Source organism: Scyliorhinus canicula, chromosome 13 (assembly GCF_902713615.1).
Source record: "Scyliorhinus canicula chromosome 13, sScyCan1.1, whole genome shotgun sequence".
In the NCBI taxonomy this organism is placed as follows: domain Eukaryota; kingdom Metazoa; phylum Chordata; class Chondrichthyes; order Carcharhiniformes; family Scyliorhinidae; genus Scyliorhinus; species Scyliorhinus canicula.
In genome coordinates, this window is record NC_052158.1 from 89,234,306 (window position 1) to 89,521,864 (window position 287,559).

The following is a 287,559-nucleotide window of genomic DNA, read 5'->3' on the forward strand; positions in this document are numbered from 1 at the left end:
TGGATGAAAATCAAACATTGGAAATTGATGCGTTGGAAACAGCATTGCCAGTTAAGAGGCAGAGGAAGAAGAAAAGAATGGCAGATGAGCTTATTGATGATGAAAGAAATTCCTCAGATTCTCTAGCTGATTTTTGAGTAAATGTGTTTAACCTAATAATGGATCGCATTGTCCAGTCACTAGAATCACGCTTTGTACAACACAAACAGTTGGATAAAGATTTGTCCTGCTTGGACCCAGCAAAGTTTAAAACTATTGCAGAGAAGGGCCTTGAAGATGAAGCATTGGAAGGTATTATTAAGCTGTTTCCACAAATCAGCAAAGATCAAGTAATATTGTAATTGTTTTCTTTTGCTTCAAACTTTGATGTATTAAAGCTATTGCTTAATGATGGTGAGAATATGGATTCCAGTTGCAACAATTGTAAAATTTGCAGCACTTGCCCATCGTGTGTACTAAAAATTTTGGCATCCAACAGACTTCATGACAAGGCATATGATAACCTTTATGAACTTTATAAAGTCATCTGCACACTATCAGTTACTCAAGTCCAATGTGAGAGGACATTTTCAAAGCTAAAGATCATAAAGACAAGGTTAAGAAATTTGCTGTCTGAGGAGAATTTGGAATCATACATGTTGCTATCCATTGAAAAGGAATTGTTAGATGAATTGGATGCAGAAGCAATTATTGGCAGATTCGCACAATCATCTAGCGAACACAAACAATTGCTCTTAATATAGTGGACTGCATGCAATGCTCTATTGTGCTTTTGAAATATCTGTTAATGTGTAAATTGTGCAGTAAACTATTAAAAAATATCAACCAATTACTTAAATTAAAAAAATAAAAATAAAAAATTCAATTATAACATTCTGTATTTACATTTGGTATCTACTGCCAGTAATATGTACAGTACATGTTACTGTAATTACTAAGAAATACACATTTTTTCCACAAAAATTTTAATTGTACCCTTTTTTCCATATGTATTTTTTGAAAATTTTATTTATTCGTTATGAAGGCCACATCAGAAATCCATATAGGATGAGGTTCCTCCGTAAGCTTCCATTGAGTCACAGAATTTTTACATTGCAGAAGGAGGTTATTCAGCTGGCAAGTGTCAAAATGACCCGGGAAGCTAAACATTCTCCATTGTTATATATGTATATTGTGTTTAAATTCTATAATGTCTAATGCAGTAGGCCATCCTTTCCTGTGTTTAATTTTAAAACACATATTTGTGGCACAGTAGATGGACGTTTACTTTGCTAATTCGGGTTTGGCTTACCTTATGCTGAAAATGGACGCTGAAAGCACAATAAGCTTTTTTTTTCAGTAACATCTATGATTTTGATGAGCCTAAGCTTTCAGCACAAAATAAAATCAAGCAATTAACCTGAGACTTCAGGGGTAATTTTAGCAGAGAAGGAAGGGGAGGGGGGGGGGGGCAGTTTAGGCTCACGCAGGGATTTAAATCACCTTGAAGTGATGTTGGGTTGGCATCTCGTCATATCCCACCAACATCCAGGTTTCACCCAGCTAGGTTTGCAGGTGAATGGGGAACCCCCTTGGGGCATTTAAATAGCAGCTAGCACACTTGGTTCATGAGCTGTCAGCAGCTCACCAGAGTCAATCATAGCTGGAAGTGCTTCTTTAGTGAAACTGAGAGGCCAGCAAGGTCTGAACAGAGAAACTGAAGAGCTCTAGTCATGCGCAAGTGAGAGGTTGGTGCTCACAACATTCCTTCTGAGAAAGTCCAAAGATGTGTCGGTTATGTGGCTTGACCAAGCTAAACTGACTCTGAGTATCCAAGGGTTAGGTGGGGTTACGGGGATGGGGCAGAGGAGTGGGCCTAAATGGGGTGCTCTTTCAGAGGGTCGAACAGACTCAATAGGCCGGATGGCCTCCTTCTGCATTGTAGTTATTCTATGATGCTAAGCATTATCTTCTTAGAAATCGGTACACCCGCACTTCACTCCACCACCTTGAGTTGCCCTTCCCTGCTGTGAAGCATCACCATGTCATAAGAGTAGCTTATGCAGCTCTACTGTGCACCTCTGATGAAGAACACAAGGAGCAGCACCAACACTCCCCGCTGCAGTAGCTGTAGCAGCATGAACGTCCTTCTCCTGCAGCTCCACAGGTCAAGAGATGGGCAAAGAGATCCAGTTACAAAGAGGAGAGACTCCCAATGCAGGGTCCACAGACAGAGGATCAGTTCCTTTGACATGCCTTAGCACCAGTACCTCAAGAGGCTCAGGCTTTCACAGCAGGTTGCTGCCGATTTCTGGAAACTCTGGGAATAGGACTTGCTTCCCAGTGGACAACTGGGTACAGAATGCCCGTGGTTGTCAAGTTGGCTATCACTGGAGGTGGAAGAGGGTAATAGGATAAGGATGAGTATGAGCTGTTCAGAAGGGACAAGCGCCTAGAGAGAGATGAATGAGTGAAGCTACAAGATATATTTTTCTGAGAGATGTGGTTTGGGGAATACTAGGAAGGCCAGAGTGCAAGCTTGGCACTTGAAAGTGTCACTCCATCCACCTTTCTCACCGTTTCAGAGGTCCTGGATCATCTTGGTGCTTTGTCTCCAGGTTGGAGATATCACATTTCTGCTCCTGACTTCTTTAGCCTCTTCTATTGCCCCCCCCCCCCCCCCCCCCAGGTTGGTTCGAGAGGCAGGCCCCTTCCTCTTCGGAAAGATCATCTCATTGCAGTCCCTGCGATCCCACAACAGGATTCCAGGTCCAAGTGAGAATTCCAGGAATATGCGGAGGGCAATTATCCGAGGAATCCTCCTCTTTCTGCTTCAACAAGAACCTATTCATTGAGCCTTTCAGATCCCCGAGGAGCCTTTTAAATTAAAAGCTCTTCTTTAAACAAAATCAACAAGTTATCCCACCCACCTTCTCTGGCTGATCAGGAAACCTGGAAGAAGAATGCTCATGCTGTGATTCAGTTAAAGAGGCTCAGCAAATCTCACCTCAGATTCCAACAAGTTCTCCACCACCTAAAAACACCATTGTTTCAATAGCATTTATCAATTTGCATTTATTTATTCTTCCTCGGGATGTGGGCGCCGCTGGCTAAGCCGGCATTTATTACCCATCCCTAATTGCACTTGAGAAAGTAGTGGTGATCCACTTTCTTGAACCACTGCAGTCCATGTGGTGTAGGCAAACCCACAGGGATGTTAGGGAGGGAGTTCCAGGATTTTGATCCAGTGGCAGTGAAGGAACAGCCATATAGTTCTGAGTAAGGATGGCGAGTGGCTTGAAGGGGAATCTTGAGATTGTGGTGTTCCTATTCCTCTGCTGCCCTTGTCCTTCTAGGTGGTAGAGGTTGTGGATTTGGAAGGTGCTGTCAAAGGAGCCTTGGTGAATTGTTGCAGTGCATCTTGTAGATGGTACACATTGCTGCCACTGAGCGTCAGTAGTGGAAGGTGTGGATGTTTAAGGTGATGAATGGGGTGTCAGTCAAGCGGACAACTTTGTCCTGGATGGTGTTGAGCTCCTTGAGTGTTGTGGGAGCTTATCTCCACCAGGTAAGTAGAGAGTATTCCATCACACTCCTGACTTGTGCCTGGTATATGGTAGCAATTTTCCCTCTCCCTCACTCGCTTTCACAGACATGTGCATAGAGTTAGGTTACTTGCTACAATGAATAAAACAGTGGAGTTCTCAGATATTTTTGACTGAAGGATCCTTTTTCAAATGGATTATTACTGACAGAAATTGTCCCCCCCCCACACAATAAAATTATAACTGTCCAATGCTGCTCCTAATATGGAAATACTGCATGTGAAGAATAATGCTTTTAAGAAAACAGGTATTTACTTAAAAGTATCAGTGAGATAGGTGTGTCTGCTTCTCATAGCACAGGATGTAGTATTTAGATGTTTTGAAAAACACTTCCCTCACTTTAACAAGGTCACACTCACCTGGTCTTTGTGAGTCCACTTGCAACATCTTCATGCTGCTCTCAGTGCTTCTCTGTACCATGTCCTCACCCAAGTGGAACAGCCACCCCAATCCGCGCTGCTTATATGAGAGATATATATATCTGAACTCACACCAAGCCTGCCTTCAGCTGCCACTCAATTATTTAACGGACCACTGGAAAGTACCTAAGTTCCAGAAGCACTAGAATGGAATGGCAACTGGAAACAGACTACTCAGAACCCAGTCAGAATTTTATATATACAGGATCTTCAGCTAAAAACCACAAGTGAGCAACAAACATCAGCCAAAGGATAAATATCTTGAAATAAGTTCTAAATGTGCACTTAAGTGGTATGGGAGAGTCCTAACTGAACAAATATTTTTTTCATACAGAACTTGTGTACTGTTGTAAAAATAGACATACTATCAAAATGTTTCCTCTTGCACTCATCAGGGAAGCTCGCAAGAAATTACCAACAGTAAAGGGAAACAATAAATTATACCTCATGAGAAAAGAGTGCTGATTGGTTGACCAATGAATTCTGATTTGTGAAAAAAATTCCTTTGAGAATGCAGTATGGAACAGTTATCTGCTCAGATTTGTTCAAATTCAAACCAGGCAGGTTGACTCTGATTGGACAAGGCATTGACCTGGGGAATGAACCAGACATGGCAGACACCGAGTAATTTGGAAAAGGCATGATGGGTGGACATGCTCCTTCTGCAATGGATAGGGCCCTGTGTGTGAATATATGTGGCTTCTAGCATGCATAAGTGAGCTACACTGTGAGCCTAACTGGCAACCTTAAATTGGTTTTAAGCATAATTGTTAGCACAATCGGGATTGTTTAGCAAAAGGCGGCACAGAGGTGCAGTGGTTAGCACTGCTGCCTCACGGCACCAAGGACCCAGGTTCGATCCTGGCCCTGGGTCACTGACCGTGTGGAGTTTACACATTCTCCCCGTGTCTGCGTGGGTCTCACCCCCACAACCCAAAAGATGTATAGGATAGGTGGATTGGCCATGCTAAATTGACCCTTAATTGGAAAAAAAGGAATTGGGTACTTTAAATTTTTTTTTAATGAAAATGAAAAGGATTGTTTAGCAAGTGTTGTCCAATCACAGAATCACATCTAATGCTGGCTGCTATTTTTTATTTTTGTAAGCACCGGCTGGTTAAGTCCAGTCAGTACTTTGCCTTTGATGAACAGTGGAAAGGACATGCTGATTGATGTGATCCGCCAGTCACTGGGACATACAGCCTACGTACCTGGCATTAAACCAGCACTGAAATTCAAGGAGGGAGGAGAAAAAACTCATCAAAACCAATAGATTCATCTTTTAATCCACCAGACGCAGTTCTCCTTCCTCTACATGGTCTGATTTCCTTAAAAAAAACATACATGAGGTTTCCTCTATATTACTGTAAAATCTGAGCTTTGAAAAATTTATAACTCCACTCTGTTCTTCACAATATAGTTATGAAACTAAATCTTGCAGTGTACTACAGTGTGGGATGAGTTTTCAGATGGTGCACTGAAAATGGAGGCAAGTTCCCAGCCAAAGCTTGACATTTTGACTTGGCTAATTAAGATTTTTTTTTAAAAAGATGAAATGCTGAAACAGAAATATAGTGTGGATTCTCACCACCTTTGAAAATATTCCATCTTCAAGTCAATGGCAGGTCCCGTGCGTAATGGTCTGTGAGCACTTTCAATCTGCAAGTTCTTCCCAGGAGCAGCCAACAAGTAGGCCACCTCCAATTAAGAATGGTGTCACTGGGGCATGCAAGCTCCAGATCTGATTTCCCCCCACCCACCCTAGCCTCCTACACTCAGCAGGGAGGTCGCTCCGAAACTGGCAGAGATCCCGACGGAGTCCTCTCCTTCCCCCACATGAACCTCCTAATTGTTCATTATTGGTAAGCCACCACTACTGAGTGTCAGCCGCTTCTGTTGTTCACCCCCCCCCCCCCCCGCGTGCTCACCCAGAGGCAGGAGGAATGCCCTGACACATTGACCAGCCCCACTAATCTGTTACTTAACAGCTGCCTTTAAACCCAGCTCCATGCGCTGGGCCGATAAAAGATTTTGCGCAGACAGTTCAGGAAATATGCGGCAGGTTCATCAGAATATGAAAAGACAAACAATATTGTTTTGGGTAAAGACTTCTTATGAAGGATCTAAACCTAAACCCATCTAGCTGTTTATTCCCAGCAACGTTTTTTGAGCTTTGGATAGTTTTAAACTTTTGCCACATTTGGACCAAATCAATTCTCACCAATTTGCATGTCTTTCTCCCTCCATCTCCAATCCTTCATCATATTTTATCTCTATTTGCCTCAAACTGATTCTTTGTAACCCATACAGTAATTAGCACTTTATAGACACAACAGTATATTTTATTTCCACTAAGATTTAGCATTCAGTAGGTAAAATGCAGGCCTTTTTGGCAAGTACCAACTTTAATTAGGGAAAATTTGTAAACAAAATGCATCTTAAAAAAGAACAAATAACCTTTAAACTGCACAGACATTTGCTCAGCCATAGTATCTGAATATTTTTTTTTAAATAAGAAAGCTTTTATTTAAAAGACCTGGCTTTGAGCCGAATATATATTTTGCTGAGGTGCTTGAAATTATGCATGCAATTAAATTCAGCAAGTTAATTAAAGTAAAAGAGAACATTGGCCTGGGAGCCATGTTTAGCAATGTTGTAAATACATTTTTTAATGTTTGCAATGTCACTACACCTTGTAGCCAGCTCTTCTCTGTATTGATATCTTATCTCATGTGCCTTGTTTCATATGGAGTTAAGATGTACCAAATCCCATTTACAATGACAAACAGTTGTGTCCTAATTAACTTGTGTGATTGAACAGAATTGAAATATTGCATATGTGCAGTGAAATCAAAGTGTCGATCTCCCATTGATTAATTCACAAGGTGCAGTGAAATGTGCCTCACAGATCAATGGAAACTAGTGACTCCAGACATGAAGCACTTAAGCTGCATTTAGTATTTAAATGGACATTGGGCACAGCAGTATTTACACACAAACTTGGCGTCGGCAATCCTGCAGGCTTGTGAAACTTTGTCAAAGAGGGCAAATGTTTACTGTTGCCCCTGACCTCCCGTACTATCTCTCCCTTAAAGGCAGTAGATTTTACTCCCACCTGATTTAGCCATAGTGCCCCAGCTGCTTCTTGCAGCGGTGGGTACTCCTCTGTAGCAAGGAACCGGTTGAAGAAAGCTAGCACACACGCACACCCTGTAATGTTTCACACAAAGCTTTTCTCAATGCCAAATGTATTCAGCTAGTCTGTATAGCAAAATTAGCTCTTGTCCAGGAAGCACCGGAAGTTAAATCTTAGGGAAATTGCATACTACTATTATTAATAAATGCACCAATTAACTTTGTTTTCTCTGCCGTTACGATTTGGTGTTATATAACCCAGATAGTTTTCAATGATTAAACCCTCTCAGTAAAATAGCAAAGGAAGTTAGCACATACATCCTTAACATCAAGGAGCCTGCTTTCAACCACATGGAGATTTGGAAATAGACCAGGGCTCTAGATGGACCTCAGAAGGGCAATGGGGATGGGGGAAGAGATACATTCTGATGAAGTGTCATGGCAACATGAAACATTAGCTGTTTCTTTCCACTGATGCTGCCTGACCTGCTGAGTATTTCCAGCATTTTCTATTTTCCTTATTTTGAAATAGCCATCTACGTTAGTTGTAGAGTCCAGCTTGTCCCTCGCCATTATTCCCGCCCTGCACAACCTTACAAATTAGCCACCAACCACTTTTGGTGTAATTGGATGAACTCTGTCCCTAGGTTTACATGATCAAATCAAATCATCTTACCGCAGTGGTAGAATCGTAGGCTTATTCATTGAGTGGAAGAAAGGAGCGGGAGTTGAGTGCAAATTCAAGAAGTCAAAATTGCCCGAAATGTGAATTAAATGAGAATCAGTGTAAGTAGAGCTTTGTTCTCATACCTCACTCTCAGCTGGATACTGCACTTTGGTCTCAAGAATAGAAAATTAGAATATGCTTGAAAGGTGTGAAATTTGTAAGTGCTGATTTTCAGAGAGACTTGCGTGTGCTCATACAGGAACCCAAATACGGGTACAGTAAATGGCACGCTGGCTGTAATTACAAGGGGATTGGGTTCAGCAATAAAGAAATCTTGTCACAATTGTACAGGGGGTTTGAAGCGATTGCACCTGGAATACGGTGTGTGTATTTTTGTACGGAAGGTGTACTTGCATTGAAGGCACTGAGTGAAAGCCCACTAAATAGATCCCTGGGAAGGGGACTGTTGTCCTCTGATGAGAGGCTGAATAAAGTTGGTTTATATTCTCTGGAATTTAGAAGAATGGGAGGTGATCTCCGTGAAATGCACACGATTCTGAAGGAGCTTGATAGGGTCGATGCTGAGAGATTGTTTCTGCTGGTTGACAAACCCAACACATCAGGGCATGGTCTCAGAAAAAAAGAGTTAGTCATTTAGGACCGAGATGAGAAGAAATAACTTCACTCAAAAGGTTAAAGGTTTGTGAATCTTTAGGATTCTCTACCCCAGAGGGTTGCAGGTGCTCCATACTTGACTGTATTTAAGGGTGGGATAGGCAGATGTTTGGCCACTGGGGGGGGGGGGGGGGGGGGGGGGGGGGGGGGGATAGAGGGATAGAGGGAACTGGTAGGAAAGTGGAGTTGAAGCCCGAGATCAAACATGATTTTAGAGAATATCAGAGCAGGTTGGTGAGGTTAGCACCCCATTGTCTACTCCTATCCCTGTTTCTTGTGTCCTTGTACACCAGGCAGAAGTGTGGGGAGAGTTCAGAGTATTTAGTGTTCCAAATTAACGTCAAATTTAGGAAAGTACTATTTACGTTTGCACACCAGTTGACTATGAATAGCACTTTCTCAATTGTATTCCTGGTTAACTACAGGAAATAATCTTGAGTTTTGTATATTTTAGGGGAAGCGGACCATCAGTTTCAGGAATGCAGATTGAGCCTGACCATTCTCAGAAACAGAAAGTAAACTTCTTCAGAAATAATTTTCCGACTTCCAGTTGCGGCTATGCGGAGCTAAGTCGCACGTTCGGCAGCTCCCGCCAGGAACGGACTTTTCGGCTCTTTTTAGGGCACTCAGCAGTACTTTTTTGACGTTTCCCGACGTGGGAAGGAGCCAGCAACATTTACCCGGCAGTATATGGCCTGGACCAGGAGTGGGGCGAGTAAGAAAGTGGTTGCAGCGCCAAAGAAGAAGCGAGGGAAGAAGCACAAGATGGCGGCGGGCGGAGACCAGGAGGCATGGAGGCAGTGGGCGCAGGAGCAGTAGGAGACTCTCCAGCACTGCTTCTGGGAGCTTAAAGCGGAGCTGCTGGAGCCGTTGAAGGCTTCAATTGACAAGCTGCTGGAGACCCAGACGGCTCAGGGGGTGGCGATCCGAACGATCCGGCAAAGGGCCTCCGAAAGAGAGGACAAGACCTTAGGCCTCGCGGTGAAGGTGGAGATGCACGAGGCACTCCATAAAAAATGGCAGGAGAGGTTCGAGGAGATGGAGAACCGGTCGAGGCGGAAAGATCTGTGGATCCTGGGCCTTCCAGAAGGGCCTTCACAGACATGGGGGCCTATGTGGCCATCATGTTAAATTTGCTGATGGGAGCTGGGTCCTTTCAGGGGCTCCTGGAGCTGGAGGGGGCCCATCGAATATTGGCAAGAAGACCCAAGCCGAATGAGCCGCCACGGGCGGTGCTGGTGTGGTTCCACCGGTTTGCTGACCGGGAGTGTGTGCTCAGGTGGGCCAAGAAGGAGCGGAGCAGCAGGTGGGAGAATGCAGTGGTACAGATCTACCAGGACTGGATTGCGGAGATGGCAAAGAAGAGGGCCGGGTACAATCGGACGAAGGCGGTGCTGCACAGGAAGGGAGTGAAGTTCGGCATGCTACAGCCGGAGCATTTGTGGGTCACCTACAAGAACCGGCACTTTTACTTTGAGTCCCCGGAGGAGGCGTGGGCCTTTGTGCAGGCCGAGAAGTTGGACTCAAACTGATTGCTGGGTGCGGGGGTCTGCATGTAACTGTATTATATTTTGAGGGGGGGATTCTCTGTTTAATGTTGGTTCTTTGTTGTTTTCAGGGTGGGTGGGGCACTGTTTTCTGCTTGGGTTTGTTGGATGGGCTCGAGGAGGGGGGAAGATCTGCAGTGTGGGGGGGCTGATGGTGTGGAGGGGGGTTGGGGCCCCGCTAGGGGACCGGGCCGGTAAAGGGAGTTGCTGCAGAGGAGGTGGGGTCGGGCAGGTGGCAAGCGCAGGCTTTTTTCCGCGCTCAGGATTGAAGGGGGCGGGGCCAGAGCTGGGAAGCACAGGCTTTTTCCCACTTGAGAGCGGGAGGAGGAAAGCTTGCTGGTGGACACTGGGGAGGAGGGGAAGCCCCACGCTGGGAGGGATCGGAGGAGTGGCGGGAGTGGCCGGGGTCAGCAGGAGTCAGCTGACGTGCGGGAGTACAATGGAGGGAGCAACGCAACTTGGGAGGGGGGGGTCCTAGCTGGGGGGGGGGGGGGGGGGTACCGGGTTGCTGCTGGAATGGCCAAGAAGGTGCTGGAGTATGTGGAGGGGGTCGGGATGGGGGTCTGCCGCCGTGGGGAATAGGCTGAGCGGGGGCCGCGGGCACATGGCCGGCTGAGGAAGGGTAATGGCTAGTCGGCGGGGGAGGGGGGCAGGTGGCCCCCTGATCTGGCTGATAACGTGGAATGTGGGGGGACTGAATGGGCCGGTCAAACGGGCCTGCGTGTTTGCGCACCTAAAGGGGCTGAAGGCGGATGTGGCCATGCTTCAGGAGACGCACCTGAAGGTGGCGGATCAGGTTAGATTGAGGAAGGGATGGGTAGGCCAGGTGTTTCATTCGGTGGAGGAGCTGAAGGATAAATGGGAGGAGGAGCTGGGTGAGGAGATTGAGGAGGGGATGTGGGCGGACGCCCTAGGAAGGGTAAACTCCTCCTCTTCTTGTGCGAGGCTTAGCCTCATACTGTTTAAGGTGCTGCAGAGGGCTCACATGACTGGGACAAGGATGAGCCGGTTTTTTGGGAATGAGGACAAGTGTATTAGGTGCTCAGAGAGCCCAGCAAACCATGCCCATATCTTCTGGGCATGCCCAGCGCTGGGGGAATTTTGGAAGGGCGTAGCAAGGACGGTGTCGAGGGTGGTAGGAGCCAGGGTCAAACCGGGCTGGGGGCTCGCAATATTTGGAGTTGCAAAGGAGCCGGGAGTGCAGGAGGCAAAAGAGGCCGGTAGCCTGGCGGAGGATTCTTCTTCAGTGGAAGGATGCGAGGCCCCCAAACGTGGAGGCCTGGGTCAACGATATGGCGGGGTTTATTAAATTGGAGTGGGTGAAATTTGCCCTAAGGGGATCAGTGCAGGGGTTCTTCAGGAGGTGGCAACCATTCCTAGATTTCCTGGCAGAACGGTAGAAAAAGGCCAGCAGCAGCAGCAACCCCGGAGGGGAGGGGGGACAGGGACGTTTTCTTTGTTTTGGGCTGAAGGGACGTGTATATTTGTTCATTGCTAATGGCAGGCATTCATTTAGTTTTCTTTTTTGTATACATGGGGGGGGGGGGGGGGGGGGTTGTTCTTTCTTTTCTTGATATTTTTTGTTACTGATATTTTGTGAAAATTTGAATAAAAATTATTTATTTTTAAAAATAATTTTCCGTTCACTTCTGCGCAATACTGTGAACATAGCAGTATCAATTTCAAAGTTGGCAGTTTGTTCGTGGTAACTTAATTTAAGCCAATGCTTTCTAAATGTCATTCAATGTACTCAATATTATTCAACCAAACCTGATAGATATAAACATTGGGGGAATGCCCTCTCTAAAATGATTGTACTATATAATTAAACGTAAGTGGTAAGTTTAATAATTATTACTTAAAAGGCAGTAGCAATTATTTATTTTTGTGACTAATATGTGTCTGTATTAATCCTGCTGAATTCATGTTTGCTAATATCAGACACTAAATAACTGTAACTCCGCCAGAATTCCTACTTAAGGGCTCCCTTTACCTCATTCCTGCTCATTGTTTTAAAGACCATAAAGATTAAAGTTTCCCACACATGGAAAATAATAGTGAAATAAATAAGTTTAATACGATCTTGCATTTTCTGGCACACAGTTGATTCCACCCTGGCCATTTGAGCTATCGGTAAATTCACTTTAACGAAGCTAATTAGGTTTAAACTGAATTTGGTATCCGCTTTACACAAGCCAAACCCCGCGATAAACAATTGACATCACCACTTGTCATCCTTAAGTCGAATTTATAGATTTTAATGTTCTAACAGTTTGAGTGTAGTTGAAAGTATCCAAGCATTACAGTTTCTTCTTGCTACTTCTGCAGTTTCCAGGTATTTTGGCGAACTGAAAGAATAATACAAGCAAAACAAAACCCTCATACAATTAGCAAAGAGGGAAAACACTTTTTTTTTAGAAAGCCATCTAGGCCAGCCTAGATTCAATCCGTAGAGTTGAACTGTTGTTTCGGGATAATACATTACACAAATTTGACATTCATACTTAGAAATTGAAAATATCTAATATGTGCAAGTTATACTTATTTGATACAATGTGTTTTATTTTAGTAACACCCATTTCTATACTTAGATTGAAAAACAGAGTGAAAGCGGTGTGCACTATCTCAAACACATCCCAATGCTTTTGACCCATTTACAAATTAGAAAGAGTTAATTGTGTTAATGTCAAAATATAAATACGCGAGTAATTCTCAGCAGGATTCGGAACGAAACCATTAACCTTTCTTAACAAAATTCCAGAAGGGGTTGCTTCAGCTTTCGCTGTCTCGATCTTTTAACGAAATAATTCTAAACCCTTTAAAGTATCGAATTCCAACTAACATGTTGCGAAAACTGCGTGTATAATGGGATAATACTGCCGCTTTATAAACCTCACAACCCATTTATTCATCATATACCCGGAATATGGGTTTGGCTAATATCTAACAATCATATATTACTTTATTGATTATAATCCACATTGAGAAAGGTGGTAATGCTGTTATTTCGATGTGGCAAAAAAGTATGAGAAACCGAGAAAACGTTTTGCATAAATATCGCATATAATCCAGTGCAATTACAATATTTAAATAAAGGCCTTTTCGTTGATGTCACTAACATTTATTTGAGGGCTATGGAAATACCAAACGAAAGCTCAGTTGGTCTGGAAAACAAAGTTCAGTTTTCGACAGCAAACTTTCGAATTTCATCATCGCGGTTCTGCATAAGGCATATTTTCTTTAGACTTCCAAAAGAAAAGTTCCTAACCTTGAAACTATGTCGGATACCCGCCTGCAAATGTTTAACGCATCCCCGGGAAATTGCTCTTTCCACTACTTTTAAGGCAAAGACCTTGCATTTATTTTGAACTGTTTGATTTGTCCGTCAAACTAGCAGAGAGGAATCCAATGCGTTAAACATTCGCGCGTTAATTTCTCCACAGCGGGGCTTAATCTCAAAATGTGTGTGATTTCGAACATCTCAGGGACTGGTCGGAAATACAGCTACTGTTTCACTATCTCCTCCTTCCTTTTCCTCGAGAGCGTGCAGTCTTTGTATTATCGTGGCACTAGGCTCCCTTTCGCACCTGATCCAAATGGACACCTTCCTATCTTTTTGGTAGATTCAATCGCGGTGATATCATTGCCCAGCTCACTACCCTCTTCTCTGTCACACGCACACGCTATTTCGGCAGGAGGGATAGTAACCAACAATGGAAGTGAAAGGGCAGCTCTATTGGCTCACTTCTCTGACCTCCACCCAGGAATACCAATTGTTCTCCTAGTTAAACTTGGCTAACTCAATGTTGACCAGGAATCCCACCCAGAATACTGCTTGTAAATATTTGAACCTCTGTATGGAATCTGGGCGACTTTCCTCAACCATTCGGGAAACCAATCTTCGCGTCATATTAAGAAATGTAGAAAGCCAACTGGTTTGGCCTTAATCTTCCCACAATGGGTCATTTCGTACAGTTTATCACAAGTGCCCTGGATCATTTTGTATTTATAAAATAATCATTTCCAAGGTTACGGTTCAGAGACCGTGAACACGTTCCGTCGGTGCAGCTCCCCATCAGTCTGATTGGCTCCGTGTCGTCAAGGTCTTCAACAAATGGCCTTAATCCCAGCCACGTGGCCTTGTGTTTGCTTCCAGAGGTTATTGGTTAATTTATGCACATTTCGTACAGGGGATGCGTCAGTATAAAGGACATGTCTTCATTGCAATCAACCACACTTGCACTTGAGCTCAACTTTCCACTTTGGCTCCATGTGGAAATTCAGGAAGGAGTAATGTTTGTCCACTCGGCCAAACCGTCGATTCAAAAAAACTGACCCCAACTCAATAAAATGTAAAGCACAGATCCGAGCGGCGATGCTACTATTCCCGAAATTCAGACTTTCGCCCTCTAAAGATCCAGAAGAATGAAGCAACGTTGCAACTTCGATGTTACTTTCAATCGAATTGCCAGGCACTCGAAAGCAAATTGTAGTTGGCAATTTCCCAGGCTTGTTTTGAAATTATACCCTTCAATTTAAATCCACCTCGATGTGTTAAGGGCAATCCGAACATATCTTCAAGCTTCCATTGTATCTGCATTATTTCCATAATTTTATCAATCTATATTTTTGCTGTCTTACATTTTGAAAGCTCCCTGTAGGGGAGGGGTAATTTCTTACATGTTTATTGCCCTCGCTGGTGAGAACTGTGGTTACCCAAAGATGATAGATTTATGGAGCAACTTACCAAATAATACTTACTGGTGACTAATACACATCAGTGGATGGATGCCGACATGTGAATAATACTCTTGTGACGCATGTGGCCCTTGGTGTTCTGTGTAACCACTTCTCAGATGTTTCAAGTCACTGGCTCCATTCGACTGAACTACGGCACGTCTATTTATACATTTTCCCTCCGTTTTAAAAGGGCCCTCCTGGCCAGCAATAGCCCTGAATAGTCTGCAGTCTTTCGAAAAAGAGGCATTGTCTCCCAGGGATATCGATGGCCGGCGATCTAATCCCACAACGAAATCTTTTTATCTCGCCAAGACTCCCGGACATTCCCCCCCCCCCCCCCCCCCGACTTCTCCATCCAGGAAACCACAATGTAGTGACTTTAAACAACCACGGCTACCCCCCTTTTTAAAACTGTACATATATTATATTCTTTCATGGTCAAAATCTAATGATGCATATTTCACTTATGGACATATACATTTCCACACAATACAACGCACGCAACATCCGTTATTAGCACAAAGCATAGCCAGCCTCTGGGATACACATATCTGGAAGGGGGTTTGGTTCGCCCACAAGCTAAAACATCGGTCATTGTCAATTAAGTTTGTCGTCTGCTGGATGCATATTTATATGTAATAGGGTAAGGGGTTGAGTGATGGGATTCAGGAACCTTTCGTCGGAGCATGCAAGCAGTATTGGATGGTAGCACATAGATGGGAAGGTCGGGGGGGATGGGAGACGAAGGGAGGGGTGTGGGGGGTTTCTTTGTTCCCCAGTTGGTCATGTTGCAGTCATCCTGGGTGCTAGGTGTCACTCCTGGTTGAAGAGGACGCGGGGCGCTGTGTTATTGACTTGCCCATTGCTCTCGGGGCGGTATTTGAGCCAGCAGATGACCCACGTGACAACCACTGAGAACAAGGCTAAGATGCTGGCCACCGACAGGCAGATGGGGCCGACAGGCGAGGGGGAACTGTTGTAATGATTGACAAAGATCAAGCCGGTGAAGAGCAGCACCACCATGGAGAGGAAGGAGAAGACCACGCACACGCAGCCGGCGGTGAGGGCGGCCCGCTTGCAGTTCTGGCAGCTCTCGTAAGGCGCCGAGGGACCCGGCGACTGGCGGCTGCCCGCGGCTGCGGACGGCGCGGCGAGCTGGGCTGGCAGGGCAGCAGCGCCGGGCCTGGAGGAGGGCGGCTGAGGCTGCTGGTGGTGACGCGGAGCCTGGGGCCGCTGCGGCTGGGGAGTCGGAGGCAGGACATCCTGGGGCAGGGGGTCGGCCCCCACGTACAGCGGGAAAGCCTCGGTGACTTTGGTGTTATTGGGCAGGTTGTGGATCCTGTAGTCGGGCACGGCCGTCCTGTGCCGGCAGATGGGGCAGGCGATTCGCCATGGCCGCTCCTCCCTGACGTGCAGTGTGGTCAGACACTCCTCACAAAACGTGTGCAAACACTCCAGCATCTTGGGCGCCCTGCGATCCAGGTCGAAGTAATTGTAGCAGATTTTGCACTCGTATTCTTCGTAAGGGGTTGTTGCATCCGGTGCTGGTGGACTTGCCTCCGCCTCGGCCATGACATCTTAAAAACAAATCTTTGCTGACTGCAATGAAGGCACCAAAAAAAAATCACTCACGCCAGCATATTCCTCTCTCCCTCTCGTTAATACCTCACAAGCCAGCCCGCACAGCCCTGCATTTTGATCTGTCCCCGTTCATAATAAAACCAGCCACTCGGCTTTGACGCGAAGACGGAGCAGCGATGATGTAATCTGGCGGCTCCAATGCGAGATTTCTGAATCGTTCAGCCTCACAACGGTCGCAAAAGGAAAAGAGGGGAAATGGGAGAGAGAGAGAAAAAAAATCCTGTAACCTCTCTGTTGTTTTTGTCATCGGTGTTGCTCAAGGACGCTGGGTTAGGAGCCGGATCAGCAGGCAAAACGGAATCGAGACAACACAGGGAGGGAGTGGATGAAAGATATTTCCCCATTCAATGTATAAACCGCCTGGAAAGTGTTCATTCAAATACATTCTCTGCTGAATGACTAAGAAAGCGGCCCCGAGTGGACAAGCTAACAATATCTGAAACAATCCCTTCTCATTTACTGTTTTAATTGACAATAATATACGAGAAAAAGTTAACAGGCAAACATGTTGGGTTGAAACGCATATGTATCAAATGATGGTCAGTCATTGAAGATATAAAGGAATAATATACTGAGAGCTGAATGAACACTGGTCGATTTTCACACAATGGGTATCCCCAGTGTTCCAATTAGTTCAACTTGGATTGACTGAATTGCACTAACCAAGAGTTAACAGGATTTTTAAACCGTGATAAGCTAGCTAAACCATCACCATCTGTAAAACAAAATAAAGATTTTTCAGCTGCGGTGACCTTCTGGAATAGGTCACTTCTTCTCCATTTTTAACTCGCTCTCCAAATCAGTGGCTATCACAAAGCGAACGGCGGAAATGAGTAATGTCAGTGGACAATCGGTGTCATTCTGAAAGTCACCAATGACACAACAAAAACTTACACAGGAATCGCACTTGGTCTAGACTCCCTTAAATGTCCCAAAGTATTTCACAATTAATTTCTTTGAAGTTTTTGTTATGCAGGCAAATCATTGAAAGAGAATCATAAAATTTACAGCACAGAAGGAAGCCATTCAGTCTCTCATGCTCGTGCTAGCCCTTAGAAAACAGCACCTGTACTTAGTCCCACATCCCCATTTTATTCCCCGAACTCCCTCATCATCCAGTCCCTGCCCATCTCCCCTTTAAAGTTATTTATAGAATTAATTTCCACGACCTTTTTAAACACAACATCCCGAATTCCAATTGCTCTTTTATTGAAAATGCACTCTTCACCTTCCCTCTAATTTTTTTGGCAAATAATTTGAATCTATGACCTTGGTTATTGATCCAATTGCTAGAGGGACCAGCTTTTCCACTGTCTACAATATCAAAACCATTCGCCTTCTTGAAATCATCAATTTGGTCACATAGAACAGTGCAGCACTGTGCAGGCCCTTCAGCTCACGATGTTGTGCTGACCATTTATCCTAATTTAAGAACCTAACCAACACCCCTTCAATTTACTGCTGTCCATGTGCCTGTCTAAGAGTCGCTTAAATGTCCCTAATGACTCTGACTCCACCACCTCTGCTGGGAGTGCATTCCACGCACCCATCACTCTCTCTGTAAAGAACCTACCTCTGACATCTCCTCTGTACCTTCCTCCAATCACCTTAAAATTATGTCCCCTCGTGACAGCCATTTCCACCCTGCGGAAAAGTCTCTGTCTATTCACTCTATCCATGCCTCTCATCACCTTGTACACCTCTATCAAATCACGTCTCTGCCTTATTTGTTCCAGTGAGAAAAGCCCTAGCTCCCTCAACGTTTCTTCATAGGTCATGCCCTCCAGTCCAGGCAGCATCCTGGTAAATCTCCTCTGTACCCTCTCCAAAACACCCACATCCTTCCTGTAATGAGGCGACCCGAACTGGACACAATATTCCAAGTGTGGTCTAACTAGAGTTTTATAAAGCTGCAACAAAACCTTGCGGCTCTTAAACTCTGTTAATGAAAGCCAACACACCATACGCCTTCTTAACAACCCTGGTTGGCAAATTTAAGGGATCTATGTACGTGGACGCCAAGATCCCTCTGTTTCTCCAAATTTCCAAGAATCCTACCTTTAACCCTGTATTCAGCATTCAAATTTGACCTTCCACAATGAAACACTTCACATTTATCAAGGTTGAACTCCATCTGCCGTTTCTCAGCCCAGCTCTGCATCCTATCAATGTCCTGTTGTAACCTGCAACAACCTTCAACACTATCTGCAACTCCACCAACCTTCGTGTCATCGGTAAACTTACTAACCCACCCTTCCACTTCCTCATCCAAGTCATATATAAAAACCACAAAGAGTAGAGGTCTCAGAACAGATCCTTGCAGGACACCACTGGTCACCGACCTCCAGGCAGAATACTTTCCATCCACTACCACTCGCTGTCTTTCGGCCAGCCAATTCTGTATCCAGACAGCTAAATTTCCCTGTCTCCCATGCCCCCTGACTTTCTGAATGAGCCTACCATGAGGAAGCTTAACCCTTACTGAAATCCATATACAGCACATCCACTTCCCGACCTTCATCAATGTGTCGCGTCACATCCTCAAATAATTCAATGAGGCTTGTGAGGCATAACCTGCTCCCCACAAAGCCATGCTGACTATCTTTAATCAAACTATGTTTTTCTAAATAATCATAAATCCTATCTCTCAGAATCCTTTCCAATATTTTGCTCACTACAGACGTAAGACTGATGGGTCTGTAATTCCCAGGGATTTCCCTATTCTCTTTCTTGAACAGGGGGACAACATTCTCCTCCCTCCAATCATCCGGTACTACTCCAGTGGAGAGTGAGGACGCAAAGATAATCGCCAACGGCGCAGCAATCTCCTCCTTCGCTTCCTGTAGTAACCTTGGGTATATCCCGTCAGGTCCAGGGGACTTATCTATCCTGATGCTTTTCAAAATTTCCAGCACATTGTCCTTCTTAATATCAACCTGTTCGAGTCTATTAACCTGGTTCACACTGTTCCCATGGGCAACAAGGTCCCCCTCTCTAGTGAATACTGAAGCAAAGTATTCATTTAGGGCCTCTCTCATCTCTTCAGACTCTTGGCACAAGTTCCTTCCACTATCCCTGATCAGCCCTACTCTCACTCTGATCATCCTCTTATTTCTCATATACGTGTAGAACGCCTTGGGGTTTTCCCTAATCCTTCCCAGCTCTGTCCCCTTCTAGCTCTCCTCAGTGCATTTTTGAGTTCCTTCCTGGCTACCTTGTAACCCTCTAGAGCCGAGTCAAATCCTTGCTTCCTCAACCTTATGTAAGCTTCCTTCTTCCTCTTGACTAGAAGCTCCACTTCTCTTGCCATCCAAGGCTCCTTCACCTTACCATTCCTTCCTTGTCTCAGTAGGACAAAACTATTCAGCACTCGCAGCAAGTGCTCCTTAAACAATCCCCACATTACTGTTGTGCATTTCGCCAAGAACAAATGTTCCCACTTTATGCTCCTCAGCTCCTGTCTAACAGCAGTATAATTTCCCCTCCCCCAATTAAATACCTTCCCATACTGTGTGTTCCTATCCCTCTCCATGACAATGGTAAAGATCAAGGAGTTGTGGTCACCGTCACCGAAATGCTCTCCCACCGAGACACCTGACACCTGGCCTGGTTTGTTGCCGAGCAAGTCCAATATGTCCTCCCCCTAGTCAGTCTATCTACATATTGAGTCAGGAATCCTTCCTGTACACCTGACAAAATCTGCTCCATCCAAACCATTTGCACTAAGGAGGTTCCAGTCAATATTAGGGAAGGTGAAGTCACCCATGACAACAACTCTGTTACTTCTGCACTTCCCCAAGATCTGCCGCCCATCTGTTCCTCTATCTCTCTGCTGCTATTTAGGGGGGTCTATAGAAAACTCCCAATAAAGTGACTGCTCCTTTCTTGTTTCTGACTTCCACCCATACTGACTCAGTAGACAAACCCTCCACAACTACCTCCTTTTCTGCAGCTGTTGTGCACTCCCTAATTAACAGTGCCACTTCCCCTCCTCTTTTACCTCCCTCCCTATTCTTCTGAAAACATCTTAACCCCGGAACATCTAACAACCATTCCTGCCCCTGTGAAATCCACGTCTCCATAATGGCCACAACATTGTAGTTCCAAGTACTGCTCCATGCTCTAAGGTCATCTCCCTTATTCCTGACATTCCTTGCATTGAAACAGACACACTTTAACCCATTCCATTGAGTGCAACTTTGCCCTATCAACAGTCTACCCTTTCTCACGGACTTATTGCATACCATTTCTGCCTGTTCAACAGCTACTCAATCCTCTAATCCATAGGTCTCATTCCCACCCCCCTGCCAAACCAGTTTAAACCCTCCCGAAGAGCTCTAGCAAACCTCCCACCCAGGATATTGGTGCCCATCCAATTTAGGTGCAATCCGTCCTTCATGTACAGGTACCACCTTCCCCAGACGATATCCCAATTATCCACATATCTGAAGCCTTCCCTCCTGCACAAGCCCTGTAGCTATGTGTTCAGCTGCACTCGCTCTCTGTTCCTTGTCTCACTTGCACGTGGCACCGGTAGCAATCCTGAGATCACTCCTCTGCTTGTCCTGCTCTTTAGCTTCTAACCTAACTCCCAAAAATCACTTTTTAGATCCTCATCCCTTTTCGTAGCTATGTTGTTGGTGCCTATGTGCACCACAACTTCTGGTTGCTTCCCCTCCCCTTTAAGAATCCTGTAGACACAATCTGAGACATCCCTGGCCCTGGCACCCGGGAGGCAACATGCTTCCCGGGAGTCTCGCTCGAGACCACAGAATCTCTTATCTATTCCTCTAACCATTGAGTCTCCTATCACTATTGCTTTTCTATTTTCCCCCCTTCCCTTCTTAGCCATAGAGCCAGACTCAGTGCCAGAGACTTGGCCGCTAGGGCCTTTCCCCTGTAGGTCATCACCTCTTAACCTTTTCTGTTCCAAGGAGAAGTCTTAATTTTTTCAATATGGGGTGTTGAGACCAAATATGGAGTATTGTGTTCAGTTTTGGTCTCCATATTTGAGGAAGGATGTGGTGGTATTGGAGGCAGTTCAGAGGTGGTTCACCAGATTGGTTCCAGGGATGAAGGAGTTAATGTACGAGAAGAGATTGGACAGTTTGGGCTTATACTCACTGAAGTTTAGAAGAATGACAGGGGATCTGATCAAGGTATATAAAATACTAAGAGAGATTGATAAAGTAAACCTTGTGGGGCAATCTAGAATGAGAGGTCACAGATATAGGTTGAGAGGAGGTAGATTTAAAACTGAGATGAGGAGGAACTACATCTCGCAGAGGGTAGTAAATTTGTGGAACTCACTGCCTCCTAATGTGGTGGAGCCTGAATCATTAAATGGTTGAAAGAAGGATATAGATGAGTTTCTGATTTAAAAAACAGATTAAAGGGATATGGGGAACAGGGATGGAGCTGTATTTGAAACCAGGAAGATATCAGCCATTATCTGATTGAATTCCAGGGCAGGCACAAAGCACCAAATTGCCAACTTCTGCTCCTAATTCCTATGTTCCTATCAGCACCTTTCTCAGTTATTATCACCACCGTTGACATTCCCTTTGTCTTTCTGTCCATGACATTTTTGTCAATCTCCATCTGTCGTTGGCCCTCTATCCAGCTCCACTGTTCCACGCCTCCCAACCTCCTCCCTATAACAGTATAAATCTGACCCTATTTCCAGTTCTCTCTCCAGCTTTGACAAAGAGGCTTCCAGGCTCGAAACATTAGCTCCCTTCTCTCTCCAGAGATGCTGTCAGACCTGCTGAGATTATCTAGTGTTTTCTGTTTTTGCTTCGGATTCCAGCATCCACTGTAACTAGCATTTCTCTTTCATAAAATTCTACCAGAATCTGCTTTTATATTCCATTCCTTTAGTAGCCATGCACCTTTTTAACCACCTTATCAACTTGCTGTGGCACCTTTAAGGATATCTGCAAATGGACATTAAGGTCTCTTTGCTCATTTTTGCTCATCTGCACCTTTCAAAAATTTGCCATTTCTAGCATTCTGTCTTTCCATGTTAGTCCTGCTGAAGCACAGCAGTTGGCACTTGCCGGCTGTAAATTCCATATACAATGCTTCCATGCATTCCATCCTGCCTGTGTTATTCTGAAGTCTATAGTGATTTATATTACAATCTATCACATTGTTAAGTTTCATATCATCTGCATTTTTGAAAAATGTTGCTTGCAACTCCCATGAGTAGGTAATTTCTAAAGATGGTGAAGGTAATGAACGCAAAAATGACCCTTGGGCCATTGGTCAAATGACCATTGAAAACCAGCTCTCAGTCTGAAAAATATACATCACCAACCACCTTTTGCTTCCTGTCACTGATCCAATTCCATAGCCACTTTCCTCTTCATTCCATCTCCTACCTTCTTAATAAGCCTGCTGTGAGATATTTTGTTTAAACCTTACAAAAGCCCTCACATATAACATCAACTTAACCACATTGTAAGGAAAAGGTTAACAGACTGGTTATGAGTTCAGAGAAGTGCTTGTTATGTGGAAACTGGATGGGTGCGAGGCTTGCTAACTATATTAATACTTGTTAATTGCAGTGATACTGCTGAATTTAATAGCAATTTGAATTGAGTGTAACTGTTAATCACAGCAAACTGATTGAAATCAGTAGTATTTGAAGGAAACCAGGAAGGTAATCCCAGCAGGATGGGAAGAAGTCTGCATATAGCTAAACTAATGAAAGACAATTTGGGAATATGTTGAGCAATGAACAGCCCATTAGGCAGCAACTAACCAGTTTGGATCCAGAAGAGACTTGCACATGAACTCTTTCACAAATTGTATTCTGTGTGTAATCCCCTGAAAAGTCCCACACAGCAACATTTAAGAAATGAGACAGAATATAAGTATGGGCAGGGAGCACTCAAGATAGAAGGCAGACAATATGTATCAATGGGAAGCAAGACCAAGCAGGGAGATCTCAATCAAGGATAACTCATAAGTGACGTACAATCACCTCTGATTGACCCCCTGAGATGAAACTGACTTAATTTAAACTGTGTACGTATCGATAGGAAGCAAAGTAAAGCAGCCAAAGCCCACCTGAGGGGTAACCAGATTCTTTAATTAAATTTTTTATTCAAAATTCTCAATAAAGGTGTTAGATTTAGTTTAAGATTTTTTCAATCAACCTCCTAATTTAGGAAATAGGTAAAATAATCTACAACCTTGATTACCTGTCAAAGAATTCAGTCCAGTTAGTCAGGTATGATCTTCCTTTAACAAGTCCAGATTGGTTGTCCTTGATTAACCCAGATCTTTGCAAATTAAGTTTATGTTTCCCTAATAATGGTTTCCAGTAACTACCACGTGGCCAATGTTATGCTGACTGACCAATGATATCCCGGCTTATCCCTCTCCCCTTTTTTGAAGCGTGGTATCCAAACTCCCACTGCTCCGTCACTACTATACAATGGGGACTGAAACATTATGACCAATGTCTCTGGCATTTCTACCGTTACTTCTTTCAGCATTCCTGGATACATTCCATTTGTACCAGGTGACGTATCCAATTTTCATAATGCTAATCTTTTTGATACATCCTTTTTATCTATTATTATTTTGTCAATAACTCTCCACTCCTCTTTTATTCTAACATTTACATCATCCACATCCTGTGTGAAGACAGATACAAAGAGCACATTTAACACTTTTGCCATGTCCTCAGCCTAAAGGGCCAGTACAACCAATGGGCAAAGTATGCAATCACCTGGAGAGGGAAAATCTGCTAGATGGCTGAAAAACTGAATGAGCAATTCATGAAATTATATAAGAAAACAAATAGGCTATAGTAGTGGAAATTAAAGGTCTAGAACTACTAATATATAACCATTTGCTGACATAAATATAGATTTCCATGTATTTACATTGCAGTCTTCCCCAAAATTCCACATCGTATTCCTCATTCTGTTTATGTAAGATTTACAAATGTGTACATCTATATAACAATTTAAAAATGGCAAATCAGTAAATAATATCTAAGAACAATATTTAATCTAGTCCACTCTCGTAATTTATGCACATAAATTGAGCATAAAATAACTAGTAATTGTTGCAGGAACACAAAGCATTTCATTATGTGAGCCATATTATACATCATAACGTGCTTTTCTTCCAGTACCGATCCTGTGAAATGTGTGGAACAATAAGAATGGACAATCTGTATCAGGATATTCATATTTTTCATGTTAAATAAATCTTTAATTATAAATGCAGAATTTTAATTCATACTAATGCACAATATTAATTTCAAAAGTTAATTGTGGAGAGGAGGGCGCAAGGCTGAAGGTTCACCTAACACTTGCATCGGCCCCATCTGCCTCAACATGACGCTCCCCTTTTCGGTCCTTAATAAAGCCAACCTTCCTGCTACAGAGGGGAGGGGGTTTGGGTCTTCCAAACCATTAGGGGCCAAGCCCTCACATTGAGGGGCTAGGCTCGCGCCGGAGTGGTTCCCACTCCACCGGCTGGCGTGAACGGCCTTTGGTGCCACGCCAGCCAGGGCCAAAAGGACTTCGACGGCCGGCGTAAGTCCGCGCATGACCCAGAGCATCAGCGGCTGCTGACGACCTACCACCGCATGCGCAGGGGAGGGGGTCTCTTCCGCCTCCGCCATGGTGAAGACCATGGCGAAGGCGGAAGAAAAAGAGTGCCCCCATGGCACAGGCTAGCCCGCCGATCGATGGGCCCCGATCGCGGGCCAGGCCACCATGGGGGCACCCCCGGGGTCAGATCGCCCCGCGCCCCCCCCCCAGGACCCCGGCGCCCACCAGCGCCGCCTGCACCCGCCGGTAAGGTAGGTGGTTTAATCTACGCTGGCAGGAGAGGATTGTCAGCGGCGGGACTTCGGCCCATCGCGGGCCGGAGAATCGCGGCGGGGGGCCCGCCGACCACCACAGGGGCCCGTCGACTGGTGCGGGGGCCCGCCGAATCTCGGGGGCGCGGAGAATTTGGGACACAGCGGGGGCGGGATTGACGCCGGCCCCGGGCGATTCTCTGACCCGGCGAGAGGTCGGAGAATCCCGCCCCAGATGTATTACTACTGGACTGCGAATGTGGAGAAGGTGTAGAGGTGGGTCAGAATGGAGGAGAGTTTTGTGCAGGGGGCCAGGATTGAAAGCACTAGCAACAGCACCGCTCCCGAAAGCCTCAGGGAATCCAGGGATAATAGCTTCATTGAGAATTTGGAGGCTGTTTCGCCAACACTTCGGGTTGGGGCAGGGTCAAGTGAAATGATGATTCGGGGAACCATAGGTTTGAACCAGGGAGGTGGGATGGAAATTTTTGGAAATGGGAGGAGAAGGGGGATTAAGACACTAAAAGATTTGTTTCTTCAGGGTCAGTTTGCAGGGCTGAAGGAGCTGGGTGAAGTATGGGCTGGAGCAGGGGGAAATGTTTAGATACATGCAGTTTCAAGATTTTGCCAGAAAGGAGATAAGAGCTTCCCGGTGGAGCCGGCCTCCACATTGCTGGAGGAGGTGCTGATGGCAGGGGGACTAGAGAAGGGGGTACAGAGCTATTTTGGATCAAAGCAAAGTGGGAGGAAGAGTTGGGAGAGGATATGGAGGAGGGGGTCTGGTGTGAGGTGCTCCGGAGAGTGAATGCCTCCACCTCATGCGTGAGGTTGGGGCTGATACAGCTGAAGGTGGTATACAGAGCACACCTCACGATGGCGAGGATGAGCCGATTCTTTGAAGGAGTAGAAGATGTGTGTGAACGTTGCGGGGGGGGGGGGGGGGGGGGGGGGGGGGGGGGGGGGGGAGAGGTTGGGGGGTTGGGCAGCGCTAATCACGTTCATATGTTTTGGTCCCGTCCAAAGTTAGAGGATTACTGGAAGGAGGTTTTGAGGATAATTTCTAAAGTGGTGCACGTGAAACTGGACCCGGGCCCCCGGGTGGCCATATTCGGGGTGTCGGACCAGCCAGGGTTGGAAACGGGTGCGGCGGCAGATGGTGTAGCCTTTGCCTTGTTGATCGCCCGAAGGTGGATCCTGCTGGGATGGAGAGCAGCCTCTCCACCCTGTGCCCTGGCGTGGCGGGGGGACCTGTTGGAATTCTTGACTCTTGAGAAGGTTAAGTTTGAACTGAAGGGAAGGACGGAGGGGTTCTACAATTCATGGGCATTATTCATTATGCACTTTCAAGAACTGGATAACATCGAACATTAGTTGGGGGGGGGTGTGTGTGTTGATGGTGACAGTGGGTGATTCCTGATTCCTTTTTGTCATTTGTTTATGTGAACATGCGGGATAATGTTTGGTGTTTGGTGGAAGGATAGGATCGTTGTTATTGATATGGGGATTGACATATTTGTTACTGATTATTGTTTGTTGTTGGTGGGTGTAAATTTGGGAGAAAATGTGAAAAAGGAGAATAAAAAATATTTTATCAAAATAAAGCCAACCTTCTCCCTTGCTATGATAAATTCAGAGACTGCTGGAAACGCTCGGCAGGCCTGGTAGCATTTGCGAAGAAAGGAACAGATTTAACGTATTGAGTCCAAAATTACATTCCTTCCAAAACTGTATCTCTCTTCACAGATGTTGCCCACCTGCTGATCTTTTTTTCCAGCAGTTTCTGTTTTTATTTCAGGACTGCAGCATCTGCAGCATTTTACATTTATTTTAATGTTTCATTCACTTTCACTTCTCTTTTAGGAATGTCTACCTTGAAGAAGTTCTGCTCTTCTCATCGAATTTCTGTTTGTCTCTTTCGCTGTCTTCACCTTCAGACCTTCCTATTCCGACCCCCCCCCCCCCCCCCCCCCCACCGCCCTGGTGTTTGTTAAGGTGGTCACCAAACTTGCTGTTACAGCTACATTCCCTTTTTCAGTGACTATCCCCGTCTCTGACTTACTCCATGTGGATTCCAACAGAAGTTCCATTTTTCATGTCTGAAATCCACCCAGGATTCCAAGAATCTCCAAGATAAATATTGTTTCACCGACTGCTGTCCAACTTAATCCTGAGATCCTCACTCACTGCCACACTCTACACACTTGACCTCTCCCTCCAGCATAAGCTCCAACTCTCCCTATCTCGAAGCTGTCCTTGTCCCCAGCAGGTCCTCAGGAAAGTCATATTGACCTCAAAATGTTAACTCGCTTTCTCTTTCCATTGTTGCTGCCAGAGCCACAGAATATTCCCAGCATTTTCTGTTTTTCGTTTCAGATTTCCAGCATCCACAGTACTTTGCTTTCCCTGGTGAATTGCTTCCACTTTATATGTTTATAAACTGTTTAGGGTTCAATTTAATGGTTTTTTAAAAGTATTTTTATTCAAAAAATTTTCAACATTTTCACAATACAAAAGCAACCCCAATCAAACAAGACAGCCCACAAACACGCCCTGAAACCCTTCCCCTCCCTCAGCCGTCAACGGTAACCAACTCCCCGAAAGTGCATGATGAACAAACCCAACAATTGTAGAACCCCTCCGCTTACTTCACCTTTATCAGGGTCAAAAACTCTGGTACCCCCCGCCACGCCAAGGTACAAGGTGGAGAGACTGACCTCCACCCCAAAAACACACGCCTACGAGCTGTCAGCGAGGTGAAGGCTAAGACATCTGTCCCCGCACCCACCTGCAGCCCGAGCCGGTCCGACACCCCAAATAAGGCTGCCAGGGGACCGGGCTCCACATCCACATACAAGACCCCCGAGACTGTACTGAACACCCGTCCTCCAAAACCTTTCCAGCTTCGGGCAGGACAAAAACATATGAACATGGTTCACGGGGCCCCTCCCACATCGCTCACAGACATGCTGCACTCCCTCAAACAGCTAGCTCATCCTTGATTTTGTGAGGTGCACCCTATACACAAACTTCAGCTGTATCAGCCCCAACCTTGCACATGAAGTTAAAGCATTCACCCTCCGCAGCACCTCACACCCCAGTCCCTCTTCCAGCACCATCACCAGCTCTCCCTCCCACTTTGCCTTAATCCCCTTCATTGACACTCTATCCTCCTCCAGGATCTTTCTGTAAATTGGCAAGACAGCTCCTCTCTCCAACCCCTCAGCTGACAGCACCGCCTCCATTAACGAGGAGGCCGCTGCTATCTGTAAGGTCGGGGAAACCTTCCACATAAAGTCCCGCAAGTGCATGTACCTAAACCCTCCACCCCGCGCCAATCCATACTTCTCTCCCAGCTCCTCTAAACTCGCAAATCGTCCCCCCCCCCCAAGTAACAAATATTTCATTTCTTTAATCCCCCTCTCGTCCCATCCCAAAACCATTCATCCATCCTCCCCAGCTTGAACCTGTCATTCCCCCTAATCTACAACCCCCCCCCCCCCCCCCCTCCACCCCCCGACCCAGCAAGTGCGTAAAGTGTTGCCGAAACTGCTTCCAAATCTTCAATGTGTCTACCACCACCGGGCTCACCGAGTACTTTCCTGGGGCCATTGGGAGCGACGCCGTTTCCAACACCCGTAACCCCGACCCCCTACAAGAGCCCGCCTCCATCATTATTCACAGAGCGCCCAGTTGTGATACAGCAAGTTTGGAAGCTCTGCCCAATCCCAGGCCACCTGCACCCCCAAATACCTAAAGTGGGTTTCTGCCAATAGGAATGGCAGCCCACCCCTACTCCTGGCAGGAAGACTATAAAATACTCACTTTTCCCCAGATTCAGTTTATACCACAAAAACTTCCCGAATCTCTGGAGCAGTTCCATTATACTCCCCATTGACGTGCTCGGTTCTGAAATGTACAACAGCAGATCATTAGCATACAGGAACACCCTATGTTCCACTTCCCCCCCTCTCACAATCCCCTTCCACAACCCTGAGCTCCTCAGTGCAATGGCCAAGGGTTCGATAGCCAATGCAAACAGAAGGGGGGACATGGGTCATTTCTGCCTCATACCCCAGTGCAATGCAAAATACTCTGAATTTGTGTTGTTGGTGTGAACACTCAACATTCTACAGCAGCCACACACACATGCCATAACCTTCGGCCCATTCCCGAATCTCTCCAGTACCGCCATCAAATAACTCCGCTCTACCTGATCAAATGCCTTCTCCAGATCCAGCACCACCACCACCTCTGTCTTCCTTCCCTCCGCTGGAGAAAGGTCCACATACAACAACCTCCTCATGTTCAGGAACAACTGTCTTCCCTTCACGAACCCTTGGGTCCTCCGCAATCACCTTTGGGAGACACCCTTCGAACCTTAACGGCAACACCTTTGCCAGTATCTTGGCAGGTAAATTCAGCACAGATATGGTTCCTTGCCCAACAACGAGATGGAAGCCTGCCCCCTCATTTGCGGCAAGACTCCCCAACCCACCGCACCCTCAAACATTCCCGCCATCAACGGCGCCAACTTGTTCTTAAACTTCTTATGAAACACATTGGGTATCGCCGCCTTCCCTGCCTGCATCCTCCCAATCGCCTCCTTCAGCTGCCGCTCTCCCACCAGCTCCTCGAACCCTGCTCTATCCTCCTCTCCCAGCCTCGGAAACACCAGCCCATCCAGTAATTCCTTCATTCCCCGCTCCTCCTCTGGCGGCTCTGACCTATACAGGTCCCTATAAAATTCTTCAAATACTTTAATAATATGCTCCGGAGCCACCACCACCTTCCCTGTCTTATCCCGCATCCTGAACTATCTCCCTTGTCGCTGCCTCCCTCCGGAGCTGGCCGTCCAGAATACGTCCTGCCTTCTCCCCATATTCATAGACAGCCCTCCTCGCCCTTCTCAACGATGCACCGCTTTCCCCATGGACAATTAGCCTGTAACTCCTTCCTCTTTGCCAGGGGACCCGGGCCAGGTCCTCCACATACATTCTATCCACTTCCAAAATCTCCTCTATCAGTCTTTGAAGTTCCTCCCTCTCCTCCCTTTCCACCTTCGCCTTGAACAACATCACCTCCCCCTCTCACTACCGCCTTCAGAGCCTCCAAACCACTGACAACAAGACCTCCCCCATGCAATTAAACCCCACATACTCTTCAATCACCTTTCCGATCTTATCATAGAAGCTCCGGTCCGCTAACAACCCCACGTCCATTTTCCACCCCGGCCTCTGGGCTCCCCTTCTCTCAAACCACATCCATCCAATGTGGAGCGTGATCGCAAATCACAATTGCTGAGTACTCCGGCCTCTTAACCACAGCCAATATCGTCTTTCCCACCACAAAAAAGTCAATCTTCGAATGCACCTTGTGTACCGGAGAGAAAAATGAATGCTCACATTCCCTCAGACGCAAAAACCTCCCGGGTCCACTCTTCCCATCTCCCTCATGAACCCAGCCAACATGGGTCAGTGAGCATGGCTGGGACCTGATCACCTCAGTTTCAACACCATGTTCCAATCGCACCCTACTATCAACTCATGGGTGTCCAGATCTGGGATGGCTCTCAACACTCTCTTCACAAACCCCACATCATCCCAGTTGGGGCCATATACGCTCGTCAGTGACACCAATCTCCCCCAGCGAACTCAATATTGTCACATACCTGCCCCCCCTGATCCGCCACCAGCTTCTCCATCTGAAACTTCACCCCCTTGTCCAGCAATATCACTACCCCATGAACACTACTGTCAAACCCCGAGTGGAACACCTGACTCACCCACCCATTCCTAAGCCTTACCTAATCCTTCAACCTCAAATGGGTCTCCTAAAGCAGTGCCACGTCGGCCTTTAAGCTCTTCAAATGTGTAAAAACTCTCAATCTCTTCACCGGTCCCTCTAACCCCCTCACTTTCCACGTTACTATTCTGACCAGGGGTCTCTCACCCCCTGCCACCCCTCCTATCTGCCATCATCATAACCCCGACCCTGCCCCTCTGGTCTGACCTGGGTTCAATTTAATGTTACCGCAAATCTTTCCCCATAACCTTGCTTTACCCTTCTTATTAACTTTTTCAATTCTTCCTGTACTTTCCACAATCTTGCTGTTCATCAACCGAATCTTCCTGATGATATTTGTTATAAGCCTAACATTTCTGTTTTATTACAATTTTTGTTTCCATTGGCGCCCAGGGCACATTAGCTTTGGATATTCTGCATTTTAGCTTTGAAAAACAAACACCTAGCTTACATCCAAACTATCTCTTCCCGGAATGTTTTTCATTTCTCTGTTACTGTTTTGCTCTATCGTTACCTTTTTACAATCTCCTTCTGGACTGAAACTATTCAATGAACCTATGTTTCAATCGACCCATGCGACGCTCCCTAGTCGGTGATTTTAAGTACAGTAAGATCCCACAAGTTGCAATGGGATGAATGATCAGCTCATTTACTTTGGCCATGTTGGTTCAGGGATGAATGTCGGTTGGAAAATTTCCTGTTATAATAGAATGTCTTACAGGTGGATGTTGTTAAGGGTAAAACTTTTGTTTCACAGTTAACCTTAGTTCCTACCTCTTGGAAAAATAAGCAATTTTTTTACAATTTGCAGCACCGACAATATTCAAAACACTGTTAATATCATAAGTGATTTAAAAACTCAACTCTCCAACTTCCAAGTTTATTTATTGCTAGTTGGTTTGAACGCTGAAAAGTTTCAATTGGTTTATAGCAGAAGCACAAAGCTGGCAGTTCCATGGAATAGTTGTCCAGCCTGATGTTATACACTCAGCCTGGTTTTCCTCCCCATTGACTTTAAAAGAACATGAATAATAGAGAAATTATATATTGTGTGGCTGATCCATGACCACCTGATTTGCATTCCTGCGACAGTTGAATTTTACCTCCATTGTCAACAGAAGAATAGGTATTAGCATCACCAATTACATATGCTCCTTTGGTCAGCCGCATTTTATGTAGGTCAATAACCTTTTATCATGTGCAAAGAAATACTAGAGATTATTCTGCATCTTCACACGGTCTCCCATAAATATTTGATAGCACATCACATACAAATAATTACATTGCTGTTTTTAATGTGAGTAAACCATTTACCGTACAAGGTCCCAAGCAGCAATGGAGTGATTGCCCAGTTAATTTGCAATTGGTATTATTGATTGAGAGAGGGTTATTGGTCGAAAGACCAGAAGAACTCTTGCTCTTCCTCAAACTATACTAACCAGAAGAAAAAACCGTAGAAATATACAAGATTTATGGCATAGGAGGTCAACCAGCCCATTATGTTAGTGTCAACCAATAAAGAACTATCCAATTGCAACCCACTTTCCAGCTCATGATCTGTAGCCCTCTAGGTGACAACAGCTCATGTGTCAATCCAAGTGTTTTTTAAATGCAATGTGAGTTTCTGCCTCTGCTACCCTTCAAGCAGTGGTTTCTCAATCCTACTTAGTCTCTAGAAGAAAAATAATACTCCTTCTAATCCTTCTACCCGTACTTTAGATCTATGCCTCAGATTGTTGACGTATCAGTTGATGGAAATAGACCCTTTCTATCCACTCTATCTATACCATTAAATTAGAAACATTACAAATAAATCTCCCCTCAGTCTCCACTGGGCCAAAGAGAACAACCTCAACCTATTTAATATTAAAATATCATGGATGGCAGATTTTGAATTTGAAACAGAAAATGCTGGAAACACTCAGTACAGTGGATCTGGATAGCATCTCTGGAGATAGAAGCATAAGTTAGCGATTCATGTTGATGGCTTTTTATCAGGACTGTGTTATGATCCCTGTTGGTGCTACAACTGGATGGGAAGATCCCAGAAAGGAACCCTGGCTCAAAAGACCAAACTTTCATTTATTTTTATAAACCATAGAGGACCGTTAATTAGTTTAAACAACAAATTTTTAAAAATCATTAAGCATGAAAAACTGGATTATTATACTATATGCCTTTACTCCCCCAAACCCAGATTAACAAATATACACAGATTTAAAGATTAACATGGATTACAAAGTATACCTTAAACTACAATGGTCTCATTAACACACAAAAGTCCCTTTTAAGCACACATGATGATGTGTGGTCAAATACACACTCCGCTCTGACCCCAAGTTAGTGTCTGTGGGGTTCTCCTCAGAATTCTCCCTTAGATGATAGTCAAGTGAATTTCTCCAAACTCCACTCCCAAAAACACACTTTAAAATCTTCTCTCATAGTCATGCTTTCACTTGGCGGTTTGCATTCCTAAATCCAGTCCAGGTTTTGGCACTTTCAAACTGAGCCTCTGCTCCACTTTTAACAGTGAATCCATTCCAGAATTTCACAACAACCCTTTTGGAATTTCTTGGTCTTGACTGCTGTGTAAACTGCTCACAATTGCTTTACCTTTCGATTCCCAGGCTGTATTAAAATGACATCAGACCTTTCATCTCCCTCAGAAGTCTGCTGCCCCACTTTAAATCCAGTTATTGTGACTGTCTCTTTAGCTCAGAACACTTTGTTTACTTTTCTTTGAATTCTTCTGACCAATACCTTGGTCTCTGTTCATTTAACTCCAGACTCCGTCGACACAGCAGGGTGTGTATTTGACCACACATCATCATGGGTGCTTAAAAGGAACTTTTTTGTGTTAATGAGACCACTGTAGTTTAAGTCTTTCTGTCCCAGTTCCTTGATTATCTGGACTGTAACTTATACTTCAGGAAGCCTCCCTCTTTGCAGCTCTTGTTTTGTCCAGTCTTTCTTCCGGCAGAGTTGAGAGATGATCACTCGCTGAGGTCCTGTCTCTGACTGCCCTCAGATTACCTACACTGAAGCATAGAAGTTTTTTTACCTTACAAGGACCTCCAGTTTCTAAGCAGCGCCCACATGCTTATATCTTTTATTTATTTTTACAACCTCTCAAAGCACAGTAAAAACATAGTTGAAACTTAACCAATCCCCACACATATAAACACCTTTGTCCAGCATGAATCTAACTAGAGGTACATAGAACATAGAACAGTACAGCACAGAACAGGCCCTTCAGCCCTCGATGTTGTGCCGAGCAATGATCACCCTACTCAAACCCACGTAGCCACCCTATACTGGTAACCCAACAACCCCCCCCCCCCCCAACCTTACTTTTTTTTTTAGGACACTACGGGCAATTTAGCATGGCCAATCCACCTAACCCGCACATCTTTGGACTGTGGGAGGAAACCGGAGCACCCGGAGGAAACCCACGCACACACGGGGAGGACGTGCAGACTCCGCACAGACAGTGACCCAGCCGGGAACCGAACCTGGGACCCTGGAGCTGTGAAGCATTTATGCTAACCACCATGCTACCGTGCTGCCCCTAGGTTTTACCCTTCAAGGCACAGAAACATTAAATTAATCACACTTATAGCTATAACTGATTGCTAATGTTTATCAATACGAGAACAATTCCCTTAAAACGACCTTTGTTTCCCTAACAACTGGGAAAAGTTAGAAATATAATATGTTTTACATAGGTGAAATGGACGAGAGCAATAAAATCCATAAGAGAAGGTCTGTGATAGGAAAAAAATTGAGAGACATGAAATAACAAACCATTTGGTGGAGCAAAACCAAAGGGGGTAGTAATGTGACATGCAAAAAAATGGATGTGTCTAGAGGAGCTGTGATTGACAGAATAGCAAACAACTGCAGTCCAAAAGCAAAAACAAGAGGTAAGCAAAATTAAGACTTTAACATGCAAAGTAAAGGAAACAAAATGAAGTCAAAGATTACAGTTTGAAAGCATTGATTCCAAAATGTATTAAGTGCTTAATCAAAAGTGTATAAAGTGCTTAATTTGGGATGTTGGACAGTGAGGAGAGAGGAGATAAAAGGGTGGTGGCTGCATGAAAAGGTACTGTGGAAAGGATACAAGGCATTGGGGATGATAGAGGAGGAGTGGACCAACCTGTACTTGGTCAGGCTACCCCTTCCTCCCTTTTTAAATAAATTAACAGATGTGCAGTCTATTGGCACCATGCCTGTAGCCAGAAAAGATTGGTAAAGGATGGTCAGGGGCTCTGCTATTTTTCTCTCGATATTCTGAATAGCCTGGGGCTTATCCACTTTCAAGGATTCAAAACACTTTAATATTTCCTCCCTCACTGAGTTTATCCTATCCAATACTTTATACCACACCTCCTTAACTGCAATATCTGCTTCATTCCTCCATTTATGAAAACAAATGTAAAGTATTTACTAAGAGTCATACTACTTCATCTGTCTCAATTGTTATGGGAGCGGTGGTTTCAGAACCCCAAAATGTATCATGGAGCTCAACCAACCTCTCCCTTTAATGTATTGTTGCTTTTGAAACACACGGCTTGGTCTCCAGGTGTGGTATTACAATTATGGACACGTGGATTTTTAAACACAAAACAATGTTTATTACATGAACTTAAATTAACCTTTTAAAATAAACATTGAATCTCTTAATACCCCTTACTTCAAAGATAACCCCAAAAATAATACAACACTAAATAATCCCTCAAAATGTTCCTTCAACCCCCCAAAAAACTTAACACCTTAAACAGAAACACATCAGGTTAAAGACATTACTATTATGAGTTTAAATCACCCAAATGATTCAGAGATAGTCTTTCATGGCAGAGATCACGGCAGATCCAGCTTACTGCAAAAACACAGAAACACCCAAGCTCTTTTTCTCAAAACTGGCTTTTCCTTTCACACAGCTCACAGCAAACCAGCCAGGCACTTTTCAGCTGCTCTCTCTCAAAACTGAAACCAAAACACTGCAAAATGGCTGAGCTAAGAACCCAGCTCCACCCACACTCTGACATCACTTCAGTAATATGAGCTGCTCTATTTCTTAAAGGTACATTGCTTAAACATCAATGTCTTAAAGGTACTCTCACATGACAGAATATAATAGTCACATTTTCTTCTCTAATTTGTTATACTCTGTCCATAATTATCCTCTTGCTATTTTTGTACTTTTTGGGTCTTCCGTGATTTTACTTGTCAATATTTTTCCATGATGTCTCTTTGCTTTCCTAATTTTATTTTTAATTTTCTTGTACTTACACTTAGCCTCTAAGCCTTCTGATGTATTGAGTTGTTGTCATCTACAAAAACGTTATTTCTTTTTTGTCTTATGCTACACTGTGTATGTACAATTTGAATGACCAGAACATACATATTGGGGAACATTGCAGTGTCAGGTATGGTATGTCTCATGATTTAAAGTAATACCTGAATTGAAAACTATTTACAATGCTATTTGTTCCAGATGAAAATTGTTTTCAATTCTCCTGTAAGCTTCTCCACAACGTTCTCAATCTTGCAACAAAGTGGACTGATTAGTCACCCACCCTCAGAAATCTGTCAATGATGTTGAGTCAGTCACGTGGGAGTAAACAAGGCTGGTTCCAACATAACCCAAATTCTTTGAGGAGGTAGTGAGTTTTGTAGTTAAGTACCTTCCAGCAGGAATGATTTACTTGGTTTTTCAGAAGCCATTTTATAACGTCCCACATGTCAGGCATTGAAAGAAAAAAACCAAAAGTTATTGGTTCAATAGAATTAATGACGAATTAGCCAGCTGGATTGACGACTAACTTGACAATAAGAAAGCAGAACATGATAATAAATGGAGGGAACTCTCTTAAAGGACTGGTGCCTAATGGGGTTAGCAGTGCTCTTTGTTGTTAACATTATTTCAAAGTAACTTGAAGAAGTTCATACATAAATGGAAAATTGCTGATTATACTAAACTATAGTGCCGGCATGTAAATGTAAGGGAAAGGGAAACATACAAAAATGCTTGTTCCAATTAAATAGATGGGCGAAGAAATGACTGATTGATATAAGTGCAGGCATATTTGATCGATTCAAGATATTTGTATAATGGAAGTCTTGTGGCGCAAGCCTCTGATCCAGATGCTCCGGGTTCGAGTTCCACCTCAGGACCTGATGGCCAAGGAAAGTGCAGTCAAGCAGGTTGACTGTGCCAATGGCAGGTGATGAGAGTGGGAGAGACTCCTGGTTAGCCACGCTTGATGTGGAGTTGTGCCCCTCAAACTATAAGCCCCTGGCAACCGACTAGTGACCTGTTCTGGGAATTTATAGTAATGGGAACAGATGAAAATCTGCCTTAGTGCATCACTAGGTGCAGAAAGAGAATTCGAATTAGAATACTTGTATAATAATGCATATTGCTATGGGAAGCAGTAAGCATCTCTATTTAAGTTGTATTCCCAAAGGTGAAGGATGAAACATATTCGAATCGGGTTGTTGATTATACATTAAAACATTCCAGGCAATGAAAACCTGCCAATAAAATTAATCAAATATTAGGCCTTGAGGACAGTTCATCATAACTTTGCACAGATCTATGACTGATGAGGCCGTATTTACAATGATGAGTGCAGTCTTGGACATCTTGCCATCAAAAAGACATTCTAGCAGGGGTCAATTTAGAGAAGAGTGAAAAGAAGGGTTCCAGGACTTTGCACTCTAAGATTTGAGAGGAAACTTAATTATTAAAGGTGTTTCCATTACAGGAAATAAAGTAAAAGGAGGCATGGTTCAGGTGTTCAAAACACCACAAGGTGGAGATGATATAGACATAAGCAGACTGATAGGTAAGCTAGGAACTCAAGGATATTGGTTTAAATGACTAGAAATTGCGATAATATTGTCCCCATCCCAATCCTAAATATGGACAGATGTAACAAAAAGTTTCAGCAAAAGCAATTGACCCTGTTAGTTAACTAATTTAAAGGAGATAAAGAAAAATCTTGTTGGAAATTAGAATGGATCACATTTGGATAAGCTATAGGAAATACTGCTGATGCTGGAAATTTGAATTAGAAACAGAAAATGCTGGAAAAGCCTCGCAGATCTGGCATCACCTATGGAGAGAGAAACAGTCTGTTTGACTCTACTTCAGAGCTCAAAACATTAACTCTGGGAGCGCGGTCTAACCGAATGCGAACAGAGTTCTGTACTGAGCGCATTTAGCCGGGTGTTTCCCGGCATCGAGAAACACTATCTTATGTACCGGAGCACTGGGAGAGATCATGGAGAGCATTAGCTCCATGCAGGCGGGGAAGGCGCCGGGACCGGACGGATTCCCGGCGGACTTCTACAAAAAATTTGCGGCAGCGCTGGCCCCGCACCTGCGGGAGATGTTCACAGACTCGCTAGCTAGGGGCACGTTGCCACCCACGTTAGCACAGGCCTCAATCTCGCTGATACCTAAGAAAGACAAAGACCCAACGGAATGTGGGTCATACAGACCCATATCTCTGCTGAATGCAGACGCCAAAATACTGGCCAAAATCCTAGCCAAAAGGCTAGAAGACTGTGTACCTGAGGTGGTCACAGAGGACCAGACGGGCTTTGTCAAAGGTAGACAGCTGACCGCGAACATCAGGCGCCTGCTGAACGTGATAATGACCCCCTCCGGGGAGAGAACACAAGAGGTGATCGTCTCCCTGGACGCAGAAAAGGCCTTCGACAGAGTCGAGTGGAAATACCTCATAGAGGTACTGGAGCGGTTTGGGCTTGGAACAGGGTTCACCGCTTGGGTAAAGCTCCTGTACAACGCTCCCATGGCGAGTGTACAGACCAACAATACCAACTCCCAATACTTCCAGCTGCACAGGGGCACCAGACAAGGATGCCCACTGTCCCCGCTGCTGTTCGCACTAGCAATTGAACCGCTAGCAATCGCGCTCAGGGCAGCAAAAAATTGGAGGGGGATCCGAAGGGGAGGTAGAGAGCACAGAGTCTCACTCTATGCGGATGATCTGCTCCTCTATATCTCGGACCCACAAAGCAGCATGGACGGAATCATCGCGCTCCTGAAAGAGTTTGGAGCCTTCTCGGGCTACAAACTCAACATGAGCAAAAGTGAGATCTTCCCAGTACACCCGCAAGGGGGGGGGGGGGGGGGGGGGGGGGGGGGGGCAGCACTAAAGGGGCTGCCGTTCAAACAAGCCCGGCATAAATTCCGCTACCTGGGGATCCAAATAGCCCATGACTGGAAAGGGATCCACAAATGGAACCTCACCAGCCTGACGGAGGAAGTTAAAAAGGACCTGCAAAGATGGAACACACTCCCGCTCTCCCTCGCGGGGAGAGTTCAGACGATCAAAATGAACGTACTGCCCAGGTTCCTCTTCCTGTTTAGATCCATTCCGATCTACATCCCCAAGGCCTTTTTCAAAGCGCTGGACAAACTCATCATGGCGTTCGTATGGGGGGGTAAAAATGCTAGGATCCCAAAGAAGGTCTTACAAAAAACAAAAACCAGGGGAGGGTTAGCCCTCCCGAATCTACAATTCTACCACTGGGCAGCAACAGCCGAGCGAGTAAGGGGATGGATCCAGGAGCCAGAAGCTGAGTGGGTGCGTGCGGAGGAGGCCTCCTGCATGGGAACCTCCCTTCGGGCCCTCGCCACGGCAGCACTCCCATCCCCACCCAAAAAACACTCCAGCAGCCCAGTGGTGACAGCCACCCTCCAATCCTGGAATCAACTGCGGCAGCAATTTGGCCTGACCAAAATGTCGAACAGGGCTCCCATCTGCAACAACCATAGGTTCAAACCAGCACTGACCGACGCCACCTTCAAAAGGTGGAGGCAGGACGGGGGGACACTGACAGTCAGGGACCTATACACGGACGACAGGATCGCAACACTGGACGAACTGACAGAGAAATTTCAGCTAGCTGGGGGGAACGAGCTACGGTACCTGCAGCTCAAAAACTTCCTACGAAAGGAGACAAGGACGTACCCACAACCGCCACGACAGACACTACTGGAAGACCTACTGGACGCAAGTATCCTAGAGAAAGGGAACTGTAGTGACATGTATGACCGACTGGTAGATAGGGACGACACCGTACTGGACGCAACAAGGAGGAAATGGGAGGACGACCTGGGGATGGAGATCGGGTGGGGACTCTGGAGCGAAGCACTGCATAGGGTCAACTCCACCTCCACGTGCGCAAGGCTCAGCCTGACGCAACTAAAAGTGGTACATAGAGCCCACTTAACAAGAACCCGTATGAGTAGGTTCTTCCCGGAGGTGGAAGACAGATGTGAACGGTGCCAAAGAGGCCCGGCCAACCACGCCCACATGTTCTGGTCTTGCCCCAGACTCGTGGAGTACTGGACAGCCTTCTTCGAGGTTATGTCCAAAGTGGTGGGAGTGAGGGTGGAGCCATGCCCGATAGTGGCGGTCTTCGGGGTTTCAGAACAGCCAGATCTATTCCTGGGGAGGAGGGCAGACGCCCTTGCCTTTGCCTCCCTGATCGCCCGCCGTAGAATCCTGTTTGGCTGGCGGTCAGCAGCACCGCCCAGAGCTGCGGACTGGCTGTCCGACCTCTCGGAATCTCTCCAAATGGAGAAAATCAAATTTGCCATCCGAGGGTCGGACGACGGCTTCCACAGAACGTGGGAGCCATTCATGCAACTGTTCCGGGACCTATTTGTGGCCAATGTACAAGAGGAAGAATAGTCGGGGGAAGGTAGCGGGAGGGGGGGGGGGGGCTACAGGTTCGTTACGGGGGTTCGATGGCTAGCTAAGGCCCAAAACCAAACTAAATAAACATGTTGGGGGGGGGGGGGGGGGGGCGCAGTTACTACTACGAAGATGCTTACCTGTAAATATGTATGTTAATTTTTGCGTGTTTGTTTTTTTTCTTTTTTCTTTCTCCTAACAATTTGTAATTTGTTCAATATAAAATATGAAAACTGAATAAAAACATTTATTAAAAAAAATCTTATGTACCGGGACTCTGGTTATATTCGGGACCTCAGCGAGGACCACCCTGATGAAGCCGCACTCAGTCCCGTTTCCTGCACTGAGGGGCTCCGTTCGCCAGAACTCTTCAGTGCAGGAGAATATCAGGCTGCCATTTAAAAATGGCTGCCTGATCTCTCAACCCCGGAACCCCCCCAATGCCCTCGATCCCTGGAACAGGGAAAATGCCAGCCTGGCACCCACTGGTGCCACCAGGGCACCCTGGCACTGCAAGCCTGATGCCCCGGCAGTGCCCCTGGAAGCTGGCAGTGCTGCCTGGGCAACTTGGCAGTGCCAAGCTGGCACGCATGTGGAAATGCCAGGATGCCAGGCTGACATTGCCAGGGTGCCCATGTGGCACCAATAGTGTCAAGCTGTCACCTTGCCCAGAGGACAAGCACCTTGGCGGCCCCCACGAGTACCATTCCATCTGGTTCCCATTTGTGGAGACTAGCACTGAATGGCACACCCGAGATCACCATGCCAAGGGGGTTAGATCTCACCCATTAGGTTGATCATTGGAGTGCATATTAGAGTGAGATTAGCTCTGTCACTCTAATATGCAGATTTGTAAAATAGAGGAACCACAATGGGCAGGATTCAGATCGCGACATCTCATGATATCGCGTTAGATCTCGGGAGGTGTGGCGAGCCGGGGAAGTCCCATAAAAGGGATTTCCTGGCATTTACCTGCCCTGCTGCCTTTCAGGCGCAATGCAGCAGATAGATCGAGCCCTTTGTTTCTCTTTCCACAGATCCTGCCAGATCAACTGAGTTTTCTTTTCCAGCATTTTCTGTTTTTATTCTTTCTAAAGATCTGGAGGCAGCACGGTTTTGTGAGGTGAGGTCGTGTCTCACTAACTTGGTAGAGTTTTTTGAAGAGGCCACAAAGATGATTGGTGCAGGTAGGACAGTGGATGTTGTCTATATGGACTTCAGTAAGGCCTTTGACAAGGTCCCTCATGGTAGACTGGTACAAAAGGTGAAGTCACATGGGATCAGGGATATGCTGGCAAGATGGATACAGAACTGGCGGGGTCATAGAAGGCAGAGAGTAGCAATGGAAGGGTGCTTTTCTGATTTGAGGTCTGTGACTAGTGGTGTTCCGCAGGGATCAGTGCTGGGACCTTTGCTGTTTGTTATATATATATAAATGATTTGGAGGAAAATGCAACTGGTCTGATTGGTAACTTTGCAGACGACATAAAAGTTGGTGGAATTGAGGATAGCGATGAGGACTGTCAGAGGATATAGCAGGATTTAGATTGTTTGGAAACTTGGGCAAAGAGATGGCAGATGGAGTTTAATCCGGACAAATGTGAGGTAATGCATTTTGGAAGGTCTAATGCAGGTAGGGAATATACAGTGAATGGTAGAACCCTCAAGAGTATTGACAGTCAGAGAGATCTAGGTGTGCAGGTCTACAGGTCACTGAAAGGGGCAACACAGGTGGAGAACGTAGTCAAGAAGGCATACGGCATGCTTGCCTTCATTAGCTGGGGCATTGAGTATAAGAATTGGCAAGTCATGTTGCAGCTGTATAGAACCTTAGTTAGGCCACACTTGGAGTGTAGTGTTCAATTATGGTCGCCACACTACCAGAAGGATGTGGAGGCTTTAGAGAGGGTGCAGAAGAGATTTACCAGGATGTTGCCTGGTAGAGAGGGCATTAGCTATAACGAGCGGTTGAATAAACTCGGTTTGGTCTCACTGGAACGATGGAGGTTGAGGGGCGACCTGATAGAGGTCTACAAAATTATGAGGGGCATAGACAGAGTGAATAGTCAGAGGCTTTTTCCCAGGGTAGAGGGGTCAATTGCTAGGGGGCATAGGTTTAAGGTGTGAAGGGCAAGGTTTAGAGGAGAAGTACGAGGCAAGTGTTTTACACAGAGGGTGGTGGGTGCCTGGAACCCGCTGCCAGAGGAGGTGGTGGAAGCAGGGGCGATAGTGATATTTAAGGGGCATCTTGACAAATACATGAATAGGATGGGAATAGAGGATACGGACCCAGGAAGTGTAGAAGATTTTAGTTTAGACGAGCAGCATGGTCGGCACAGGCTTGGAGGGCCGAAGGGCCTGTTCCTGTGCTGTACTTTTCTTTGTTCTTTGTTCTTTTGACTGGAGCTTAGAATATGAATGTTGTTCTGTGAAGCGCAGCTGAGCAGTATTCCATAATGGAGATGCAAGAAAGAAAGATTTAGACCATAAGACCATTAGGTATAGGAGCAGAATGAGGTCATTGGCCCATTTGATCATGACTGATGTGTTTACATTTATGTAGCATCTTTCATGACCATGTACCAGACACCTCAAAGCACTTCAAAGCTGAGGAAGTACAGCCACTGTTGCAATGTGTTGCATACAGCAAATGACAATCGGCAATGTGGTAATAACCATCTGTTCTTCTGGTGTTAATTGAGGAATAAATATTAGCCAGGACACGGGGAAAATAATGGATTAGAAGCAACCATTGTTTCCAATGTTTAATATGTAATTTGATGAGTGTAAGCCGCAGAATGTTGAAGCTGGTACACAGTACAAAACTTTACAGGTAAGGATGATATGTCAATACTTTGATATTTTTCAAATGACTTTAGAGTAACGTAGTCCTCAAGGTCAATGGCAAACGTCCTCCAACATGAGCAGAAAGAAAGCATTGCAAGTAGTCGACTACAAAAAGTCATTCATTACAAATAAAAGTTTCCAGAATGTAAAATAACAGAAAGATTTGCTTGTGATCATCTGCCAGGCACATGGAGGAAGTTCTTCTCTATTAGCTAGTTAAATGAAATCATGAATGCGTTCTCTATACTTGTGTTTAAAATTTCATGACAAAGAGCAGAACAAATCATCTGCTCTAAAATATCGAATGGGAAACTACATTTCCCAAAAGAACTGTTTTGCTATGTGATCAGATTCACCAAAGGAAATTTGAAGTTTTTGAGAACTTTTCTTATTATTTTTATAGGTTAATTTGTAACGTTGACAGCATAATTAAAAAAGAAACTAACTTTGGTTCTAAGCCAATTTCAGTGTAATTCTTTTGCAGTGGTACAAAATACTAAAAGTTCATTGATTATTGCAGTAGTGGCTCAACTATGCATTTTGTGTGTGCAATCTAAATGAAATGGTGAGACTACAGCAAGAATAATGTAAACAGCTCAAGTTACCGAGGAGTTGATTTTCACCCCATTGGGACAAACATTGTGGTGCACTATTTACTGACTTGACTCTGTGTTTCCCAGCCTGTTACGACTTTGAATTAACTGAGCTGCAGTCTGTTGTGATATGTCTGTGAATAAGATTGTATGCAGTTAGCAATGCGACCTCCAACCAGCTGGTGGTGTCAGACCTTGGTCACGTGATGTGGCAGACACACCAGTTGGTAGTAAGGCGTACACGATGACAGTCGCATATTGGGCACTTCCTGAGTAACCTAGCCTGTATAGTATGCTGTATGTTAGCCTTCCTTGTGTTAATTAATATTACATCATTCTAAGTAAGTCATCAGCAGTTCTGTGAGCATCATTGTAACAGCAAGACAATAGAACACAACACAGTCCAAACAGTTGTGGGCCTATTTAAATAGACAAATTTGGGTCCCGTGCCATCTAGAGCCTTGAATCAATGTTGGTAGTTCACTGGATGGCACATGGGCTATGCCCAGTGGATTTGAGTCCAGAAAGTCTGAACCAGTGGCAGCTTAAGGCTGCTCGACAAATGGGGAATAAAATCAACATGGCACTTAGTTTTGTGGGGCAGAAGGAACATCCTGGTCCCATACAAATATTCACACCTACTGTCAGTAGATCAGATCCCACAGTCTCTCCCACTCCATCCCACCCAATCTCGTCACCCAATACCACCTCCCATACGGACGTACTTCAGACTACCACCTCAGAGGAACTGGTGGATGTTTTACTCCTCTCCACCTCTGGCAGCTTGCTGCAACTATTTCCGTGAAACTTGCTCATGAAAACAGTTTGGGGCTCTTGCTTGTGCGATTGAGTGGGCAGGGTGATCACTTCATTAAAGCTTACCTGATGACAGTCCTATACAAAAATAATTTACTTTATCTCTTAACAAAAAAATTCCGACCTGTTGGAAACCTCACAAAAAAAAAACTTCAAGATCAGGAATTTAGGGGGGATTTTACGGGCCTCATCATGCCAGATTGGTGTCGCGATGAGGTAGTTGAATCTTGCGAGAGGCCTGTCGCGAGATTCACGATGCTTGAGATGTCTTGTGAGATTCAACTGCACCTCGCAGTCTGGACCTCGCCTTCAGCTGCAGCCGTCAAGGAACGCCGTGCTAACCACGCCCAAATGTAGACTCTGATTCTTTACCCCGTTAAATCACGCCCTGAGATTTTTAACTTGTAAGAAGCATCTCAAAGGTCCATCTAATTGAATGATAAAAGAGAAGAGGGCATGGGGAGGCAGGAGTTTGATACTGTTCCTGTCATAATATACACACAGGTATATGATGGTGCACAGAGAGGCGGTGATTGATACACAGGATGACCAATGAACACACAGAACACAGCAGCCAATCACCAGACAGGACACGGCCACTATAAAGCCAGAGGGCACTAGTTTTCCTGCTCTCTTGGGATCCAGCCTCTGAGGCAGTCAGAGCCCGTGAGCAAGACGTGGCGGCTTGATCTTGAGGGGCGGCGGAGGGGAAATAGTGCGTCCGATTGAGACGCCGGCCCATCAATCGGTGGGCACCGATCGCGGGCCTGTCCCCTCCCGAGCACAGTCGTGGTGCTCATTCCCCACCAGGCCCCCTACAAGCCCCAAACGGGCATCTCCACACCCGTTTCATGACGGCAGCGACCAGGTGTGGTTGCTGCCATCGTGAAACGGTCGCAAACGGCAGGCCGCTCGGCCCATCCGGGTCGGAGAATCGCCGGTCGCTGTGAAAAACGGCGAGCGCCGATTCTTCCGAGAGAACATAAGAACATAAGAACTAGGAGCAGGAGTAGGCCATCTGGCCCCTCGAGCCTGCTCCGCCATTCAATGAGATCATGGCTGATCTTTTGTGGACTCAGCTCCACTTTCCGGCCCGAACACCATAACCCTTAATCCCTTTATTCTTCAAAAAACTATCTATCTTTACCTTAAAAACATGTAATGAAGGAGCCTCAACTGCTTCACTGGGCAAGGAATTCCATAGATTCACAACCCTTTGGGTGAAGAAGTTCCTCCTAAACTCAGTCCTAAATCTACTTCCCCTTATTTTGAGGCTATGTCCCCTAGTTCTGCTTTCACCCGCCAGTGGAAACATTCTGCCCGCATCTATCCTATCTATTCCCTTCATAATTTTAAATGTTTCAATAAGATTCCCCCTGACCCTTCTAAATTCCAACGAGTACAGTCCCAGTCTACTCAACCTCTCCTCATAATCCAACCCCTTCGGCTCTGGGATTAACCTAGTGAATCTCCTCTGCACACCCTCCAGTGCCAGTATGTCCTTTGTCAAGTAAGGAGACCAAAACTGAACACAATACTCCAGGTGTGGCCTCACTAACACCTTATACAATTGCAACATAACCTCCCTAGTCTTAAACTCCATCCCTCTAGCAATGAAGGACAAAATTCCATTTGCCTTCTTAATCACCTGTTGCACCTGTAAACCAACTTTCTGTGACTCATGCACTAGCACACCCAGGTCTCTCTGCACAGCGGCATGCTTTAATATTTTATCATTTAAATAATAATCCCGTTTGCTGTTATTCCTACCAAAATGGATAACCTCACATTTGTCAACATTGTATTCCATCTGCCAGACCCGAGCCCATTCACTTAACCTATTCAAATCCCTCTGCAGACTTCCAGTATCCTCTGCACTTTTCGCTTTACCACTCATCTTAGTGTCATCTGCAAACTTGGACACATTGCCCTTGGTCCCCAACTCCAAATCATCTATGTAAATTGTGAATTATGGGCCCAACACGGATCCCTGAGGGACACCACTAGCTACTGATTGCCACCAGAGAAACACCCATTAATCCCCACTCTTTGCTTTCTATTAATTAACCAATCCTCTATCCATGCTACTACTTTACCCTTAATGCCATGCATCTTTATCTTATGCAGAAACCTTTTGTGTGGCACCTTGTCAAAGGCTTCCTGGAAATCCAGATATACCACATCCATTGGCTCCCCGTTATCTACTGCACTGGTAATGTCCTCTAAAAATTCCACTAAATTAGTTAGGCACGACCTGCCCTTTATGAACCCATGCTGCGTCTGCCCAATGGGACAATTTCTATCCAGATGCCTCGCTATTTCTTCCTTGATGATAGATTCCAGCATCTTCCCTACTACCGAAGTTAAGCTCACTGGCCTATAATTTCCTGCTCTCTGCCTACCTCCTTTTTTAAACAGTGGTGTCACGTTTGCTAATTTCCAATCCACCGGGACCACTCCAGAGTCTAGTGAATTTTGGTAAATCATCATTAGTGCATCTGCAATTTCCCTAGCCATTTCTTTTAGCACTCTGGGATGCATTCCATCAGGGCCAGGAGACTTGTCTATCTTTAGCCCCATTAGCTTGCCCATCACTACCTCCTTAGTGATAACAATTCTCTCAAGGTCCTCACCTGCCATAGCCTCATTTCTATCAGTCGCTGGCATTTTATTTGTGTCTTCCACTGTGAAGACCGACCCAAAAAACCTGTTCAGTTCCTCAGCCATTTCCTCATCTCCCATTATTAATACTCCCTTGTCAGGCTGAGATAGTGGTAGCACTGGATGCGGAGAAGGCATTCGATAGGGTGGAGTGGGAATACCTGTGGGAGACGCTGGAACGGTTTGGGTTTGGGGAGGGATTTATCAAGTGGGTGAAGCTGCTGTATTCGGCCCCGATGGCGAGTGTGGTTACAAACGGGAGGAGGTCGGAGTATTTTGGGCTCCATCGAGGTACCAGGCAGGGATGCCCCCTATCCCCCTTACTATTTGCATTAGCGATCGAACCGTTGGCGATGGCACTGAGGGGTTCAGGGGGGTGGAGAGGACTGACAAGGGGAGGGGAGGAACATCGGGTATCACTCTATGCGGATGATTTGTTGTTATATGTGGCGGACCCGGAAGGGGGAATGCCGGAGGTAATGGAAATACTAGCGAAGTTTGGGGACTTTTCGGGATATAAATTAAATGTGGGTAAAAGTGAGGTCTTTGTGATACACCCGGGAGATCAGGGGGAGGGAATTGGGCGGCTCCCATATAAGAGAGCAGTAAAGAGCTTCAGGTACTTGGGGGTGCAGGTGGCAAGGAACTGGGGGACCCTCCACAAGCTGAACTTTTCAAGGCTGGTGGAGCAGATGGAGGAGGAGTTCAAGAGGTGGGACATGGTACCGCTGTCGCTAACAGGGAGGGTGCAGTCAGTCAAAATGACGGTCCTCCCGAGGTTCTTGTTTCTGTTCCAGTGCTTGCCCATCTTCCTCCCCAGGGCCTTCTTCAAGAAGGTAACTAGCAGCATTATGGGCTATGTGTGGGCACATGGCACCCCTAGAGTGAGAAGGATTTTCTTGGAACGGAGTAGGGACAGTGGAGGATTAGCGCTACCCAATCTTTCCGGATACTACTGGGCGGCGAACGCATCGATGGTGCGCAAGTGGGTGATGGAGGGGGAGGGGGCAGCTTGGAAACGTATGGAGAGGGCGTCCTGCGGCAATACAAGCCTGGGGGCGCTAGTAACGGCACCATGGCCGCTCCCCCCCACAAGGTATACCACGAGTCCGGTAGTGGCGGCCACCCTTAAAATCTGGGGGCAGTGGAGGCGACACAGGGGGGAAGTGGGGGGTCTGATGGCGGCGCCACTGAGAGGGAACCACAGATTTGTCCCGGGGAACACTGGCGGGGGATTCCAGAGCTGGCACAGGGCGGGCATCAGGCAACTGAGGGACATGTTCATAGAGGGGAGGTTTGCGAGCCTGGGAGAGCTGGAGGAGAAATTTGAGCTCCCCCCGGGGAACACGTTTAGATACCTCCAAGTGAAGGCATTTGCCAGACGACAGGTGGAAGGATTTCCCTTGCTTCCCGATAGAGGGGCGAGTGATAGGGTGCTGTCAGGGGTCTGGGTCGGAGAAGGGAAGGTCTCGGACATCTACAAAATAATGCAGGAGGTGGAGGAGGTACCGATAGAGGAGCTGAAAGACAAGTGGGAAGCGGAGCTGGGAGAGCAGATAGAAGATGGGACATGGGCGGATGCCCTAGAGAGGGTCAATTCGTCGTCGTCGTGCGCAAGGTTGGGCCTCATCCAATTTAAGGTGCTGCACAGAGCCCATATGACGGGGACTAGGATGAGTCGGTTCTTCGGGGGTGAGGACAGGTGTGTTAGGTGTTCGGGAAGCCCTGCGAACCATGTACATATGTTCTGGATGTGTCCGGCACTGGAAGAGTTCTGGGAGGGGGTGGCGGGGACGGTATCGAGAGTGGTGGGAACCAGGGTCAAACCAGGGTGGGGGCTAGCGATTTTTGGGGTTGGGGTGGAGCCAGGAGTACAGGAGGCAAGGGAGGCCGGAATATTGGCCTTTGCGTCCTTGGTAGCTCGGAGAAGGATCTTGATTCAGTGGAGGGACACAAGGCCACCAAGTGTTAACACCTGGTTAAACGACATGGCAAGCTTCATCCAATTGGAAAGAATCAAATTCGCCCTGAGAGGGTCGGTACAGGGGTTCTTCCGGCGGTGGCAGCCCTTCCTTGACTTTCTGGATCAGAGATAGGAACTGGAGGCCGAAACAGCAGCAACCCGGGGAGAAAGGGGGGGGGGGGGGGGAAGGGGGGGGGGGGGGGGATAGCAACGAAGGGAGCACGTCAGCGGGGGGTCGCGGGCAATGACTGCCCGAGGCCATCGGCAGAAAGGGAAAAACGGTTTGGTTGCTAGACTGATAGCGCGGGGGGGGGGGGGGGGGGGGGGGGGGGGGGGGGGGGGGTGGGGGGGTGCGCGCGGGGGAGGGCGTGGGGAGGATTTTCCAGGGGGGATTTGTTGTGTTATAATTTAAAATGTAGTAGGGGTAAATGTTTGTATCGCAAAATTTCAATAAAAATTATTTTAAAAAAAATTAATACTCCCTTGTCATCCTCTAAAGGACCAATATTTACCTTAGCCACTCTTTTTTGTTTTATATATTTGTAAAAACTTTCGCTGTCTGTTTTTATATTCTGACCAAGTTTACTCTCATACTCTATCTTACTCTTCTTTATAGCTTTTTTAGTAGCTTTCTGTTGCCCCCTAAAGATTCCCCAGTCCTCTAGTCTCCCACCAATCTTTGCCACTTTATATGCTTTTTCCTTCAATTTGATACTCTACCTTATTTCCTTAGATATCCACGGTCGATTTTCCCTCTTTCTACTGTCCTTCCTTTTTGTTGGTATAAACCTTTGCTGAGCACTGTGAAAATCGCTTGGAAGGTTCTCCACTGTTTCTCAACTGTTCCACCAGAAAGTCTTTGCTCCCAGTCTACCTTAGCTAGTTCTTCTCTCATCCGATTGTAATCTCCTTTGTTTAAACACAAAACACTAGTATTTGATTTTACTTTCTCACCCTCCATCTGTATTTTAAATTCCACCATATTGTGATCGCTCCTTCCGAAAGGATCCCTAACTATGAGATCATGAATCAATCCTGTCTCATTACACAGGACAAGATCTAGGACCGCTTGTTCCCTCGTAGGTTCCATTACATACTGTTCTAGGAAACTATCACGGATACATTCTATAAACTCCTCCTCAAGGTTGCCTTGACCGACCTGGTTAAACCAATCGACATGTAAATTAAAATCCCCCATGATAACTGCTGTACCATTTCTACACGCATCAGTTATTTCTTTGTTTATTGCCTGCCCCATCATAACGTTACTATGTGGTGGCCGATAGACTACTCCTATCAGTGACTTTTTCGCCTTACTATTCCTGATTTCCACCCAAATGGATTCAACCTTATCTTCCATAGCACCAATGTCATCCCTTACTATTGCCCGGATGTCATCCTTAAATAACAGAGCAACACCACCTCCCTTACCATCCACTCTGTCCTTCCAAATAGTTTGATACCCTCGGATATTTAACTCCCAGTCGTGACCATCCTTTAACCATGTTTCAGTAATGGCCACTAAATCATAGTCATTCACGATGATTTGTGCCATCAGCTCATTTACTTTATTCCGAATACTACGAGCATTCAGGTAAAGTACACTTATGTGATTTTTTTACCTCTGTTTTGAATCTTAACATCTCCAGTTTTAGTCCTTTTGTTATTACTGGGCCTATTCACTGAGCTCCCCTCAGTCACTGTACCTTGTACTGTCGCCCTTTTTGATTTTTGACTATGTCTTCTCTGCCTTGCACTTTTCCCCTTACTTCCTTTTGCTTCTGTCCCTGTTTTACTACCTTCCAACTTCCTGCATCGGTTCCCATCCCCATGCCACATTAGTTTAAACGCTCCCCAACAACTCTTGCAAACACCCCCCCTAGGACATCGGTTCCAGTCCTGCCCAGGTGCAGACCGTCCGGTTTGTACTGGTCCCACCTCCCCCAGAACCGGTCCCAATGCCCCAGGAATTTGAATCCCTCCCTCTTGCACCATCTCTCGAGTCATGCATTCATCCTATCCTGACATTCCTACTCTGACTAGCTCGTGGCACTGGTAGCAATCCTGAGATTACTACTTTTGAGGTCCTACTTTTTAGTTTATCTCCTATCTCCCTGAATTCCGCTTGTAGGACCTCATCCCGTTTTTTACCTATATCATTGATGCCTATGTGCACCACGACAGCTGGCTGTTCACCCTCCCCCCCGAGAATGTCCTGCAGCCGCTCCGAGACATCCTTGACCCTTGCACCAGGGAGGCAACATACCATCCTGGAGTCTCGATTGCGTCCACAGAACCACCTGTCTATTCCCCTTACGATCGAGTCCCCTATCACTATAGCCCTGCCATTTTTCTTCCTGCCCTGCTGTGCAGCAGAGCCAGCCACGGTGCCATGAACCTGGCTGCTGCTGCCTTCCCCTGGTGAGCCATCTCCCTCAACAGTGTGACCAACTCGCTAAACGTGCTATCCACGACCTCCTCAGCATCACGGATGCTCCAAAGTGAGTCCATCCGCAGCTCCAGAGCCGTCAAGCGGTCTAACAGGAGCTGCAACTGAACACACTTCTTGCACGTGAAAGAGTCAGGGACAGTGGACGTGTCCCTGAGCTCCCACATCGCACACGAGGAGCATGACACGGGTCTGGGATCTCCTGCCATGTCTTAAACATTAGGTAAACTTATACAACTACAATTTCAAAGTAAAAATAAATAAATTAGACAATGAAAAGAAAAAGAGAAACTACTTACCAGTCACTTACCAGGGTTAAAAAGCACCTCCGAAAAAGCACCTTCTCTCTCTCTGCACCGAATTACCTCACTGCACCAAATTACCAAGGTCCAACTTCCCACTCTGGATTTGCCTCACTGAAAAGCGCAAGGAGGGGGGTGGAATCGCGGGGGGGGGGGGGGGGGGGCACCAGGGGGTCGTAAAATTAGTCGTGGGGCCCTCCTGTGATTCTCTCGTGCAGCTTGGGGAGTGGAGAATCGCGCCCATTGCATAGCACTCCTTGATAATTTTCAGATTACAACAACTATTACTTGCGGGGAATCGTGCCCTGTCTCTCTCACTGCTACAGTAAATGCAGTCCACGCAGACCCAGCTTACCTAACACATCATGGTACCAGTGAGTCATGCTCGAGTTTCACGAACCTACCTTGAGATAGTTAGCCTTTGACCAGCGATCAGCCATCCGGTAACATGGACAGCGTCCGCCCTCCCCTGCCGCTCCGCATCGCCGGCAACCTCGGTGCAAACTGGAAGATTTTCAAGCAAAAGTTCCAGCTGTATCTTGAGGCCACCGACCTCGAAGCCACATCGGATGCTGGGAAGATCGCTCTCTTCCTCTCTACAGCCGGGGACCACGCTATCCACATCTTTAACTCCCTTACCTTTGACGAAGGCGAGGGCAAGACAAAGTTTAAAACAGTCCTGCTGAAGTTCGACAACCACTGTGACATTGAAGTCAACGAGAGCTTTGAACGCTATGTGTTCCAGCAGAGGCTTTAAGGTAAGGATGAACCTTTTCAGTCCTTCTTAATCCATCTCCGTATCCTCGCGCAGTTCTGCAACTACGGCTCCACTTCCGACCCATGATCCGCGACCAGATCGTTTTCGGGGTCCACTCCGATCCCCTTCGCCAGCAGCTCCTTAAGGTTAAGCAGCTCACCCTTACCATCGCCATCGAGACCTGCGTCCTACACAAGCACACTAACATAGAACATAGAACAGTACAGCACAGAACAGGCCCTTCGGCCCTCAATGTTGTGCCGAGCAATGATCACCCTACTCAAACCCACGTATCCACCCTATACCCGTAATCCAACAACCCCCCCCTTAACCTTACTTTTTAGGACACTACGGGCAATTTAGCATGGCCAATCCACCTAACCCGCACATCTTTGGACTGTGGGAGGAAACCGGAGCACCCGGAGGAAACCCACGCACACACGTGGAGGATGTGCAGACTCCGCACAGACAGTGACCCAGCCGGGAATCGAACCTGGGACCCTGGAGCTGTGAAGCATTTATGCTAACCACCATGCTACCGTGCTGCCCACCATGCTACCGTGCTGCCAACCGGTACTCCCATATCAAGGCGGCAGAGACGGCGCGGCAAGGCCCCCACGATGCGGAGCGGGTGCAGGCGGTAAAACAGCTCCAGGGCCTGAGTCTGGATGAGGGCGGCCATTTTGCACGCTTTTCCCGGGCTCCTGCGCATGCGCGCCACAACCAAGGGGACGTCGAGGCCGACGACCGAACAGCGCAGGTGTGCACATCGTTCTACCGCACCGCGCATGCACAGTGGCGCATGGAGCATCCTGACGTCGGTGCCATGACGTGCAACAACTGTCGCTCCGCCCATTTAAAGCGGCAATGTCCCGCAAAATCCCGACACTGTCTCCAGTGTGGCAAGCTTGGCCATTATGCAGTCCTGTGCAGATCTGCTGAACTTCCCAACACACAGCAATCCCAGCCACAGCGCAGGAACGTCCGGTCCGTACAGCAACCCGTTGCAGACTCCGACTCCGACATGGTTCCAGATCCCGACACCGAGGGCCTCACATCCTCATTCCCGGTGGGCATCATCACCAAGCATACGATGCTTTCAGCCAATAAGGTGAAACAACTCCCAGTGATGAGCATTGATCCGGACGATGAGTGATGTGCCACCCTTACGGTCAACACGGCTCGCATACGCTTCAGGCTGGACACTGGCGCTTCAGCGAACCTCATTTCAAAGTCTGAGCTTGACACCATCTGCGTCAAACCGAGCATTCTTCCACTGATCTGCCAGTTCTTTAACGAGCACTACATTGGAGACAGTTCCGTCCGTTCCAGTGCAGGCGGCCCATGACCCACCCTTGAGGCGGTCAACCAGAATTCGTCGCCCGCCACAGAGACTGAATTTGTAGACTGAATGTTGCATTACCTTGTGATCCGTTTACACATTTGTACATATTGTTTCTTCCTAATTTGTTATCTGCCCTCTATCTGCACTAGACACCTTCCCATGTAAATACGTTCACATACTTTGTATATAGTCAGGCTCCTACACACACACACACACACACTCTCACTATTTATTGACCTATACACATTTTTTTAAAGTTTAAAAAAAAAGGGGGGAGATGGCATAATATACACACAGGTATATGATGGTGCACAGACAGGTGGTGATTGACACACAGGATGACCAATCAACAAACAGAACACAGCAACCAATCACCAGACAGGACACAACCACTATAAAGCCAGAGGGCACTAGTTTTCCTGCTCTCTTGGGATGCAGCCTCTGAGACAGTCAGAGCCCGTGAGCAACAACTAGAACATACACCATGTGGTAGTAAGATAGTCTGGTCAGGTTAGCCTCAGGTCTCCAGTCAACTCAGCATAGTGTCAACCCACAGTTAAAGTATGTATGATAGTTAAGAGTTTAATAAAATCAAGTTGCATTTCTTCAAGCGTTGGAAGCCTGTCTCTCTCACTGCTACAGTAAACGCAGTCTTTGCAGACCCAGCTTACCCAACACATCAGTTCCTGCTTTTATTACTGTGAAAGGAATAAACAGAAAACGGGGTTCTCCTTTATTAGGGAGATCCCAAAAGCAGCCAATTTTGCAATATTGGTGGGGAAGGGGACGGATTAGCGGCTCATGGGTGTTTATCACAGGGATACATTACAATCAATTAGCCCCTTCTCATAGAATTAACAGTGCAAAAGGAGGTCATTCAGCCCATTGAGTCTGTACTGGCCCCTGGAAAGAGCACCTTACCCAAGCCCACACCTCCATCCCACCCCTGTAACCCCACCTGAACTTTTTGGACATGAAGGACAATTTAGCATGGCCAACCCACCTAACCTGCACATCTTTGGACTGTGGGAGGAAACTGGAGCACCTGGAGGAAACCCACGCAGACCTGGGGAGAAAGTGCAAACTCCACACAGACAGTAAGCCGGGAATCGAATCTGAGACCCTGGAGCTGTGAAACAACTGTGCTAACCACTGTGCTACCATGCCCTCCTTCTTCTGTTCCCATTTGGTTTTTTTGACTGAAATGAGTTAGCAGCACAATTCTCTCAATCATAAATAAAAGTGAAATTATATCAGCAAAAGTTTAAAAAGTGAAGATAAACAACTTTAAAAATTGGATTGCAACTATCGCAAAGAAAATAACAATCCGAAACTTTTTCACAGTTTTGCTAAATGTGTGGTCTTATTCATAAGATCCAGGTCTGCTCCTTCCACCCTAGCTCCATTAAATGTTGAATGCTGAACTCCTTTTCCTTATGCCCATGTTAGCTGATAATGTTAATGATTCACTCTCCTTAGATATTGTCCCCTCTCCTTCTAATCTGCTGTTGACTTCAAGCTTCTGATCACAAAACTACTACTGCCAAAATACTGACCTCGCTTTCCTCTCTAAAGTCCTTGAATATGCTGTTGTCTCTCAAAGCTATTCCTACTTTTTTCAGCAACTTTATACCTTTCCAATTACACTTCCACCAAAACTACTCTTCTCAAGGCCTCAAAGGGTACCCTTTATGACTGCGACCATGGTAAACTGTGCCTCCTCGTTTTTCAACCTATTTGTAGCTTTCAAAATGATTGACCACACCATCCTCTTCCAACACGTCTCCAGCTGGGTGGAACGGAATTCACCTGGTTTCATTTTTATTTATCCAATCATAGGTAAAGAATAACCTACGATGGTCAGCACTGGTGTTCCCCAATGATCTATCCTTAGCTCTCTCATATTATCCCAAAACACAACATTTCCACACAAACATTCATGATGCCCAGCTCACGGCAGCACAGTGTTTAGCACTATTGCTTCACAGCGCCAGGGTCCCAGGTTTGATTATCGGCTTGGGCCACTGTCTGACTCCGGAGTCTGCACATTCTCCCCCTGTCTGCGTGGGTTTCCTCCTTGTGCTCCGATTTCCTCCCACAAGTCCCAAAAGGTGAGCTTGTTAGGTAATTTAGACATTCTGAATTCTCCCTCATTGTACCCAAACAGGCACTGGAGTGTAGCGACTGGGGGTTTCCACAGTAACTTCATTGCACATTGTAAGCCTACGTGTGACAATAATAAAGATTATCATTAACTCACCACCTCTCCCTTGATTCCATCACTGTTTCTAAATTGTCAGACTGCTTGCTAACGTTCAATTTTTGATGAGCATCAGTTTTCACTAACTAAATATTGGGAACAACCGGAAAGTATGTGCAGGGTAGGTGAATTGGCCACGCCAAATTGCCGCTTAATTGGAAAAAAAAGAATTGGATACTCAAAATTTATAAGAAAGAAGAAAATAAATTATTTTCACATCTCTTAGAATGCCAGCCTTGATTTAATTTATTGATATGACATTGGGCTGGTGTACCACACATTGTGTCATTGAACAAGAATGGTAGACACAGAATTGTACACCTGACAGACAATGCCTGATTTAAGGTGACTGAGCAAGACAAATTTGCTTTTGTTATTTAGTTATTTGGGGGATTGACTTCCGATCACTCTGTCCATGTTCTCCTCAAAAAATAAATCTGTGGTCTTGACAATTACATGTGGAAAGTCTGAAATGTCAGCTGGGACATCAGAAGGTGTTGACTAAAGTATAGATTTCTCCCGATTCTAACTTTGTAAGAAAGCTGGGGGAGAAAATGGATGAATCAAGCTGAATCCCCTGACAGTCAGTTACAGGCCAATATGGATAGAGCTCTGAGCCGGGACCATGCTTTTTTTTTGGGGGGGGGGAATTATATGAAGGACAAGGAGTTAAAAAGGGGGAAGGACATGATCAAATATTTTGAAGCTGGCATGGACCAGAGGATGTCAGATTCAATGTTGCACACTCTACAAGTGATTAGGACATCAGAGTTTCATCAGTGTCTCTCAGTAGTTATAAATAACAGTCAAAAGCCATTTCATGAAGTCTAAATTATCAGACTGCTTGCTAACGTTCAATTTTTGATGAGCAACAGTTTTCACGAACTAAATATTGGGAAGGTCAAAATCATTGCCTTTGATTCCAGCCAGAAACTCAGTTTTTTAGACACCAACTCCAAATCTCTCCCTGGTGACTGTCTGAGGTGGAACTAGACTATTCACAAGCTCAGTTCATATTTAACCCTGAGATCATTTCTGACACATATCCATATCATCATTAAGGCTGTCTATTTCTAATCCAATAGCACGAGCAGCGCCTCACTGCCAAAATTCTCATTTTGGTTTTCAAATCCCTCCATGGTTTCATCTCTTAGTCATCTCCAGGCATCACAACCCTCCAAATGCAGTCCTCCATTTCTGGCCTTTTGTAAATCACCAATTTTTATCACTGCCTCATTTCTGGGCCCCCTAGCTCTAGAGTTCCCTTCCTAAACATAGAACACAGAACAGTACAGCACCTGTACCTCTCTTTCTTCCTTTCAGATACTTCTTAAAACTTAGCTCTTTAGCCAATCTTTTGGCCATCTGCCTTAATGGGCAAAATTTAATTCAGTCCTTCATAATGGGCGTGACAGCGGGTGGGCCAGGAGCATCCCCATCTGATTCCGAGTGTTGGGAAAATTGCCGCCAATAAAGTCATGGGAATTCCGCACGTTGATGGCAGATTCTAAGAACCTCACTGATGACTTGAGACTTGACACCAATTATCTCTGGGCCCACTGGAATTTAGTGGTAGCTCATAGGTCTCTCATTGCTCCTGCAGTGATGTCCTCTCTCCCCTGTCCTCAATCCATATATGTCGCTACCACCAGTGCTCCAAGTGAGAGTGGGTGGGGGCCCTCCATTGCAGGAACCAAAACTTGCCCAACATCTCATGGGATTCAGCGTTAAATTTTGTTCACCCATGTACCTTGGGACATGTTACTAATTGTTGTTTATTTGGGCAATTCTACCCACCAGTGGGAGGATTTCTGATATCTAGCCAAAGCATAAAGCAATTCAATCATTTAGAGCACTTTTATATTTTATTAGAAATAATACACACAGGAAACCACGCTCCCAGGTTTAATATGCTAACATACACCACCTAAGGAAATTGTTTCAGACCTCTCCACCCACAGATGCATTACACACCATGTTTATTACATATGTATGACTACAGGGACATAGATTAATGTTGTCTCTAGGGGGAAAAACATTGGCAGCAAGCACACTGGTAGCCAATAAGAGATGACAAGCTCCCTCCCTTGAGCAACATGTTTTGAACTGAATTGCACTTACGCTAATGCAATTTCAACCGAGGTAATCAATTTTTTATTTCCTTGCAGGTTACAAAGGAATTACATAAAATGTGCAGCACAGGAACCAGTTGGTCTATGTACTGATGCTCCACAGGAGCTTCATCTCACCTGGCTTACATATCGCCCTATCAGCATAACCTTTTATTCCTTTCTATCTCATGTACTTACCAAGCTCCTCCATAACAACATCTATGTTGTATCTGAGTGTAACTACTTCATGTGGCAACAGATTCCACATTCAGGAGGTAGCACATCCTACATTATGTATCATTATTACTCCACCACAACCTGCCACAAGACAAGTAATAGGATAGCGTTTTTTAAAATAGCCCACATAGCAGGAATTCCTGCCAAACTCTGTGGACACTAGGACTGCAGCTGAGCTAAACGAAAGTTGCATGTTACTTCCTCGTTTATTAGGAGAGCAAAAAAAACCTGTTTGTTCGACTGGCAGGTACAGCTGAACCTCACCACGTGAGGTGCCACCGCAAGCAGTGCAGAGTTCCCCCTTTCCACTGATCTCCCGGACCTGAGGTTGGAGAGAGGGGATTTTTTTGGAGGGGGGGGGGGGAGGGAAAAGAAATGATAAATTCTGTCCTCCAGTCCCTGCAGGATCCTCACCTTGTTGCCAGTTTCCAGAGATGCTGTGGTTTATTTATCCAAATTGAGGAGCGACTTGGCGCCGGCTGTAGCAACGCTCCTGGCAACGCCAGTGGGAGCCAAGGGCTGGCGGAGAGAGCTGGAGTCGCCGGGAGCAGTGAACGCCCGAATGGAGAGCGGAGATGCAAGATCAATGGGTCCCATCCTCATCTCTATGTGCAGGACAGAAAGGACCCGCATGGTGTAGGCGAATGTGCAGCAAAGGTGAGAAATGTGCCAACCGTGACCGTCTCTGCCTGTCACTCGCTCTTTCCTCCCTGTAATTGATCTGTTTTGAACGAGCTTCCCCGTTTCCCTCCACCCAGCTGTTTCAAAACGTTCGCTCTGGACTTTGCACCAAGTAGCCAATAATAAGATAGGCATTTGTTTGACAAGAAGGCGTACTAGTTGGGATATTGGGACATTCTTAAGCCGGTAGAACAGCTCCTTCCAGTTAGCCAGCTTTACTAGCAGAGGAAGCAGGGTTGTCGTGGGGAGGAGTCGACTGGAACAAACCAGGGGACTGTTGATGGCGAGAAAAACAACTGTAGCTCCCGCAAGCCAAATCAGCTCACCAGCTTCTTCATATTGGGGCGCTGTCACTAAAGGCACCTGCCAAGGTGTTTGTATAGAACCAGATATATGTGACAATGAGCTCAAATACAACTTAATAAAATGTCAGCTTATGGAATAAAAAATATATGTATCTATTAAATATTATATTGTAAAGATTTTACACGGCAGTGTTTGCCTGACTTGGGCAGAAGGCTCGATATCCTAGCCATTGACTATAAATGAGCACCAAACCTGGGCCAGTTAACAAATCATAGAATGATTACAGTAACAGGAGGCCATTGGGCCGAGTGTCCGTGTTGGCTCTCCACAAGTCCACAAGAGGAACTTCGATGGTCCCACACCGGTAATTGTAGTTTTTCCTTTCTCTTCAGCTGCTTACTCCCAACTCACTTTCACAAGCTCCAACTGAATATACCTCCAAGAGAAACCTCAATTTATATCGTGCCTTTAAGTAATAAAACATGGCAAGACGCTTCACAGGAGCATTCCAAAACAATGTATGAAACTGGTGTCCGCCAATAGGAACAGTTCTATCTGCTCTGTCCAACCCCCCCCCCCCCCCCCCCCCCCAATGATTTTGAGCATCTCTTCTCTCAACCTTCTCTTCCCTAAGGAGAACAACCCACACTTCTCCAATCTATTCACCAAACTGAAGTTACCGCTCGCTCCTGGAACCATTCTGATAAATCTTTTCTGCACCCTATCTAAAGTCTTCACATCTTCCTAAAGTGTGGGGTCCAGAACTGGACACAATACTGTTCTGCCATTGAGACTGAACTGGCGTTATATAAAGATTCAGTGCCACTTCCTCAATTGTGTGCTATGAAAGTAGCATGGTAGCATAGTGGTTAGCACAATTGCTTCACAGCTCCAGGGTCCCAGGTTCAATTCCCGGCTTGGGTCACTATCTGCGGAGTCTGCGCATTCTCCCCGTGTGTGCATGGGTTTCCTCCGGGTGCTCTGGTTTCCTCCCACAGTCCAAAGATGTGCAGGTTAGGTGGATTGGCCGTGATAAATTGTCCTTAGAGTCCAAAATTGCCCTTAGTGTTGGGTGGGGTTACTAGGTTATGGGGATAGGGTGGAAGTGTGGGCTTGGTTAGGAAGCTCTTTCCAAGAGCCAGTACAGACCCGATGGACCGAATGACCTCCTTCTGCACTGTAAACTCTATGAAAGGTTGTGGATTCAACATATTCAAAACCTGAAATCTATCTGTGCTGACATCCATGTGCAGTAAAGAAGGAGTTCAGCATCACTGGCAGTGGTTTCCTTCAGATGATGGAATTAATAAATAATAAGAGTAAATGGCTAATTACGCCACCTCAAGGGGGCTCCATTGATCTCCAGCCAGAGTTTTGATAGGACATTGAAACAAGGCTCCTTTGCTGCCAAGTTCCCACGGGCCCCAGAATATTTTTAGGCTTAAACCTTCCAACACTAGCAAGTGGAGCCAGTGACGTAGTGGTATTGTCATGGGACTAATAAACCAGAAGCCCAGAGTAATGCTCTGGGGATCTGTGTTCGAATCCTGCCACTGCAGATGGTGAAATTTGAATTCAATAAAAATCTGGAATCATAAGTCTAATGATGACCATGAAACTGTAGCCGATTGTTGTAAAAACCCATCTGGCTCATTAATGTCCTTTAGGGAAGGAAATCTGTCATCCTTACCTTACCAGCCTACGTGTGACTCCAGACCCACAGCAATGCTGTTGACTCTTAACTGCCCCCTCAAGGGTAATTAGGGATAGGCAATAAATGCAGACACAGCCTGCAATGCCCATGTCCCATGAAGGATTTAAAAAATGTAACTATAAATGTAAATTGTGGAGTTTGCACATTCTCCCTGTGTCTGCATGGGTCTCACACCCACAACCGAAAAGTATGTGCAGGGTAAGTGCCAACTTGCCGCTTAATTGGGAAAAAAAAGAATTGGGTACTCAAAATTTATAAGAAAGAAGAAAATAAATTATTTTCACATCTCTTAGAATGCCAGCCTCGATTTAATTTATTGATATGACATTGGGCTGGTGTACCACACATTGTGTCATTGAACAAGAATGGTAGACACATAATTGTACACCTGACAGACGATGCCTGATTTAAGGTGACTGAGTAAGCCAAATTTGCTTTTGTTATTTAGTTATTTGGGGGATTGACTTCCGATCACTCTGTCCATGTTCTCCTCAAAAAATAAATCTGTGGTCTTGACAATTACATGTGGAAAGTTTGAAATGTCAGCTGGGACATCAGAAGGTGTTGACTAAAGTATAGATTTCTCCTGATTCTAACTTTGTGAGAAAGCTGGGGGGAAAAGTAGATGAATCAAGCGGAATCCCCTGACAGTCAGTTGCAGGCCAATATGGATAGAGCTCTGGGCCGGGACCTTGCTTTTTATTTGGAAGGGGGGGGGGGGGGGAATTATATGAAGGACAAGGAGTTAAAAAGGGGGAAGGACATGATCAAATATTCTGAAGCTGGCATGGACCAGAGGATGTCAAATTCAATGTTGCACACTCTACAAGTGATTAGGACATCAGAGTTTCATCAGTGTCTCTCAATAGTTATAAATAACAGTCAAAAGCCATTTCATGAAATTTAACAATGTTGCAGCTTTGTCTTTCACACCTTTAATTATCAAACTTATTCCCAGACATCCAATATTGAATGAACAGGAAATTCCTCCAACTAAATATTGAAAAGACTAAGGGCGGGATTCTCCAGTCTGCCAGCCACGTTTTCCGACGCGATGGGCCCCACCGACAGCGGATTCTCCGTTCCCGCATCTGGCCAATGGAGTTTTCCATTGTGGCCACCATTCCCTAGTCACTGATTTCATCCTTCTCCCTGGTTACAGTCTCAGGCTGAGCTGGACTGCTCACAACCTTGGTGTCATGTTTGGCACTTAGATGGGTTGCAGACTACATATCCACTCCATATCTGACAGCAGATTTTCACCTTGGTAATGACCCCGAACCCTGCCTCAGCCTATCTACTGTAGAAACCCTCATCCTTGACTTTGTTACCTCTAGACTTCACTATTCCAATGTAAACTTGAGGCCATGCAAAGATCTGCTGCCCATGTCCTTACTCAAATTGCCTAAGTTCCATTCACCATTGTCTCTGTCCTTCCTGACCTACATTGGTTCTTGGTCAATTTTGATTGTAGAATTCTCACCCACGTTTCAAATCCTTCCATGGCCTTACTCTATGTGAGTACTCCCCAACCCCACAATTCTCAGAGATATCTGCGCTCTTCTAATTCTGACCTCTTTAGCACCCTGATTTGAATTGCCCCATTATTGGTCAGCGTGCATTCAGTTACCTGGTTCCCAAGCTCTGGAATCCCCTGCCTCACCTCTCTTTCTTCCTTTAAGGCTCTCTTTAAAACCTACCAAGCTTTAGGCCATCTGCCCTGATATTCTCTTGTGTGGCTCAGTGTAATTTTTTTTTTTTTTTAATTATTTTTTTCCAATTAAAGGGGCAATTTTCTATGTCCAAACTTTAGACAGAATTATCTTTTTGACAGAAAAGACTTGGAGATAGTAATTTGGCACAGCAAGCTTCCACAAATAACAATGATGTAAATCAGTGCTTCTCAAAGTGTGGTACGCGTACAGGTGCCGGTACGCGAGCCATCGTCTGCCGGTACTTGGAGTGTTTCCAGAAAAGAAAGAGACAGTAATCCTGGATTGGCTTGTTTCGCTCACCGGTCCCTGGCACATTGAAAAAAAAAACTGCCGGTCCGCCACATCAGATAGTTTGAGATGCACTGATGTAAATGACTAGATCGTCGATTTTAATAGTGTTGGCTGACAGATGAGTGTCCAGAAGATGTTCCTTGCTCTTTTTCAAATCGTGCCACAGAATCTTTTACATGCACCTCAGAGGTTGCAAAGAGCCTTTGTTTACTCTCAGCAATCCCTCCTTATTATTCCTGAGTAGGGTTTGAACCTGTGACTGCTGACTGAGAAGCAGAAGTACTCAAACTGAACCAAGGCTGACAACCTAATGTAAGGTCTGTAGCTCATTCTGAGAGGAAGCTGTTGATTAATAAAGGGCTATAATTAGTTTAAGATTGGGATATCACATTTCTTGGGCATGGACAGATTGTAGAGTAAGATGTAGATTTGGAAGGGTACTGGATCACTATTACCTACAACATACACAGACTTCCTCATTTGATTTACAAGCCTACAGTGCATCTGTACATGTTCATAGAGTTCAATGTTCATATTAAAATGATGCATGTCTTTGGATCTATTTAAATTGCTTGCTTTAGCTGCTTAAGTGCACCTGTCTGTGTCATGGCAGAAACTCATCCATTAACTCTACAGAGTGATTTACTTCAGATATCCGGGGAAGTTCCCTGACTTATAAGAGGCATCCGGCATTATGTATACTTAAGGAGATAATAACCAAAACTCTCAACAAAGCATGTGCAAATTGTGTAAATGGACTTTGCATTTCTATCACTACAAGTTGAGACATTATCATTTCTTTCTTAAATGCAGGGGTATGGAGAGCTTTGGTAAGATTAGAGAGAATGGGAAGTATTATATATTAAAATTCAACTATATATAGGTCTGAGAAAAGGGTGGGAAGTGGTGTTCCATAATCATTGGTGCTGTGTCCACACTTTACATAAGTAGTTGGGACTCAGGAATTGAAAGCACAAATTTTAAAATTTGCAGCACTATGTGGGAAAGTAGAGAAGCAGAGGCTGAATGGCTTCTTTCTGTACTGAAATCATTCTATGATTCTATGATAAGAACTTGCAAATGACTCCCAATTTGAGGACTATGGGTGATGTAGGTGAGGACTGCAAGAAAATTCTGCTAGACATTAATAAACTTGCAAAGTGGGCATGTAATTGGCAAATTAACATCAAAATGGTTAAAGTGGTACATTTTGGGAGGAAGAATGGAAGGCCACATATTCCTCAGGAAAAATTGTCCAATGGCATAAAGGAACAGAAATATCTGGGGAGTTCAGATATTCTTCTGTGGCCCAGATTAATACTGTTATTAAAAAAAGCAATGCCGTGGTGTTCATTTCTATAGGGATAGAGTCGAAAAGGCAGAAAACTTGTACAGAACCTTGGTTAGACCGAATTGGAGTACTGTGAACAGTTCTGTTCTCCCTGTTACATAAAGTATGTACAGACACTTTTGTTTGGAATGGGGGGGGGGGGGGGGGGGGGGGGGGGGCTGGAGGGCGATAGGTGTGATGTCAGGGGTGGGCTGGGGAAGGGTAGAGTTTTGGGGAGGGTGGGCTGCTGACAGTGAAGATACCTTTGTAGAGCTATAGGGTGTAGAGAGGTGACGGTGGCCATCTTGGGTGAGCCTCGAATCTGGGTGAATTCCTTTATGACTAGGTTTTGGCTGACTGGAGGGGTGGGGCGCTGGAGGACCCCTGCCCACACTGGTCATATGGAATGGGAGGGGATTAAATGGGCCAATTAAAAGGTCTCAGACATTCGCCCATTTGAAGAACTTGAAGGCGGATGTGATTTTCTTACAGGAGACGCAGCTGAAGATTAGGATTCAAACGAGGTCGAGAAAGTAAATGAGGTGGGACAAGTAGTCCATTAGTCTTGACGTGAGTGGAACCATGGTGCTTATTAACAAGAGGGTGGCCTTTTGGTGGGTAACATAATGGTGGATGAGGGGAGGGGGGGGGGGAAATACGTGATAGTGAGTGAGAGGCTGGACGGTTCCTGTGGTTTTGTTGAACCCACCAAATTGGGAGGATATAGAGTTTATCAAGAGGATGCTGGTGGCCGTTCCAGACCTGGATTCCCATTGGCTGACTATGTGGGGGACTTTAATTGTGTGCTTGTTCCCAGACGGGTCAGGTCATGCCCCAATCCCTTAGGACTAATAATTTCCATGGACACAGAGAAAGCGTTGCACTAGGTAGAATGGGAGTATCTCTTGGAGGCACAGCGCCGGTTTGGGTTTGGACCTAGGTCATTTCTTGGATCATATTATTGCATAAGGCCCCACTCTTAGTGTTCACACCAATGCATTAATCTCAGAGTATTTTTGACTGTATAGGGGAACAAGACAGGGATGTTCACTTTCCCCGTTACTTTTTACATTGACAATTGACCCGCTGGATATTGCACTGAGGTCGGCAATAGAGTGGAAGGGTATGGAAAAGGGAGGTATAGAGATCCGAGTGTCACTAACACAGAGAACTTGCTGTTGTATGTAACAGACCCTCTCTCCAATGAAGGAAAGATTATGACGGTGTACAGTAAGTTTGGCTCCTTTTTGGCTTATAAACTCAATGTGGGGAAAATTGAGGTGTTCCCTGTGAGATTGGGATTGGGAATGGGATTGGAGAAATTGCCATTTCAGCTGGCGAGGTCAGATATTTGGGAATACAGGTGGCTCACGATTGGGCATTGTTGCATGAGCTAAATTTGCCTGGACTGGTAGAAGGAGTGAAGGGGGATTTGTAACAGTGGGATGCTCTTCCATTATCGTGACCAGGGAGGGTTCAAACGGTGAAAATGATGGCCCTCCCAAAATTTTTATTTATATCTCGGAGTCCCCCAATCTTTTTACCACAATCTTTTTTTGTGAAGATTAATAAGCTGATTTCAACCTTTGTACAGTTGGGCAAGACACCACAGGTTCGGAGTTCGTTTTTGCAGAGAGATAGGCAGTCAGGGTGGTTAGCGTTGCAAATTTGATGAACTACCACTGAGCGACGAATATCGAGAAGGTTTGGAGGTGGGTTGTGGAGGAAGGGTTGGTTTAGAGGCAGATGGAAGAGGATTGTGTACAAGGTTTCATTTGAGGGCATTGGTAATGGCTTCACTTCCATTCTCGCCGGCCATACAAGCCCAATGGTAGTCGTCTTCTTAATGGTATGGAACCAGTTTAGGCAACATTTTAAGCTGGAGTCGATGTCGTTAAGGGTGCCAATATATGGAAACCATGGATTTATCCTGGCAGGACTGCGCTCAACATACATGGTCTGGGAATGAGAAGGGGTAGAAAGGTTTACGGATTTATTTGTGGAGGATAGGTTTGTGTGTCTAGAGGAACTGGTGGAAAAGTTGCAGCTTCCAGTGGGGAGAATGGGTTCAGGTATTTACTGGTGAGGGACTTAGTTCGGAAGGCGCATTCTACTTTTCCTTGGTTGCTACCCCCCTCTCAGATGGATAAGGTAGTGTCTTTGGATGAGAGAGGGGAAGGAAAGGTCTCTCGTATTTATGGGCAGTGATGGGGAGGGAGAGGGCCAAGCTGGGGGAGATGAAAAATGGGAGGAAGAGTGGGGAATGTGGAATGAGGCCCTACACAGGATAAACTCAACCTCCTCATATGCGAGACTGAGCCTAATACAGTTTAAAGTGGTGCACAGAGCGTACATGACCAAAACGTGCATGAGTAGGTTTTTTTCGGAGGTGGAGGCCAGATGCGAGCATTGTTCAAGGAGGCTGGCGAACCACTTGGACATATTTTGGCCCTGCCCTAAATTGAGGACATTCTGAAAGTCTTTTTTTGAGACGATGTCTGCGATTTTGGTAATAAAGGTGGAGCCATGTCCTTGAGTGGCGATATTTGGGGTATCAGGTGAACCCGAGCTGCAAGAGGGGAAAAGGGCTGACATAGTGGCCTTTGTCTCCCTGAACGACCTGGAGAAGGATTCTACAAGGGTGGAGGACACTGGAGCGCCCTAGGTCGTCGACCTGTGTGGGGGACCATTCTTACATCTGGAGAAATTTAAATACGCCATTCGGGGGTCAGAGGAGGGTTTTTTATTCCAGATGGAGACTTTATCTGCTTCTTCAAGAATTGGTAGTCGTCAGCAATTCGAGGGCGTGGGGGGGGGGGGGGGGGGGGGGGGGGGAGAGCTTTGCCCAAAAAGGGGCATAAGGGTGTGTTGGTGGTTTGTTTGTCTATTATGAAAAGTGTATAAAGTTGAATGAATGGTGTGTATATTATAAAATGGGAAATATCAGTGGCTATGGAGATTGTGCAGGTGAGCTGGGGAGGGGATGGGGGTGGCGTTGGTGGATTGGTTTACCCCTCAGAAAAGATGAATACGGGAGGAGTTGGAAGCTCCGTGGGGGCTGGAGGAAATTTGAACTACTTTAGAAAAGCTGCAGGTGGGGAAGGCACCAGGGCCGGATGGGTTCCGATGAATTCTATAAGAGGTTCGCAGATCAGTTGGCCCCATTGATGTTAGGGATGTTCAATGTTTCACTGGCACGGGGTTCTCTCCCAGAGGTGTTGGGGAAGCCATCTATCTCCCTCCTCCTCCTGATGAAGGATAAGGACCCCACAGAGTCAGAGTCATACTGTAAAATGTCCTGAATAAAACTATTTATTTTGAAAAGGATGTGCAGGCACTTGAGAAATCATAAAACCATCACTCGAGATAATGCCAGAACTGAGAATGTTTACCTATCGGAAAAGAATGAATAGGCTGGTGTCCCATTCTTTAAGGAAGAGAAGACTGGTGGGTGATCTGATAGGTGTCTTCCATCTTTAAGATTCTGAAAGCTTTTGATAGCACAATAAAATAAATAACCTTTATTGCCACAATCCACCTCCGGGGTTTCGCTCCCAACATCGCTGGCAGCTCCAGGACCCAGTCTCTTCCGCAAGCACAGGCAGCTCCACAAGGCGGACCCGTTGGTCGAGAGGGTACAGATACTCCATGCAAACCCCCAGTACACCTACGTGGTGTACCCCGACGGTCGCCAAGACACAGTCTCCCTCAGGGACCTGGCACCAGCTCGTTCCCCACACCCCCTCCCCCTGCCCCGGCACCACCCTTCCTCCCCCCAGCGCACCTCACCACAGCCCCCGCTCCAGGACGATCCGTCCTCCCCTTGGTCCCACCCCGGGGATGAAGATGAGGTCTGCATGCTCCCGGAGTCACCGGCGACCGAGCCAGCGCCTGCATCGCCACCAGGACTGCGACGCTCACAACGGAGGATCTAGACACCCGATCGGCTGAATTTGTGAATTTTCTCTAAAATGTTAACCTTAAAATGCATGTAAATAGTTTTTTCAACACCCCTGCTGGACTCTTTTTTTAACAGGGGGTGAATGTGGTAGTTACCACTGTTGTATATATCACATACGAGATGTAATACGGTAAGGCTCCTGTTCTACAGGTATGGGGGTAGATCCCTGCCTGCTGGCTCCGCCCAGTAGGTGGAGTATAAATGTGTGTGCTCACCGAGCTGCAGCCATTTCGGCAGCAGCTGCAGGAGGCTACACATCTCTGCTTAATAAAGCCTCGATTACTCTCTGCTCTCATCTCGTCGTAATTGATAGTGCATCATGGTGGCCATTCTGGACCTGGATTCACAACAATTAATGATGGGGGGTGTTTTCAACTGTGTGTTAGGCCTTCAGATGGATTGCCCATGTCGGGAATAGCGAAGCAACTGGGTATTTATGGACCAGATGGAGGTGAAGGTGAGGGTGGGGGTGGGGGAGGGGGGTGGTGGGGGGGGGGGGGGGGGGGTTAGACACCCGGGAGAGAAGGAGTGTTCCTACTTCTCCCATGTGCACCAGGTGAATTCCTGTATAAAATGTTTTGTGGTGGGAAATCGGTGCCCCTGTGATAGTGGAGGCCGAGTATGCTGTGATCATGGCCATGGGCCACGCGCCACACCACATGGATGTAAGGCTTGGTACAGGTTAGGCACAGAGGCCCTCATGGAGGATGGATTCGATGCTGCTGGAAGTTAAATGTTTTGTGGAAAGATGACTTTGTTGATATAGGTGTATGTAGAGTTCAACCAAAACGGGGAGGCCTCTCCCTCCACATGAAAACAGTGGTGTGGGGAGGGGTGATATCATACAAGGTCAATAGATATAAGGCGGACAGGGCAGACAGACAGAGATTGGTGGGGACTGGCGGTGTTCGAGGGGTCCCAATCAGGGAGCTTTTGGTGGAATGGAAGATGTTGCAAGGGCAATTTGATTTGCTGATGACAGGGAAGATGGTGGTGCAGATTCAGCAATCTGAAGGGGCATTCTGTATGAGTAGGGGGAGAAGGCCAGCCACCTGTTGGTGGGTGAGTTGAGATGACAAGTGGCCACATGAGAGATAGTGCAGGTGAGAGATGAAGGGGAAGAGTTGGTGACAAGGCTGGAGAAAATTAATGAGGCATTCAAGACTTTTCTGAGGGCTCTAAAGGGAGGAGGCGGAGATGGGGCATTTTTTGGATTGGCTGGTTATCCTGGAGGAAGAGAGGGAGAAAGGACAGGGATTGGAGGCTCCACTGGGGCTACATGAGGTAATGGAGTCGATGAGTTGATGCAGGGCCGGATGGCGTCCCGATGATTTTTATAAACAGTTTGTGGCGGTGTTGGCCCCGCATCATTTGTTGATGTTTAATGATTCGTTGGCAAGGGGGGAGCTGCTGACCATGTTGGCTGAGGCATTGCTTTCTTTCATTCTCAAGAAGGATAAGGACCTGTTGAAGTGTGGGTCATACAGACCATCTCCCTTAGATGCAGATGTGAAGTACTAGCTAAGGTGATGGCTCGATGGCTGGAGGAGTGTGTGCTGGAGGTGGTCTTGGAGGATCAGACGGGTTTTATGAAAGGGCAGCAGCTGTCGAACAATATTAGGCGATTGTTGAATGTGGTTATGACTCCATCGAAAGGTAAGGTGCCAGAGGTTATTGTGTCCTTGGACACAGAGAAGGCGTTTGATAGGGTAGAGTGGAGGTATTTGTTCGAGGTCCTGGGGGGGGTTTTGGCCTACGTTTATCTCCTGGGTGTGGTTCCAGTATGGTGCCCCCATGGCTAGTGGAAGCACAAACTTGATCAGCTCTGGAGATTTTTGGTTGTGTAAGGGCACAAAGTAGGGGTTCCGCTGTCCCCACTGCTGCTTGCGCTGCCTCTTGAACCTTTGGTTATTGTGCTTAGAGCATCGAGAGAGTGATCGGGTGTTGTAAGGGGAGGTAGGGAGCAAAGGGTTTTGTTGTATGTGGATGGCTTGCTGCTCTACATTTCAAACCCAGTGGAGTGTATGGGTAGGATAATGCATGTAGGAGATGTTTGATGCGTTTTCGGGATATAAATTGAATGTGGCAAAAAAACAGAAATTTCTGGTGAACGCCAGGGGAGGAGTGCAGATTTGAGTTCCCTACCATTTAGGCTGACCAGCAATAGATTCAGACAAATGGGTAGTCAGTAGCTCAGTTGGCTTGACAGCTGGTTTGTGAAGCAGAGCAAGGCCAGCAGCATGGGTACAATTCCCTAACCGGTTGAGGTTATCATGTAGGCCCCGCCTTCTCAACCTGAGGTGTGGTTATCCTCAGGTTAAATCACCACCCGCCAGCTCTCTCCCACAACAGGGAAAGCAGCCTATGGTCATCTGGTACTGGTACTATGGCAACTTTATCTTATTCAGGTGGTCCTTGACTGGGCCACGATGCATAAGTGGAACCTGGCCAGCTTGATGGGGGGGGGGAACCGAGGGTAAAAGGGGGTGTGAAGAGGCAGGACGCCCTCCTGCTATTACTGGCAGGGAGAGTGCAAGATGAACATTGTTTTGAGGTTTTTGTTTGTTTTCCAGTCCCTCACGATATTCCTGCCAAAGGCGTTTTTCCAAAAAGTGGACAGGTTAATTTTGGCATTTGTGCGGGCTGGCAAGGCGCCACGGATTCGGAGTGTTTTTTACAGAGGAGACGGCAGGTGGAGGGGCTGGTGCTACCAAATCTACTATACTACCACTGGGCGGTTATTGTGGATAAGGTGCAGCAGTGGTGGGGGACGAGGGGGCGGAGTAGGTGCAGGAGGAGGAGGCTTTATGTGTGGGGGGGGTGGGGGGTGCCTGAGGGCGCAGGTAATGGCTCCCTCCTATTCTCATGGGGGCATCGTCCCTTAAGTTTTGGAAACAGTTGAGGTGGCACTTTAACATGGGTGGTATGTCAGTATTGGCCCCAGTATGTAGGAATTACAGATTAGCTCCGGCGGAGATGAATGCGATGTACAGGCATTGGCAGAGGGAAGAGGTGGAGTGGGTGAGGGATCTGTTTATGGAATGCAGGCTTGGGAGAGTTGCAGGAGAGATACCTGTTGTCGAGGGGAGTGAGTTTAGAAATATACAGGTGCAGGGCCCACGGAAGGAGCGACCCTTGTTCCCTCAACTGCTGGAACATACCTTGATGGAAAGGGTATTATCAAAGGATGAGCTGGGAGATGAGAGGATTGCAGACATTTACGGGGGTTTGGTGTGCACAGAGAAGGCGCCAACTGAGGTGTCAAAGCGGAAATGGGAGAAAAAACTGGGAATGGAATTGGGATGGGAGGTCTGGAGTGAAATTATACACTAAGTGAATGCAACATCATCCTGTGCTAGGATGAGCCTGGTACAGTTTAAAGTTGTGCATGGGCTCAAGATGCAAGATCGTATGAGTGGGTTCTTCCCAGAGGTAGTGACTAAGTGCGAGAGATGTGGAAGGGGGCCGGCAATCATTTCCGTAGGTTTTGGTCATGTCTGAGATTAGTGGGTATTTGGATCCTGATTTTTGAAGCACAGTCAGAGATCGTGGGGGTGAAGATGTCGGTGAGCAAGTTGGTGGCGACCCTCGTAGTGTCGGAGCTGCCGGTGCTACTGGAGGGGAGGGGGGCTGATGTTGTGGCCCCCGCCACTCTGATTGCCCGACAGCGAATTCTTATTGGGAGGAGGTTGATGGAACCACCGAGGGTATCGACATGGTTGGGGGATGTGCCGGAGTTCCTTAAATTGGAAAAAATTAAGTTCGCTCTTAGAGGGTCGGAGGAGGGGTTCTTCGGAAGATGGAGGATGTTCCTGTTCCTTTTTGAGAACTTTTTTGTCGCCAGCGGGTTGGGGGGAGAGGGCTGTTTCAGCAGGGAGTGTTAAGGGGAGTAAAAGGGAAAAAATATGTCAAACTGTTTGGATTGCGTTATGTTTTTGAAATATTGTGTGTATTTTGTATATTTTGGTTTGGAATTAAAATATTTTTTAAAAACATTTCAGATGATACAAAACTGGGTGGGAGGGTAAGCTGTGAGGAGGATGCAGAAATGCTTCAGTGTGATTTTGACAAGTTGCATGAGTGAGCAAATAAAAGGTTAAGGAAAGGTGGATAAGATTGGGAGGGGAATAAATATATATTAAGAAAGAAAGAAATGGTAAAAGAGTTAAAATGAAATGGGATGAAAACAAATGGGTCTAGGTGGGGTAGAGCTGATCATCTGAAGTTGTTGAATTCTATGTTGAGACCGGAAGGCTGTAGCATGCCTAACCGCAAGATGAGATGTTGTTCCTCCAGTTTGCGTTGAGCTTCACTGGAACATTGCAGCAGGCTAGGAACAGACATGTGGGCATGGGAGCAGGATCTTTTGTTAAAATGGAAAGCAACAGGAAGGTCAGGGTCCTGAATGTGCACAGACCGAAGATGCTCAGCAAAGTCATCACCCAGTCTGCGTTTGGTCTCTCCGATATAGAGGAGACCACATTGGGAGCAGCGAATGCAATAGACCAAATTGGAAGAGATGCAAGTGAAACGCTGCTTAACCTGGAATGAGTGTTTTGGGCCTGGAATGTTAAGCATGGAAGAGGTAAAGGGGCAGGTGTTACACCTTCTGTGATTGCATGGGAAGGTGCCATGGGTGATGGGAGAGGTACTGGGTATGGTGGAGGAGTGGACTAGATTGTCTCGGAGGGAACAGTCTCTGCAGAATGCTGACAGAGGGAGTGAAGGGAAGATGTGTTTGGTGGTGGCATCACGCTGGAGTTGGCGAAAATGGCGGAGGATTATGCTTTGCATACGGAGGCTGATGGGATGAAATGTGAGAACGAGGGGAACTCTATCCTTTTTCTGGGAGGGAGTGGAGGGGGCGAGGGTAGTTGCTCGGGAGATGGACCGCACACTGTTGAGGGCCCTGTCCACAATTGTAGGTGGAAAAATCACAGTTGAGGAAGAAGGAACACATTTTCGAAGCACCATTTTGGAAAGTGGCATTATCAGAACAAATGCGACGGAGGCGAAGGAGTTGAGAGAAAGCTGTATTAAACGTGGAGACAAAAGGAAACAGACCGATCATGCCAACACAAGCATCTCAAACAATGAAATTGCAAATTTATATCACATTTACTTTGCATTTGCTCTTTGTGTGCTAACTTTGTTATTTTACGGTTGGATTACTTGAAAGGGAAAGCTGAATTGATTGGGCGAGACACTTTTATTTGTTTGCATAATCAGAAAGAGATAACAGGCATTTACTGAATTTGTGATATGGAAAAATTCAACTGTTTCAAAAAGGAAATGAAGATTAAGGGCTCATGTAATTTTACATTTCTACAGGAAAGGCCAGGTTATGCGGTGAAGAACTATTTTCTCTACTACTTGTTCCGATTCGCTGCTGCACTGGGTCGGGAGATCTTTTACATCACATTCCTTCCATTTACCTACTGGAATTTTGACCCATTTGTTACTAGGAGGCTGGTTGGTGTGTGGGCAGTAAGTACATCTTTTGATAATATTTTACTTTAACCACCAGAGATAAAACATTGGAAAGCAAGAACTCATCGCACAACGTAAGTGTTGGAATGTTGGTTGTATATTATGGTCGCAATTTAATGAAAAGAAAAGAATCCGTTCTGGGCGCGAACAGTGGGTGTTTCCCGGAGCCCGCAGTGCCGGGAACGACTCCGCTATCAAATGAGATTTGGGGGGGGGGTCCTCCATGAGGAATGCCCAGCCAAGGCCGCACTTACCTCACAAGCTCAGTTTGTCAGTACAGGAAGAGGCCGATCTCTCGACTCCCCTCCCTCCCACTGTGGCCTGCAGACGCACCCCCAACACCCCAACTTACCAATTAGTGGGTCCTCAAGCCCCTCTCACCCCACCTCATAAGGGCAGGACATCTCCCTGGGCTTGATCCCCAGCACGGGCAACCTGGCACCGGGCACCATGGAACTTCCAGCCAGTGTCCCTGCCAGCCTGGCAATGCCACTTGGGCACCCTAGCCGTTACGCCTTGTCCATGTTTGTGGAAACCAATGCTAAATGGCACCACGCGGGGTCTCCCAGGCTGCGGGCGTTTCATCCCGGGCCTTGGTATACTTCACTGTAGACATATTTAAGTGAAGCTAACTGCTCATTTCAACATGCAAATCTGGATCCCACCCAATGATCTCATTAGGCCCCTCATGAGATTGAACTGCCTCATTGCGTCACCCACCTAATTTTTAAATGAATTAACTCGGGTGCATATTAACCTTTTTCTGTTTCAAATAGAGTGCTTTGTCATGCTGGTCAAAAAAATTAAAAATTAATCACAGCTGGACCCGGGCCCTCGGGAGGCCATATTCGGGGTGTTGGACCAGTCGGGGGTTGGAAACGCACGGAGGCAGAGGTTGTAGCCTTCGCCTCGTTGATCGCCCGAAGGCTGATCCTGTTGGGATGGAGATCAACCTCTCCACCCTGTGCCCTGGCATGTTAACATGCGGGCCAACGTCTGGTGGGAGGATGGGATCGTTGTTATTGATATAGGCATTATCGCTTCTCAGCCTTTTGGCTAAGATTGAGCGTAGATTGAGCCTTTTGGCTCAGATCGGGGGCGAAATTCACCGAAGACTTACATGACGCCCATTACCGGCGTGCAAAAGCGGCGCTGGTGACTCAGGCGTCGGGGCCTGCTTATAAGCCCTAAATCTCCCGTCCCGAAAGGGCCAGCAGCGGAGTGACGCTGTACGCGTCAGTTTCACCCGCTGCGGAAGTGGCGCGTCGGTTGATGTCGGGCGACATCATCAACGTCGCCCGGCGTTGGGGTGTACCTGCGTTTGAGAGGGAGGGGGGGGGGTACCGGCGTTTGAGAGGGAGGGGGGGTACCGGCGTTTGAGGGGGGGGTACCGGCGTTTGAGAGGGAGGGGGGGGGTACCGGTGTTTGAGGGGGGGTACCGGCGTTTGTGGAGGGGTGGGTACCGGCGTTTGAGGGGGGGTACCAGCGTTTGAGGGGGGAGGGCTACCGCCGTTTGGGGGGGTACCGGTGTTTGAGGAGGGGGGGTACCGGCGTTTGAGGGAGGGGAGGGTATTGCCGTTTGAGGGGGTGGGGTACCGGCGTTTGAGGGGGGGGGTACCGGCGTTTGAGGGGGGGTACCGGCGTTTGAGGGGGGGTACCGGCATTTGAGGAGGGGGGGTACCAGCGTTTGAGGGGGGTACCGTCGTTTGGGGGGGTACCGGCGTTGGGGGGGGGTTGCGGTGTTGGGGGGGGTTGCGCCGTTGGGGGGGTGGTTAGGGGTAGGGGTGGGGGGGGGTAGGGGTGGGGGGGTAGGAGTAGGGGTGGGGGGTAGGGGTAGAGGTAGGGGGTAGGGGTAGGGGGTTGGGGTAGGGGGCAGCGGCGTGCAGAGGGGGGGGCGTCGGTGCGTTGGCCCCGGGCATCCATTGGATGGGGACATCAGCAAATCTTCCTCAAGGCTCCCCTTCCTCCCAGCTGCCTTGTCTTTGTTTGAGAGAGAGAGAGAGAGAGAGAGGGAGATTGTGGGGACAGACAGAGAGAGAGAGACAGAGAGAGGGAGTCCCGTCCGTCCTCTGGCTGAGAGCAGGGCTTTGGTGAGTATATTGCAATCTGCCTAAACCCAGGAATATTGCCTGGTTAGAATGCAGAGGGAAATGCTGGGATCCCGGGGTGGGAGATGTGTCTGGATTTGTATATTTCAGCTTCAGCCTCTGCGATTTCAGGTCAGTTTCACAACAACAGGAAAAACTCGCGGAGAGAGAGGGAAAAACTTTTGGCAAAGTGTCTGGGTTCTACCTTTATAATTCACAGCGCAGCACAGCGCAGCGGGACTTCGGCCCATCCGGGCCGGAGAATAATTCACCCTAAAAATAAAATGACATCCTGCCGGCGCCAGCCGTTCTCCGAGGTGGGCGGCGGGATTTGAACAACGCCGTTTTATGGCGGGTGGGATAATTCTTAACATGGCGGGAGCGGGAATAACGCCGCCGCCGGCCGATTCTCCGACCCTGCGTGGGGTTGGAGAATTTCGCCCCAGCTGGTATGTCTCCTTTGTGGGGACCATGAATTGGATTCAATTTGAATTGGTTTTTTGGAGCAGGCAAGGAGCTGGATTAGGGGTTCGCCTCTGCCCACACTCTGAGCCCTGGCTTTGTAACTCAGATAAAGTAATAAAAAAAATTTTTTTAAATATTAAAAATTGATATGGGCATTGACATTAAATTTGTTACTGATTATTGTTTACGGTTGGGTGTAAATTTGGGAGAAAATGTGAATAAAAAATTATTTTTTTAAAAATGTAATCACAGCTGAGTAGGCAGCTTTAAAATCGCAGCAAAGGCTGGGAGTTGACGCTTCCAAGGCCCGAGAACAAAGCATTACCATCCGGAAGTCAGGACCCAGTTGATTCGGGCAGCTGTTTTTGAAAATGTTAGTAGTTGAACAAATGGCTGAGATTTTTGTCTACGAACAACAGACACACCATTTTATGGACCCAGAGGAATCCCACTTTCCCTCATAAACATGATTCCGAAACCATTAAGATACGACGGCAAACAAATCTTTGAGCGTCATCTATAAACAATCTTTTTCTCTCTTGAGCAGAAATGCCTATGTTGCCCTGAATCTTCTCAAAACTGGGCTAACATATTGGATATGTTGGATAAAGATTTTGTGGGGTTGGTTAGTGTGTGTAGTATAAGGGTCTGGCACATGCAGGGTTGAAGTAGGACTGGGTACAGTGCTGCCCACACAGTGATTTGTGTGCAGAAGCAAGCCTGGAGACAATGCCTAGCTTGGACCTTTACTGTACCTACGTATAGCTTCTAGCGGTTAATAAATTCTTACTGTTGAGCCAATTAAAAATATGAATACCTTAATAAGACCTACCAAACTATGTCCAACAACTTTCAACATTAATCCATCTCCTAATGCCTGGAAATAGTGGGCATACATCTGGTGGGAAGGGCACGCAGTATCATCTTGGTAAAGAGGTTTGCAACATGCAGAAAAGGCCAATTAGGATGCCAGTGTGAAACTCTGCTGCCAGGCTTGGCGGGAGGCAGGGGGTCTTGCAGCAAGCTCGCTCATGTGCAATCCTTTCCCCACCACTCTGATTCCTGTTCACTTGTACCCAATGCCTTGCCAGAAGAAGACCTTGCTAGGAGAGGGCTCTCCTAGCCCCTAAATTATCTGTAGTGTCAGCATCTGAGCAGCTGGAAGGTTGAATGACTGAGTTTTCAATTTCACTGCCTTCTTACTCTTTCTCAACTGACTGAACAGGTTGTAGATCTTGGATTGGATATCTGATATGAACAATGGTTAAGGCTTAGTTTTTGTGGGGGAGAGAAGAAATAGTAAGAAACAAGTACATCATATGCATCCCTCTAGAGGGATTAAAGGGAAGTGGGATGAGAGGAGGACGATTGGCTATGTGAATTTGCTCATCATCAATTGCTCAGTGCCAGTAGTGGCCATGACTTCAACAATGCCCCTTCCCATGATGACCATCACCATCTCCTCCAGTTCATTCCTGCTTCCTCCTACTGTGCACCATTTTCTACTACAAGGAACAGGGAATTGTGTTATTGAGTGTTGTGCAATATGTTTAAATGATGTGACTGTCTTGGCCGAGTAGCTGCCAGTATGAGTAATGGATACAAAACTTTGAACAATGCTGATTAATAGAGGTTGTTGGTATGTGAATATGAGGTATAATGATCTGAGCAGTGAATGAGGCGAATGGTGCAGTTTGAAGGTGAAGTTATTCATCTTGGCGACTCATGTAGGATCATTAAACTTCCTGCAGCGCATGGAACAACACATTTGAGATTGACCATCACCAGTATTCATTGCTGTTGTTTCCTGAGGACATGTCTGGAGAACCTCTTGCCCCCTGCAGATACAGAACATCTACTTCTCAATTTCACCTCTTCAACCTAGGTTTCCATGCATTACCAAAATATCTCGGTGCATATTCAGCTTCCATCTGTTCCATATTCAGCTGTTCTTCATTCTTTGGCTGTCAAGTCAACAAGGACTCCCACCATATAGTCCAGATATATTTCACCTTACCATACAAGAGGTAGGCTGTCTTTAAGTAGTACTGGGCCTTTGGGATATCAAGGGCCACGCTGATGAGTGCAGACAGTGAACACTGTGGATGTGGCTGGCTGCACACAGCAATCAGATAAAATAGCAGCCAGCACAAGTTTAACAGGGGTTGTCCAATTACTCTTGCTGGCTTTAAAAAAAAAGCAAGATTAAGGGTAGCGGGATATTAAGACCAGCACAAAAGAATAAATTTCAGTAACTATGTTAAAGTCAATCATTCTCTCTTTATTATTGCAAAACCTTTGATTCAATATATTGTTCCTTAATCGAAGTGGATCTGCCTACTGAGGTAATATGGCCCGAAGTTAGAAATAGGAAAGGAGCGGTCACATTGTTAGGAGTTTTCTATAGGCCCCCAAATAATAATAGAGATGTGGAGGAAGAAATTGCAAAACAGATTATGGATAGGTGTGGAGGTCTCAGGGTAGTTGTCATGGGTGACTTTAACTTTCCAAATATTGAATGGAACCTCTATAGGTCAAACAGTTCGGATGGGGCAGTTTTTGTACAGTGTGTGCAGGAGGGTTTCCTGACACAATATATGGATAGGCCGACAAGAGGGGGGGGGGGCCACATTGGATTTGGTACTAGGTGATGAACCGGGCCATGTGTTAGATTTGTTTGTGGGAGAGCATTTTGGAGATAGTGACCACAATTCAGTGTCTTTCACTATTGCAATGGAGAGGCATAGGGCCATATGGCAGGGCAAGGTTTATAATTGGGGGAGGGGTAATTATGATACGATTAGGCAAGAATTAGAGAGCATAAGATGGGAACAGAAACTGTCAGGAAAAGGCACAAATGAAAAGTGGAGCTTGTTCAAGGAACCAATACTGCGTGTCCTTGATAGGTATATCCCTGTCAGGCAGGGTGAAAATGGCCGTGTGAGGGAACCATGGTTCACAAAAGAGGTTGAATGTCTTGTCAAGAGGAAAAAGGAAGCGTATGTAAGGATGAGAAAACAAGGTTGAGTTGGGTCGCTTGAGGGTTACAAGGTAGCAAGGAATGAGCTAAAATAAAAGGGCTTAGGAGAGCTAGGAGGGGGCATGAGAAGTCCTTGGTGGATCGGATCAAGGAACCCCAAGGCTTTTTACTCATATGTGAGAAATAAAAGAATGACCAGGGTGAGGGTAGGGCCGGTCAAGGACAGTAGTGGGAACTTGTGCATGGAGTCAGAAGAAATAGGAGAGGTGTTGAATGAATACTTTTCTTCAACGTTCACCAAGGAGATGGACCATGTTTTTGAGGATGAGAGTGTGATACAGGCGGGTAGGCTGGAGGAGGTAGATGTTCTGAGGAAGGATGTATTCGCAATTTTGAAAAACCTGAGAGTCCTCACTGTCCCCTGGGCCAGATGGGATATATCCAAGGATTCTTTGGGAGGCAAGGGATGAGATTGCAGAGCCTTTGGCTTTGATCTTTGGGTCCTCACTGTCCACGGGGATAGTGCCAGAGGACTGGAGAGTGGTGAATGTTGTTCCTCTGTTCAAGAAAGGGAATAGGAATGACCCTGGTAATTATAGGCCAGTTAGTCTTACTTTGGTGGTCGGTAAGTTAATGGAAAAGGTCCTGAAGGATAGGATTTATGACCATTTGGAAAGATGCAGCTTAATCCAGGATAGTTAATATGGATTTGTGAAGGGTAAGTCTTGCCTCACAAATTTGATTGAATTCTTTGAGGAGGTAACTAAGTGTGTAGATGAAGGTAGAGCTGTTGATGTCGTATAAATGGATTTTAGTGAGGCGTTTGATAAGGTTCACTATGGTCGGCTCATGAAGAAAGTAAGGAGGTGTGGGATAGAGGGAAATTTGGCCAATTGGATAAGTAACTGGCTATCACATAGAAGATCGAGGGTGGTGGTGGATGGAAAATTTTCAGACTGGAGACCAGTTACCAGCGGTGTACCACAGGGATCAGTGCTGGGCCCTCTGCTATTTGTGATTTTTATCAAGACTTGGAGGAGGGGGCTGGAGGGTGGGTCAGTAAATTTGCTGATGACACCAAGATTGGTGGAGTAGTGGATGAGGTGGAGGGCTGTTGTAGGCTGCAAAGAGACATTGATAGGATGCAGAGCTGGGCCGAAAAATGGCAGATGGAGTTTAACTCTGATAAGTGCGAGGTGATTCATTTTGGTAGAAAAAAATTGAATGCGGATTACAGGGTCAATGGCAGAGTTCTGAGGAATGTGGAGGAACAGAGAGATCTTGGGGTTCATTTCCACAGATCTCTGAAGGATGCCACTCAAGTGAATAGAGCCGTGAAGAAGGCTTATAGTGTGTTAGCGTTTATTAACAGGGGGCTTGAGTTTAAGAGCCGCGGGGTTATGCTGCAACTATACATGACCCTGGTGAGACCACATTTGGAGTATTGTGTGCAGTTCTGGTCACTTCATTATAGGAAGGATGTGGAAGCATTGGAAAATGTGCAAAGGAGATTTACCAGGATGCTGCCTGGTTTGCAGGATAGGTCTTATGAGGAAAGGTTGAGGGAGCTAGGGCTTTTCTCTTTGGAGCAGAGGAGGATGAGAGGCGACTTAATAGAGGTTTATAAGATGATGAGGGGGATAGATAGAGTGGACATTCAGAGATTATTTCCTTGGGTGAATGTAGCTGTTACAAGGGGGCATAACTGTAAAATTCAGGGTGGGAGATATAGGAGGGATGTCCGAGGTAGGTTCTTTACTCAGAGAGTGGTTAGGGTGTGGAATGGACTGCCTGCTGTGATAGTGGAGTCGGACACTTTAGGAACTTTCAAGCGGTTATTGGATAGGCACATGGAGCACACCAGAATGACAGGGAGTGGGATAGCTTGATCTTGGTTTCGGAGAATGCTCGGCACAACATCGAGGGCCGAAGGGCCTGTTCTGTGCTGTACTGTTCTATGTTCTGTAACTAAATAGCAAAAATATACAGCCTTTGGAAAGCAGTGAAGTAGAGATGGTCTGATCAAATGGTTTCTGTGCAGTATAAACTGGAGAGCTGGGAGTGCACTGCCCAATCCAAGAGGGTGTCTAAGAACAGTGTTCCATATTTATGTTGGCAATTTTGGATATACACCGAGAGTAACATTTTGTAGACAGGACAGAGCCAATAGATGTCAAATTTTTAACATGTTACTCGTTGATCTCTGTGCACAAGGGTCTCTGTGCTGCATGTGTAAATGCATCGTTCAAGACAAGAATGATTATAAGGTGAAAAATAACTGGATCACATCAATATTGGACTGCAAGGGTGAAGGGTGATCAAAAAGTCAATATAAGAAAGCTTCATGAGAATGGTGAAACGGGGAGCGGGAGGGGGAGAAGGTGATTTGGGTCAGAAGAGAGGCTATCGAAATGAAGAAAGAGGAAAGTAGAGCCGAGATATGAAGATGGAAGAGGGTATAATATATGATGACAGTGCCCAATGATGAGAGTTAGGAGTCATGAGAGATAGGATAAGGTGTCAAAGGAAGCTGGAAATAACTGCTTTGAAACCAGTATAACAACAACCAGTTTTTTATAAATTCCAATTAAGGTGCAGTTTATTGTGGCCAATCCACTGAACCTGCACATCTTTTGAGTTGTGGAGATGAGACCCACGCAGACATGGAGAGAATGTGCAGACTCCACACAGTGACCCGGGGCCACGATTGAACCTGGATCCTAGGTGTCGCGAGGCAGCAGTGCTAATGACTGCACAACGGTACTGCCCTCACAACAACCAGTTTTAACAATAAGTTCCATTTATATATCATCTGTAACATAACAAAATGATCCAAAGTGCGTTACCAAACAGAATTTGACTTCAAAGCAAATAAGGAGAGATTTCGGCAGATAACTAAAGGCGTGGTTAAGGAGGTAGGTTCTAAGGAGCACCTTCGAAAGAATAGAGATCCATAGAGAGGTTCTGGGAGGGAACTCCAGAGCTTCAGCCCTTTGACAACTGAAGAGTCAGGAACACGTGGTGGAGTAAATAAAATTGGACATAAAAGAAACGGCGGAACCATTCTTCCACCAGAGAATGGCAAAATTCAATTGAGGAATTCAGCTGTAAAGGTTCCAGGCAACCCGGCTTCAGCAAAGCTATAATGAAGAAGTATTGTTCTCATGTGGAGACAGTGGTGACAGTTTCTGTGCCTTGGCTGAGTGCTTTTTACAGACTGTGGCATCAGTCCCAACTACAGAAGATAGCCCTCCTAATCAACCATCTGGATACGTTATCCTGAGTCATGAAGTGGTTGACTAACTTCAAATTCATGGAACGAAAGGCTATCCTGCACATAAAAGTGAAGGAAACCCCCTCAAAAGGGGGTTTCAGTGTCAAACATGGGCCGATGGAGTCTCGCCATTTGGGTAGGACGGTGGTGTTAAGGCCAAAATGAGATCAACCATGATCGAATGGTGGAGCAGACTCGATGGGCCCAGAGACCTAATACTTCTCCTGTATCTTATGAACGTATGATGTTATAAAACTGCAGGAGAACCCTGTCAGTTCCTGGGAGAGGCCCAATGGAAGAAAGTGTCCTTCAGGCACTAAATTGGCTGCTCTCAGGCTTTCCTCACAATTGACATCCCTAATGGTGCAAGTCTAGCCCACCAAGAGTTACCAACCAATCAGAGGCATCAGCTCCTCATGCCACCAACACCAGTGGGAGCGCTTGCTGCTGATGCATTGCACCCACCTAAGACCCAGGATCACCGAGGGATATTAAGCTACAGGTGAGTGAAGGCAGGATGGGGGTCACGAGGTGGTTGGTGCAGCAGAAGGGGCGTCAAGAGGGGTCGGACGCAAGGGCAAGAAATGTGGCTTTCAGTGGCCACCTGATTCCTGACCTGGAGATCGGTCACACTGTGCCTGATAGCCCCACACTCAATGGTTCCTGTTGTGATGGGCTGCATTAAATCTAGTCCCCTTGCTTGCACCGGTGAAAACCCTGCCAGACTAAAGAGCTTGTTCTCATTTTGTTTTTGTCAGCTTCCATTTGGAAGGGTTCGCATTGTGAAATCTTTCTAGATGGAGCACCACTGACACTCTTGATGAGCAGCTGATTGACTAATGTAGCAAAGGTGGCCAGATTCTGCCGTAGAAGGATACAGCCACAAAACAATCAGGCGAGCGGTGGCCTTGACTGGTGGAGTGGGGTCTAGGTTTTTGTTCAGCAGTCAAAATACCTCCCCAGTAGTTTCCACTGCTGCTTGAAGCTACTCCCCCCCGGTTGATCTGCTGTCATGATATGTCATGCTCATCGGCATTGCCCCATCCTGCCACATCCGCTGCAGTTCAGCTGCAACCACTCGGTGAAGTCCGACATCCAACTAGGCATAGGACAACCCTTCTTTCTGCTGCCTTTCACTTTGCCCCCTGGGAAGAGAAATCTGTCGCTTTTCAGCTCGGATCAAATGGCTGAAATACTATGATTTGGTTTTCTGTTTCTCACTTCGGGTTTTTTTTAGTTTGGTCATTTGTAATTGAGCTCAGTATGCACCCAGGTCACCTCCGACTTCAAACGGATCAACTCATGAAAAATAAATTAGTTTAATAACAGTTTTTTAAAAAATTTAGTGTCCCATATATGCCAATGTCAATTTAAAACAACCTGGACATTCCTTCAGAAAATGTAATCTGAAATGACTAGGCAGATGCTTTGGCCATTTTGAATGGGTGGACAGTTACTAATGAGTAATGAAGCGGTTAATTTTTGAAGTTTCTATTTCCCTTTCACTCCTCTTATCTTCCCCATCCTTTTCAACAGTCGCCCATCTCCCGAATCAGCCCTTGCCCATCTGTACCATTCAACTGTGACAGTTGGTTGAAAATCTTCTCTGGCTTAAGGCCATTTTTCACGGTACCTCATAGCTGTTGTGACTTGAGCCAATTGGTAGGAAGCGTGCATGATCAGCGCTGTGTGATTCTCCTGCTATTTTTAAAATTCCTTTTTTCCAATGGAGAATTATCTTTGTCTCTTTCACTTAATGCCTGCTACCGACTGCCTAATGATAACACCGGCAATGCCAAGTATTCAATCCCTAGGGGATCTCAGGTCTAAGTATAGAGCTGTCAATATCTGGAAAATGGGATATAAAAGATTAAAACTAAGTACGGCAAGTCTTAACCCCATTTAAACATCTGGAGGTGTGTTTGTGTTTAAAAGTAAGATTCATCAAAAGAAGCGACCTTTCTAAACCAAACCAAATAAATCTGGCTCTAAATGAGTGTGACTTGATAAGCCTGCCCACATTACCTTGTAGCACTCTGCAGTGTATTAGTATACTGCCTTGAGGTTAATAGAATCTTTTAACTTACATTAAAAAAAAATTTGGACAGATGTGATGACATCAGCTCTTGATCTCAGCAAGTAAACTGATAGCTTCGGTAGAGGAATATGCGTCTGCATTAGAAAGAAAACCTACTGAAGCATTTTTACTGAAGCCAGTATTGGTGCTTCTGGAATGAAAAGATTATATTTCTTCCTTCAAATTGACATAAAATATTATTAATTAGCTTCTGTGCCATAGAATTGCAGGTGGGCTGATACTCAGGAACTTGCTGTTGGATACATCTGGTTACTCTAATTTACGCGACCCACAGTGAACACATTTATCTATGATGATTTAAATGTTCCGATTGGACTACAGGAATAAACAAAAAAGTGGGGGAAAAATACTCAGTCGCTTTTCCGTATTTGATTGCACTTTGTAAACGCACCTAGTCAATTTCAATTTCCTGGTTTTCGTGTCTGTCAAACCAGAGTATGCCTTGTGCTTCGGCATTTGAAATATGCTGAGCACATGAAGTTACCATAAGGAATCATTTTTAAGTTCAGACACAGTACCACACCTGCGAACATTTATATGATTTGCTTTCCACATCTGTTCTCAGAACCAGGTAAAATCATGCCGGAAAGATGTTCGAGATGCATTGTAGTATTAGTGATGGTTTCATCAGTACTGCTCTGCTTTTATTATCTTGGTATACTATCTTCCAAAACTTGTACTGTTAGATGCAATTCAATGTATAGCCGGACCTGATAAAAACGGATACTAGATCCAAAAGTAATTCCAAACAATCATATTAACTCTACGTGTCATTCCCATTTGCTCCAATTGCACAGAAACGCTGACACGTGCATACAATTTCTTGGCAAATAGATATAGGAACATAGAAAAATCGAAACAGGAGGAGGCCATTCGGCCCTTCAAGCCTGCACCGTCATTTATTAGGATCATGGCTGATCATCAAATTCAATACCCTGAACCTGCCTTCCCCCCCATAACCCTTGATCACTTTAGCCCCAAAAGCTAACAGAACTATCCATAATAAATGTGATATTTTAGCATGGTGCAGTAATAATCACCATGGGAATAATTAATTCTAGCTTCTATGCATATTATATGTTCAGACCATTCAAATTTGGGCACACTTCCTACAGATCCGTGGAACAGGCTTACAATGTCCATAAAGTCATCATGGGCTGGATTCTACAGTTAGGAGACTATGGCCGGGATTCTCTGAGCCCGTGGCGAGTCGGAGAATCGGCGTTGACGCCGAAAATTCCCGTCACGCCGCTCCGAAGCCTGGACGCGATTCTCCGGCAACCAGAGAATCAACAGCAGTCACGCATGGCGCCGGTCGGGGGCCATTGAAATAGGCCCCCGCGGCGATTCTCTGCGGTTGTCCGGCCGAGTTCCGCCGGCGTGGTTCACATATGGTACCACCCGGCGGGAGCTTGGACCTGCGGCCGCGATGCCATCCTGGTGGGGAGGGCAGGATGATCAGACTCCGGGGGAGGGGGGGCCACGACGGCCAGGCCCGCGATCTGAGGGGCCTTCTTCCGCAGGGGCCCGCTGTGTCGCTACGCCATGTTGCGTGGCGCCAGCGTGGATATGGCCACCATACGCTTGCGCCAGGGTGGAAACTGCCACCACGTGCATGCGCAGACATGCGCCAGCAGTGCAGGGCCACGTTTTGGCGCCGGAGCTGCGTGGAGCACTCCGGCGCCATGCTGGCCCCCTGTGGGCCACTGAACTGCTAAGCCAAGAGGCCCGTTGAAGCCGGCGTGAAACACTGCGGTGTTTACGCCGGCGTCCAGGATTTTGAAGAATCCCGGCCTATGTGTTCCCACCGGGAGTGAACGTGCGATTCCATTGTGGACGCTATCCGTTCCGCGATTCAGGACATACAAAAGGGGCAGCACTCTGCCGGTGAGAATTGGAAGCGATTCCTGTGAGTGAAGATAAGACATTAATGTGATGTAGAATGTGAAACTGGAGAAGACCAATGAACTCGGGAGCAGCACCCAGTGGTGTACTGTGAAACAATATTAGCGGTGTTCTAAGAGCAATTCTATTGTTTGGTCAGGGATGGTTGAATCACTTGGGTAGGCCTGAAAGAAGGGAGAAAATTAGATAGAATTACACAAAATATACAGCATAGAATCGGGCTAATTTACACACTTGGTCCGCTGGTCTCTGTAAAAACCCACTTCCCAACTTCTGTCACTCTTAATTGTACGTCCTTTTGTGCAGCTAGCCATCTATCCATTCTCCATTTGACCCTTGACCCCACATGCCTGGCCAGGGAGGCACGGTGGCACAGTGGTTAGTAATGCAGCCTCACGGGCAGCACGGTGGCGCAGTGGTTAGCATTGCTGCCTACGGGGCTGAGGACCCGGGTTCGAATCCCGACCCTGGGTCACTGTCCGTGTGGAGTTTGCACATTCTCCCCGTGTTTGCGTGGGTTTCACCCCCACAACCCAAAGATGTGCAGGGTAGGCGGATTGGCCACACTAAATTGCCCCTTAATTGGAAAAAATAATTTGGTACTCTAAATTTATAAAAAGAAAAAAATAAAGTAATACAGCCTCACAGTTCCAGGGACCCGGGTTCAATTCTGGCCTCTGGTGACTGCCTGTGTGGAGTTTGCACTTCCTCCCCGTGTCGACGTGGGTTTCGTCTGGGTGCTTTGGTTTCCTCCCACAGTCCAAAGATGTGCAGGATTAACAATGCTAAATTGCCCCTCAGTGTCCAAAAGGTTAGGTGCGATTTCTGAGGGCACACAGTGGCGCAAGTGGTTAGCACAGTTGCCGCACGCCGCCGAGGTCCCAGGTTCGATCCCGGCTCTGGGTCACTGCCCATGTGGAGTTTGCACATTCTCTCCCATGTATGCATGGGTTTTGCCCCACAATTCAAAAGATGTGGATAAGTGGATTGGCCACACTAAATTGCCCCTGAATTGGAAACAAAAATGAATTGGATACTCTAAATTTATTTTAAAAAAGGAAGGTGGGATTTCTGGGTTACAGGGATAAGGTGGATGCGTGAGCCTAATTACCCTACATAAGCCCACTCACCCGCCCTATCCCCGTAACCCCAACTAACCTTTGGACACTAAGGGGCAATTTAGCATGGCCAGTCCACCAAACCTGCAAATCTTTGGACTGTGGGAGAAAGCCAGAGTACCCGGAGGAAACCCACACAGACACAGGGGAATGTGCAAGCTCCACACAATCACCCAAGGTCAGAAATGAACCCTGGTCCTGGTGCTGTGAGACAGCAGTGCTAACCACTGTGCCACTATGCAACCCAAGAAGAAAATATAATGTAATTCACACAAAATCCAGAAATGTAAGCACTTACAAGGTCTCAGACACATGCAAGTAGAGATTGACTCTGGAGAATATAAATTGCAAATCAATGGTTAAATAATCCTTTAAGGTGCACATATTGCAGGCCTTGATGAGCATTCTCTCACGGTTCTTTGCAAATGAATGGAAGTTGGAAGTTTCTCCGGATATCCAGATGAGGTTATTGCCGAGTTTCGAAGGAGGAAAATCTTTCCAGGTGAAAACAAATTAGTCCCCCTCGTACCGCTTTTGTTGCCTGATTGTTGGTCAGGGTTTGTTCTTCTGGTCAGAGGATGCTCTCCAGATTCATCTGTTTCTGCCTGGTTCTTGGAGTAATATGATTTGTTATCTGAAGTCAGTTTTGATCATGTGACTGCGTGCCCATGTAAATCCATAGCATCCATAGAATCCCTATAGTGCAGAAGGAGGCCATTTGGCCCAAATAATCTCCACCAACCTCTGAAAAAGCATCCTACCTAAGCCCATTCCCCCGCCCTATCCCCGTAACCCTATAACCCCACCAAACTTGCATATCTTTGGACACTAAGGAGAAATTTCAACATGGCCAATCAATCTAACCTACACATTTTTGGACTATGGGAGAAAACTGGAGTACCCAGAGGAAACCCACATAGATATAGGGAGAACTCCTCGCAGACAATCACCCAAGGACAAATTGAACCCATGTCTCTGGTGCTATGAGGCAGCAGTGTTTTTAAAAAAAATATCTTTTATTCTCCTCCATTTTCACATTTTCTCCAAAATTTACCCAATAAACAATAATCAGTAACGAATGTATTGTCAATCCCCATATCAATAGCAACGATCCCATCCTCCCACCAAACCCCCAAACCTTAGCCCGCATGTTAACATAAATAAATGACAAAAAGGAATCAGGAATCACACATAGTCACCATTAATACACATCGCCCCCCTCCCCCCAACCCTCCCAGCCCCCAACCCCCCTAATGTTCACTGTGATCCAATTCTCGAAAGTGCATAATGAATAATGCCCATGAATTGTAGAACCCATCCATCCTTCCCCTCAGTTCAAATTTGACCTTTTCAAGCATCAAGAATTCCAGCAGGTCGCCCCGCCATGCCAGGGCACAGGGTGGAGAGGTTGATCTCTACCCTAACATGATCCACCCTTGGGCGACCAATGAGGCGAAGGCTACAACATCTGCCTCCGCGCCTGTTTCCAACCCCGGCTGGTCCGACACCCCGAATATGGCCTCCCGGGGGCCCGGGTCCAGTTTCACGTGCACCACTTTAGAGATTACCCTGAACACCTCCTTCCACTAATCCTCAAGCTTTGGACAGGACCAAACCATATGAACGTGATTTGCCCCCCCCCCCCCCCCCCCCCACCCTCCCCCAGCAATGTTCACATACATCTACCCCCTCAAAGAGCCGGCTCATCCTCCCCCTTGTAAGGTGCGCTCTATACACCACCTTCAGCTGTATCGGCCCCAACCTTGCACACGAGGTGGAGGCATTCACCTTCCGGAGCACTTCACAGCAGAACCCCTCCTCCATACCCTCTCCCAACTCTTCCTCCCACTTTGCCTTCTAGCGGCACCTTCTCCTCCTCCAAAATAGCCCTGTAAACTGCCGATACTACCCCCTTCTCCAGTCCCTCTGTTGTCAGCAGTTCCTTCAGCAATGTGGAAGCCGGCTCTACTGGGAAGCTCTGTATCTCCTTTCTGGCAAAGTCTCGAACCTGCATGCATCTAAATATTTCACCCTGCTCCAGTCCATACTTCTCTCCCAGCTCCTTCAATCCCACAAAATGACCCCAAGAAACAAATCTTTTAATGTCCTAATTCCTTTCTCCTCCCATCTACGAAAATTTGTGAGGCAGCAATGTTAACCACTATGCCACCATGCTGCGCTTGAAGTTAGAAACCATTTCTACACAATAGGGGTTTAATTGTGTCTGTTCACACCTGCTTGTGATAAACTGTTTTTTGCTGCACCTCTCTTTGTTAAGGGCCAAGCTTGTGGACACTTTGTGGGTCTTGTTATGATAGGGAGATGTTAGGAAATTTTATCCATAATTGAGATCGAAGATGGAGTGGGCAGTTGAGGGGTTAACAGACTGAGGGTAAAACTGCTAGCAGAGTCAGAGGTATACGCCCACACCTGGCCTGAGTTACATTGTCCCGTTTTAAATTAATGAGAACAAACAGGATACCCCTGTTCAGCTAGGGTGATTCACTCAAAATCTTTCGTCCTCTAGGACACCCTGATCTGACCAGCTATTAACCCATTACAGAATCTGATGACCTCTTTTGCCCATAAGTTGGACGTTAATTGCATATTCATTTGTGTAAACGGGAGTGGGCAATCAAAATCCCAGATAGTTCAAGTCTGGACTACCCAAGATCCATTGTTTGAGGGGCTTGGCAGAGCGTAGAGAGAGAAAATAATCATGTTTGAACAGGTGGGGGTAGAAGGATTTGGAATGTCACCGAGATAGGTCATGAAAAGCTGCCACAAGGACAGGCTTCCAAAAAGAAGTCTGACGGAGCTAACAACAGGAATATATTTGAACAACGCAAGTATCATTGTTGCCTACCTAGCTAAGTGGAGTTAAGAGCTGTACGTTTTTTTTAACTTGCTGTTTAATGCGGAATTGTGTGTGGAGGCTAAAAGATACATGGAAGCTGTTCTGGTTAGGTTTGAAATTAAAACGTTTAAATATTGTTTTTATTTTATTTTAATAAAGTATTGTTTGTAAAAATAACCAAGCCCCATTTCTTATGTAATCGCTCCTGGAACATATTGACGTTTCTGCACAGTCGTACAAGATGTTAAAAATGATGCGGTTCTGTATGCTCTGTTTTGCTGCAATATCTTTTGTCTTATACTGACCCCAAAACTGTACACCAATACACCATTTGTGATCTTACCACAGGTTTGGCTAAATGTTAACTTCTATATTCCATTGGTATGGAATACAAAATCCATTAATAACAGAGGTGAATCAATCCACCTCAGGCCAATGACTGGATAATTAATAAAATTAATTCTGACATAGAACGTGAACATCCTAGAACACCCATGCACACACAACCGGTGGTAACTGGCTGACCTCCTTGACTGTGAGAGGCTGCTGATCTGGCTGGGTTATCATCTTGTTTTCTCCATACTGCACAGTTTTCCCCCAAATGCTGAAAAAGATTCAGGATAAGCTCATGCATGAAATTGTCAACATATGTAAATACTTCTTGTTTCAAATTAGGCAGCAAAAATCTGCTGAAGCAAAGGTATTACAATATCAGTGGTAGCATAAAACCACCAATAAATCATTTTACAAGCTATATTGAATAAAAAGGAAGAGTCAGGCACCTCTGCTTGCTGTTGGAATGTCATTTAAATCAGTTTAAAAGGTAATTTATCAAATCTTTTGAACAATTTTATGGAGAAATGGTGCTAAAAATTGATTTTGACTGTGTTGAATCTTAGGCTTTATTTTCTATTCTAAGAAGTACCGCATATGGAGCTAAACCGTAAGGTCACAGAGGGTATTTTGCAAAGACAAAGCACCAACTCAGCGACCAGACAGGTTGACTGCAGTGCATTGAACAAGGCACAGTGCTGAAACAAGCGCAATAGGATGCCTGGGTTGTGAATTGTTTGAATGACCAGGGATATCACCGTCAGTCACAGATTGCTTTGTCATTGTCAAATATTGGTTGCCTATTCAATATTAATAAGAGAAATGCAGATTTCTGTGAATAGCTGTTGATGGTATGAGAGAAGCAGTGGTGCATGCGTTGCCTTTTGTTTCAGTATACCTCAGAAATGTTATTATCAGAACTCTGTGTGCTCAGAGAAGAGCCTGTAGTCAGCGTTAGCTTTGCAGCAGCTGCTGAAGAGCTGGGGGTTGTTAAGTTTGTTTCTACACAACTGTTATATTGAGAGATAAATTATGCGTCTTTCTTATTAATGTGCGGAAGAGGGTAGTATTGTTCGATAGAATATACTGTTCTTTCGCCTGATTTATGCAAAGGAAACCATTTGTTGGTTCTAATGCCTGAGTGGCATTCTGTATATCCAGTGTATATCTGGTCCACTTTCTAGAGGGAATAAATCATTTCTGGAAACATGTACAGAGATGACGATCCATTGGACTCACTATTGTTCAGCTAGATATTGGATAGGTTGAAGCACTCGGCAGATTGTAGGGGATGAAGGCCATTTACAGGCATGGCTGGTATATCTCAATCTGAGAAAATATCTCGTGCAAATCCAAAAATGTGATTGCCACTTGTAGCTAGTTATATTGTAAGCTTTGTGGTAGTGCGGTGATGTTTCACATCTGGAAACTGCTTATCAAAAGTCTCAGTGCAATGTAAAATTAAACTTCAAAGTTTAAGTGAACCATTTCATGAGCTGCTTTTGATCATTCTAGTAGCAGAGGCAGGTGTGAATTAGAATTCATATTGCCCTATACAAACACCATTCACCTAAGTAGCCAATATTAAGATGGCTTCCCGCTCGTAACTCCACTAACTCCATATTGTTTGTAAGAAATAGAGAAAAAAAATAATGCTGTTTCTTATCATTCTGCATACATGAATGTCTTAGCTTATTTGTGAATGGCCTTTAAGCTCATCTAGTTCCCTGCAAGGAGGGAATTAAATTTGTCCCAGCGACTTGCTGTAGGGCAGTACTTGTAGATGCCTGGAATAGGTACCCTGATGCCCTTCTTCCCTATATGTATAGGGATTGTGCATCCGTTTTGTGTCAATTTGATCGACAGAAGTCAATGGGATGAAAGGGAGAGGATTGTGCTGCTGATGTATAAGTTTGGTCACCAAGGATGTTGTTGAGTTGGAAATGTGCTTTTCGGTAACATGCCAACTGTTCAATCTAGACAGAGATGTAGTATCATTTAAAAGAGAAAATTGAATAAACACTTGTAAGAAAAGGACATTAAAAACATCATAAGCATATGTAGCAAAATTAGATAAGGGAAGCTACAGTTAAAGAGAGAGCACTAGCATAGGCCCAGTGATCATTAAGTGCTATAAATTGTGTAATAATGCTGTATCTCCATGACACTTATCAATTTATCATTAAGATAGTATGTTTGGCCTAATTGGTCTAAAATGGAGAGTGATACCCTGGAATTGGGTTGGGCAGAGGATGAAGTTGACTTTCCAAGGAATTGTTTTTTTTTGTGAGACTAGAATTAGAATGTGCACTCTCTAGCTGTGAATTCATATGTTTTCAGCTACTGGAATTCTACTTTTATTTAAAACTGAATGTCTTTGTTCACCCAAACTATATATAGGCGTTAAATGAAAAGCATTCAGGAAAACAGGATAGTATTACCTATGCTGCACTGATTTTCTTTTTGCACAATCAATAATAGGATGGATGCAATTTAATAAACATTCAGTGCAATTATTTTAAAGCAAGCAAGAAGCAGAAGCACATTTTGAATACAAATTACAGCTGGAATTAAGACTTTCAACCAAAGACAATGAGCCACTTGGTTTAATTTGCAGATGATTTTCTGTTTGTAGAAACTATTTAAAAAATCACAGCAAGAAACCTACCTTAGTACATATTTATTTCCAATAAAAGCAGTCAATGAAACCAATAACTGCAGCCTGCAAATTTACAGAAGGCTGGCTACTATTTAGTCTCTTTATTTTTTTTCACGAAAGTAGCAGCATTGTTGCTCTAGCCAGTCATATGATATTTAGTTGGAGAGCAAAAGTCAATACTCCCTCAGCTGCATGCTTTCTGGTTCCAGCAGGTTTTACTAGCGAACTCCTGAGTTCTAGACACTGTTCTCTCAAAGTCACACAGACATAATGGACTTAACCCTTTGATGAATATCATAATATTTCTCTTCACTATTTCAGTCATATTGACTGCGATCTCGCGGCCGTGTCAACCACGGGCGCAAATCATGCAATGGCGTCTAAATCGTGTGAGCGGCCAAAAATGGGATTTGCTCCAGCGAGATCTCCGTTTTAGATCATCCTCACGCTCCCCCTCCCCCCACCCACCTCCAAACCGGTGACATAATCAGGTTGATGCCCAGCGAGGCTGTAACTTGATTTCCATAAATTTAAGTACATTTCAATATAATTACTGGGCTTGATATTGGAAGGTCTGTCCATGACATCTATTCTCCCCCAGGCCCGGTGGCATGACATCATGCTGATACGAATCGCTACTGACATTGCCAGGGGGCACTAGCATGAGGCACTGCCAAGGGGCATCTCCAAGAGGGGACTGACAAGGGGGCACTAGCAGGGGGCAGATTCAGGTGGGTTACCCTCCTCTATTTGGGGGTGGGGGGGTGCGTGGGGGTGGGAGATGGTCCTATTCAGCTTATGGGACCCCCTTGTCTGCCGGGGGACCTGATGCCCATTGGGGGAGTCTTGATATCCCTGGGGTGGGGGTTCCCGATATCCACTGTGGGGAGGTGGGAGTCAAAATTTAATTTTGAGATGGGGGCACCCTTTAAAAATGGCACGCACCGCGGTCTCAGAATCCCAGCATTAGTGGCACATTTAGGCCCAACCTCTCCAGCTGGCTGTGTGATCCTCATCAGTACTCTGACATTGCACAGAGTGCCATTTAATCAGGCAAGAAAAGGCAGCTGGTGAAGCCGTTGAGTTTCACATAGCTTTTCTCGCCTGATTCAGTACTTTGGGAAGATTGCAACCATTGGGTTTTTTTCTAACCCAATTCAAAAATTATGAATTGACAGTCACCATTGTTTGGTTCTTTTTTCAATATTAATGTTTGGAATATCCAAAATTGCTATAATTCAGCTTCCGTTTCAATGGATTAACAACTCTCCAAAATGGCGAAATTGCTTCTCACACATTTGTACTCTGTCTTAAATAAGAATACCAAAACTGTACACAATACCCCAGATGTGATCTCACTAATTGCAGCAAAACATTTCTACTTTTATATTGCTTTTCCTTGCAAGAAACCATAATATTCTATTTCCTTCTGAATGACTTATTGTAGCTGCAGAATAACTTTTCCTGATCCATGTGCCTCTGTACCTCAGAGTTCTGCAATCTCTCTTCATTTACATAATATGCCGCTTTTCTATTCTTCCTGCCAAAATGGACAAGTTCACAATTTTCCACATTATACCATGGACACAATGTTACAGAAAAAAATGGCAAAGTGTCATTTTCGGTGCCAAAACTGGGCCGAGTCCGGCCATGCGATTTTGAGTGCAATCTTTAGGCACTTTGTGCCCATAGCTGAGTGCTTCAAGCAAGGTGGTGCAGCATTTAAACAGCTCCACAGCACTCACACTTATTCAAGCCAAGAGGATGACAGCTAGAAGACCAGTTCCCATATTCTCAGAGGTGGACCTGACTCGATTATTGGATGCTATGGAGGACAGGCGGGCCACGATTTATCCATGATTTGGCAGGAGGCCCATCAACAAGGTCACCAATCCCACCTAGGAGATAATGGCAGCACTGGTCAGTGCCAGATCACCAAAAGGACGGGGCTTCAATGTAGACAAAATTATTGACCTACTACAATCTGCAATGGTGTTAGCCCCTAGCAACAATCCACAACAAGGGCTACACAACAGAAGGCCACAATTTCCCCCAGAAGGACTATCAAGAAATGGTCAGCCAATGGCACCTCTGTACTCTGATGACTATTACCCTGGCCCCTCTGGACGATGGTACAATCAGAATCAGAATAGTGCATGATGGTGTCAGGCCTGTTTGGGTCTGTAATGCCAAGTGGGATTGTGAAGGATATCCACATGTAGAAGGCGAGATTGGAGGCCACCCTGCTGAAATTCTATGGGATACTGGAGGTTCCTGCACTACCCTTAATATGGCTCATGGGATTAACCCATCTTGGAAAACCAAAAGAATAATAAAAGTAAGTGGATTCACTGGCCACTCTCAGAAAGGATTTGAAACTCAAGCATTAAAATTGAAACTAGGAGACATGGTATGTTATCACGCAGCTATTTTAGTAAAATTACACCCCGAAGCAAAAACACATATTAGGCTCAGACTTTATGAAGAAATGTAATTTATCATTTGACTTTGTAAATGGTTGTTTATTGTACATGGGAGACTTGGAAGAGGCCCCCAAATAAATATCTGCCGGGGAATACAGTGAAAGCATTTGCACAATAGTGACTGCACAACTGTGGATTAAACCCAAGGAAATCTTAGATCAAACAGACGTCCAGAAACTAATGGACAGAAATTGAAATGCCTTTGCCGTGAGCAAATGGAAGGCGAGGTTTTGATAGAAGGAGCAGACCCCAAATCATATATACACTATGGCTACCCTAAGCCAGATGAAAAGAAAGTCACTAAAGTAATTGCAAGCTTGCTACAGGAAGGAGTGCTATGGACAATAGCCTCCACAAACAATTCCCAATTTGGCCTGTCAGGAAGTCAGGTGGCTCTTGGTTTTTAACTCTAGAGCATAGAGAGCTTAATAAGGTAACTCCCCTAACCGTGACATTGGTGGCAACTAGCCCTGAAACAATGGTGAAACAGAGCCCTCAGGCAAGATATTTTACAGTCTTGGCCATTACTAATAGACTCTGGCTTATCCCACTGAACAAGTATTGTCAGTACAAATACGCCTTGACATTCCAGGACCAACAGTATGCGTGGACAGGAAAGAGAAAATGCTGGAAAACCTCAGCAGGTCTGGAAGCATCTGTAGAGAGAGAAAAGAGCTAACGATCGAGTCCGATGACTCTTTGTCAAAGCTCTGAGCTTTGACAAAGAGTCATCGGACTCTAAACGTTAGGTCTTTTCTCTCCCGACCAGATGCTGCCACACCTGCTGAGATTTTCCAGCATTTTCTCTTTTGTTTCAGATTCCAGCATCCGCAGTAATTTGCTTTTATCCAGTATGCTTGGACATGCCTATCTCAAGGGTTACACAATTCACCCTCAATATTTCACTTAAGGTTGGCACAAGACCAGAATGCTTAGTACAGTATGTAGATTATCTAATTTGTTGAACAGAAACTAGGGAGGAAGGTTTGCAATTGCTCAGTGAACTATTGAACCTTTTAAACAAATTTAGATTTAAAGTGAACCCTAAGACGGCTCAGATCATGAAATCACAGATCACCTTCCTGGGAACAACTATTACACATGGGAAGTGAGAAATTGAAGATGGTAGAATAAAAACCATTTCCATTGCCATTGTCAACTAATTTGAAATCACTCAGATAATTTTTCAGTAATGGTAAGCTACTGTAGAAACCGCATTGATGGATTTGATACCAAAGCTGCTCCCCAGCAGACCTATTAAAGAAAAACGCCTCCTAGGAATGGAAAGAACAACATACCCAAGCCAAACTTGAGCTAAAGCAAACTCTAGCTAAGGCACAAGCCCTCCTGGTCTCTGACAAGGGATATCGAGGACAGCATAAAAGCGAAAGAAAAAAGCATACAAAGTGGCGAGGATTGGTGGGAAGCCAGGGGATTGGGAAGCCTTTAAAAGTGAGCAGAGGGCAGTAAAAAAGCACTAAGGGGGAGAAGATGAAGTATGAGTGCAAGCTAGCTAATAATATAAAGGAAGATAGGAAGAGTTTTTTTCAATATATAAAAGGTAGGAGAGAGGTAAAAATAGACATTGGACCACTGGAAAATGTGGCTGGAGAAGTAATAATAGGAAACAAAGAAATGGCAGATGAACTGAATAGTTACTTTGCATCAGTCTTCATGGTGGAATACACCAGGGTGATGCCAGAGTTCCAGGAGAACCAGGGGCCAGAGTTGAGTGCAGTGACCATTACTAAGGAGAAGGTTCTGGGGAAACTGAAAGGTCTGAAGGGGGATAAGTCATCTGGACTGGATGGACAACATTCCAGGGTCCCGGGCAGCACGGTGGCACAGTGGTTAGCATTGCTGCCTACGGCGCTGAGGACCTGGGTTCAAATCCCGGCCCTGGGTCACTGTCCGTGAGGAGTTTGCACATTCTCCCAGTGTCAGCATGGGTTTCACCCCCACAACCCAAAGATGTGCAGGTTAGGTGAATTGGCTACATTAAATTGCCCCTTAATTTGAAAAAATAATTGGGTACTCTAAATTTATTAAAAAAAACATTCCAGGGTCCTCAAAGAGATAGCTGAGGAAATTGTGGAGGCATTAGTGATGATCTTTCAGGAATCACTGGAGGCAGGAACGGTTCCAGAGGACTGGAAAGTGGCTAATGTAACACCACTCTTTAAGAAGGGAAGGAGGCAGAAGACGGGAAATTATAGGCTGGTTAGCCTGACTTCGGTCATTGGTAAGATTTTAGAGTCTGTTATTAAAGGTGAGGTTGCAAAGTACTTGGAAGTGCATGGTAAAATAGGACTGAGTCAGCACGGCTTTGTCAAAGGGAGGTCGTGTCTGACAAATCTGTTAGAGTTCCTTGAGGAGGTAACAAGAAGTTCCACATAGACCAGCACCCAAAATCCAGCGGAATAGTAGAAAGAATGAATAGAACCTTAAAAACAATGATTCGGAAATCAGTACAGCAAAATAACATCAAATGTGGTGCTACCCTTTGTACTAATCTTAGTAAGAAATATTATATCCTACTCCACTGGATTCACACCACACGTCCTAATGACGGGACAACCCATGAGGGAGATTGAAGCCCTCTTGCGATTGAACCTATCGCAACCTGAACTGGCAGCTGTCAGTTATGATAAAGCTGGACAACGACGAAATGGACAAGGTACAAGCGGCCAACTTAACCGTAGCCATAAAAATGGGACAAAAGGAGAAAGGCAGCAAAGCCTATTTTGATGGAAAGGTAAAACCTGTGGAATGTGACGTAGGTCAAAAGGTCATGTTGCAGGTGTACCAACCTGGAACCTTCTTATCCCCAAAATATCATGGCTCGTACTCCGTGGCTGACAAGGTAAGCCCCTTTATTAGTGTCACAGGTAGGCTTACGTTACCACTACAATTAAGTTACCGTGAAAAGCCCCTAGTAACCACATTCCGGCGCCTGTTCGGGTACACTGAGGGAGAATTCCGAATGTCCAAATGACCTAACATCACGTCTTTCAAGACTTATGGGAGGAAACCGCAGCACCCGGAGGAAACCCATGCAGACACAGGGAGAACGTGCAGACTCCGCACAGGCAGTGATCCAAGACAGGAATCGAACCCGGCTCCCAGGCGCCGTGAAGAATCAGTGCTAACCACTGTACTACCGTGCTGCAAATACCATTGGATTCAGGGAAGACCAGATGGTACCATGTGAACCAAATGAAAGCATTTGGCAGCCAAAGTAATCACACTCACCTTGTACCTATTGATGTGTGTGAAACTGTGCCTCAGCCTCCAGCAGGGGCAGCAGTGGGAGGGGCATCAGGCTTGGCAGCTGGTGTTGTACAACCTCCAACAAAGATAAAATCTAGAAAACAAAGAATTCCTTCTCCAGTTTGTGAAGGAATTATGGCAGACAGCTGACAAGGAAATATAAAAAGGACCTAGATTGGGACGAGTGGGACCTCTCTGAACAATTTGACAGAATGAGACTGTAAATAAGAGCAGTTGCTAAATTTGATCTACTTTATTACAGCTATCTGAATTACCGACAAAATGAAACTGAAAGTACTGCTGGGAATATATGATCGGGTAGCCATTATCGACACCATGCCGATTCAACAATGTGATACCTTCGACCCAAAAGGGAGACTATGGTATACTCTGAAAGATGGAGGAAAGTGTGACTAGGACAACTGAACTTGACTACAGGGAAGTTGGTGGTACTCAGATGTCCGGTTGGAAAGATAGGGAGCGTGGGAGGGAACATAACTGTGAAGTGGACCAAAGCCGCCAGAGTGTGTGGAAAGAACAATAAAGACTTCCAGTTTGATAGAAATGTAAAGCGACTAAGTGGGAAATCCTGTGTCTTGCCGCTGGATGCCAATATGACAGCATTAGCAGCAGGTATCAGCGGGAAAATGTGGGATCGTGCAGTGGACTTATTGAATATAATTAATAACGAGGACGACAATATGATAATACAAATAGGACCGCAGGCCCATCTACCAAACCAACCACAACCATCCTGACAACCTCAACTACCGTAGCGGGTTCAATGACCACGCTTCCTCTGACCAGTGAGAAATGTCCCAAGGTGACAATGGGACCACTTCATGGGCTGGTACTGAAAGAATCAGGCAAGGTGCACCACGAATTGGTACCAGTAATGCTTAACATAGGTATCCAACTGCCAGAGTGGTGCCCTTCTCAAATTCGGAATTTGTATATTTGGCTAACCCAAATATTACTGGAGCAAGAGATAGGAGATGAAAATAAGCCAGAGCCCAAAAGTATAATTTGAAGGAAAAGGAATATAATCAATTGCATGGTCACTGCTTACAGAGCAGGACTGTCCACAGTTAACACCCTTGATCTAGTGAATCTAGACAATAAAATCAGAATGATGACTCATTGAGTAAAACAAGTCTTGCAGGAATTAAATAATAATGGCGAAAGCAATGCTGAATGCAGGCAACATGGGAATAATGCTGAGGAACGGATAGTCATGGTCTTAGAAGGTCATGTTAGAAACATTAATCAGATTTTAGAGGGAAGAGCAGAGGATGATGAAAGACAACAGAATAGAACTGTATGTAACATCTATAGCAACTGGATGCTGGAACAATTGAGAGAAACTCTCGAGCAGGTGAAACAAATAAAGGTCCCGGCCTGGATCACAAACGAATAATTAGTAACCCTCACTAATAGGAGGATGCACCCCAATATTTCAAGCTGCCAACTTATGCAACTGACCAAGGTGGGGTTTGGGAAAGGCTGCGGAGGAACCACAAGTAAAGCCTTGGGAATGATATGGGGAATACCAATAATTCCTGGAATTGAAATAGGATTGAGTGTTTCTGAAGTGAACAACATAGGAATTATTAAAGAAGAGGTTTGGATAGGCCATGAGAATGTAGCAGAAAAGGAAGGAAGGTTAACGGGTACAAACTTGGCCAAATGCCAACAGGCACATGAAATTTAAAATGAATAGAGATCTAAATTGCACTTTGGAAATCAGAACCCTTAAGTTTGATATCACAAGAGTGGCTTACAAAGGAAAGGGAGAATATGATACAACCACCTCGTTAAAAAGATACCAATATGGGCTCCAGACATGCCCCGTCATTCATACAACATGCAACTGTAGTATTGAACTCCAAATACCAGCCAGAATCGGCACAGTTGAGTTGGTTGATATCCATAAGAGAGTAAAGGTTACCATTAATTCCACCAAAACAATTAAGGAAAATTTGGGATAGTATTTTGAAAAATATGAGATCAGTATCCAATTGTTACCAGACGATCTGCATTGAATTAAAGAACAGTTGTAGAGAGCCCACCAAACATTCATTAGAGTTCTTTTTTAAAATATATTTTATTACAAACATGTATCAAAACAGATTACAGTGAACAAACACCCTGGGAAACATGCTTCAATACAATCAACTATACAGATGTTTCCTTATTTCCCCCCCTTCCCTATGACGAACAGCCCCTCAAACATGGTCACAAACATCCCCCACCTTTCCTCAAACCCCCCTGAACAGCCCCTTAACTTTATCTTCTCTAATCACAGGAAGTCGTACAGGTCATCTACATTCAGTAGAGTTATCCAACAAGCCAAAGACACTGAGCGAAAGACTATTAAAGAAACGGGTTTGTGGGATGATATTTGGAACTAGGATACAAATGTACAGATTCACCCTTGGATAATAATTATTTCTCATGTCACTATCATTGTATTGACTTTCATACTAGTATACCAAATGTGCACTTTGATGATATTTAAACTTTGAAGAATTAAGATGGAAAAGAAATTGCAAATAGAATTGTATGTGTGGAAACAAAAGAGCATGTTAGACACAGATGTTGATCTAAAAGAACATGTCATTCCAGCTTTTGATGTAAAAGATTGCTATGGGAATAAATGTGATAAATGTTGTAGTTAACTATGAAAAGTATCAGTTTAGACATAATCGCTTAAGGACTTATCCTAAAAGTTGTACAACCAATGCAAAACATATACCTGTGTGAGAATTGTCAAGTTTATAAGAAATGAATTGTTAAAAATACCAAACTGTGCAAAATAGCTTGGACGCGTATATATACCTATGTGCAAATATGAACTTGGCTGAAGAACATCTGGACATATAATTGTTTAATGGATCAAACTGGCGAATGTAGCAATATGGCTCCACTCGTGCAAAATGGCTAACAAGCAGAATCCTTTTTTAAAATAAATTTAGAGGACTCTTCATTTTTGCCAATTAAGGGGCAATTTTAGCGTGGCCAATCCACCTACCTTGCACATCTTTGGGTTGTGGGGGTGAAACCCACCCAAACACGGGGAGAATGTGCAAACTCAACACGGATAGTGACCCAGAGCCGGGATCAAACCTGGAACCTTGGCGCCATGAAGCAGCAGTGCTAACCACTGCCCCACCGTGTTGCCCAACAACCAGAATCCTTTAAGGCATGATGGGAAATTTGGTCAGTTTTGAAATGACCTATTTAGGAAAGCTTGCAAAGTACGAAAACAGGAAACTCTCTACGTCCTTAACCATAGACTCCATCAAGGCTGTTCTGGAACCAGACAAAACACAACACCTTAACCACAAGACCTTGTCAAAGCTTATGTTGACCAAGACAGGACCAGATACCTGAAACCCAAGAGGTCTTATCATACGCCATGTATTGAAGCAATGACTGCATAACAAAACCAATACGGTTAAAAGAACTAGGCTATTCGGCCTCTTATTCTTTCAGAGTGGAACACAAGGACGTGACCTTTTTTCCATGGAATATGCATACAGATGAGCATAATTATCAGAGCTCAGAGGTCATTTCTCTCCAAGCGATAACTCTTGGGACCCACGTTGCACATGCAACACCCTGAGAGAAAGCTCAGTGAACAGAAGAGACTGAAGAAGAAAGAACCTGGCCCGTTCTAACGGGATAATATCTTATGTCTAAAGCTGTGAGTTTTGGACAATTGTGATCATTTGTAAAGCATAAGAATTGCATGCATAGTGTGTTTGATTGAAATTTAGTTGATAAAAGCATGTTGAATCATAAATTACAGTGTGAAGTGTTTGTTTGATATGTAAACTATTCGACCTCTTGCAAGAACACAGACACCAGGAGGCCCAATGCTCCTAAATCAGAAATCATGGGGAAGCAAGTTAACCATGTTAAAATCATCTGTAAATAGCCAGCTGACACACGTCTGAAGCTAGCTTTGTTATGGCAAGGAATTTTGTTCATACTAAATATCTATACTCTGATGGAGAACTTGTTATGAAGAATATTGCTGAAGCTGTTGCAGCTTTAGAGCCGAAGCACACAAAATTTCAGCGACTAAGAGCACAAATTATAATTTCACGTTACCATGCGGAGAGACACATTTCCCAAATCAGTGCAGATATTGCAAGGAAGATGCAAAATTATCTGAAGTATTATGTAGCGTCCAGCTTATGTCTTCATGAATCCACAGATGACAAGACAACCCACAACTGGCGATACTTGTTCATTATGTTTCCTCCAATGTAATTGTGAAAGAAGAAATGTTGGACTTAGTGGTGCTAAAGGAAACACCTCGTGGTGTTGACATAAAGGAGACACGTGACAGAGCGTTAACAGATGTTGATGTACCACTGGATAAACTCGGCAGTGTTACAACGGTTTCGGATTCCTGCATTGAAAAGTGATCCCAACTTTCTGGAGTTTCTTCCTATTCATTGTATCATTCATCATGAACATCCAGCAGCTAGATACTTCAAATACAAAATGTTATGAAAGCAATCCTTGGAATTGTCAATTCCATCTGCTCAAATGGGAAGAACAGCAACATTTAAACATTTTACTGAAGAGCTGAATCTTGAAGACCAGCATTGTGAGATGTTGTGGACCAGCTGTCTTGAGCACTTTTGTGGAACGGTTGGAGCATATCATTGCTATTCTTCATGAAAAGTTCCAATCCACTGCTGGAAAATAATGAGTGGATACAGGATCGGATGTTTCTCACTAATCTAATGCAGCACCTGCACACTCTCAACCTGGCCCTCCAGGAGCAAGATAAAGTTACTCCTGACGTTACTCAGACAACTTTCTGCTTCTAGACTAAAATGAAGCTTTTTCAAAGAGGCATAGTGTAAAGAAACTTCAACGGCTTTCTCCATCTCAAATCGTGGGTCAACATATTCCCTGATATCCAAGTGAAAGATCACAAAATCAAAAAGAATAAAGAGAGAAATTACAAAGACCGCATGATAATTTTTGAGCCGCGTTTGATGACTTTCAGAAGTTGAGATCCTGTTTCAGCTTCCTCGTAAACCCATTCATGGTTTATGTGGTCAATGCAGGTTTACCGATTCTCAAACCTCTGGTTACAGAACAACATCTGCTGTAGAAATGGAACTCATGGAGTTCCAGATGCGATGGATCTAAAGATGATGCATAAGTCATGATCTACAATCAAGTTCTTGGAGCAGGAGATAGCAAAATAAGTCCTCAACTCAAGAAAGCTAGTGTGTGACTCATTTCAATATTTAGCACAACATACTGCTGTATTCCGTAAAGAACTTTGTCAAGTTGAAGCACCGTGCAGTCCCTACAAATCAACACTTGACGAAAATCCTTCGTACAGCCTTGACTGCTATCAGTCAGACTTTCAAAGGGTTAGAGCCAGGGTGAAGAGCCACAAAACCTCTACTAACAGTAAGTAAAGTTTGCTCATGTCTTGTGGCTGTCGAGTATCTGAAGATTAATGTATGTGGCTCTTAAGTTCAGTAAATTTGGCCATCCCTGATAAAGGTACTATTTACTCAGCCTCTCATCATGGACAACCCTCCCATCCTCGGGACCAATCTAGTGAACAAATTACCATCTCTGGTAAAGGCAAAGGCATATAATGGCCATCTCGTCTCAAGAAATCCTTTCGGTAATGCCAAGATGGAATTGTGGATTCCAACTTCAACTTGGAATATACAAAGAATGGGTTTAAAGCCGGCTGAAAGCTGCCCCAGGGTGTCAGTCTGTGTATGCTCTGTGAGAAGAAATTTTGACTCCAAAACAAAACAACAAGCACACACACACACTGCCTCTAAAAAGAGCTATTTTTACAGGTATATCTCAAATCTCTCTCTCTGTGGAAGTCAATCCAGTCAGCAAAAAACTGCAGCTGAAAACAAAAATGGGTAGCTTCTCCACCAAACTACAGAACACGAGAATGACAAAACCAACTATCTGCCTAATGAAGTCAACTCCACTAGAATCTTGGTTTGCAATGGTGGCAACACTTTGTTAGAAGTGAAAATATTCACACGAAGACCTAAGTATAAGTTTTTAAAAAGCAGTTTATTATATCAGAATTCCGGGAGAAAAGGCCTGAGGCTCCGCAGCCTATTGACAGCACCTTTTCTCACTTGAGCTAAGGCTCACATGGGTTAATATACAGATTCACGGGGCGGAATTAGATGTATTCTTATTTACATACAATCAATCAACTATATTCGCATCACACTTCATTGCATGCAGTCAATCAATTTTCTTAGCACCCAGTTATCATATATATAGTTAAAGTGGGTGTTGTCTTACCCTAACTTCATACAGAAGTCATTCAAAACTAACACAAGGATATGTCCTGTCTGCAGCTGTGGACCTTGAGCTTACTAATAATACATTGCATTCCTTGTTCTGTGAAGCTGTTATCAGCGGCTGTTAAAATACTCGCTTTACATACCCATGCCTGGTTCTCATGAGGTAGTTTACACAGTTTGTAACTTATTGTTCAGGAATGTGGCTAGTTTGGCCATTTTGTGTCCTTTCTGATATTAACAAGCATTGTGTATACACCATCTATTTCTACAAATTGTTTCTTCTAAATAGGCAGCTGAGCCAATGAGTAGCTTTTGTCTCATCAGAACTATTCAAAATTAATATAGGAGCACAAATGTAGTTACAGGGCCACCTATCATTTATATCATATTCCAGTATCACAAAATGCCCTCCAACAACTTCATCATTTACTCCTTGCAAGTCAAGGACTGTTCCATATGTCTTTTGTTTAACTTACTTGGGAGTCAATACTCATCTCTAATTTGTAAGTATGTATATGCATGTGTTTTACCATTTTCTTGCCTTTAGTAATTAATAAACTCACTCTATCTTTAACTCAAGAGAGCCTAATTAAAGTGGCTTCCTTTAAAACATAACTATTGGGTCTGAGAAAGGTATTAGTGAAAAACGATCATGTTTTAGATTCAATCTTCTTGCTTCCAACAGAAGGGGTTGGGTAAAGACAGGGAGCCAGCTCATCCTGCCTCACCCAGGACTTTTGACTTTGACTTTGGATTTGTTTGTTGTCACATGTACCGAGGTACAGTGAAAAGTATTATTCTGCATACAGTTCAGACAGATCATTAAGTACATGAAAAGACAATACATAGGGCAAACATAAAATACACAATGTAAATACATAGACAAAGCCATTGGGTGAAGCATACTACACAGTAGTACAATTCAGTAGAGAAGATGTGTGAAGAGTTCAGATGAGTCCATGAGAGGGTCGTTTAGGAGTCTGGTAACAGCGGGGAAGAGACTGTTTTTGAATCTGCTAATGCGTGTTCTCAGACTTCTGTATCTCCTGCCCGATGGAAGTAGTTGGAAGAATTAATAGGCCGGGTGGGAGAGGTCTTTGATTATGCTGCTCGCTTTCCCAAGGCAGCGAGAGGTGTAGACAGAGTCAATGGATGGGAGGCTGGTTTGTGTGATGGACTGGACGGTGTTCATGACTCTTGGTAGTTTCTTACGGCCTTGGGCCGAGCATTGCCATACCAGGCTGTAATGCAGGCAGGTAGGATGCTTTCTATGGTGCATCTGTATCCTTACTGGGGGCGGTGACAAATTGAGGAGTCTCATCTGGATCAACGTTGGGGAACCTTGTGTGGAGTATGGTCATAACAACAACCATCCTGATCTCGTCCTCAGCGATAACATCTCAAAACCTCCCAGTCCTAAGAGAAGTGAGTGAGTGAGTGAGCATGTGAGGGTGAGTGAGTGTGAGAATGTTTCTGTGATATTGAGTTTTTGTGAATGTGTGCAAGAGTAAGTGTCAATGAGACTGAGTGAATGTGATAGTGATTGAGTATGACAGTGAGTGAGTGTAACAGTGAGTCAGCATGCGCATGAGTAACTGCATGTTATTGATTATGTGAGTGAGTGGGTGTGTCTGCGAGTGAGTGTGTGTAATCTGAAGAAGTGTCATACGGACTCAAAATGTTAACTCTGCTTCTTTCTCCACATATGCTGCCAGAACCACTGAGATTTTCCATAATTTTCTGTTTTTATCCCATGATTTCTCTCCTTAGTCCTGCTCACAGCCTGCAAACCTAAAACTGCCCAATTATCCCTACTCTTTGCTTCCCATCCATTAACCAATCCTCTATCCATGTTAACATCATACCCCAACTCCAAGATTCCTTATCTTCCATAATAACCTTCAGTTTGGCACCTTATCAAATGCCTTTTGGAATTTCAAGTGTGCTACATCTACTGTTCCTCTTTATCTATCCTACTAGTTCCATTCTTTAAAAAACTCTAATAGATTTGTCAAATGTGATTTCCCTTTCGTAAAGCAGTGATGTCTTTGTCATTCAATGACTTTCTAAGTGCATTGTTAACACCTCTTAATGATTGATTCCAGCATCTTCCTGATGACTGATGTCTGGCTATCTGGTTCCTTGTTTTCTCTCTCCCTCCTTTCTTGAATAGCGATGTTACATTTTCTAACTTCCAATCCACTTGACTTTTCCAGAATGCAGGGAACTTTGGAAAATCACACCATGCACATTCACTATCTCTGCAGCTATCTTTTTTAGAGTCCTCAGATATACATTATCAGTTCCAGGGAATTTGCCGCACTTTAGTCCCTTAAGGGCCTTGACAAACCATTCAACTGTGGAAAGCATCCCAGATTAAATCCACTGGTATGGTTTTTCTAATGGATTCATTTCCCTGCCTAAGCACAGGGCATTGAGGCTAATTACAGTGTCCCTAGCCCATTTCAGCTAAACCACTGAATTGAATATGGAACCTTATTGTTCTTCGAGTCTCAATCCTCTACTGGGTCTTATTTTACCAATTGAACACCACAGTAACTCATACAAATAGTGAAGTGGCCTGGAAAATATTTATCCCTCAACCAACATCACTAAATTAATTACATGTAAGTTATCACTTTGTTTGCAAACTACATTTTCTGCTTTAAAATAGTGTCAACTTTTCAAAATTACTTTACTGGACACAAAGTGCTTTGGGATGTCTGACGAGAAAAGGATAGTTCTACAAAGTGATATTGAATAGGACGAGCCTGCACTTCCTGTAGTGATCTCATTGAAAGATATGTCAATTGGGGCTACTATCAAAAAGCATTTAATAAAATGCCATACCACAGACTTGCGAGCAAATTTAGACTTCATGGAATGAAAGTCTCGCTGTGACATAAATATAACATTTGTATGAATAGGAATCAAATAGTGGTGGCGAACAGTTGTTATTTTGGATTGGAGGAACATTTACAGTGGATTTTCCCAGGGATTGATGTTAGAATCATTACTCTTCCTGATATATATTACTGACCTAGATCTTAGGATGCAGACCACAATTCCAAAATCTGTGAATGATCTGAAATTTGGAAGTATTGTGAACCATGAGGAGGATGGTATAACCATTCAAAAGGACTTGCACAAGTTGGTGGAGTGGGCAGACAATTAACAGATACAAATTAATGCAAAGAATGTGAAGTGATTCATGTTGGTAGGAAGAAGAGCAAAATAAAATGAAGGCCACTTTTCTGATGGAGGTGCAAAAGCAGAGATCTTGGTTTATATGTGCATAAATCATTGAAGGTGGAAGGATAGGTTGAAAGCGTGATTAATAAAGCAAATAGCGTCTGAGGTTTATCAATAGAGTACAAAAACAAGCAAGTTGTATTAAACCTGTATAGACACTTCTTTGGTATCAACGGGAATATCACATCTAGTTCTGGGCACCCGAACCTCAGGAAGGATATATAAGGCACAGGTGAACGTGTAGAAAAAGTTTATGAGAATGATTCCAGGGATGGGAAACTTCAATTACATAGAAAGATTGGAGAAGTTTAACTGTTCATCTTGGAAGAAGAGAAGGATGAAAGGAGATTTGATAGAGATCTTCAAAGTCATGAGGGGTCTGATCTGGACAGTGTAGGTAGGGAGAAGATGTTCCCATTGATGGAAGGTTTGAGAAACAATGCACAGAGATTTAAGGCATTTGGCTAAAGAAGCAATGGCGACATGATCTTTTTCAGGCAGAGAGCATTTAGGATCTGGAATGCATTGCCTGAGAGTGTGGGAGGCAGTTTCAATTGAAGTTTTCAAAAGGGAAATGGATAATAATCTTAAAGGGGAAGAAATTGCAGGGCTATGGTGAAAGGGCAGCGCGGTGATACTAATGCTCCTTCAGATGGCCAGTACAGACAGGATGGACCGAATGGCTTCCATCTATGATTCTATAAGATTCTGAAAGTTCTTGGTCGGGTAGGTGTTGAGAGGATACTTCCTTCGGTTGGAGAGTACAGAACTTGGGGACTTTCAGAAACTTTCAGATAAAAGGCCAACCATTTAGCACTGAGATGAAGAGAAATTTCTTCACTCGGATGACTGGGGCAGCATAGTGGTTAGCACAATTGCTTCACAGCTCCAGGGTCCCAGGTTCGATTCCTGGCTTGGGTCACTGTCTGTGCGGAGTCTGCACAGTCATGTGTGCTCCGGTTTCCTCGGGTGCTCCGGTTTCCTCCCACAGTCCAAAGATGTGCAGGTTAGGTGGATTGGCCATGTTAAATTGCCCTTAATGTCCAAAATTGCCCTTAGTGTTGAGTGGTGTTACTGGGTTATGGGGATGGGGTGGAGGTGTGAGCTTGGGTAGGGTGCTCTTTCCAAGAGCCGGTGCAGACTCGATGGGCCGAATGGCCTCCTTCTCCACTAAATTGTATGATTCTATGACTGTGAATCATTGGAATTCTCTATCCCACAATATTGTGGATGCTCAATCATTGTGGATATGGAAAGTTGGGATTTTTAAAATCTAAGGGAATAAAAGGATGTACGCTTAGGGTGGGAAAATGGAGATGAGGTCAAAGATTAACCATATTGAGCAACGGAGCAAGCCCGAAGAAGTATATGCCTACTCCATACATAGATACATAGAAGATAGGAGCAAGAGGAGGCCTTTTGGTCCTTCGAGCCTGCTCCACCATTCATCACGACCATGGCTGATCATCCAAATAGCCTAATCCTGCTTTCTCCCCACAGCCTTTGATCCCATTCTCCTCAAGTGCTATATCCAGCTGCCTCTTGAATATATTCAAAGTTTTAGCATCAACTACTTCCTGTGGTAATTAATTCCACAGGCTCACCACTCTTTGTGTGAAGAAGTGTCTCCTTATCTCTGTCTGAAATGATTTACCCTGAATCCTCAGGCTGTGACCCCTGGTTCTGGACACCTATCATTGGTAGTATTTTCCCTGCATCTACCCTGTCTAGTCCTGTTAGAATTTTATAAGTCTCCATGAGATTTCCCCCTCATTCTGCTGAACTCCAGCGAGAACAATCCCAACCTAGTCAATCTTTCCTCATATGACAGTCCCGCCATCCCTGGAATCAGTCTGGTAAACCTTCGCTGCACTCCCTCGAGAACAAGAACATCCTCCCTCAGAGAAGGAGACCAAAACTACACACAATATTCCAAGTGTGGCCTCAGCAGGGACTGCACAATTGCAGCAACACATCCCTGCTTGCACTTGAACCCTCTTGCAATGAAGGCCAACATACCATTAGCCTTCTTTACCGTCTGCTGCACCTGCATGCTTACCTTAAGCAAATGGAACACAAGGACACCCAGGTCCCACTGCACACTCCCCTCTCCCAATGTACAACCATTCAGGTAGGTAATCTGCCTTCCTGTTTTTGCTTCCAAAATCAATAACCTCACTTATCCAAATTATACTGCATCTGCCATTGGTTTGCCCACTTGCCCAACCTGTCCAGATCTTGTTGTAGGATCCCTGCATCCTCGTCACAATTCACCCTCCCACCTAATTTGGTATCATCTGCAAACTTTGAGATGTTATATTTTGTTCCCTCGTTCAAATCATTAATATATATTGTGAATAGCTGGGGCCCCAGCACTGATCCCTGTGGTACCCCGCTGGTTACTGCCTGCCAATTTGAAAAGGACCCATTAATCCCTACTCTTTGTTTCCTCTCTGCCAACCAGTTTTCTATCCACCTCAATACATTACCCCCAATCCCATGCGCTTTAATTTTGCACAATAATCTCTTATGCGGGACTTTGTCAAACGCCTTCTGAAAGTCAAAATATACCACATCGACTGGCTCCCCCTTGTCGACTGTACTGGTTACCTCTTCAAAGAATTCCAACAGATTTGTCAAGCATGATTTTCCTTTCATAAATTCATGCTAACTCTGACTGATCCTGCCACTGCTTTCTAAATGTTGCGCTATAAAGTCTTTTATTATGGATTCAGGCATTTTCCCCACTACCGATGTTAGGCTTACTGGTCTATAATTCCCTGTTTTCTCTCTACCTCCCTTTTTGAATATTGGAGTGATGTGAGCTACCCTCCAATCTGCAGGGACAGTTCCAGAGTCTACAGAATCTCGGAAGATGACCACCAATGCATCTGCTCTTTTCAGAGCCACCTCCTTAAGCACTCTGGGATACAGATTCTCAGGCCCTGGGGATTTATCCGCCTTCAACCCCATCAGTTTTCCCAGCACAATTTCTCTATTAATGTTGATCTCCCCCAGTTCTTCCCTCTAACTAAACCTTTCATTCTCCAACATTTCTGGGAACTGATTTGTGTCCTCATTTGTGAAGACAGAACCAAAGTATGTATTTAATTGCTCATCATTTCTTTTTCCCTTATTATGGGGGCAGCACGGTAGCATTGTGGATAGCACAATCGCTTCACAGCTCCAGGGTCCCCGGTTCGATTCCGGCTTGGGTCACTGTCTGTGCGGAGTCTGCACATCCTCCCCGTGTGTGCGTGGGTTTCCTCCCACAGTCCAAAGATGTGCAGGTTAGGTGGATTGGCCATGATAAATTGCCCTTAGCGTCAAAAATTGCCCTTAGTGTTGGGTGGGGTTACTGGGTTATGGAGATAGGGTGGAGGTGTTAACCTTGGGTGGCGTGCTCTTTCTGGGAGCCGGTGCAGACTCGATGGGCCGAATGGCCTCCTTCTGTACTGTAAATTCTATGAAATATTCTATGCATTCCCCTGTTTCTGTCTGTACTGGGCCTACTCTTTACCAATCTCTTTCTCTTCACATATCTGTGGAAACTCTTAGTGTCAGTCTTTCTGTTCCCTGTAATCTTCCTTTTGTACTGTACTTTCCCCTTCTTAATCAATCCCTTCGGCCTTCTTTGCTGAATTCTAAACTGCTTCCAATCCTCAGACCTATTATTTTTCTTGGCCAATCTGTATGCTCCTTCCTTGGATCGGATACTATTTCAAATTTCCTTTGTAAGCCATGGATTGGCCCTCTTACCCCCTTTGCTTTTGTGCCAGACAGGAATGAACAGTTGCTGCAGTTCCTCCATGCGTTCCTTGAATGTTTACCATTGTCTATCCACTGTCATCCCTTTAAGTAACTCTCCCCAATCTATCAAGGCCAACTCATGCCTCATATCCTCATAGTTCCCTTTATTAAGATTCAGCACCCTAATCTCCGAATCAACTATTTCACTCTCCACCTTGATAAAAAATTCAATCATGTTATGGTCGCTCATCCCCAAGGGGTCTCGTACAGCCAGATTGGCAATAATTCCTTTCTCATTACACAGTACCCAGTCTAAGATGGCCTGCTCTCCAGTTGGTTCCTCCACATATTGGTCAAGAAAACCATCCCGTATACACTCGGGAATTCCTCCTCTACGGCATTGTGGATAATTTGATTTGCCCAATCTATGAAAAGATTAAAATCACCCATGATCACCAATATTCCCTTATTACATACATCACTAATTTCTTGTTTAATGCCATTCCCAACCTCACCAGTGCAGTTTGGGGGTCTATATATATGGCACCCACCAATGTTTTTTGTCCCTTGGTATTTCTCAACTCTACCCATACAGATTCCACATTTTCAGAGCTAATATCCTTTCTCACTATCGTGTTAATTTCCTCTTTAACCAGCAGTGCCGTGCCACCACCTTTTCTTTTATGCCTGTCCTTCCTAAATACTGAGAACCCTGGGACATTCAGTTTCCATCCCTATTCACCCTGCAGCATGTCTCCATAATCACAATTATATCATACCCATTTATATCTATCTGAGCAATTAGTTCATCTACTTTATTGCAAATGCTCCGTGCATTAAGGCACAGAGCCTTTAAGTTTGTTTTAACAATGCTTGTCTTGTTCCCAATATTTTTCTCTACTGCCCTGTTTGAATGTGGTCCTTGGTTTCTCCACCTATCACTTTCCTTATTCACTTTTGTCCTTGCTCCCTCTTTCCATAACTCCATGCGTAGGTTCCCATCCCCCTGGCATTTTAGTTTAAACCCTCCCCAACCACTCTAGCAAATAGCCCCCCTGATGACATCAGTTCCAGTTCTGCCCAGGAGTAAACCGTCCAGTTTGTACAGGTCCCACTTCCCCCAGAACCGGTCTCAATGCCCCAGGAATCTGAAACTCTCCCCTGACACCATCTCTTCAGCCACGTATTCATCCAATATATCCTGTCATTTCTACTCTGACTAGCACGGTAGTAATCCTGAGATCACTATCTCTGAGGTCCGATTTCTTAACGTCCTTCCTAGCTCCCTGTATTTTGCCTTTTGGACCTCATCCCTTTTTTTACCGGTACACATGTACCGATGTGTACCACGACCACTGGCTGTTCACCCTCCCCCGCTAGAATATCCTGCTCCGAGACATCCTTGACCCTAGCACCAGGGAGGCAACATACCATCCTGGAGTCTTGTTTGCGGCCACAGAAACGCCTATCTATTCCCCTTACAATTGGATCCCCTATAACTATTGCACTGTCACACTTATCACTCCTCCTCTCTTCAGCAGAACAAACCATGGTGCCATGGTTTGGCTGTTGCTGTTTTCCCCTGAGAGGCTATTCCCCTCAACAGTATCCAAAACAATATATGTGTTCTGCAGGGGAATGGCCACAGGGGATTCCTGCACAACCTGCCTCGCTCTCTTGCTCTGTCTGGTGGTCACCCATTCCCTTCCTGCCTGCGAGTCTGAGCCTGCGGTGTGACCACCTCTCTATGCGTGCTATCCACGATACTCTCTGACTGGCAGATGCTCCACAGTGTCTCCAGCGACCACTCCAGCTCTGAAACCTGAGCTTCCAGGAGCTTTAACTAGAGACACTTCCTGCACACATGCTGTTCCTGGGGACTGGAACTGTCCCCAGCCTGCCACATGGAGCGAGAGGAGCAGACCACGCCTTGGAGCTGTCCTGCCATGATTTACTCCTTTAAATTAAACCTTTGAAATTAAACTTTAGAAAGATGTTTTTGTATCATATTAAATCCAATCCCCGTATACTATTTAATTAAATATTTTTTAAAAGCTTGAGTATTTATCCCTCTTGATCTGACAACAAATTAAAAATAGTTATTTAATTGAAATTTAAAAAGTTATTTAAATCAACCCAGGTTCGATTCCCGGCTGGGTCACTGTCTGTGTGGAGTCTGCACGTCCTCCCCGTGTGTGCGTGGGTTTCCTCCGGGTGCTCCGGTTTCCTCCCACAGTCCAAAGATGTGCGGGTTAGGTGGATTGGCCATGCTAAATTGCCCGTAGTGTCCTAATAGTAAGGTTAAGGGGGGGAGTTGTTGGGTTACGGGTATAGGGTGGATACATGGGTTTGAGTAGGGTGATCATTGCTCGGCACAACATCGAGGGCCGAAGGGCCTGTTCTGTGCTGTACTGTTCTATGTTCTATGTTCTAATAGTAATTTAAATCAACCCAAAATAGTTACTTAAGTCAAATTTTTAAAATTAAAAAAAGTAATTCAAATCAACTTAAAAATAGTAATCTAAGTCAAATCAAAACTAGTATTTAAATCCGTAACTCCAGATATTCAAATTAAGCCCAGTCTGCCTTTCAGCCAATCAGGTCACAGTTTCGTGTGACGTCACTTTACCGGGTTTTTTTTCAGTTTTGAACAAACAGCTGTCTTACCCAACAGCGCTCTTTACTGAAGTCTCGCCCTCTCTCTCTCCGCGCTCTTTACTGAAGTCTCGTCCTCTCTCTCTCCGCGCTCTTTATTGAAATCTCGCTCTCTCTCTCTCCGTGCTCTTTACTGAAGTCTCGCCCTCTCTCTCTCCGCGCTCTTTACTGAAGTCTCGCCCTCTCTCTCTCCACGCTCTTTACTGAAGTCTCGCCCTCTCTCTCTCCACGCTCTTTACTGAAGTCTTGCTCTCTGTCTCTCTGCGCTCTTTACTGAAGTGATTCCGAGTGATTCCAAGTGACTCCAACTCGTATTTGCTATGTCCTATTTTTGTTAAATGCGTTGTATAAATTCAAGTTTTCTTTCAAATGTTTTTTATTAAATAGTTTTACATATTTAAACGTTAACAAGTTCTAACGTGAAGCAACAGAGCAGAAAGAAATATGCAGAAAAGAGTGGAATTGTATACTGTACCTTCATGAACAGCTGACTCTTATTTTTTCTGTTGGTTTTTACAGATTGTTATGTACTTGGGGCAGGCCTCCAAAGACATCATTAAATGGCCTCGTCCATTATCCCCACCGGTTGTAAAGTTGGAAACAAGAGTTGATGCAGAGTATGGTATGCCATCAACCCATGCTATGGCAGCAACTGCTATCTCCTTCACATTCCTAATGGCTACAATGTACAGATACAAGGTAGGTATTCCTAAAAGGATCTCACAAATATAAAAGCACAAGTGACATCCAATAATGTGCAGCTTTAAAGGTCAATTGAAGGTTTTGCTTTTCATTAAAAGGAACCCCGGCCCTAGTTGTTAACACCTAACTACTTCCATAGTTTGCTCACAGCCTTGCTCATGTACAGGCAGACTTCAGTATTACAAGCTGAATTTCTCAAAAGTCAGCAGCATCTGATTCACAGCATTTACTGATAATAATCATTGTTTGGACATGAGGAGTTCCTTTAAATAATACCATTTGAGGTGATTTCAAAACAGAAGCACCAGATTCTACAACAGATGAAATAGCACACATATATTTTAAAGTAATGTCAAGGCAAATCTGCACCAACTCAGAATTTGTTCTATATGGGGTGGGATTCTTCGGCCCCCAGCCGCATGTTTCTCGGCGGCACGCCATTCACTGGCGGCAGGATTCTCTCTTCCCGTCGCTTGTCAATGTTATTTCCCATTGAAGCCACACCACCAGGAAACCTTCGGGAAGGGGTGTGCTGCCAGCGGGAAAGGGCATTCTCAACGGCCGGGGAACTCCAGCCATGGTGTTTATGAATCGTCTCTATTTCCGTTTGCCTTTCAAATTTGCAATCCCATTCCAAACTAATTTCTTTGCCTAACATTCTTTCAAAATCGGTAGCACAGTGGCTAGCACGGTTGCTTCACAGCACCAGGATCCCAGGTTCAATTCCTGGCTTGGGTCACTGTCTGTGTGGAGTCTGCACGTTCTCTCCATGTCTGCGTGGGTTTCCTCCAGGTACTCCGGTTTCCTCCCACAAGTATCGAAAGACATGCTGTTAGGTCATTTGGACATTCTGAATTCTCCCTCTATGTACCCGAACAGGCGCCGGAATGTGGCGACTAGGGGATTTTCACAGTAACTTCATTGCAGTGTTAATGTACGCCTACTTGTGACAATAATAAAGATCATTAGAATCATTGAATCATAGAATTTACAGTGGAGACGGAGGCCATTCAGCCCATCGAGTCTGCACCGGCACTTGGAAAGAGCACCCTACCCTATCCCCGTAACGCAGTAACCCCACCCCATCTTTTTGGACACTAAGGGCAATTTAGCATGGTGAATCAACAAACCTGCTCATCTTTGGACTGTGGGAGGAAACTGGAGTACCCAGGTGAAACCCACGCAGACACGGGGAGAATGTGCAGACTCCACACAGACAATGACCAAGCCAGGAATCGAACCTGGGACCCTGGAGCTTGAAGCAACAGTGCTAACCACTGTTCTATCGTGCTATAATAATATAATTATTCTAATAAAAATGTCAGCTGAGACTAACATTAATAGTTGGCATGAACCTGTACTTGCTGGCTGAGAAAAATTCTATTTTCTGTTCTTGTATGAAACTTGTATGCTCACATTCTCTATTTCTGTTCCAATAATATCCATATGCCTCGACTCATCCACTTAAAAATGTATTTCTGGTATCCAGGAGCAATTGGCACTTTCCAATTTTCCTTTTGTGCCTTTAAAAATATTGCGCCAGAACCTTCCGTGTTGCTCCTTAGTGGGTTTGTTTTCATATTCCATTCTCATCAGGACACAATTTTTTCACCCTTTTGTCACAAATATAAATTGATAAGATTGATATGTTTTTGGACTTTCTTAAATTTAGGATGAAATGGAAGAATGAAGTGTCATATGACCTGTTCTGAATACTGTTTGGCAATCAGCTATGGTGGCTTGGTTGTTGGAGGCTAAAGAGGGGACAGGGTGGGGGTGGGGGTGGGGGTGGGGGTGGGGGGGGGGGGGGGCAGCTTGTCTTACTGGGAAGGAGGTGTGATATATTCACACATGTAAACAATAACCTAGCATATAAACTGATAGTTCAGTAAACTATGCATCTCCAAGTCTCACAGGGAGGTATTATGTTAGGTTTGTAAATGATTATATTTCAAACTATCTATTTAATTCCAAGATAGGATGGAGTTGGGGCCGGTTTAGCTTACTGGGCTAAATCGCTGGCTTTTAAAGCAGACCAAGCAGGCCAGCAGCACGGTTCGATTCCCGTACCAGCCTCCCCGGACAGGCGCCGGAATGTGGTGACTAGGGGCTTTTCACAGTACTTCATTGAAGCCTACTCATGACAATAAGCGATTTTCATTTGTTCATTTTCAGTTGGGTGTACAGGAGAGAGTTACTCAGCATTTCTACCTAAATACAAAGCCCGTTTGATTCACATTGCCATGGAGATGGGCTTTGAGAAAGGAACATTACATAGAATTGCATTGTCTATTTATTTTTCCATAAGATATCCCTGAACCTTACAGGTTATTCTGCAAAAATCAGAGAGTGAGCAGAATGAGGCAGCCAGTCTGCATTGTTCACCACGCTGAGTGCATATGGAAGCTCATGCTCAAATTAAGGAGGACAAGTTTGTGAGGTTTTAAATGGGGCTGGAAGAGTCATTAGATTTGGTTAGTGGGAGGAATCTCTAGGGTAATCTTCATCATGAAAATCAGTTTGGGGATTAGAAGTTATCCGGCTGGAAAAGGGAAAAGGAAGCAAACCACTGGGAGTTGAGACTAACTTTTCTCTGTTTCCTGGAGAATTAAGTATTCACATTAGCCGCAGAGTAAAGTATAACCATGGCTGGAGATTTTCGGTCATGTTAAAAGTTAAATTTGAAAAATATTTCTGTAGTCTAGCCTAAACAAATAGTGTTTAGTCAATGTTGTTTTGAGTTCCTTTGTTAAAGTAAAAGTTTTCAAACTTGAAATTTAGTTGTGTAATCCTTCCAGTCAGTTACTAACAATCTAAATATATTTTTTAAAGTTATCGGTCTCCACGGCTATCATAAGACTTCCATTTCTTTTGAGTGGGGGGGGTGGTTGCAGATTGGGAAACACAAAAGGAGAAAACATCAACCATTATTAAAAAGTACATTTCCCCATGCTTCATATCACCAGTCAAGAGGACAGCCAGTGTTATGATCCCAGGGGCGGAATTCTCCAACCCCCCACAGGGTCAGGGAATCGCCCGGGGCCGGCATAAATCCCACCCCCATCGTGGCCGGAATTCTCCGCCACTCGGGAATTGGCGGGGGCGGGGGCGGGAATCGTGCCCCGCCAGTTGGCGGGCCCCCCACGCCGGTCAGCGGGCCCCTCCCACGGCGATTCTCCAGCCCGCGATGGGCCGAAGTCCCGCCGCTGTCAGGCCTCTCCCGCCGACGTTGTTTAAACCACCTCTGGTACCGGCGGGAGCAGGCGGCGCGAGCGGGCCCCGGGGTCCTGGGGGGGGGGGGCACGGGGCAATCTGACCCCGGGGGGCGCCCCCACGGCGGCCTGGCCCGTGATCGGGGCCCACCGATCGGCGGGCAGGCCTGTGCCATGGGGGCACTCTTTTTCTTCCACCGCCGCCACGGCCTCCACCATGGCGGAGGCGGAAGAGACCCCCTCAATCCGCGCATGCGCTGGGGTGACGTCAGCGGCTGCTGACACTCCGGCACATGCACGGACTCACGCTGACTGGCGAAGGCCTTTCGGCCAGCCCTGATGCCGGTCGGCGTGGCGCCAAAGGTCATTGGCAGGTCGGCGGAGCAGGAGCCACTCCGACGCGGGCATAGCCTCTAAAGGTGCGGAGAATTCCGCACCTTTGGGGAGGCCCGACGCCGGAGTGGTTCTCACCACTCCGGTACACCGGGAGCCCCCGCCAGGCCGGGTAGGGGAGAATCCCGGCCCAGATCTTTCTCTATCCTTTCTAACACTCTTTCTGAAACTATCCACGAAGAGACATGCCAGGTTAGCTTAGAAAATGACTACATCATTATAACAACCTTCAGGGTATATGTGTGCATTTTGATAATTTCATGTTAAAGAAAATATAAAAGCTAATTAAATATAATTCCAGATGGATTTTGTTCTGTCTTGTTCCTTCTTAAATAAAAAGCTATCTGAACAAAATGATTTTTGTTTGGCAAAGGCAAATTGTTAAATGCTGATGGTAATGAATGATTGAATTAGATATATTGCTTACTAAACTAAATCTAATTAGACTTAAGCAGACAGTTTGTAACTAAATCTTACCACGGTGTCAGTTATTGATCAGTTCCTCTGTCCTTTAAGTGGACATTTCCTTCTCCAGGAACCAGTCCAAAACTATTCTCAGCTCCCAATGGCTTGATTCCCTTTTCCATTTCTAGACAGATAACCTTTAATCCATGAACCTATTTTTATGATGAGGGTTACCCTGGACATCCCTCACTTGCACCACAGCTAAATGAATCTTCCAGCGATGTTTAAATCCTCATAAACATGGTCTCTTCAATCCAAGCATGAGCTCCCACCTGTATTCGGCATGGTGAACAACAGAGCCTGGCTACCTCTCTCTCTCTCTCTCTCAGGTTTTTTCAGACTGACCTGTCTGTAAGGCTCAGGGATATCTTAAGAAAATAGCATGTAACCTGATACTGCAATGGCATCCCATGGTCTATTCCCCTCTCAAAGCACATCCTCATGGCAATGTCCATGGCATGGGCCTTGCATCCAGGTAGAAATGCTGAGTAGCTATCCTGTAAACCCCCAACTTGATTCTATCTTGGAATTTGATAGATAGTTTCAAGTATAACTGTTTACTGAGTCTAAGTCACAAGGTCCTGGATTTAAGTCCCTGATTTGACTACCGATATCAAGGCTGACACTCCAATTCAGTACTGAAGAAGTCCCAGACTGCCAGACCATCTTCCAATCAGGCCCCATCAGTTATCTTAGAGGGACATAAAACATCCCATGGTACGGTTTTGCAAAAAAGCGTAGGAATTTTCCTCAGACTCCAGACAAAGATTCATTGCTCAATCACAAAAACAAAGAATCTAGTCATTATTGCATTGCTATTTGTGGTACCTTGGCTACTGTATTTCCTATATTACAAACAGTGACTACACTTAAAAAGTACTTAATTGGACGTGAAAAGCTTTGAGATGGCTGGTGGTCACGAAAAACACTATGCAAGTGCAAACCTTTCATATTTAGTTAAGCACGAACAAAAACATTGTAAGCTGATTAAATGTTATTTAAAATGTGTTTCAAAGGCATAGTATGTCTGAGTTGTACTGTACATTATATCTATACCCAAAATTCAGCATCTAATTGTTTTTAAATTAAACAGAGCAATTGTGAACAATTTTTATGAGTGAAATAAAATTGATTACTTTTTTTTGTCTTTTGAGTAACAGTTCCGACAAATAGAAATTTGTGAGAATTGGCACTTGGCTGAAACAATGACTTGCACATTCGAAGGTTGTTCATTTTTATCACATCCACATCAGACTCTGCAGTAAGATTGCTTTGAGGCAGTGTTTACTTGGTGATGTCAAAATACCATCATCATATCATAACTTGGGTTAATAGCGTGAAAACAGTTCTTATTAATGAGTGGTAAATTGTGACTGATTATTCACTGTGGTCGCATTTAGAATCAAAAATATTACTTTCCTGCAACTTTTATGCAGAAAATGAATGCATTAAAGTACACAAATACCATTTAGTTATGTTACCTTTTAATTGCATTGCACTAATTTAGGGTACATCTTCCAAGGATCAAAATAGATGATAAAATCCTATTGATCATTTTTATTAATGTTAACGATTGAATAAATATTGCAGGAATAAACAGCAATAGTATCATAATGTATCCATCAGCATAACACCATAGAAGGTCACATAAAGCAAAATTGAATATTTACAAAGTAACCATTTAATATTTTCATTGTTCTCTTTAAAACACAATTTAATCTTCTTGAGCCTCGTACAATAAATCTGTATTTAATAGGTTTATCAGTCCTTAAAAGTTGTTGATTTAATCAACTTTACTTTGTTTAACCATATGAATGCGGCAAATGGTTATTTACTAGGTCAGTATTTGATGACAGCACAGTGCCAAGTTCACACAGCCATGAGTTTAATCCATGTCAAATACTCTCCATACGTTATTTATTGTTTGCGCTAATTATATTTGCAGCAAAATTTAAGGTCTCTCTGGCCAAGGAAATAAAAACAAAAGAAATAACTTGATAGTTTGTTGGATGAAGCAGTGACATGTGTGGGAATGTATTGGTAATCTCACACTGGCCCAGGGTCTCAGAATAAAAATAATTCCTTAGTACCACTCCAGAGACGACAAGAATTGTATGAATATTTTTCTCCCATTTATGTTCTCCCTGGATGAAGTTCCCAAGCCGTTGAGGGTGTTCTTGAAATGGCCACCAGGAAGTGTGCCAGGGTGAGTCACACAGCTTCACTCACTTACTGAGCAACCTTTACAAAAAATATATCCCATACTTGTCAAAGTGAACACAGAATTGTTTGTAGTTGTATGCCTGATTCTTGCTAATCTATGGCACATTGCCTACTTCCATCATTCACTAAATTGAAGTATCCATGACCTTTACCCCAGTGACAACAGTCAGAATACTACACGTGTCATTATAGATTTTCTTAAATCAACAAATGTCCAGTGGAATTGCAGTGATTTTGTTCCTTTTACAGTCTGTTAAAGGCATATGTCATGCATACTAATTTGCTCATCAGACAATTGTCGAGCCCTCATGGTGTTACAAGTTTGGTTATTTGTCCTTACCTTTGTATTTTTTACAGCAATTTAATACCATCGTGGGGCATTCTTTTTCATTTATTGGTCATAACATACTATTAACATAACACGCTACTATCAAACTGGGACATCATATTTTTAAATACATATTTTAATATTATGTATTTTATATATATTAATTTAATTTGAATTTAATCAGTTATCTCAGTGAAATTTGCTGTTCTGAATAATTAATCCAGTCCATTAATAGATTTGATTTGCCTGATTTACAGTATTCAGTTGCACTCGGACTAATGGCTTCCACGGTGCTGTCTGCTCTGGTCTCACTCAGCAGGCTCTACACAGGAATGCATACTGTGCTGGTAAGACGTCAATTCCCTTTATTACTAAGTTAGCTCCCACCAGATGAAAAATAACTAACAGAAGCACAAAAGACCAAATGATGATATTGCACTTCAAAGGGCTAAAAATAATTTGGAAACAAGTTAATTAATTTTCAACTAGTACGGTAATTATACTTGAAAGAATACCTTTTCTAACTCTGGGCACATTCTGTTATTAATACATCAGTAAAGGATTGACAGACTGAGTCTCTGCACTTGAAAAATGAAGGCTTGGGGTGACTAACAGTGGTCTTCAAAATGATGAAAGATTTTGATTGAGTGGATGTGGGGTGGGAGGGGGGGGGGGGGGGATGTTTCCTCTTGTGTGGAAGACAACAGCTAGAGTCCACCACTATCAAATAGGTTATCTGAAAGGGAATTTAGAAGCAACTATTTTACCCAAAGAGTGGTAAGGATGTGGAACAGTGGAATGTGGAACCTCACCACAGAGAGTGGTCGAAGTAAATTGTATGGATAAATTTAAGGGGAAGTGACAGATTAAAATGAGGAAAGATGGGCGGAGGTTCGAGTGGAGCATAAAACACCGACAAGGACTGGTTGGGCGAAATGGTCTTTTAGTGTGCCCTAAATCCCATGTAATTTGTGCAATCTTAATGCACGTGTAGAATATTCCCAATTAAAAGGTATTCTGAGTCAGATATGTAATTTGTGTGTCAAAAAACAAAGTTCAGCTACCCAGCAATCTAATGGGTCAAAAATGGTGTGTTATTGTGCACTAAACATTCGATCCAAGAAGCACACAAATTGGCCAAGAAAAACAACAGGTTTGAGGATTGGGATCAGTTTAGAGTTCAGCAAAGAAGGACCAAGGGATTGATTAAGAAGGGGAAAATAGAGTATGAGTGTAAGCTTGCAGGGAACAGAAAATTGACTGTAAATTTTTCTATAGGTGCGTGAAGGGAAAAAGATTGGTAAAGACAAATGTAGGCCCCTTACAGTCAGAAACAGGGGAATGTATAATAGGGGACAAAGAAATCAACAGGATTTGCTTTGCGAGTTTGAAGCTTGTCAACTTTTCTGGTAGTTGCAGAATGAGGCACTTAAGTTGCATTGTGTCAACTTAAGGGTCTCAATTAGCATCAGGTTGGAAAGGCCCCCCCACCCCAGCGTCCACTTCCAAATTTGCCTCGGCCATTAAATTCCGTCCATTGTCAAACAATGACAGAATCAGGTTTAGCCATCCCTTGCCAAATAGCACCAACACTTAACATCTATGGGCACACAAGAGGAGTGAGCAGTTTAACAGCACTGCTAGAATCATGAGGTTGTGATCCAAGATGTGTCACCGCCTTTAAGAGATAAGAGGAATAAAATTCAGGAAAATAATATTAGATTTCAACCCTAATGATTGCTAACTTTAGTTGTCAAGATTTTACTGTAGTCCGTACCCAACATGACAGAAAGAGTGTTAATTCTTTTGTTGATTTTTTCAAAAATATACCACTGAAGTAACTTTAATAACAGTTTACTGTCAATGTATGCTAATTCTGTTTATGTCAATTTTCAGGATGTGATCTGTGGAGTCCTGATTACTGCAGTGCTTATGACTCTTACATATCCTTTCTGGGACATTCTCGACAATTTCCAATTAACCAGTCCCCTAACCCCCATCATCGCAATTGTTATGCCCTTTTTCATGAGTTATACCTATCCAGAGTTAGACCACTACAGCCCAACCAGAGGGGACACCACCATTATCCTGGGTGTTGCATCAGGATGTACAGTTGGATTTTGGATGAACTATCAGTACGGTCGAACATATGAGCCTACAGGATCTCTCCCATTTGAAATACCTTCTATAACGCTGCAAATTGTGTCATTGGCCATTGCACGCTTTCTCATCGGAATTATTGTTCTTGTTGCTACTCGTCAAGTTGTCAAAACTCTTTCCCTCAAAGTACTGTATGCTTGGTTTGATGTTGCAGGACATGATATGCAAGCTAGGAAAAGACTGGAGATTGAAGTACCATATAAATTTGCAACATATTCATCTATTGGCTTCAATGCAACAGTAGTAGTGCCTTTGCTCCATCAATTACTTGAACTACTCTGAGGATTGCGAGTGGATAGAGTTTCTCTGTAAATATGGGTCTGAGATGCATTTAATGTGTTGATGAAGACCTAATGGAAAGAAATTTCCTGCAAACACTATCAGGACACAACTTCCTATTTAAATATTTTTAGTATTGTTATTTTAGTATTTAGTATTTTAGATAGATTCATGCTATTGTAGATTTTTATTCAGCAGGACAGCTATGCAAAATAAACTAACAGTAAAGAGAAACAACAAGTTGTACTATGTGAGAAGAGGGCGCTGATTGGTTGGCAAGTGTACTATGATTGGCAGAGGCATTGCCATGGCGAATGCAGCAGTGAACAATTAACAGCTAAATACCAAGCTTTTATTTCAAATTCAAATATTTGAAATATAGGTCAATCCTGATTGATCAAGGCATTGCCATGACCAATGAACTAGGGAATGACTGACCCTAAGCTTTTGTTCAGTTGGAAAAAGAGAGGGCACTGAACATACATAGAACATACAGTGCAGAAGGAGGCCATTCAGCCCATCGAGTCTGCACCAACCTACTTAAGCCCTCACTTCTACCCTATCCGCAGAACCCAATAACCCCTCCTAACCGTTTTGGGCACCAAGGGCAATTTAGCATGGCCAATCCACCTAACCTGCACATCTTTGGACTGTGGGAGGAAACCAGAGTGCCTGGAGGAAACCCACGCAGACACAGGGAGAACGTGCAGTTTCCGCACAGACAGTGACCCAGCGAGGAATCGAACCTGGGACCCTGGCGCTGTGAAGCCACAGTGCTAGCCACTTGTGCTACCGTGCTGCCCACTGTGTGTGAATATATGTGACTTCTACCTTACTTGTGGCTCACTTATACATGCTAGAAGACACATATATTCATACATAAGGCCCAGTCCTTTACAGACAGGAGGCGTATGTCCATGCATTACATCTTTTCCAACCAAACAAAAGCTTGGGGACAGCCATTCTCTAGTTCATTCATTCACCAGTGCAATACCTTGGCCAATCATAGTTGACCTGTCTGGTTTGCATTTGAAATAAAAGCTTGGCATTTAACAGTTAATTGTTCACTGCTGCATTTTCCATGGCAATGCCTCTACCAATCAGACTCCACTTGCCAACCAATCAGTTCTTCTATCCATTTCATAAGTAACGTATTTAACTTTTGATTATGCTCTGAGTATGTATTGTTGTGATAATTTAGCCAAACTATCTGAATTCCTGTAGCACCTTTAACACTTATAACAACATTCCAGAGTGTTTCAGTCATAAGGATGTGAGGGTGGAGAGACAGCAGAATAATTACCCGTTTATTATTAGTCAGGCATAACCAAGCAAAGGTGTAGCAATTAAATTATGAACGCAATGTACTCTGGAAAATGTTACTTAAAACAATTAATTAAAACTTGTCAATAAAGCATACCCATCTCAAATGTCCCTTTTCTGTTCAAAGTCCCTGGGCATGTTGTTGCCTTTGAAATATGTGCCCATCTTTTCTGGAACTCTGGTTGAATCTCTCGAATTAGGTTTTCACCTCTGTCATCATGCCAAAACAACTCTTATCAAAGTCATAAATGACATCCCATTTGACTGTGACAACGATATTCCGTCCCTACTTAGCCTTACCGACCTATCTTTAGCCTTTGGCATATTTGATCACATCATCCTGCTTCAACTCCTTTCCACAGTATCTAGCTGGGTGGCACTACATTCACCAACTCCCATTTTTCACGATGCAATTGCAAAACATAGAATCGCATGCAATGACTTCCCTTCTTGCCCTCACACAGTTAATTCTGGATCTATATTTATTCCCCTTCTATTCCTCATGTTCATGCTGACCCTCATTGACATTATCCGGAAACACAGCACATGGGTGCTGGTGACTAACAGCACACACACACACACCTCACCACCACCTCTCTACCCCTCCACTGTCTCTAAATTGTCAAACTGCTTGTCCGATATTCAGTGCTAAATGAGCAGAAATTCCTCCAATTAAACTGGGCTAAAACGCTGTCTTTTAAAGAAGACCAAGGCAGGCCAGCAGCACGGTTCAATTCCCGTACCAGCCTCCCCGAACAGGCGCCAGAATGTGGCGACTAGGGGCTTTTCACAGTAACTACTTTTGAAGCCTACTTGTGACAATAAGTGATTTTCATTTTTATTTCATTTCATTTCATTGGGAACACTAAGGCCATTGTCTTTCATCCATGCCACAAACTCTGCATCCTAGCCAATAATTCCACCCCTCTCGATGGAAACTGCCGAGGATGAACCAGACTGCAGCCTCAATGTTATTTTTGAGATGAGCTTTCAACCACATATCTCCGTTTTCACTAAGACCGCCTACTTCCACCTCCTTAACAGTGCCACATTCTGCCCAGCTCTTTTGTTAATGAACTCTCCATCATGCCTTTATTCCAGTCAGACTTGACTATCCTAACCCACTCTTGACTGGCCTCGCACATTTTCTCCCTGGGAAACATGAGATAATCTAAAACGACTGCCTATGTACTAATGTGCAACAAATCCTGTTCAACCCAGTTCTCACTGTCTACATGTGTTCCTGGTGAAGCAACACCTCGACTTTAAAACTCTCATATTTTATTCAAATCACTCCATGATCTGGTCTTCCCAATCTCTGTAATCTCCTGCAGTCCCTCAACCCTCCCAGATATTCACACTCCTCTCACTCTGGCTCTGGAGCATCCTTGCTTTTATTACTCATCCATTGGTGGCCATATCTTCAGCTCCTAACCCCTAAGCTCCGGAATTCCCTCCCTACAGCTCTCTGCCTGACTCCCTCACTTTCCTCAATTAAGATACTCTTTAAAACCTGCCTCTTTGATTCAGCACATCTGACCAAATATCGCCGCCTGGCACTCAGAGTCATATTTAATTTATACTGTGTCAGTGAAGCACCATAGGATCTTTTAATCTGTTAAAGTTGCTACATAAATACATGTTTTTGTTGCAGACCCCATTTAAAATTGGAATTATTGCAATGTAAAACTATCAGTAAAGACCTCTGCGTATGTTGTGGAAATGCATGATATGAAGGGCTCTTAAGATGGTACATACTGAATGCATGAAATAAATCCTTGGCAATTCTACAGTGAACTACAACCTTGATTATCTTATTGATCATTCCTGTGTCATGCGCTGAAATAATGCAGGCTGTGGTAGCACGGCCCCTTTAAGGTGTGATTGTTCACAGTCCACGTGACGTCCCTGGGACACATTGCTTGGGAACACACAAACCAAAGGCAAGGAAGTGTGTGGATACAGGGAGCAAGGGACCTGGAATGTGAGCCAGGGAGTCAAGGAGTAAAGAAAGACTTATTGTCGCTGTGCCTGTGTTTTACCATATTGTTGTTTGAATAAGTCACTTTGTGATTTAAGCAGCCTCCTCATTGATACCTTGTGCCATTACACAGGTGACATCAACAATCACAGTATCCAAAGAAAACTATTCGCAGAAATAAAAATATCCCTGGAAAAAGCGATAGGCATCGCTCAAGTCACTGAATATGCTGAAGTGGATGATTGCAAGATACAGAGCTTGCAGGAATGTGAGGTGAATCAACTCTGGAGGGGGACACTGTTGGACAAGGACCCGAGTGGCAGGCACAGAGGAGGTTGAACTGAGAAACCAGGAGCAGGATCGTGGGCAGAAGCTAAAGGAAAAAATGGGCCATCAACTCAGGAATTCTGATAAGTGTTCCAGATGAGGAAGGAGATTACCCTCAGGATCTGTGTCATGTAAAGATTTTGGGCTAGATTCTCCAATTTTGAGTCTATGTCTGGAGCATGTATCTAGTATTGCGACCGCAAAATCGGCACCACCTCCACACCGATGCTCCGCCTGGTGGGGTCTAGCAGCCATGCTACGTAAAACCCCTGGCTTTGCCTGCAGATATGGACAGAGAATTGCCAGGTCCATGGCCACGCAAGTACACGGCGGTGACCTGCAGGGGTCACGCCGTACATGACAATGGACCCACCCTACTAGCTAGTGCTCCCCTGCAACCTCCCTCGCCACCCCAGACAAGCTTCCATCAGTCCCCCAACCCATCGCATTCGCTTCCCAATCATTAATCTATGTAGAAAGAAGATACTCGCAAATTGAAAAAGAGGGCCTGTCAGTGGTAAACAGCGTAAAATATTTGCATCAATGTTGCTGGTCTCCGTTTTACCATCATTACTGATCACAAACCATCATTGGGATTACTCTGGGAGGATAAGCTGATTCCGCCCATTGCTTTGGCTCAGATGCAGAGGTAGGCTCCATTTTTGGCAGCCTATAGATATGTTTTTCAAGCTGTGGAGATGCCGCTGTTGGACTGCGGTGAGCACAGTAAGAAGTCTTACAACACCTGAGGAAGGAGCAGTGCTCTGAAAGCTAGTGATTTGAAGCAAACCTGTTGGACTTTAACCTGATGTTGTAAGACTTCTTACTATGTTTTTCAAGATCGGCCAGGGACTCAGATTTCCAATGCTGATTTCCAATGCTTGGAAGAGTGTGAACCTCAGCAGACAACATTGTCAGAGACTCCTCACACCCAGGCTTTGCCCTCTTCCAGACCCTTCCATCAGGCAGAAGATACAGAAGTCTGAAGACTCGTACATCCAGACATAGGAACAGCTTCTTCCCCACAGCTACGACTCCTCAGCGACTCTCCCTAGGACTGATCTGTTCCCTATAAGACACTAATCACAACACCCTATGCCGCTCTTCTTAATATCCTATTTGCTTTGTTATTTTGCCCTTGTTCCGTACTGTAACTAAATACTTATTTGTCGATGTACTGTGTCCTTTTTCGCATTCGCTGTAACTATCTACTTTTTTTTTGTCTACCGTATACGTACTATGTACCTTTCTTTGGCTCCAGAAAAATGCTTTTCACTGCACTTCAGCACATGTGACACTAAATAAATCAAAAAAATCAACAACAAAAATCAAATCTATGTCAAGGAAGTGTGTGGGTCTGGGGAGCAAGGTGACCTGGGAGTGTAAGCCTGAGCGCCAAAGAGTAAAGACCTGTATTGTAGTTGCTGTGCCTGTCAATAATTTTCCTCATTGTTGCTTTAATAAATCGCTTTGTGATTTTAGCAACCTCCTCGATGATACCTTGCTCTATTGTAATGATTGCCAATTTTTCTTATTTCTTTTGAAATTATTATTATTATTACTTTTTGAAATCTGTACGAGAATAGTAGTGACATTTGTACCCTAATCATAATAGATTTTAAAAATTCCTTTCGGCATGTGGGTGTCGCTGGCTAGACCAGCATTTGTTCATCCCTAGTTGCTCTTCAGAAGGTGGTGGTAAATTGCCTTCCTGTACCGCTGTAATCCCTGAGGAGTAGGTACATCCACAGTGCTGTTAAGGGGGGATTTTGATCCAGCGACAGTGAAGGAATGGCAATATATTTCCGACTCAAGTTGATGAGTGACTTGGAGGGGAACCTCCAGGTGGTGGTGTTCCCAGGTATCTGCTGCTCTAAAAGATCATAGTTTTCGAAGGTGCTGTAATCCTAGAACAGTCAAGTGGGAAAAGGGAAACTGATCAGCTGCAGGAGGTGGTTCGGGGGATTTTCCCCAATCGCATAAATGATCTGGTCCCAAGCCAAGCAGACAAATATAAACAAGGAGACAAGCACCCCAGCTGGCTGAACTAGCAGATCTTGCTCTCTGAAACCGTATATGGAAATCTGTCTAGATGGAGAGGATCTCAGCCAAGCCTCCTTAATAAAGGCACCGCAGGCTTACCCTGAATTAAAGCGGATAGCACAGACTGACATTTCTGAGGAGGAAGCTGCCCCGGTCTCTGAGTGCATTGACTTGCAACTCAGGGCATAAAGTGCAAGTGGAGACCCCTTGGGAGACCTGCAAACGAGGAATGAACAGTGCTCCACCAGACTGTAATGCCCACAAAATATCGTAAGGAAATTTGACAACTTACATAAGCTATTCCAATTGTTCGACATGTGGGTACCCACAAAACCTTAGCCTGCCGAAGCAGATATTTTTCTGGCTTTGTCTACAGTCCACTGTGGTTGCAGACCACAGAACCTGCCACATGTGTCAGGTTGCAGGGAACCCCCAGACCACAATAACACCCGCACAAGGCCATTTAAACCTTTAAACCAAATCCTGACTGTGTTAGGCCGCTACTCAAAACCAGGACAGACTATCCTCTTATAATATACCTGGCCACCCAGTTCCCTGATGCTATTCCTTTCAAAATGATCATAGCAGGGCTCACACAGTCCTTTACCCAGTACTGCTCTCCAAAAGTGACTCATTCGGATCAGGGGACAGATTTAATTTCCTGTGTGTTTTAGGTCGTCCACAACCTGGGAATAACCCATCTTAAATTGTCAGCCTACCCCCCTCAATCCCACAGGGCGAAAGAGCAATATCCCAGACCCTGAAAATGATGAATCAGGAATCCATTGCCTCAAATACCCACAGAATTGGTACTTTTCCTTATGTTCGGCACAAGGGGCTCCTCTAATAAGTCCACTATCTTGAATCCGTTTGAATTAATTTACAGGCCTAAGGTGTGTGGCCCCCCCTGAAATGATTAAAATATATTTCCGAGCCAAGGGAAGGCATCACCTTCTGGGAACGACTCTATAATATCTATGCTGTAGCCAAGGAACATTTCAAAGCCCCCAGCAGGTCATGGGCAGGTTGGCAGATAGTAGAACAGGTCCTAGTGCCACAGCCAACAGATTCTTGCAGGGTCAAATTTAGTATTCTGTAGCGGGTGGTCAATAGGACCAGCAAGGTCAATTATTTGGTTCACGCCTCTGAAGCGCCAGTTACGCCATTAATACATGTTAAAGAAATATCCCAACCAAGAGCCCAGTCAACCAGAGGGCTTACCAGAGGGTAGAGGATTGCCGGGGAGAGTCAGATGAGGAGGAGGGACTGGAGAACTGCAAGGTCAAACCCTCACGGTTAGGCTGGCAAACACAAATTCTGGAAAATCTAAATACCCTATTAACTAAAAGTTGCTCTGTTCAAGTTAAAGAAATCTGTAGGGCCCAAATGGAAGGAACCCCATCGACAGAGAACGATATGGACGTAGGAGATAGCCCACCGATAAAGCAAAATCCATATTGATTGATCCCTGAAAAGCTGGCTCAGGTCAGACACGAAATTAGATACATGCAAGGCAATGATGTAATACAGCTCAGCCAAAGCAGTTGGAGCTCCCCCATTGTACACATCCCTAAAAGCGGACAGATCAAATGGTTATGTATTGACAGTCAGAAGGTGAATGTAATGGGCTGAACCTCTCCATAACTAACCCCTTGCATCAAGGATTGTGTAGCTAACTGGGGGGGGGGGGGGGGGGGGGGGGGGGGCAGTCACTCTGCCTAACTCTGTGAAAATCACCTTTTGAATACTTCTTCATGCAAAGGATGGTGACTCCATCGGTCAAAGATAACAAAAAAATAAAATCCATATTAATTCGGGAATCACCCACAACACCACAAGATAGGAGCATGTGAAGACCAAACCGCCAAGGCTTCACCACCATTCAGTATGGTCATGGCTTATTTTGGGCTATGTCTCCACTTTTCTGCCCACTCTCCATATACCCCAATTCCTGAAACCAAATATCTGTCCATCCCACCCATATGTAGTCAATGCTGGAGCATTCTAGGGTAGAGAATTCCAAATATTTACAATGCTTTACAGTGAAGACATTTTTCAGCTTGGCCCAAAAGTAATGAATCCGTATCTTAAGACTGTGTCTCCTAGTTCCAGATTTCCGAGCTAGCGGAAACTATGGCAGGATTCTCCGGTCCGCCAGCTGCATTTTCCTGCGTAGGGGTCTCCAAGGCAGCGGGATTATCTGTTCCCGCAGCCAGCCAATGGGGTTTCCCATTGTGGTCACCCTATGTCGTCAGGAAACCAGTGGGTGTGGGTGCACTGCCGGCAAGTCGGAGGATCCACTGACGGAGAATTCTGCTGAATGACTCTGTTTGGTGGCCCGTTTCTGTTTTCTAAAATACTTCCAATCTTCAGACTTTCACTATTCTTTGCAAATTTATAAGCCTCTTCTTTTAATCTAGCCACAGATGGATCTCCTTTGCAGTTTTTGTTTTTCAATGGAATGCAACTTCAAATATTTTGATTTTTTTTATGTTTCCCATTTATTTATGGCCATACCTATTACTATATTTATCCAATCAAACTTAGCCAGTTTTCCACTTAAACAAAACAAAGTTTTAAAATTAACGTTTGAGGTTGATGATTAGTATGATTCCAGAACAGACCCCAACAGTGGCTAGGATACTGGACCAAAATCCCACTATTTAAGTTTATTTGTAAGACTGTGCAGAAAGAATGATTCTCTCCAGGAGTGATTGCATGAAAAAAATAGGGCTTTGGTATTTCTAAAACAAAATTTATTATGAATACAATATCAAACTTTATAACTTCACACCTGAAAAGAAGTTTAAAATTATCTCTTAACACTCCTACTCAATTTCCCATTAAAGAAACATACAGCTCTCAATCCAGCTTTAAAATCAGCAAGGCTTAGAGTCATTACTTTGCATAACAGATTTGGGCCCTGGTTAGAACCGCTGCAGATTTTGGCTGAATATCTTCAATAGTTGCTTCAACTAGGTTGTTTTAGCTTCTTCCTTGTCTTCAGACAAGACTGTTTGGCTTTAAAATATATATATTTTTTAAACTATCCTATTGGGAAAGAATTGTGGACTCAGGGTCAGGCAGATCAGAATTCAGCTCCTCTCTCTCTCAAAGCTTCTCCAAACTCACTGCCTCTCTGTGATTTTCCACATAGCAATTACCTCATTTTCCCAAGCTGAAAAACAAATTATCTCTGCAGGCTGCAAAAGCACATTAACTCCCCTGGGATCTCCCCAGTCAATCCACATTCCCCAGGTCAATTTCACCTGTCGTTTTCTAGAAGCAAAACAAAATCCTTTTAAAAACACGACCACTGCAGTCAAACACACCATACCTCCAGGCTTTTAACTCTTAAATATGTTCCAATATTTAGAAGCCAATATTCCTAAAGTAATCCAATCGTCAATCTGTCATTTTTAAACATAACAATTGTATTGTGATCACTAGTTCCCAGTAGATCTTTTACAATAGGATTACTAATTAACCCTCGCTTGTTACACAATAATTTATCTAAAATAGCATCATTCTAGTTGGCTCCACATTGTATTGCTCCAGGAAACTCACAAAACTACTGTACAAACTCATCTTATAGACCATCCTTGATAATTTGATTGGTCCAGTCTACATGAAGATTGAGATCCTACATTATTAGCACATTGCCTTTTTTACATGCTCCAGTAATTTCTTGTTTAATGCTCTTTTCAACAATACAACTACTGCTCAGGGACTATACCAGCAGAAAGAAACCAAAATACAACAATCATGTTTACCATACAGGTATATTCAACTGAAAATGGAAGACCCTCATGAATCTGAATTAGCAACCCACTCCTGCGTAAACTATATTTTAAAGTGACCTTAAAACAGGTTACACGTTTAAACCAAGGAGTGATAGTTAGCTGACATAATAATGCATAAAGTGGTAGGGTAGAAAGTATAGTATGTCTAGTATACCTTCACATGGAGAATAAAGACCGTAATATTGGAGGTCAAGCAAACTACCTTTCTTTAGACATTATTATACTTTACATATAACATCCCAAAAAGGAACAGATGGCAAGTTATTTAACAAACAATTATTCTGTCAAATAATGCATGGTGATAGTGTTACAAATACAAGACTTTATAAGACGGTTGTGTTTTAGACACTCTTCTTTCAGCTTAAGGTAAATCAGAATATCCAAGAATGGAGGGTGATGATCATATTGAACAATGTGGCCCATTTGATTTGGTTGTCATGGGGACAAAGCCCAAGTTGAAACACAGAAATTCAAAGGCTAGTTTTCATACCTTGGCGCAAAAGGGCAGAGGTCTTGTTGGACACAGGCTTTTAGTCTCAATCAGACAAGAGACAAAAGGAAGACCCAAAATCAGTGGCTGCTATGCCAAGCTGAGGCAGTTTTGTGTTAACCACCAAGTAGAATTCTGGTGAGAATGAATTCCCTATTTGAAGAGATGGAACTTGTAGACATTTAAAGGCCTAGGGGTCACCTGAGGATGTTGTACTGCTGGAAAGTCAATTTGAATATTCTCAGGACAGCTGGAAAGTCAATTTGAATATACTCAGGACATTTAGTGAAAGGAATGTCAAAAAGACACTGGAATATTCACTCTGAAGTGATCCTATTGGAAAGCTGGGAGGAATCTGGGATTGTAACCACATTCACAAAAATGCTTTTCAAATTCCGAACATGAACACTCCCAGAAAGGGACCTGGATGAAGATCAGAAGGACGTCTGGCCAATTTTTCTTTCTTTAAGCAAGGAACATTGAAACCGTGTAGTATCCCCCAATACCAGCTAACTGAGACCAGCTAACCTAAGGCAGCCATGGAATTGAAACTGGAACCTTGCTGACTGGCACGCCTCAGAGACTCAGTGGATCTATTTGCTGGGTCACCTGGGAAGCCAGCAGTAAATGAAGTTTAAAATTTAAAAGTCAATCTCATTCAATATTCTACTTGGAGATTAAGGTAACACCTCACATTTTCTTCAAAATCTGTGTGAAGGCGAGAGAATGATTAAGGTACACTGTTCATAAAGCTACAGGCATGAATTAGCATTTCACCATTTGCACAAATCACCAAGTTCAGGCCTTTTTTTCTTTGCTTTCGTGTAACGCTTCTGGAAAGAATTGTTTCGTACTTTCATTTATACTACCCACACAAAACAAATTCCAAACCAAGTGAAATGGTTAGCGACTGCCAGGATTTCCTGGCAACAGGAAAACTATTTTGACTTCAAAAGTTTAAAAATGCCTAAGGGCATGAGATGGGTTTCATTAGTTCTAAACCACGCCACTGTGGTGGGCCATACAACTGCAGGAAATAAAACTGCTGCGTCCTGACAGCCAATCAGCAGAACAGTATGTAACTTCAAATGCAATGAGGAAAGCCGCAAAGGATGATAGTTAAGAGGGAACTATGAGGAGAAAATTGAGAGTAATACCCCAAGAGGAGAAATTTGAGAATAATATGCAAGTGAATCCCAGACCTATGCTACAAATCAGCTTTCTTTTTAATAAGCTTCCAAAGAGTAATAGTACTCCTAAAATTCTTTAAATTCTGCATATTTGTCTTCAATGTCATCAATTTTGTAAAATAAAATTAGAAAATCCAGAATTGCGCAACAGATCAATCTTGAACAGAGTGATGTTTACCAGTCACACTAAACTGGCCCAGCCCATAAAATAACCCCACATTCAGTTAAAACTGCAATTCCCGATCCTTCCTCGACAACTCATTGGCGCATCTGTCTGGTACTGAGAACCCTTTGTTTCTCATTCTTTTCCATATATAGTCTCATCAAGACAAATTAAAGTTAATTCTGAAGAGTTAAGAGTGCGACGAATAATCATACGTGACGTAAATTTAGGTATTGTAGCCAGGTAGATAACATTCTAAAGTCCTGATCATGACTCAATATTGTTCGGAACATAATTGCTTAAAACAGTGCTGCAGTTTATTTGCGTGTGTACATATATGCAATGCAGTTTCAACGTTTGAAGATAATGTGGCAGCTGCACCAATTCTGAGTGAGTAAACACTATTAATTCCTTTTGGGTCAAACAAAAAAATAGTTGATTCATTACAGACAGGCAAACATTACACGATTTAGGCATTTGCAGCATAAAATGTATAATGGTAGCTATTGGCAATTTCCTCTTATTGCACCAAGTATTGAATAGGGAAAACCCTCAAATTGGCTATATGCCACTGATTAAAACAATTTTATCAGTTACATATGCAATTTTTTTACATCATGTTAGCTGCTGAGAAAAATGAGTGGGATTTCCTTAAATCGAATAGATCCTATTACAGCAGGTAAGTTAGAACTTTGTGTGTCAACATTTTGATTGTAATATCACACTTGTATGTTGCACTGAATTGCAGCATTGTACATTTATAGCTTCAGTTAATTTATGCTGAAGAATGCACTATTACGTTTCAAGCAAACAGATAAAATTACAGTTGAGAGAATATATTTAACCACAAAGCAGGCATTAGATCCTTTCGCTTTATTAAATATTTATCTTTACAGTTTAATAGTGTCTGTAGCTGCTCTTTGCACAGAATGACTGAAGGACACAAGAAGTGTGATAAGAACTAAGAAGCAGTCTCATCCTTCAAAGAAAAGGCTCAATGTCGATTTCGAGTGCAGAGCAGGGCATGGTCAGTTCAAATTTGGTGATAACATCAGGATGAAGAACTCCCAGCTTGCCAATACTCTGACCTTTAGCAAAGATCTCTGCACATCGACCCGGGAAGAAAGTGGAATCTATAAAAGGAAGAAACAGAACAAAAAACATCAGTATTTCTCCACCTTCAATAATCAGCAGATGTAATTCACTTTCCTCACACTGCCCTGCAGCTGGCAACTGATAATGCCTTTAATTAAATCTTCAACAGCTCTAAATGAAAATTTATAATTGTCTTCTGCAGGTCAGAAGTGAGCTACACTTTGATGATGGTGGCCAAATCCTTTTTTTCTCAGAATCCAAATGAGTACTAGTCTTTATCACATTTTCAAGATAATTAACCATCAAAGGCATAAAATACCATCAAAGTTTTCCTCACCAAAAGACCCAAGTGGTGGTTGCAACTATAAGTAATTAAAAGTGTACATGGGGTCACTTCATGACTTTTTCTAATCCAGTTGTAGTCTTTTGATAGCTCATTTCTATTAATGTTATTTTCTTCTTTGTTGCCCCTCTTTATATATTAGAATACATCCTTCCGATAGACAATCATGAAGTAGTTAACTCTGAGTAGACATTTGAAGTAGTCATTATCACTGTTGTTCACGGAAACCCTCCTGCACACAGTACTCTGGCTTTCTATGTTTCTGCTTTAACCTTGCCTTGGTTCAGGAGAGATATAACATTATTTTTCAGATGCAATACTGTGCTAAGCCGTAACATTTTGACAGCTACAATAAAGACAATAGATGTGGGCAAGAATTGAATCACATGTGTGATATTTTGCAGTCTGTAGGAAACAGCACAATTATGAAATGTATAATGAAAACATCCTTTATGCTAACATACTAATTCTTTGATCAATAAATAGAAATACCCAGGGGCATCCCGGTGGCTAGCACTGCTGCCTCTCGGCTCCAAGAGCCCGGGTTTGATCCTGGCCCCAGGGTCACTTCTGGAGTGTGGAGTTTGACATTCTCCCAGTGCCTGCATGGGTCTCACCCCACCACGCAAAATGATGTGCAGGGTAGGTGAATTGGCCACGCTAAATTGTCCCTTAATTGGAAAGAAAGAATTGGGTACTCTAAATTTATTACAAAATAAAAATAAATAGGAATACCCTCAAATTTGCAGAATTAAAGAATCAGGCATTAAAGATTCATTTTCTATAATAGCATGTGTCCATTCTGCAAAGTGTAATAAGCTACACAGAAATTAAGAAATAAAAGCCAAATAATAGATCTGCCAGGTATGAATTGGGTGGTTTCTTTAAAAATGATTTTGAATTGATCTATCAATTCGTTTGCGATGCAATAACAATTGAAAATAATTCCTCTGGTAGATCCATTAAACAAAAGAAATCTGTGACTGGACAACACATTTTGTTATAATTCAAGTAGGGGATTTTTCCATCAATCCACATAGGATCAAGAAAACAAATAATTTTTTGTATTTTCAGATTTTACACATAATTGTAAAGCTTTACTTTTCTCAGTGCAACACTGTGGTACTTCCACTTCATACTTCTTTGCCAAATAGTTTTGAAAAATTCGACTGGTACAGATTTAGAGTACCCAATTTATTTTTTCCAATTAAGGGGCAATTTAGCGTGGCCAATCTACCTACCCTGCACATATCTGGGTTGTTTGGGCGAAACCCACGCAAACACTGGGAGAATGTGCAAACTCCACACGGACAATGACCCAGAGCCGGGATCGAACCTGGGACCTCGGCACCTTGAGTCTGCAGTGCTACCACTGTGCCACCGTGCTGCCCCCGAGAGGGAACAATTTTGTGCTCCCCTAACCTATGCAACCCATGGGTCTGCAGGCAGAAGGCCTGTAAAATTCCCGGGTGGCCTTCTCACCACCTCCCCTCCCACCTATCTGCAAATTTACATGGACCAGCTAGGGAAACCCAGTGGATCACCCTGCTTGCGTTGAGGGCAGGAAAATGAGGAACGGGTTACTTGCCTCCTTTTGAGATTGGCAATTTCCCCTCCTCTGTCCCCATCCCACCGTAAAATCTGTCCACCCAGTGTGTTCCCCCCTGCATGGTCTTGCCATCATGACCCCTCCACCACCACCACATCCCAGGCTGCCCTGCCGCAAGACTCTGTACCAACTCAATCCTGTCAGCTCGAGCACTTTGACTGGTGGGACTGCCTGTAGTCCCAAGCAGTGGACACTACTCCTGGTGGTGTTGCTGGGACTGCAGAGTTGTCGGCCAGTGAGATGATGACAACTTTCTGAGACAGGATCACCTCCTGGGTGAAGGCAGCAATCTTAGCTCCAGCAAATTAATGCTCCTCAGGGTCTTAAATGTTCGAGGACAGCCAGCATCGATAGCAATATGCTTCCCAGACTCTTCAGGTGGCAGGACAGGAAGCCCTGCCAGCCGAAAATATCTGTCCTACACTAGAAACTAAAACAATGGTGCAAAATTACAATGGAGAGCCATTAATCAAGCCTGTTGTTAGTTAGACTTGTCCTTGCTTGTTTGATGTAGAGGGCATCTGGAATCTGAGTGAACAAGCCAAGGACCTTTGTATCTCCTTGACCAATCATATTCAAGTTCCAAACAAGGAAATATTGGCTGGAATTCTCCAGCCATTCGCTGCTGGCAGGATTCTCTGGTCCCATCGGCAGCTCACCCCCACTTGCGAGTTTCCCGGCAACATGGGATGACTACAATGGAAAATCCCACTGACAGTGGCAGGAGCAAAGAATACCCCCATCCGCTAATGGCGTGCTCCATCCCGCCACCGAGAAAGATTGGGCTTGGAGGCCTGAGAATTCCCGCCCATAATATAGAATGGTGAATTCAACATCAAATGAGGTACAGAAAGAGAAATAAATGGAGGAAAATTATGGAATAAGAAAAAAAGACAGAAAGGAAAAAAATAGCACCCAAGCCATTTGTTGACTGAGCAAGCTTGACGCTACAGTAGGGTGCATGAAAGCTATCCCGCAAGATAATGGCTACGCTGATCAGTTCATTGTTCGCTGTGAATTGCACATATGCATGAATGGGTTCACTGCTGCTGTGATGCCAGGCACATGCTTCATACATTCCAATGATGGTGGATCATATCAAACCACACATCCCCTGAGTTGTTCACAATGGGCAGCATACTTAACTATTCTGTGCTTGCAAAACGGATAACATAATCTCTAATATTATACGTGATTCTGCAATTGGACAGGACTTGCTAAACAATCCCAATTATAATAACAATTACACTGACAACCAATTCAAGATCACCTGTCGGGCCTTCAGTGTGGCTCATGCATATTGCTAGAAGTTCCATATATTCATACACAGGGACCTGTCCTCTGCAGGCAAAAGGAACATCTCCAGGTTTGAGCATCTTTGAATATAAGTAACGTATGGGGAACAATAGTTCCCTGTTGCAACGCCTCAACCAATCACAGCTGACTTGCCAATTACCTCTTTCTAATGCAGTATAAATTGTTGCTTCCTTTCATATTTGGCATTCTTGCATTTGTCTGATGAGTGTGAGATGAAAAGCTTCACCAGCATGTCTCTTTTTCAGCAATACTCAAGTTCAGTACTACCAAGAGACGACAGAAAAACAAATGCCACAAAAAAGTTTCCAACTATTAAAGCCTGAAGAAATGAGGCCCCAGGGCTGTAATAATTAATTTCCAGTGTTTAAGAGGTTCATTTCATGCAACAATTCATGATCATAGATTTTACAGTGCAGAAGGAGGCCATTCGGCTCAATGAGCCTGCACCAGCCTTTGGAAAGAGCACCCTTCTTAAGCCCATGCCTCCAACCTATCCCTGTAACCCAGTGAGGGGACACGGGGCCTCACGGTAGCATGGTGGTTAGCATCAATGCTTCACAGCTCCAGGGTCCCAGGTTCGGTTCCCGGCTGGGTCACTGTCTGTGTGGAGTCTGCACGTCCTCCCCGTGTGTGCGTGGGTTTTCTCCGGGTGCTCCGGTTTCCTCCCACAGTCTAAAGATGTGCGGGTTAGGTGGATTGGCCATGCTAAATTGCCCGTAGTGTAAGGTTAATGGGGGGATTGTTGGGTTACGGGTATATGGGTTATAGTAGGGTGATAATTGCTCGGCACAACATCGAGGGCCGAAGGGCCTGTTCTGTGCTGTACTGTTCTATGTTCTAAGGGGCAATTTAGCATGGCCAATCCACCTAACCTGCACATCTTTGGACTGTGGGATGAAACCAGAGCACCTGGAGGAAACCCATGCAGACACGGGGAGAATGTGCAAATTCCACACGACAGTCACCTGAGGCCAGAATTGAACCCGGGTCCCTGGAGTTGTGAGGCAGCAGTGCTGACGGCTGTGATATCCCTGTTGACTGACATTAGCTACATTTATCCATCCTTTAACTGAACTAAGAATTGAATTGATCTAACTTTGTAGCAAATTTACTTCATATCTACCACACAAACAGGAGCTTCACGCCACTCAATACATTTTTGAAGAAGTTAGGCAGACAGCGAGATGCTGCTCCCAGAAAGAAAGCCCTCGCCTAAAGTTGTTGTGGCATTTGTACATTAATAACAGCAAGTGCTGTTAGCTTCTCTGTTATTTTCACAACTATTTTTGGGGCAATGCTGTAATTCAATATTTATTTAACATTTCGTCAAATGGAATATTTGACAGAGTGAGATGTAAAGTGCCATCTTTTGAGCATGCTTTTCTAACAAAAAAGGAAAGTAGAAAAAAGAGTAACCACCCACCTAAGTAGGATATGATTAGAACTGCAACTGAACAAGTTTTATAAAAGAATCTGGCAGCGATTTGTATGTCTAAACTGATCTAATGAGGTGAAACTTGTCTCCATCCCCTCTCCAAAGAGCATAAAAATAACTCATGGCGTGAGGGGTCAAAATGAGAGGAATTCTCCTTCCCTTATTTAAGACCTTGCAGTATTTCTAAAACTTTCCGATTGTTCTGATGTGCATCAGTTTTCTAGGCTGGGTGTTCACTGAGTTCTGGAAGAATAGTCCAGTGTTAGTGATTTACAGTACAATGCTAATTACCCAGTATTGCATTGATTCTGATGATAAAACATTGTGTATTAGATTCACGTCTTATACAGACATTAAGAAATCCATGCACAAAAATGCATGTGTTTATCCCACAGTTGGAGATTGAGCTGAGGATAAAATTAACACTACCAACTTTGTAGCATGTGAAACATCAATAGAGGCAATGGAGATAATCAAATTAATCTCCTTGCTTGAAATGGTTTGGGATTTTTCTTTTTTTTTTAAAAATCAAATTTTCAACATTTTTACAATAAACACAATCCTAATGCCAACCCCTGCACGCCCCCCCAACCCCTTGACGGCAACCAGATCCCCAAAGTCTAAAATAAGTGAACCCCATTTCTTGTGGAACCCCTCATCTGCCCCTCTTAGAGCAAATTTCACCTTTCCAAGTACAGGAACTCCATTAGATCCGCAGCCACACCAAGGCACAGGGGGAGAAGCTGACCTTCACCCCAACAGGACCCCCCTGCGAGCGATCAATGAGGCGAAGGCTAAGACATCTGCCCCCAAACCCGTCTTCAACTCCAGCAGGTCTGACACCCCAAATATCGCCTCCAGGGGACCTGGCTCCAAATCCATGTGTAGAACCTCAGACATGGTGCTGAAAAACGACTCCCAAAATTTCTCCAACTTTGGGCAGGATCAGAACATATGAATATGATTGGGTGGGCTCAATCTGCCTCGCAGCTATCCTCTACGGGTTTGGGATTTTTCTTAATGTTTTATTGGAATTCCTCAGAAAAAGGTTCTTCACCAGCTAGCAGTCTTCTTTGTCCAAGAGGGGATGAGAGTTTCAGCAGCAGCCATCTCTAACCACTATTAACATACTTTCTACACTCATTGAGAGAGATTTTCAGTAAACCCAGCTGGCTCCATTCGATGCACCTTCAGGGAGAGAATCCCTGGCGTGGTGGAGCATTCCACTTAATAACCTGGTTAAGAATAAAGCACATCAACGGTGAGACAGACTCAACTGCTAGACAGCCCATCAGACCTGGATTATTTGGTTCAGAGCTGGGCACGGAGCCAGTCTATAGACTGGACTGACTTTCAAAGTGACTTACAGAACATTTCCCCCCAGGTTCTCTTCCCTTTCCCATTTTCACTTAAAACAAGCAGAGGGTAGTTTTCACCACCACTTGGGCGGTCAACTGGCAGAATGGATCAGCCATCCACTATAGAGCCCATCTGATTTTCATTTCCATTGAAATCATTTGCTGCAGGTCTCTCTAATAGAAGGCAGACAAACTGATCAGATGTATGACTTCCCAGAATGTACTGCACCCTCTCCCTTCTCTAACTCATCCAGGAAAGAATTGTCACTTGTTAGAACCAATAAGTTATCTTCACTGTGGTGGCACTTCACACTTGGCTAGCGATGAACACACTTTAATAGCAAAATCTCACACGGGTCATCGGTGAAACCCAAAACCACCAATTGTTTAAGGAATGATAACACATGTCTACACACCACTGGGTTCAAGCAGCTTTTACGTGTATAAATCCTTCTGTAAATGACAGGAAACAACATTTTTCCTACTAATATTCTAGTTTGACAGAGAACAATAGACAGGTTGCACATTACATCAAGTGGATGAAACAGTGCCATGTCCTTTGCAACTTATGAAACAAACAAATAAAGCCTGGGTTTATTCCAGGTGCTAGGCACTTTCAAGGACATAAAAGTTTGATAAAATGGCACCATGTCCATTTATTCTTTGTGTTTCTGCTTAGGATGCAGCAAAGTGAAAGTTTATATCATAATAGTTCAAGCCATTGGCACATATTATTACCTACAGCAGGAGGTAATAAAATGGAGCACGTACACCCGGTTAGAAAACTGCACTGAAAGGTTCTATAATAGTACGGGCATATTTTTTAACATATAAAAAACACCTGAAAGGAACAACCTACATCTTGTATAAGCAGCTTAAAATTAACAGTCAGTTCAATTCTTCGCCCTATCCAAGTATTTATTAAAAGCCTTGCAGAGGAAGACACCAGAAGCTGCTTTAAAAAGCTACAGTGTCTAAACTGCACAGGTGGAAAGCCTCTCAGGTGGCTTAATCCTTTTAGGTTAAGCACTAACTCTATGCTCCACCACATCAAAGAACACAACTAACAAAGATGCCAAATGACAGATCAGAGATGAAAACCTGTGTAGATATGCCTGAAGCAACTTCTCCTGCCATTGCTAAATCTGGATAAATAGTGCCGTTAACTGTAGGTCTGCTGTTTTCAACTATTAAACTATATTGGCACTAATCAACTTAACTTGTCGCCACTGCCACCACTGCCCTCAACCCTACCCCACAGCCCCTCCCCAACCCTGCCCCACTCGCCCAACCATTTTTCTATATCATAGAATTACATCAAATTTCCAAATTTGGACCATTTGGCCTAAGCAGTCATTGCTGGCACTTCTTCCCTCCTTACATGCTACGAATGTCAAAGTGACAACGTATCCACTGAATTATTAGCTTTCTTGGAAAAAGCTTCATTTCTGTTTGAGAGAGAAGGGGTCTAACTGCAGTGCACAGTGAATAAAAGAAGAAAATCTCATGTTCTAAATTTGTGCTAAATGCACCATGAAATATCGACATTTTACAGCTGGTTTCTATTTATACTTATAGTAAATACACACCTTAACATTTGAACTGAAACGTTTTCATTCCATCAATTATATTTCTGCGAAAAAACTCAAGTGTTGTGTTTAAATAACAACACACTCTCTGCAGGCCACACTACTCTGCTTTCACTCGGCTTTTCAATTGAATACATATTTATTTTTACAAGTTCAAAGCTCAGCTATCATATACCATCAATATTGATATAATTTCCACTTCTTTAAAATGGGGAGATCATGTCACCTTCCAATTACTAGAACATTATTTTTTTTTACAAGAATATTCAAGTATTCTAAACCCACATTCCATTTTGTTTAAGTAGCACTCACACTGCCTATAGCAGGAAGCCATTTGGCCCACTGAGTCTGCACCGACCCTCTGAAAGAGCACCCTACCTAGGCTCACAGCCCCCACCCTATCCCTGTAATCCCACCTCTCCTGCGCATCCTTGAACATTAAGGGGCACATTAAGGGGCAAATTTAGCACGGCCAATCCATCTAACCTGCACATCTTTGGACTGTGGGAGGAAACCGGAGCACCCGGAGGAAACGCACGCAGACAGTCATCCAAGGCCGGAATTGAAGCCGGGTTACTGGCTCTGTGAGGCAGCAGTGCTAACCACCGTGCCACCTATATTAACAGCAGGATGTTAACCACAAAATAATAGTGTACCATTAAAGACTGTTGACAACCTCTATCTCATTAGTTAGAAACATTTTTAGCAAATGGTACAAACAGAATATATTCATTTAGTATTGTTTCAACATGCCTCCTTTTTCAAGGTCTGTACTACCAAATGACTATATATTAATTTGTCTGCAATTATAATAGAATAATAAGAACATAAGAAATAGGAGTAGGCTATTCAGCTTGCTCCACCATTCAAAATGATCATTGCTTATCTTCCATCTCAACGCCATCCTCTTGCCCAATCCCACTATCCCTTAATTATCTTAGTATCCATAGATCTTATATTTTACTGCCTTAAATATACTCAAAGACCGAACACCCATAACACTCTCAGGTGGAGAATTCTAAGGATCCACAACCTTTTCAGTGAAGAATCTTTGCCAATCCCTTACTCTCAGACTGCAACCCCAACTTACAGAGTACCCCACCCCCAAGCAAGGGGAAACATCTGCTGTATAAATAAAGCCTTTTAAGAATTTTATATGCTTCCAGTGAAAGCAGCTGTAAATCTTCTGAACTCTAGGAAACATGCTTATGCTTGTTCAAATCTCTCCTCACAGAACAATCCCCTCATTCCAGAATCCATCTAGTGACCTTCTTTATTTTAAAAAAAATTATTTACGGGATGTGGGCGTCGCTGGTTAGGTCAGCATTTATTGCCCATTCTTAGTTGCCCTTCAGAAGGGGGTGGTGAGTTCCCTTCTTGAACCTCTGCAGTCGTTGAGGTGTAGGTACACCCATTGTGATGTTGCGATGTGGAGATGCCGGCGTTAGACTGGGGTGGGCACAGTAAGAGGTCTTACAACACAAGGTTAAAGTCCAACAGGTTTGCTTGGAATCACTAGCTTTCGAAGTGCAGCTCCTGCCTCAGGTGAGTCACCTGATGAAGGAACTGCACTCCGAAAGCTAATGATTCCAAACAACCCTGTTGGACTTTAACCTGGTGTTGTAAGACTTCTTACTATGCTGTTAGGGAGAGAGTTCCAGGATGTTGCCCCAGCGCCAGTGAAGTAGTGGTGATATATTTCCAAGTCAGTGGTGAGTGACTTGGAGGGGAACTTGGGGTTCCCAGGTATCTGTTGTTCTTGTCCTTCTAGATGGTAGTCGTCATGGGTTTGGAAGGTGCTGTCTGAGGGCACTTGGTGAGCTACAGCAGTGCATCCTGTAGATGGTACACACAGCTGCCACAGTTTGTCAATCGAGGGTTTGAATTGTTGTGGAAGGGGGAGCAATCAAGCGGGCTGCTTTGTCCTGGATACTGTTGAGCTTCTTGAGTGTTGTTGGAGCTGCACTCATCCAGGCAAGGAGAGAGTATCCCATTACACTCCTGACTTGTGCCTTGTAGATGGTAGACAGGCTTTGGGGGGGTGAGGAGGTGAGTTACTCACCTAGTCTTTGATTCCTAGTCTTTGAACTGCCCTAGTAGCCACAGTATTAATATGGCTAGTCCAGTTCAGTTTCTGATCAATGGTAAGCCCCAGGATGTTGATTGTGGGGAATTCAGCGATGGTAATGACATTTAATGTCATGGGGTGGTGGTTAGACCCTCTCTTGTAGGAGCTGATCATTGCCTGGCACTTGTGTGGCGCGAATGTAACTTGCCACTTGTCAGCCCAAGCCTGGATATTGTCCAGGTCTTGTTGATTTGGACTTAGATTGTTTCATTATCTGAAGAGTCACGAATGGTGTTGAACATTGTGTAGTCATCTGCAAACATCCCTACTTCTGACCTTATGATGGAAGGGAGCTCATTGATGACCTAGGATACTAGGACCTAGTTTGGCCTAGGACACTACCTTGAGGATTTCCTGCAGTGATGCCCTGGTGTTGAGGTGATTGATCTCCAACCCCCACAACCATCTTACTTTGTGCCAGGTATGACTCCAACCAGCGGAAAGTTTTCCCCCTGATTCCCATTGACTCCAGTTTAGCTAGGGCTCCTTGATGTCATACTTGGTCAAATGCTGCCTTGATGTCAAAGGCTGTCACTCTCAAGTCACCTCTGGCATTCAGCTCTTTTTTCCATGTTTGAAGCAAGGCTGTAATGAGGTCAGGAGCTTAGTGACTCTGGCGGAACCTAAACTGAGCATCCATGAGCAGGTTATTGCTGAGTAAGTGCACTGTTGATGACTCCTTCCATCACTTTGCTGATCATAATCAGAGTAGAATGATAGAGCGGTAATTGGCTGGGTTGGATTTGTCCTTTTTCTTGTGCACAGGACACACCTGGGCAACTTTCCACATTTCCGGGTAGATGCCAGTGTTGTAGCTGTACTGGTACGGCTTGGCTAGGGGTGCGGCAAGTTCTAGAGCACAAGTCTTCAGTACTATTGCTGGGTCCATAGCCTATGCCCCCCTCCCAAGGCAGGTATATTCTTCCTTAGGTCTGGAGACCAAAACTGTGCCCATAGTCTCACTACTGCCTGAAACAATTGTAGTGATATTTCTTCTGCAATACCATTGTAATAAATGCTAACATATGATTTGTTTTTGTAATTATTTCCTCAATTCGCCTATTAGCTCTGTGATTCATGCACAAGAACATTGAAGTCCCCATCACAAGCAACATTTCCCAATCTCTCGCCATTTAAATAAAATCCTGCTTGACTATTTCTCCTTCCAACATGGATAACTCCACTTTTCCATACTTAACATTCAATCTGGCATGCTCTCGCCAAATCACTTAACCTATCCATGTTCCTTTGCAGCTTCTTCGTGCCCAATTCAAGCTTACTTTGTATTGTCAGAAAACACAGACACATTATATTCGGTTCCATCATCAACTGATATAGGTTGCAAACATTGTAGCTAATTTCTGTAGTACTCCACTAGTTACAACCTGCTAAACAATATTAATTCCCATTCTTTGTTTTCTACCCATTCATTAATCCTCAATCCATATATTATCCCAAATCTCATGAATCCCAATCCCTTGTGTGGCACCTTAATTAATGTTTTTTTTCAAAATGTGAAACAATACATCCATTAGTTCCCCCTTATCACCCTACTAATTACATCCTCAAAAAAACTAATAGATCTGTCAAACATAATTTCTCTTTCATAAATCTGTGTTCACTCTGCCTAATCAGATTTTCCAACTCCCCTCTTATCGAATCTCAAATATTAGATTCTAACATTTTTCCTACTACCAATGTCAGGCTCACATAATTTCCTGTTTTCTCTGTCCTTTCTTGAACAGCAGAGTTACATTTTCTACTTTCTGATCCATAAAAACTGTTCTAGAATGTAGGGACTTTGGGAAGGTCAAAACCATTGTGCCCACTATCGCTGCACTGATCTCTTTTAAAACACGAAAATGCAGGGTTCAGAGGATTTCTAGATTTTATATTGATTGTGCAACCATTCCTGACATAATGGAATTTGGATTGGTATAATGACTTTTATCTTTGAATCTTAGAAACCCAGTTATCTGAAATTGTTTGTGCTATGTCAGATTTTAAAAACAATAGATGGGGATTTTCTGGTCACTCCTGCCCCAGGAATGGAAATTCCAGCCCGAGGTTAGTGGACCTTTCAATGGTCCATGAAATTGTCCGTCTCGCCCTTGACAATTCCCGCAGTGGGAAGGACCAAAGATTTACCTCAATATATCTAAAATATTTTGTGTAAAGTTTGGCTTTCATTATTTTTTGTTTGATTAGAAAGGGAGAGAATGAGAATGAAGTCACTGACGTTACTACTGATCAATAGATTGAAGTGCTATTCATCAATAGATTGAAGAGATGCGCATATTAGGTGCATTGCTAAATTGCCCCATAGTGTCCAAAGGTTAGGTGGGATTACAAGAATAGGGGTATAGCCTAGATAGGGCGCACCTTTAGAGGGTCGGTGCAGACTCAATGGGCTGAATCTTTAGTGCAATTTTGCAAAGAAAAATTACTGGAGGAAAGATCAAAGGTCTTGCACTTTGTGTAATAAAAATGTCAACAAATATTTTTAAAGGGCAGGGAAACGATACAAGCTCTTCAATTCAAGATGATGATCAATGCAAGTGGTGATTTGTCTCAAAATATATTAAATCTCATAATTTTAGTTCAAATTAATCCCCAATGTTCAATTGGTCCTCATACCCAATAATAAATTTTTTAAAACATATTATGCATGTTAACTCTGTATTGTTGAATATATTATCCTTACAGAAAAGGTAACATATTTAGAAAAGCCATCAATTGCCCAATTCAATCTCTCTTTTGCTCCCTCTTAACTGTTATATGATGCAGAACTTACTTGGAAAGAAACCCAAGATTTTAAAAAACAATGTAAATGATCAAGGCCAACATTTTCCACATTGGCCACAGTCACTGAACGGGGCACAAACTGCATTAGTTTTGCAAAGTGAAGTTTTTCTCACAATTTTCCAGACAAACTTATTTTCATATTACTGAAAGTAAAGTCTTTCGTGAACTGAGACACTCAAGCAGAAAATCGGAAGATATATTTAAAAAAATGTTTGCATGAGAAAATATTCCTTGATTATATTTAAGAGTGGTAACTCGGTGTTGTTTGATCAAGACACATGAAAATAGGTTCTTGACAAAAAAAAATTATTTTTAATCCGTATGTCTGGTCGACTGCACAAGCTGAACCTGTCCCGGCTGGTAGATCAAATGTGGGGGCAGTTCCGGAGTTGGGATGCGCTCCCGCTGTCGTTAGCTGGGAGAGTACAGACAGTTAAAATGACGGTCCTCCCGAGGTTCTTATTCGTGTTCCAGTGTCTCCCCATTTTCATTCCATGTTCCTTTTTTAAGAGGGTATCATCATAGAATTTACAGTGCAGAAGGAGGCCATTCGACCCATCGAGTCTGCACCAGCTCCTGGAAAGAGCACCCTATCCCCATAACCCAGTAACGCCACCAACACTAAGGGCAATTTATCATGGCCAATCCACGTAATCTGTACATCTTTGGACTGTGGGAGGAAATCGGAGCACCCGGAGTAAACCCACGCACACACGGATGTGCAGACTCCACACAGACAGTGACCCAAGTTGGAATCGAACCTGGGACCTTGGAGCTGTGAAGCAATTGTGCTATCCACAATGCTACCGTGCTGCCCTCAAGAAAAAATTATTCTACACTCCATTCTACCATAATCCATGTACCGATCCAATAGCCGCTTGAAGGTCCGTAATGTTTCCGACTCAACTACAAGATCATTTTGGGCTTTGTATGTGCGGGCAAGTCCCCGCGAGTGAAGAGGGCGATGCTCGAGCGGAACCGGGGAGGAAGGAGGCTTGCACTGCCAAATTTCAGCAACTATTATTGGGCGGCCAGCATAGCCATGATAAGGAAGTGGGTGGTGGTGGTGGTGGGGGGGGGGGGTTTGGTGACGGCGCCTCTGCCTTTCCCGCCGGCGCGCTTCTCCACCAGTCCTGCAGTGGTGGCGGCCCTTCGGATCTGGGGACTGTGGAGGAGGTATGTGGGAGCAACGGGAGCATCGGTCTGGTCCCCAATATGTGACAACCATTGGTTTGTCCCGGGGAGGTTGGACGGGGGTTTCGAGTATGGCGGAGGTCGGGGATTGAGCAGATGGGAGATTTGTTTCTGGAAGGGAGCTTCCCTAGCTTGAGGGGGCTGGAGGCCACGTTTGGGTTGACGAGGGGGAATGACTTCCGGTATATTCAGGTGCGGGGCTTTTTGCGTAGGCAGGTGGCATCTTTTCCACTCTTGCCACTAAGGGCGATCTAAGATAGGGTTGTGTCAAGAGGATGGGTGGGGGAGGGAAGTGTCTTGGATATTTACAAGGAGCTCATGGGGGCGGAGGAGACGCAGACCGAGAAACTGAGGCATAAATGGGAGGAGGAGTTGGGTGGGGAGATTGAGGAAGGCCTGTGGGCAGATGCGCTGAGCAGGGTCGAAGGGACTGCAACATGTGCCAGGCTTGGCCTGATTCAATTTAAGGTCGTCCACCGGGCCTACATGAGAGTGTCCCAGACGAGCAGATTCTTTGGCGTAGAGGACAGGTGTGTAAAGTGTCTGAGAGGACCGGCAGACCATGTCCACATGTTTTGGGCTTGTCAAGGACGTCATGTCTAGAGTACTGAACACAAGGGTGGCAATTAGTCCAGAGGTGGCGCTTTTTGGGGTTTCAGAGGCCCCGGAAGTCCAGGGGGAGAAAGAGGCCGACGTCTTGGCCTTTGCTTTCCTGGTAGCCCGGAGACGGATACTTCTAGCTTGGAGGGACTCAAAGCCCCCGAAGTCGGAAAATGGCTGTCAGACATGGTGAGTTTCCTAGAGAAAATCAAGATCACCTTGAGAGGGCCATTGTTAGTGTTCGCCCGAAGGTGGCAACCATTCATTGACTTCTTTGCGGAGAATTAATTGTCAGCCGGGGGGGGGGGGGGGGGGAGAGGGTTCAGGGGAATGTAGTATAGGGGGTCAATTAGGCAGATCTGGGTGGGGCGGGCTACGGCAATTGCACTATGTACTTTGTTTACTGTACGGTCCTTTTGTTTTCTCGTTCTGTAATTTTACTGTTTACAATGCCAAAAAATACCTCATTAAAATTGTTAATTAAAAAAATATTTATCAATTCAATTTAAGACAATTTTGTGCACTGGACCAACTTCTAGTACAACATTATTAAACTAGTGCAAAAGATCACAAAACTCAATTTGCTCTGGACGTAACAGTCGCTCGAAATTCCTCGATTTTATTGTGTAATTTGGTCAATTTTGGATGAAACGTGCCCTATCGGAAACTCTAGCCCAAGTAACTACTTCCAAGAAAGTAACTAAAAAATGACTCTGTTACCGTGTACACTGCGGCAATCCACTCAAGGTTCATATTATGTCAATAAACTGCTTGAGGTATCTTTTTTTTAAATCAATTACCATGTCCTGAAGTCTCAACAACTTTTGAATTGTCTCACTATTCTGAATAATTAACAATTACCAATTACCCTCTGGGTTCCCTCTGGCCCCAGCCGACCCATCAGCTGTATGGGCGTGCTCCAGCACAACCAGTGCCATCTTTTAGGCTGGGATGAGTGTGTGGGGAGTGTAATGTGTATGTGCGGCTGCAGCTTGTCAGCCTCCCGAGTGTCAATCACGGACCCGGCGAATCCCGCACCATGTTTCTTTGGAATTGATTGTGTTCCATGCAGCACTGGTACTAGCCCCTTAATGGCAGCGGAATCGGAGCAGGTTTGGCGCCAGTTTTTCTTTCGTGAAAGTCCACAAATTTTGCGTTGGCGTCACTACTTAGTCTCAGAAACGGAGAATTCCGCCCATTGGTTTCCATAAACAATTCACTAAAAATGAAGGAATGATCTTCCTTACAATACTCTCGTTCTGACCAAAATATCTTAAGACGGTCCATTTCATCACTTGTTATGATTTAGCAACATCCCATGGCACTAATAACCTAGATTATGAAATCAAACTCTGTACTCTGAAGGAAATTCTCAGTGATATTGCACAGTGAATGCTAATTATATTCTAACACTATTACACCTCTCCATTCTACATATAATGGACTAACCCTCCTCCCTGGAGATGGTAACTAGATCAGACATCTGACTCATGCACTGTCTGTTTTGCCACGCCTGTTTGCTAATGCTGCTCTTCCGTGTCCAAGCTTTAACAGGATCACTAAATCTCCTGATGATACATATTGCTCAGAATGGACACCTACAGCATCTCTGTTCCATTTTGCATAGCCTGAGTGAGGATCATTTTTCACACACAATTTCCAGAAAGGCAAATTGCACTCAACAATTTCATCCCTATTTCCAGTCATCTATCCCCATGCACAGGTGTTTCACAGATGGCTGTAGAAGGTCAGAACCTAGTGGCATTATGAGAAAATGTATTCCACAAGTGCAAAAACAATGAAAGCTTGTATTATTCTGCAGGTGAGATAACAAGTCATGGCATACAGAAGGTTAATTAAAGGCTGCACCACCTTTAGGGGAGTCTTCAATTAAATAAAGGAGTTTACTCAATCTAGAAGTGATTGCAGCAAATCATTTTCGCACAATACTGCATGACAAATGGTAGAATGTTTAACTATGGTGGAAAATTCACTACGACACAATTACGTTTCTTCATGCGTTGGAAACAGATGTATTAGACCTATACTGATCTGTTATGAGTATACGACCCATTTGTAAAATCTATTTATTGTATCACTGAAATTTGCAGCACAGAAAGAGGTCATCCAGCCTGTCATGCCCTTGTTGGCTCTATGAAAGAGCAGTAGTGCTTGGTCCCGCACCCCTGCCTTTTGGCTGCAACCCTGGAAGTTCATCATTAAGTACCCATTCAACCCAGTTTTTAAGATGATCACCGTCTTGTCAGATGCAGCGTTTCAGCTCTCGGAGTGAAAGGAGTTTCTCTTCATCTGCTCTCAAATCAATAATTTTAAATCTATGACGTTTGGTTATTGACCCGCTCGCAAACAGGAATAGTTTTTCTCTATCTACTCTTATCACTCCCCCTCAACATTGTGAAAATCTCTGCTCAATTATCTTCAATCTTCTCCTTTCCGGGGATAGCAGTCATAACTTTACCTACCACTCCTCATAACTGAGGTCCCTCATCCCTGGTAACAGCCTGGAAAAACCTTTCTAAGGCGTTTCCATTTTTCCTGATTTTCTCAAGTACAATGTGCATCCTGCAATAGTAATCATCTCGAACAGTGTCCTCAATTCCTCCGGTTTCTTGTTCAAACTTCACTTCAGTTATTCAATGTGACAATGTATTCTGATTTGGACGGAGGTCGCCCTGTGAATTATATATATATATCCCCAAAAGATGATTATGTTGTCAGTAATATTCCTCAGTAAGTACAAATGAAACGTTTGCTGCGAATTGGTAACATATGAATGGCAAATAAACTGCCTGAAATTCCTCTGGATAAGTTTACTCACCTCACTAATCCATCAAATGTAGTACATGAATAATGAACAAATTTAGAAGAATGTATATGTAGTTAGTTATAGAATGGCCTACTCTTAAATCACTTGGTTGGTAAATTTACAGCAGAACTGAGTCAACATACAATGATGGTCCTCAGTTTAATCTCTGGGTTGTGTGCCGAATTAACCAACCTCAAAAAGAATTCATTGCTTGTAAAAATGCTTTGAGATCAGAGAATATGAAAAGCACCATGTAAAGCAAGTTTGCTCTTTCTTTCTTCCTACAAAAAGTAGTCAGCGAAATTATCAGACACGTTATCAGGCATGTCTTTGTGTTTTTGGAAAACAAGATGACTTACTATAAAGAACTAGGACTTTTAAAGAGCTGTGATCTAGGGCAGCACGTTGGCACAGTGGTTAGCATTTCTGCCTCACGGCGCTGAGGACCCGGGTTCGAACCCGGCCCTGAGTCACTGTCCGTGTGGAGTTTGCACGTTCTCCCTGTGCCTGCGTGGGTTTCACCCCCACGACCCAAAGATGTGCAAATTCGGTGGATTGACCATGCTAAATTGCCCCTTAATTGGAAAAAATAATTGAGTACTCTAAATTTATAAACAAAAATAACAAAAAAAAAGAGCTGTGATCTAATTCCTTATCTGAGCTGGACAATGAAAGAAAATTAAAATCTTAATGGACCCAAGTGTGTTAGCCTGAAGCACTGTGTTGCAGAGCACAGCACTGCCAGATTTTCATCTAGCCTTATACTTTCTGAAAATGGTCCACATTGCTCTGTGACCACGTTATTTTAACACCGTCGCTGAAAAGCAACTTGGTAGTTGAACAAGTCGGCTTCTTTCAACATCTCAGAACTGAGAAGAATAAACATACTAACTTGCATTTATACAGCATGTTACAACATCATCACATCTTTAATGGATGTTGTATACCATTTCTAGCTAGCTGCTATAGGCACAAACAAATACAATGGCAGCCTGTTGCCGCTCTGCCCCCTTTCTCCTCTTTACGCCAGCATTTCAACATATTCATACCATGTGATGATCACAAGACTTTCATCTTTATTCAATTTTTTGTGTGACTACTTTGTGAAAATATGAACACTCTTTTCGGTCCATGTCATGTGATTCATGTATGTGTTCCTGCATTCATGTATAAATGGGACAATCAGCAGAGCATATTTCACAAACAGCAAATATCATTTAAGTTTTCAATAAATAGGCACTCCTGTCCTCATTATTCCCTGCTTGGCAGTTTGTTGACCGACAGTGTTCTCCACCACTGTCATTCCACATTCTTCTGGTTCAAGTTTACTGAAACTACAGGACTGAGAGATTTAAACATATATTAACAGAGCTACTCGTTGACCGATTTATATTGTTTCAATCAACATACTGCAGATGGGGAATGGGTAAGAATCAGTATTCAAAATAAAGAAACCATCAAGTTCTCTTCAGAGCAACTAATTCATCAGTCACAGACGCGTTGGACACCCTGCATCACTGTGAAATCGTCTATTAGCTGCATGGCATTTCTGATTATGTAATAAATTTCCATAAATGTAACAATAGTTTTATTTTTGTGTACGTTTTAAAATAACTGCAGTGTACTTCCAGAGGGTGCTTCTTAAGATGTATTTTTGGGAATCTGCTCAAAGACTAAAAATGCTGACACATTTGAATGAATACACTATTCCACATCCAAACTTGCTAACACCAAATCATTTTCAAAACATTAAGCAGGGCACAAATTGAATAGTTTTAGGATTACATATAGTCGTTTGCTGGTGGTAGAAAGACAATCTCTTGAGATTGTCTGATCAACATCCTTCAGTCTCCTAACACATTAAGAGCAAACCTAATCTGCCATCGGAAAAATTGATTTGCATTTATTGATGAAGCAGATTGCAATACAATAGGAAGCTTTTGAATGTGGTTAAGGTCAAATGGAAAAATGCCATTTTAAAACCCTCCACAGCTTATAATAAGATGTCTGAATCTAGTATCCCCAACTGTTCCTGTGCTAAATTTCCACTGTAATGTTTTATGCAACAATTATGCAAACATGTATAACTGACAAAAAAGAATTCCATTGAAATATATAATACAGCATTTACATCACGGTTCAAAACACACACTGAACATCATTCATAAAACATTATGAACATTTAAACCAGTCTGCTATCTCTCTGTTAATAGGAATTTAGCAGAGAATTCAAAAATGAAGTGAACTGGGTTATCAATTTAACATGGACAGAGAAAATCAGACAGCAACTTTCAATGATCACACGTGCGCAATTAAACACAGTAATCAGAAGGTTGCTGTTCCGAGTTATCCAGCTCCTCCAGGAGCTTTGCTATACCAGTATTTCATCTAAACATTCATCATGAAAACACATGGAGTGCATGAAATTACTACACCTACTTACTAAACAAGCTCAAAAGAGGCTTATCCATTCCAGCATAAGCAGGTTTTTAATGGTGTGATAAGTCTTAATTACACCTAAATAACCTCTCTGACATAGAAAATTAACTTTTACAAGTGTGGAGTTCATTTCTGCCGATTGTCCTTATTTTTAGAGACTGTGGGGGGGAGGGGGGGGGGGGGTGGGGGGGGGGGGGGGAAGCTAATTTTTAAAAAGCTTTTTCTGTCTTTTTATAAAACCGCTTTGATTCAGAACTCAGAGGATTAAATTACAAAATATTACACAAACTAGGATAATATTCCCTGAAATGTAGAAGGGCAAGGGGTAAATTGATTGAAGTTTTGAAGATATCATGGGAAACTGATAGGGTAAATAGAAACTATTCCTTCTGCTTAAGACGAGACCAGTCTCACATTAGAGCCCGACCTTTCAGCAGCGAAATTAGGAAACTGTTCTGCATGCAAAGGGAGGTAGAGGTTTTGAATACCCTTCTGGAAATGGCAGTTCATGTTAGGTCAATCGTTAATTTTAAACATGAGATTGTTCCATTTTTGGTAACCAAAGGCATTGGTAGCAGGGAAAAGGTGGGTACATGGAGTCAGGTCACAAATCAGCCAGAATTTCATTGAATGGTGAATAGCCACAAGGGGCTAAATGATCCACTCCTATTCTCATGTTCTCTTCATCCCATTTATCTTTCCTTCTCTTTATTTCACCTTCTGTACATGATTCGATGTTGAATTAGATGTTCTTAACTTAAACTTTCTGATTTAAACTCTGTACTTCTCATTAAGAATTGCTTAATGAATTGGATTGATTGAGGAGATCCATGTCTGTTTGACCTGTTCACATGAATCACCCGCTAGAGGGTGCCACAGTGAAACGTATTTCTGATCAAAGGTTCTAGTGCAAAATCCCATAAAAAATCTCTGGGCCAGTGGAATGAGCAACCAGCACCTTTCATTTTCTGCCAACTGTAAAATCCTTTTTGTCCAGACCAGTTGCTGTGGATGTCAAAGATCCCATGATGTTGCTCAGAGATGGTGGGTTTCCTAGCATGTTGACCAAAATTCATCACTCAAGTAGCATCATCAAAATAAATGAACTGGTCCTTTATATTACTGTTGTTTACATATAGAATGCTGCATTTCAGTCAGATAACATAATCCAAAGATTATTTGTTTATTCCCTGGGTCTCAAAACTTCTTTACCCTAGATTCTGGGGCAGTAAATGCACACTCCAGGTTATTAGGGGGGTGAGGTGGACCAAGGGAAATGGCTGGTAATGCTGAATCCAAGTTGGAAATCTAGATTAAATTTTAAAATTGAACACCACTCACCTTCTGCAGTCTGAATGTAATATCCATTCTCCTTTCCTGGTTTCAGTTCAAGAAGCTGCATTACACGGTCCAACAAGCCATGGATCACCTCAAAGCCAGGGTTCTTGTTGTAGTACATGGCACAGAGGCGCCTGGTGTTCCTCGCACCAACATCTATGGTCCCATAAATTTCAAAACATCAATCTCAATTTAAAAACAATATAATCTTCACCAGAAAACAGGTCACATAAGGCAGCATGTAAAGAAGGCAACACTGGAGGAAAATGCGTCTTCAAACAAGTTCTTGAAATTCAGAAGACTGTTAACAGCGGACTTAAACAACATAGTTGTTGATAATTAGAAAGGACTAAAGTAAGATGGCATGCATTTTTTTATTCTTTCACACAGTGTGGGCATCTCTGGCTAGGCCAGCATTTATTGCCCATCCCTAATTGCCCTCGAGGGGGTAGTGGTGAGTCACCTTCTTGAACTGTTGCACTCCATATGGTGTAGGTACACCAACAGCGCTGTTCAGAAGGGAGTTCCAGGATTTTGACATTGAAGGATAGGGGATATAGTTCAAAATCAGGATGGTGCATGGCTTGGACAGGAACTTGCAGGTGATGTGTTCCCATACCTTTGTCTTTCTAGGTGGTAGAGATCATGGGTTTGGAAGGTGCTGTCAAAGGAGCCTTGGTGAGTTGCTGCAGTACACACTGCTGCTTCACTGTGATGGAAGGAGTGAATGTTTAAGGTGGTGGATGGGTGCCAAGCAAGCAGATTTATAGGATGCAGGAAAAGATGTTTGTGTTCTATAACTGTGAAAGCAAAGCATTTTACCAGGAGAGAGTACTACTGACTTCAGATGAATAGTTCTCTTGCCTCTGATGGCACATATAAATGACTCAACTTCCACGATCGAGACAACAATGGAAGTCTGAATTAGATGCCTCTATTAAAGACCTATGATTGCACAGATATTCCCTAACTAAAATCAATTGCTAATGCATAACCTCGAATCACTAAATTGATTGTCATAAATGTCATTGATTACAACCTGGTGAGTCTGTTTTTCAATAGTTCTTCTGGAAAGATTTCCTTGATACTCTGTACAAGGCACATTTGCATCATGTAATTTTTTTAACTCTGTTATCAGGATGTGACATTGCATTCATTGCCCAATCCTAGTTGTCATGGTAATGATGACGGTGCTGCTGGATTTTTTTGCATCTGTCTGTGGAATCTTTGTGTTGGTGATGTCGCCATAATGTTTTTAGGTAGGGATTTCCAGGACTTTTACTCATCAATGGGTGACAGTGACTTGGAGGAGGGAACATGAAGATTACAGAATTTGTGTGATTTTGCTTGTAGTAGAGGCCTGAGAGCTGAATGATGTTATCAAAGTAAGCTTCTTTTTTTAAATTATTCTTTCATTGGAAAGGCCCATTTCTAATTGTCCTTGAACTGAGTGGCTTGCTAGGCCATTTCAGAGAGCATTTAAAAATCAACCACATTGCTCTGGGTCTGGAGTCACATGAAAGCCAGTCGGGTAAGGACGACAGATTTCCTTCCCTAAAGGACATTAGTCAGCCCGATGAGTTTTTACAACAATTGATGATATTGTCATGCTTACCAATCTAGATGTAATTGAATTCAAATTCCACCAGCTGCCTTGGTGGGATTTGAACCCAGGCCCTCAGACCATTAGCCTGGGCTTCTGAAATACCAATCCAGTAACATTACCACTACACCACCATCTCTCCATGGGAGCATGTATGCCAGCTGCAAAGCCCCTGTGATGGCTGCAGGTAGATACTGCACACGTTCTACCAAATGATCAGACAGCTCAGATTTGGATAGTACAGAGCTTCTGGACTGTTTCTGTAGCCTAACTGGTGAGTATTCCATCACGTTCCTGACTTGAGGCTACAGATGGTGCAAAGGCTTTGTGAGCCCAGCTGAGCACTACCTGTTCAATAGCCAATCTCTGGTTTGCTTTGGTAGTCAAGCTGTTGATTTTTTTCTGATCCAGTTAGGCTTCTTGAGTTAATGGTGACCATCCCACCATTCGCCCTTTGCAAGATGACGTTAATGCGGCGGTGAGTTGGAGGGGGAGCGGGGAGTGTGTTGGTGGACAATGACCTTAAGTTTAATTGTACCAGCCATAACAACATCACTGCTACAATAGCAGGGAAATGCTGGTGCTCCTGAATTATATAGGGAGGTGGTTGGAAATAGCCATTGAACAATGCTTGTGGCACAAATGCTACCTGCCATTTGTCAATCCAAGCTTGCTGCAGGCTGCTCATAGGGACATCTGTGATTTCCAGAGCTTGCAATAACTGCCTTTCAATCCTGACAACAAACTTCTTTTGTACCAATAATGACTTCAGCCACTGAGGACATTTTCGGTGACCATTCCTGCATGACTACACCCACCCACCCCCGCCCCTTTCAATACCTCAGTTTCGCAAAGGGTATTTGGTGCCATTTTTGGTCTTGCTATCAGGTCATTAATTCTCACCTCTCCTCTCGCATTTACATCATCTTGTCTCGATGAAGTCTATGAATTGTTGAAGATTTATACCTTTTCAGAATTATTATTGCAATCTGGTCAGGTAATCAGCCAAAGCTAATTTTTATTTTATCATGAACGAAGCTGCAACCCTGAAATTGCCTTAGCAGACCCTGAATTTTATCACCAGCCAGTGACCTTTGCTGGAAAAAGTGCACACGTGGATAGGATTAGGTTCAGCTGTGATTCCCATACTCAAGCTCCAATAATATGCCAATATTCAGTGTCTAACACATAAAGAATAGGTACTCAGAGGAGACACATGGGGACATAATTAAGCTAACAAAACCATAAGTTAAACTTAGAGAAAAATATCTTTATGCCAAGCAATATATTTATAATAGGTTGTTTCATAATCCCGAAGCTACGACTAAATCAATTAAAGATTCAATAGAGCATAGTTACAGGTTTAGTGCTGGAAAAATTGGAACTTGACAGGTTCGGAATGCTCTTTCTTCATTTCATGCTTTTATGTTCCCTGGATCCTTCTACACCAACTATTACTAGAAAGACCAATGATCAAATTTTCCCCTATATTTCTGAGTTCATAGAGTTGGATTGAGAACACTTGTCCTCTCAAACAGAAACAATTTGGCCATCAAAAGCATTAATCAGAAAAAATACCATGTCTGTTTTCATGAAGAAAAACTATTTCTGCTAATGGTTGGTTACTGTCAATAAAAAGAATGCAACACATCAGATAAAATACTTATGCTATATCCTTGTAGCTTCAAGTAATTAAACAAAAATATTATTACAATGTCATGAAAGAATTTCATTGCAGCTTATAATGGGTAAGTGATGTTTGTTTAAGATTTTAAGCAGATCTTTGGCTGCACGACTAACTGAATTTCTGCCACACACGTCTGTCGTTCCATTTTGACCTCTGACAGATGCAGGATATGAGGCTGAAGTGGCATGCTTTGAATTTGCCTTTTGCTGAGTACTCTTGATCAAGGCATTCTAGCTGTTTCTTTGTGGGTATGGATGTGCGAAATGCAACGTTTAGTGTTTAGCAGTAACTGTGGCAATGAATATATCCATCTACACAATAGACACTCCTTGGTCAGGAGACCGCCAACTCAAAATGGAAAACATTTCTACACAGAGATATTTTAGTAAAAATCTGAGTCCAATTTTTTCCTCCTCCTCCTGCCAATTTTCTCCCCTCCGGGAACAGTTGACTTCTTTGCTGGTATGTGGCTCATCGTGCATGAGCCCCTCCAGTAACCCACAGAGGAAGCTTTCTAAATGTGTGAGCATAGACACTAATTGCTATTTCTGAACTGAGCAAACTTGTATTTTTCACACTGCATTACTTCAGAGCCAATGGTTTTTTACCGTTATAGAGCTATGTAAATTAATTGATGAGCCCTCACTCATAAACAGCGGGAGTTCTGAGCAAAAGTCAAATTTCGCTGTTGCATCTTCGAAAATAATGGAAATTAAATCATCAGTTATAATATCAGAGAGCTGCAGAATAGGTTTCAGCTTGCAAGTACTGATATTAAAAAATCTCAAAGTGGATGGCTTTAAGTGCATCAAATTAAAAATTTTATGAAATGCAAGTCAATGTTTTGATTACATATAATTGGATTATTTCATGAATTATTCCATTCAATTAATTATTTCTTACTTCTCTTACTACTACTTTGTTTTTTTTTAAATGCCCTCTGGAATGGGAGTGATATTTGTCTTAAGACTGCTGTGATATTTAATTTGATTTTCTGATTGCGCAAGTACTTCTCTGGTGGATTTCAGTTTTATAATATAATCTGTACAGCGAACCTGCAAGCAATCTGCTACAAGATAGTGTGATATCTGTCCTTTCATATGATAAATCATCGTGTTTTGGTAAACTGAAAAAAAAATCACAGCTAAGTGATTAATTATTCGAGCTCAGCTCCCTGATAAGTTAATGAACAGCTCAGTCATGCAGGTCAAGAAGATTCCATATTCCATTCGGAGTCCATATTGAGTTAAGTGATCGCAATCAAGCAGCAATACAGACATTACAATTGGCCCAATTGCTCCCGTTTTTTGGAGGAGAAAACTATTCACAGATCCCATTTTTAATCAATATAGCGACCCCTGCTGGATGTGTTGCCATTAGGCAGGTCAGTTGCAAAGTGCTGGCAACTGAGTAACGTAGATATGGCCAAACCTTCTAGCCGCATGCGATAATCGTCAGACATTCAAGAGCCGCCGGATACAGGCAATTTTTACAGTCACACTTTTATTATTAGTGCTTGGATAGTTCTATCTTTAAGTTTTCGCTTAACTTCAATGATCACTCAGTACATGTACCTCAGTTTCTAAATCTGAATTAACTGATAAATTTTACATGTGCCCAAATTTGTTAAGATGCTGGCTAAAATTAAATTCCACCTTAAAAAACTATTATAATAGTATTATTCCTTAAGTAAGATGGTACTTACAATAATCACGCCTAGTCACTACTAGAAGTAAAGTAAAGTTGCCATAGTCCCAGGTGACCATAGGCTGCTTTCCCCTTTTGAGGGGGGGGGGGGGGGGGAGCTGACTGGAGGTGATTTAACCTGAGGATCACCACATCTCAGCAAGGGGCAAGGTTGAGAAGGTTCATGGATAACCTCAGCCGGTATGGGAATTCAACCCACGCTGTTGACCTCACTCTGCATCGTAACCCAGTCGCCCAGCCAACTGGGCTAAACTATAGAGGCCTGATTAGTGTCTATCTTGAAATGGCTGGGAGTATCCCGGAATCAATGTACCAGTACCCAAAGAAATCAATCTAGGAGATTATAAAATGCTATTCTAAACAAATCAATCATATAATTTGACTTTCTCTTTTCTCTCGTCTCTTCCTGCTTCCCATCAACTCCAAAAGAGAGTGGATAAAATAGCCATCTCATAGTGGTCTTTCATTTTGGGCATTTCAGAGATAGAGCTAGACCAACCAGCCACCAATTACCAAGAAGGGGAAGGAACTACAACTCGCATCATAAGGCACTGCCACGCGATGACATCACATCCAACACAGCGCCGCCCAATCAAACTCAAACTAAAATTTATTAAATGGGTGAGAAAAAGTCAGAAGGACTCTTGGCGGGCTTGGATTTTGGCAGGCTGTGATGGTATTCATAGAATCATAGAATTTACAGGGCAGGCGAAGGCCATTCAGCCCACTGAGTCTGTACTGGCCCTTGGAAAGAGCACCCTATTAAGCCCACAGCTCCAACCTATCCCCATAACCCAGTAACCCCACCTAACCGTTAGGATACTAAGGGGCAATTTAGCATGGCCAATCCACATCTCTGGACTGTGGGAAAGAACTCGGAGGACCTGGAGGAAACTCACGCAGACTCGGGGAGAAAGTGCAAACTCCATACAGGCCGTCACCCGAGGCCGGAATTGAACTTGGGTCCCTGGAGCTCTGAAGCAGCAGTGCTAACCACTGTGCCACCGTGCTGTGGGTTTTCAATTTAATTGAGGGATTTGATGCGAGCAACTTGTGTTAGTCAGAGTAAAAACTATTAGACAAACTATTTTCTTCATGTATGTGTGGAAAATATGATTCTAAAGTCACTTTTAATAATCGCTGATTAAAAATAACACTGCAATTGGCTAATAAAAAGTAAAGTCGTCGTAGTCTCGGATGACCATGGCTGCTTTCCCCTTTTGAGGGTAAGAGCTGACTGAGGATCACCACACCTCAGGCGAAGGGCAAGATTCATGAAAAACCTGCAATTGACCACAAAATAAATATCATGTTTAACAAAATATAAATACCTTTCGAAGGGTCTTTCAGAACAACATCAGAAATTTCAAACAATTTCAGAGGCAGTGGCATCTTCCGGTTAGCTGCAGTTGTCTTCAGCAGACCAGATAGAAGAGTGGTACGAACTACCTAAATCAAAGAGAAAAATGAATGCCATAAAGGAGCTGCTTTAATTTGACAGCATGGAATATCCTGAACTCGATATTCCAAAATACATGAGATCCATCGCATATGCCTGCTCACTGCTGGCAGTAAACATGTGGCTCCAGCAGCCAATAGATCAGAAGCTACCATTGCCAAATTGGGTAAAAGGTATTTCCTCCAAAAGAAATGTACAGAAAATGTAAAGTCCAGGAACCTGTTGGACTTTAACCTGGTATTGTAAGACTTCTTACTGTGCTCACCCCAGTCCAACGCCGGCATCTCCACATCAAAAGAAATGCAGTTAGGGCAATTAAAAAATAGCTCCTCTGGAAATTAGTAAACCATTGTTATTTAAGATAGAGAAGTAACCAGCGCCTCACTACCACCTTCTCATGGGCAATTAGGAATGGCAATAAATGCTGGTCTAGCAAGTGACGTCCACATTCCATGAAAGAATAAATGCTGAGGATCCGGGTTCGATCCCAGCCCCGGCTCACTGTCTATGAGGTCTCACTGTGCATGGGCCCCACCCCTACAACCCAAAGATGTGCAGGGTAGGTGGATTGGCCATGCTAAAAATAATAATAATAAATTGCCCCTTAATTTAAAAGAAATTTAAAATGAAAAAATAAAAGCAATCCTCTAACTGCAATATATTAATTGCACATGTTTGACCATTTAAAAAACAGAAGTCAGATATTACAGCCGCAATTTTCAGTGGGAAGCAAAATCTGCCTATTCTACATCTTTACAAACACAGGAATTCATAATAAATAGGAACAAGATCCAATTAACACTGTTTAGAGTTAAATGATCCTTCTTAAATAAAGCATTATTAATTTCATTGATGAACTACTCAATTCATCTTTAAGAATTGTATTTCTCAAGGCTTGAGAAAGAGAGTTGGCCAAGTGATGCAAGATTTTACAGACTGAATTCACATCACAGTGGGTTACAAATTTACAAACTGGAACACCGACACCACCTTGTGGTCTTTTCAATATCACCATCATGAGTTGACAAAAGTGCACTGAGGTGAAGCTTCATTTCAACACTAAACATTAAAAGACGGATTCACTAGTCATAACTGCTGATCCAAACAATTAGATACTCATGGACTGGACTCAAAACATAGGCTGGTGAAGCCCATAATGGCATCTTTAAAACAAATACACTGCTGCTCTTATTAAGCCTTTCAAAATGCAAGTTTAGAGAAATCTTTTAACCATCTAACAGCAACTTCACTTGCATCGCAAAGCTTCTCCTATGCCACCACTTGTATCACTAGGTCTGATTTCAGTTTCTAAAATGTTACATCAGCTGGCCACTCCTTAGTCAACAACGAAAAGGAGGCTGGCATACATTCCTTCAACCGAATCCTGGAGGTTGACAACAGGCAAGGCCTGTTGATAGACAGACTCCTGTTTTTTTCAAAGATTTAATGCAATACTTTGAATTAAGAAATGCAACTTTAAGCAAACAATTATTTTATGGAATGTGGCTTAGCTTTCTAGGCTTAGCCATTTTATTGTTTATCCCCAATTGCCCTTGAGAAGGTGGTGATGAGCCACCTTTGTGAACCGCTGCTGCCAATGTGGTGTACGTACACCCACAGTGCTAGTAGGGAGACCCAGGATTTTGACCCAGCGGCAGTGAAATAACATTGATATAGTTCTAAGTAGAGATGGGGCGCGACTTGAAGGAGGACTTGCAGGTAGTGGTGTGCCCATGCATCCACCTTGTCCTAGGTGGTAGCGGGTTTGAAAGATGCTGTCAAAAGGTCCTTGGTGAGTTGATGCAGTTCATCCTATAGCTGGTACACACTGCTACCACTCTATGTCAGTGGTGGAGAGAGTGAATGTTGAAGGTGGTGGATAGGGCGACTCGTGGGGTCTGCACTCATCCAGGCAAGGGAGGCATGGTAGCACTATGGTTAGCACTGCTGCTCACAGCACCAGGGACCCGGGTTCGATTCCGACCTCGGGTTATGCTCTGTGTAGAGTTTGCACATTCTCCCAGTGTCTGCGTGGTTTTCCTCCGGGTGCTCCGGTTTCCTCCCTCAGTCCAAAGATGTGCAGGCTAATTAGATTGGCCGTGCAAAATTGCCTGAAGTGCCCAAAGGTTGAGTGTGTTGTTTATCGAATGGCCATGCAGGTTCGATGGGCCGAATGGCCTTCTGCACTGTAGGGATTCTATGATTCCATCATACATGTGCCTTGCAGATGGACATCAGGCTTTGGAGAGTCAAGAGGTGAGTGACTATGTATTATGCCTCGCCTCTGACCTGCTTTTGTTTTTAAAAAATATTTTAATTCTCCTTTTTTTTCATATTTTCTCCCAAATTTACACCCACCAACAATAAACAATAATTAATAACGAATGCAATGTCAATCCCCATATCAATAACAACAATCTCATCCTCCCACCAAACCCCCAAACATCCGCCCGTATGTTAACCTAAACAAATAACAAAAAGGAATCAGGAATCATCATATCATAGAATCACCCATAGTCACCATTAACACATACAGTCCCCCTCCCTCCAACTCTCTAATGTTCGATGTTATCCAATTCTCGAAAGTGCATAATGAATAATGCCCATGAATTGTACAACCCCTCCATCCTTCCCCTCAGTTCAAATTTTAGATTCTCAAGAATCAAGGATTCCAGCAGGTCCCCCCCGCCACGCCAGGTCACAGGGTGGAGAGGTTGATCTCCATCCCAACAGGATCCGCCTTCGGGCGATCAACGAGGCGAAAGCTACAACATCTGCCTCCGCACCCGTTTCCAACCCCAGCTGGTCCGACACCCCGAATATGGCCTCTCGAGGGCCCGGGTCCAGTTTCACATGCCCCACTAGAGGGATTACCCTAAAATCCTCCTTCCAGTAATCCTCCAGCTTTGGACAGGACCAAAACATATGAACGAGTTACTGGGCCCACCCTCCCGCAACACTCACAGGCATCTTCTACCCCCTCAAAGAGCCGGCTAATCCTCACCTCTGTGAGTTATGCTCTATATATCTATATACCATCTTCAGCCCCAACCTCCCGCACGAGGTGGAGGTGTTCACCCTCCGGAGCACCTCACACCAGAACCCATCCTCCATACCCTCTCCCAACTCTTTCTCCCACTTTGCCTTAATCCCATCCAGCGACGTCTTCCCCTCTTCCAAAATAGTCCTGTAAACCGCCGACACTATCCCCTTCTCCAGTTCCCCCTGTCGTCAGCACCTCCTCCAGCAATGTGGAGGCCGGTTCTACCGGGAAGCCCTGTACCTCCATTCTGGCAAAGTCTCGAACCTGCATGCATTGAAATATTTCTCCCTGCTCCACCCATACTTCACTCCCAGCTCCTTCAATCCTGCAAACCGACCTCCAAGAAACAAATCTTTTAGTGTCCTAATTCCTTTCTCCTCCCATCTCTGAAAATTTCCATCCCACTGCCCCGGCTCAAATCCATGGTTCCTCCGAATCGGCATTTCCTTGACACTGTCTCCAACCCGAATTGCTGGCGAAACTGCCTCCAAATTCTTAACAAAGCTATTATCATAGAATTTACAGTGCACACTAATTTTTGCACACTAAGGGCAATTTAGCATGGCCAATCCACCTGACCTGCACATCTTTGGACTTTGGGAAGAAACCGGAGCACCCGGAGAAAACCTACGCAGACACGGGGAGAACGTGCAGACTCTGCACAGACAGTGACCCAAGCCGGGAATCGAACCTGGGACCCTGCAGCTGTGAAGCAAATGTGCTAACCACTAAGCTACCGTGCTGCCCATATTACTACCGGACTCCCTGAGTATTTCCCCGGGGCCGTCGGGGGCAGTGCTGTTGCTAGTGCCTTCAATCCCGACCCCTGTACAAACTCTCCTCCATTCTGACCCACTGGGAGTCAACCCCTCTGACCCAGCTTCGTGCCTTCTCCATATTTGCCGCCCAGTAATAATGCATCAGGTTTGGAAGACCCTGTTGCCTGGTATGGAAGGTATTAGCTATGAGGAGAGGTTGAATAAACTTGATTTGTTCTCACTGGAACAAAGGAGGTTGAGGGGTGACCTGATAGAGGTCTACAAAATTATGAGTGGATAGTCAGAGACTCTTTTCCAGGGTAGAGGGATCAATTACTAGGGACATAGGTTTACGGCGCAGGGGGCAAGGTTTAGAGGAGATGGACAAGGCAAGTCTTTTTATACAGAGGCCTGTGGTGCCTGGAACTCGCTGCCGGAGGTGGTGTTGGAAGCAGGGACGACAGTGACGTTTAAGGAGCATCTTGACAAATACATGAATAGGATGGGAGTGGAGGGATACAGACTACGGAAGTGTAGAAGATTTTAGTTTAGATGGGCAGCATGGTTGGCGCAGGCTTGGAGGGCCGAAGGGCCTGTTCCTATGCTGTACTTTTCTTTGTTCTTTGACCCCAAACCCCTGGCTGCCTTCCTCTCTGTCGCAGCACCTTTCTAATTCTGGCCACCTTCTGTCCCCATATGAACAAGGTAATCATCCCTCTAATCTCTCTGAAATATGCCGTTGGCAGGAAAATCGGCAGGCATTGGAAAATAAACAGAAATTGCGGCAACACGTTCATTTTAACAGCCTGCACCGACCCGCCAGTGACAGAGGGAGACCATCCCACCTTGCTAGATCAGCTTTCACCCTCCCCACCAAACTAGAAATGTTGTACCTACGGAGACCCTCCCCAATCCCGAGCAATGACCTGCTTTTGCAACCGCAGTATTTTTTTTTTCTTTTAAAATTTAGAGTACCCAATTTTTTTTTTCCAATTAAAGGGCAATTTAGCGTGGCCAATCCACCTAACCTGCACATCTTTGGGTTGTGGGGGTGAAACCCACACAGACACGGGGAGATTGTGCAAACTCCACACGGGTCCTCAGCTCCGTAGGCAGCAGTGCTAACCACCGTGCCACATGCTGCTCCTGTAACCACAGTATTAATATGACTAGTCCAGTTGAGTTTCTGGTCAATGGTAACCCCCGGGATGTTGATCATGGGGGAATCAGTGATGGCAATGCCACTGAATGTCACGGGAGATGGTTGGATTCTATCTTCCTGGAGATGGTTATTGCCTGGCACGTATGTGGCACGAATGTCACTTGCCACTTATCAGCCCAAGGTTGAATGTTGCTCAGGCATTGCTGCATATTGATATGGATTGCTTCTGTATCCGAGGAGTCATAAATGGTGCTGAACATTGTGCAATCATCAGTGAACATCCCCATTTCTGATATTATGATGAAGGGGAAATCATTGATGTCGTTGCTGAAGATGGTGGGGCCAAGGAAACTTCCCTGAGGAACTCCAGCAGTGAATTCATAGAATATATATCCATAGAATTCACAGTGCAGAAGGAGGCCATTCAGCCCTTTGAGTCTTCACCGAGCCGCCAAAAGAGCACCCTAACCAGACCCATTCCCCCTCCCTATCCCTGTAGCCCCACCTCACCTGCACATCCTTGGACAATAAGGGACAATTCAGCATGGCCAATCCACTTAACCTGCACATCTTTGGACTGTGGGAGTAGACCGGAGCACCCAGAGGAAACCCGTGCAAACACCGGAACAATGTACAAACTCCATAGACATTCACTCAAAACTGGATTTGAACCCGGGTCCCTGGCGCTGTGAGGTAACAGTGACAGTGCTAACCACTGTGCCACCATGCGTCCGGGAATTGAGATGATTGGCTTCCAATAACCACAACCATCTTCTCCCTGGTGCTGTTATGACTCCAACCAGCGGACGATTTTCCCCTTGATACACCTCAACTCCAATTTTGCTAGGGCTCCCTGATGCCACATTGAGTCAAATGCAGCATCACCTCTGGAATTCAGTTATTTTGTCCACCTTAGGCCAAACGCCGCAATGAGGTCAGAAGCTGAATGTCCCGGGTGCAAACTAACCTGAGCATCAGTGAGCATGTTATTGCTGAGCAAGTGTCACTTGAAATAACACACCAAATAGAAATGTAATGCTGAACATTTTAGGATGATCGGAACAGGGAAACAGCTCCTCAAGCCTGCTCCATCATTCAATTAGGTCATGGCTGCACTTAAACATTTACTGCATGTTTTGATGCCTTTACCCGACAGAAACTTATTTCAATCCTGAAAGGTCCAATTGACCCAGCACAACAGCACTTGCACGGGGGAGAGTTCCAGAATTCTGTTACTCTTTATACAATAAGGTGCTCGCAGATTTAACACCCGAATGATCTCGCTCTAATATTGCGCTGGATGTCCTTTCGTTCTTGATTCTCTCAAGAGGGAATTGTGTCTCTGTATCAATGCTATCGAATTGTTTTAACTCTTTATGCACCTTGATCAGGTCACTCCACAATCTCATGTACTTAAGGCACTACAAATCAGAACCTGTCATCATTAAATCCTCTAAGCCCTGCTATCTGGTGAATGTTCGCCAGAATCTGTCCAAGCTCAATCTATCTCTCTCCCACTGTGCTGCATAAAGGTAAAGGCAGAACTCTAGATGAGGTCTAACCAGAGCTCTAGAAGAACTAAAAAAATTGGAGCAGGAGTGGGCCATTCTGCCCTTTGGATCCGCACCACCATTCAATGAAATCACGGCTGATCTACTTCAATACCATTTTCCTGCACTATCCTGCTAATATGAAGGAAATATCGATTTCAGTCTTGAAGATGCTCCGAGGCAGAGGATTCCAGAGATTCACCACCGAGTGACGAAATTCCTCTTAGCCTCAGTTCTAAATGGCATGAGACTATATCCCCAGATTCACCCCACCCCCCCCGCCCCCCCTCCTCCAACTCCAATGTCAAGCCCTGGAAGAAATTTGTACATTTGAATGAGATCACCTCTCATTCTTATAAATTCCAGAAAATAAAGGCCCAGTCCATTTAATCTTTCCTGACAGGCGGCACACAGTGCTTAACACTGCTGCCTCACAGCTCCAGGGTCCCAGGTTCAATTCCGGCCTTAGGTGACTGTCTGCATGGAGTTTGCATTTTCTCCCTGTGTTTGCGTGGGTTTCCTCTGGTTGCTCCGGTTTTCTCCCACTGTCCAAAGATATGCAGGTTAGGTGGATTGGACATTCTAAATTGCCCCTTAGTGTCCAAAAAGGTTAGGTGATGTTACTGGGTTACGGAGATAGGATGGAAGAACAAGAACAAAGAACAAAGAAAATTACACCACAGGAACAGGCCCTACGGCCCTCCCAGCCTGCGCCGATCCAGATCCTTTATCTAAAACTGTCGCCTATTTTCCAAGGATCTACTTCCCTCTGTTCCCCGCTCGTTCATATATCTGTCTAGATGCATCTTAAGCGTGGGCTTAAGTACGGCGCTCTTTCCAATGGCTGGTGCAGACCCGATGGGCTGAATGGCCTCCTTCTGCACTGTAAATGCTAGGATTCTCATAGGACAATCCTCCATACAAGGAAATATTTTGATGACCTTTTGTTGCACTCCCTCTATGGCAAGAATATCTTTCCTTTGGGAAGGAGATCAAACAGCACACAATACTCCAGGCACGGTCTCCCCAAGGCTCTGTATAATTGCAGTAAGGCATCTTTACTCCCATACACAAATCCTCATAAGGCAAACATACTATCTGCCTTATTAATTTCTTGATTTACCTGCATGTTAGTTTTCAAAGACCCATGAACAAGGACATCCAAGTCCCTTTAAAGTTCAACACTTCCCAGTCTCTCACCATTGACGTTTCTATCTTTTCCTGTCAGAGGAGACAACTCACATTTCTCCACTTTGTAGTCCATCTGCCAAATTTCTGTCCACTTGCTCAGCCTCTCTAAATCCCCTTGAAGCAGCTTTGCATCCCCCTCACAACTCACACTTCCACCTGGTTTTGTGTCAGCTGCAAACTTGGATGCATTATATTTACAAAAAAATATTTAATCCCCACATCCAAATCAATTGTATAAACTGTGAACAGCTGGGGCCCCAAGCACTGTTCCCTGTGTTACCTCACAAGTCACAGCCTGCCAACCAGAAAATGACCCATTTATTCCTACTCTCTGCTTTCTGTCTGTTAAAAACCAGTTCTCAATCCATGCCAGTATATTACCCTCAATCCGTTTGTTGTGTTCTGTGATCTTGCCTATGCAATGAATCTATAGAATGATGATTTATTGATGTACACATGGCAAAGTAACAATCAGAATGCTGTACAGACCAAGTTACTGACTGAGTATCCTAGACTCTGATGGAACTACCCTTATGTGTGACTGTCCTGGTGTACGCCTTACAACCTTCTGCTGATAGCTAGATGTCACATGACTGATGTCTGACGCCACCTGCTGGTCGGAGGTCGCACTGCTGAGTGCATATAATATTTTCACAGGCATATCACCACACCTATCTGCTCTAATTTTGTTTACTAACCTCTTCTACGGGACCTGATCAAAAGCGTTCTGAAAAATCAAAATATACCACAATCACCGATTCCTCCTCGTCGATGTGAATTACATCCACAATAAACTCCAACAGGTTTGTTAAACATGAGGTCCCTTCCATGAATTCAGTGACTCTATCCAATCCGACCATTATTTTCTAAGTGTTACACTAACACATCCATTATTAGATTTGAGCACCCCTTCTGGTGGCAGGCTAACAGGTCTGTAGTTCCTCATTTACTCTCTCCCTCCGTTCTGGGGTTACATTTGTTACCTTTCAATCAACAGGAATAATTTCAGAGACTATAGAAATTTGAAAGATGACCATCGATGCATTTACTATGAATATACCATGGAAGCATACAGGATCATTTGAATTAAGCAACTTTTTAATCAAAAGATAAGAGATTATGAACACTTTCGAAGAAGAGTCATTTGGATTTTAGACTAGGGCACCTTTTTTGTAAAACTTTTCATATTTGGCCTCCAAAGTTATAAAAAGTCCTTGAACTGGTTGTCACTCCCTAAATTCACTTTCCCAATCCATGTCCATTTTTCCTGGAATTCCATGTATGAATCCTCCTTTCAGGTTGCCACCTCTGCCACAGTACAAAAACTGATCTCATCAAAATCAAAAATGTCATCCTATGGAACAGTGACAAAAGTAAACTGTCACGGAGATCAGGTGGCATCATATTTTGTTTTATTTATCCATATTTTAAATTTTTTAAAAAATTCTAATTAAGGGACAATTTAGCGTGCCCAATTCATCTACCCTGCACATCTTTGGGCTTTGGGGTGAGACCCACACAGACACAGGGAGAATGTGCAAATGCCTCACGGACTGTGACCCGAGACCGGGATCGAACCTGGGTCCTTGGCGCCATAAAACAGCAGTGCTAACCACTGTGCTGCCCACATATTTTTTCTTATAATGCCTTGTGAAGCACCTGTGGATGCTTTATTACAATAAAGCTGCTATATAAGTGGGAGTAGCATTGATGGTGTACTAAGAATAGCTCACAGAGAAAATAAAATTAAACAAAGCATTTTTGAAAAAGATCTCCATTTACTTTCTTGTTTAAACATCAAAAGCAGAAACCACTAAGAATAGGAAAGGGAAAGGTGAGAGTTTTGCAAGAGCGGGCTGGGCAGCGGGGAGAAGAGCAAACGAGAGGAGTGAAGAATAGAGGAGGGAGGGGAAAGCAGCACTGGGAAAAGAGAGACAGATGAAGTGGGTGAAACAATAAAACACCAAAAGAGTCGTATTGGACTTGAAACGTTAGCTCTGTTTCTCTCTCTCCACAGATGCCACCAGATCTGCAGATATTTTCCAACATTTTTTGTTTTTATTACAAAAGACATGGGTGTGGAGATTGAAGTTGTTACTTGTAAAACCAAACATTTCCTTCACAAATTAATCAACAATTTCACTTCAAACACTGCACAGAAATCTTCCCTCTGATTTCAAGATCTATGTTGAAGACCCCTGGAATGAGATTTATATCCCAGTTAAGATACAAATCAAGTGAATTCACAAGTATGTTACAAGATCAATCCACTCATTGAATAATAAATCAGATGTCACAACCATTCAAAATATATCCTTTGTCATCCAGATATACCACATAAAATGTTATTGATACCATTACCTTATTAATTATTATAACCTAAACGACATTTGTCACAAAATTCAATATTAAAAGATAGAAACACCATGGGCACGATTTTACTAAATGGGAACACAGGTCCCACAAGAGAGTGCGTTTAGCCGTGTGTTTCCCGGCGCTCCCAGTACCGAGAAACATAACGCTATAAAACAGCAGTCGCGTTAGATAAGGGGCCTCAGCTTGGAATGTGTGGCCCCATTTTGTGCACTGAGGAGCTCCATTCGCCGAAGCTCCTCAGTGTAGCGAGGGATCTGGGCGCCTTTTAAAAATGGCACTGCAATGTTCGAAACCCCAACGCGAAACACACCCACCCTCCCAAGCCGCAATACATTAGGGGAGGGTCCCCTAGCCCACCCGCAACCCCCCCCCCCCCCAACAATATCCAAGCACAGGGCACCCCGGCCCAGGTAAAGAAATATTAGCATAACACCTTGGCAATACCAACCTGGTAGCCTGACAGTGACCACACCATCTGGCAGTGCCAGGCTGGCATTCCAGTGGCACTGCCAGAGTGCCAGGCTGGCAGCGCCACCCTGCCCATTGGGGAAGCATCTGGGGGCCTCCGATCCCCTGGGAGACCCACACGAGTGCCATTCGGTCTGGTCCCTGTTTGTGGAGACCAGTACTGAGCGGCGCTCACCTGAGGTCTTCGAGGCAAAGGAGATAGATCCCATGCCTCTGGTACCTCGGGAATCTGCACATTAAAGTGAGACTAGCTCTAACATTCAGACTTGCTAAAAAGTTACATCTCGCGAGGCATTGCGGGTTGGGTAGATCCCGGGAGCGAGATCCCCCGTCTTCTATCCACGCTGCGCCGTAACGAGCTGCTTTTCGGGCTAGTGTGACCGCAAAATCGTGTCCCATATTTGAAGGTCTAAGTTAACAAACTTTGTTTTCATGCATAAAATCAGTCTTTAAAGCTGAAAGCAAATTTTTCAATAAACTGAACCAATATTGATTGTTAATTCATACCTGAAATTCAGCTGTTTTGGGATTGGCAATATGTACTGCTCTTATCTCTGCTATGTCCTTGCCCAACCTGTCTGCAACGTCATCTTGAGAACACTGAGGCAATGGAAAGCAGCAATGTTTATGTACGAGTCAATGCCATGTCATCAGACTTTTAAATCTACTTCTTACAAAACCAATTACACTCTCTCTGTTTCTTCCTGAAGCAAAAATAGAAATGCTCAAATACAATGGGCAGGATTCTCTGGCCCCACTCTTGGCAGGAACCGCCGTAGGCAAGAACAGAAGATTTGGCATTCCAGCCATCGTTCAGTGGCACCAGAAAATCCCAGCCGTGAACAAGGGCGGAAGATTTTGGCCAATGTCCCAGAATCTGTTGCAGCAGGGCATCTTATAGTGTGCCCCATTGGACCTACATCCTAACACACTCCATGAACAATAATAATCTTTATTATCAAAAGTAGGCTTACATTAACACTGTAATGAAGATACTGTGAAAATCCCCTAGCCGCCATATTCCGACACCTGTTCAGGTACACTGAAGGAGAATTCAGAATGCATAATTTACCTAACAGTACGTCTTTCGGGACTTGTGGGAGGAAACAGGAGCACCCGGAGGAAATCCACGCAGACACAGGGAGAACGTGCGGACTCCGCACAGATAATGGCCCAAGCCAGGAATCGAACCTGGGACACTGGCGCTGTGGAGCAATGGTGCTAGCCACTGTGCTACCGCGCCGCCCATAATTGCCCTTGATGGGTTCTGCCAAAGTGTCCTCGTCAGTCTGTCGGGTGTATTTTTTCTGAAATGCAGGATTCTAAAAGATGCTTTGTTGGCTAATTATAAATTGCTGAAGTGTTAAGTGGCTACGTTATTACAACTCCAGCAAATATATATTCAGGGAAATTCTGAGCCAGTCACTGCAAAAAATGACATCTGACTTTAAAAATTGATCCGTGTTGAGCAGTTTGTTGTAAGACTACCATTGCTACTCTTTCTTTCAAAATGAGAGCAGCCATTGAAAAAACAAATGTCCAAAAGTTGTGTTTTCTCCCCAATATTACACAGAAATAAATTATCTTAATCCATACCAGAGGTTGCATATCCGATCACCATCAAGTGAGATCATGAATGCGCTCAAGTCTGAGCAAAATATATCAAACTATAAACATTAAATGTTCGTAATGTTCCTACAATCGCCCTAAATATTCAGAAATGGTCACAAACTCACCAGGGCAAATGTCAAGGCCTCTGTGAATCCACCAGCTGCCATGTCTTGCCTCAGCAACTCAGACAACTTGTTCAGCGAAAACTAATGAAGATGAGATAAAAGCAATCAGGTGACCAGGCTGCAGACAGCTTCAGCAATCCCGGGCAGAAGGGGCACCTCGCAACTTAAGTGTGCTAAACCAAAAGGTGCAGAGGGCCAACCAATGCTACTCCGAAGACTCCACTATTTGAAATGCCAGGTAAGGAACCAGTACAAATTTGGGTCAAGTACTCATTAATTACAAATTAACTTTACACCTGTATTTTCAGGCATAAATAAGGGCTATCCTCCCAATTCACTAGTTATTTAACATGATAACTTTTTAAAATCTTGTTAAAAGCTATAACCTATGACTTATATTTATCAGACTTGTTAAACTTCATTTTAAATGATTTTTCTGATCAGTTATGATTGTGCTTTTCTAAAATGTTTAAATTTTTAAATTTTGTATAAGCAGTGATATCTATTGAAAACATGATTTTTCCAGTATATTTTTGTTTTCAACATCTTTTCTACAGCAGGAGACTATTTTGTGGTGCAGTGACTGTGTGCCTGCCGTTAAAAATCCCCATTAGGCTGGGCTATGCCGGGATGCAGCCCTCCCTCAAGGTAACCAAAGGTCTTGCCGCCGGTATTGCAGTCGGTATGTATCGTGATATATTCTTTTTTTTAAAATAAATTTAGAGTATTCAATTATGTTTCTTTTTTTTTTCCAATTAAGGGGCAATTTAGCGTGGCTAATCCACCTAACCAGCACATCTTTGGATTGTGGGGTGAAACCCACGCAGACATGGGGGAGAATGTGCAAACTCCATACGGACAGTGACCCAGGATTCGAACCCGGGGCCTCAGCGCGCAGTCTGCTAACCACTGCGCCACGTGCCGCCCCGTATCAAGATATATTCAATGACAGTAGCAAGTGCCGTCACCGGGTCGCTGACTGCAAAATCTGGGCCATTGACATGTAGTCACATCATCAAATAAGCTGCATTTCTTTACTACCAGCATACAGCTATAGTACTTACTTCTTACTTAAAAGTGGCACCAGGTGATTGTAGCTAAGTGGTAATTTGCTGATTGCAACCATTACTGTCGTAAAATATTAACTCCTATTGGAGAGATTATGATTTTTTGGCAATGCTCTCATCGGTCCAAGTATTTTGCAGCACTTAGTTACTTCTCAACTAAGACTTACAACTAATTACTTCAATTCACTTTGGAATTATTCTTATGCTTTTTTAAAAACATTTTTAAAAGCTGGATATCATGCAACACTGTCGATCCATTAATGCCAAGTTATAGAATTATGGAATATTGAAGCACAGTAAAAAAAAATTACCTTTCGACTCAACTCACCTAGATTAATTGCATTTTATGCTTGGTCCAGATATTCTTCAGTCAGCTTTTTCTCATGAACTTACTCATTGCCTTCGAAGATGTTTTATGCACTCTGCTTTAAGAATAGTTTACAGCAGAGAAATCCATTTTCTAATTATTTCTGTTCGAATCAGTTGATTCTAATTTTTCTGTAGTCCTTTTATTTATTTATTTTTTAAAATAATTTTTATTCAAAGTTTTCAACAACAAACTTTCTCCCAACAATAAAATAAACAGAATACAAAAATAAACAGAACCCCCCCCCCCCCCGCAATACAAAGCAATAAATTAATAACAATACAAAAAGCAAAAAAGTAACAGACAAACAGTCACAAAAACAACCTCCCTTAACAAATCCCTAACCACCCCCCCCGGGTTGCTAGTGAGGTTGACCACCCTCTAACGCTCCGCCAGAAAATCGAGAAAGGACTGCCACCGCCAGAAGAAGATCCCCTCAGGGCAAGCTTGACCTTCTCCAGCCTGATGAACCCGGCCATGTCAGTGACCCAGGCCTCCGGGCTCGGGGGCTTCGCGTCCTTCCACTGCAAAATAATCCTATGCTGGGTTACTGGACGCAAAGGCCAGAATGCCGGCCTCTCTCGCCTCCTGCACTCCCGGCTCCGATGCTACCCCAAAGATCGTGAGCCCCCAGTCTGGTTCCACTCTGGAACCGACCACCCTGGACAAGGTCCCTGCCACCCCCTTCCAGAACCCTTCCAACGCCGGACGCGCCCAGAACATGTGGGTATGGTTCGCCGGGCCACCCGAGCACCTCCCACATCTGTCCTCTCCCCCAAAGAACCGGCTCATCCTAGCCCCAGTCATGTGCGCAAGAAGAAGAGGAATTCGCCCTCCCCAGTGCGTCCGCCCACGTCCCCTTGTCGATCTCCTCCCCTAGCTCCACCTCCCACTTCGCTTTCAGTTCTTCCACAGAGGCCTCCTCCTCCTCCTGCATCACCTGATAAATTGCCGAGATCCTACCCTCACCGACCCACGTCCCCGAGAGCACCCTATCCAGTACCCCCCTAGGCGGCAGTAGCGGAAACTCGGCCACCTACAGTTTAACAAACGCCCTGATTTGCATATATCTAAAATTGTTCCCAGTGGGGAGACCCCACTTCCCCACCAACTCCTCTAAAGTCGCAAACTTCCAGTCGAGGAAAAGGTCCCTCATCTGCCTGGTGCCTGCTCTATGCCAACTCAAAAACCCACCACCAATTCTCTCTGGTGCAAATCGGTGATTGCCCCGTATCGGGGTCCAAACTGAGGCCTTCACCTCTACCCTGTGCCATCTCCACTGTCCCCAAATTTTGAGGGAAGCCACCACTACTGGACTCGTAGAATACCTTGCCGGGGGGAGTGGGAGCGGGGCCGTCACCAGCGCCTCCAAAGTCATTCCCACACAGGATGCCGCCTCCACCCTCCTCCATGCGGCACCCTCCCCCTCCATCACCCACCTACGGATCATTGCCATATTCGCAGCCCAGTAATACCCACACAAGTTGGGCAACGCCAACCCGCCTACCTCCCTGCCTCGTTCCAGGAATACCCTCCTCACCCTCGGGGTCTTGCGCGCCCACACGAACCCCAGAATACTCCTGTTAACTCTCCTAAAAAAAGCCTTCGGGATCAATATGGGGAGGCACTGGAAGAGAAACAAGAACCTCGGGAGCACGATCATCTTAACCGACTGGACCCTCCCCGCCAATGAGAGTGGCAACGCGTCCCACCTCTTAAACTCCTCCTCCATCTGCTCCACCAACCTCGAAAAATTTAGCCTATGCAGGGCCCCCCAGCTCCTAGCTATCTGGACCCCAAAATATCTAAAGCTCCTCACTGCCCTCTTCAACGGGAGCTCTCCTATCACCCTCTCCTGGCCCCCCGGGTGCAGCACGAACAGCTCACTCTTCCCCACATTGAGCCTATAGCCCGAAAAATCCCCAAACTCCCCAAGTATCTTCAGCACCTCTGGCATCCCCCCCCCCCCCCCCCCCCCCCGCCGGATCCGCAACGTACAGAAGCAAATCATCCGCGTACAGCGACAATCGGTGCTCCTCCCCCCACCGCACAATCCCCCTCCAGTTCTTCGATCCCCTCAGCGCCATGGCCACGGGCTCAATTGCTAATGCGAAGAGCAGGGGAGACAAGGGGCACCTCTGCCTCATCCCCCAGGACAACCGAAAGTCCTCCGACCTTCTCCCATTCGTCACCACACTCGCTACCGGGGCACTATACAGCAGCCTCACCCAACTAATGAATCCTCACCAAACCCAAATCTCCTCAACACTTCCCACAGGTAGCTCCACTCCACCCGGTCAAAAGCTTTCTCCGCATCCATCAATGCTACTATTTCCGCCTCCCCATCCGCCGACGCCATCATCATAACATTGAGCAGCCGCCGCACATTGACATTCAGCTGTCTCCCCTTCCCAAACTCCGTTTGGTCCTCGTGTATAACCATCGGGACCACATCTTCCACCCTCCTGGACAGTATCTTAGCAAACAACTTTGCGTCCACGTTGAGGCGCGAGATCGGCCTATAAGACCCACATTGGAGGGGGTTCGTGTCCGCTTCAGGATTAGTGAGATTATTGCTCTAGACATCGTCGGGGCAAAGCCCCCCCCCCCTTTCCTCGCCTCATTCAGGGTCCTCACAAGCAGTGGGCCCAGCAGATCTGAGACTTTTTTGTAAAACTCCACCGGGAACCCATCAGGCCCCGGTGCTTTCCCGGTCTGCATGCTCCCCAGTGCCTCTATCAGCTCCTCCACCTCGACTGGGGGCCCCAGACCCTCCACCCGCTCATCTTCCACTCTTGGGAACTCCAGCTTACCCAGAAAGCGGTCCATCCCGCCCACCTCCCTAGGGGCACTGACCAGTACAGCTCCTCATAAAAGGATCTGAACACCCCATTAATATCCCTACCACTCCGCACCAGTGACTCCTGCATCTGTGGCTCCCCCTATCTCTCTCGTTGCCTCCCGCTTCCGGAGCTGGTGGGCCAGCATCCGGCTTGCCTTCTCTCCGTACTCGTACACCACCCCCTGCACCCTCCTCCACTGCGCCTCCGCCTTCCGGATGGTCAGTATGTCGAACTCCGCTTGGAGACTGCGACGTTTCCTCAAAAGCCCCTCCTCTGGGACATCCGCATACCTCCTGTCCACCCTTACCATTTTTGCCACCAACCTCTCCCTCTCAGCACTCTCCCTGTGCGCCTGGATAGATATCAGCTCCCCTCTGACCACCGCCTTCAGCGCTTTTCAGACCACCCCAACTTGCACCTCCCCGTTGTCTTTGGCTTCCAAATACCCCTCTATGCTCCTACGGACCCGCCCGCATACTTCCTCCTCTGCCAGCAACCCCACATCTAACCTCCACAACGTGCGCTGATCCTTCCTCTCCCCCAGCTCCAGGTCCACCGAATGCGGAGCATGGTCAGATATGGCTATCGCCGAATACTCCGCCCCCACCACTCTCGAGATTAGCGCCCTGCTGAGGACAAAAAAGTCAATCCGGGAACAGGCCTTGTGCACATGGGAGAAAAAGGAAAACTCCCTACCCCCCGGCCTCAAAAACCTCAAGGGATCCACCCCTCCCATGAACCCCCTCAGCACTGAGGCCGCCGCCGGCCTCTTACCCGTCCTTGACCTCGAACGATCCAGGGCTGGGTCCAACACGGTGTTAAAATCCCCTCCCAAGATCAACCCCCCCCGTCTCCAGGTCCGGGATCCGGCTCATCATACGCCGCATGAAGCCCGCATCATCCCAGTTGGGGGCGTACACATTAACCAGAACCACCCGTTCCCCTTGAAGCCTACCACTCACCATCACATATCTCCCTGCGCTGTCCGCCACCACACTCGACACCACAAACATCAAGCTCTTGCCAACTAAAATCGCCACCCCTCGATTCTTCGCATCTAGCCCCGAGTGAAATACCTGTCCAACCCAACATCGTCTCAGTCTCACTTGATCCGCCACCTTAAGGTGCGTCTCCTGGAGCATGGCCACGTCCGCACCCAGCCCCTTCAGGTGCGCCAGGACCCGGGACCGCTTCACCTGTCCATTCAGCCCCCTCACGTTCCACGTGACCAGCCGAATCTGGGGGGTCTGCCCCCTCCCTCTGCGCCGGTCAGCCATAGCTCTCCCTCGGCTCACCATGTGCCCGCAGAACTCCCCAGGCCCGTTCCCCACGGTGGCAGAACCCCCTCCCAACCCCCCCGCTTCCTATCACCAGCAGTTCCACTTCAGCCGCAACCCGGTATCTCCCTCCCTATTCCCCCCAACCCCCCCAAAGCTAGGCCCCCCCTAGCTGCGTAACACCCTTCATTGTACTTCCGTAAATCAGCCGACTCCTGCTGACCCCAGCTTCTCCCGATGCAACACAACCACCACTCCCCCCCCACCCAGTGCCGACCCGCCTACTGCTCCTCCCGCGCTTCCATCCCGAACCCTGCCCTCCCGACCCAACATGTGGGAAAAGACGGGCACATGACCCCAAAGGATCACAAAACCACTCCCCAACCCTCCACCCATAAAACAAAAACAAAAAAGCACCCAAGTACACCAAAAGCAGTCCCAAAAATCGATAAAGCCGAACAGCAAAAAGGCATCATCAAGTACAATCAATAAAAGCAAAAGGATACCAAGGAGGACAAAGCCTCCGGACCATGTACATCATTCCCCAGCCCCCAGTTCGAGTCCAGCTTCATGCCTGGACAAAAGCCCAGGCCTCATCCGGAGAGTCGAAATAGAGCTGGCGGTCTTTATACGTGACCCAGAGGTGTGCCGGCTGTAACAGGCCAAACCTCACTCCCTTCTTGTGAAGCACTACCTTTGTCCGATTAAAACCAGCCCTTCTCTTTGCCACCTCCGCACTCCAGTCCTGATAGATCCCGATTTCCGCATTCTCCCACTTAGTATTCCTCTCCCTCTTCGCCCATCTCAGCACACACTCGCGGTCGACGAAGCGGTGGAAACGGACCAGCACCGCCCAAGGCGGCTTATTTGGCCTGGGTTTCCTCAGCAGCACTCGATGGGCACCCTGGAACGACCCCACGCCCATTAACGAGTTCAGCATCATAGGCACATAGGCCCCCAAATCCGAACCTTCCAGCCCCACCGGGAGGCCCAGAATCTGCAGGTTTTTCCGACGGGAGCGGTTCTCCATCACCTCCATCCTCGCTAACCACTTCTTGTGGAGTGCCTCGTGTGACTCCACCTTCACTGCCAGGCCTAGGAGTTTGTCCTCGCTCTCCGAGGCCTTTTGCTGTAGCTCCCGGATCTCCGCACCCTGAGCCGTCTGAGTCGCCGTGAGCTTGTCCAGCGAGGCCTTAAATGGCTCCAGGATCTCAGCTTTCAGCTCTCTGAAGCAGCGATGGAGCAGCTCCTGCTGCTCTTGTGCCCACTGCTGCCACGCTGCCAGTTCCCCACCCGCCGCCATCTTGTTTTTCCTGCCTCGCACCTTTCTCTGCTCCAAAGCCGATTTTTTGATCGCTCCGCTCCTAGTCCAATCCATCCACCGGCAGATAATCTTAGTGGAAGTGTTCCCATACGGGGAAAAGCCCAACCAATACCGCTACGGGCCCTTAAAAGAGCCCAAAAGACCGAAAATAGCTCCGCCTCACCGCAACCGGAAGTCCTTTCTGTAGTCCTTTGAAGAAACTGCATAATCACCCCATAATCACCCCTGATACAGCTCACCCCTGCATCCCCAACAATGCTCACAGGCCCTCACCACAGGGAGGATGGGGGGGGTGAGCAGCGTTGGAGGTGGGGGCTAGGAGAGGAGCGGAGTCGGAGTTGCAGTTGTGCTGGAGTATTTTGATGCTCCACCTGATTGACTTAGAACTGTGCTCCTGAGCCAGTTTTACTTCTGCTAGAAAAATCTCTGAGAACATCAGTGCCAAAACCAGGGTAAGTAGCTATCAGAAGTTCCTCTTTTCTGGTTAAACCAGCTCCCCTGAGTCTCCAATGCCATTGTGACTATCAATAGCAGCAGAACTCTCAGTTTCCGCTGCTATTGGGGTCGGAACATCTGAGCCATTAAGTGGTCATTTATTTCATTGATGGTTCTGGATCCTTGTTGCTGCGTTGGTCTGGATAGCGACAGTGACTACACCTCAACGAGGATTCACTAGCTGAGTGGACATTTGGAGCATCCCAAGATATAAATATAAATGTCAGTTCTTTCTTTCAGGTCAAAGGTATGTGTGAATAGTTATTTGTATTTACCTTCTTTTCCCAGATATTAAAACTTCTGTTATTTATCTTTGTTTTAATTTCTAACTCACCGTGCTAAGGCCAGGATTTGTAGAATCTTGATTAAATGCCAAGTTCCATCAGCCATTAACTCGGCTATGCTAATTACCTTTTTTAAATTTCGAGTGCCCAATTCTTTTTTTTTCAATTAAGGGGCAATTTAGCATTGCCAATCCACCTATCTTGCACATCCTTGGGTTGTGGGGATGAAACCCCCACAGACATGGGGAAAATGTGCAAATTCCACACGGACAGTGACCCAGGGCCAGGATTGAACCCGGATCCTCGGCGCCTTGAGGAAGCAGTGCTAACCACTGTGCCAAAATATGGCTAATTATCAATGGACAATTCAAATCTCTGAAATCCGATATTACAAGAATTTGTCTTCAAGAATAACTAAGACTCACCTGATTAGCTACAGTATAGGCTTTTGGAACTGTCATCTTGATATTATTGTAGCCATAGGCTATTGCTGCATCTTCTACAATATCACATGGATGGATGATGTCTGCTCTTGTGGGGGGGATTTCAATTTCTATTTGTTCCCCATCCCCCATCACTTTGGACTTTAAGTACATCCGAGTCAGCAATTTAGCAACAGACTTGGCTGTTTCACTACAGATAAAATGAAAATGCAATTTTAGAAATAGAAATAGAATTTTAAATTTTAAGACAACTTCAGCTAATCAAATATATTAATTTTAATAACTTACTTGATTCCTATTCGTTTGTTAATAAAGTCTGCACTTAGAATCTCTTTCCTGTACCCCAGCTCCTGCAAAAAAAGAACAAAAGTTGCCACGTGATATTTTAATACTCTTTTAACCACAACCACATTTCTTCCCTCCTCTCCGTCCTATTCTGGGGAAAGATTTCCTGGGTTCCACTAAGCCAGTCACAATCGCGTTGGGAAACCTGGCACTTATCCCAGATCACATCAACAATTCACAAGTAACATTTGTGCCACACAAGTACCAGGCAATGACCAACCTTAATAAGAGAGAATCTAACCACTTCCTCTTAACATTCAATGTCATTACCATCACGGAATCCCCCATCATCGGCATCGTGAATACCCAAAGCCTGCCCACCATCTACAAGGCACAAATCAGGAGTATGATGGAATACTCTCTACTTTCTTGGATGAGTGTGGCTCCAACAACACTCAAGTAACATTACCAAAGCAAAGAAGCCCACTTGGTCACCCGTCCACCACCTCAAACATCCATTCCCTCCAACAACAACACAACGGCAGCAGTGGTGTACCATTGATTCACCTCAGCAACTCACCAAGGCTTCTTTGACAGCTCCTTCCAAACATGCAACCTCTACCACCTACAATGTGGGAACACCACAGCCTGCAAATTCCCCTCCAAGTAACACACCATCTTCACCTGGAACTATATTGCCATTCCTTCAATGCTGCTCGGTTACAATCTTGGAACTCCTTCCCTAACAGCACTGTTGATGTACCTGCATAACATGGACTGCTATTAAGGAAAATAAGGAAAAGGCAATAAATACTGGCTTTACCAATAACGCTCACATCTCATGAACAAATAAAATAAAGGCAGACGCCAACATCGATTTAGATGAATCATAATCCGCAAGAAAAATTACATTTGTGTAGTGCTGACACTAACAACCCTGCAACAGGAAAACCAGAACAAGTAATAGTTGTTGTAATCTGAAAATTATCAAGGAGTGCTATACAATATATTTGGACAGCAGAATCTAGAATCCTAGTTGAACGACCTTGTAGTTTTCATACTTGAAATAAAATAATTCTCAGTGCTGGTCCATTTCAAGTACATTTTGCTTCTTTATAATTATATGGGAGTTCTGTTTAATAGGCATACATTTTTTTTAATTTTGTAATTATAAATCTTGAAGTGCAAAATGGATTACATTTTGAAAACTTATTACAATCAAGTTTGAAACAAACCGATTTGGAATGAAATTCATGGTTTTGATCCCTCGACCTCTGGGCTATGGGCCCAACATGCCTCCGCTGCACCACTCTGCTACTTGAGTATAATTTATAACAACTTGATAATACAAGGTTTGTAGCAAATGCGTATTATGACATTACAAAGGGAAAGGAAGATTATTCTTCAGCTAATAACCTTCAAAACTGTGAAAGTTATATTTTTGTGAGGTTCTTAATTCATTATTTCAAATTGCTTCCATGGCAGCCACCTCAAATAGTAAGTTACCCTGATTGCTTACGCCAGGGCGCAACTCGGAATGGAAAAAAGGTGCGACTGCAATGTTGGGCATTTTTCATAATTCAAGTATTGATAGCACAACTCTTCTGTTTATGAACCATTACACCTTTTGGAACTCCTCTTGACAGTACAGCAGCTCACAAAGTGACCACTTTTATTTCTCTGATTCTGCACAGTTGAGTTCATTTGTTTCTTCAATGATCAGCATGACACATACATTAGACCATAAGACCTAAGAGCAGAATTAGGCCACTTGGCTGATCGAGTCTGCTCCGCCATTCAATCATGGCTGATATTTTCTCATCCCCATTCTCCTGCCTTCTCCCCATAACCCCTGATCCCCTTATTAATCAAGAGCCATATGTCCAATGCCTGCCTAATTTTCCAACATTTAAAAAAATTTATTTAAGTATATTAATTCAAATAAACAAATAATAACATCTGTAGACTTACAAATTCAATATTATGCAGATAATTAAAAATTTGGACAGCATAAACACACAGCAGCAAAGCCTATGTGCTGCAATACGATCGATTATCCTTTTCAATTCTCTGGAATTAGTAGCCATGATGTGGAGGTGCCGGCGGTGGACTGGGGTGGGCACAGTAAGATGTGTTACAATAGCAGGTTAAAGTCCAACAGGTTTGTTTCGAATCACTAGCTTTCAGAGCGCAGCTCCTTCATCAGGTCACCTGAAACAAACCTGTTGGACTTAAACCTGGTGTTGTAACACTTCTTACTGGAATTAGTAGTTTGAGTGTTAACTTGGTACAACATACTTTACAATTTTAGAAATGTAGAGTTGTTTTGGAGGTCACATCCAGTCCTGATAATGTTAGGCGGTTAGGTGATTGTGATCAAAGGTATTGACTATACACTTACACAATAAAAACGATAGCTCATTATACTTACTGGGTAAATATACGTTTCTTCATTAGGATAAATCACCTGTGCAGCCTCAACTCTGTAAAACAGATAAGAATTTTAATTCAAGATAAATCTCCAGCAACTCAAATGCACTTGATAATTACACATATGTCGTGATAAAAGCCAAAAACTATCCAATGTCAATAGCTTCTTTGAGAATGAGAGACAAATGGCAGCAATTTGCATTAGAAGTGTAAAAATACACTTTAACTGCTTAAACCCCAATCTTATTTTGGCAGAACATTAATTAATTTCTATACACATCAACATATTTTTTCATCAATTAAGAATACAAACTTTTAATTTAGACACTCAGCGGGAAAAAAATCCAATTTTAGCCTCTTGAACATCTCAGATTTAAATTGTTCCATCATTGGTGGCAGTGCCTTTGGCTGTCAGAGCCCTCAGCTCACCCGGAATCTTTCCATCTCTCTCACCCTTCCTTCAAGATATTCCTCAAAATCTCTCACTTCGACCAAGTTTTAAAAGGGGGATTTAATAAATTTAAACTTGATTTAATTTAATTAATTTAAGGGCAGAACGGTGGCGCAGTGGGTTAGTCCTGATGCCTCACGGCGCCGAGGTCCCAGGTTCGGTCCCGGCTCTAAGTCACTGTCCGTGTGGAGTTTGCACATTCTCCCCATGTTTGTGTGGGTTCTGCCCCCACAACCCAAAGATGTGCAGGCTAGACAGATTGGCCACGCTAAATTGCTCCTTAATTGGAAAAAATGAATTGGGTACTCTAAAATTGAAAAAAACAAATTAATTAATTTAGTTGAATATAGCATAATTACTGGAACCTGAATGACTCCATATGTGACTCTGTGTTATATCTTGTTTTGGTTGGCAGCACGGTGGCGCAGTGGGTTAGCCCTGCAGCCTCACGGCACCGAGGTCTCAGGTTCGATCCCAGCTCTGGGTCACTGGCCGTGTGAAGTTTGCACGTTCTCCCTGTGTTTGCGTGGGTTTAACCCCCGCAACCCAAAGATGTGCAGGCTAGGTGGATTGGCCATGCTAAATTGCCCCTTAATTGCAAAACATTAGTTGGGTACACTAAATTTATAAAAAATATAAAAATTAAATATCTTGTTTTGATGATGCTCCTGTGAAGCGAAGTGGGATATTTTAGTTCATTAGTCACGCTAAATAAACTCAAATTGTTGTTGCTGTGGGTATCATCTTTGGAAGTACTTACGTAAACGGTTTCTCGCAGTACTCACTGAACATTGTGACAATCGTATCCAACACTATTTTTGCCTGTGACAAGAGAGAGTCATCCATTTAATTCAAGTTTAGCAAAATGTGACAAAGTATAATCAAAACCAAATGTGAAAATGTATGAAACAACCAAACACTGGTGTACTTACTTTAGTGCGATCAGTTGCGGTGCATTCAATAAAAACGTTCTGTGTGTTGAGTGTTATTTTGCTGTGATCGCCTAGCAAATCAAAGTATTCAAAAAGGTGACTCCAAGAATTAGAATCTGCAGTCAACAACTGGCATTATGAAAATTCACGTTATTCTAATCAAATGCATTTGTTTCAAACTGTCTAATCGTTCTGTTTCTGGTATAGTCATCGCTTCCTTGTGGATCCTTGGTTCAGCCACGATTACAAAGTCCCAGGTTTCGGCACCCTTACTTTAGGGAGTATATAAGGGCATTGGACAACAACAATTTATACTGCCCGAGAAAAGAAATGTTGACTGGTGGCAAGACAGCTCTGATTGGTCAAGGCATGGCCATGGCAATTGCTCCAAAAATTATTGAAAGATGGTGCAATGTCCGGACATATTCTTTTTGCCTGAAGAGGACAAATCCCTGCACATGAATATATGCAGCTTCTCGTAATCAGCTCTTTCGGTTTCATATTGTGTAAACTGTTGTTCTCTATTGAAATTTGGCATTCTTGCACCTGTCCTGATGACTGCCAGATGAAAAGTCTCAACAGCATATCTTTTTTTCAGCAATACTGATGGGCTGTACCAAGAATATTACAGAATTGTGTAAATCTGGAATACCACCACCCTTCCCTCTCCCAATATCACTGGTCCCCATCCTACCGAAGGCTGAGAATAGGTAGTCAATCGAAATGTTCAAAACAGGGGACATAGAAATTTTGGCAGGGAGGGTATCAAGGGATATGAAGAAAAGGCAGGTAAAATTGAACAGAGATGCACATTAGTTATGATCTAATCAAATGGCGAAACAGGCTTGTGAGGCTGAATGGCCGAGTCACATTTTTATTTTTGGTAGTTTCAAATGTCATGTCTCCACAAGCAGTACACATACAGAGATACGCTGCCATAGCAGAAATATTGTAAATGTTCTACTTACAACTTATTGAATTTATTTAGTGAAGAACAAAGCCATACAGAGCAGAAAGGTCACAGATTTAACATCCAGCCTCTATTGAATTACTGCGTTTGTGGGAAATTACTGGAACAGCAGGAAGTGCACTATAAATAACCTCATGAACCCTGGCTCAGGGAGAGAAAACTGTGTCATGGGCCCTGTTCCTGAAAGTTTTCCAGCAATTCCTCTGAGGAGTGCATGTGTGTGGATCACGTTTGTAGTGATTTCCCATAGTTGAATTAGCCATCAACAATCAACATTAACAATGATTAATGTTGCTGCTCAGATATATGCATATGCAGCTACACAGTAGCCTGGAAGGTACTGTCTGGGTCTTGTCTGAGTTGAATACCATGCGTGTGTAGCTACATACAAGAATTAAATTTGACAGTGGGGCAAGAAAAAATAATCAAAGAAGATTCAGAGTCAATAAATCTGCATGCCAGCTCTGGTTAGGATGACAATGCTGTTCAGCATGGTGATTGAAGGTTCTGGTATGTCCCTACGAAATCTGACTGGAACTGAATCAATACTAGCTACTGAGACTGACTCAACCTGTGGAATCATTGAGACAATGAGCAGCACTTTTTGCCTGATTGGGTGGGTCAGTCAAGTATGTTTCCCCACTGGTGACAACTGACTAAGGGTGCAACTTGCACTTTTCAATCGGGAGACCCTCAGAGACCATAGCCCCAGGCAGTGCTACTGGGAGCACAGTGTGAGAGTAGAAGTCATAGATGTCTGTCGCACAGAAAAGGCCCTTTGGCCCATCATGTCTACGCCAGTCAAAAACAATCCACTAAGTATTCTAATCGCATTTTCCAATATTTGGCCCATAGCCCTGTATGCCTTTGCACATCTAAATATTTCTTAAATGTTATGAGGGTCACTACCTCCACCACCCCTTTAGGCAATGAGTTCCAGGCTCCCACCACCCTCTGGTTGAAAAGGATTTTTCTCACATCCTCCCCAAACCTCCTGACCCTTACCTTAAATTCATGCCCTCTGGTCACTGATCCCTCCACCAAGGGGAAACATTTCTTCCTGTCTACTCTATGCCCCTCATAATTTTATACATCTCAATCATGGTCCCCCTCAGGTCTCCTCTACTCCAAGGAAAGCAACCCAAGTCTATCCAATCTCTCTTCATAAGTAAAACTCTCCAGCCTACGGAACATCCTTATAAATCTCCTCTGCACCCTTTCCAGTGCTATCGCATCACTCCTATAATGTGGATTCCAGAACTACACGCAATACTCTAGCTGTGACCTAACCAACGTTTTATACATTTCTAGCATAACCTCCCTGCTCTTAAACTCTGTGCCTCGGCTAATAAATGCAAGTGTACCAAATGCCTTCATAACCATTGTATCTACCCTGCCCTGCTACCTTAAGGGACCAGTGTACATGCACACCAAGGTTCCGCTGATCCTCGGTGATTCCCAGGGTCTTGCCATTTATCATGTATTCCCTTGCCTTGTTTATCCTGCCGAAGTGCATCACCTCACACTTATCCGGATTGAATTCCATTTGCCACTGATCAGACCATCTGACCAGCCCGTCTATATCCTCCTGTAATCTAAGTCTATTCTCCTCAAAATTTACCACCCCACCAATTTTTGTATCATTCACAAACTTACTGATCAACCCTCTTACATTGATGTCTAAATAATTTATATAAATCACAAACAGCAAGGGCCACAACACTGATCCCTTTGGGACCCCACTGGATACAGGTTTCCAGTCAGAAAAACATTCCTCAATCATCACCCTCTGCTTTCTGCCAATAAGTCAATTCTGGCACCAATTTGCCGAGGTTCCTTGGATCCCATGGGCTCTTACCCTCGTCATCAGTCTCCCATGTGGGACCTTATCAAAAGCCTTGAAGTCCAAATAGACAACGCCAAATGCATTGCCCACTTCCACACAACTGGTCACCTCTTTAAAAAATTCAATCAAGTTGGTCAGACATGACCTCCCCTTAACAAAACCATGCTGACTGTTCTTGATTAATCCCAGCCTCTCCAAATGCAGATTAATTGCTTCCAATAGTTTCTCCACCACTGAGGTCATACTGACTGGCCTGGAGTTTCCTGGTTTATCCCTTCCTCTCTTCTTGAATAATGACACCACGTTGGCTACCTTCAGACCTCCAGCACCTCTCCTGAGGCCAGAGATGAGTTGAAAATCATTGCCAGCCCCCCTGCTATTTCCTCTCTTGTCTCACTCAACAGCCTGGGATACATTTCATCTGGCCCTGGAGATCTATCTACTTTTAAACAAGACAGATCTCCTCTCTGCCTATGTAAATTCCTTTAATTTTATCATAGTCCCAGTCCCTGTTTTCTATACTCACACCTTTCACTAGTGAACACCGACATAACGTATCCATTCAGAACCCGACCTATGTCCTCCAGCTACTAACACAAATTACCACTGTGGTCCTTACTGGACCCTACTCTTTCCCTAGTTATCCTTTGACCCTTAATGTACTTGTAAAACTTAGGATTTTCTTTATTTTGCCTGCCAGTATCATTTCAGGTCCTCTTTTTGCTCTCCTAATTTTATTTTTAAGTTCCCTTTTGTACATTCTATATGCCTCTAGGGCTTCTGCTGTTTTGAGCCCTCGATATATACCATAAGCCTCCCTTTATCTCCTTATCCAATGCAGTATATACTTCAATATCCAGGATTCATTACATTTGTTGGTCCCACCCTTTTCTTGATTGGAACATGTTGGCCCTGAACTCTCCCTATTTCCTTCTTGAATGCGTCCCACTGTTCTGTCTTTTACCCAAAAGTATCTGCTCCCAGTCCACTCTGGCCAAATGATACCTGATCTTATTAAAATCGGCCTTCTTCCAGTTTAGGATTTTGATTTCAAGCCTATCCTTGTTCTTCTCCATAAGAATCTTGTATCTAACAGAGTTATGATTGCTGTCTGCAAAACATTCCCCCACTGATACTTCAACTACTTGCCCGGCTTTATTACCTAAAATTAAGACCAGGACCAACCCCTCTCTTAGAGGACCTTCTACCTACTGGTTTAAAAAGTTCTCCCGGATGCATTTTAAGAATTCCAGTCCCTCTAAACCTTTTACATTATGACTACCCAATTAATGTTGCGATGGTTGAAATCCTCTATTATCACTATCCTATTATTTTTACACTTCTGAAATGCAATAATAATAATAATAATAATAATAGCTTATTGGCACAACAAGGCTTCAATGAAGTTACTGTGAAAAGCTCCTAGTTGCCACATTCCAGCATCTGTTCAGGGAGGCCGGTACGGGAATTGAACCCGCGCTGCTGCCTTGTTCTGCATTTCAAGCCAGCTGTTTAGCCCACTGTGCTAAACCATCCCCTATGTGCCTGCATAGCTGCTTTTTTATTTCTTCTGGACTATTGGGGGGCCTATAAAATATTCCCAGCAATATGATTGTTCCTTTATGTTTTTTAAGTAATACCCATATGGCTTAATTTGAAAAGACTTCTAAATTTGTCCTTCCTTACTGCTATAATTAATTCCCTGATCTAAATTGTGACACTCCCTCCTTCCCTGTCTCGCCTGAAGATCCTATATCCTGGAATATTGAGCTATCAATCCTGCCCCTCTTTTAACCATACCTCAGTGACAGCAATTACATCAGTGCCCCATGCCCTCAACTCATCAGCATTTTTCAGCAGAATCCTTGCATTAAAATAAATGCCATCCAATCTTGCCAAACTCCCTTGTGACTGAACTGGTCTAGAAATTCTTTGCCTTTCTGACTCACTTGATGTCTCTTCTAATTTTGGCAGTGCATCTATCCCTGCTGAACCTTCTCTCAGGATCCCATTCCCCTGTCATGTTAGTTCAAACCCTCCCCAAGTCAGTAGACTTGGAAAGGCGTTGGAAGCATTTGGTGGGTGAGGGGCCCACCACACCTTGGGGGAGGAGGACCCCGACCGGAAAGAGACAAGCCCCTCCCCTGCACCTCTTCAACACCTGAGCAGGGTAACCTGCTGGGCATTTCCCCCACATCCCCCTAACCTGCCTCCTGACTTTCTCTCGCCAGCCTAGAAATTGTAGCTAGGTGGGAAGAGGCACTGAATTAGCCTCTACCATTGGGGTGAGGGTGGGTCTTTGCAGACCTTCCCCTCCACCCTCATAAAAAGGCACAGGTCTTCAGCAGGTGGGAAGACACCCTGAGGAATTTAACAGGCTGCCCCCCAGGTGCAAACCAGCTGGTATGGATCTGTAGAATTCTGCCCTGTGTGTTCAGGTGGGATGGGGTAGCAGATAAAATTGGGAAAAGAGATGCAGTGGACATTAAATACTTAATGTGGAAAAATTGGGCCAGTAAAAGCAGATGTAATACAAGCTCAAAAATAATTCCACAAATAGCATACTATACTCACCATTTATGATAGGTGGCATGGAAAGAACTATGCCATTGCTGTCATAAATAATAGGATAAACTGGCTTATCTTCAATGATATGCAAATAATGGCGAAGGTGATTGTCCGTCTGAAAATCAAATCAAATTAATCTGAGCATTTTCAGGACCAGGACCATTGGGTAAATTATGGGTCCAGTAGATACCATTGAAGTTTTGCTTCTTTCATTTTTAAAAAGACACTGTGAACAGTAACATGAATATACATGCAGTAACTTTATCAAACTATTTTGGATTAAACTCAATATATATTTTTGCTGTTTAAAGTACAGCCCAATATCGGAAATGCATGGCACTGCACAACATATTAGTGAAGATCAACTGAACAACAGGTGCAATGAACAGTTTTGTAAAAGCAGATGTTATACCAGTGCTTTGGCAAATTTAAGCAGCAGCCAAAAGCACATTTTTGTGTGGTATGTTAGGGAAATGGAGTTGGAAAAAGCAATTATTCCCACAATACATTTTCAATAGGTGCCAAATGCAGGCTGAATTCCATGAGACTATTTGGTGGGGATCTGGTATCAATGAAATACTGCCCCACTTCACAGGATTAAAAGACTGTTAATATTTGCAAACGTTTCCAAGTCATTTGTTTTACAAATCATGCTTTCATTCTTAAAATAAATCGTAATTCACTTTCAACTTCATTATTTGCCATTCAGAAATCAGTGATTTTTTTGCAAGTGTTGCCTAACGCATCTGCCATAACTTCAGCACAAGTCTGTGGAAACTCTGGTATAACTCTGAGATTTCCATGGTTCTTTTAAGTTACAGCAGACAAGTGGGAAAGTCCCTCGAGTCCCACTTAGTTAATACCATTTTATTTAATAATCTAGGTATTTTAGCTTTCTCTAATATGCATCCTTTGTAAATCCTATTTACTGCATAACCTCGATTATCCATTCTGATTTTAAATGAGCACAATCATTAGATGCACAAATATTATCAAAAATCAAAACTTTGCCTTGCACAATGTTAATGTCCGAGTGAATCACACGAATTAATAGCAACACATTAGATTGAGGATACCTCTTGGCGGGAAAGGATTCCTTGCACAATTGATTGTTCAGTGTGCTACTTTCATTTAAGGCAAGGTATTTTTGGATTCCAATGTGCTGTGTCAACAAGATGAGAAATCATGTATCCAGGGATGCAATTTTTCCTATAATGTTTGAGCATTCAGTGCTGGAAAGAACTTGCATATGTACAGTGCCTGGCATGCCCGAGGACCTTGCGAATCACTTTACAACTAATCAGTTACTTCTGAAGTGCACTCAATAAGCATTGCTGCACAATGGAACATTTCCTGTCCCTGTAAACTATTTTATAAGGGTACAATTTTTCAAGTTGAAAAAAATTAAGGTGCATGTCTCCTACATATTAACCCCTAGAAATGGTAGTTTAAAGTTAATTATTCATCAGCAATAGATAATTTCTCCATTGAGGTTTTGTACATTTATTTTAAATTGTTGCCAGAACAATCACTGTACTTAAGTAAAACATTATGGCTGAAATTATTTCTTACCCTATAAAGATCCATAAGTTCTGAAGCCGTGTATTCCTTTGACTGGTTTAACGGTTTGAACTTAATTTCAGAGGGTGGTTTTGCTGTATACGTAAAGGGTCCAGACACTGTATCCAGATCATGTGTTCCGATAGCAACCAGAGCTCGCTTCCTACAGAAACATTTATGCACAAATTATTTTCTCAAATTTTATTTCAGATCTAAACTTTCAGATCTACAACTCGAACACAGCTAAGTGCAACACAAGATTGAGCAGCTAAAACATGAAAATATTTTGCCTTATGAGTATTTCCATATGCCATGTCTGAGATGTGAGAGACGTGGCTCTAAACTGCATTGAAAAAATTAGGAGATACAAATTTTCCCTTCTGGTCGTTTCATGGAGGATTAATTGGGAAGTAAGGGCACGGGTAGTCTCACCTGCAGATGTTTTGATGCAGTTTCTCTTGCAGCTCAATGAAACTGTCATAGCGATCCTTGGTAAACTTAATATCACGAAGGACAGCTGCTACAGCATGTGGACGGACCTGTGCAGTCTACAAAAAGAAGATAATGACAATTGGGCACAACAACAATGAGGCTATGGATTGTGACTGTAACAGATCGAACATTCCATGGTCATGGCTGCAGAACGTCAAACAACATTTTTGGATACTACTCCTCCCTTCACAGAAATAATTACTCATTTAAACTTTTCTATTCAATTCCTGGTCACTGTTGAGTTATCTGATCACAAATAGAACAAGAATAATAATCTGTATTTGTCACAAGTAGGCTAACATTAAGACTGCAAGAAGTTACTATGAAAAGCCCCTGGTCGCCAATTCCGGCGCCTGTTCGGGTACACAGAAGGAGAATTCAGAATGTTCAAATTATCTAACAGCATGTCTTTCAGGACTTGTGGGAGGAAACCAGAGCACCCAGCGGAAGGCCACGCCAGACACAAGGAGAATATGCAGACTCCAGACAGACAATGACACAAGCCATGAATCAAACCTGGGACCCTGGAGCTGTGAAGCAACAGTGCTGATCACTGTGCTACCGTTCTGCCCGATAGAGAACTATATAATTTGTCTAAATCTTACTGTTTTTTAGCGGAGAACAACCTGCCAGGTTTTGCCTTCCTGATCCCCATCCAGTAATAATTAGTGGAAGTGTAAATGTGCATATTAAATGTTGGAGAAAACAACATCAGGCAGGACCGTAAAATTTACCGTGGTCACATTGACGCACTTATCACAAGAGTTCACACATGTGGGGCAGCACAGTTGCACAGTGGTTAGCACTGTGGCATCACAGCGCCAGGGTCCCAGGTTCGATTCCCGGCTGGGTCACTGTCTGTGCGGAGTCTGTACGTTCTCCCCGTGTCTGCGTGGGTTTCCTCCCACTAGTCCCAAAAGGCGTGCTGCTAGGTAATTTGGACATTCTGAATTCTCCCTCTGTGTACCGGAACAGGCATTGGAATTTGGCGACTAGGGGATTTTCACAGTAACACTGCAATGTAAGTCTACTTGTGACAACAAAGATTATAAAAGTGTGATACCCATGAAACTGTAGCCAGCAAGAAATCATGCATGGAGAAAAGGGGGTACAGAGGAAAAAGAATCAAAACAAATGCTTTCTTCAAATGCAGGAATCTGGTACAATAGGTTTGCTTGACATTCTCTCATTTTTGGGACGTCCATTCAAATCCATCCCACTGGTCTGGGAAACACAAATGTCACTAGTTTGGGATACACAAATATCACATGCCTGCAGGAGTTCGGGTCCAGAAATATTGTTTGCAGAGTTTAAGCTCTTTCACTGTACATTTATATCTGGCTTGGCAGTTCATAATGCTGACATTAAGTGCATGAAATGTACAAACATTCCATTTTTAAAGACTAACACCTTAATCTTGGACATATATATTTTTTTCAAATAAAGAAGTATTTGTTTCAAGGTTTGGTTTGAAATTTTGGTACAAGTAGCAGGTAGGTTTTTTTTGGAAATTGCTTAAAATCCTATTAATTATGCAACTTTTATATACTTCACTTTACTAGGCAATAACCCTCTTCTTACCTCTTCGGCAATAATTAATTTCTGCATGTCTCCATTAGGTGGCCCTACTCTTGTGTACCTTGGAGCTTCAATTCTGTTTGGGTCAAGTGAAAATTAGAGAATGGTCATCACCATATTTCAGAAGCAATGAGAACCTTAAAGTGTTAATAACTTCATGACAAATTATATATGAGAGCAGTAATTAGTCCACAGAACAAAGAAGATTATAAGTAATAAAACATTAGGGAATGTTGAATAAAAACAGAAAATGTTGGAAATATTCAGCAAGTTAATCAGCGCCTGTGGAGAGGTTGATGACATTTAAGGTTGATGACATTTCATAATTACTGGGAAAAGTTATTGCCCATATATTTCCCATCCCTGAGGGCATTTAAGAGTCAACCACATTGCTGGGTCTGGAGTCACAAATAGGCCAGACTGTGTACGGACAACAGATTTCCTTCCCTGAGGGACATTAATGAACCAGATGGGTTGTTAAGACAACTGACAATGGTTTCATGTTTCATGGTCATCACTCGACTTTTAATTCCAGATTTTGTATTGAATTCAAATTCCACCATCTGCCCAGGCAGGATTCGAGCCCAGGTTCCCACAGCATTACCCCGGGCCTCTGGATTACTAGTCCAGCAACAATACCACTGTGCCAATGCCTCCCCTAAAACCTAAGATAGAGAAAAGGGAATGGGGGGGTGGGAGAGAGTTGTCAGGAATGGACAAAAAGGAAGGTGTGCGTTTGGATGCGAGACCGAAGACATTAAATAAGAACGAGCTTCTGGTGTAAGGCCAAAGGGAGGGGTAAAGGGGTAAGTAAAGAAACAAAAGATGTGCATGGAGGAGGTGTGAATGGCAGAATTATCAAAGCTGCTGTCCAAAAGCAAAAACAAAAGAAAACAAGAGAGTGAAATCAAAATGGAAACAAATTTGGGACAGAAGTTATGATCAGAAATTGCTGAACTCAATGCAGAGTCTGGAAGATTGTAAAGTGCCTCATCGAAAGATAGAGTGCTGTTAGGGTAGAGGGGTCAATTACTAGGGGGCATAGGTTTAAGGTGCAAGGGGCAATGTTTAGAGGAGATGTACGAGGCAGATCTTTTAGATAGAGGGTAGTGGGTGCCTGAAACTCGCTGCCGGAGGAAGTGGTGGAAGCAGGGACGATAGTCACGCTTAAGGGGCGTCTTGACAAATACATAAATAGGATGGGAATAGAGGGATACGGATCCCGGAAGTGTAGCAGATTGTAGTTTAGACGGGCAGCATGGTCGATGCAGGTTTGGAGGGCCGAAGGGCCTGTTCCTGTGCTGCACTTTTCTTTGCTCCCTAAGCGAACAGTGAACTTCAATAGAACACTGCAAGAGGCATTAGAGCAACGTGGAGAATCAAATAGCCATGGAAAGGTGGTGGAGAAAGGGAAGAGAATGCTGAAGGTGAGTGAGGTGTGGACAGGGTGGCATGGAGGGAATAGTCTTCTTTTGGAACACTGAAAGAGAAGGGGGAGATATGTTTGGTGGTGGCATCACTTTTCAGGTGGTAGAAATTGGGGATGAAAATAACGGGGTGGAAGATGAGGACAAAGCGAACCCCAGCATGATTCTAGGAGAGAAGGATAGGGAGGCCAACAGCATAAATGTGGGAAATGAGACAGATTGTTTGATGATCCTTTCTCTTTGTAGGTTTTGGATTTAGTCTCCTTTTTCTGATGCTTTTACTTTCAGACAGCAGCTGCTCAACATTCTGCTGTTCACACCTCCTCTAAACACATCTTCTGTCTTTACTTGTCCCATTACTACTCCCTTTGGACTTGAATCAACTCTTGACATTTAATCTCTCCTGTCTTCCACCTTATCTCAGACCTCTGTTTTTGTCCTTTTTCCACCCTCCCCTTTACACGTTTAAAATCTGTTACATCTCTAACTTTAGCCACTTATGATGAAAGGTCACTGACTTAAACATTAACTCTGTTTCTCTCTCTCCACACCTAATGAGGATTTCCAGCAATTTATGTTATTATTTCTGATTTCCCAGCAGCCACAGTGTTTTGCTTTTGCATCACAAAATATTACCTGTCCTTGAAGACCTGCAATCCACGGACCAATCCTTCCAGGCATAAAAGGTCATAGCGGTTGGCAGGAACATCGATTTTATACAGTACCACATCAGATGCACCTTCTGCTTTTCCATCTCCCTGTTCTCGACTTATAATGTCCTTTTCAGATGTCTGCAAACAAAGAACCAAGTATACAACAGCTGCAAAATATTTGTTTTGAATTGATAAGAGCATCCTGCAGCATCCTGCAGCATCCACCTCCCACCAACCTGAGGTTGTGAAAGGCATTAGATAATTGTGATATAGATCAGCAAAGTGTCAGTTTTGACCCCACAGCTGTGTCATCAGCTGATCTCAGCCAGTGTGGGAATCCAAACCAGGCTTCAGCAGATCCAAGCTCTGGTTAGTGAATGTGTGGGGATTAAAAACAGCCCGGAGTCATCCTCCCTATCAGTATTCACTGATTCCAAATCGAAAATGTGCATACATTAGGTTAGGTTCAGGTATGGTGCTTCATATGGTTGAGTAGCTTAAACTCATACATGAAGAATGGTTATTACACAAAGAAGTGGAAGGCAGAGAGGATTGTACCCCAACTACAATGAGCACCTGGAGGAGAAGGGGGGAAAGAAAATCCTCCTTTCCGTTAGTGCACCATTCATTCCCGGACCATACATAAACACAAATTTGGCAACAATTTACTACATTTACCAAACATATGATATGTGACATTTAGCTAGCTATAATAGGATACTGTACCACTTCATCCAATTCCAGGCCAAATTCAAAACATAGTTCATCAAATTCTTCATCGGCTGTAAAAGAAAATAAAACAGGTTAGGTTTTGTAGAAAGTAAGGACTGCATAAAATTTCTGAAGCAATGACCAGATAATTTGACAAAGTTAAGAGGAAATATTTGCATATTACATTATCCATATCCTAAACATCCAATTCCCCTCGCCCCAAAATAAAACAGTACTTACAATGGTCAAATGTCTATGTGTGTATATGAAAAAAACTCCAGTTGCCTAAACACCAACTTGAAATTTGAATTTCAAACGGAATTGTAAGATACACAATTGACAACTCTCTTGGAGAGCAAAATACATTGTTATAAGGATTAACGTTCAATCAATCTGTAGCTAATGTTGATCTTTGGGATATGCTGGGGTCAACACAAAGCTGTTTCAGAGCACTGCATCTTTTTATATAGGTACAGAATGGGTACAGAAATGGACCTTAATCAACCAGATTTCCAGGATTCAGGCTTGTGAGGGAATCTGAAACTGCTGCCTGCCATTCTGGGCTATGCTATTGGTGCACAACAATTCCCGGCATGCCCAGGTGTTCGAACACAAGCACAGAGAGCAGCGAGGGGACAAGCTGCGCATGCTCAGCTTCAGTTTCCCGCACGGGGCTGGCTCGAAGTACTCGTTTGCTGGAGATTTCAAGATCAGAGCCTCACTCTCATTGCATTTGGTTCTGATGGTGATCAGAGAGCAACAGCCTCCAAGGCTATGCCTCAGAAGGGTCCTGGCCAAACTTGCCATAAATAGGTCCAGACAGCGGGCGCCCAAAGGGATCATCGAACCTAACTGTCTGCCACTTTACCACATCTATATTCATGGCCAGGTGAGCATGTGTGTCCACGGGCACCATTGAGGCCTTCCATGCCAGGTAGGCGCCGCAGGCTCTGGAGTGCATTATCGACCCTTTTAACCACATTTTGGTTTCATGCTTTAAGTTTCATTTGCCATTTGTTTTGGTTTAAGGTAGTATCCCTTTAAGGGGCTGCCCCTTTTACTTTGTCCTTCAGTTTGTTTAATTGTTTATTATCAAAACAGTTGGAAGCTGAAGGGCTCAGCCGTCCTGACAGAAGTGGGGCTGCATGGTACGAAAGCCAACCACAAGGCAGGGGGATTTAGATAGGGAAATAAAAGTCCATGTGACAAGAGGAGTCTGGAGCCGAAGAAATAACAGAAGGTTGGCAGCTCCATGCAAGTGAAGTGCGTGATTATCTCTCAGCAGCTAAGACATAGGAACAGAACTTGCTCAGTAGAGCTGGGAAGTTAATTACTTCATTCCGGAGTGTATTGGGGAGACCCATTCCAAACCTTACTGTTAATGTATTGTTCTATTTCAATAAAGCTTTATTTTTTTTAAAAAGGGCAGCACGGTAGCATTGTGGCTAGCACAATCGCTTCACAGCTCCAGGGTCCCAGGTTCGATTCCGGCTTGGGTCACTGTCTGTGCGGAGTCTGCACATCCTCCCCGTGTGTGCGTGGGTTTCCTCCGGGTGCTCCGGTTTCCTCCCACAGTCCAAAGATGTGCAGGTTAGGTGGATTGGCCATGATAAATTGCCCTTAGTGTCCAAAATTGCCCTTGGTGTTGGGTGGGGTTGCTGGGTTATGGGGATAGGGTGGGGGTGTTGACCTTGGGTAGGGTGCTCTTTCCAGGAGCCGGTGCAGACTCGATGGGCCGGATGGCCTCCTTCTGCACTGTAAATTCTATGTAAAAAAAAAAGGTTGAGGCTCAGAGAAGCCGAGCAGTTGTTGCGCTGGACCATGCTGGCGTTTAGTCGCGGGAGTGTAGCCTGACAAACACAGTAGAACATAGTGTCAAACGTAGGTTGGCTCAGCTGGAAAAGGTTGGAACTTGGAGCAGCTCTGGAATAGTGTGCCTTTTGGTGAGGATTGAACCCATGGATCTCAGGTGGAGTAGAGCTCCTGTCAACTGAGGATCAGAGAAGCTCTATGGAAGAGTAGCTGAAATTCCTCAAGAGGAAGACAGTTTTAAAGAATTTTGGTGACTCACACTTATCACTAACATCTGAGTAGGTTGTTGACAAATTCAGGGGATCCACCTTGATTGCATCTGCCATTTAATTCTGGATATTAGAATACAAGACGGATAGCATTGACTGTTTGCTTTGTTGGCTTTTGCATAGAAAAATGTCTTCAGTTTGTTTCAAACTGTAGAATCCTAAGGCTTTAATCTCTTAGTAAGTAACGGGGATTTGAAATTTTGTCTTCTTCAAACAAAAAGCTACTGGCCTCTAACCTGATCATAACATGCCATTTTAGATTATTCAAAAAGCTAAAGCTTCTCAGAAGCTAATAAGTATTTTTGTGAATCTTCTCTGGAACTTTCCTTCCATGTTGGGATAGCTTATGGTAATTTACAAAATAGTGTTTCTGATGATACCTTAAATAAAAGATTATAACAGCAGAACCTCAGACCTGCATTACTAAATAGAAAGGACCAATATTTTCATGAAACAAAAATATAATTTTATGATTCACTTTCAATTGTCTGTCAGGTTTGGGAAATTGAACAAAACAATGCAAAGTTCTTTCCATGTCCAGACAAAAAGGTTTATCCAGCACTTTTTCCATTAACTTTCCTAGGGAAAACAATAGAATAATTTTATACTGTTAAAATGTTTTGTTTCCAGTTCTCTCCCCCCTCCCCGAAGACACAAGCACCTTTTTTGCTGTGCAGGCACAGACTGCAGTATGATACTTCACTCAGACTGGGAGCTCTTCAATTTCAATCCATCTAGTGGGTTTTGTTGTGCTGTATGATTGCGGTTTACACCAGAGGCTGATTTTGTCCTCACCCAAAGTCTATACAAGAACAGTTCCCAACAGGGTCACCAGACAATCAGAAGAGTGCTGCCCTGGCTGAAATCAGCAAAGACCAGGAATAGGAATTGGAACCTGTTAGTATTTATTACACAAGTGATACCTTTGACGAGGCTAGCTTTTCTACTTTTAAAAGTAAATATATGATGCAGCCTAGCATCTGATGGATTGGGAATGTGCAATATCAATTAATAGGCAAGAAAGATCAGGTTTGAGAGATGGCTATGTACAACACGTGGCAACTACTACAGCAAACAATTTGTTTATTCCCAGTATGGTGGGGGAGGATATATATTAATAAGATCATGAACTTAGGAGCAGAAAAAGGTGAACGTGGAGCGGATGTTTCCACAAGTTGGAGAAACGAGAACCAGAGGACACATCCTCAGACTGAAGACATGATCCTTTAAAACTGGGATGAGAAGGAATTTCTTCAGCCAAAGGGTGGTGAATCTGTGGCACTCATTGCTGCAGAAGGCTGTGGAGGCCAAGTCATTGAGTGTCTTTAAGACAGAGATAGATAGGTTCTTGATTAATATGGGGATCAGGGGTTATGGGGAGAAGGCAGGAGAATGGGGATGAGAAACATATCAGCCATGATTGAATGGCAGAGCAGGCTTCATGGATCGAATGGCCTAATTCTGTTCCTATGTCCCAGCAAGTCTGCACCATCTTTGAATGGGATCATGACTGATCTGATACGATGATCCCCAATTCCACTTTCCCATCTTATCTCCATAACCCTTAGTTCCCTTAGAATCATAGAATCCCTAGTGTAGAAGGAGGCCATTTGGCCCATCAAGTCTGCACTGACCCTTCGAACATCCACCCCGCCTTAATCCCGTAACTCTGAACCTGGACATTAAGGGACAATTTATCATGGCCAATCCACCTAACCTGCACATCTTTGGACTGTGGGAGGAAACAGGAGAACCCGGAGAAAACCCACGTGGACATGGGGAGAATGAAGAAACTCCACAGAGACAGAGTTTGAATCTGGGACCCTGGCACTGTGAAGCAGCAGTGCTAACCATTGTGCCACCATGCCACCCTTACTGATTAAAAGTCAGTCTATTTCCCCTCAGTCTGGAACATATTTTAATGACCCAGCCTCCAGTCATAGAATCGTTATAGAATTACAACAGTGCAGAAGGAAGTCATTCGGCCCATCGAGTCCGCGCCCACCCTCCGAAAGCGCACAGTGCCCAGGCCCACACCCCACTGTATCTCCAGTAACCCCACCTAACCTGTTGGACACTAAGGGGCAATTTAGCTTGTGCAATCCGGGGGAGCACCGTGCGCTTCCACCTGGCCGCAGCTGCATGATGCAATCAGCGGGATGGAACGCTCCCCAGAACCCGGCTCCGAACAATGAATGGATCCGAACGCCGGGATACTCCGCGTTCCAAATCCCACGTTCCAAATGCCAGGCTGAGCTTGCACCTTCCCCTCCGGCCCGGCCCGCTCTCTCGGTGCCGGTCCCAGCGCGTCCCAATCTCGCCGTTCCCTCTCCGCTTCCCTTTGCAAAGCTCCACTGATCCCGGGCACTCTTTTCCGGCCACCGCCACTACCCGGCAGCCGAGACCATGAATGAATGAATGGAAGGACGGACGGAACTCACTGTACGTTTGACCCAAAGCCCGAAATAACAAATCCTTCTTCACACTGACAGTCGGCATGGCTGAGACCGGCGGACGGGCAGGGTGGGCATGCGCGCAGGGCGCAGAGCCAGCTGCTCATCCGGGGCTGCCCCTCACACTCCTGAACTCTAACTCGGCAATCTGCTGTGCAGCCAGCGTCTTTTCCAACGCATAGTACACGCGTCGGTTTATTTGTTAAAACCCTCGGGCGGTGTTGGGAATATATTCCGGGAGGGGAGCTTCCCCTCTCCCCACCTCCTTCTGGCGATTGGCGTAGCTACCTACTCGAGTGAAAAAAGTATCAACCCACAGATCGTCAGGACCTCTGAGTGCTAATGATTTATCTGAGAACATTTTCCATTCTCCCTCCCTCCCAGCTGAGGAAGCTGCTAGGACTATCCGGCTCAGCAGCAAAATAGGAGTGTACTCATGCCTAACCGTGTGTTAGTCCAGTTATACAGAAAGCTTTTGTCCATACTGGTCTAGAGGACTGGAATTCCGGACGGAATGCATTTAGATGAAGCTCATAAAACACAAGTGGGCCGGACAGTGCTCCAATTTTTAAAAAATCATTCACAGCATGTGGGCATCATTTTCTTGGGCGGAATTTATTGCCCCTCCCTGATTACCCTTGAGAAGGTGGTGGTGAGCTGCCTTCTTGAACTGCTGCGGTCTATGTTGTGTAGGTGCAGGTGCTGGCGATGGACTGGGGTGGGCACAGTAAGAAGTCTTACAACACCAGGTTAAAGTCCAACATGTTTGTTTTGAATCATTGGCTTCCGGAGCACAGCTCCTTCATCAGGTGAGTGAAGAGGTGGGTTCCACAACCATATATATATAGACAAAGTCAATGATGCAAGATGATACTTTCTGTTCTGTGTTGTCGCGGGTCCTGAAGGCCACCTTGGAGAACACTTACCCGAAGATCAGAAGCTGAATGTCCTTGCTGAAGTGTTCCCCGACTGGAAGGGAACATTCCTGCCTGGCGATTGTCACGCGATGCCCGTTCATCCGTTGTCGTAGCGTGTGCGTGGTCTCACATGGATGCGTGAGAACGCCGAATCGCCCAGCAGAAACTGATAGCCATGTTTTGCACGCATGAGTATGGCCTCAACTGGGACCATGTCTCATTACATTCACCCCCACCATCTGGCCTGTGCTTGCGAAATCCTACCAACTGGCTTGTGACAGTTCACACCTCTTTAACCTATGACTATCCCTCTCTCCAGTCGCTCCGTCTGGACCTGTAAATATTTATTTAGCTGCAAATACTCGCATTCAAAGTATCGTCTTGCATCATTGACTTTGTCTATATTTGTGGTTATGGAACCAACCTCTTCACTCAGCTGATGGAGGCGATGTGCTCCGAAATCCAGTGATTCGAAACAAACCTGTTGGACTTTAACCTGGTGGTGTAAGATTTCTTATAGTACTGTTAGAGTGTGAGTTCCAGGATTTTGACCCAATTAACGGGACAAGATAGTGGAACAATGGTTAGCATGCTGTTGCCTCACTGCGCTAGAGAGCCAGGTTCCATTCTGACCTTGGGTGACTGTGATCACCCCCAGTGTCTGCATGGATTTCCTCCGGTTTCCTCCACAGTCCAAGGATGTGCAGGTTTAGATCGGCCATGCTAAATTTCTCTTTAGTGTCCACAGATATGCAGGTTAGGTGGGGGTGGGGGGGAACTGGGCCTTGGTAGGGAGCTCTTTCGGAAGTTGGTGCAGACTTGCTGGGTCGAATGGCCTGCATTGGAGGAATTCTATGGATTTTCAATGAAGTAAGAAATGTCTTAGTGACAAACTTTAGAGGACAATCTTTGTGGCCTAACAGCTGATGGATACTCCGCGAACACAGGTAAGTACTGAAAGACATGCTGTTAGGTAATTTGGATATTCTGACTTCTCCCTCTGTACCCGAACAGGTGCTGGAATGTGGGAACTAGGGGCTTTTCACAGTAACTTCATTGCAATGTAAGCCTACTTGTGACAATAAAGATTATTATTAAGTACAATGGACTTGGAAGTCTAGTGCTCCAATCAGTGCATCATGGAGTCATCAGATAATATTTATTGTCACAAGTAAAATCAAAGAGCTTTTACATATACAAGACTTACGAGGGAGCGGGTTGGGTCTCTTAAGGATAAACAAGGTCATCTATGTGCGGTTCCACAAGGGATGGGAGAGGTCCTAAATGAATGTTTCTCGTCAGTATTTACTGTTGAGAAAGGCACAAATGTTAGGGAAACTGGGGAAATAAAAGGTGCACATATTATAGAGAAGGAGGTGCTGGAGGTATTAAAGTGCATTAAGATAGAGAAATCCCCGGGACCTGATGAAATATATCCCAGGTCGTTGTGGGAGGCTAGGGATAAAATTGCCGGCCCCTAGCTGAGATATTTGAATTGACAGCCACAGGAAAGGTGCCTGAAGATTGGAGGGTAGCAAATGTTGTGCCCTTGTTTAAGTAGTGCTCTCGGGATAAGCCTTGAACGTTGAGCCTTATTTCTGTAGTGGGTAAGTTGTGAGAAGGTATTCTGAGGGACAGCATCTACAGGCATTTAGGCAGGCAGGGGCTAATTAGGGAAAATCAACATGGCTTTGTATGGGGAAAATCATGTCTCACAAAATTGATTGAGTTTTTTGAAGGGGGTAACCAAGAAGGTAGATGAGGGCAGTGCGGTCGACATTGTCTACATGGACGTAGACTGCACTGCCTACAAGGTACCGCATGGTAGATTGTTGCAAAAGGTTAAATGTCGCGGAATCCAGGATCAGGTAGCCAATTGGATTTAAAATTGCCTTGCTGACTGTGCCAAAGGGTGGTTGTGGAGGGTTGTTTTTCAAACTGGAGGCCTGTGACCAGTGGTGTTCCTCAGGGATCAGTGCTGGGTCCACTGTTTGTTAAATATATAAATGATTTGGATGAGAATGTAGGAGGCATGGTTAGTAAGTTTACAGATGGTGGCATAGTGGATAGCGAAGAAGGTTATATAAATTACAACAGGATCTTGACCAATTGGGCCAGTGGGCCGATGAAAGGCAGATGGAGTTTAATTTAGATAAATGTAAGGTGATGCATTTTGATAGACCAAATCAGGGCAGGACCTACTCAGTTAATGGTAGGGAGTTTGGGAGAGTTACAGAACAAAGAGATCTAGGAGTACAGGTTCATAGCTCTTTGAAGGTGGAGCCGCAGGTGGACAGAGTGGTGAAGAAGGCATTCAGTATGTTTTATTGGTCAGAATATTGAATACAAGAGTTGGGACGTCTTGTTGAAGTTGTACAAGACATTGGTAAGATCACATATGGAATACTGTGTTCAGTTCTACTCACCCTATTATAGGAAGGATATTGTTAAACTAGAAAGAGTGCAGAAGAGATTTACGTGGATGCTACCAGGACTTGATGGTCTGAGTTATAAGGAGAGGCTGGCACTTTTCCCCCTGGAGCATAGGAGGCTTGAGGTGATCTTATAGCGGTCTATAAAATAATGAGGAGCATAGATAAGGTAGATAGTTAACGTCTTTTCCCAAAGGTAGAGGAGTCAAGAACTAGAGGGCATAGGTTTACGGTGAGAGGAGAGAGATACAACAGACCAGACAGGAATGTTTTTCACACAGAGGGTGGTGAGCATCTGGAATGAGCTGCCAGAGGCACTGGTAGAGGCAGGTACAATTTTGTCCTTTGAAGAGCAGTTAGACATGGGCAGGGTGGATATAGAGGGATATGCGAGCAAGTGGGACGAGCTCAGTGATAGAAACTGGGCAGCGTGGACAAGCTGGGCTGAAGGGCCTGTTTCCATGCTGTAATCATCTATGACTCTAAGTAGGCTTACATTAACACTGCAAAGAAGTTACTGAGAAAAGCCCCTAGTCACACATTCCAACGGCTGTTCAGATACACGGAGGGAGAATTCAGAATGTCCAACTTATCTAACTGCACGACTTTCGGGGCTTTAGACAAGAAACCCATGGAGACACGGGGAGAACGTGCAGACTCCACACAGACAATGACCCAAGCCGGGAATCGAACCTGGGACCCTGGCACTGTGAGGCAACCGTGCTAACCACTTTGCTACCATGCCGCATAGTTCACCAAGATCAACTCTTTGCCACAGAAGGCGGTGGAAGCAGGATCACTGAATATTTTTATGGCAGTGGCAGACTCCTGTGAAAGTGAATCAAAGATTATCTGGGGTAGATGGGAATGTGGAACTCAACGCAAATAGGTCAGACATGAATTTGTTGAATGTGGGACCGGGCGGGGGCGGGGGGGGGGTTTGAATTTAGAATATTCGGAGCTGTGTGCAATGGAGATGAAAAATGTGATGAAAAAGGTTGTTTCCGCATCAATTTCATAATCTCCAAGTGGCTCAATCACAGCTCCAAGTCTTTTTTTACAGAGTTAGGATCAGATCATGATGATGCCATTTACTTCAGCCATGTTTGTGGACTCAGCAGTCTGATTCTGGTTACTGCTTGAAGAAATAAAAACCTTCATGACAAACAAAGGAAAACATGTCACCTTCACATTGATTATTTTTGTTTTCTTTTTTTATAAATTTACAGTACCAATTAATTTTTTCCAATTAAGTGGCAATTTAGCATGGCCAATCCACCTAGCCTGCACATCTTTGGGTTGTGGGGGCGAAGTCCATGCAAACACGGGGAGAATGTGCACACTCCACACAGAAAGTGACCCAGAGCCAGGATCGAACCTGGGACCTCAGCGCCGTGGGGCTGCAGTGCTCACCCACTGCGCCACTGGGTGTTGCCCTTATGTATGATAATGACGGAGTTCATAAGTTCATAAGATATAGGAGCAGATTTAAGCCATTTGGTCCATCGGGTCTGCTCCACCATTCGATCATGGCTGATCTGTTCCTCATCCCCATTCTCCTGCCTTCTCCCCATAACCCACATTCAACAAATTCATATTAATCAAGAAATCCCCTTATTGATCATGAACACCATATGTGTTCTTGGGTGCTGTTACCTACAGTACTACAGATCAAGAGCTGGATGGTGAAATCAACCAGAGTAGTTCTTTCTTAAAACACATGAACTAAGGGGCAGTTATTGAACGATTTGGCATTCCTTATTGAATTCACCATGTATCTTGCGGACTTGAATGTGAAACTACATAGAGAGGTTCAAATTGTCAACAAACTCTTATCAGCATGTCGATGGGTTCATTCAGAAGCTGAAATTCAGATGCTGAAACAGTTGATTGTAGAATCTCTACAGTGCAGAAGGAGGCCATTTGGCCTGCACCGACCCTTTGAAAGACCACCCTACCGAGGCCCATTCCCCTGCCCTACCCCCTTTAACCCACGTGGATTTCATAGAATTTACAGTGCAGTCGGAGGCCATTCAGCCCATTGAGTCTGCACCAGCCCTTAGAAAGAGCACCCTACTTAAGTCAACACCTCCACCCCATCCCCTCAAACCAATATCCCCACCAAACGTTTTGGACACAAAGGGGCAATTTAGCATAGCCAATCCACCTAACCTGCACTTCTTTGGGAGGAAACCGGAGCACCCAGCGGAAACCCACGCAGACGCGGGGAGGAAGTGTAAACTCCACACAGACAATCACCGAAGGCCAGAATTGAACCCTGGAGCTGTGAAGCATCTGTGCTAACCACTGTGCCATTGTGCTGCCCACCTAACCTGTACATCTTTGGACACTAATGGCAAATGTTATCATGGCCAATCCTAATCTTCAGATCTTTGGATTGTGGGAGGAAACTGGAATACCAGGAGAAAACCCCCAGCGGTCACGGGGAGAAAGAGATAACTCCACACAGACAGTTACCCAATGACGAAATTTAACCCGGATCCCTGCCGCTGTGAGATAGCAGTGCTAACTGTGCCACCATACGCCCTAAAGAAAGTGTCCATTCACAAGACTTACCAACAAGGCATGCAACGAGACAATATACCATGAAATGACTGGCTTGAAGAGGTCTTTCACAGAGCATAACCTGTACCCGTTGATTTCAATGGTCATCATGGAGTTGCGAAGATGTTTCGGACACGACTGATCCAACATCACCGCTCTGTGTTGCGGGTAGTCGGCGGCTCGATCAGCTGTGCTGGAGTGGCCCCGTGATGACTGCCCTCTCAATTCGTAGCCTTCGAGGCGATTTTCTGAGTGAGGAGAGGAAGGATCCCAAGATGGCCACCCCCGTGGATCGCACATGGCGAGGAAGATGGCCGCCCCCATGAGTCGCACGTGGCTGGCCGCGTGGAGGGGTGGTTGCCAAGATGGCGGCCCCCATGAGTCGCATGTGTCATTTGGGCGCAGAGTCGGAGTACAGGCCGCAGCATTTCGGGGCCTGCGGGCCTGTGGAGTTTGAAAACGAGTGCTCTGGGAGGCTGTGGGAGAGTTAGGAGATGGGCCTGCTTTGCCAGGCAGACCCGGGCATAGTGTCCCTTGCGACCGCAGCTGCTGTAGGTCGTGTTACGGGCCGGGCAGTACTGCCGTGGGTGCTGGGCTGCCCGCAAAAATGGCCCCCTGGAGCTGCGTGGTGGCTGGGTGGCTGCGCGGCGCAGGCCTGGGGAAGCCGCTGGTCAGGGGCCCAGGATGGGGCCGCTTGGTCCGCGGGGAACGAGGTTAGGCTGCGGAACGAGACCTCCATGGTGGTAGCCAATTCTACCGTGTCCTCTAGATTCTGGGACCCTTTTTCGAGCAACCGCTGGCGTACATAGTTTGAACTGAGGCCTGCCACGTACACATCCCTGACGGCGAGCTCCATGTGCCGTTCGGCTGAATCAGCCTGTAATTACAATCCCGAGCTAAAGTCTTTAAGTCCCGCAGGAATTCTTCCAACGACTCCGCGGGGCGCTGGTGGCGGGTCATAAAAATATGGCGCACGTAGACCTCGTTGATGGGCCTCACGTACATTCGATCTAGCATGGCTAGGGCCCCCGTATACGAGTTAGTACTATTGAGTTGAGTAGATATACGGTGGCTCACCCTTACGTGCAGTAGACTGAGTTTTTGCTCCTCTATAGTTTCTGGAGTACTTGATTCAGCCAGGTAGGCCTTAAAACATCTGAGCCAGCATTGAAAGATTTCTCTTGTCTCTGCAGCCTGTGGGTCGAGTTCTAGTCGGTCAGGTTTGAGGGCTGATTCCATAGTCGTTTCCTTAGTCGTTTTCTTCTAGTTTCCTAAGACTATTAAATTGATGTGACCATCAATTCACAAGACACGTGGTTGGTTGGAAGTGAACAGTCGTTTTAATAGTCTTACAACAGAGCCTGCCTGCGACATGATGAACTGGCAGGCAGGCTTACGACTGCAAAGCTTTATACTTCCGGTTAGTGGGAGGAGCCATGGGCAGACCCATGGGTGGAGCCAACGGTGGAGCCCAGTACAAACTCCTCATCTCCCCCTATGGGCAGAGCCGCGCAACTGCTTGTATACCAAGCTAACATGAATACAGCACATCATATAACAGTGTGAATTACGCGGAATGTGATTCACCACACCCCCCCACACACACCCCAACACACTCTCCCCCACAACACACACTCCCCCACAACACACACACACACTCCCCCACAACACACACCCACACCCATAACACACACACTCCCCCCACAACACACACACTCCCCCACCACGCGCGCACACACACACTCCCCCACAACTCACACAGCCCACAACAGTCCCCCACTCCACAACACTCCCCCACAACACAGTCCCCACAACACACAGACTCCCCACGACACACACTCTCCCACAACTCACACATCCCACAACACTCCCCCCACAACACACACACTCCCAAGCAATCCCCCACCTCACAACATACTCCTCTCCCCTACAACACATACACCCGCCACGCCACACGCATTGCCCCCACAACATACGCAGACTATAAGTTCACTGATTTGTGTCACCAAAGATCTGAGAGAATGTTCCTAGTGTAGGTTATATCTGTATCCCTCACATTCTATAGTCTTGGAGGAAAATGAGAAATGCTGGAACTGAACAAGTCTGTCAACATCTGTCTGGAGAAAGTGAACATTTCAGGTCTATGCAGACGGTTGAAACATTACTTTCTCAACTCTCTCTTCACATGTCAGTTAACTCATCTGCTTTACTTCTCCAAGACATGGGGGGGGGGGGGGGGTGGAGTGGGGGACGGGGGGGGGGGGGGGGACGGGGGCGGTGATGTTTCAGATTTTCAGCATTTTCTTCAGAAAATAGGAAGTTTGGCTCGCCCTAGTGTTCCTTCCAGAATCTCCCCCCGGAGTAAAAGCGCGCCACGTTTATCAAATAAAACCCGTTGCGATCAGGAGATGATGAAACTTCAGCAAAGTAACGTCTCCCTATTCGAAGATTTTGGAGCAGTGATCGGTTTCACAGAAGGCCGAAATCAAGCCGTCTCTATAGAAACACACTGGGAGACGCCGGTGTGTGTGTGTGTGGCCGGGGCGGGGGGGGGGGGGGGGGAAGTCACAGGCTTTCTCGGTCTGAAAGGGTGCCGCAATTTTTGTTTACGATAAGTTGAGAGAGAGGGAGGGAAAGAGAGAGAGGGAAAGAGAGAGAGGGAAAGAGAGAAACATAACTGCATGAACTGCATAGGGAACTGGTGCGTGTGGTAATAAGCTAAAATTATAGGAAGTGGGTGTTGGCTGTTAGGCTTCTTCTGGACTGAGCGAAAACAAGGAAATATTTGATGCATATTGTTAACTGCCTTTCAGATCTGTGAGAGAGCCTTGCAGCCATTCCAAGGAGTTCCTCGTTGGGGCACCTCGCAGCTGTTAACATGAAGATCGAGTTTGCACCTATTAATATCCCTCTGAAGAGGAGGATCCAGGCGTTCGCTGTTCTCCAGTGGATCTTTACCTTTCTGTTCTTAAGTAATGTTTGTTCATTTTAACGGCGGAATATTCTGCAAAGAATCGGGGTGTTTAAATGGAAGAAAGGTATCGGGATACCACGCCTCGGCTCGTACCTCGGCGCTTCTTCTTCAGCGAAATTTGGAATGTGGTTACAGCTGCCCAATCTGTGCACCAGCAGAGCGAACAGAAAGGGCAGCAGAAGTGGGCACACACCCGCTCTCTTTCCGTGCCACCCCTACCCCACCCCCGTGCCCAGAAATGAGTGGGCGCTGCTTTAAAACGTTGACAAACTATGTGGAGAAAAGTGCATCGTTCCAAATTTACTATTTTTTAATTGATTTCTGGCGAAACCATCTAATAGCCTCAACGAGTTGTTGGGGGAGGTGGGTTTAGGTGGATTGGCCATGCTAAATCACTCTCAGTGTCCAAAAAAGGTTGGGAGGGGTTATTGGGTTACGGGGATAGGGTGGAAGTGAGGGCTTAAGTGGGTCGGTGCGAATGGCCTCCTTCTGCACTGTATGTTCTATATTCTATGTAATATGTTTGTTCGCCTTACGATGTTAAATGCAAATCACCAGGAGGTGGGCAGCCCATTTATGTTTCTTGAAACTATCATGTTTAGGCAACAACAAAAAATTGCGTTTATATGACGCCATGTGGAGGGAGTCATTTAGAACACGGTAGCATGGTACCGGTAGCACGGTAGCAGCACGGTAGCATGGTGGTTAGCATAAATGCTTCACAGCTCCAGGGTCCCAGGTTCGATTCCGGCTTGGGTCACTGTCTGTGCGGAGTCTGCACGTCCTCTCCGTGTGTGCGTGGGTTTCCTCCGGGTGCTCCGGTTTCCTCCCACAGTCCAAAGATGTGCGGGTTAGGTGCATTGGCCATGATAAATTGTCCGTAGTGTCCTGTGAGGTTAGGGGGGGGGGGGGGTTGTTGGGTTACGGGTATAGGGTGGATATGTGGGTTTGAGTAGGGTGATCATTGCTCGGCACAACATCGAGGGCTGAAGGGCCTGTTCTGTGCTGTACTGTTCTATGTTCTATCTAGGAGGAAGGTTGGGTGGTCAGCAGCTTAATGAGAATGGGAATTAAAATCATAGAATTGCTATGGAATTGTTCAGCCCAGTGAGTCTGCACTGACCCTCTGAAAGAGCACCCTACCTAGGCCCTATCCTCATAACCCCACCTAACCTGTACTCCCCTGGACACTAAAGGACAATTTTATCATGGCAATCCACCTAACCTGCACATCTTTGGACTGTGGGAAGAAACCAGAGGACCCGGACGAAACCCAGGCAGGAATGGGGAAGAAGTGCAAACTCCACACAGACCCAAGGCCGGAATGGGTACCTGGCTCTGTGAGGCAGCAGTGCACTGTGCTACTGTGCCACCTTTGAGCAGGAAAAAGGTGGCCATATGGACTGGTATTCCCCCAGAGAATCAGTGCTGAAACCACTACAGTTCACAGAATATACAAATGACATTACGTAGGGTATCACTATCTGAAGACAATCTAATTAAAGAGCAAGCTAACTGTGAGGAAGATTGCATGTCACTTCAGGGTGAATTGATCGGCTGGCCAATCTTTCAATCCCTACCTAGGAACCTTGATGGAAACAAGGCAAACCACTCATTTATTATCTCAGACATTTCTTCAACCTTCACAATAAATTTCCCTTCCTCATCTCTAACCATCTCTACTTTTTGTTTGGTATATGTTTATAACATGCTTTATTATTTCCCTTTATGCCAACTGTCAGTCTTCATTAATACCTCCTATTAGCTTTCCTGTTCTCCCAATTTGCTCCCTCTGAAATGTAGGCTCTTGTTCTCATATCTTTGTTGCCAGCCCATCAACAGGGATGGGGGGGGGGGGGGGGAATAATGGCACAAGAATGATATTTAACATAATAACTAACTTACATCTGTGTGCCTTAATGTGTCCCAGTCTGCATACTTGTTCCAGTTCACATTAGGCTGACTTCCCATGATGTGATTTTTGAAGCTTGCCTTTTATGTCCAATAATTATTGGAGTAAAACTAATTAGGAGAGATTTTCCTGGGTCTTTGTCCGGGCACACTTGATTGCTTAGGAAGAACGAATATCAGAAGTTTAAATGGATCAGAGTGTATACATGCAAATTTAGCCTGCCCCTGAGACAGAGAAATACTGCTTCACACACTCGGGTGTATTATACTCTTGTCCTTGTAAAATAACACATCCTCAACTTTTCATAAACTGTCCCATGCAAGATCCACTGGTATTGTAGTAAGAAGGTATATCATTGAACATCAACATCATTGTTCATTTCAGATGCAAAGCAATCTTAAAATTCTTTATGTTGGAGTTAAACATTGAGTAGAACTTTCAAATTTACATTTCACCGGATAAGTTTAAAAAAACTCTAAATAACCTAAGGCTCTGTTTACTTAATAACTAAACTTTCTGGTGTTAAAGGGTCACTGATCCACCTTAGCAGTTTAATAACTTATTCAGCAATATATTGTATGGCATTTGTAAGAAACTTCCATCAATTAATAGCCGGACTGTTCCAAGAATAATACCAGGAGACCAGTGGAGCCCCAGGCTCAGGGATAATTTGTGTTATAAGGAAAGTGAAACCATACCAGCATTTGATAAATATTAGATCCGGCTGAAAAACAATTATAAGTAGCGAAAGGTTTATTGGGCACACAATAATGATTTTTAAGCAAACAACCGGATTGCATATGAAGAATATTTAATGATAATAGTTATCTAATAGTAGGTTCAGATCTATACTTGACACTTTTTGTGGAAAAGTGCTTAGTGGTACTTTGTTACTTCATTTGCTGATATAAAATGGATATTTCATAACAGCTACTAACCTATTTCTGTATTTATGCGTGTAACGTTAAATAAGCTAAAATCAAAACCATTGAACAAACTTGAGCTGACACACTAGTGCAATAGTATTAAGAGAATGCTGCCTTGTGGAGGTGCCATCCTGTAGATATTAGTTAAGCTGAGGCCCCATCTGTCTTCGAAGCAGGATGTGAAAGTTCCCATGGCAGTGTTTTAAAGAACAAGGGGGGAGATATCCTTGGTGTCTTGATAAATATTTAGCCCTCAACCAGCCCCATTAAAAACAGATGATCTGGTCATTACATTATAACACTGCTGTCTCTGGGTCCTTGCTGCGCGCAAATTGATACCCGTGTTTCCTAAATTACAATAGTGGCTGCACTTCCTTAGTATTTTATTAGCTGTAAAACACTTTAGGAATTCTGAGGTCCTGAAAGGTGCTACAAAAATGTGAATTCTTATTTTTATGATAGTATAGTTGAGAAATTGTATCGTGCATTTTGGGATCCTGACCGTCAAATAAAAAATTCCAATTGGCATTTTCCCTGGAATTGAACATGAGTCTTAGCCAGTATATGAAATACATATGAATGAATTATAGTGTGGTTCGAAATTTCTCTCCTTACAGGTCAATGCTGCCTGATTGTCTTTGTGTTGCTCATCTTTGCTGATTACTGGTACATTGCTTTAATTTACTCTGTTTGGTTGTATCTTGACTGGGACACACCAAATCAGGGTGGAAGAAGGTCAGACTGGGTCAGAAACTGGAGGATCTGGAGTTACTTCCGGGACTACTTTCCTATTCATGTAAGTTAGTGTTTTATGGGGTTAACCTTTCATGGTCTGTGATATTGACCTTATTTTAGCTGAGGTCTGCACACCATGGTGAAGGCAGGTCAGAAGCTATTGGGAGGATGAAATAACTTAATAAGTAGAAATATTTCCTTCACTGGGACAGGAGGAGCATGGGTGTTCCTCTGAGACTTGCAAGAAAAGCTGTGGCCTCCTCTGCCCCATACTAATCCTTCAGTGAGGCTGTTCTAAAATTCTCTTCTGACTTAACTGTCAATGATATTCTATCACACAAAGTCCACTGCTGTCTGACAGCAGATGATGCCCTCCACACGGTTCCAGGTGGTTAGCTAATCTGCAGCATGAAGATGAGGCCTGAAGAACAGAACCTTGGCCTCAAGTTTAGGTTTGTGATGGTATTTTCTGTTTATCCAACCACCCTGGATAAACCCCCCATCCTGCCCAATCCCAATGAGGAATAAAATAGACCCACGACTTGAATTTGTGCAATGCTTCTGAGATAGGCTAATCCTAAAGTTTGGTTCAATAAGAGTGACTTCAAGTGAGAGATGTATGAAAGACTTGAAGTTCACATTTTTATCAATCAAATTTATATTCTAAAGAAGAAACAAAACCGTAATAAATATACACTGATTAATTTGGAAACAACCAAACAGTTTAAACTGTGAGCCATAAGGTTAATATTAGTTGAACTTGTCAGATTTTAAGGTAGATTGTTTTGTAAAATAGATGTAACACACTGGCCTGTGCAGTAAAATGAACCAATTAGTCTTGTCCAAAGTATATGAACTATCAGCAGTTGGCTCATAGCAGTTGTAGATAGATTTCTTTAGCAGGTAACCTTGCATTGTTAATCTGTATGGAGAATAATCCTGAAAGTTATAACAATTGTAGAGCTGGAATAATTCTTATTTTCTTTAAATTCACATAACAATCCTAACTTGAATAAATTAGTGATATACATGTTGTAAAAGAATAATGAAGAAAATTAAAAATAAAATCAAGATATTGAACTGGTCTATATCCTCCACTTTTCAAAATACAGTACCTTTGACCTGAATAAAGAAAACTTGTTTTCAAATTAGACAGTCGCTGACATTGAATGCTTAATTAATGCTGTAGTTAAAGTAGAACGTGTTAGTCTCCACGATGTATTATGTGGGTACAGGAGATGCTACTTCTATGTAGCTTGTGAAGCTCAAGTTATTATAGTGAGAGTAAAGCCTTCTGTTTTATGGGCTGGGCAGATGCTAGTTCTTTTATCTTAAAGCCCTTTGGCAATAGTTCAGTGCCAGGTAAACTTCAGGTGACGGAGTGTGACTATGCATAACAGGCTTTTATGTGACCAAGTAAGTATAGTTGTTATGCCTCTCTGTTTATGGTTGCTACGTGATGGCTACAAACATTGCCCTTCATTGATATTATGCGCGGATTTAATAAGATGAGGCATTCAATGTCAACTGTTCATCAGTGCTCTACTACTGTGCTGTTAAGAAGGAACCTGCAGTCCTTATACAGTCTTATCTGTGTATTATTCCAATCCCACACTCTTAATTGCCCTCTAATCTGGCCTACCAGGCCGACCAAATAAAAGCAAATGTTTCTTTTCCTTTTGTTCATTTTTAATTATAATTATATTCACTAATCTCATTTTTAAAAAAAATTTAGATTATCCAATTCATTTTTTCCAATTAAGGGGCAATTTAGCGTGGCCAATCCACCTAGCCTACACATCTTTGGGCTGTGGGGACGAAATCCACGCAAACACGGGGAGAATGTGCAAACTCCACATGGACAGTGACCCAGGGCCGGGATCAAACCTGGATCCTCAGCGCCACGAGGCAGCTGTGCTACTCACTGCACCACCGTGCTGCCCACTAATCTAATTTTTTAAATAAATTTAACGTGCCCAATTCTTTTCTTTTCCCAATTAAGGGGCACTTTAGCATAACCAATTTGCCTGCACATCTTTGGATTGTGGGGGTGAAACCCACACCAACACGGGAGAATGTGCAAACTCCACACGGACAGTGACCCAGGGCAGGGATCGAACCCAGGTCCTCGGCGCCATGAGGCAGCACTGCTAACCACTGTGCCACCATGACACCCTATATTCACTAATCCCAAGAGTCATTATTCTCAAATCAATTTCTTACATTTCCATGTTCTTGATCTGCATGCACAAAACAAGCCTGTGACCAGTGTTATGAGCTGGCAACATTGATTCAGGCACGATTTGAACCACAGTCCTAGTGGTGAAAAAAAATTAACCTGCTGTACCACAGAGATCCCAATATCATATTCTTTTCACACCATTAAGATTTTTAAAAATTGCTGCAATATTTTCTATCATACTAATTTTGTGTTTAACGGGCACCATGGTGGCACAGTGGTTAGCATTGCTGCCTCACGGCACTGAGGTCCCAGTTTCAATCCTGGCTCTGGGTCATTGTCCGTGTAGAGTTTGCACATTCTCCCCGTGTCTGCGTGGGTTTCACCCCCACAACCCAAAGATGTGCTGGGTAGGTGGATTGGCCACGCTAAATTGCCCCTTAGTTGGAAAAAATGAATTGGGTACTCAAAATTTATATTAAAAAGAACAGCATTTTGAGTTTAATTTAAAGTCTTCTTCATGACCTGTACTGATATCTGCTCCAAATTTGTTTTTCTTTTTAAAATTTTTTTACAATTAAGGGCTAATTCACCTATCCTGCACATTTTTGGGTTGTGGGTGTGAGACCATGCAGACATGGGGAGAATGTGCAAACACCACACGGACAGTGACCTGGGGCCGAGACTGAATTTGGGTCCTCAGTGCCATGAGGCAGCAGTGCTAACCACTGCGCCACCATGCCGCCACAAATTTGTTTTTGTAACATTACTCTTTTTCTCCTGTATTAGTTTTTTATATTCCGAAGCATTTACCATCCTGCTTGCTGAAACCATCTTATATTATTATTTATGGTCAATATAGTTGATTTGATTCTCATTTATTTCTAATACAAGCTGGTGAAAACAACAGAACTGGATCCACAATATAACTATCTCTTTGGATTTCATCCTCATGGAGTGCTTGCAGCTGGAGCTTTTGGAAACTTTTGCAGCGAGAGTACAGGCTTTGGGAAGCTGTTTCCAGGGTTGACGTCGTATCTGTGCATACTGCCAATGTGGTTCAAGATTCCTTTTTACAGGGATTACGTCATGTGTGCAGGTAATAGTTGAAATGACTTGTTTTTGTTCTCAAAGACTTGCAATCCCCAGTTTCATGCAAACCCAGAATTCTTCCATAAATTAAGTTAATTTGCTTAGCTGATTCTATATGTCCTTGTATTCCACAAAACTGTGAGTAGTTATTTTATTCCTAATTTATTAAAGTAACAACTTGAAGTGGCAACCTGAATTTATAAATCACCAACACTGATAACCAAAACGTGGAAAGGGGTAGCTTTCAGTAATTGCAGATATATGTTTATCTTCCATTCCCTTAAAGCCCTCCCGCAGCTCTGTACAGTGAATGCTTGACTTTCTGCTCTGCTTGCAAAGGTATCCTCTCATAGGAACATCGGCAACATTTGGTGTGAGGCAGCAACTGCAAGACTGGCAAGATAGGTGGAAGTGACAAGGCGGGGGGGGGGTTAAAAATTCAAGAGTGGAAAGACCGACCACAACCAGCATCTAACTCGCCCAATTCCAGATTTAACAGAGAAGGGATGGAGGGTGGACAACTAACTGGCTCTCCAGAGTTGGACCCCAATTTAAATATTTCAATGACTCAAATATTTGCTGTGCTTTACAGTTTACGTCTTCAGAGAGGTGACAGAGGCTGGATGCCACAGGATCCTCCCCCCCTGACCCCAATAAACATTTTCCCCACAAAATTAGAACCCTTTTTCACAATCCACCTATAGCACCTCATCACTCCACAACTCACTATCCCTTTTCAGCTATTCAGCCCATGGTCTATGTGTGGCCCCTTTGACTCTCACCTTCCTTCCTTACTGCTCCCCAGCTGCAGCCTGGTGGGTGGTGCAACCATCCCAACCAACCGCCAGCCAGCCCTTCCAGTTTAGGTAGCTGCTGACTGAGAAACAGCGGCCAAAAGTTTAAATTAGTTCCTGCTGTTAAATTCAGGAGGAGCGCTGTATTTCCCAAGCACTACACCTCCTCCCCAACTCTGTCCCACCATTATCAGGGTAACAGTGCTCATGACCAGTCACAACATTGGGATAAACGTGCAAAATTCTGTCCAAAAATTGCACAGGCTATGCTTCAAGTTGCTCAAATTAATTTGCATAATTATACGTATAATTTTCCATGAACCAGTGCAATGGGGCAGTGCAATAGAACATATTTGGTTCTTGTTTTCTCTTTCCATTCAATTTTATAGCTTGATTTGTTGATTGGTGTTATTTTATTAATACAGCTGACAATCGGTTTATCACCACAAAGGAGCATGTTTTAATAAAGATGCCCCGTCTTCCATCAGTGAGCAAACCAGATTTAAAATCATTGAAAATAACTTAAAGCGATTGTGAACCACTTACAGTATGAGTTTTATTGGTGGATAGACGTCACTTTACAGCAAATGTGCCTACTAGTGTCTGCGCTCCGATGCAAACAAGTGTCATTTGAAAAGCCTCTGGAGCCAATGCAATCTCTCAATTTCAACCTGGGGGTATAACCAGTTTTGTGGTCCTGGCTTGACTCAGACAAATTCAATCTTGAATCAGTGTAAAAGGTTGCAGAAAGCAGGAGCGTATAAATGTGAACGTAAACAGTTTTGGACATGGTTCTCCTGTGTTTTAAATTTCTGACATTTTGCACACATTTGGTTAATTCTCCCCGCGTTCCATTGGAAATTAGATGCAAAGCAAGTGGACACAAACAAACTCACCCCCATAAATATTAACAGTTTTGTGTCACCAATGTATCGCTTTTATTTAGGTCTGATTTTGAGGCACCCTCTATTATTACAGCGGAGAGTGCTTTTTTTATTCACCCTTATTTCTGTTTTGTTGCAGGTCTTGTCTCATGTGTGAAGAGCAGTGTTTCTCATGTTTTAAGCAGGAAGGGAGGTGGGAATGTAGCTGTCATTGTTATAGGTGGTGCTGAGGAATCTCTGGATGCCAGACCAGGAGCACTAACTTTGAAAATTCTTAACAGGAAAGGATTCATTAAAATGGCTATAAAATGTGGGTATGTGAACATTTTGCATGGAAAAATATTGTCCTTAAAATTTTTTTGAGCTAGTTCATGGTACTTTATGACTCCACAAAAAAAAAAGTTGACCGTCAGAATAATATTTCACGGGGGGGGGTGTCGGCACGGTGGTGCAGTGGTTAGCACTGCTGGCTCATGGTGCTGAGGAACCAGGTTTGATCCCTGCCCCGGGTCATTGTCCATGTGGAGTTTGCACATTCGCCCTGTGTCTGTGTGGGTCTCACTCCCACAACCCAAAGATGATCAGGGTCGGTGAATTGGCCATGCTAAATTGCCCCTTAATTAGAAAAAAATAATTGGGTACTCTAAGGGCGCGATCCTCCGGCCCTGTTACACTCGCGCTCAAGCATAGTGAGGCCGGTGAATAGTGGGAGAGGCCAAAAACAGAAACCACGCCAGATGCCAAACAGTTTGTGATGCAACCAGCCTGCTCCCGTGGGCAAATTCGGAATCCCTCCATAACGTGGCGAGAAACCGATTATCACCACTTAAGCCCCATTTCCATCCAATTAACCAGAGCCACCCCTTATCCAACGGCTTTCTGCCATTCTGCGGCAAGTGCTCATGCCGGCGCTGATTAGTACTCCTTTTTAAAAACGTGAACTGAACAGAAAGGCTTCTGTGGGGAGCCGGGGAGGCGAGTAGCCGTCTGCTTACCTTGTCCCGTGGCCTTCGCCGCCCCTGGCCTCTGGGTGGTCAGGGTAAATACAGGGTGGCTCCCTGGCCCTCCCTCTGCAATGTGGGAACCTTGGCACTGCCACCCAGACACTGCCAAGGTGCCTGGATGGCACTGCAAAACTGGCAGGAACACTACCTGAGTGTCAGGATAGCCGTGCAAGGGTGCCCATGCTAATATGTGACCTCCGATCCTCAGAACCTAATCTTGTGTAACAACCCATTAACAAATGTGTTCTTAAAAGTGAAATATGATAGATACGTCCACTGGTTCCCCTTTATCTCGTCTGCTAGTTACACCCTCAAAAAATCCAATGTTCCTTGCATAAAACTGTGTTGATTCTGCCTAATATTGTGGTTTTTCCAGTCATGTACTACCCCCTTAATAATAAATTCTAGCAATTTCCCTATTACTGATGTCAGGCTATCTGGCATACAGATTTTCTTTCTTCCTCCTTTCCTGAACGCGAGGTGGATGAGCTTTATATATGCAATCTTCTAGTCCATGGGTACTGTTCTAGAATTTGGGCAATTCTGGGAAATCATAATCACTTTTTCTACAACCACTTCTTTTAAAACTCGAGCATATAGGTTATCAGTTCCAGGGCTTTTAGTACCATTAATTGCTCCAGTACTTTTCTTTAACTAATATTAGTCACTTGAATTCTCACACTGCCATCTACACTGTTAGTTCCCCTTACCTTCTGCATTTCCTGTTGTGAAGACAGATACATTGGTTGAGATTTTCCAACCCTTCCCACTGGCGGGATCCTCTGGTCCCACCGCTGCCGCCAACCCACATGATGGATTCCCGACAGCAGAGGGCGCCAACATCAGGAAGCCCCACTGATAACAGCGAGACTGGAAGATCCCGCCGCTGACCAAAGGTAGGCAGTCTCCACCGCGGGTGGGGACCAAAGGGTAGCAGAAAACCCTGCCCAAAATATTTGTTAACATTTCCTTATGCTCCATTATAATTTCTGCAGCTAAGGGACCCACATTGCATCAATCTGATATTATGAGCTGGATTCTCCATCCCGCAACGCTCAAAGGGATGGAGAATTGATCTTAATGACCCATTTGCATCCATTTAGTGGGCCCGGCACCAGAGTCTCTGTCCCTCCATAATTCTCTGGTACTCTGCGCCTGGAATCATGTGGGTGCGGATCACTTTTGTTATTTGCCAGCATGGCCCTGACGTGGTGGACCTCGCGTTGGACCAAGGGGGAAACCTCTTCAGGAGGTTGCCACCAACGTCCACCCGGGGGTCAACCTCTCCCTCCACAATGCACAAGTGAACAGACATTCTGGAGGAAAATGCATAGAGGCACTGTGAGAGCAGAGTTCAGTGTCAGTAGTGGAAGGGGTGAATTCATAGATGTGCAGGTTAGGTGGACTAAATTGCCCTTTAATTGGCAAAAAATAATTGAATACTCTAAATTTATTTTTTTTCAAAGAAAATTGCTGGTGAGATATTTTGCTCGACTCATGAGTGTAGAATGCAACATGTTAATTCAAAGTTAATTTACTCGTTAAGAAAGATATCCTACTGATATAGGGAATTATAGAGTTCACATTTCTTTATGTTCTATGAAGGTAAGTTGTGCTGATTGAAATAATTGAGTTTGTGTATACCTCTTGCTGGAGATATACACTTGCTAACTGAAAAACTGACTAATTAAGATTTTGTTCTGGTTTCATTTCACTCAATGTTTTCTCGGTCTATCATTTAAGAGGCATAGATGGAATCATGTGAAAAAAGAAATACCCAATTCAGGTCAACTATATCTCTGAGTTGTGCTATTTTATGATTAGATATTTGGCAGAGATGAGGCTAACCAGTATGGCCAAGATAATCTAAACAAGGCAGTAATTCAAAACACTGGGCAGAATCTCATCTGGATTTGGCAAAGCGTCAGGCTGAGACAGAAAACTGGCGTGACTGTCTCCAGCTGCACAAACTTTTCTCAGAGAATCTTGAGCCTCTTTGCCAAAAACTGAGTGGGCGTGGTTTACGCCATCACTCTGGTGGGCCTGGGCCTCATAGAGTCGGAAACCATCTCCAAAGAGATTGGGCAGCATCTTTAAAAGGTGTCCTGATCAGCACTGTAGCCTAACGGCCCCCAGCCCCCATCACAGAGGTACCGGGGCTCTTCTCCACCATTCCCCCCCTCCCCCAACATTCATCATTGGCAAAATCCCCCACGCCCCAACATTCATCGCCAGTGTCAACCTGTGCCAGGGTGCAGTGCCTGGACTGGACATGTCATTGTATCTGCCCCCCCCCCCGGGGGTATACTTACCTCTGCAACTACCCCCCCCCCCCCCACCCCTAACAGGGATCCCCTTGACTGCTTCACGCCTGGCCCAACCTGTTGTAAACCTCGCCGGCATGGAAAATCTGGAAACGCAACCTCTCCGGCGAGAATCGCGTTTCCCGATTCTCACGAGATTTTTCCAGCTGTGCCGTCGATCCCACGGATGGCAAGTGCGGGCTCAAGATTGTGGCCACTGTTGTTGATGCTAAAACTTTGAATATAGTCAAGAGGCAGCTGGATATGGCACTTGGATCAAAATCTATGGGGAGAAAGCAGGATTAGGCTATTGAGTTGGATGACCAGCCATGATCATGATGAATGGCGGAGCAGGCTCGAAGGGCCAAAAGACCTCCTCCTGCTCCGATCTTCTATGTACCTATGTACTTCTGTAATCAAGAGAGCCAAATTTAATTCTTCAGCCTTAAGTTGTGCATTCTGGTTTGTTAAATCTGAATTTACCATTTGTACATTAATTCACAACTCTTTTTAGGGCGCATCTAGTCCCAGTCTTTTCCTTTGGGGAAAATGAACTCTTTAATCAGGTAAACAATCCAAAAGGGTCTTTTCTTCGAGCAACACAGGAGCGTTTGCGGAAGATTGCAGGATTTACAGTGCCACTGTTTCATGCCAGGGGTGTTTTCCAGTACAGATTTGGATTGCTACCATACAGGAAACCTATTTACACAATAGGTAAGAAAAAACATGAAATATTATCACTGCTTGAGCTATTTGAGTATTTCAAGACATTTTAGAGCACAGGCGAGGTGTGGTGATAAAACAATTATTGAACAGATTCATTTTCAGGTCTGAGACAGGCTTGGAAACTGCCTTTGGTCATGATCTGTCTTTCGAAAGAAATACCTGACAAGATCTGCTCCTGTGGAGAGGACGTCATTGCTACCACTAAGAATAATGATGTTCTGATGATAGGTCATTGACTTGAAAAGTAAACTCTCTTTCTCTCCATAGATGCTACCTGACCTGCTAAGTATTTCCAGCAGTTTTTTGTTTTTATTTAAAATTACCAACATGGCAGCATTTTGCTCTGGAATAAGTTTCAGTGTCATACTGTTAAATGCTTTCAACTGCCTAATGTGACTAAGTGTATGCCAGTGAAGGCTGGCATTCACTCTAGACTTCATTGGTTTACTTGACCACAAAACCTATAATGTTGCCTAAAAGTAGGTTTGAGAATTGCCACAGTAGTTCCCGGCTTCATGCCACTATACGTTAGTCATGAAGTCATACAGTACAGAAAAGGCCCTTCGAGTCTGCACTGACAAAACTACAATAAATCTACACTAATCCCACTTTCGAGCACTTGGCCCACAGGCTTGAAAGTTATGACATTTCAAGTGCACATTCATGTACTTTTTAAAGGTTGTGAGGTTTCCCGCCGCTACTACCCTCCCAGGTAGTGCATGCCAGACTCCCACAATGCTCTGGGTGAAAATAATTTTCCTCATGTCCCCTCTAAACCTCCTGCCCTTCGTTATTGATCCTTCAACTAAGGGGAAAAGCTGCATTCTATCCATTCTGTTCATACCCCTCATAATCTTACACACCTCAATCAGGTCTTCCCCTCAGCCTTCTCTGCTCTAAATAAAACAATCCAAACCTAATTAGAACATAGAACATGCAATGTAGAAGGAGGCCATTCGGCCCATTGAGTCTGCACCGACCCACTTAAGCCCTCACTTCCACCCTATCCCTGTAACTCAATGACCCCTCCGAACCTTTTTGGACACTAAGGGCAATTTAGCATGGCCAGTCCACCTAACCTGCACGTCTTTGGAGTGGAATGGAAACCGGAGCACCCGGAGGAAACCCACAAAGAGAAGGGGAGAACATGCAGACTCCGCACAGACAGTGACCCAGCGGGGATTTGAACCTGGGACCCTGGCGCTGGATTCGCCATCCCGCAGATCTCTCCAGTACTGCCATCAAATAACTCCACTCTACCTGATCAAATACCTTCTCTGCATCCAGTGCCACCACCACCTCCATCTCCCTTCCCTCTGCCAGAGAAAGGATCACATTCAGCAACCTCCTCACATTCGAGAACAGCTGCCTTTCCTTCAAATACCCTACGTGGTCCTCCCCAATCACCTTCGGGGGACACTCTTCCAAACTTAACGGCAGCACCTTTGCCAATAACTTGGCATCTAAATTCAGCAGAGACATGGGCTTGTACGACCCACACTCAACCGGTTCCTTGTACTACTTTAGTAACAACGAGATGGAAGCCTGCCCCCATCGTTTGTGGCAAAAACACCCCTACCCACCGCTTCTTCAAACATTCCGACCATGAACGCTGCCATTTTGTCTTTAAATTTTGTTATAAAACTCAACCGGGAAACCATCGGATCTCGCCACCTTACCTTCCTGAATCCTCCCAATCGCCTCCTTCACCGCCCACTCCCCCAACGGCTCATCCAACCCTCTGCATACCTCCCATCCACCTCCAAAATCTCCTCTATCAGTCATTGGCATTCCTCTCTATCCACCTTAGCCTCGAATGAGATCATCTCCACCCCCGCTTTCAGAGCCTCCCAAGTCACCGACCGCGAGACCCATATTCCTCGATCACCGTCCCAATCTTGTCACAGGAGCTCTGGTCCGCTAACACATCCATTCTCCACCCTGGCCTCTGGTCTGCCCCCTTCTCCAAAACCACATCCATCCAATGCAGAGCGTGATCTCAAATCACGATTGCTGAGTGCTCCGACCCCCTAACCCCAGCCAGTAGCACCTTTGCCACCACAAAATAGGTCAATCTACGAATACACCATGAGTACCAGAGAGAAAAACAAATGTTGCTGTTCCTTCGGATGTAAGAACCTCCACTGACCCATTCCTCCCAGCTCCCTCATGAGCCCAGCCAATGCAATTGAACCCCCCCCCCCCCCTCCCATCATCCCAGTTAGGGCCATATACGCTCGCCAGTGCCACCAACCACCCTTATAGCACCACATCACTATCACGTACCTGTCCCTCTGATCCGGCACCACCTTCTCCATCTGAAACCTCACCCTCTTGCCCGCCAATACCCCTACCCCCCCCCCCCAGCCCTACTACCAAAACCAGGGTGAAAGACCTGATTAATCCAACCCTTCCTAAGCCTCACCTGATCCTTCACACTCAAATATATCTCCTGCAGCATCACCACATTGACCTTTAAGCTCTTCAAATGTGTAAAAACCCTTGATCTCTTCACCAGCCCCCCTAACCTCCTCGCATTCCACGTCACTATTCTGCCCCTCCTATCTGCCATAATCATGCCCCTGAGGCCTGGCCCACCCCATCTTTTTGTTACAGTCGAACCCCTTCCCCCACCCCACCCCTCTCCCAGAATCCCCCCATCCTCTTTCTCTTGCAAGCACCTTTCCCAGTATCGATCCCATCCCCCCAGCCCATCGAACCCTATTCAACCAGGTTCCAATGATCATGGCACCTCCCCCCACCACACTCCCATTCACTAGCCAACCTTTGCTTGCTAGTGCAGGGACTCCTTCCCAGGCCCTCTCCTCCCAATCCCCTCTATCAATACCCCAGTCCCAGAAAACCAGTGCAATACCCCGCCTCCAGAAAGCCAACATAACCCCAAAGCAGAATATACTTGTAACTCTAAACAAAGGTAAAGTACCCTTCGCCATTCAACCAACATAAAACCCATATGTTCCCACCATCAAATACAAGATAAGAAACAACAAAAAGAGATAAAGACAAAGTCCCCTCAATTCCAGTCACATCTCTCATTTCCGTCCCAACCCTTCAGCCTTCACGAATGCCTCTGCTGCCTCCATGAAGTAGAAATCCCTTGAGTTGAACATCACCCTGAACTTATCAGGGGAGACAACTCCAAGCCTCACGCCATTGCTGTACAGTGCTACTTTCACCCCCCCCCCCCCCCCCCCCCCCCGCCCCTTCTGTCCAGTTCCACCTCAAATCTTGATAAATTGGAATACCAATGCCTTCCCTCTCATCATTGCTTTGCCCAACTCAGGACCTTCTCTTAACTCAGGACCTTCTCCTTAACATGAAAGTTATAACTGCCCTTTGTGAATCCCAGCCCTGGGTCACTGTCCGTGTGGAGTTTGCACATTGTCCCCGTGTCTGCATGGGTTTCACCACCACAACCCAAACATGTCCAGTTTAGGTGGATTGGTCTCGCTAAATTGCCGCTTATTTGGAAAAAGAAAATAATTGGGTACTCTAAATGTATTTTTTTTTAAATAACTGCCCTGGGTGGCTCATTTGCTTTTGGCTTGGGCCCGAGCGACCAATGTGCCCTGTCCAGCTCATAGCGGGAGGGTTCTTCTCCGTCCCTCAACAGCTCTGCCAGCAACTTCGCAAAGTACTCGGTTGGCCTTGGGCCCTCCACCCCCTCAGGCAGGACTACGATCCATAGATTTTACCGCCTTGACCTGTTCTCCAGGTTCTCCACCTCTGAGCCCTTTGCCTCAAGCAGGTGCCACCTAACGTGCAATCTCCACCTACATGCCGTCACTGGAAGTTGTCTGCGTCCTCTATAGTGAATCACATCCTTCCTATGAGAGCTGCACACTGTAATTCAGCTGTGGCCTAACCAACATTTTGCACAGCTCCAACATAACCCCCTTGCTCTTATAATCTGTACTATGACTGATAAAGGCAAGTGCCCCCTATGCCTTCTTAAACTACTCTATTCACCTGTCCAGAGGGATCTGTGGACAAGCACTCAAAGATCTATCTGTTCCTCTGAGCTTCCTGGGGTCCTGCCATTCATAGAGCACTCCCATGTCTTATTACTCCTTCCAAAGTGCATCCACCTCGCACTTCCATGATTAAATTCCATCTGCCACAGATTTGCTCATCTGATTTGCCCATCTATATCTTCTTATAGATTCATAGAATTTACAGTGCAGAAGGAGGCCATTCAGCCCATTGAGTCTGCACTGGCCCTTACAAAGAGCACCCTACTGAAGCCCACGTATCTACCCTATCCCCGTAACCCAGTAACCCCGACTGAACACTTTTTGGATACTAAGGGCAATTTAGCATGGACAATCTACCTAACCCGCACATCTGTGGACTGTGGGAGGAAACCGGAGCACCCGGAGGAAACCCACGCAGGTACAGGGAGAACGTGCAGACTCCACACAGACAGTGACCCAAGCCGGGAATCGAACCTGGGACCTTGGAGCAGTGAAGCAACTGTGCTAACCACTATATCACCATGCTGTTCTTGCAAACCAAGACCTTCTCCCTCACTTTTAACCATCCCGCCAATCTTCGTGTCATCCGCAAACTTAATTATCATCCCCCCAAAATCCTCATGCATATCATTTATATATATATCACAAACAATAAGGGACCGAGCACTGACCCCTGTGATATGCCACTGGACCTCCAGTCACATAAACAGCCTCGACCACCACCCTCTGTCTCCTATTACAAAGCCAGTTTTGGATCCAACTTGCCAAGCTACTCTGTGGTTTTTACCTTCTTTATCGGTCTTCCATATGGGACTTTGTCAACAGTTTTGCTGAAATCCATATAAACTACATCAACCACACTACCCTTATCTACTCACCTGATCACCTCCTCGAAATTCAATTAAATTTGTTAGGCATGACCTCCCTCTGACAAGTCTTTTGTTGTGCAAAAGGCAGTTTGTTCTTCAGCCTGCTATTTAATTTTTGAGTCCAAAAAGACAGTAATTGAAACTTTGGAGCCTCATTGTTGTCAGAGATTTAAAAAATGTTTTCCTTACTTTTCCTTTCTGTTGCTTTATTATGCTCTTTTAATGCAATCTTCTTTTCCCCATTTCCTTTATTTCTTGTTCTGTAGTTGATTTTATCTTATTGCCTCTACTACCTTCCCCACCATTTCTGATACCTTCTGCATCCTTAATACTCATCAGTTAAGAAGATAGACTGCATGTCTCATTGCTTGCCCAAGTCCCAGACGTCCGATTGTCCTTATAATATCATCATCAATTTGCACATCCATCAACTTGTAGGATGACATTTCTTTGAACTGAAGATTGAAGGAAAAGATCTAACTGACTGGATATGCCACAAGACGTGCTGCACCATCAAAATTTGGGCCATCATCTTCATCCACAAGGATAATTTTACCCAAGCTTTCCATTACACTCTGCAAAAGCTGATGGAAGTTTGGGTTAGAGGTCATACATTTATACTTCTGTTGAGTGCAATCCTTAAAACAATCTGAAGAAGGTACATGGAAAAGAAACAAAACTTTTTTCTTTCAACTTCCACTTCTGTGGGAATAGAAGGAGCACTACCACGTTTCCTGAACCCATTAAAAAAAACCTTTGACATCCTTCCTCCCATCTCCAACTGTTGATTTATTTCTTGTACAAGCCAAACAATTTTCCACTGTTCTTGAATGGCAAGCTACCTCTGGGTACCTGCAGCCCCCCCAACCACAAGCAAAAGAAATCCAGGCTACAAAATGGCAGATGTGATTTCATCTACTGTCTAGTTCCTTATGCGCCATTTGTAACTTTGTTTCTGCTGCGGTAACTGTCAAAAGTGCTTTTTAAAAACCAGAAAAATAGAACTGGCTTCCAGATTAATCACTTCCAGAACAAAATAGGTATATTTTAAAACTTTTGGTATTATACCTTAGTTTAAATTCAAAATCATATAAATCGGCAGTTGAAAATCAAAGCTTCTATCATTAGTTCAATATTAGATTAAAGAGATTTTGTAACTATTGAAAAAACTCGATTTTCTACTAATTCCACTATACTCCCAGTAAAGATGCCATTCTTCTGAAAGTTACAGATAAACGGAAGGATGAGGAAAAATGACAGGGCATGTGTTAGTACTCAAGAGTAATGCATTGCTGTGTTTGTTTTACAGTGGGAAAACCAATCATTGTACAGCAAAACAACGCCCCTTCAAATGAAGAGATTGATGCAATATATAGAAAATATATTGACGCATTAGTTAAGTTATTTGAAGAACACAAAGTTCAGTATGGAATTCAAGAAAAAGACCATCTCCTTTTCAGTTGACCTTTGGCTTTGAACACCTAAATTCAGAGTTTCAGACAAAGAATATAGTCACACTGCATGGGGTAAAATCAACTTTGGGAGATATGTATTTAGTTGAAGATGAATCCTTTATAATGCTTTGATTTTTGGACCTTTCATTATTTGCGACATTTGAACAGCTTGACTTCAGTTGATTAACATCAATGTAGGAACATGTCTTGTTATGCAGAACAGTTGATGAACTGCACTTTACAATTAGCAGCTAAAGAGATGTTCCTTTATAAGATTAATCATTTTGCATTGGGCATGTGCTAAGTGAGCCTCCCACTTATACCACCGTCAACTGAAATAGAGATTTAAAAAGCTCTTCCAGAGAGTCTTGTATATTGGAATTATTTTAAAATCAGATTGCCTCAGTATACCCCCCCCCCCCCCCGCCAACAACCCAAAGATATGCAGATTAGGTGGATTGGCCACGCTAAATTGGCCCTTAATTGGAAAAACTGAATTGGGTACTCTAAATGTTTTTTTTTTAAAGTACTTCTCACTACCAAAATGTGAAGTGTTTCTTTCAAATATCCTGAGTACCAAACATTGACTACATGGCTGAAAATATTACAAAACATTTTAACAATTGTAAAAAGATCCTCACAATTTTATCAAGCAACCCTTACTTATAAAACAACCATTGAAGTACCTCAATTAAAGAACATAAGAGTACATTGTAGTTCCTGACTGTAAACGTTTAACATCTAGAAACTACAATCCAAAGATCACACACTTTTATTTTTAAAAGCATCATATCAATGACTCTTGTTTCTTTGATCGTGTTTTTTTTAAAAAGAAAATGAACTATCTGATGAATTATGTGTTAATAACGTGCATTTTTAATATGAACTGGGTACTCTAAATTTCTAAAAATAAATATTTGTATTGCTTTTTTTATTCAAAGAACTTTTAAGTGCTCCTGTAATATACCTTAGCTGGTTAAATCATGTAATCAAACAAAACCTGTGTGCATCTCATTTAATAGGTCTGCAGTGTTTTTTTTCTCAAATAAACCAAAAACAAGTTTCAATTCTTCTCACTAAAGGTGTAGTTCTTTGTAGCATATTGCTCCATTCTCGTATCAAAAAGGCTTGGCAGGTTCAAGTACTTTAGTATTAATTCTAACCATTGGAATTTACATATACCTTCAAGTTGCTTGTTCATATCACAGTCAGCTCTTTTATGTTCAATCTGGTGGCTGATGGTCTTCGGTTGGTTCAAATGGATTGCAAAGCAAACTATAAACAGAGCCAGTTTCAATTTAGTTTTAAAATTATAGTCTTTGTTCAGACTTCTTTTGATATTCTCAGCTTGACAAAAATATTAGAGGGCCACCTTTGTAATAGAATGTGGAACTTCTGAGGCTATTGCCGGTGTTACGACCCCCTGGCTAATGCGCGGTCAATTTCAGCCCACTTGACCCGGAGTCGCAACACAATGGAAAGTAACAAATCATTCATAGAAAAGTACCAAAGTCTTTGGCCATTGGCTCCCCAATAACTACAGTCACCACAATGCAATCCCAGCCCTGGGTCACTGTCCATGTGGAGTTTGCACATTCTCCCCCTTTCTGCGTAGGTCTCACACCCACAACTGAAAGATGTGCATGGTAAGTGGATTGGCCAAACTAAATTGCCCCTTAATTGGAAAAAGAATATTGGGTAGTCTAAATCTATTTTTAAAAACTACAGTCACCAGATTTGTAAATTTAAACACAATTTTAGTAATAACAATAACTATAATTAAATATGCAGCAAATACAACTGTTTAACTAATTATTATCTAATTCTTAACACCCCCTCTTTAACTCGCCCCACCCTCTACATGCACACAAGACAGACAAATAAACACAGAGGGGAAAAGAGGGGTGTAAAAATAATGATGTAAGTTAAAGCATAAGAGTCTTTGTTTCAGATGGCTGTCTTCTGGCATACATTCCTCCAGTCCAGGCTTTCAGTTCGAGGTTTCTGCTTTCAGTATGGAATAGTTTTCACTGTAGATTCATCTAGGTTCTCTGTAGATTCTGAAATACAGCAGGTATTCAGCTTTTCTGGAAAAAGAGAGAGAGACTCACAGCTACTTCTCTGAGTGTCCAGGACCAAATAGTCTCTTCCTTGATTCTCTGAATGCAACCCACATGGGTAGGACCCAATCAATGCCTGTGGCCAGACAGGTTATGGCCTTTTGGCCAATTCATTGGCCACCAGCCAACCTATCGAACCGGATCCCTCTGTTTTCTCAGGTGGCAAAAAGTCTGAGTTCTGCTGTTTGAAAGCTTGCACAGTGTACTATTTTGTAACTTTTGAGTTCCTCACTTCCTCTACTTTACGTAAAGGTATATGTCCATTAAACATCCATGGATTAGAAATGATAATTGAAAAATAAAAGTAATGGAAAATAAGGGAATCAACAGGACGGGCCCCTTACTACTCCCTCCCTAAAAGGACTGTAACGTCAGGGCACAGACATTTTATTATGAGGTATGCAAGACATAAATCACAAAAACATATCCGTTCATCATTATATAAATTCCCTTCCCAGTCTCTACATTGGTAACTAGTCAGCCCTTGAACACTTGAAAAAGCATCCACTATCACGTTATCTTTTCCAGGGATGTCTACAATTTTAACATTGAAATTGTTGTAATAATAAACTCCAACGAAATAATTTTGCATTCCAGGTTTTGACCTTTTCTGCAAATGTAAGCAGATTATGGTCCGTTTAAACTAAGCTTTGCTGAATGTCGTGCCGGACATATACTTCGAAGTGCTGAAGGGCTAGTAGCAAGGCTAAGGCTTCCTTTTCAATTGTGAAATACTTTCTTTGGTGCAGACTTTTTTTTTAAAACATCAATTCTGCATCATCATCTTGTAGTAGCACTGCCCCACCCCAGCTCACTGGCATCCATGGCCATTTTAAATTATCATGAAAAGTCTAGGGTTCCCAGCACTGGGACGCCCACTAATAGGGACCACAATCTCCCAAACTCTACTTGGCGTTCTGTGGACCACACCATTGTCGCTGTTGTTTCTGCAACATATTTAACATGCACAGGATTTCTGCCTCTAATTGAACGAGTCTCCATGGTTTTAGTTAAAACGGATGTTCCGTTATTGGTCTTAGTTCTTGGATTTGTTTATTGGGCGGGATTCTCCCCTACCCGGCGGGGCGGGGGTTCCCGGCGGGATAGAGTGGCGTGAACCACTGTGGCATCGGGCCACCCCAAAGGCGCGGAATCCTCCAGATCTTTAGGGGCCAAGCCCTCACCTTTAGGGGCTAGGCCCGCGCCGGAGTGGTTTGCGCCCCGCCGGCCGGCATGGAAGGCCTTTGGTGCCACGCCAGCCGGGGTCAAAGGGCCGGCGGAAGTCCATGCATGCGCAGGAGCGTCTGCGGCTGTTGACATCATCCCGCGCATGTGCGGGGGGTCACCTCCGCGTCGGCCATCGCGGAGGCTGACACGGTCGACGCGGAGGGAAAGAGTGCCCCCATGGCACAGGTCCGCCCGCAGATCGGTGGGCCCCGATCGCGGGCCAGGCCACCGTGGGGGGATCGCCCCGTGCCCCCCCCCCCCCCCCAGGACAAAGGAGCCCGCCGCGCCGCCTGGTCCGGCCAGTAAGGGAGGTGGTTTAATTCACGCTGGCGGGACCGGCATTACATCGCGGGCCGGAGAATCGCCGGAGGGGGGGGGGGGTGCCCGCCGACTGGCGCGGCGCGATTCCCGCCCCCGCTGAATCTCCGAGAATTCGGCGGGGGCGGGATTCACACCACCCCCCCCCCCCCCCCCCCCCCCCGCCAATTCTCTGACCCGGCGGGGGGGGTCTGAGAATTCCGCTCATTGTCACTTTTACCGAGGTACAGTGAAAAATATTATTCTGCATACAGTCCAGACCGATCATTCCATACATGAAAAAAACATAGGGTGTACAGAAATGTACAATGTAAATACATAGACACAGGCATCAGGTGAAGCATACAGTACTACTCAGTCGAGAACATGTGTGAAGAGATCAGATTAGTCATAAGATGGTCATTTAAGAGTCTGGTAACAGCGGGGAAGAAACTGTTTTTGAATCTGTTGGTGCGTGTTCTCAGACTTTTGTTTCTCCTGCCCAATGGAAGAAGTTGGAAGAGAGAATAAGTCGGGTGGGAAGGGTCTTTGATTATGTTGCCCGCTTTCCCACGGCAGCGGGAGATGTAGACAGGGTCAATGAATGGGAGGCAGGTTCATGTGATGGACTTGGCTGTGTTCACAACTCTCTATCGTTTCTTATGGTCTCTGGCCAAGCAGTTGCCATTACCAGGCTGTGATGCATCCAGATAGGTTGCTTTCTATGGTGCGTGTGCAAAAGTTGGTAAGAGTCAATGTGGACATGCCGAATTTCCTTAGTTTCCTGAGAAAGTAGGGGTGCTGCAGTGCTTTCTTGGTCGTAGAGTCAATGTGGGTGGACCAGGGCAGATTGTTGGTGATGTGCACATCTAGGAATTTGAAGTTGTCAACCATCTCCACCTCGGCACCATTGATGCAGACAGGGATGTGTACAATACTTTGCTTCCTGAAGTCAATGAACAGCTCTCAGTTTTGCTGGCATTGATGAAGAGATTGTTGTTGTTACACCACTCCACTACATTCTCTATGTCCTTCCTGTACTCTGATTCATCATTGTTCGAGATCCGACCCACTACAGACGTGTCATCAGCAAACTTGTAGATAGAGCTGGAACCAACTTTTGCCACACAGTCGTGTTTATATAGGGAGTAGACTAGGAGGCTAAGTACCTTGTGGGGCACTGGTATTGAGGACTATTTTGGAGGAGATGTTGTTTACCTTACTGATTGTGATCTATGGGTCAGAAAGTCGAGGATCCAGTTGCAAGTCCAGGTTCAGAGTTTACGATGTTTACATCATGACTAACTAAAGGAGTGCACTCTGGTGTGGCCATACAAATATATATATATTTTTCCCATATCTTTATTAGACATTCCCACTGTTCTCCTTCTAAATAGGCAAACTGGGCTTCTAATTATCTTCAGACGACTGTATTTGTTGGTCGTACTATGGAGGTGTTATAACCTGCCTGCTTACCATTGGCTGGAGACTAATGACAATCCCACAATCCTGTGGGAGTATGAGCTTCGCTAATGAGGGGGGGGCGGAGAAATCATTAGCAGATTCCCTGCATAAATAAAGCTGGCCAGTTTGGAACCAGCTAGAGAGAGAGGAGTGAGCAGCAAGGGAGCTGCTGCTGTATAAATATGTTATTGGAAATAAATGTTATTTCTTTCTGTCCTTCAACTCGTGCTGGATTCTTGGTGGCCCTCACAAAAGGAGGGTTATTCTATGTACTTTCTCCTTCTTCTTCTCCCTCACTCTTCCCATTACTGTTTTCTTCCATTACTTGTACCACCTGACACACTTTGACCCTTTTCATCTTATGAAAAGCGGTTATTTTAACTGTTTGATACACAAACTAAAATTTATGTAGTGGAAAATTTTAGACATGAAGTTAGAACATTGGTCAGATTGCAATTCTAAAGGTAGGCCTTTAGAAAAACATGTGAAAAACTGGGTCAACATTTCTACCACTATCTTAGCTGTAATTGTTCTCAAACCTATAGCTTCCGGAAATCGAGTTGTCATATCCATGACCGTAAGAATATACTGATGCCCTGTCTTCGTTTCGGACAATCGTCCTATGCCGTCTCCCAGTGCCTGACTAAATGGTCCTCCAAACACTGGTGTGGGTATTAAAGGTGTGGGTTTAATCACATGTTGTGGTTTATCTATTACCTGACAGGTACAACAGGCTATACAGAATTGTACTACATCTAGGGCAGCACAGTGGCGCAAAAAGTTAGCACTGCTGCCTCACGGCGCCGAGGTCCCAGGTTCGATCCTGGCTCTGGGTCACTGTCCATGTGGAGTTTGCACATTCTCCACATGTCTGTGTGGGTTTCGCCCCCACAAACCAAAGATGAGGGTAGGTGGATTGGCCATGTTAAATTGCTCCTTAATTTAAAAAAATGAATTGGGTACTCTAAATTTAAAAGAAAAAAAGAATTGCACTACTTTCTTATGCAGTCCTGACCAGGAAAAATGCTTGTTGATTGATGCTGAGTATTCAGAATTCTATCACCTCCCTGACCTCCTTCAGTAGCCTGGAAAACAATCCTTCTAGTCCTGGCGACTTATCAACTTTCAAGGATACCATTCTTTTGAGTACTTCCTCTCTCTTTACGATTATCGTATCCAATATCTCAGTGTTCCTCTTGGACCACTATATCTGCATCACCATTTCCTTTTGTAAACACGGAGGCATCAGTATCAATTTAAATCATAGATTATAGAATTTACAGTGCAGGAGGCCATTCAGCCCATCAAGCCTGCACCGGCTCTTGGAAAGAGCACCCTACCCAAGGTCAACACACTATCCCCATAAACCCAGTAACCCCACCCAACACTAATGGCAATTTTGGACACTAAGGGCAATTTATCATGGCCAATCCACCTAACCTGCACATCTTTGGACTGTGGGAGGAAACCGGAGCACCCAGAGGAAACTCATGCACACACGGGGAGGATGTGCAGACTCCGCACAGACAGTGACCCAAGCCGGAATCGAACCTGGGACCCTGGAGCTGTGAAGCAACTGTGCTATCCACAATGCTATTGTGCTGCCCTTCCACAATGCAGCAAACAGCCTAAAACGAAAGTAAAAAGCTGACAGACAACCCAGCTCCACCCACACCCTGACATCACTGCAGTAATAAACACCTATTTCTTAAAGGTACTCTCACGACAGATATTTAAATACACAGCCATTTATAAACACCCATTTCTTAAAAGTACTCTCACATGACACCATTAGTATATTGATAAAACATCTTGAAATTTTCTTTAAATTTATTGGCTAATCTTTTTCCATGGCTGTCACATTATGATAAATGTATGGAACTGTAACGGTTAATGTTATGTCCAAATCAACCTCTAGTGGGAGATAGATGTAGAACTATATAAGGCATTGATGCTGAGCCTTGTGAGTGAGAGGTTGAGGAGAAAGCTAGAAGACAAACTGTGGAAAAGATAGAGTGAGTGAGAGCAGATAGCACAGTGGGTAGCACTGTTGCCTCACAGCGCCAGGGTCCCAGGTTCGATTCTGGCTTGGGTCACTGTCTGTGCGGAGTCTGCATGTTTTCTGTGTCTACGTGGGTTTCATCTCGGTGCTCCAGTTTCCTCCCACAAGTCCTGAAAGACATGTTGTTAGGTGAAATAGATATTCTGAATTCTCCTTCTGTGTACTTGAACAGGCGCCGGAATGTGGCGACTAGGAGATTTTCACAGTAACTTAATTGCAGTGTTAATGTAAGCCTACTTGTGACAATAAAGATTATTATTATTATTAGATCATAGTTATTGTATTAGTGTAGAGATTAGTAGTAGATGAGTGTAGATTGTATGTTTATTATCATTACTATCATTATCATTATTATTACTGTTAATTATATAGGAGTAAGTGTCGAATCCAATTAAGTAATGTCAATAAATCTTTAGCTTTGTTCAATATAAAAGCTATTTGTGATCTTTGTGAACACTACGACAACCATCCTTGAATTAGAACCACAAAGAACACCACAATGGCCTCTCTTTGATTTCCTTATTTCCTTTTTTATTTTGTCGCTGCACTTTCTATACTCATCTAGGCTATCTGCAGTGCTTAAGTTTTTGTGCCTATTGTACATTTTCTTTTTCTGTTTGATCTTCCCTTGTATTCCTCTAGACAACCAGGGGGGTCTAGATTTGGCAGTACCACTCTTATTTTTGGAGGGGACATGACTACTTTGTATATTTAGGATATCGCTTTTTAGTGTTTCCATCTGTTTTTCCATTGATATGTCCTCTCGCAGTGCTGGCCAGTGTACCTCAGCCAAGTCCCTTCTCATTTCTGCAAAATCTGCCTTCCCCAATTCAACATTTTTACTCCTGCTTTATCTCTGTCATGATCCATGGTAATACAAAATCTAATTGAATTATGATCACTATCCCCGGTATGATCGGCAACTGTCACTTCACCCACTTGCCCTCTAGAATTGCATCTCCTCTTGTTGGGTTTGTCACATTGGTTGAAACAATTTTCCCATTGACAGCAGCGGCTCCAGAAGATTCCACCACCGGTTTAAATTAATGTGGCAGGGGGGTGGGAACCGATGCAGGATGTCGGAGGGAAGTAAAACGGGGCCAGAAACAAAAAGCAGTAAGGGGAAAAGTGTAAGGTAGAGAAGCCATAGTCAAAAATCAAAAAGGGCCACAGTACAGGGTACAGTGACTGAAGAGAGTATGAAATGGGAGGTGGTCAATGCGGATTGAGGGTGTTGTACCTAAATGTGTGCAGTATACAGAACAAGGTAAATGAGCTTATTGCGCACATTGGAATTGGCCGGTACGACATTATGGGCATCACAGAGATGTGGCTGCAAGCGGATCAGGGCCGGGATCTAAATATCCAAGGATATATGTCAAAGGACAGACAGCTGGGCAAAGGGGGCGGGGTTGCATTATTAGTAAGGAATGAAGTTAAATCAATAGCAAGGAGCGATATAGGATCAGATGGCATAGAATCTCTGGTAGAGTTGAAGAATGGAAAAGGTAAAAAGACCCCGATGGGAGTTATGTACAGGCCCCCCCAGCAGTAGTCAGGATGTGAGGCAGAAAATAAATCAGGAGATAGAAAAGGCCTGTAAAAAAGGCAATATTACAATAATCATGGGTGACTTCAATATGCAGGTGGACTGGGAAAATTAGGTTGGCTGTGGATACCAAGAAAAGGAATTTGTGGAATGTCTAAGAGATGTTTTTTAGAGCAGCTTGTGACAGAGCCTACGAGGGAACAGGCAATTCTGGATTTGGTGATGTGTAATGAGGAAGACTTGATTAGGGAACTTAAGGTGAACAAACCCTTAGGGAGCAGTAACCACAATATGATAGAATTTACCATGCAGTTTGAGAGGGAGTAGCTGCAATCTGATATAATGGTATTACAATTAAATAAGGGTAACTACAAAGACATGAGGGAGGAGTTGGCCAGAGTTGATTGGAAAATGAGCCTAGCAGGGAAGACAGTGGAACAGCAATGGCAGTTTTTGGGGGTTATTAGGGAGGCACAACAGATATTTATCCCAAGGAGGATGAAACATGCTAAGGGAAGGACAAGGCATCCATGGCTGATGAGGGATGTCAAGGCCAGTATAAAAGCTAAAGACAAAGCATACAAAGTGGTGGGAAACCAGAGGATTGGGAAGCATTTAAAAGCGAGCAGAGGACAACTAAAAAAGCAATAAGGGGGAGAAGATGAAGTATGAGTGCAAACTAGCAAGTAATATGAAGGAAGATAGAATGAGTTTTTTTCAATATATAAAAGGTAAGAGAGAGGCAAAAATAGGCATTGGACCAGTGGAAAATGTGGTTTTTAGAAGTAACAATAGGAAACAAAGAAATGGCAGCCAAAATGAATAGTTACATTGCATCAGTCTTCACAGTGGAAGACACCAGTGGGATGCCAGAGCTCCAGGCAAACGAGGGGGCAGAGGTGAGTGCAGTGACCACTACTAAGGAGGAGGTTCTGGGGAAACTGAAAGGTTTGAAGGTGAATAAGTCACCTGGACTGGATGGACTACACCCCACAAGTCCTAAAGAGACAGCTGAGGAAAGTGTGGAGGCATTGGTGATGATCTTTCAGGAATCACTGGAGGCAGGAAGGGTCCCAAAGGACAGGAAAGTGGCTAACATAACACCACTGTTTCAGAAGGGAGGGAAGCAGAAGATGGGAAATTATAGGTTGGTTATTGGTAAGATTTTAGAGTCTGTTATTAAAGATGGGATCGCGAAGTACTTGGAAGTGCACGATAAAATAGGACTGAGTCAGCACGGCTTTGTCAAAGGGAGATCATGTCTGACAAATCTATTAGAGTTCTTTGAGGAAGTAACAAGGAAGTTAGACAAAGGAGAACCAGTGGACGTGATTTATTTAGATTACCAGAAGGCCTTTGACAAGGTGCCACATAGGAGACTGTTAAATAAGTTAAAAGCCCATGGTGTTAAGGGTAAGACCCTGGCATGGATAGAGGATTGGCTGACTGGCAGAAGGCAGAGAGTGGGGATAAAGGGGTCTTTTTCAGGATGGCAGCCGGTGACTAGGGGTGTGCCTCAGCGGTCGGTGCTGGGAGCATAACTTTTCACAATAAACATTAATGATCTGGAGAAGGAACGGAAGGCACTGTTGCTAAGTTTGCAGATGATACAAAGATCTGTAGAGGGACAGGTAGTATTGAGGAAGCAAGGGGGCTACAGAAGGATTTGGACAAGCGAGGAAACTGGATAATTAAGTGGCAAATGAAATACAATGTGGAAAAGTGTGCGGTTATGCACTTTGGAAGGAGGAATTTAGGCATAGACTATTTTCTAAATGGGGAAATGGTTAGGAAATCTGAAGCACAGTCCTTGTTCACGATTCTCTTAATGTGCAGACTCAGTCAAAAGTTAAGACGGCAATGCAATGTTGCCATTCATGTCAAGAGAGCTAGAATACAAGACCAGGGAGGTACCTCTGAGGCTGCATAAGGCTCTGATCAGACCCCATTTGGAGTATTGTTAGCAGTTTTGGGCCCCATATCTAAGGAAGGATGTGCTGGCCTTGGAAAGGGTCCAGATGAGGTTCACAAGAAAGATCCCTGGAATGAAGAACTTGTCGTATGAGGAACGGTTGAGGATTCTGGGTCTCTACCCGTTGAAGTTTAGAAGGATGAGGGGGGATTTTATTGAAACTTACAGGATACTGCGAGGCCTGAATAGAGTGGATGTGGAGAGGATGTTTCCACTTGTAGGAGAAACTAGAACCAGTGGACACAATCTCAGACTAAAGGGACGATCCTTTAAAACAGATATGAGGAGGAATTTCTTCAGCCAAAGGGTGGTGAATCTGTGGAACTCTTTGCCGCAGGAGGCTGTGGAGACCAAATCAGTGAGTGTCTTTAAGACAGAGATAGGTAGGTTTTTGATTAATAAGGGGATCAGGGGTTATGGGAAGAAGGCAAGAGAACGGGGAAGAGAAAATATCAACCATGATTGAATGGGGAAGCAAGCCCGATGGGCCGAGTGGCCTAATTCTGCTCCTATGTCTTATGGTCTTGTGGCCAACACCAGACCTCCTCCCGCCACCGAGAAAAGGGGAGGTCGGAGAATCTCCCCTTCGGTTCCCCAGAATTTTGATATGTTCATTGTGTCTCCTGCTGGGAATACAGACAATAGATATCATATCAAGTGGGTGCTGCATTATAAATGCAATTCTGAAATTATTGTTTTGTCTAAAACTTTCAAAATATTTTTTAAAAATTAAAGAATAACCATGGCATATCTCATGGTCAGGTAACAATGTTTTCTTGGAGCAGTAGTTTCTAAATGAAAGTGTTTGCTGCAGTATGAATTCGGTAGTCAGGGATCAATCAGAATAATATTGTAACAAATACACTACTGAACCTCTGGCATACTGTGTATTTATTCTCTGTTTCATTCTTTTGTACAGCTCCAACTCTCAGATCCCTGGTGTCAATGTTAGTAGGCAAAGTTTGTTGGTTCCCTGTCGAGTAGAAAATAAATGAATTTAAGTTATTTTATCTTTCAGGTTATCCTAACATCGAAATGAAAAGAAGAATTTATCCAACTGCATGAATAACTTAAAAAAGAACTAGCAGCATAATTACTATAAATGTACTTGAAGTACATATTAACATTGTGTCACTTTATGGCATTGTTACAACAATGTAAGATTAAATCAATATTGATTATAATGTAACAGCAGAAATTTCATAATATGCCTGCTGTTTTTCCAGGGCGTATGGCAGTTTAGGGAAGTATCTATGGTGATGTACTGTTTGTGGTTGACTAGAATTCTTGTGATATTTAGTCACTATGAATTTTTGACCTCATATCGACTATTTCACAGTACCAGCTGAATGCCACGTGTTACCTGATTTCCGAGTTTTCATCTTTGAAGCATCATCATGAGATTAAGTGAAGTTTCGCACTAAATCACAAAGTTATCTTATCATCTCCTGAATGTAAAGCTCTACCTTTATTATTGTCACAAGTAGGCTTACATTAACACTGCAATGAAGTTACTGTGAGAATCCCATATTCACCACATTCCGGTGCCTGTTCAGGTAGGAACACAGAGAAAGAACTCAGAATGTCCAATTCACCTAACAAGCACGCAGACACGGCATGAACATGCAGACTCCGCACAGGCAGTGACTCAAGCGGGAATCAAACCTGGGACCCTGGCCCTGTGAAGCAACCACTGTGCTACCATGCCTTCCATTTAGTAGGGTTGCCAATCGTTCGGAAGGGTATTGACAGGGTGGATGTGGAGAGGATGCTTCCTCATTTCGGGGAATCTAGAACACAGGGTCAATGTTTAAAAACAATGGGTTGCTCATTTAGGATGGAGATGAGGAGAAATGTCTTCTCTCAGAAGGTTGTGAGTCTCTGGAACTCTTCTTCATAAGGCAGTGGAAACACTTTGAATATTTTTAAGGCTGAGCTAGAAAGGTTCTTAATTAACAAAGGAGTGAAAGGTTATCAGGGGTAGCATGATGAATGTAGGAATTTCAGATATATACTGTATCATATGTATTTGGTGCAGTAATGGTTAAAAGGCTGGGTTAATTTGTATATGTGACTGTTGCGGTAATATTTTTTTAAATCCTGGTTCCGGCAGCACGGTGGCACAATGGTTAGCACAGCTGCCTCACGGCGTCAAGGTTCCAGGTTCGATCCCGGCTCTGGGTCGCTGTCTGTGTGGAGTTTGCACATTCTCCCCGTGTCTGCATGGGTTTCACTCCCACAACCCAAAGATGTGCCGGTTAGGTGGATTGGCCACGCTAAATTGCCCCTTAATTGGGAAAAAATAATTGGGTACTCTAAATTTATTTATTTTTAAATCCTGGTTTGGACTTCCGGTGGCGGCAATGAGTGAGTGAGCCGTACATTCGGGGGCTCTCACTCCGGCGGGATTTGAGGACCTTGTTCCCCAGTTTTGCGGGACTGTGGAGCGGTGAAAGGACGGCCACAGAGGTGCGGAGGAGCGGGCAGAGCTGTATGGAACCGAGGGAGGGCAGAAAGCAGCGGAAATGGGAGAGGAAGGGACAAAGGCAAGGTGTGGGGGAAGCTGACCCGGGAGCCAAGATGGCGGACCTACGGACCTCGGACCCGGCGATCCAGCAAGCGCTGGAAAACATGCTGCCGGTGACTAAAGCGTTTTGAGTCGTTGAAGCGGGATAACGTGGACCCACTTCATAAGGCAGTGGATCAGCTGAACCAGAGACTGAATGCCCAGGACGAAAAAGTTAAGGAGCTGGTAGAGGCGGTGGAGGAGCAGGCGGACGCGCAGACAATTGCTGCGCTAGAAGTCGACGGGTTGAAGGAGAGACAGAGAAGACTGCTAGATAGAGTAGAGGAGCTGGAAAATAGAGCCGTATACAAAATCTGAGGATCATCGGCCTCCCGGAGGGGGCTGAGGGAACTGATGCCACAGCATTTGTGGCGGACCTGTTGATGCAGCTGATGGGGGCTGAAGCCTTTCCGCGACCGCCGGAGCTGGAGGGGGCACACAGAGTACAGGCGAGACAGATGCGTCCAGATGCGCCCCCCCCCCGTCCGATGGTGATCAGGTTCCACAGGTTTGTGGAGAAGGAGCGGGTGCTGCAGTGGGCAAAGAGTGCTATGAGCAGCACGTGGAATAACAGTGTTCTTCGCATTTATCAGGACCTAAGCCAGGAGGTGGCCAGGCGGCGAGCAGCCTTTAATCAAGTTAAGGAGGTGTTATTCAAAAAGCATGTGAAGTTTGGTCTGCTCTTCCCGGCCCGTCTTTGGGTTACGCATCAGGGCCAACACCACTACTTCTCTGAGCCCGAAGAAGCAATGGACTTCGCTAGGGATCAGGAGCTGGTCTCGAAATAAGGACCCACGGACGCAAGCTAGGGCCCGAGAATTACCGTTTGAAGGGATGCCTACTGTGCCTGGACTGCTGGTCAACTGTTTACTGTTTTAAAGGCGCCATGTGGTGTATTTTTTGTGGGCAGTTTTTGCCTTTGGGGGGGTGTGGGGGGAGGGGATTCCCCCCCTCTCGTATGGTCTTTCTCCTGCTTTTGTTGCTTTTTTCCCCCGCTTTCTTTCCTGCTGTGGTGGGTACCTTTTGTCGGGCTCCCTGAATGTGCTGGAGCCTGTATTGTAACAAAAGGATGGCCGGTCAGCAATGGGGATTAAAGATGTTGGTTGGGGCTTTCGTTTCATTTATGTCTATGGTTTTTATGTTTGTTTCGGATGAGTGATGTACGGGTACTGGGTTATTGCCCTGTTATTTTATTAATGCTCAGAAAGGGACGTGGGTTAACACTTGTCTGTGTACACAGCTGGAACTGTATTGTACCTGGAGCAGCCTCACGGTGCTGTTTGATGTTTACATCTTGTTTGATCTTTCCCATCTTAGTGAGACTGCTCTAGTAGGTCGGAGTGGGGGATGGTGTGCTGGGGAGTGGGGAGATGAGGTCGCGGAAACAATGGGAGTGAGACAAATGGGCGCCGGAGCGAAGAGTCACCGGGCTAGCAGATTGGCTAGTCAAGGGAGTCAGGTGTGGGGGGAGAATACAGGCAGTGGATGGCAGGGGTGGGGTTATCGGGGGATGTTGCTAGGGGAGGGAGGGCGGGCAGTTATTCTGCTGACGTGGGGGGGGGATCTGAAGTAGGTATTGGAAAGGAGGTCGGGGTGGAGGGGGGCTTGTGCCCCCAAACCAGGCTGATCACCTGGAATGTCAGAGGATAATAAGCGGGTTCAATTTGAGGCGGAGGGCGTAGTCACAGACGGCGAGGGCAGATTCCTTATGGTAAGGGGCAAACTGGAGGGGAGGAGAGTGGTGCTGGTGAACATATATGCTCCGAACTGGGACGACGTTGACTTTATCAAAAGAGTGCTGAGGAAGATCCCGGACCTAGACTCACGTAAGTTGATAATGGGGGGGGCATTCATACGGTCCTTAACCTGGGGCTGGACCGGTCATGTCCCAGAACGGATAGACATCCAGCAATGGCAAGGGAGCTGAAAGGATTCATGGAGCAAATGGGGGCAGTGGACCCATGGAGAACCAGACAGCCGACAGGAAAGTATATTCTAGGATTGATTTCTTTATCTTGAGCAGGGACTGTGTAGGGGAGATAAAGAATATGGAATATTCGGCAATCACTATCTCGGACCATGCTCCGCACTGGGTGGACCTGCAGATCGGGGGGGGGGGGGGGGGGGGGGGGGGGGGGAGGAGAGGGGTGGGTGGGGAGGAATTACCAACGCCTGCAATGGAGGTTAGACGTAGGATTGTTGTCAGAGGAGGGGATATGTGAGAGACTTCGGAAGTGTATGCAAAATTACTTGCAAGTGATCGATACGGGGGAGGTTTCAGCAGCGACCCTGTGGAGGCGTTGAAGGCAGTAGTGAGGGGGGGAACTGATCTCAATTCGGGCTCACAGGGTCAGGGCGGACAGAGCAGATATGGACAGATTGGTTAGGGAAATTTACCGGATAGACGAGGAACATGCAGGGTCCCCGGGGGAGGACCTACTCAGGGGGAGACGGAGATTGCAGGCAGAACTGGGGGTGCTATCCATGAGTAGGGCCATGGAACAACTTAGGAAGGCAAGGGGAGTGGTGTTTGAGCATAGGAAGAAGGCCAGCAGGTTGCTAGCGCAGTAACTCAGGAGGAGGGAGGCGGCCAGGGAAATAAATAGCGTGGTTGATGGGGAGGGGAGCAGAGTGGAGGACCCGGCAGGACTGAATAAGGTATTTCGGGACTTCTATAGTAAGCTGTACACTTCAGAACCCCCGGAAGAACTGGAGGAGATGAAAAGGTTCCTGGATGGACTAACCTTCCAAAAAGTAGGCGGGGGACTAGTGGACGGGCTTGGGGCCCCGATTAGAGTGGAGGTATTGGGGGGCCTAAAGGCCATGCAGTCAGGGAAAGCACCGGGGCCGGATGGATACCCAGTAAAGTTTTACAAGAGGTTCTCGGAGATAGTGGGACCGGTCCCGATTAGGGTCATTAATGAGGCAAGGGACATAAGAACATAAGAACATAAGAACTAGGAGCAGGAGTAGGCCATCTGGCCCCTCGAGCCTGCTCCGCCATTCAATTAGATCATGGCTGATCTTTTGTGGACTCAGCTCCACTTTCCGGCCCGAACACCATAACCCTTAATCCCTTTATTCTTCAAAAAACTATCTATCTTTACCTTAAAAACATGTAATGAAGGAGCCTCAACTGCTTCACTGGGCAAGGAATTCCATAGATTCACAACCCTTTGGGTGAAGACGTTCCTCCTAAACTCAGTCCTAAATCTACTTCCCCTTATTTTGAGGCTATGCCCCCTAGTTCTGCTGTCACCCGCCAGTGGAAACAACCTGCCCGCATCTATCCTATCTATTCCCTTCATAATTTTAAATGTTTCTATAAGATCCCCCCTCATCCTTCTAAATTCCAACCAGTACAGTCCCAGTCTACTCAACCTCTCCTCATAATCCAACCCCTTCAGCTCTGGGATTAACCTAGTGAATCTCCTCTGCACACCCTCCAGTGCCAGTACGTCCTTTCTCAAGTAAGGAGACCAAAACTGAACACAATACTCCAGGTGTGGCCGCACTAACACCTTATACAATTGCAACATAACCTCCCTAGTCTTAAACTCCATCCCTCTAGCAATGAAGGACAAAATTCCATGTGCCTTCTTAATCACCTGTTGCACTTGTAAACCAACCTTCTGTGACTCATGCACTAGCACACCCAAGTCTCTCTGAACAGCGGCATGCTTTAATATTTTATCGTTTAAATAATAATCCCGTTTGCTGTTATTCCTACCAAAATGGATAACCTCACATTTGTCAACATTGTATTCCATCTGCCAGACCCGAGCCCATTCACTTAACCTATCCAAATCCCTCTGCAGACTTCCAGTATCCTCTGCACTTTTCGCTTTACCACTCATCTTAGTGTCATCTGCAAACTTGGACACATTGCCCTTGGTCCCCAACTCCAAATCATCAATGTAAATTGTGAACAATTGTGGGCCCAACACGGATCCCTGAGGGACACCACTAGCTACTGATTGCCAACCAGAGAAACACCCATTTATCCCAACTCTTTGCTTTCTATTAATTAACCAATCCTCTATCCATGCTACTACTTTACCCTTAATGCCATGCATCTTTATCTTATGCAGCAACCTTTTGTGTGGCACCTTGTCAAAGGCTTTCTGGAAATCCAGATATACCACATCCATCGGCTCCCCGTTATCTACTGCACTGGTAATGTCCTCAAAAAATTCCACTAAATTAGTTAGGCATGACCTGCCTTTAACGAACCCATGCTGCGTCTGCCCAATGGGACAATTTCTATCCAGATGCCTCGCAATTTCTTCCTTGATGATAGATTCCAGCATCTTCCCTATTACCGAAGTTAAACTCACTGGCCTATAATTTCCTGCTTTCTGCCTACCTCCTTTTTTAAACAGTGGCGTCACGTTTGCTAATTTCCAATCCACCGGGACCACCCCAGAGTCTAGTGAATTTCGGTAAATTATCACTAGTGCATCTGCAATTTCCCTAGCCATCTCTTTTAGCACTCTGGGATGCATTCCATCAGGGCCAGGAGACTTGTCTACCTTTAGCCCCATTAGCTTGCCCATCACTTCCTCCTTAGTGATAACAATCCTCTCAAGGTCCTCACCTGTCATAGCCTCATTTCTATCAGTCGCTGGCATGTTATTTGTGTCTTCCACTGTGAAGACCGACCCAAAAAACCTGTTCAGTTCCTCAGCCATTTTCTCATTTCCCATTATTAAAACTCCCTTCTCATCCTCTAAAGGACCAATATTTACCTTAGCCACTCTTTTTTGTCTTATATATTTGTAAAAACTTTTACTGTCTGTTTTTATATTCTGAGCAAGTTTACTCTCATACTCTATCTTACTCTTCTTTACAGCTTTTTTAGTAGCTTTCTGTTGCCCCCTAAAGATTTCCCTGTCCTCTAATCTCCCAGCACTCTTTGCCACTTTATATGCTTTTTCCTTCAATTTGATACTCTCCCTTATTTCCTTAGATATCCACGGTCGATTTTCCCTCTTTCTTCCGTCCTTCCTTTTTGTTGGTATAAACCTTTGCTGAGCACTGTGAAAAATCGCTTGGAAGGTTCTCCACTGTTCCTCAACTGTTCCACCATAAAGTTTTAGCTCCCAGTCTACCTTAGCTAGTTCTTCTCTCATCCCCTTGTAATCTCCTTTGTTTAAACACAAAACACTAGTATTTGATTTTACTTTCTCACCCTCCATCTGTATTTTAAATTCCACCATATTGTGATCGCTCCTTCCGAGAGGATCCCTAACTATGAGATCATGAATCAATCCTGTCTCATTACACAGGACAAGATCTAGGACCGCTTGTTCCCTCGTAGGTTCCATTACATACTGTTCTAGGAAACTATCGCGGATACATTCTATAAACTCCTCCTCACGGTTGCCTTGACCAACCTGGTTAAACCAATCGACATGTAGATTAAAATCCCCCATGATAACTGCTGTACCATTTCTACATGCATCAGTTATTTCTTTGTTTATTGCCTGCCCCACCATATCGTTACTATTTGGTGGCCGATAGACTACTCCTATCAGTGACTTTTTCGCCTTACTATTCCTGATTTCCACCCAAATGGATTCAACCTTATCCTCCATAGCACCGATGTCATCCCTTACTATTGCCCGGATGTCATCCTTAAATAACAGAGCAACACCACCTCCCTTACCATCCACTCTGTCCTTCCGAATAGTTTGATACCCTCGGATATTTAACTCCCAGTCGTGACCATCCTTTAACCATGTTTCAGTAATGGCCACTAAATCATAGTCATTTACGATGATTTGTGCCACCAACTCATTTACTTTATTCCGAATACTACGAGCATTCAGGTAAAGTACACTTATGTTGGTTTTTTTACCTCTGTTTTGACTCTTAACATCTCCAGTTTTATTCCTTTTGTTATTACTGGGCCTATTCACTGTGCTCCCCTCAGTCACTGTACCTTGTACTGTCGCCCTTATGGATTTCTGACTATGTCTTCTCTGCCTTGCACTTTTCCCCTTACTTCCTTTTGTTTCTGTCCCTGTTTTACTACCTTCCAACTTCCAGCATTGGTTCCCATCCCCCTGCCACATTAGTTTAAACCCTCCCCAACAGCTCTAGCAAACACCCCCCCTAGGACATCGGTTCCAGTCCTTCCCAAGTGCAGACCGTCCGGTTTGTACTGGTCCCACCTCCCCCAGAACCGGTCCCAATGCCCCAGGAATTTGAATCCCTCCCTCTTGCACCATCTCTCGAGCCACGCATTCATCCTATCTATCCTGACATTCCTACTCTGACCAGCTCGTGGCACTGGTAGCAATCCTGAGATTACTACCTTTGAGGTCCTACTTTTTAGTTTAACTCCTAACTCCCTGAATTCCGCTTGTAGGACCTCATCCCGTTTTTTACCTATATCGTTGGTGCCTATGTGCACCACGACAGCTGGCTGTTCACCCTCCCCCCCCAGAATGTCCTGCAGCCGCTCCGAGACATCCTTGACCGAGACAGAGGGACCCTGCCGCCAATGATGTCGCAAGCCACCATCTCGCTGATATTGAAGCGGGACAAGGATCCGGAATCCTGCGGGTCATACAGGCCAATCTCCCTGTGGATGCCAAGCTCCTGGCAAAGATCCTGGCGATTAGAATTGAGGACTGCGTACCGGAGGTGATTGGGGACGATGAGACATGGTTTGTGAAAGGCAGGAAACTGACAGCTAACTTGAGAAGATTGCTTAATGTGATCATGATGCCCCCAATGGGCAATGAGATGGAGGTAGTGGTGCCAATGGACACTGAGAAGGCCTTCGACCGGGTGGAGGGGGGCTATTTGTGGGAGGTGCTTGGACGGTTTGGGTTCGGGGAGGGACTGGTTAATTGGGTCAGACTATTGTACCAGGCCCCAAAAGCTAGCATTAGGACGAACAGGATAATGTCAGATTATTTCAGACTACATCGCGGGACCAGACAGGGATGCCCACTCTCCCCGTTGCTGTTCGCGCTGGCCATAGAGCCGTTGGCGATTGCGTTGAGAGCTGCGAAGGGGTGGAAGGGAATGACTGGGGGGGGGGGGGGGGGGGTGGAACATAGGGTCGCTCTCTATGCGGACGACCTGCTCCTGCACGTGTTGGACCCACTGGCCGGGATGGAAAATATACGGGAAACATTGAGGAAGTTCGGCCGGTTTTCAGGGTACAAATTAAATATGGCCAAGAGTGAGATGTTTGTGGTGCAGGCAAGGGGCCAGGAGAATAGACTGAAGGAGCTACCATTTAGGCTGGTTGAGGAAATTTTCCGGTACTTGGGGATACAGGTGGCACGAGACTGGGGTCGGTTGCACAAGTTAAATTTGACTAGTGTGGTGGAACAAATCTAGAGGGAGTTTCGGAGATGGGATGCACTCTCGCTAGCACTGGCAGGGAGGGTACAGACTGTAAAGATGACAATCCTCCCTAGATTCCTGTTCATCTTCCAGTGCCTCCCGATCTTTATCCCACAGTCCTTCTTCAAAAGGACTGGCAAAATCATCATGAGCTTTGTCTGGGCGGGAAAATCCCCGTGGGTGAAGAAGGCGATGCTTGAAAGGAGCCACAGCGAGGGAGGACTGGCATTGCCGAGTCTGATCAACTACTACTGGGAGGCTAACATAGCCATGATAAGGAAGTGGATGGTGGGTACGGGGTCTATCTGGGAGCGGGTGGAGGCAGCTTCGTGCAGGGGCACCAGTTTGGCAGCCCTAGTTATGGCTCCCCTACCACTGTCGCCGGCCAGGTACTCCACCAGCCCGGTAATGGGGGCAGCCCTGCGGATATGGGGCCAGTGGAGGTGGCATGTAGGGGAGGTAGGTGCGTCTGTCTGGGCTCCAATATGTGATAACCATTGATTTGCCTCCCGGGAACATGGATGGAGGGTTTCGAACATGGCAGCGGGCGGGGGTGAGGAGGGTGGGCGATATGTTCCTGGAGGGGAGCTTTGCGAGTTTGAGGGGCTTGGAGGAGAAATTTAGGCTGGTAAGGGGAAATGACTTTAGGTACTTACAGATGCGAGGCTTTGTACGTAGACAGGTCCCATCCTTCCCACACCTCCCGCCAATAGGGATCAAGGACAGAATAGTCTCTAGAGGTGAAGGAGGAGGGTAGAGTCTCGGATATTTACAAGGTGCTCATGAAGGGGGAAGAGTCCCAGACGGAGGAACTGAAATTCAAATGGGAGAAAGAGCTTGGCGGGGAGATGGAGGACGGGCTGTGGGCAGAAGCCCTGAGTAGGGTAAACTCAACCGCTACATGTGCCAGGCTCGGCCTGATTCAATTTAAGGTCGATCACCGGGCCCACGTGACGGTAGCTCGGATGAGCAAATTCTTTGGGGTAGAGGACAAGTGCGCTAGATGCGGGAGGACCAGCGAACCACGTTCACATGTTTTGGGCATGTCCTAATCTTAGGGGGTACTGGGAGGGATTTGTTGGGATCATGTCCCGGGTGCTAAAAACAAGGGTGGTGATGAGTCCAGGAGTGGCAATTTTCGGGGTTTCGGAAGACCCGGGAGTCCAGGGGGAGAAAGAGGCCGATGTTCTGGCCTTTGCTTCCCTAATAGCCCGGCGGCGAACCCTGCTGGCATGGAGGGACTCGAAACCCTCGAAGACCGAACTATGGCTTTCGGACGTGTCAAGTTTTCTGGGTATGGAAAAAAGTAAGTTCGCCTTGAGGAGATCTGTACTAGGGTTTACCCGAAGGTGGCAACCATTCATCGACTTCTTCGCGGGAGAGTGAACGTCAGCAGGGGGGGAGGGGAGATTAGAGTAGAGTAGGAGGGATAAATAGGCGGGTAGTGTCGATGGGAGAGGAGCGGGCATGTGCAGTATGGTTTGATTGAAGTATTGGTTTTACGTTGAGGTTTGCACATTTTTGTTATCTGTAACTGTTTACAATGCCAAAAAATACCTCAATAAAATTGTTTGTTAAAAAAAATCCTGGTTCCAAAGAAAGACAGATGTTTTGGCTACAGAACATGCAATTAAGATGTCGGAAAAGTGATATCATAATTCATTCCATGTAGATTGTTTACCTGAATAGGGTTAATGGAATTGTATTTATAGAAAGGAGGTTTGCTGGGAAGTAGATAACTAGAGACATTATCTACCTCGCATCTCCAGTATCGGAGTTATCAATGAGGTGGAGAATCCAGTGGTAGTGAAGAAAATAGGATCAACACTGGGTGCCGTCCCGTTTCCGATGCTCTGACCCGGGATCAAGGTTCGCACCCTGCAACACCGGGAGAATACAAATGGGTCATTAAGACCCATTTGTATCCACTTAATGGGCCGGGCACCATACTCCCTGGACCTGCGATTTCTCCGGTCTTCTGGGCCAGGAATCATGTGGGCGAGAATTATTACTAATCCTAACAAACGTGTACCTAGCGTGGTGGACTTCACAATGGGCCAAAGAGGTAACCCTTTAAGGGAGTTGCCCAACGGCCATCCGAGGGCATTGTCCCCCTCACAATGCAAGACCAGCCCACTCCACCCTCCCAAATACTAGTCACTGCTCTACCAGAGGCTTCCTAAATAAGGAGACCCGCAGAGACCACCAAAATAAAGATACCCCCACAGAGACCCCCTAAATATGTACACCTTTCACAGACTCCCCAGAAAAGGGACCCCTGTCAGGAAGCCCCAGAAGAGAGACCCTGACAGTCAGCTCCCCAGAAAGGAGGCCCCTGTCAGTCAGCTCTCCAGAAGAGAGACCCCTGACAGTCAGCTCCCTAGAAAGGAGACCCCTATCAGGAAGCCCCCAGAAGAGAGACCCCTGACAGTCAGCTTTCCAGAAAGGAGGCCCCTGTCAGGAAGCCCCCAGAAGAGAGATCCCTGTCAGTCAGTTCCCCAGAAAGGAGACCCCTATCAGGAAGCCCTCAGAAGAGAGACCCCTGTCAGTCAGCTCTCCAGAAGAGAGACCCCTGACAGTCAGCTCCCTAGAAAGGAGACCCCTGTCAGTCAGCTCTCCAGAAAGGAGATCCCTGTCAGGCAACCCCCAGAAGAGAGACCCTTGTCTGGAATCTGCTGAGCAGTCCCGGCAGAGACAGTGAAAAAACAGACTGGTTTAACATGCACCTGTGCAATACACATGCTGGCTCAGACACAGGAAGCACCACCTGTCAATTCCTGGAAAGGGAAAGTCAGTCAGCTGTGTTTAAATCCCCTCAGATATCTGAACCATTCATTCATTTCTCTTTGATATTGACTTTACGAGGTTGTGATTGACAACTTCCACAAGCCACAGCTCCCAGCATTGTTCCTTTCATCTTTCTTCACAGTTGGTTATCTCTGAAGTGGTCTAAGCAATGTTTATAAACATCAAGCTCTGATTTACCGCTCTTGGACCACTTCAAACAGAATAAAGTACTTTCCAATCTCCTCCTTTCACACTTGAGTGATTTTTGAAGTGGCCAGCTAGAAATTGACAGCAAAGTCTGTTTATTGAGATGCATTCAAGCCTGAAGGAAAAGATAAATAAACAAATCCCCTGAGCAGCTTTGTCTGGACCAATAAAACTGACAATCACTGGCTAGCGAAATTTGTTGCTCTGTGAAACTGAATGGGAGTTTTGATTTTCAAATGCTGACAAGGGATGGAAGTTCGAGCCCCGTTAATGACATTAAATTGATTTGCATCCTCCCGCCAACGCGGGGCAGGTAGTGCGTTTTGGTCACCAGTAGGGGATCAGAGCATCGCAATGGGTTTGGCACCTGACACCAAACTAATTTTTACCTCGACACTCCGTTCTCCATCTGATCAGAATTGCTGATGGGAATGGCATTGAATGGAAAATCCACCCCAAGAGGATTTGGCCCATCATTTTCTCCGCCTTCCCCTGATACTATTAATATGATTATTTATCAGGACGGCAGGATGGTGCAGTGGTTAGCATTGCTGCCTCATGTCGCCGAGGACCCGGGATTGATCCCAGTGCCCGTCCGTGTGAGTTTGCACATTCTCCCTGTGTCTGCGTGTGTCTCACCCCCACATCCCAAAAAGATATGCAGGGTAGGTGGATTGTCCATGCTAACTTGCCTCTAAATTGGAATAAAATAATTGGGTACTCTAAATTTATGGGAAAAAAATATGATTATATGCATTGAACCCTGTGGAAATCCCACATACTGACCTTGGTGCGAATTGCCTTGGAAGTTTGAACTTTAGGCAATTCCCCAGCTCCCAGGTCCCTATGTGGATGTCTCATACTTTCAGTGGAGTGGGAGACTTCTGACTATCCTGATGTTCTTACCTGGAAAGATGCCCAGGAATTGTTGGTCAGAAAAATCCTAGTCTAATTCCTGGGCAAATCCACAACAGGCTACTCAACCAATCCCCTTACTCCTGACTGCTCTCCTGAATATTTGATTACCCCCCCTGAACACCTTCCAACTCACCTGACTACCCTCCTGACTCCTTAACTATCATCCAACCCTCTAACTAACCTCCCGATGCCGACTACTGCGCTGAACACCCATGACTACCCTCCTGAACCCCGACTATCCCGAAAAGCCTCAGTCTATTTGACTATCGTCACGACCAAAGATTACTCTTCTGACCTGCTGAATACCCTCCTAACCTGACCACCCTCTTGACCGAACCCAACTACCCCCAGCTTGATTACCACCTCACTTATGTGCCTCCATCCCCTTACGCTCATACCCCTACTCACTTATTCACCCTACCAATCTACCCACTTACCCACAAATCCCCTAGACACCTTACCCATCTCCCCTTCACACTTAATACCGTCACCCACCTACTCACTCACTCAACCATTCACTAACATCCATTCACTAAAATTCAAACTTACCATAAAGCAATTAGTGATGTGAAAAGGTGTGTCTTGTCTTCCCCAACTTTACTATGATCCAATAGAGTTCTCCGAGGGACGATGCAGTTCTCAAGTCTGCAACAGCCAGGTTCAGAAATAGAAATACAGAGCAGTGTCAGGTCAGGTAAAGTTTTGTACGTAGCTGCAATCCAACAAAGATTGCTGCACGTCAGATGATCTAGGCCAATACATCAATCACAGAAAGGAATTATATACATTGAAATGATCTGCAAACGGTTCAAAAGAAAAAGAGTAAGAAATAGGAAAAACATGAAAGAAGTGTGGCCTTTGGCTGTACCCTCACCCAAGATGCCAGGAAGGGCATGTAAGCCTGTCTAGAGTGCTCATATCATGGCCTGCAGATGGGTGCAGTACAATTGCACCCTGCCTACCACGCCCACAGCCCACCCAATGCTGTGTCAGGAAACTGAATGCAGACTGCAAAATGCCACATGGCCTCCTTAATCCCTGTTTAACAAGGCTTCTAACAGGCCTAATTGGCTGCCCACATCATTGAGGTCAGCAGCTTTCAGTCCCAGGGCCCTTGCTCACTCAAGTGGCCCGATGTTGGGAATGGGATTGGGAAGCCAGCATGCTGAGTGACCTCGTAATTTTTGGGCTTTATTCATCTGCGTTCTCGATGTGGTGAGGTTGGAAAATTCTGCCCAGATTATCTGGTCAATAACACGTTGCTGCTTGTAGGAGGTTGCTGTGTGTAAATTCACTGCCATCATTTCTGTATTATAATAGTGCCTGCACTTCACAAGTACCTCATTGGTAGAAAAGTGCCTGAGGACATCCTGTGATCATGAGATTATCAAAATCAATGCAGGCTAAATGTACCATAACCCATTTCTATGCCCGAACCAGGCCAGAGGCCTGTCCTTAATTGATTCTTGGGCAACATTTTGATGGTTGGGGTGAGCTGCTGACATCAGTGACTTCAACACTGGTTTAGGCTGGTTTCCTCATGGATAAGTAGGATTAGGGTAGGAGAAAGTGAAAGGAATTCAGTCCCACAGTAGTGCTATGGTGCTGGGTGGTGCATTCCTGCTCCTGCATCAAGCTTAGTATGAAGATAAACCCATATGATCAGTGGAGGTTATAATCTATTAGCGTCATAAGTAGGCTTACATTAACACTGCAATGAAGTTACTGTAAAAATCCCCTAGTCGCCACACTCTGGTGCCTGTTCGGGTACACTGAGGGAGAATTCAAAATATCCATTTGATGATTTTAACAATAACTCAAATGTTTAGACATGATATCCTGCTGCTAAAGAACGGGTCCTGGAGCTGCCAGCCACGTTGGGAGCAAAACCCCGGAGGTGGACTTCCTGGGGAAGGCAAAGAGATGTTCATGGGGGGTTTCGTTAGTCACGGGGCACAGGAGCGACCGAATGGAGTTAAATGCGTTGGGGAGGACCTCCTGCCACCGGGAAGCCGGGAGATTTTTGGACTATAGGGTCAGCTGGACGGCCCTCCAGACCGCCCCATTCTCCCGCTCCACCTGCCCATCTCCCCTGGGGTTGTAGCTGGTCGTTCTGCTCGAGGCAATGCCCCTGCTGAGCAGGTACTGGCGCAGCTCATCGCTCATAAATGAGGATCCCCGGTCGCAGTGGACGTAGGCGGGGAAACCAAACAGAGCGAAGATGGTGTTGAGAGCTTTGATGACGGTGGCAGACGTCATATCGGGGCATGGGACGGCGAAGGGGAATTGGGAATACACGTCGACCACATTAAGAAAGTACGTGTTGCGGTCAGTGGAGGGGAGGAGCCCTTTGAAGTCCACACTGAGGCGTTCAAAAGGGCGGGAGGCCTTCACCAGGTGCGCACGGTCTGGCCTGTAGAAGTGTAGTTTACACTCCACGCAGACCTGGCAGTCTCTTGAGATAGCCCTGACTTCCTCGATGGAGTAGGGCAGATTGCGGGCCTTAATGAAGTGGTGAAAGCGGGTGACTCCTGGGTGACAGAGATCATCGTGCAGTGTCCGGAGTCAGTCCACTTGTGCGCTGGTACATGTACCTCAGGATAGGGTATCGGGGGGCTCGTTGAGCTTACCGGGGTGATACAAAATCTCGTAATTGTAGGTGGAGAGCTCGATCCTCCACCTCAAGATTTTGGCATTTTTGATCTTGCCCCGCTGTGTGTTGTTAAACATGAAGGCAACCGACCGTTGGTCAGTGAGGAGAGTGAATCTCCTGCCGGCCTGGTAATGCCTTCAACGATCGCTTGGGCCTCCTTTTTGACGGAGGTTTGCCCAATTTCGGAGGCATGGAGGGAAAAGAATGCCTTGGGCCTGCCTGCCTGGTTGAGGGTGGTGGCCAGAGCGACGTCTGATGCATCGCTCTCGATTTGGAAGGGGAGCGTCTCATCGACCGCGTGCGTCGCGGCCTTGGTGATAGAACATAGAACATAGAACAGTACAGCACAGAACAGGCCCTTCGGCCCTCGATGTTGTGCCGAGCAATGATCACCCTACTTAAACCCACGTAACCCATATACCCGTAACCCAACAATCCCCCCATTAACCTTACACTACGGGCAATTTAGCATGGCCAATCCACCTAACCCGCACATCTTTGGACTGTGGGAGGAAACCGGAGCACCCGGAGGAAACCCACGCACACACGGGGAGGACGTGCAGACTCCACACAGACAGTGACCCAGCCGGGAATCGAACCTGGGACCCTGGAGCTGTGAAGCATTGATGCTAACCACCATGCTACCGTGAGGCCCTAATGTGGGCCTTGATACAGTTGAAGACCTGGTGAGCCTCGGCCATCAGTGGGAAAGCGGTGGATTAAATGAGTGGGCGGGCCTTGTCCGCATAGTTTGGGACCCACTGGGCGTAATACAAAAAGAGCCCCAGACATCTTTTAAGGGCCTTAGGGCAGTGGGGGAGGGGTAGTTCCATGAGGGGGAAAGGTACGGGAAAGTGGCCCACAGCCCGTACCGGTCAACCATTCGGTCAATCTCCCGTTGGAAGACCGAGACCCCATTGGTGACGCCTAAGGAAATGGTAAAGGCGGTTTTCTGCTTCAAACGAAGTGTATGGGCGGTCCGCCTTATGGATGGGGAGCTGGTGGTAGGCAAATTTCAGGTCCACTGTCGAGAAGACCCGGTACTGTGCAATCTTACCCTGAGGTGGGTAAGATGGCGGTGCCCACGGGCCGCACGTGTCCTGGGGCAGGCAAGATGGCGGCGCCCATTGGTTCTGAGGCAAGCAAGATGGCGGCGCCCACGGGCCGCACGTGTTGTGACTGAGCAAGATGGTGGGGCCCATGGGCCACACGTGGTCTGAGGAGAGGAAGATGGCATCACCCACTGGCCGCACATGTGGGTTGCAGGGACAATAGTGGCGATTGAGCGGGCCTGGCTCACTGCAGCGAAATGTCTCTTCTTGCCACAGGCCTTGCAGAGTGTGTTCCGCGCCGGGCAGCGCTGCCGGGTGTTTTGTCTGTCCACAGAAGTGGCACTTGGGTCCCCCGGGGTAGATTGGCTGCCGCGCGGCGCAAGCGTGGAGTTGCCTGGGGGCGGTCACTGATGCGGTCCACGATGGGGTGGCTGCTGGCGGGGTCCACGATGCACGGGGGGGTGGGCCGTGCAGTCGGGGGCATAAGCCTGTATGTTGCGTGAGGCGACCGTGAGTGAGAGCGCTAGTTTCTTGATCGCCACGAGTTCAAGCGTGGCCCCTTTTTAAAAAATTAATTTAGAGTACCCAATTATCTCTTTCCAACTAAGGGGCAATTCAGCATGGCCAATCCACCCACCCTTCACATCCCCGGGCCGCGGGGGCAAAACCCACGCAAACACGGAGAGAATGCGCAAACTCCACACGGACATTTCCAGAGCCGGGATCGATCCTGGGACCTCAGCGCCGCGAGGCAGCAGGGCCAACCCACTGTGCCACCATGCTGCCCTAGCGTGGCCCCTTCTAAGAGACGCTGGAGGATGTAGTCAGACCCTATGCCAGTGACGAACGCGTCTCTCATTAGCAGGTTTGAATGTTCAGTGGCTGAAACGGCCTGACAGTCACAGTCTCTCACCAGGGCAAGCAGGGCACGCCAGAAATCTTCCACAGACTCACCAGGAAGTTGGTGCCACGTGGACAGGATGTGCCTGGCGTAGATCTTGTTGGTCTGCTGAGCGTAATTCTCCTTCAAAGCCACGGCCTCTGTAGGTAGGCGCGTCCTGATGAGGGGGATGACGTTGGAGCTCAGCCGCGTGTACAGAGTCTGGAGCTTCTGTGCTTCTGAGATTGGGTCTGGCGCAGACCCGATGTATGCTTTAAAGCAAGCTAGCCAATGTTGGAAGTTCTTTTGGCGTTGTCTGCTTGAGGATGCAGCTGCAGGCGGTCCAGCTTGATGCGGAGGTCCATCTCTAAAAAATCTCTGTGTAATAAATTGATGCACTATCAATTACGACGAGACGAGAGTAAAGAGTAATCAAGGCTTTATTACACTGAGATGTGTGGCTTCCTACAGCAGCTGACGAAGTGGCTGCTGTTCTGAGAGCACACATATTTATACTCCGCCTACTGGGCGGAGTCAGCAGGCAGGGATCTACCCCCGTACCTGTAGTACAGGGGCCTTACCGTAATACCCATATATACAATATAATACAACAGTGGAGACTACCACATCATGATTGCATCGGTTTTACGCCTGTATAATGGGCTGGATTTAATGCAACCAGTCACAGTGCGAACCATGGCAGCCTGGCCCACTTAGTCATGGGAGAGGCCCTCCATCAGTTTCATGCTGGTGGCAAAATCATGCCTGATTAAGTCAGAGGGCAGAAGGGACTGACACAAGAGGTCTGCTGCTGTCATAAAAATGTCAATTAGGCTCATTAATGAGACAATGTTTATCTATAATCTTTGATCCTAATACCATTTAGTGAGAGCCTTTCGGGTTCAACAATCTGGCCTACTAGGTTGGGTCCTTCACTATTAGATCTCAGTGCCTGATTGAGGGACACAGTATCAGGAAGGTGGAGGGCGGAGTGGGGGGTCCTGAAAGTGACCATCCCTCAGTACCCCGTGACCATAAACTTCTGACCTCACCCTCACTCATCTGTGGCCTGGATTCCTTTGTTGATCCTGGACCTCTGACTTATTCACCCACAGCTGTTACCAATCCCCTGATGGCACTGACGGCAATGAGAAACTGCTGGTCTCTGATTGGCTGGCAGCTCTTGGTGAGTGGTGCTTTGACTGCTGGGCCCTGAATCCTGGGAAAGGGCAGTTAATACTGTTGGGTCTCCCTCATGGAACTGATGGGGATTTCACAACAGCTTCCTGACCTGTCAGCCTGACTAAATCCAGCCCAACATCATTCAATTTACAATCTAATTTTACCTCTGAACACTGTTCTTTGTCTGGTGTGATGTATGAATGATTTGTCATGAATCTCATGACTTTTCACAGTAGCTTTCTCTGGCTTTCCAATGTCAAATTATAGACTTCATGTGTCTTTGATGAAAGCATTGCTTTCCCTCAATGATAGCTCATTGAGGGGGCCCATATAATCACCTGTGTAGGCTTTGTGAGACAGTCTTAAGTTGACTGGACTGCTAGCAGCACTGTTTGTAGCTGTTCCTGTAATATCGTTATTGTAAATAAATATTGGTGTGGTGACGGAACTCCTGCCTCCCGTGGATTACTACAGTGGCGACGAGGTAAACTACGAATTTTGCGGACACCAACTGCCGCACTCGGAGGGTAAGCCTTGTCATTTTAAAAATGCCGTTTTTTGGGAGGTTAGAGGCATTCGACCCGGCTATTGAGGACTGGTCGCAATGTGGAGAGAATGTGTTACTTCTTCCGGGCAAATGAAATACTGACGGACGAAAGGAGACGGCTTATCCTGCTGTCGGCGTGCGGACCCTCCGTTTTCGCCATTATACGTAGTCTGACTTATCCCGATGCGCCGGACACGAAAACGTTCCAAGAAGTAACGGAATTGGTGAAAGAGCACTACGACCCAAAACCACCCCTCATTTTGCGTAGGTACAGATTCTACACAGCGAAGCAGGAAGACAGGGAGTCAGTCACGAATTTCTTGACCCGCCTAAGAAGGCTGGCGGAAAAATGTGAGTTCGGCCCGACGCTAAATGAAATGCTTCGGGACCAGTTAGTGTGTGGTGTAAACAACCTCACAATACAGAAACGCCTGTTGGCGGAAACGGAGCTTGACTGCAGGCAGGCGTTAGAGCTCGCACTGTCCCTAGAAAAGGCAGCAAGTGGGGCGCAGGAACTACAGGGCACACCAATGGAGGTAGATACCTGTGAGAGGGACTACCATAACGGGTCCTGCTACCAGATAGCCGCTCTCAGGAAAAACCTGAGGAATAGAGGGAAAAAGGAAAATCCCAGAACTGCCCCCAAGCCTGCCAGGACTAACTGGAGACAGAGGGAAGTACCGGCTGAGGCTCCCCCAACAGAGAAGGACCGTTTCTGGCACCAGACAGAGTGGGGTAACAACGACAGAAACCCTAGAAGGAGGTGGCAAAAGAGGAATAGCAGGTGGGAACGCAGGGAAGTACACAACCTAGACGCCCCATCCTCCTCCAAAGGGGAACAATTATATAATATTACAACGAAGAAAGCAGAACCCATTAGGATTACCCCACGGGTGAACGGGCGGCCGACAATAATGGAAATAGACACGGGTGCGGCTGTATCTGTAATGGGAGTGGCAGCATTTAGAAAAATCAAAAATGGACTCCAGCCACTAACCCTAACAAAAACATCAAAAAAACTTAAAACCTACACGGGGGAACCCCTGGAAGTTCTAGGCACGACTAATGTACCTGTGGAATATGAGAAACAATTGCTCAGATTACCGTTGACGATAGTAGAGGGCTCCGGACCGAGCTTAATACTGTAGGACGGAACTGGCTGAAAGACCTAAAATTAGACTGGATGAAAATTTTCCAGAGTGGAAGCGAGCAGTTGAGTGGAGTACTCCAAAAATGCCCGGAGGTCATCCAGGAAGGTTTGGGGGCAATCATAGGCGCCAAAGCAACTTTGCACGTGGACCCAGAAGCCCTTCCGAAATTTTGTAAGGCCAGGCCGGTACCTTTTGCATTAAGGAAGAAAGTAGATGACGAAATAGAAAGGTTACGGCGCGACGGCATTATCAGACCAGTACAGTTCTCGGAATGGGCAGCGCCGGTGGTACCAATTTTGAAGCCAGACGGATCGATACGTCTCTGTGGAGATTTCAAACAGACAGTAAACAAATACGCACTGCTGGACAAATACCCAACCCCGAAAATAGACGACCTATATGCCAAATTGGCAGGTGGGCTTTTGTTCACGAAACTAGACATGAGCCACACCTACCTGCAGTTAAAACTGGACAAGGGCTCCCAGAGGTTCGCTACGATCAACACCCTGAAGGGCCTTTTTCGTTATACTAGGCTACCTTTTGGAGTGTCATCAGCCTGCGCTATATTCCAGCGTACGATGGAAATATTCTGCAGGGACTACCGCAGGTGGCGATTTATTTGGACGATGTCTTAATCACTGGTAAGACAAACACTTAAGGAACCTGGAGGAAGTGCTCAGGCGTTTCGCAAAGGCAGGCGTACGGCTAAAAAGGGAAAAATGTGTTTTTCTGGCCCCATAAGTGACTTACCTGCAATATAAAGTAGACGAGTCAGGCTTACATCCATTAGAAGACAGAGTAAGGGCAATAAAAGAAGCCCCAGCTCCCACCACGGTCCAGGAGTTACGATCATTTCTAGTGTTGGTAACCAATTATTGAAAATTTATTGAAAATAGGGCATCCATCCTAGAACCCCTCCACCAGCTACTAAAAAAGGGGCAAGAATGAAAATGGTCCACCCGCCAAAACCGAGCATTTAGGGACATTAAGGAACAGCTGTCATCCGAAAATGTCCTAGAGCATTATGACCCAAGGAAGGAGTTGGTGGTCACTTGTGATGCATCCCCCTACGGGGTAGGAGCTGTCTTAGCCCATAGAGGATGGAATGCGGAAGAACGGCCAATAGCCTATGCTTCGAGGACCTTGGCGATGGCTGAGAGGAAGTACGCCCAAATCGAGAAGGAAGGACTGGCGGTGATATTCGCAGTAAAAAAATTTCACCAGTATCTGTACAGGCGGAAATTCACCATAGTGATGGACCATAAGCCATTATTAGGGTTATTAAAAGAAGACAAGTCAATACCCCCGATTGCATCAGCTAGAATCCAACACTGGGCGTTGCTACTGGCTGCATATAGATACGTTCTGGAGCACAGACCGGGAACGCGAGTAGCACATGCAGATGCTTTGAGCAGACTTCCCCTCCCGGACATTCCGCCGCAAATACCAAAATTAGAGGAGACAGTAATGACTCTAAATTTTTTGGACACCCCACCAGTAGACGCACAACATATTCGGTTGTGGACGCAAAAAGACCCAGTTTTAGCCAAGATGAAGCATTTACTGCTAACAGGGGAACTGGAAAGACCAGTGGAGCCCCAGATGCACCCATACTGGAGCAGAAGGGACCAAATAACCGTAGAAGACGGTATCCTATTATGGGGAGCCCTGGTAATCATCCCAGCTCAGGGCCGTCAGGCAATCTTAACCGAGTTACATCACGGACACCCAGGGGTGTCTAAAATGAAGATGCTAGCTCGAAGCTACGTTTGGTGGCCAGGTTTGGACACAGACATAGCAGCCTTGGTAAGTCGGTGCCAGGAGTGCCAACAGGGGCAAAGAGTGCCACCAGCGGTGCCATTGCACCCATGGGAATGGTTAGGCAGACCGTGGACCCGCCTGCATATTGATGACGCCGGCCCTTTCATGGGCTCAATGTTTTTTGTGATAGTGGACGCCCACTCAAAATGGTTGGACGTCCACCGGGTAAACACGGCAAGCACAGCGTCGACAATTGAAAAGCTCAGGGCCTCATTTGGAACACATGGACTTCCGGATGTATTGGTGTCGGATAACGGAACGGCATTCACAAGTGGGTAGTTTGGAAAATTCCTGAAGGAAAACGGAGTCCGTCACATCAAAACGGCCCCTTACCATCCAGCGACCAATAGCTTGGCAGAGAGAGCGGTCCAGACACTTAAAGCGGGACTCAAGAAGCAGCCGGCAGTGTCAATAGCCACAAAGCTCTCCCGCTGGCTGTTTGATTACAGGACCACACCGCATTCCACAACGGGCATACCGCCAGCTGAACTCTTAATGGGAAGGCGGCTGCGAACGAGGCTGAGTCTCCTTTTCCCAAATTTAACGGGGAAAGTGGAGAAACAACAGGAGGCCCAACGCAGGGGTCATGATAATAGTCGGCAGCAGAGACATTTCCAGGTGGGGGCACCGGTTTGGGTCAAGAATTATGGGAATGGACCAACGTGGGTCAAAGGCACGGTAGAGTCCCAAACAGGGCCCATATCCTATGAGGTTTCAATAGGAGGTAAGATGCTGAAGAAACACCTAGACCAGATAAGGGCAGCGGAACCACACCTGGAGGCAGGCGAAGCAGGACCGCCTCGAGCTGGGATAGCCCAGACGGAAAGGATACCCACACCCCAGCCCCGAGCAATTTCTCCAGACCCCGTCATCCAGTCATCAGAGTCGGAGATGGACACACTCGACGAGGCCGCCGCGACACCTCTCCCCGAGGAGGAGGAAGAACAACTTCCAAGGAATCGTCAAAGAAAAGACGGGCACCTATAAGGTACACCCCGCCCACTTCGGAGAACGACCCGGCGGACGACACAGAGGTGACAGACCCAGACATGAGGAGCAGGAAGAAGCTCAGAGGAATGCCAGCTGGCAGGAATTCCTCGGACCTTGGGGGGGAGGGGTGTAATGAACTCCAATTGGCTTTATTGGTTGGCCAATTGGAGTATGAGCTCCCTCAATGATAGCTCATTGAGGGGGCCCATATAATCACCTGTGTAGGCTTTGTGAGGCAGTCTTAAGTTGACTGGACTGTTAGCAGCACTGTTTGTAGCTGCTCCTGTAATATCGTTATTGTAAATAAATATTGGTGTGGTGACGGAACTCCTGCCTCCCGTGGATTACTACACTACCTTAGCTAGAATTGTGTGTGCCAGATAAGCAGAAGCTTGGAGCCAGGAATATAAGTGAACAGGATGGAGCTAAACGCAGAGGCTAGCCTCCACATCATGGGGTTAGGATTCGATCACGTCACATGGAGTGATCAAGTGGCGTGGATTTTTGTTCAGCAGTTGAAAAATGAATGAAATGAATGTTATGCCTCTCAGCATGTATTTGTATCTTATTAAACAAGTTATTTTTATAAATATAGTTGTCATAAAATATGCTAATTTTAAAATAAAAGTTTTTCCCTTTCAAGCCACTTTGCCCACACTGATAATCTGGAGGCCTGTTCCTGGAAACTTTCCACTCTAGTTTGTGACCTGATGCCCATTGCATTCAAGAATGAATAGTGTTTTATTGGAAAGTGGTGTTTTTATTGAGTGGGCTGAAACTACTGCATACGTTTAAAAAGATTGAGCAACAACTTATTAAGTAGCTTAAAGAGCAGCTCCTCAGAAGGCTGAACAGTTACAAAGTTGTAGATTACAAATTACAAAACCATCAGCAAGGAGATGGGCTACCAAGACATAGGCCATGAGAGGCATTCAAAAAAGATTGAGCAACAACATATTAAGTGGCTTAAAGAGCAGCTCCTCAGAAGGCTGAACAGTTACAAAGTTCTCCTTTACAAATTACAAAGCCATCAGCAAGGAGATGGACTGCCAAGGCGTAGGCCACGAGAGGCATTCAACATACACTGGAGTGAATGACCCATCTCCCAAACCATTCACAAAATATGCACACATAACCGGTGCATTCAGCTGGATGTGGACCAAACCATTAATCTCAATCACTTTGGACAATGGACTCCGGCTCAGAAGGGAAATTCACCACTGACAATCTAAACAATGGACCATGGACTTTGACCATGTTTGGCTCATCAAGGAGATCATGTGATGAGCAAGCTAATCCTCCTTGTGTTTTTCTTTTTCTTCCAGGTCTGTCAGAGTGAGACCAGATAGACACTGAGTTGGCACTCTCTCTCTAGCCATCCTGCAAGTTTGAACCTTGTCTGTTATTTGACCAGCCACATGCCACACCCAGCATCTTAAATGTCAACCCAGCAGCTGCTGACTCCGGAAGAAAAAACAGAAATCATCTACCCTCATCTTTAAATTGTCTCAATGCAAACTCTGGAAAGATCATCAAGCCTAGTCTGAATCTATCCAAGTCATTAATCTATAGTATCCATATACAATCAACTTTTTTGGACACTTTAAGAATTTAACCTGCCCTCTCAGTTTGTAACTTACTTCTGTGCAAACCATAAATACGTTATGCCTATCACACAAATGAGCAATGTGATATATGAATTTCAGTGTCAGTGTGATGCTCGGTCTGCAGGTCATACGTTGCAATCAGCATATCTCTTCCACTGTTCGCAATAGGCAAGGAACAGACTGTACCTAACCAGCCTATGTTTGCAAAACACAGTGTCCAGCATTAGATGTGATTCGGTGGTTGGGCGATTGCGAAATAATCTTCAGTGTGCTAAAAATTACACTGACAATCAATTTAAGATTGTCAGTCCATTTCACAGTGTGACATATTTGTGTGTACTGGAAGTTATGTATATTAATGCAAAGGGCCTTCTTCTTTACAGACAGAAAGAACATGTACACATATTGCACCTGTTTCAGCTGAACAAAATAAGTGATAGCCATTCGCTGGTTCATTTCTCAAGGCAATGCCTTGATCAATCAGAGTCAAGCTGTCTGATTTAAATGTCAAACAATCTTGACAATTAACTGTCAGTCACTATTAATTGGTGCATTCTCCATGGCAACATTTCTACCAGATTCCACTTGCCAACCAATCAACATCCTCTTCTCATAGAGTATAAATTGGTTGCTTTCCTTGACATTGGTAATCTTGCAATTGTCCTGATGAGTGCAAGATGAAAAGCTTTAACAAAGTGTACTTTTTCAGCAATAGTCAAGTTCTGTACTACCCTTGTTTCTGTGCAAGGGTGAATTCTTGAATGCACGTGGGAGTGAGAGTTGGAGCATTTAATTTTTTTAAATTTTGGTCAGGTGTTAAGCATAATAAATATTGGGCGGGATTCTCCGTAGCCCTTCGTAACGCGGGTTGCCTGCGAAAAAAATTGGTGTTAATCACTCCGGCGCCGGGGCCTTCTTTAAGGCCGCTATTCTCCGTTCTCCGGAGGGGCTAGCAGCTGACTGAGCGCCGATACGCGTCAGTTTCACCAGCTGCGGAAGTGGTGAGACCCGGCGTTTTTTGGAGGATAAGGAGAGAGACAGACCCGGCATTTTGGGGGGGGGGTGGTGTGTGTTGTGTTCCGGCATTTGGGGGGTGTGTGTGTGTGTGTGTGTTCCGGCATTTTGGGGGGGGGGGGGGGGGGTGTGTTGGTTCCGGCAATTTTGGGGGGGGGGGGGTGTGTGTGTGTGTTCCGGCATTTGGGGGGGGGTTGTGTGTGTTCCGGCATTTTGGGGGGGGGGGGGGTGTGTGTTCCGGCATTTTGGGGGGGGGGGTGTGTGTGTTCCGGCATTTGGGGGGGGGGGGTGTGTGTTCCGGCAATTTGGGGGGGGGGTGTGTGTCGTTCCGGCATTTGGGGGGGGGGGTGTGTTCCGGCATTTGGGGGGGGGGGTGGTGTTCCGGCGTTTGGGGGCAGCGGCGGGCAGAGAGGGGGAGCGACGGATGCCCGGGGCCAACGCACCGTCGCCCCCCCCCTCTGTACGCCGCTGCCCCCTACCCTAACCACCCCCCCCCTCACCACCCCTACCTCCCTCCCCACCACCCCTACCTCCCTCCCCACCACCCCTACCTCCCTCCCCACCACCCCTACCTCCCTCCCCACCACACCTACCCCCCTCCGCCGGGTCTCTTCCCCCCCTCAATGCCGGGCCCCCCCCTCAATGCCGGTACCCCCCCCCTCCCTCTCTCTTCCCCCCCCTCCCTCTTCCCCCCCCCTCCCTCTTCCCCCCCCTCCCTCTTCCCCCCCTCCCTCTCTCTTCCCCCCCCCTCCCTCTTCCCCCCCCTCCCTCTTCCCCCCCCTCCCTCTTCCCCCCCCCTCCCTCTTCCCCCCCTCCCTCTTCCCCCCCTCCCTCTTCCCCCCCTCCCTCTCTCCTCCCCCCCCCTCCCTCTCTCCTCCTCCCCTCCCTCTCTCCTCCTCCCCTCCCTCTCTCCTCCTCCCCCCCTCCCTCTCTCCTCCTCCCCCCCTCCCTCTCTCCTCCTCCCCCCCTCCCTCTCTCCTCCTCCCCCCCCTCCCTCTCTCCTCCTCCCCCCCCTCCCTCTCCTCCTCCCCCCCCCTCCTTCCTCTGTTAGTGGGGGGGGGGTGCGGCGTTAGTGGGGGTGTGGGGGTGCGGCGTTGGAGGGGGGTAGGGGTGGTGAAGGGGGTAGGGGTGGTGAAGGGAGGGGGTTGGGGTAGGGGCAGCTGCGTGCAGAGGGGGGGCGACGGTGCGTTGGCCCCGGGCATCCGTCGCCCCCCTCCTCTGCACGCCGCTGCCCCTACCCCAACCCCCTCCCCTCACCACCCCTACCCCCTTCACCACCCCTACCCCCTTCACCACCCCTACCCCACTCCAACGCCACACCCACCCCCCACTAACGCCGCACCCCCCCCCCACTAACGGAGGAAGGAAGGGGGGGAGGAGGAAGGAAGGGGGGGGAGGAGGAAGGAAGGGGGGGGGGAGGAGAGAGGGGGGGTGTGGGTACCGGCCTTCAGAGGGAGGGGGACGGGGTGTGGGTAGCGGCGTTGAGGGGGGGGGGGGTTGCGGCGTTGAGGGGGGGGGGACCCGGCGTTGAGGGGGGGGGGTTGCGGCGTTGAGGGGGGGGGGTTGCGGCGTTGCGAGAGATGGGGGGCGGCGTTGGAGGGGGGTAGGGGTGGTGGGGAGGGGGGTAGGGGCGTTGGAGGGAGGTAGGGGTGGTGAGGGGGGGGGTGGTTAGGGTAGGGGGCAGCGGCGTTCAGAGGGGGGGGGCGACGGTGCGTTGGCCCCGGGCATCCGTCGCCCCCCCCCCCTCTCTGCCCGCCGCTGCCCCCAAACCCCCCCGATGCCGCAACCCACCCCCCCGATGGCCGCAACCCACTCCCCCGATGGCCGCTACCCACTCCCCCGATGGCCGCTACCCACTCCCCCGATGGCCGCTACCCACTCCCCCGATGGCCGCTACCCACTCCCCGATGGCCGCTACCCACTCCCCCGATGGCCGCTACCCACTCCCCCGATGGCCGCTACCCACTCCCCCGATGGCCGCAACCCACTCCCCCGATGGCCGCAACCCACTCCCCCGATGGCCGCAACCCACTCCCCCGATGGCCGCTACCCACTCCCCCGATGGCCGCAACCCACTCCCCCGATGGCTGCAACCCACTCCCCCGATGGCCGCAACCCCCCGATGGCCGCAACCCACCCCCCCCCCCCCCCCCCCCCCCCCAATGCCTCAACCCACCCCCGACACTGAACGGCGTCAACCATCATGAATGGTTGACGCCGTTTTAAATCAACTGTGATTTTCGCCGACGTGACCCGTGGCCACGTCGGCGGGACTTCGGCCCATCCGGGCCGGAGATTTCAGGTCAGTGCAAATAAAATGAAATCCCGCCGGCGCCAGCTGTTTTCACAGGCTGCCGACGGGATTTGCACAACGCCGGTTTTTTACCGGCGGGAGAATTCGAAAACCTGCGGGAGCGGAAATAACGCCGCTTCCCGCCAATTCTCGGACCCTGCGTGGGGTCGGAGAATCCCGCCCATTATTTTATTTTCTTTTTCAAGGGAAAGCCTGTCTGTATATTTTACAGTCATAGCATTTAAACGGTTAAACATTCACTGATTTGGCACGTGGATTAATTAAAACAACACCTGGTGCAATCAATCAAGGATGAAAGAGAGAAGAGTCATTCTACCACTCCTCAATTGGCAGGCATAATGAGATTTAATTCAGACTAGTCTTGATTTCACTGCACACTAAAGGATTCTGTCAGCTGTACCTATTGTGAAAGTTCTTTAACATTGCCTAATGAAATATACATTAGCAGAGTCTATTTTAAACACCTTATTAATAAATTTGGTTACACGTATGGCCAGCCCAGGCATGTGTATCACACAATTTTTAGTTCAACTTCCAAGATTTATTTTAAAGTGAGTTTTCAATTTCTGAAACCTAGTGAAAATGCATAACATGGACGAGGGTGCGAATGAAGTTAACTCAGATATTTTCAGCAGAATATGTATGAAAAGTAGCAATATTTAGATTCAGAGCTATTTTTATCCATTCCATTGTCAGGAATGGAGTTGCTGGTGTGATTAAAATAGCTGCATAAAATCTCATTCCCATTTGCACTGCGGTCATTGTCATTTTGGTTGGGGTTGAAATGGGAAAGTTAGATGTCTGCTGGAAACCTGTGAGAGCCTGTATCGGTAGGAATCAAATGTTTTCTGATCAAACGATGAGTCAGGCAGGGTTGTTGCCTCTCCCTGTATTCTGTGTGTGCTGAATCAAACGTTTTACCAATTCTATCTGGTAGGATGTCGGCGTAAGAGTGTTGAGAGCCAAGGCAGTGGAAGCCTCAGGTCAAAGCTTCCCTGCAAATGGACAATGTCATCATCTTCTGCTCGGATCTGCTGTCGATTCCCAGACTGACGGACGTGAACTGGTTTCTGGAGCTAAAGTAAATTGCAACAAGGGGCAGCACAGTGGCACAGTGGGTTAGCCCTGCTGCCTCATGGCACCGAGGTCCCAGGTTCGATCCCGGCTCTGGGTCGCTGTCTGTGTGGAGTTTGCACATTCTCCCCCGGTTGCGTGGGTTTTGGCCATTGTCGAATGGCCAAGTCCATTGACCTCGGGCAGGGATTTTGGGCGCGGCCAAAGAATCCCGCCTTTTGTCTCCTTCAGTACCTACCTGAAAGTGCTGGGAATATGATCCAAAGACATCAGGGCGTGGTCCAAAAACCCAAAGGAGTGTATAACTAAAGTCAAACAGAAACAGGGCTTCTGTGAGCAATGGTCCCTCGCCACTGCAGGAAATAATCAGATCATCAGGTGTAAGGTGTTCTGTTTGGTGCATATCTGGCCCAAACCTCACTCCTGCAGTATAATAGTCACAAGTTCCACTTTATCTGGAGATCAAAAATACACTGTGTCTACAACATCTCCGTTGTATGAAGGTTTGTGCAGAAAATGTCTTTGACCACAAGGATGTCAGGCAGTAGCTCACACTTAATATCCTTGAGACCCTCTGGAGAAAGGAAATGGTGGGTACTGTTGAATAGGCAAAAGCAATTTGGCAGAATGCATCGTAAAATGAAAGTTTAAAAAAATTCTGGAAGAGAAAATGTAGAAAAATAGGAAATATACTTAATGCAAAATTGAAGCTTTTGTTTTTAATAAAACTGTTTAATGAAACTGTGGATCATAGGGCAAATTCTCCCAAATCTGCTCATGGTAGGTGTGGTAGCAGACGGAGAATCTAACGGGAGCCAAAATGTCAGAAACCAGCTGGTGTAAAATCATATTGCAATTCTCCCAATGGTGGGTTAATGACAGGTCAATTTTCTGCTGGCTGGTAGTGTGAACACCATTTGCATCTCATGAATATTCATGACAACAGCTGGCTGCTGGCGTCCTGTTAGGCTTTCCAATTTTACGACAGGCCAGCATGAAATTACATTAGTCTAAAGCCCGATTGCTAAAGAGCGGCATGCATAAGATGGTCTTCAGCTAACAAGAGACTTTGAAGTGAATGCATCTCTGTCATAGTGCTGTGCCGGAGCAGCACTGTGCTGCTGGACCCATGGACCCTTCTGTGTCACTGTGTCGGATCAGTACAGTGCCTGAGGTTGGGAAATACAGGGGTCTCCTTCACCCTGGTCCCAAGCACAGAATCTGGACTGGGATCCCACTTCCTGTTCAGCAGGAAAGGTGCTCCTGGAGCTACCCACCACCGTTTCAAAGATGGAGAATTACACCCATAGAATAATACAGCACAAAAGGAAATAATTTCACCATTAAGTCTGCTGGACCTTTCAAAGAGCAATCAAGTTAGTCTCACTCCCTCACGCTTTCCCAATATCCCTGCAACTTTTTTTCATCCAAGTAACCAAGTGCAGACTTTAGATGGAATAAGATTAGATGGCCGGGGATAAATAACCAGCGTACAAATCAGTTTAAAGTTACATTTGTTGCTTTACAGTTTTATTTATGGTTTAATAGCAAAATATACAACAATTTATGATGTACAGTCTGCAAAACTGAGGCACTACAGTACCAATACTGGTAGGAAGTTTTAGTTAAACCAGGCTGGTTTAGCACAGTAGGCTAAACAGCTGGCTTGTAATGCAGACCAGGAGCGCGGGTTCAATTTCCGTACTAGCCTCCCAAACACGCTCCCAAATTTTGCGACGAGGGGCTTTTCACAGTAACTTCATTGAAGCCTATTTGTGACAATAAGCTATTATTATTATAGTTGATGTATGTGCAGTAGTATGTTTTAGTGTCAATTTTTCTCATTTTAGAAACTTTTTAGTATTTTTATTGAAGATATTTTATTTTTCTACAGAAAAAAAGAAACAACATCAGAAAATAACCTTCACAAACTTCACAAGTAACCAAAACATTGCCCCCCACCCCACCCACCCACCCACCACTGACGTTTTCACCATTCCGTAAAGAAGTCGATGAACAACTTCCAGCTCAACTAGGACACCTCATTTGCGGCCCTCATTGCAAACGTTATCTTTTCCAGGTGCAGAAAATCCGCCAAGTTGCTCAGCCACACTGTCGCTTTAGGGGGCTCCAAGCCCTGCCACTCTAACAGTATCTACCTCCAGGCTTTCAGGGAGGCAAAGGCCAATATGTCAGTCTCTCTCCCCACCTGCACTCTCGGATCCACCAAACCTCCAAATATTGCCATCCATTGTCTCGGAGCCACCTTCACGCCCAACACCTTTGACATTGTTCCCATAAAGGCCTCCCAAAACATGTCCAACTTTGGGCATGTCCAAAACATGTGGACATGATCCACCCGGCCCTTGTGCGCTGACCGTACCTATCCTCGACTCTTGGGAAGAACTGACTCATCCTTGAACCACCATGTTGTTGCCAATTTAGTGGATTACTATAATAATGTTGCACTTTAGAGTGGCCAATATGATACTGAGGCTCTTTTTATGATATGATGTTATGTTCCAACAGCGTCACCAATACTGTGGGTGTTTCTATTTCTCTTACTGAACAACAAGGCTTTCCCGTGTATCGGTCAAATGACCACACAACCAGTTAGTCAGCTCAAGTTCAAAGATGGTTTATTTACACACAAGGGTTACTTTGACATGCAAGCACAATATACTACAAGTTAAACTACACCTATCAACTACAATAACCTATACTTACCTTTAGGAGACCGGCACTGTGCAAGTGGATAAGGCCTTTATCTTGATCACGTGGCTGATTTGAAGAAGTGGCTCTGTCTCTGCTGGGCTCATCCTTCAGGTAGCGATCGTTGGTCTTGAACTTGGCTGTCTGGTCGTTATGTTGCAGTTGGGCTGGCACAGGCCGGATTCAAAGGAGGCTGGCACAGGACGGGTCCAAAAGAAACTGAACACATGGCTGCGCTCTTTGGGGCGGTCCTTAATCTTGGACCCAATAATTCGACAGGGCTTCGATCACTGCCTTCGATTTCGGCCAAAAAGGGGTGGGTGCCTTGGTGGCTGGGTGGGTCCTTAGCGGTCATTAACCTTGGCAGTTGGGCTCTCTGAGTAAAGGGAGTGGCGCCGATCAGTCTGTGGCTGTGCCAGTTTCTTGATTGGAATCCTATTGTTCTGGGGAAATGGGCCATTAGAATGCAAACGAGTGGGGGTTTCGATCAGGCCTCGCTATCTGGGTTGCAAATTCGCACAAGCTCTGTATCAGTCTGAGTCCTGGGTTGGCCATAATTCCCATGATCCTTTGCAGGTGGCCATCTCAGATGGCTACAATGTGCATACCCTTTAACTTGATGAGATTCAGTCTCACACATGAGGAGGACGCATTTACCCTCCGCAGTGCCTCACTCCATAGCGTGGCTGCTACAACACCCCCAGCTCTTCTCCCCATTTCTGTTTTATTACCTGACCGAAGGCCACCCTTTCTCCATCAACTCCCCATATATGTCTGAGATCTTTCTCTCTCCAACCTCGTCCTCAGACAGAACATTATCCTGCAACGCCGGGGGCGGTAACTTCGGAAACATAACCATCTTCTTCCCAATGAAATGCCTAGCTTGCAGATATCGAAACCCATTCGCCCTTGGTAGCTGGAACTCCTCCTCTACTTCCCCCAACTCTGCAAACTCCCCCCCCCCCCCCGCCCCCCCCCCCCCCCCAACAAAGAGGTCCCTAAAGTACTTTATCCCTACCCTCTCCCACATCTGAAATGTAGAATCTAGGCCTGCCGGAGCAAACCTGTGAGTACCACAGATTGGCGCCCACAATGACATCCCTCCATCTCAAAATGCTGTTGGCATTGATTCCATACCCTTAGTGCTGATGCCACCACCGAGCCCGTGGAGTACTTAGCCGTTAGAATGGAAGAGGTGTCCATCACAGCACCCTTAAACCCGTCCCTCTACACGAGCCTTCCTTCATCCAACCCCACACTGACCTCTCCCCCACAGCCCACTTCCTAACGTTCGCCGCCCAGTATTAATTCAGCAGGTTTGGCAACGCCAACCCATCATATGGTCTGTCCTTCTCCAAGAACTCCCTCCTGATCCGGGGTACCTTACCTGCCGATATAAATTTCGAGATCATCCTATAATCCTACCGAGAAAAGATTTGGGCACAAAAATTAGTTTGGAAGACAAACAGAAACTTCGGCAGCACTGTCATTTTAACTATCTGGGCCCTTTCAGATGGGGTCTAGGACAACTCATTGCGGCCGACTCATCGCCGCCAACTCAGCGCCAGCCCAACTCATCGCCAGCCCAACTCATCGCCAGCCCAACTCATCGCCAGTCCAACTCATCGCCATCCCACAATAATAATAAAAACAAATACATAACAAGTAATTACCGACTAACTAGATCCACAAATTACTCAATTGCCAACGCAACGCCTCTTCATACATAACAAGTAATTCCCGACTAACTAGATCCACAAGTTACTCAATTACCAACACACCTATTTGTCAACAAATAAATCTGCTCCTCCACATAACAAGTAATAACCGAACTGGATCCACAAATTACCTTCAGGACAGGAACTTCAATTTTATTTCTTCCAATTTTAAACCCTTTACTTCAATTTTAATTCTTCCAATTTTAAACCCTTTACAATGGAGCAAATTTTAAGTCAGCGAGGCAAAGAGAAGTTTTCTCATAATGGATATTTGTTCATTTTTGATAAATTCAGTAAAACCAAAGGCTATTTGATGTTTTGGCGATGTGAACAGCTCAGCAGATGCAAAGCAAGAATTCACACAAGATTTGGAAACGTAGTGAAATTCATAAATACTCACACCCATGACTCTTCACCAATACGAATAGAAATGGCAAGGACGACTACAAAAATTAAAACCCGAGCCGAGGAGACAATGGAAAACCCAAGTGTATTGATTAATGAAGTTTTGGCAAATGTTTCCCAAGCGGAACAAGGATCACTACGTGTGCGTCTGCTCTGAAGAAAACAATTCGACGGAAACGGAATCAAATTAGCGTCCCTCCGCCAGACCCAACTGACCTTCATCAGTTAGCAATCCCTGATGAATATGCGACCTACGAAACGGAGCCAAACCAGAAGGAAGTTTTTTTACTAAAAGACAGTGGTCCCGGAGAAGACAGAATCTTGCTGTTTGGAAGGAGAAGTTGGTTGCAACAGTTGGCTTCATCAGAAGTTTGGTATGTAGATGGAACCTTTAAGATAGCTCCGAAGTTATTTTCTCAGGTTTATATTGTACTGGCTCAAAAATTCGAAGGTGTCATCCCAGTACTTTATGCTCTTTTACCTAACAAGCAAAAAGTTACATATTCAAGGTTATTTGAAATGATAAAAGAAATTGAGCCCACCGTAAACCCAAAATCAATTGTATGTGATTTTGAACTCGCGGCATTTAGTGCAATCAAAGAAATATTTCCAAACGTAGAATTAAAAGGGTGCTTCTTTCACCTTAGTCAAAATATGCAGAAGCACATTGCGGCTTCAGGTCTAACTTCTCGTTATAATAACGACAGCAAGTTTTCGTTACAAGTCAAGATGATACTGGCTCTTGCATTTGTCCCTGTCGAACATATAGATTCCTATATTGATGCCTTAGTTGACGAATTATCTACAGAGCATTTGCCAATCCTGAATTGGCTCGAAAACAATTATATAGGTCGGTTAAACAGACGCGGAAATAGCAGACGTGCCCCACTCTTCCCAATGGAAATGTGGAATTTGTATGTTCGAACTTTAAATCATGAAGACAGAACCAACAACCACGCAGAAGCAGCAAACAGAAGACTACAAATGGAATTAGGGATGGAACATCCTACAATATGGAAATTCATTAATGCACTCAGAAAAGTTCAAAAAGGACGAGACTGTTATTTGGAATTGCTTATAGCTGGCAGTGCACCACCAGCAAAATTAAAAAGATACCTAGATACTGATAACAGCATTCTTAGGATAGTCCAAAATTTTAATGAAAGGATTCCTATTGAATATTTACGCGGTATTTCTCATAACATAAAATAAGTCTTTTCACCTCCATTAATTTTTATTGAGCACACCATGAATTTCAATTTTAAATAAGTCTTTTCACCTCCATTAATTTTTATTGAGCACACCATGAATTTCAATTTTTAGTTGGGCTGGCGATGAGTTGGGCTGGCGATGAGTCGTCGGCGATGAGTCGGCGGCGATGAGTTGTCCCATTCCCTTCAGATGACAGCGGCAAAACATCCCAGCTCTTGAAATCCTCTTTCACCCTCTCCACCAGATTCGCTAAGTTCAGCTTGTGCAATTGGGCCTAACTATGCCCGACTCATATTGCCAAGTTTCAGAAACACACCCAAACAGCCGAAATGACAACTTCTCCAAACATTTCCCCTTTACCCATGCATTGACAGGGAAAACTTTGATTTTGGGCACCCACCCCTTTATTGGTCGAGATCGATACCGTTGATCAAGATGCAGTCCAATTAATTGGGGCCAAGTTCAAGGCCCGCCCAAAAGCGAGCGAAGCCCCCTTTGGGTATAAGAAGAAGCCCCCGAGAGAGAATCGCCCTCTTAGACTCGGCTCTCGAAGCGGTGAGACCTGTCCACCAGCAGCACCAGAAGCAAGTAAGTCCAAGGTCAACGCTCGCCATCAGACGGACAACCTTTGCTGTTCTCCTGTTACACCTTCGCACCCAACAGCCTCAGATCCGAACAACGGCCATTGTTCCTCTGATTGAGTGGGCACCCGAAGTTAAGTATGGGCGTTAGCATGAGAGATAGTTTATGGTATTTGTGCATGAGTAGAGATTATTGTGTGTAAATAAATAGTATTGACTTTGAACTAACTAACTGGTGCATTGGTTCTTTGATCAGTATTTGGGTTTGAACCTTGTGGCGGTATCGAAAGATACCTGGCAACTCTAGAGCAAAACATAATTAGGATTAAGGAAGGCGACCATATTTAGAGCCAGATAAACAGACTAACAGGCCAAACGATCCTTGTGGTCAGCCTCCGACTCCTCCACCTTCTGGTGTGATGCATCCAGCCTCTGCTCCACTCGCTCTAAGGCATCCTGAATCGGCTCTGCCACCTTAGGAAGTCTTCTGAGGCGTCCTTCTTCTGCTGCTGGAATTTGGCCATTAGGAACACCACTAGCTGCTCCATGGATCACTGTGCGGGCAACGATGCCACAGAGCTCTCCGCCATCTTTTGTTCTGTTGAACCTCGAGTCCTCCTGGTCTGACTGTTGGCTTTTATTCATTGTACTCCTCATTTGGGTGGACTTAGTCATTCGCTGCTGAAGGCGACTCACTAGCTCTCAATGTTCCTTTGTTCTCCACCTGCATAACACCCTCAAAACAGGCGAAAAGGACCAAAATATTCAACCTTGGGCAGAAGCCATCTAATGTCTGGCCGCTCACTCCATGGTCGCCTCCGGAAGTCCCAGCCTTCTCAACTTTGCCCCTCCCCTGAAGTATGGTGACTATCAGGTTAAATCATCACCAGTCAGCTCTCTCTCAAAAGGAGAGAACAGACTATGATCCTCGTGGGTTTGTGGCAACATTTACATTTAGTATGTTTGACTACATTGTGTAGCAAAATGTTATATTGATTCCCCCAAAGCTTAAGTCTGGCCTCCCTCTCCTTTTATCTTCCACACTGGAAGTCTATACTCACTTTTCACACTTCTGCCTAGATGGGGTGGCACAGTTGCACAATGGTTAGCACTACTGCCTCACAGCGCCAGGGACCCGGGTTCAATTCTGGTCTCGGGTAACTGTGTGGAGTTTGCACTTTCTCTCTGTGTTTTCTCCAGGTGCTCCCATTTCCTCCCGCAGTCCAAAGATGTGCAGATTAAGTGGACTGGCCATGCTAAAATAGTCACTTAGTGCTGAAAGGTTAGATGGGGTTACGGGTTTACGGGAGCGGGCCTAGGTTGGGTGCTCTCTCAGAGGGTCGGTACAGACGCGATGGGCCAAAAGGCCTCTTTCTGCAATGTAGGGATTCTATGTCAAACCACTTTTTCCTCGTCTGTCTAACAATGGGTCTGCTCCTCTGATGCACTATTAATTATGACGAGATGTGAGTAGAGGGTAATCAAGGCTTGATTAAGCAGAGATGTTTGGCCTCCTGCAGCTGCTGCCGAAATGGCTGCAGCTCGGTGTGCTCACACATTTATACTCTGCCTACTGGGCGGAGCCAGCAGGCAGAGATCTACCCCCGTACCTGTAGTACAGAAGCCTTATCGTATTACCTCTATTATACAATCAGTGGTGACTACCACATTCACCCCCTGTTAAAAAAAGAGTCCAGCGGGGGTGGTTGAAAATAATTTACAGGTTTGTGAGAATTTAAAGTTTACAGTCTGGTGAAAATTTACAAATTCAGCCGGTCGGGTGTCTTGATCTTCCGCTGTGAGCGCCTCAGTCCCGGTGGTGATTAGGCGCTGACTTGGTTGCCTGTGGCTCCGGGCACGTGCTGTCCTCATCTTTATCCCCGGGTGCAACCAGTGGGAGGACGGATCGTTCTGGGGCGGGGGCTGTAGTGAGGTGCGCTGGGTGAAGGGTGGGTGGCGCCGGGGCAATCGGAGGGGAGGGCGTCGGCTGTTGGGCCATGGGTGGGGATCAAGCTGGTGCCAGGTCGCTGAGGGAGACTGTGTCCTGGCACCCATTGGGGTACGCCACGTAGGCGTACTATGGGTTTGCGTGCAGTAGTTGTACCCTTTCGACCAACAGGTCCATCTTGTGGATCTGCATGTGCTTGCGGAAGAGGACGGGTCCAGGAGCTGTCAGCCACGTTGGGAGCAAAATCCCGGAGGTGGACTTCCGTAGCTTGGTGGATGAAGCTTTCCGTGCTCCCTGAGTCAAGAATGCAGGATGTCTTGTGCCCATCGACTTTCACCGTCGTCGTCGCAGTTGCGAGGTTGTGCGGCCGGGATTGGTCGAGTGTGATGGAGGCGAATTGCGGCTGGTGTTGGTAGGCCCCGGGCTGGTCGGCGGCAGTGGCAGGTGATGAACAGCCAGATGAAGTCCCCGACGAGCAGGGGTCCTGAGGCGCCGTCCAAAATGGCGCTGAATATGGTGGCGCCCACATGGCGGGCGGCATTAAAGATCGCTGTACCCATGGGTTGCACGTGGTCTGCTGTGAGGGACATGGCGGCACCCACGGGCCGCACGTGGTCAGCAAGGATGAAAATGGCAGCGCCCACGGGTCACACGTGGGGGGCTCAGGAACACTGGGCCTATGTACAGCAGCAATCGACCGGGTTTGGCACACAGCAACGAAATGTCCCTTCTTTCCGCAGGCCTTGCAGGTTGCACTCCGCGCCGGACAGCGCTGTCGGGGGTGCTTTATCTGCCCACAGAAATAGCACTTGGGCCCCCCGGGGTTGGCTGGCTGCCGTGTGGCACAGGCTTCGGGTTGGCTGGGGGCGGCCGCTGGTGGGGCCCACGATGTCCATGAGGTCGGGGGCGTATGCCGTGCGGTCGGGGGTATACGACCGTACGTTACGGGAGGCTACCGTTAGCGAGTTCGCAAGTTGCCTGGTCGCCGCGAGGTCAAGCGTACCCCCTTCTAATAGGTGCTGGCAGATGTACGCCGACTCCATGCCGGTAACAAAAGCGTCCCTGATTAAGAGTTTTGTATGTTCCACGGCTGAAACTGCCTGGCAATCGCAGTTCCTTGCCAGGATGTGCAGGGCACGCCAGAAATCGTCTAATGACTTACCGGGGAGTTGCTGCCTCATGGATAGGAAGCGCCTGACGTAGAGTTTGTTGATTAGCTGGATATAGTGTCCTGACCGTATTACCTCTATTATACAATCAGTGGTGACTACCACACCCTCCCCCGGCAACATGGTTTCCATTCCACTGCTCAAATTAAATACCTGTAATCAATGTAAAAATGCTGTAATAATATGTAATCTAACATAAATAGATCTTACAGAAATTGATGTAAAATAAATGTTTACATGCAAATAGTTGCTAATTAGTAGCTTGTAGAGATTACAGAGGTGACAGTCAAATAGAGCGGCAAGGTGGCTAGCACTGTTGCCTCACAGCACCAGAGACCTGGGTTCAATTCGAGCCTTGGAGGAATGTGTGTGGGGTTTGCACGTTCTCCCCATGTCTGCATGGGTTTCCTCCAGGTGCTCCGGCATCCTCCCACAGTCCAAAAATATGCAGATTACATGGATTGGCAGTGATAAAATTACCCCTTAGTGTCCAGAAATGTGTAAATTAGGTGGGATTATGGAGATAGGGCGGGAGTGGGCCAAGGTGGGGTGCTCTTTAAGAGAGTCGGTGCGGACGCGATGGGCCGAATGGCCTTCTACTGCACTGTTGGGATTTTATGAAACATTGCCCAGTCCCTCCAAAGCTGCTGGATGGAATCTGATTTCAATTGACAATGTAAAAATCTCTGTTTTTTAGTCACTCATTCAGGTGGGAATGGATTACTATTTTGGCCCTCACCATTTCTACATCCAGGAGAGCTTTTACAGGGTTACGCCAGTATTGATGAAAGGCCTCCTTCTAGATCATCTACAGTGTATTCTCCACGGTTAGTGGATTCTTTCATCCAGTCACCCCACTTGTGACAAAACTACACCCGACTTCCCCAGTACCATAACCACAATAATGACAACACTTGGAAATATAAATAACGGATTTGCGATGACATGCTTTGGGACATATTGAAAGAATGAAATATGCTAAATTCAGACTACTTCCTTTAGTCGAGATCTGCCAATGAAGTGTGAGATTATGGCTGTTTAAATTGTAACTGAGGATTCTTATGAGAACAGTAATGCCTGGCATTAGTATGACGCAACACTGATTCTGTTAACTAGCTAGAGGACACAGGCATCAGTGAAATAGTGGGGGTTTCCCAGGCCATTTAATCTGGGACAAACAAGAGAGCATAGCCCCTGCAAGCGTATCAAAAGGGGGCACCACTTAAAAAAGTGGCCCAATCAAATTATGAATGTGTGAATTTTTGATCCGGATCCAGTTTTTGTCCAGTGATTGTGATAAGCTCCAGTCAAAGCAGCTTTCATCAGATGCTCTTGTTTCAAAGTCAGCTAAGTACCTGTGATGTTTGGCAGAGCAGTGCCCTTAGGTCAAATGTGTCACACTATGAGCTGGGCCGGCAATCTTGCATATTCTGGCCCCATGATTGGTGTCCTTTTACACACTTACAATCTGCTTGTATTTTCGCAATAGTGTGTCTGAAAAAATGATTAGGGAATTACCAGGATATGACGCAGGAACGTGGGACATAGGAGTGGGGGTAAGGCATTTTTCCATTAAGTAAGATCATGGCTGATCTAGTTGTGGTCTGATTTCCACTTTCCTTTTTTTTTAAAGTTTAGAGTATCCAATTCATTTTTTCCAATTAAGGGGCAATTTAGGGTGGCCAATCCACCTAACCTTTGGGATATGGGGGCAAAACCCAGGCAAACACTGGGAAAATGTGCAAACTCCACACGGACAGAGACCCACAGCCGGGATCGAACCTGGGACCTCGGCACCGTGAGGCAACAGGGCTAACCACTGCACCACCATAGAACATAGAACATAGAACGATACAGCGCAGTACAGGCCCTTCGGCCCACGATGTTGCACCGACATGGAAAAAAAAAACTAAAGGCCATCTAACCTACACTATGCCATTATCATCCATATGCTTATCCAATAAATTTTTTAATGCCCTCAATGTTGGCGAGTTCACTACTGTTGCACCATGCTGCCCCTGATTTCCATTTTCCTTTTAAAAACAATTTAGTGTATCCAATTAATTTTTTCCAATTAAGGGGCAATATGGCGTGTTCAATCCACCTATCCTGCACATCTTTGGGTTGAAGGGGTGAAACCCACGCAAACACGGGGAGAATGTGCAAACTCCACACGAACAGTGACCCAGAGCCGGGATTGAACCTGGGACCTCGGCGACTTGAGGCAGCAGGGCTAACACTGCGCCACCGTGCTGCCCTCTGATTTCCACTTTCCTGTCAGCCCCCATAACCTTTGACTACTTTGTCTGTCAACAATCTGTCTAATTCTGCCTTTACTCTCAGTCAGGAAGAGAATTCCACATTCTAAAGAACCTCAGAGGAAGAATTTCTCATTGTAGGCTTAAAAGGGAGACCTCTTATTCTTATACTGTGTCCCCTAGTTTTATTATTCCAACAATATCAAAAATTGCTCCTTCATCTCTCCCCCACCACCTCCTCCCCCTCCTACTCCTTGTATTTCCCATTGTAAGGGGCTGCTCATTTAAGACAGAGATGAGGAGGACTATCTTCTCTCGGAGGGAAGTGACCCTTTACCGCAGAGAGTTGTAGAGGCTGGGTCATTAGGTATGTTTCAAGGCTGAGATACAGTTTTAAAATCAGTAAGCGAATCAAGGGCTAT

The 287,559-nt window shown here is 45.1% G+C and overlaps 4 protein-coding genes across 6 annotated transcripts; 2 read left to right on the forward strand and 2 right to left on the reverse strand.

The window, feature by feature from the left end:
* Positions 1-15,121: 15,121 nt before the first annotated feature.
* On the reverse strand, positions 15,122-16,786 carry LOC119976066 (E3 ubiquitin-protein ligase RNF183). The gene has a single exon (XM_038816194.1). The coding sequence runs from the start codon at positions 16,337-16,339 to the stop codon at positions 15,581-15,583; it is 759 nt and encodes a 252-aa protein (XP_038672122.1). The 5' UTR covers positions 16,340-16,786; the 3' UTR covers positions 15,122-15,580.
* A 42,663-nt stretch (positions 16,787-59,449) lies between these two features.
* sgpp2 (sphingosine-1-phosphate phosphatase 2) lies at positions 59,450-126,151 on the forward strand. The gene is made up of 5 exons (XM_038816980.1): positions 59,450-59,775; positions 74,448-74,603; positions 116,638-116,817; positions 123,699-123,788; positions 125,338-126,151. Exons 1-5 carry the CDS (start codon positions 59,494-59,496, stop codon positions 125,881-125,883), a joined length of 1,254 nt encoding a protein of 417 aa, XP_038672908.1. The 5' UTR covers positions 59,450-59,493; the 3' UTR covers positions 125,884-126,151.
* Positions 126,152-137,495: 11,344 nt separating this feature from the next.
* farsb (phenylalanyl-tRNA synthetase subunit beta) lies at positions 137,496-206,710 on the reverse strand. The gene is made up of 17 exons (XM_038815775.1): positions 206,543-206,710; positions 202,036-202,091; positions 201,293-201,447; positions 199,233-199,305; positions 197,592-197,707; positions 197,172-197,322; positions 195,606-195,714; positions 190,216-190,286; positions 190,044-190,105; positions 188,834-188,885; positions 186,406-186,467; positions 186,100-186,307; positions 178,018-178,098; positions 176,789-176,881; positions 165,606-165,723; positions 159,281-159,433; positions 137,496-138,333 (listed from the first exon to the last, which is right to left on the reverse strand). The coding sequence occupies exons 1-17, from the start codon at positions 206,598-206,600 to the stop codon at positions 138,182-138,184; spliced, it is 1,770 nt and encodes a 589-aa protein (XP_038671703.1). The 5' UTR covers positions 206,601-206,710; the 3' UTR covers positions 137,496-138,181.
* An 8,079-nt stretch (positions 206,711-214,789) lies between these two features.
* On the forward strand, positions 214,790-235,382 carry LOC119976207 (2-acylglycerol O-acyltransferase 1-like). 3 transcript variants are annotated; one of them, XM_038816521.1, is made up of 7 exons: positions 214,790-214,990; positions 215,282-215,440; positions 218,898-219,076; positions 222,089-222,293; positions 224,104-224,278; positions 225,702-225,864; positions 227,786-227,911. In XM_038816521.1, exons 2-6 carry the CDS (start codon positions 215,347-215,349, stop codon positions 225,856-225,858), a joined length of 810 nt encoding a protein of 269 aa, XP_038672449.1. In that variant the 5' UTR covers positions 214,790-214,990; positions 215,282-215,346; the 3' UTR covers positions 225,859-225,864; positions 227,786-227,911. The 3 variants fall into 3 exon arrangements, with proteins under 3 accessions (XP_038672449.1, XP_038672447.1, XP_038672448.1); XM_038816519.1 differs by lacking the exon at positions 225,702-225,864 and adding an exon at positions 234,171-235,382 and having other exon boundaries at positions 214,792-214,990; positions 227,786-227,985; XM_038816520.1 differs by lacking the exons at positions 214,790-214,990; positions 225,702-225,864 and adding exons at positions 215,095-215,169; positions 234,171-235,382 and having other exon boundaries at positions 227,786-227,985.
* The last annotated feature ends 52,177 nt before the right edge of the window (positions 235,383-287,559 follow it).

Excerpts from the sequence above, each read along its gene's own strand:
- farsb (XM_038815775.1), bottom strand. The coding sequence starts at position 206,600 with ATGCCGACTGTCAGTGTGAAGAAGGATTTGTTATTTCGGGCTTTGGGT. Across the intron at positions 190,106-190,215 it reads CCGCAACTGATCGCACTAAA|GCAAAAATAGTGTTGGATAC; the intron begins GTAAGTACACCA and ends CTCTTGTCACAG. Across the intron at positions 165,724-176,788 it reads CCAAAACAGCTGAATTTCAG|GTAGTTCGTACCACTCTTCT; the intron begins GTATGAATTAAC and ends TCTTTGATTTAG.
- LOC119976066 (XM_038816194.1), bottom strand. The coding sequence starts at position 16,339 with ATGGCCGAGGCGGAGGCAAGTCCACCAGCACCGGATGCAACAACCCCT.
- sgpp2 (XM_038816980.1), top strand. The coding sequence starts at position 59,494 with ATGATAAATTCTGTCCTCCAGTCCCTGCAGGATCCTCACCTTGTTGCC. Across the intron at positions 59,776-74,447 it reads TAGGCGAATGTGCAGCAAAG|GAAAGGCCAGGTTATGCGGT; the intron begins GTGAGAAATGTG and ends ACATTTCTACAG. Across the intron at positions 74,604-116,637 it reads GGCTGGTTGGTGTGTGGGCA|ATTGTTATGTACTTGGGGCA; the intron begins GTAAGTACATCT and ends TGGTTTTTACAG.
- LOC119976207 (XM_038816519.1), top strand. The coding sequence starts at position 215,347 with ATGAAGATCGAGTTTGCACCTATTAATATCCCTCTGAAGAGGAGGATC. Across the intron at positions 222,294-224,103 it reads GGATTACGTCATGTGTGCAG|GTCTTGTCTCATGTGTGAAG; the intron begins GTAATAGTTGAA and ends GTTTTGTTGCAG. Across the intron at positions 224,279-227,785 it reads AAAATGGCTATAAAATGTGG|GGCGCATCTAGTCCCAGTCT; the intron begins GTATGTGAACAT and ends AACTCTTTTTAG.